The sequence below is a fragment of the Oncorhynchus keta genome, chromosome 3 (assembly GCF_023373465.1).
Source record: "Oncorhynchus keta strain PuntledgeMale-10-30-2019 chromosome 3, Oket_V2, whole genome shotgun sequence".
NCBI lineage: Eukaryota > Metazoa > Chordata > Actinopteri > Salmoniformes > Salmonidae > Oncorhynchus > Oncorhynchus keta.
Genome location: NC_068423.1, coordinates 4,555,055 through 4,833,616, shown reverse-complemented (window position 1 = coordinate 4,833,616; position 278,562 = coordinate 4,555,055). Strand labels below are relative to the sequence as shown.

Below are 278,562 nucleotides of genomic sequence, written 5' to 3'. Positions count from 1 at the left end.
TTAATGTTCAAGGTTAGCAACCAACTAAGCCTCAGGAGACTGAAAAGATTTGGCACGGGCCATATGATCCTCAAAATGTTATACAGCTGCACCATCAAGAGCATCTTGACTGGCCGCATCACTGCTTGGTGCAGACGGTCCAGTACATCACTATGGCCAAGCTCCCTTCCACCCAGGACCTCTATAATAGGCAGTGTCAAAGGAAAGCCCCAAAAATTGCCAATTACTTCAGGCACCCAAGCTGTAGACTGTTCACTCTCCTACCGTCCAGCAAGTGGTACCAGAGCATCGGCTCTCGGACCAACAGGCTCCGAGACAGCTTCTACTCCCAAGCCATACGACTGCTAAATAGTTATTTAAATATGAACACATACACACATACTTTCATAATCATCATATGCTGCTACTCTGTTCTTTATTTTACTCTTATTATTATCTATCCTGATGTCTCGTCACTTTACTCTGCAAATAAAATTGTATTTGATTTAAGCTGCATCTATGCTGATGGACTCCTGAGTGACACAGCGGTCTAAGGCACTGCATCTCAGTGCAAGAGGCGGCACTACAGTACCGGATGTATCACATCCGGCTGTGATTGGGAGTCCCATAGGGCGGCGCACAATTGGCTCAGCGTTGTCGGCGTTCGGCCAGTGTAGGCCGTCATTATAAATAAGAATATGTTCTTAACTCACTTGCCTAGTTAAATAAAGATTCAACAAAATTATTTAAAAAATATAATAATAATTTCATTGTGGCCATTAGAATTCAAGCCCTGCACAATCTTGTGAAAATTACAAATCAAATCAAATTTTATTGGTCACATACACATGGTTAGCAGATGTTATTGCGAGTGTAGTGAAATGCTTATGCCTCTAGATCCGACAGTGCAGCAGTATCTAACAGGTAATATCTAACAATTCCACAACAAAACTTAATACACACAATCTAGTAAAGGAATGGGATGATAATATATACACTACCATTCAAAAGTTTGGGGACACTTAGAAATGTCCTTGTTTTTGAAAGAAAAGCAAAGTTTTTTCCCATTAAAATAACATCAAATTGATCAGAAATACAGTGTAGACATTGTTAATGTTGTAAATGACTATTGTAGCTGGAAATGGCTGATATTTTATGGAATATCTACATAGGCATACAGAGTCCCATCACTGTTGTTTTCCAATGGCACGCTGTGTTAGCTAATCCAAGTTTATCATTTTAAAAGGCTAATTGATCATAAGAAACCCCTTTTGCAATTATGTTAGCAAAGCTGAAAACTGTTGTGCTGATTAAATAATTAATAAAACTGTCCTTCTTCATTTAGTACCTGGAGCATCAGCATTTGTGGATTCTATTACAGGCTAAAAATGTCCAGAAACCAAGACCTTTCTTTTGCAACTTGTACGTCTATTCTTGTTCTGAGATTGGAAGTCTATTTCATGCGAGAAATTGCCAAGAAACTGAAGATCTCAGACAACGCTGTGTACAACTCCCTTCACAGAACAGTGCAAATTGGCTCTAACCAGAATAGAAAGAGGAGTGGTAGACCCCGGTGCACAACTGAGCATGAGGACAAGTACATTATTGTCTAGTTTGAGAAACAGGCGCCTCACAAGTTCTCAACTGGAAGCTTCATTAAATATTATTCACAAAACACCAGCCTCAACGTCAACAGTGAAGTAGCGACTCCGGGATGTTCTTCTAGGCAGAGTTCCTCTCTCCAGTGTCTGTGTTCTTTTAACCATCTTAATCTTTTATTTTTATTGGCATTTTTATTGGCAGCCAGTCTGAGATCTGGCTTTTTCTTTGCAACTGTGCCTAGAATGCCAGCATCCCAGAGTCTCCTTTTCGCTGTTGACGTTGAGGTTGATGTTTTGCAGGATTGCTACAGGGATATCAAATCAAATCAAATGTATTTATATAACCCTTTGTACATCAGCTGATATCTCAAAGTGCTGTACAGAAACCCAGCCTAAAACCCCAAACAGCAAGCAATGCAGATGTAGAAGCACGGTGGCTAGGAAAAACTCCCTAGAAAGGCCAAAACCTAGGAAGAAACCTAGAGAGGAACCAGGCTATGTGGGGTGTGCCGGGTGGCTGTGGGGTGTGCCGGGTGGAGATTATAACAGAACATGGCCAAGATGTTCAAATGTTCATAAATGACCAGCATGGTCGAATAATAATAAGGCAGAACAGTTGAAACTGGAGCAGCAGCACGGCCAGGTGGACTGGGGACAGCAAGGAGTCATCATGTCAGGTAGTCCTGGGGCATGGTCCTAGGGCTCAGGTCCTCCGAGAGAGAGAAAGAAAGAGAGGAGAGAATTAGAGAACGCACACATAGATTCACACAGGATAGGACAGGAGAAGTACTCCAGATATAACAAACTGACCCTAGCCCCCCGACACAAACTACTGCAGCATAAATACTGGAGGCTGAGACAGGAGGGGTCAGAAGACACTGTGGCCCCATCCAAGGACACCCCCGGACAGGGCCAAACAGGAAGGATAAACCCCACCCACTTTGCCAAAGCACAGCCCCCACACCACTAGAGGGATATCTTCAACCACCAACTTACCATCCTGAGACAAGGCTGAGTATAGCCCACAAAGATCTCCGCCATGGCACAACCCAAGGGGGGGCGCCAACCCAGACAGGATGACCACATCAGTGAATCAACCCACTCAGGTGACGCACCCCTTCCAGGGACGGCATGAGAGAGCCCCAGTAAGCCAGTGACTCAGCCCCTGTAATAGGGTTAGAGGCAGAGAATCCCAGTGGAAAGAGGGGAACTGGCCAGGCAGAGACAGCAAGGGCGGTTCGTTGCTCCAGAGCCTTTCCGTTCACCTTCCCACTCCTGGGCCAGACTACACTCAATCATATGATCCACTGAAGAGATGAGTCTTCAATAAAGACTTAAAGGTTGAGACTGAGTTTGCGTCTCTGACATGGGTAGGCAGACCGTTCCATAAAAAGGGAGCTCTATAGGAGAAAGCCCTGCCTCCAGCTGTTTGCTTAGAAATTCTAGGGACAATCAGGAGGCCTGCGTCTAGTGACCGTAGCGTATGTGTAGGTATGTACGGCAGGACCAAATCAGAGAGAAAGGTAGGAGCAAGCCCATGTAATGCTGTGTAGGTTAGCAGTAAAACCTTGAAATCAGCCCTTGCTTTGACAGGAAGCTAGTGTGGGGAGGCTAGCACTGGAGTAATATGATCAAGTTTTTTGGTTCTAGTCAGGATTCTAGCAGCCGTATTTAGCACTAACTGAAGTTTATTTTGTGCTTTATCCGGGTAGCCGGAAAGTAGAGCATTGCAGTAGTATAACCTAGAAGTGACAAAAGCATGGATTAATTTTTCTGCATCATTTTTGGACAGAAAGTTTCTGATTTTTGCAATGTTACGTAGATGGAAAAAAGCTGTTCTTGAAATGGTCTTGATATGTTCTTCAAAAGAGAGATCAGGGTCCAGAGTAACGCCAAGGTCCTTCACAGTTTTATTTGAGACGACTGTACAACCATTAAGATTAATTGTCAGATTCAACAGAAGATCTCTTTGTTTCTTGGGACCTAGAACAAGCATCTCTGTTTTGTCCGAATTTAAAAGTAGAACGTTTGCAGCCATCCACTTCCTTATGTCTGAAACACATGCTTCTAGCAAGGGCAATTATGGGGCTTCACCATGTTTCATTGAAATGTACAGCTGTGTGTCATCCGCATAGCAGTGAAAGTTAACATTATGTTTTCGAATAACATCCCCAAGAGGTAAAATATATAGTGAAAACAATAGTGGTCCTAAAACGGAACCTTGAGGAACACCGACATTTACAGTTGATTTGTCAGAGGACAAACCATTCACAGAGACAAACTGATATCATTCCGACAGATAAGATCTAAACCAGGCCAGAACTTGTCCGTGTAGACCAATTTGGGTTTCCAATCTCTCCAAAAGAATGTGGTGATCGATGGTATCAAAAGCAGCACTAAGGTCTAGGAGCACGAGGACAGATGCAGAGCCTCGGTCCGATGCCATTAAAATGTCATTTACCACCTTCTTAAAATCCCCAGCTACAATAAATGTAGGATATATGGTTTCCAGTTTGCATAAAGTCCAGTGAAGTTCCTTGTAGGCCGTATTGGTATCCTCTTGCGGGGGGATATACACGGCTGTGACGATAACCGAGGAGAGTTCTCTTTGGGGATAATACGGTCAGCATTTTATTGAGGAATTCTTGGTCAGGTGAACAAAAGGACTTGAGTTATTGTATGTTGTTACAATTACACCACAAGTCGTTAATCATGAAACATACAACCCCGCCCTTCTTCTTACCAGAGAGATGTTTGTTCCTGTCAGCGCAATGCACTGACAATCCCATTGGCTGTATGGACTCCGACAGCATGTCCCCAGCTAGCCATGTCTCCTTGAAACAGAGTATGTTAGAATCCCACATATCTCTTTGGAAAGCAACTCTTGCCCTAATTTCTACGACTTTGTTAACTAGGGACTGGACATTAGCGAGTCATATACTTGGAAGCGGTGGGTGGTGTGTGCGTATCCAAAGCCTCACTAGAAGACCGCTCCGGCATCCTCTTCTCCGGCGACGTTGTTTTGGGTTGGCCTCTGGAATCAGTTCAAACGCCCTGGTAGGTGCAGACAAAGGATCCGCTTTAGGAAAGTCATATTCTTGGTAGTAGTGCTGGTTGTGCTGGTAAGTTGACGTCTCTCTGATATCCAATAGTTCTTCCCGGCTGTATGACACCCACAAACCAAAAGTGAAACCCAGGCTACCGAAGTCTGATTCTCAATCAGAGACAACTAACGACACCTGCCTCTGATTGAGAACCATACTAGGCTGAACACAAAAACCAACATAGAAAAACAAACAGACTGCCCACCCCAACTCACGCCCTGACCATACTAAATAAAGACAAAACAAAGGAAATAAAGGTCAGAGAACGTGACAGTACCCCCCTCCGGCCGCAAAACCTGAACCTATAGGGGAGTGCCTGGGTGGGCGTCTGTCCGCGGTGGCGGCTCTGGCACGGGACATGGACTCCACTTCACCATAGTTTTAGTGCGCCTCTTAGCCCGCCTCCATGGCCTCTTTAGAGCGGCGACCCTCGCCGCCGACCTTGGACTGGGGACCCACGCCACAGGTCCCAAATGGACGGGAGACTCCGGCAGCGCCGGACAGGCGGGAGACTCCGGCAGCTCCGTAGTGAAGGGCGATTCCGGCATCGCCGACGTGACAGGCGGCTCTGGCAGCTCCTGGCTGGCTGACGGCTCTGGCAGCTCCTGGCTGGCTGACGTCTCTGGCAGCTCCTGGCTGGCTGATGGCTCTGGCAGCTCCTGGCTGGCTGACGTCTCTGGCAGCTCCTGGCTGGCTGATGGCTCTGGCAGCTCCTGGCTGGCTGATGGCTCTGGCAGCTCCTGGCTGGCTGACGGCTCTGGCAGCTCAGGACAGACGGGAGACTCTAGCAGTCAGGACAGACGGGAGACTCTAGCAGCTCAGGACGGACGGGAGACTCTAGCAGCTCAGGACAGACGGGTTAGGGACTCTAGCAGTTAGTGACATATTAGCCAAGTTTCGATAATTTGAAGTCAGCTACAGGGGAGTGATTGCTTCCTACAAAAGCACAAAACGTGTACATACCTCGACATCTTTGAAAAATGAGTCAGATTAATGAGCTTTTTTTTGTCTTAAAGGGACAGTGTTGTATTTTGAATAAGCTAAGTAACCAATAGGCAGAGGGTAGCATAATTTGTCTGATTCTCTGTAATAATGGCATGGTAATAATAATGCATTTTATTTTGTAAAGTGGTTTCTTGCATCAAACAATACTACTGTAGGCTGAACGATAGAACAGCTATTTAGAATGTTAAAATGTTATGGGATGGGCCTCCCGGGTGGTGCAGTGATATAGGGCACTGCATCGCAGTGCTATCTGTGCCACCAGAGACTCTGGGTTCTCGCCCAGGCTCTGTCGCAGACGTCCGCGACCGGGAGGTCTGTGGGGCGACGCACAATTGGCATAGCATCGTCCGGGTTAGGGAGGGTTTGGCCAGTAGAGATATCCTTGTCTCATCACGCACTAGCGACTCCTGTGGCGGGCCGGGCACAGTGCACGCTAACCAGGTCGCCAGGTGTTTCCTCCGACACATTGGTGCGGCTGGCTTCCGGGTTGGATGCCTGCTGTGTTAAAAAGCAGTGCGGCTTGGTTGGGTTGTGTTTTGGAGGACGCATGGCTTTCGACCTTCATCTCTCCCGAGCGAGTACGGGAGTTGTAGTGATGAGACAAGATAGTAACTACTAACAATTGGGGAGAAAAAGGGGTAAAATAAAATAAAAAATGTTATGGGATTGCTTTCTCCATTTTTTCTGATGGTAGGCTGCTCTGCTCTATATTGTGATCAAATAGCCACAGTAGCCTACATGGCCACTGTTAAAATTGTAACTTAAAGCGGGTACAGCCTCAGTGTTCACAGTAAATGCGAGCTGGAAGTTGCATAGAATTTTCACAACATTCAAGTTTAAGCTCAACAGGCCTGAAATTTGCTCAGTGTCAACATTTTTTTGAGGAAACATTGGCTGCAACCCTTCTAATTTAGTGTACCCTACACGCACAACCCATGTGGAATTCCGGGTCTTTGGCAGTGTTTGGAACTGCCGAGCTGCTGTCAAGATTGCAGAGTTAATCTGCCCTTCAATCCCTTGACTTTCTGGCCCTGAATGAGACATGGATCACCCCAGAGAACACTGCTACTCAAGCAGTGTTTTCTCTCATAGTCTAAGAGCATCTGGTCATTGTGGTGGTGGCACAGGGCTACTCATTTCTCCTAACTCGAGGTTTTCTCTTTTCTCCCTCTCTCACCTGTCCTCCTCCTCCTCATTTGAATTCCATGCGGTCACTATCACTTAAGCTTAACATTGTCACCTATCACCCACCAGGTGCCCTTGGAGAGTTCAATGGCACCTTGATGATAAGCTAATTTTCTGATGATGGTTCACTGCTTTTTGTACTTGGTGACTTCAACCTCCCGATGTCTGCCTTCAATTCATTTCTTTCCAACTCTCTCTTTCCTTTCCTCTTTTGACCTCACCCTTTCCCAATCCCCTCCAACTCACAAGGCAGGAAATACACTTGACCTCATCTTTACTAGTGGCTGTTCTCCTACTAATCTCATTGCAACCCCCCTCCAAGTCTCCCTAGCCAGTTAGCCCCTACCCAGATGGTAATGCACTGTCCCAATCTTTGCTCTCTCTCCCATTACTCTCTCCTCTTCTATCCTATCATCTCTCCCTGCTAAATCTTTCTTCCTCCTGTCTCCTGATTCTGCCTATTCGACCCTACCCTCCTCCCTTTCCGCGTCCTATGACGCACACTGTCCCCTTTCCTCCCGGCCGGCTTGGCTCTCCCCTCCCCTCCTGCTCCATGGCTGAGTGACTCATTGCGAGCTTACAGAACAGGGCTGTGGGCAGCGAAGGGAAAATTTAGGAAAACTACATTTCCAGAGGACCTATTATCCTTTCACTTGCTTCTCTTTACCTTCTTTCCCACTGTGACTGCTGCCACTTTCTATCCTTCTAAATTTCAAGCTTCTGCAACTAACCCTAGGAAATTCTGTTCCACAGTCGCCTCTTTCTTTAATCCCCAAACCCCTCCCTCCTCCCTCTCTGTGGACGACTTTGTCAACTACTTCCTCATTTGTCAACTACTTCCTCATTCACATGGGCCTTTCAGAACAGGTGTATATATACTGAGATCATGTGACAGATCATATGACACTTAGAGTGCACACAGTTGGACTTTATTTAACTAATTATGTGACTTTTGAAGGTAATTGGTTGCATGCGGTGGTTTTTTTCATCATCAATCTACACACAATATCACATAATGACAACATTTTTTTGTTTTTTTTGCCAATTTATAACTGACAATAAACTGAAATATTACATTTACATAAGTATTCAGACCCTTTATTCAGTACTTTGTTGAAGCACCTATGGCAGCAATTACAGCCTCGAGGCTTCTTGGATATGACGCTACAAGCTTGGCACACCTGTATTTGGGGAGTTTCACCCATTCTTCTCTGCAGATCCTCTCTAGCTCTGTCAGGTTGGATGGGGAGCATCGCTGCACAGTTACTTTTAAGTCCCTCCAGAGATGTTAGATTGGGTTCAAGTCCGGGCTCTGGCTTGGCCACTCAAGGACATTCAGAGACTTGTCTCGAAGCCACTCCTGTATTGTCTTGGCTGTGTGCATAGGGTCGTTGTCCAGTTGGAAAGTGAACCTTCGCCCCAGTCTGAGGTCCTGAGCGCTCTGGAGCAGGTTTTCATCAAGGATCTCTTTGTACTTTGCCCCGTTCATTTTTCCCTTGATCCTGACTAGTCTACCAATCCCTGTGGCTGAAAAACATGTGACGTGACGCTTGGCATTCAGGCCATAGAGTTCCATTTTGGTTTCATCAAACCAGAGAATCTTATTTCTCATGGTCTGAGTGTCTTTAGGTGCCTTTTGACAAACTCCAAGTGGGCTGTCATGTGCTTTTTACTGAGGAATGGCTTCCGTCTGGCCACTCTACCATAAAGGCCTAATTGGTGGAGTGCTGCAGAAATGGTTGTCCTTCTGGAAGGTTCTCCCATCTCCACACAGGAAGTCTCGTGCTCCATCAGAGTGACCATCGGGTTCTTGGTCTCCTACCTGACCAAGGCCCTTCTCCCCCGGTTGCTCAGTTTGGCCAGGTGGCCAGATCTAGGAAGAGTCTTGGTTGTTCCAAACGTCTTCCATTTAAGAATGATGGAATCCATGGTGTTCTTGGGGACCTTCACTGCTGCAGAAATATTTTCACAATCCTGTCTCGGCACTCTACGGACAATTCCTTTGACCTTACGGCTTGTTTTTTGCTCTGACAATCACTGTCAACTTATATAGACAGGTGTGTGCATTTCCAAATCATGTCAAATCAATTTACCACAGGTGTACTCCAATTAAGTTGTAGAAACATCAAGGATGATCAATGGAAACAGGATGCACCTGAGCTCAATTTCGAGTCTCATAGCAAAGGGTCTGAATACTTATGTAAATAATCTATTTTTCATTTTTAATACATTTGTAGAAACTTCTAAAAATCAGTTTTTGCTTTGTCATTATGTGGTTTGTGTGCAAATTGATGAGGAAAACAATTACTTAATCATTTTTAGAATAAGGCTGTAATGTAACAAAATGTGGAAAAAGTCAAGAGGTCTGAATATTTTCAGAATACACTGTATATTCGGTTCTGTTAAGTAAAATGCAAAATGAATCATTGTAATCTTGCAAGACATTGATTCAGCTTTGATCTAACTTTACCCAATGAGAAACATTGTGAGAAGTGATAATCTTCTATTTGTAAAAAATAATAAGTGATGAGTATGACTATTCGGCGTAGGCAACATATCTTGATGAGATGTCATTTTCATGGTGCTGAAAGGACAGCACCAGGATCGCTCAATGATGTTAAAGAAGTTGAACCAACTTGTGGTGCTGAAGGAAAGTTCTGCCATTCGGACAGTTCAGGAACAAACAATAACAATTTGCTAAGTGGTATCGCTATTTGTAGGCTATACCCCAATGCAAATACAAAAACCTGTTGCTTAATATCATTGCACTGTTAGAGGAGAGCTTCATCGCAGGTAGGCATTTAATTGTATTCTGTAGCTCACACACGGTATCATAAATCAACTTTGATTTAATTCGCTTGAACACACATCATCTATTACAATATACTCCATTACAGAATAAAAGAAAACAGAGGTGAACTCAGAATGTATTTGCAAGATTAAAAATTACACATGGTATCATATCAATTGACCAAGTAGTGAACATAAATCACTACTACGTAGAATTGCAGGAAATGTATTTTAAAACAGCCATTAAATCAATATTTTGATGTGGTGTACTCATGCATCTCAATAAACTATAAGCTAAGTTATTACCTAAAAAAATTGGCCCAATTCACATTTCCAATTGCCCGCCCTGACATACCAAGCTAGATTTGGGCCTGTGTCTCAACCAATAGCCAATGTAGGCAAAATATCCCAAGCAGGTCTACAACCTCTCTGGCTTGGGTGTCCTCGGCAGAACGGTGTTGCCGTGGTCACAAAACGTTCTGGGTTCCACTGCGCAAGAGGGGTCCGTGGAGTTTTATGAACATCAAGGCAGACACACAGTGAGCCTCCAACGGGCCTCCGCAGTACACACACGTAGCCTATAGTTCATCATTCTCACCACCACCAGAGAGAAGACAGGGAAGAAACCACCAATTACATTTAGGTTGCTATACATATTTATTTGATTTGGGACTCTATGTAACTTTAGTGGTAATTAAATATATTTAGAATTGATCAGAATACATTTTCCAGAAATAGTTTTACCAGCTCTGTGTATTCTCAAATTGAACAAAAGTGAGGGAGCACCGACAGCACTACACCCCAGACTGACACATAATACCCCAAAAAGTACACATGGAAAAATCAGTTTTATGATTAAAATAGGTTTATGTCAATATTTATCAAATAATTTACAATACAATAACAAAATCACTTTGCCTTGTACTACATGTAGGTGGTTGCCTGTTCTATATGATTCTATATGATTGTAGACACCAAGGCCTATGGGTGTCTACACCCATGTAGACACCCATAGGCCTTATACGGCATGATTCCTTTCCCCCTCAAATGGAAACGAACCTGAAGAACTACTAAAGTGAACTGTGTGTCTCAGAATTATATAAGTGCTATGGGTTTTATGGCATCTGGCGAAAGTGCGTTGGCCCCTCAAACTAAATGCAATGTCGGGGAGAGGAAGTTGAGAAAGACAGGCCTATCCCTTTTTAGTTTGGAGTAGTCCATGTTGACTGTGAAGAGCTGCAAAAGACAAGCACAGAACGATATGATCTTTGATACAAGAATTACAGTGCCATACGCCATAGCAGAGTAACTGAGTGGTTCCAAAAAACGTGCCTGCACATAAGTTTGCACTTTCTGACAATTACTGATGTAAACAGGGCATTATGAAAAAACATTGATTCATTCATTGATAGATAGGCAAAAGGGGGAAGGGTAAGAGCCAATTTATGCTTGATCCAAAAATGTGATCGGAGGCGCCGTATGGATGGTGTGATGCAATAGTGAAGCCTCCGGAGGCACGCTGAGGCCAAATTGAGCTCCGTACCACATCGCCGTACGCCCCTCAAGTTTTGTAACAACGCGGAGGGCTCCACATAGCTCCGCATTGACATGATTGATTGACGGTAGGTGAGAGCAGGACGTCCCGTATAAACACAAACTCACTTCCTTCACAACAGCTCTGCGCTGCTCGGTGAAGCACAAGAAGTATGAATGGCCTGACTTCTGCAGAGGCCATATCACCGTAAATGCTGCATGGCCATTGCAGACGTCAGATTGACCATGCAGTGCCTTCTAGTTGTAATCAGTTGCAAAGAGAAGAAGAGTGGACATTTCATCTATTTTGAAAGGGGTTGGCTGTATTCAATATGCATTATGTGATCATAACTATAACCTGTTTCCCGAACCAAGCTGTGAATTGAAACTACTTCCGTTTATTTATGTTCTTACTTTGTACTGGTCAGTGGGAGCCATCTTGTTCCAAGGCTCTAGGTTGTTCTTGTGATCCCATCTGCAGAGACAAGACATGCAACTTCTATTACAATAATGAGCACACTACAACCCCTGTGGATAGACTCTGAAGGACCAGGCAGTATCAAAGACTAAAGGGACAATTAGTGAGTTTTCCCTCAGATGCAGAAAACACTTACATGACTGTTCCGCCCACGATGAAAACAAAGAGTGGGATTGACTATAGGGTGAGAGTAGACAGGAGAGATGAATGGACTATGAGTCAGGAAGACACCTTTTAACATTTGTAATATATTTAGGTGGCATTCAAAACTATACATGGCATACTGTCAAATACTGTAAAAGGATCAATACCATGGGGTTGCACACTGGCACTGTGCCAACATCAATATGTTACAGTAGCCACCTCTTCTAGAACAACCAATTAAATCTTATTTGACTGAATGTGCAGGTGTAATTATCATATCAAACCCATAAATATACAATTTTTCATTACTATAGGGTCTTCCTCAAATTATTTTTATTGATTCATTATATTTTTATTATAGGGTTGTGGTCTCTAGTAACTTCTAGGATACATGGCTTTGATCTTAGAATAATGCATAGGCCTATTCATAGGAAGAGGCACAACAGTTATAGCCTATTTAAATAACATGGAAGCTACCATTAAGTCGTTTCAACGCCTTATAGTCGATGTAAAATTCACTGCAGTGTTCGTCAGAGCAGGAGACATTCCGAATATCGGTCTTCTCAAGAAAACATCTTTAGCGTCCAAACCTAATATGACCCATCTATGGAAAGATAAGACTCACGAACACAATTCTCATCTGAAGGTAGCCCAGTAACACTTATAATTATTATTATTCTAATCTTATTCTAATCGTTCAATTAACAGACCATTCTCACCTAGTGGCTGAAGTCTTTGGCAATTTCTAGGGTCTTCCTCTGACACCGCCTGGTATAGAGGTCCTGGATGGCAGGAAGCTTGCCCCCAGTGATGTACTGGGCCATACGTACTACCCTCTGTAGCGCCTTGCGGTCAGGGGCCGAGCAGTTGCCATACTAGGCGGTGATGCAACCAGTCAGGATGCTCTTGATGGTGCAGCTGTAGATATGAGGACCCATACCACATCTTTTCAGTGTTCTGAGGGGAAATAGGCATTGTCATGCCCTCTTCATGACTGTCTTGGTGTGTTTGGACCATGACAGTTTGTTAATGATGTGGACACCAAGGAACTTGAAGCTCTAAACCCGCTCCACTACAGCCCCCTTCATGTAGCCCACGATCATCTCCTTTGTCTTGATCACGTTGAGGGAGAAGTTGTTACCCTGGCACCACACAGCCAGGTGTCTCACCTCCTCCCTATAGGCTGTTTCATCATTGTCAGGGATCAGGCCTACCACCGTTGTCTTTGGCAAACTTAATGATAGTGTTGGAGTCGTGCTTGGTCACGCAGTCATGGGTGAACAGGGAGTATATAGGGGACTAAGCATGCACCCCTGAGGGGCTCCCATGTTGAGGATCAGCGTGGCAGATGTGGTGTTGCCTACCCTTACCACCTGGGGGCGGCCCGTCAGGAAGTCCAGGATCCAGTTTCAGAGGGAAGTGTTTAGCCTCAGGGTCCTTAGCTTAGTGATGAGCTTTGAGGGCACTATGGTGTTGAACGCTGAGCTGTTGTCAATTAGCAGCATTCTCACGTATTGTGTTCCTCTTCTGTAGCTCAGTTGGTAGAGCATGGCGCTTGTAACGCCAGGGTAGTGGGTTCGATTCCCGGGACCACCCATACGTAGAATGTATGCACACATGACTGTAAGTCGCTTTGGATAAAAGCGTCTGCTAAATGGCATATATTATTATTATTATTATTATAAAATGCAGAGTGGAGTGCAAAAGAGATTGCGTCATCTGTGAATCTGTGGGGCAGTATGCAAATTGGAGTGGGTCTAGGGTTTCTGGGATGATGTTGTCGATGATAGCCATGACTAGTCTTTCAAAGCACTTCGTGGCTACAGACGTGACTGCTGCGGTCGGTAGTCATTTAGGCAGGTTACCTTGGTGTTCTTGGGCACATCACGCATGGGACCATGCACTATGTGCTAGCATGGCATGCACACATGGCTGGTGGCAGCATGTCGCTCTTAGACAATGTATTCTGAACAAAAACATAAACGCAACATGTAAAGTTTTGGTCCTATATTTCATGAGCTGAAATAAAAGATCCCCGAATTGTTCCATGATCACAAAAAGCTTAATTCTCAAACATGTTGTGCACAAATTTGTTTACATCGCTGACAGGTGTGGCGTATTAAGAAGATGATTAAACAACACCTTGTGCTATGGATAGTAAAAGGCCAATGGCACAGATGTCTCAAGTTTGAGGGAGCGTGCAGTTGGCATACTGACTGCAGGAATGTCCACCAAAGCTGTTGCCAGAAAATGTAAATGTTAATTTCTCTACCATAAGCCGCCTCCAACGTCATTTTAGAGAATTTGGCAATACATTCAACCGGCCTCACAACCGCAGACCACGTGTAACCACACCAGCCCATTTGGTGTATAATTTTACTGCAATAAATGTTTTATTCTGCATGAGTTATTATTTAGGCCCTATCTGCAGAGGACTAGTATTAATAGAGAATGTTGGTTATGTATTTATTACCGCAGAATGTCCATGTTCCAGAGGACGATTAAGACGGGATAAGATTTTTGTAATTTTTCCTTCTTATATAAACACACTACCAGTCAAACGTTTGGACACACCTACTCATTCAAAGGTTTTTCTTTATTTTTTGATATTTTCTACATTGTAGAATAATAGTGAATAGATCAAAACTATGAAATAACACATATGAAATCATGTAGTAAACAAAAAAAGCGTTAAACAAATCATAATGTATTTGATTTGAGATTCTTCAAAGTAGCCACGCTTCGCCTTGATGATGGCTTTGCACACTCTTGGCATTCTCTCAACCAGCATCATAAGTTAGTTACCTGGGACGCATTTAAATTATTAACAGGTGTGCCTTGTTAAAAGTTAATTTGAGGAATTTCTTTCCTTATTAATGCGTTTGAGCCAATCATTTGTGTTGTGACAAGGTAGAGCTGGTATACAGAAGATAGCCCTATTTGGTAAAAGACCAAGTCCATATTATGACAGCTCAAATAAGCAGAGAAACGACAGTCCATAATTACTTTAAGACATGAAGGTCAGTCAGTCCGGACATTTTTTACAACTTTATTTTTGCATTAATACGTGTCAGTTTGCAAACAATGTAAAATAATAAAATAATAATTGAGTTAATAAAGCCGCAAACAAACATGAACTGTGTTTCGAATACTCATAGTAACATACATACTTAATGAGTATATACTACATACTATTAGTTATTTTAGTATACTGTAAAGGAAACGGTATCCTTTCAGTTGAGCGTATTAGCATTTCGCCTGTCTACCGGAAGTTGATGCTGTTGCTATGCAACCTCTTACTTGTTAACTTGTTTGTTAACGTAACAAATGACTAGTTAGACATCTTACAATTCCGGATGTGTTTGTAAATTTAAATCTGGAGTACCAGAGTGCACTCTGGGCATTCGTCAATTCAGAGCATTGTCAGATTGTACATTTGTAAATTCAGAGCATTTTGCTCTCTGGGTGTTTAGAGTGCACACTGGATGCTCTGGCAGCGGTAAAGGGTTGATCTGAGAGTTCTGACCTCGCAATGGTAGGTACCCAAGCTAACTGCCTATAGTTGGCTAGCTTGCTAGCTACTTCCGGACACAAATGAGAGAACATCACACTCTGACCATCTTACTGACCAGAGCTGGTTAGGGTGTTTTCATGTTATCCAGAGCACAAACATTTCGCTACACTCATAATAACATCTGCTAACCATATGAATGTGACCAATAAAATTTGATTTGGTGACTGCCCAATTTGTAAGTCGCTCTGGATAAGAGCGTCTGCTAAATGACTTAAATGTAATGTAAATGCAACTGTGCTGTTGGTGTAACGGATGTGAAATGGCTAGCTAGTTAGCTGTGGTGCGTGCTAAATAGCGTTTCAATCAGTGACGTCACCGATTGAAACGCTATTTAGCACGCACCACAGCTAACTAAGCTAGCCGTTTCACATCCGTTACACTCACCCCCCTTTTGACCTCCTCCTTTTCAGCAAGCAACCAGTGATCCGGGTCACGGCACCAATGTAACAGTATAACTTTAGACCGTCCCCTCGCCCATACCCGGGCGTGAACCAGGGACCCTCTGCACACATCAACAACAGTCACCCCTTGAAGCATCGTTACCCATCGCTCCACAAAAGCCGCGGCCCTTGCAGAGCAAGGGGAACTACTACTTCAAGGTCTCAGAGCACGTGACGTCACCGATTGAAACGCTATTTAGTGCGTACCACCGCTAACTAAACTAGCCGTTTCACATCCGTTACACTGGCAACAATTTAATAACGTTTTTTTGATGAGATTTACTGACACCGGTCATATGAAGAGAAATTATAGATAAAACGTGTTGGTGCTCATCGGACATAAACATTACACAAGTTGGAAATCAATTCAACAATGAGTGGATTGGAAAGAATCTGTGGCTAACAGCAAGCACTGCAAATCAATCCCTAGCCTGCTATTCAGTGTATTGGGTGTGTATTCCAAGTAAGAGCTTTCATTGTCTGCATATACAGTTCAAGTCAGAAGTTTAAAAACAGCTTAGCCAAATGCATTTAAACTCAGTTTTTCACAATTCCTAACATTTAATTCTAATAAAAAAATTCCCTGTTGTAGGTCAGTTAGGATCACCACTTTATTTTAAGAATGTAAAATGTCAGAATAATAGTCGAGAGAATTATTTATTTCAGCTTTTATTTATTTCATCACATTCCCAGTGGTTCAGAAGTTTACATACACTCAATTAGTATTTGGTAGCATTGCCTTTAAATTGTTTAACTTGGGTCAAATGTTTCAGGTAGCCTTCCACAAGCGTCCCACAATAAGTTGGGTGAATTTTGGCCCATTTCTCCTGACATAGCTGGTGTAACTGAGTCAGGTTTGAAGGCCTCCTTGGTCGCACACACTTTTTCGGTTCTGCCCACAGATTTTCTATAGGATTGAGGTCAGGGCTTTGTGATGGCCACTCCAATACCTTGACTTTGTTGTCCTTAAGCCATTTTGCCACAACTTTGGAAGTATGCTTGGGGTCATTGTCCATTTGGAAAACCCATTTGCGACCAAGCTTTAACTTCCTGACTGATGTCTTCAGATGTTGCTTCAATATAGCCACACAATTTTCATACCTCATGATGCCATCTATTTTGTGAAGTGCCCTCCTGCAGCAAAGCACCCCAAAAACATGATGCTGCCACCCTCATGCTTCACGGTTGGGATGGTGTTCTTCGGCTTGAAAGCCTCTCCCTTTTTCCTCCAAACATAACAATGGTCAATATGGCCAAACAGTTTCATCAGACCAGAGGACATTTCTCCAAAAAATATGTTTTTTTTGTCACCATGTGCAGTTGTAAACCGTAGTCTGGCTTTTTTATGGCAGTTTTGGAGCAGTGGCTTCTCACTTGCTGAGCGGCCTTTCAGGTTATGTCGATATAGGACTCGTTTTTACTGTGAATATAGATATTTTTGTACCTGTTTCCTTCAGCATCTTCACAAGGTCCTTTGCTGTTGTTCTGGGATTGATTTGCACTTTTCGCACCAAAGTATGCTCATCTCTAGGAGACAGAACGCGTCTTCTTCCTGAGTGGTATGACGGCTGCGTTGTCCCACTGTGTTTATACTTGCGTACTATTGTTTGTACAGATGAATGTGGTACCGTTAGACATTTGGAAATTTCTCCCAAGGTTGAGCCAGACTTGTGGAGGTCTACAATTTTTTTTCTGAGATCTTAGCTGATTTCTGTTGATTTTCCCATGACATCAAGCAAAGAGGCACTGCGTTTAAAGGTAGGCCTTGAAATATATCCACAGGTACACTTCCAATTAACTCTAATTATGTCAATTAACCTATCAGAAGCTTCTAAAGCCATGCCATAATTTTCTGGAATTTTCCAAGCTGTTTAAAGTCACAGTCAACTTAGTGTATGTAAACTTCTGACCCACTGGAATTGTGATACAGTGAATTATAAGTTAAATAATCTGTTTGTAAACAACTGTTGGAAAAATGACTTGTGTCATGCATAAAGTAGATGTCCTAACTGACTTGCCAAAATTATAGTTTGTTAACAAGAAATTTGTGGAGTCGTTGAACAACGAGTTTTAATGACTCCAACCTACATGTATGTAATCTTCTGACTTAAACTGTATGTCCCTTTTATTTATCCTACAGTTGGTGCACAGGGAGAATACTGTAAAAAGGCCAGTGTTGTGAATTCTGTCGCTGTACATTTCAAAAGTGCTGACCAAATAGTTATATTGACTACGTCCGACCTAGCTCACTAATGTCTTAATCAAAAAAATGTATTGACTCTTATGCGCTCATAGTCCCCTTATGCCATAATTTGTACATCTCAATTGTCAGTAGAAATCACATTTGTTTAAGCAAGTCATCTTTTTAAAAAGGCAGTAAATGAGTCTGAATGAATTGTTTAGCTGCCAGACAAGGCTCCACTGATAGCCAGGTGTAGAAGTCGGAAGGATTTACTCCATGGTGCTGAAAAGAAAGCTCTGCTTTTGGGACAGCTTTGTGTCAGCCCTAAGTTTGGGCACTGTTTGTCACCAGTATAGTGCAATGAATGTATTGTTTAGTGTAGTGGCTTTGCTGACGTGAATCTCTAAAAATTTTAGGGGAGTTTGCCCCACCAAGATTTACATGCTTGGGTACTGAATAGACTGCTACCTATGGATTGTGGATCAATGAAATGGGGTAAGGCTGTACAGTGCAATATGAATGTCAATACACACAATAGGGTGACTGGGGAGGTGACTCCCCACAGTCAAAGTCCAGCAATCAGCGCTATGACGGTTTTATTTGTGTAAACGCTTCAGTTGTGTTCTGTTGGTGTCACTTTCAAAGAGGGCCTTTTATTTTGAAGGCGAACCGCAAATTACTTTATTGTGGCTAGCTTCACACAAGCATGTCCTACTATAATTAATCAAATGAACCGACTTATAAATGTGTGTTATTTTAGATGACACCGAGCAAGATAGTTAGCTAGCTACCTATAGCTACTGAAACAGATTGTCATTTAGCTATTTTTGGTCTATTGTCTGCATTAATCAGCCAGCTAGCTTTCTTTCTGACCAGCACTGTCACAGAGCTTGGGGATGTATCTGCGCTCGTCGGACGACAATTGAATGTTCACGTTGCCACTGGACAACCTTCTACAGACATGTTGGTTTACATTTGGTCTATCCACCTTTTTACCACGTTCACGTACTAGTCAAGAACTGGGTCATTTTCGACTTGCTAACTAGTTGTAGTTAATTACGTGCCTCGTTCAATTTATTAACTAATCAGAAAAGTCTGACTTTTCTATTTCCGACTGCCATATAAACGCTGAATTATTCCCATCAATACTTTGTGTTGTGAAAGGCTTTACATATGAAAAATCGGAATTATCGTAGTTCACATGAACTATATTTATTTCATTTGTCATGACCCGCCTTTTCTCTATAGTTGACATAAAACCTAGCAGCCAGTGTGTAATGTATGTATTTAACAGAAACGTATTTTTATGTTATGTTTATTCTTACAGACCTGGGTGAAGCGCACATCTGCTTCTTCATTTATGCACCAAACATACCAGATTTTTGTCATCGTCGCAGGTTGCAGAACCTGTCTGTGTTAACAATAAAACCATGGGAGCTCGCCGTGTATACATTCTTACAGTAGGCCAATATTTGACTTTTAACTCAACGTAAAGAAACGATTTATTTATTTATTATAGCCTAGTATCAATATGCCTATCGAAAAAAATCTATACAGCAACAATTATTGGGCTTTATTGAGGCTACTGGATTGTTTCAGCCATTAAAGTACACGAATCTCCTAAAATGAAAAATCGGAGTGCGCTTACAAATGGGTGGCGGAGCAGCCACTACTCCAAAACCACGTTTCAAATTCATCAATAGATTGATCAAAAACCATACCATTTATGCCGGGTGGCTTTTCAGCGTCTTGGCCATAAAAGCAATCACGATTGTTGCGCTAGATGATCCGTTCACCCCCAAATATCGGTTTTAATAATGGGAGAACCAAACATGTTGGGAAGCGTGCGCTGCGCGCGTTACAGGTGGGCAAATTGCAGTGTACAATGGTTAGGCAGTGTATAAAGAGTGTCTACACTGGCCGGTCTATAATCTAAAGACCACCTCTTATCGTCAATCACCTGTATAAGAACCAAGTAGGGGTACCATAGGCTTCTGTCCCAAATGGAACCCTATTTCATAAGAGGGTGCCATTTGGGATGTAACCATAGAAAAGATGACACCTGGGAAATTCCCCCAAAACATTCAAAACGAGTTCAATAATAACAACTATAACTACACAGAAATGTGTTCAAACATAAAATAGCTGCCACATAAAACCTTGTCCTTGAAGTAAATAATAATTCCCCCAAATACAATTTGCTTGTCAATCCCCTAACATAAAACGGACAGAGTGGGGAACTGAAATGAACATCCAAACATACTTTTGAACCTTCTTTAGCTTATGTAGCAGATAACTGAAAAATATACCAAAATACATTCATACACCAAAACAAGGTAACTCTAAAGTACAAAATAAACAATAAAAATTGCAAATGAAAAGAAATAGCTGTCACTTTGTGCAAAGATTCTCAATTAACTTGATCTTGTAACCTTGGTAGAGAGAAAAAAAAAGAAAAGAAAAAGATCAACATTTACCAATGAGATCAGATTATGACTCTAGACCACTACATAGGTCGTCAGTGTCGTAAGAGTCCTCATGGAGCTATACACATATATACACACAACTAGAAGAGCTATGCTCTGATTAACATGTATACAATCGCCTTATTTGAAACAAAAATAGAGGCACTAAACATGAACAGAAATAGCACCAAACTTCTATAAATGTCTTTCACCATCACGAGGAAAAGCAGGGAAAAAAGGAAAACTAGTCACCAAGACTCATCTTATTACCTATATAAACTAGGCTATTAGAAAAATAATTAAAAAGCATGCAAGAAAGAAAAATATAATTCATCGAGCACTATGTTCCACTTAACACAAATGTGGCAAACTGATTTGTCACGCCTTGTATGAGAACACTAAGATGGTTAAGGGAGAAAAAAAAAAAAACATCTGCATGTGTGTGTCATGGATGTTACTTTAAGGTTAAAAAAGTTTATTTTATAATTGAAAATTCTATATAAATATCTTTAAATACTAAAAGCAACCAGATTTTGGTGAAGAACATTTGCCCCCTTTTCTAATAACTTAAATAATTAACTGGTATTTGACAGCAGCCTTTTCCTACAATACACAAACTAATCCAGAGCAGAACATTACATTTACAAAGAGTACAAGCTTTCCCAAGACACCTTTCATACAATGAGGGAGAAAATCTGAATCACCATTAAAAGAGAAGTGGGCCAACAGGCTCCTAAAATCCAAAACGAGAGTTCAATGTGCATAAAGTGAGGGGTGAAGCATCGTCCCCTAGAAAAATCATAGGGAAACATTGTTCTTCCAGAGAATAAAAGACGGTTAGTAGTTTGGTCAAAGTGACAAGACTACCCTACACCATCCTACCAAATGTTGAAGCAACGCAGTGTCTTTTGAGCATCATAAAATAGGGACTAATGAACATTAATACAAAAGATCAGAATTGTTGCAAAAATGACTATAGCCATTGACAAGCCAATGACTCGCAGTGTTATATGTACCATCCTAACATAGAAAATCTAATTATGTTCCGATTCGAAACCCTTATGGACCGATCTGTTCTAAAAAAGCAAATGTCATCTTGGGGACTGATTCAAGCAAATAACATAACCTCACACATTGTCTATTTCTTCTTCTTGTTATTTTTTTAAAACATTTTCTTTTCTAACAAAAATTACCAAATAAATTGATCCTTTTATAAAAGTATGTTTGCCTCTCAGTGGCTATTGGTCCACAAGCTAATACATTTCAGACCACTTTCAATGTGGCAGCGACTGTGGTTGGCACCCAAGGTTAAAGGCCAAAAGTCAGCTGGTGTGTCATGTAGAAGTAAAAAAAAAAAAAGAAAAAAAGAGTCAGAGCACAGCCAATGACACTTTAAAAAAGCTATGATGAAGACAAGAGAAATGAAAATGGAAGCCACTACTGTCCAAAAAAGATTCCCTGACATTTTTGGTCAACAGTAACAAGTTTGTAAACTCTTACTAAACTGGAGCATGGTTGGTAAAAAGGCTGTCTTCTCGAGCACTTTGAAACATTGTGTTTAATTTGGGGGGACCACAATCAAAAAGGCTGGGGAGAGTAACCAAGACGTCCTCATGATGTGTAATGTAGTTTTCAAAACATACCGCTGCCTTGACATTTCCCCCTTTAATGTAGCCTCTTTTACATGGCAGTGGTTACAGAGTCGGGGTGAGGCCCCAGGTACCCAGGCGAGGGGGCCTGGTAGGGGTCTGCACCCTGGCCAGAGCAACCCGTGGCTGGGGCCACAGCCAGGCCGCGGAACAGCAGGTCCATGGATGGGAGCAGGGGCTTGAGCAGGCTGACCGGGCAGAATGCAGAGACGCCGTGGGGGGTGAAGTTCACCTTGTTGGGGTCGGGGCAGGAGGAGAAGAGGAGCGAGGACTGGGCTAGGTGTGGAAAGCTGTGGGACAGAAAGAGATGGTTGTTAGGATCAGGATCACAAACTGTTCAAATGTGTCAGTCGACCTGATATCATGGTTCATACACATTGACAAATGGAATTGAATGACTTTTCCTTTTAACCAAATTTCCATGACCAACAATTGACGGCATCTCTGAAGTAGTGTAAAAAAGTATGAGTAATGTGGTATCGACACAGAGGCTGCTCAGTGTCTGTCTGCTCTCTGATCCCATGTACCATCTCCTGTCGTTGAGTAAGGCACTTAACCCCCCACAAAGTAGAATACCTGTTAGGCAACAGTACGAAACATGTGGTCAACCCTCACTCTGGAGAGCTACCTTGATGTAAAACAAATAATTAGCTTATTCAATATATCAAAGATCAAATGGCTATAGTAGGCTACAAATCTTTTTATTTAGCTGAAGCAAGCCCAGAAATGTTCCTTTTCTAGTTGTCATATTTATCTTAGTCAGCTTAGAAGTGTTTACTTTGCAGGCTGACTAGCATCTATTGCAACGTCCCATACGTCCCAAATGCCCAAATCAACTGGAAGCATATACAAGTTTTTAACCAACATAATCCAAAAGAAAGGCTACATCTAATTATTTTTTACTAAAATGAATGTTCACAATTCAAATTATTTTGATTCAGATGATTAGATTCAATGCAATTAAACCGAATACCAACTAATACAATGGTAAAGTGAATGGTTTGTTTCATCAAAAATAATTGTTTAAATGAATCATGTGAATCGTTCAAAAAAGTACATCAACTTTGTATGGCCTTATTCGTGAGTGTCGGTGATATGCTTTTTAAGGACATGATGAAAACATTTTAATACATGCTAATAGCTAAACACTTAACCAGAGGGTACAATATATGTTTTGATTTGACAACCTAGTTAGTCTGTTTATCATGTTTTATAGGCTATGCCTACCTGCTGCTGAAATGTCTGACTCGCTCTCTCTCCTTGAGCAACGGCCCACTCGTCTCGCACACATGCAGGCGAGCTAGTGTTATTCGGATCCAGGCAGATGTTGATTTTTATTTTATTGATAAAATATTTAAATTATTATTATTAAATTAATTTCCATTACTTTTAGGATTTTAATATTTTCTAAAACTTTTCCAGGACTGGGAAACACCATTTTAAAATTCCATTACTTTTTCATGATTTTCATGATCAGATGAACCCTGTGATATTGACACACCCAGTCTCCAATAACTTTGAAACCACTGGGGGTCAGTGCAGACTCAATCTAAGAAGCCATATGTTACTGTTCATAAGCTTTTTGGAATAAATGCATGCAAGTCTGAATGTTTTGTATTTATCTATGTACCAAAGCATACATCTGTCCATACACACACGTTAGTGTGTATTTACATTTGTGTGGGCATGTACGTTTCAGTGCACATCAAATAATGACACGTGTGTGCGTGTACTTGCGAGAACGTACCTGGTCTCCTCACACACGCGGACCTTCTCGCAGCCCTCGGGGGGCTCCCTCTGGAAGCAGTAGCTCTTGTTGGGCCGGGGCGAGGAGGAGAGCAGCAAGGGGGATGGCTCCCACCCACCCTGGGATGACAGGAGACACAGCTCTGCACCCTCCGCCACACCTGAAACGTGGTGTGAGAATAGGTCCAATATCTGAATAGGTCCAATATCTGTGTTTCTAAATTCCTATCACTGATGCCCAGTTCAGATGCAGCACCCGAGACGGCTTTATGCAGTTTGCTTGATCTGAACGGTCTAGCTGGGGTTTCCAAGGTTCAACATGTGAAATCTTAGCTAAAGACTTGCGACTGGCCAATCAGAACAGTGCGCTGACATTGTGCCAAGCAGCTAGATAGCTAGCCAAGCAGACAGCTTGCTGATATCTCACAAAGTGTGCCCTGTTTCTGGTGCATGCATTTCATGCTACAACAAGTGGAAATGTTGTATCAAAGTTGTATCACATCATTGTAAAGAGGCACCATTACTGTGGAAATTGTCTCAACCATTTATAGCCAATTTAGCTTTTCCAGCCTGGTATTACTCAATTTTATGTTGATAAACCAAATGGGTCTTGTTCAGTATGGAGATAACGTTTTGAAACAGATAACCCCGGGAGGTACACCATGAACCTGTCCAATAAGAACACAGTTTTCAATTACAAAACATTTTGCAGGTTTGCGTGCACCTTACTGAACAAGTTTGTGTGTACAGTACTGAACATAACACTGCACTGTTGTTGTTACAGGGCTATATTAGGGAGAGACTGACCTGGGTCCTGATTCACAGGTAGGTCTTCTACAGAAGAGGGGGAGAAAGAGGAGCAGGGTGAGGGCGTGGGGGAGAGGGGCGTGGTGGAGGGGTCGCTCTGGGAGCCACTGCTGCAGCTCAGTGGTGGAACTGGAGCCCTGTGGCCGTCAGGAACCTCCAGAATCTGAGAGAGACAAATGAATGCAGTGAATACACTGGACAACAGGACAAGAATGAATACCTCATTTGATGGAATTCTTATTATTGTTCCACTTTTGTCACAATATCGCCATTCAGGGGTAGCACTCTGTCCTTCTCGTGGTCCACACATAGGACTATTACAAAACTTCTTCTAATTACTAGTCCAAAATTATAAACTTCTAATTACTAGTGTTTACATAGCCCATTTAGATCTCACCCATTTAGATCTCACCCAATGTCTCCAGTTTTTCTAGTGAGGGTGTCGGGCATCAACAGGAAGTCAGAACAAAGGTCATTCAACCCCATTAAGTGTGTTCTTTCCCTGTACCTCCAGAAACCATTTAAAAATATTTCAAACATTTCCATCATTCTATGTACCCAGTTTATAACCGAATTATAAAAGACCCCACACAATAAATCCAACATAGTATTAACACCACTTAACAAATATTCATAATAGGGGTGTTTGTGTGTGCATGCTAGTATATATGCCATTTAGCAGACGCTTTTATCCAAAGCGACTTACAGTCATGTGTGCATACATTCTACGTATGGGTGGTCCCGGGAATCGAACCCACTACCCTGGCGTTACAAGCGCCATGCTCTACCAACTGAGCTACAGGAGGACCAGGGGTAGTATGGGGTAAAACGTATGGCACAAACAAATAAATGGCCAGGTCTTACTTATTTGGGAGCTCCCCCTACGGCCGGATGAGGGACACCTGTCTAGTCTATTTTACCAATAATTTATGGGATATAATTATTTCCTTATGGAGTTATCAAGAGTTGTAATTCTAATTTGATCTATTCAAATGTGTTTATTTTTTATTTAACAGGCAGTATTGTTTTTTAAAATACCGGTCCACTGGGGCCTGTCGGTAAATATACAAATAGATTTTCTTCACATGCCTGCCCGTAAAAGGGAAAAATATATATTGGTAATGGTTGACATTTACTCCAAATGGATTGAAGTTTTCCCCACCTCGAGTGATGTGTATTACTGTTGTTTTGGTTGTTCTCGTCTTTGTTTTGATACAAATCTCACCAGATTGGGTCTGCTGTATGGTCGGGATGTCTCCCTAGGGATTGGCCCTCTAACTACTTGACCCTGGCAGTGAGATCGCCAAGATGATAGGAGTATAAGCCAATTAGGGGGGGAAATTATTTAAACTGTGTATTCTTTTGACATTTGATCTAGAAATCTGTATAAATATATTGGTAGGATTAAGAATTGGTCATAGAGTAAATCATTTGTATGGATTAACAGTCTAGAAAATTCAGTTCACTACGGGGCTGTCCTGTACCACTTCTATAGAGTGCGACATGAGTCCATGTGGAGGGAGCATGGAGAGAGATCCTGGTCAAACTTCTCTCACACTGCTTGTGTACTTGTAGGAAAATGGACAAGGCATAATGGACTGTAAAGGACACTGGCAGCTTAGGTGAGAGACATTATCAAGGGCAATGGTTGAAACTCAATGTCAACGGAAGTCATCTTCAATTGCGATAAATTAAGTGTAAGAAAGTCTTTCCCTCATGTTAATGCATGTTTAATGAACATGTTTGTAAGTCATTTTCTATTAAGTTGAAACTTAGTTTCAAAATTAAGGAAATGTCATGGAAAATTACATAAATTTAATTGAGACCACACATACAGTTGAAGTCAGAAATTCACATACACCTTAGCCAAATACATTTAAACAAAGTTTCACACTTCCTGACATTTAATCCTAGTAAATATTCCCTGTCAAATGTCAGTTAGGATCACCACTTCATTTTAAGAATGTGAAATGTCAGAATAATAGTAGAGAGAATTATTTATTTCAGCTTTTATTTCTTTCATCACATTCCCAGTGGGTCAGAAGTTGACATACACTCAATTAGTATTTGGTAGCATTGCTTTTGAATTGTTTAACTTGGGTCAAACGGTGAGAGTTGCCTTCCACAAGCTTCCCACAATAAGTTGGGTGAATTTTGGCCCATTCCTTCTGACAGAGCTGGTGAAACTCCCACAACTTTGGAAGTACACTTGGGGTCATTGTTAATTTGGAAGACCCTTTTGCGACCAAGCTTTAACTTCCTGATTGACATCTTGAGATGTTGCTTCAATATATCCACATACTTTCCTCCCTCATGATGTCATCTATTTTGTGAAGTGCACCAGTCCCTCCTGCAGCAAAGCATCCCCACAACATTATGCTGCCATCCCCGTAGTTCACGGTTGGGATGGTGTTCTTCAGCTTGCAAGCATCCCCCCATTTTCCTTCCAAACATAACAATGGTCATTATGGCCAAGCAGTTCAATTTTTGTTTCATCAGACCAGAGGACATTTCTCCAAAAAGAACAATATTTGTCCCCATGTTCAGTTGCAAACCGTAGTCTGTCTTTTTTATGGCAGTTTTGAAGCAGTGGCTTATCCTTGCTGAGCAGCCTTTCAGGTTATGTCGATATAGGACTCCTTTTACTGTGAATATGGATACTTTTGTACCGGTTTCCTCCAGCATCTTCACAAGGTCCAAGGTACTTGCGTACTATTGTTTGTACAGATGAACATGGTACCTTCAGGCGTTTGGAAATTGCTCCCAAGGATGAACCAGACTTGTGGAGGTCTACAATCTTTTTCCTGAGGTCTTGGCTGAATTCTTTCGATTTTCCTATGATGTCAAGCAAAGAGGCACAGAGTTTGAAGGTAGGCCTTGAAATACATCCACAGGTACACCTCCAATTGACTCAAATGATCTCAATTAGCCTATCAGAAGCTTTTAAAGCCATGACATTATTTTCTGGAATTTTCCAAGCTGTTTAAAGGCAGAGTCAACTTAGTGTATGTAAACTTCTGACCCACTAGAATTGTGATAGTGAATTATAAAGTGAAATAATCTGTCTAAACAATTGTTGGAAGAATTACTTGTTTCATGCACAAAGTAGATGTCCTAATCGATTTGCCAAAACTATAGTTTGTGGAGTGGTTGAAAAACGACTTTTAATGACTCCAACCTAAATGCATGTAAACTTCCGACTTCAACTGTAATTAGTCATGCTATCCCGTATTACTGCTTAAAGAATAGTCTCGTTATATTCCAGTGTTTTTTGTAACCTGATGCAAACTTTTCTTTGAGTGACTTAGCTATATGCCCAGTCTTATGACTAACAACCATTTAGGTGCGACCGCAGCATGCGAGACATACGGTTGAGCCCTCGTACCATCTTAATCTGCACAGACAATAACAATGCATTTGATAACTAACCTATCAAACTACATTGGTTGCATCTCTAATAAAGCCTAATATTGCTCAAGCCATTTGAATGCTGAACATGCCGCGCACCAAGCAGCACAGTTTGACTAGGCTACTGATACTGCCTGGGGTTGTTCGGCATGCAAAATGTCTTACAGATCAGCATAGCAACGCGCATGCCCCACCCACCTGAGGATCTGTCTACTATATCCATCCATTTCCTGTGTTTGATGGAATCAAATTCCACTTGTCACTTAAATCTCGCTGATTGATTGATTTAAATTTTTCTTCTGCGACTCGTTCATACTATATAGGGGCGGCAGGGTAGCCTAGTGGTTAGAGCGTTGGACTAGTAACCGGAAGGTTACAAGTTCAAACCCCCGAGCTAACAAGGTACAAATCTGTCGTTCTGCCCCTGAACAGGCAGTTAACCCACTGTTCCTAGGCCGTCATTGAAAATAAGAATTTGTTCTTAACTGACTTGCCTGGTTAAATAAAGGTAAAATTAAAAAAAAATATTGCTTGTGCCTGTCATTTTTCCCCGTTAACATAAGAAATGTTTGTAATGACCTGTCAAAAAAACATCTCAAGGACATGGCGGATGGAACCAAAAATCTCAAATTTGGGCTCATCAGACCAAAAGGACAGATGCAGCAGGGTCTTCCTTTCCTGTGGTGGCCCTCATGAGCCAGTTTTTTTGCGACTGCATTTGAAGAAACTTAAAGTTCTTGAAATGTTCTGTATTGACTGATGTTCATGTCTTAAAGTAATGATGGACTGTCATCTCTCTTTGCTAATTTGAGCTGTTCTTTCCATAATATGGACTTGGTCTTTTACCAAATAGGGCTATCACCCCCCCATGTCACAACACAACTGATTGGGTCAAATGCATTGACGAAATAAATTCCACAAATTAACTTTTAAGAAGGCAGACCTGTTAATTGAAATGCATTCCAGGTGAGAACCTTAAAGCTGACTGAGAGAATGCCAAGAGTTTACAAAGCTGTCATCAAGGCAAAGGGTGGCTATTTTAAGAATCTCAAATATTGATTGATTTGTTTAATACAAGATTGTCAAATCAAAAATCAAAATGTTCTCATGAACTCCAAACTCAGAATGTATGTTAATCATGCCTGTCTCTAGTACATTTGAGAAAAGCAATACATCCAAAGATTAGAAAATGGCATTTTTGTTTAGAATTGTGTATAATGCTGCCATGCTTCCTCTCAGCCAGCACCTCTTATTGCTACTTGCAGCTATATTTAAACATTCTGTTTAGGATTGAGATTTTCTGCAAACCTGTTGAAAACTCATTAAGTGACAGATAGTTTAGTGATGAGCTTTGAAGGCACTAAGCACCCTGGGACTAAATACCTCCCTCTGCAACTGGATCCTGGGCTTCCTGGCGGGCCGCCCCCAGGTGGTAAGGTAGGCAACACATCTGCCACGCTGATCTTTAACACGGGGGCAACACAGGGGTGCGTGCTCAGTCCCCTCCTGTACTCCCTGTTCACCCATGACTGCATTGCCATGCACAACTAACACCATTAAGTTTGCCGACGACACAACAGTGTCAACAGCCTGATCACCAACAACCAGGGTTTTATCCCAGGCAGCCAACCGCGACCGGGAGAACCATGAGGCGGCGCACAAGCGTCGTCCGGGTTAGGGGAGGGTCTGGCCGGCCGGGATGTCACTAACGCAGCAGGCCAGGCACATGCACGCTGAATTGTTTTGCCAGTTGAACGGTGTTTTCTCCGACACATTTGTGCGGCTGGCTTCCGGGTTAAGCGGGCAGGTGTTAAGGAGTGCGGTTTGGCGGAGAAGGCATGACTCTAGCTTCACAGTTGCAGCAATGAGACAAGATCGTAATTGGATCACAATTGGATGTCACGAAATTGGGGAGAAAACAGGGCTGAAATATATATTTTTAAACTAAGAACTAATTCAGGAAAACGGGTAAGATAACGAGATGGATAATCGCAATATCAAGAATAGATTTCCCTTGAGGAGTGAGTATTGTAGGGCTGCAATGGAAATTAGCACAATCTAAACATGTAAATGTCTTACCCAGCACTGGTGGTGGGGCGGCTGGCACACGAACATGCCCTCCAACTCCTGGTTGAGGCCCTCCACGCTGCGGCGCAGACGAGGGGTTAGCTTGTAAAGGGGGGTGGGTGGGATAGGCTGGGGAAGAAAAAAATAGAGGCATCAACTGATTTAATAAATTGAATTCATACTTCAAAATTGACTGCCAATCAGTGGAAGAGTACAGTAAAACAATACAACAGAACAATACAGTAGGACATCAAGTACACATTCATAATGTATGTGCAATGCAGAGTAAACAAAACATTGGCATAGACAAACAAGCAAGCGTAGGGCATAGGTACACCAAACAGACACTTGCAACATGCAAGTATGGACACGCACACACAGAGATAAAGCACATAAAAATGACAATCGCTCCCAGTACACATCCTCCGAGTTATCAGTTAGTGACTAAACTTTGGAAATGTAAGGAAATTAAGAACCCAGGTTTAAATAAGCCTAGTAGTGGAAATCGGTCAAAGCTTTAGCTGTGCTTGAGTGAGTTAACCTAGAGCAATGGAAACATACCAAAAGTACAAATCCAGCCTATCCGGCAATAGGCAGGCTCAAGCAAACACTCAGAGAATTTGAAAGATAGCAATTTTCCATTTGACCCAGGTTTGATATATTTTACAATGCATTATAACCATTACTGTGCTTATTTCTAGTCTTCATATGTTTTGATGAGAGTAGGCCTATTTCTGGAGTGTGTATTGGCCCATACTTCCTTCTCTCCTTGCACAATGACGACAATGCAGTGCATATGGGTTGAAGGCCTATAGAAGGGTCATGTTCATTGTGTATCTTTCCCTTTCAAGACTATTCGACTCGTATCTAGATCCATGGGCTCCTATACGGAAAATATATTTTTTTGTTTAAAATGATTCGATGCGGTTTGATTAGAGGAACAAATTAGTTCGGTGCATAACATTTGTTGCATAAAGACATACATTTTCTTTATTATTATTGTATATCTTTTTTAATTTTACCCCTTTTTCTCCCCAATTTCGTGGTATCTTGTTCTTCTTGTCTCATTGCTACAACTCCCGCACAGGCTCGGGAGAGACGAAGGTTGAAAGTCATGCGTCCTCCGATACACAACCCAACCAAACCGCACTGCTTCTTAACACAGCTCCATCCAACCCAATGTGTCGGAGGAAACACCGTGCACCTGGCAACCTTGGTTAGCGCGCACGTCGCCCGGCCCGCCACAGGAGTCGCTGGTGCGCGATGAGACAAGGATTTCCCTACCGGACAAACCCTCCCTAACCCGGACGACGCTAGGCCAATTGTGCGTCGCCCCACGGACCTCCCGGTCGCGGCCGGTTACGACAGAGCCTGGGCGCGAACCCAGAGTCTCTGGTAGCACAGCTGGCGCTGCAGTACATCGCCCTTAACCACTTCGCCACCCAGGCGTTTTAGAAATGCTAAAACTTGATCTGGGATTTAACGCACCTACATCACAAGAAAGTGAAGACAACTTATTTTGATGGGTGTCCATTTTGTGCAATTGAAAAAAAGTCATCATTCAGTACAGTTGAAATGTTTACAAATTAGATGCGCTGAATCGAAAGCAACTTCCGAAACTAAAACATTTGGATTAGTGATATGTTTGATCTTGCAAACAATGTGGAGTATGTGTCGAGCGTGTTGATTTTTAATCTGAGGGTATCCTGTTATTGACACCTCAGTTGAGTTACGAAAGAGCACGTGACAACAGTAATTAGAGGCAGTCTAGACAGCATAGGTGAATTCAGGTAGGGTAGACAGAGAGTTGGATGGTTGTAGCCATGTTCCACCCCTTTATGTTAATGTATTTATATATGCAAATACACCAATATATTTACACACGTCTTTAGTTTAACATGTACATAAAGAAAATGTATGCAGTAGTGCATTTAGAAGAGAAAAAAATGCTATTTGACAAATGTAATACCTGAATTCCCACCAAATTCCCTAGTAGTAAAATATGTTATGTATTATAATTCCGTTAATATCTGATGGATCTTCATCCCTTGTCCAACTGTTGAATTTTATAATTGTTTTTTGGCTTTTTTTCCCCACAAATGTCAATGCAGTTACATGCTTAATTTAACACTGAAGGAGAGGAAGCATCAGTTATAAATTATTAGGTATTTTAAGAAGGTAGAAAGAAAGTAATATGAGCAAAACTAATTTGGGAACCGACCATTCGTAACGTTTGAATGGGTTTTCTGACTGATGCATGGTACAGTTTGGGCTCCAGCGGACTGATGCACTCGTATCTTAAACATCTGAACCGGGAACCGATGAGTATTGTGCATCTTCAAACTAAAGAAAACAAGACTGAAAACAGGGCTATACTAGCTGGGCATGACCATTAAGAAATGCTCATTTTCATTTGTTGCAAAACATTTAAAAACATTTTTGGGGCTGTGTGCCCTAATGAACACAGCCCACTTCTACAGGCTAGCATCGGAAACAGTGTGTTCCACAGCTGGTGCAGAAAGCAGAAGTAGGTAGTGATATCGTCACTTTCCTGTTGCTTCACTAGTCGGCTAATTTGATTCACTTCCTCTGATATGCTGCTTTGCTTATTGACTGTGTGGTCCACCACTCAGTTCTGTAAAATTGACTGTGGTCCACCGTTCCCGTTTCTGTAAAAATCTGATATGGGGCTGGATAAATGTAACCACAATTAAATGCATAGACTGAGCTATGGATGCAAGGACTGACCATCCATCATATCAAAATGATTGTTTCTACCATGAGGCTACATTTTCATTTTATTTACTTTGTTTACAAACATCGCAGTAAAACAAGCTTATATTTTGGGTTCTGATGGGGTACAACAGTTGAAGTAAGGCTCACGAGGCATTTATAAGTTATATTCTGGAAGAATCAATGGGTGAAGAGCATTAATTTATAAGTCCAAAAATGTTATATACAGTGCCTTGCGAAAGTATTCGGCCCCCTTGAACTTTGCGACCTTTTACCACATTTCAGGCTTCAAACATAAAGATATAAAACTGTATTTGTTTGTGAAGAATCAACAACAAGTGGGACACAATCATGAAGTGGAACGACATTTATTGGATATTACAAACTTTTAACAAATCAAAAACTGAAAAATTGGGCGTGCAAAATTATTCAGCCCCTTTACTTTCAGTGCAGCAAACTCTCTCCAAAAGTTCAGTGAGGATCTCTGAATGATCCAATGTTGACCTAAATGACTAATGATGATAAATACAATCCACCTGTGTGTAATCAAGTCTCCGTATAAATGCACCTGCACTGTGATAGTCTCAGAGGTCCGTTAAAAGCACAGAGAGCATCATGAAGAACAAGGAACACACCAGGCAGGTCCGAGATACTGTTGTGAAGCCGGATTTGGATACAAAAAGATTTCCCAAGCTTTAAACATCCCAAGGAGCACTGTGCAAGCGATAATATTGAAATGGAAGGAGTATCAGACCACTGCAAATCTACCAAGACCTGGCCATCCCTCTAAACTTTCAGCTCATACAAGGAGAAGACTGATCAGAGATGCAGCCAAGAGGCCCATGATCACTCTGAATGAACTGCAGAGATCTACAGCTGAGGTGGGAGACTCTGTCCATAGGACAACAATCAGTCGTATATTGCACAAATCTGGCCTTTATGGAAGAGTGGCAAGAAGAAAGCCATTTCTTAAAGATATCCATAAAAAGTGTCGTTTAAAGTTTGCCACAAGCCCCCTGGGAGACACACCAAACATGTGGAAGAAGGTGCTCTGGTCAGATGAAACCAAAATTGAACTTTTTGGCAACAATGCAAAACCCTGAACACACCATCCCCACTGTCAAACATGGTGGTGGCAGCATCATGGTTTGGGCCTGCTTTTCTTCAGCAGGGACAGGGAAGATGGTTAAAATTGATGGGAAGATGGATGGAGCCAAATACAGGACCATTCTGGAAGAAAACCTGATGGAGTCTGCAAAAGACATGAGACTGGGACGGAGATTTGTCTTCCAACAAGACAATGATCCAAAACATAAAGCAAAATCTACAATGGAATGGTTCAAAAATAAACATATCCAGGTGTTAGAATGGCCAAGTCAAAGTCCAGACCTGAATCCAATCGAGAATGTGGAAAGAACTGAAAACTGCTGTTCACAAATGCTCTCCATCCAACCTCACTGAGCTCGAGCTGTTTTGCAAGGAGGAATGGGAAAAAATGTCAGTCTCTCGATGTGCAAAACTGATAGAGACATACCCCAAGCGACTTACAGCTGTAATCGCAGCAAAAGGTGGCGCTACAAAGTATTAACTTAAGGGGGCTGAATAATTTTGCATGCCCAATTTTTCCGTTTTTGATTTGCTAAAAAGGTTTGAAATATCCAATAAATGTCGTTCCACTTCATGATTGTGTCCCACTTGTTGTTGATTCTTCACAAAAAAATACAGTTTTATATCTTTATGTTTGAAGCCTGAAATGTGGCAAAAGGTCACAAAGTTCAAGGGGGCCGAATACTTTCGCAAGGCACTGTATATGGCTTGAAAAAAGTTTCCATTGATTGAGTGGCTGGACAAAATGTGCACATTAACCGGCACCAGAATATGTTTACTTAAGTATATTTTTAAAAAGTATACATGTTTGTATTTCTTTATTTTAACACTGAGTATACCAAACATTAGGAACACCATCCTAAAATAAGTTTTACCCCCCACTTTTGCCCTCAGAACACCCTCAATTCATCAGGGCATGGACTCTACAAGGTCTTGAAAGCTTTCCAGGGGGATGCTGGCCCATGTGGACACCAATGCTTCCCACAGTTGTGTCAAGTTGGCTGGATGTCGTGCGGATGACGGACCATTCTTGATACACGAGAAACTTGTGTGAAAAACACGGCAGCTTTGCAGTTCTTGACCCTTTCAAGGGCACTAAAAGCTTTTGTCTTGCCCCTTCACCCCATCCATGCCTCAATTGTCTCACGGCTTAAAAATCCTTCTTTAGTTCTGAAGACTGAGTCTAAGCTGACATATAGAAGCTGACATAAGGAACTGTTTTAAGATAAATGATCCATGGAATGACTCATTTAATTTACACTGCATTCGTTAAGTATTGACCGCTTGACTTTTTCCACATTTTGTTAAGTTACAGCCCTATTCTAAAATGTATTAAATCGTCCCCCCCATATCAATCTACACACAATACCCCATAATCACAAAGCAAAACAGATGACATTTAAAAAATTAAAAAACAGAAATATCACACTTACATAAGTATTCAGACCCTTTACGCAGTACTTTGTTGAAGTACCTTTGGTAGCGATTACAGCCTTGAGTCTTCTTGGGTATGACGCTACAAGCATGGCACACATGTATTTGGGGAGTTTCCCACATTCATCTCTACAGAACCTCTCAAGCGGTCAGGTTGGATGGAGAGTGTCACTACACAGTTATTTTTAAGTCTCTCCAGAGAGGTTCAATCAGGTTCAAGCCCGGGCTCTGGCTGGACCACTGAAGGACATTCAGAAACTTGTCCAAAAGCTTCCCCTGCATCGTCTTGGCTGTGTGCTTAGGGTCGTTGTCCTGTTGGATGAACCTTCTCCCCAGGTCCTGAGCAGGTTTTCATCAAGGATCTCTGTACTTGGCTCCATTCAACTTTCCCTTGTTCCTGACGTAGGGATGGTGCCAGGTTTCCTCCAGGCGTGATGCTTGACATTCAGGCCAAAAAGTTCAATATTGGTTTCATCAGACCAGAGAATATTGTTTCTCATGGTCAGAGTCCTTTAGGTGCCTTTTGGCAAACTCCAAGCAGGCTGTCATGTGCCTTTTACCGAGGAGTGGCTTCCGTCTGGCCACTCTACCATAAAGGCCTAATTGGTGGAGTGCTGCAGAGATGGTTGTCCTTCTGGAAGGTCCTCCCATCTCCACAGAGGAACTCTGGCGCTCTGTCAGAGTGACCATTGGGGTCTTGGTCACCTTGACCAAGGCCCTTCTCCCCCAACTGCTCAGTTTGGCCAGGTGGCCAGGTCTTGGAGGAGTCTAGGTGGTTCCTAGGTGCCACTGTGTTCTTGGGAACATTCAATGCTGCAGAAATGATTTGGTACCATTCCCCAGAACTTTGCATCGACACAATCATGTCTCGAAGCTCTACGGACAATTCCTTGACCTCATGGCTTGGTTTTTGCTATGACATGCACTGTGAACTGTGGAACCTTATATAGACAGGTGTGTGCCTTTCCAAAATCATGTCCCATCATTGAATTTACCACAGGTGGACTCAAATCAAGTTGTAGAAACATCAAGGATGATTTATTGAAACACAATGAACTAGAGCTCAATTCCGAGTCTCATTGCAAAGGGTCTGAATTCTTATGCTTTTAATTTTTTATATATTTGCATCCATGACTATGTGCATAGGAGCAGCAGCCTCTAAGGTGCATGGTAGAGTAACAGGGTGGTAAGCCAGCTAGTGACAGTGACTAAAGTTCAGAGCAGGGTACTGGGAGGAGGCCGGTTATTGATGACTATTTAACAGTCTGATGGCCTAGAAGCTGTTTGTCATGGAAAGAGCAGGTGTTATTAATGTTTTGTATACTCGGTGTTTGACTCCAATAAGAGAAGTCTTACACTCGTCTAGAATACTAAGTTCATAATACATAAACAAATACATACATTTGGACCAATTATGAATGAAGTGAGCAGATGCAGGACAAAGATCACCAATGGTGGAGTGTGGGAGTCATACCTGTGTGGTGCCTGGGGAGTAGCTGCCTTGAAGGTAGTGGTGGCGGACCTTTTCGGACCTTTGCAGCAGGTGTTTCAGCTTGGCAAACTGTGACAGGCAGAGTAGTGTCAGTCAACCTCAAAACACAGTCTCTAAGGCTGTAAGAGCTGCATTCCCATGGATTATTTTAGAACAGTTGTCTGTTTTGTAAGCGTTATCTATTGTTTTAAAATCCTCTGTCGCACTATTCACAAACTCTCATCACCTATTCTGTTTCAAGTTCAGTAGCCTACCTCTGCTCTCATGTTGGGTGTGTGAGATAAAAATGCACCTAGGCTTGGTCTTAATTAAAATTGCCTGTAGGCTATACGCATGGGCGGACTAGCACACGCAGTTGTCTTTCCATGAAAATGAACTTCTTAAATATGTTAGGCTATAGTTTAGGCTCCGACATTGACTGGAAATAAATATTGATAACACATTTGAGTCTGCCTGCAAATTGTCCTGCTCCCATCAAAGTAATGCAAGATTATTTTGATTAGTTCTTCGTTTTGTAGGTTATTTATTCTCTATTGTATTAAAAGCAACTGTAGCAACATTCAAACTCAAAACCTAATTCTTGCTGATTTACATTCAGTAGCCTACCCTTGTCTTTGTTGGGCGGGCAAGATCAGGAGCGACTATACAGTTGAAGTCAGAAGTTTACATACACTGAGGATGGTGTAATTAAAACTAGTTTTTCAACCAGTCTACACATTTCTTGTTAGCAAACTATAGTTTTGGCAAGTCGGTTAGGACATCTACTTCATGCATGACAAGTAATTTTTCCAACAATTGTTTCCAGACAGATTATTTCACTGTGTCACAATTCCAATGGGTCAGAAGTTTACATACACTAAGTTGACTGTACCTTTAAACAGCTTGGCTTTATAAGTTTCTGAAAGGCTACTCATTTGAGTCAATTGGAGGTGTACCTGTGGATGTATTTCAAGGCCTACCTTCAAACTCAGTGCCTCGATGCTTGACATCATGGGAAAAATAAATTTAAAAAACAAAAAAAAAAATCAGCCAAGACACCAGAAAAAGAATTGTAGACCTCCACAAGTCTGGTTCATCCTTGGGAGCAATTTCCAAATGCCTGAAGGTACCACGTTCATCTGTACAAACAATAGTACGCAAGTATAAACACCATGGGACCACGCAGCCGTCATACCGCTCAGGAAGGAGACGTGTTATGTATCCTATAGATGAACGTACTTGTGTGAAAAGTGCAAATCAATCCCAGAACAACAGCAAAGGACCTTGTGAAGCTGCTGGAGGAAACAGGTACAAAAGTATCTATATCCACAGTAAAACGAGTCCTATATCGACAAAACCCAAAAGGCTGCTCAGCAAGGAAGCCACTGCTCCAAAACCTAAAACAATAAAACAATTCAGACTACGGTTTGTAACTGCACATGGGGACAAAGACTATACTTTTTAGAAAAATGTCCCTAGTCTGATGAAACAAAAATAGATCTGTTTGGCCATAATGACCATCGTTATTTTTGGAGGAAAAAGGGGGATGCTTGCAAGCCGAAGAACACCATCCCAACCGAGAAGCACGGGGTGGCAGCATCATGTTGAGGGGGTGCTTTGCTGCAGGAGGGACTGGTGCACTTCCCAAATAGATAGCATCATGAGGTAGGAAAATTGTGTGGATATATTGAAGCAACATCTCAAGACATCAGTCAGGAACTTCAAGCTTGGTCGCAAATGGGTCTTCCAAATGGACAATGACCCCAAGCACACTTCTAAAGTTGCGGCAAAATGGCTTAAGGACAACAAAGTCAAGGTATTGGAGTGGCCATCACAAAGCCCTGATTTCAATCCTATAGAAAATGTGGGTAGAAATGAAAAAGTGTGTGCGAGCAAGGAGGCCTACAAACCTGACTCAGTTACACCAGCTCTGGAGGAATGGGCAAAAAGTCACCCAACTCATTGTGGGAAGCTTGTGGAAGGCTACACAAAACGTTTGACCCAAATGACCCAAAACCAAATACTAATTGAGTGTATATAAAACTTCTGACCCACTGGGAATTCAATGAAATAAAAGCAGAAATAATTCTCTGCTATTATTCTGACATTTCATTCTTAAAATAAAGTGGTGATCCTAACTGACCTAAGACAGGGAATTTTTACTAGGATTAAATGTCAGGAATTGTGAAAAAATAAGTTTAAATGTATTTGGCTAAGGTGTATGTAAACTTCCGACTTCAACTGTGTGTGGTCTCAATTAAATAGCTTGTATACTATGCTACATGGGTGGAGAAGTTGTCTTTAACTTCCATAGTATGGTAGGCTATAGTTTAGAAATGTGCGTATGGAACTCAGAGATAAGCCTAATGCTGCATTGACCTATAGGCTATGAATTCCATTGTCAACTAAGTAAAATACATAAGCCTAACACTGACAAATAAAAAAAACACTTTCTTTCATTCGAATTCATCTCTACTCTGCCTGTCTGCCTCCCTTTCTATCTATCTGTCTTGACTTGAGCCATCACTAGTGAAGTGCAACGTATCAAACTTATCCAGCCCTCTTGCGAAGTGACAACATTGTATCAAATGGATCCAGCCCGAATGCCATTGCTATGGAACTTGCAACGTTGTATTAACTAGCCTATTCCGGGGGCTCAGTTTCCCTTGCCAATGAGCTTGGGACAGACAGCTATTTTTGCACAAGGGAAACATTTCAGGTATTTTATGACCTTTCCACTGGACATATGGGATCATCAGATCATGATATTTTGCTCTCACACTGAGGCTTGGTGATTATCGAAGCCGGGAGAGTATTTGAGAGACTTTTCAGATACTGTGAGGGACCTATTTGTAATGGATGTTGAAAAACAAACTTTGTTGACTTAGGTTATTAGTGGTGGACATTGTGAGTTTAGACAAATCAGGCACTCAATTGAGCACTTTCCTACATTTGTGCAGAGCAGGCCAGGTACTTTATGCGTGCTCCCTAAACATTATCAGAAAAACCACACTCATTGCTCACGTTCATTTTAGTCATTTAGCAGACACTTATTTGGAGTGACTTACAGGAGCAATTAGTTGGCTCGGTATTCGAACCATTGACCTTTCAGTTACAGGCCCAACACTCTTAACCGCTAGGCTAACGCCCCAAAAAGAGCAGTACAATTTGTTAATATTTTTATTTTACAAAACTCAAATTATGGTTATGAAATAAACCAAAACATGTTTCTTGCAAATGTTTCCACTCAGAACAAGAACATTAAATCATCATCTGAAAATGGCACGTTTCTATGTTTTGTAGTAAAACATTTAGGAAGATAAGTGTTTTCAATGACATCATTGATGTGCATCATGTGATTTTAAATTATGAGTAGGCATGACGTCATTGGAAACTCACCTTCCTCTATTTTTTACTACAACACATGGCAACGTGGCATTTTCACATGCACTATATATACAAACTTGTGGACACCCCTTCAAATGAGTGGATTTGAATACAGTTGCTGTTAAATATGAGTGTTTCAGAATGGAATATCCTTTATATTTTAGATTTTTTTTAATGTAACTATATTAATATACACTGCTCAAAAAAATAAAGGGAACACTAAAATAACACATCCTAGATCTGAATGAATGAAATATTTTTTAATTAATTTCTTTCCATAGTTGAATGTGCTGACAACAAAATCATGCAAAAATGATCAATGGAAATCAAATTTATCAACCCATGGAGGTCTGGATTTGGAGTGGAAAACCACACTACAGGCTGATCCAACTTTGATGTAATGTCCTTAAAACAAGTCAAAATTAGGCTCAGTAGTGTGTGTGGCCTCCACGTGCCTGTATGACCTCCCTACAACGCCTGGGCATGCTCCTGATGAGGTGGCGGATGGTCTCCCTCTAGGGATCTCCTTCCAGATCTGGACTAAAGCAGCCGCCAACTCCTGGACAGTCTGTGGTGCAACGTGGCGTTGGTGGATGGAGCGAGACATGATGTCCCAGATGTGCTCAATTGGATTCAGGTCTGGGGAACGGGCGAGCCAGTCCATAGCATCAATTCTTTCCTCTTGCAGGAACTGCTGACACACTCCAGCCACATGAGGTCTAGCATTGTCTTGCATTAGGAGGAACCCATGGCCAACCGCACCAGCATCTCACAAGGGGTCTGAGGATCTCCTCTCGGTACCTAATGGCAGTCAGGCTACCTACGGGGCGCACATGGAGGCCCCCAAAAGAAATGCCACCCCACACCATGACTGATCCACCGCCAAACCGGTCATGCTGGAGGATGTTGCAGGCAGCAGAACGTTCTCCACGGCGTCTCCAGACTCGGTCACGTCTGTCACGTGCTCAGTGTGAACCTGCTTTCATCTGTGAAGAGCACAGGGCGCCAGTGGCGAATTTGCCAATCTTGGTGTTCTCTGGCAAATGCCAAATGTCCTGCACGGTGTTGGGCTGTAAGCACAACCCCCACCTGTGGACGTCGGGCCCCTCATACCACCCGTTTGAGCAGACACATGCACATTTGTGGCCTGCTGGAGGTCATTTTGCAGGGCTCTGGCAGTGCTCCTCCTGCTCCTCCTTGCACAAAGGCAGAGGTAGCGGTCCTACTGCTGGGTTGTTGCCCTCCTACGGCCTCCTCCACGTCTCCTGGTGTACTGGCCTGTCTCCTGGTAGCGCCTCAATGCTCTAGACACTACGCTGACAGACACAGCAAACCTTCTTGCCACAGCTCGCATTGATGTGCCATCCTGGATGAGCTGCACTACCTGCGCCACTTGTGTGGGTTGTAGACTCCCGTCTACCACTAGAGTGAAAGCACCACCAGCATTCAAAAATGACCAAAACATCAGCCAGGAAGCATAGGAACTGAGAAGTGGTCTGTGGTCCCCACCTGCAGAACCACTCCTTTATTGGGGGTGTCTTGCTAATTGCCTATCATTTCCACCTGTTGTCCAAATCCATTTGCATAACAGCACGTGAAATTGATTGTCAATCAGTGTTGCTTGGTGGTCATTCTGTAGCTCAGTTGGTAGAGCATGGCGCTTGTAACGCCAGGGTAGTGGGTTCGATCCCCGGGACCACCCATACGTAGAATGTATGCACACATTTGGAGACCAATTTGTAAGTCGCTTTGGATAAAAGCGTCTGCTAAATGGCATATTATTTTTATTATTATTGCTTCTTAAGTGGACAGTTTGATTTCACAGAAGTGTGATTGACTTGGAGTTACATTTACATTACATTACATTACATTTAAGTCATTTAGCAGACGCTCTTATCCAGAGCGACTTTTGACAAATTGTGCATTACCTTATGACATCCAGTGGAACAGCCACTTACAATAGTGCATCTAAATCTTTTAGGGGGGGTGAGAAGGATTACTTATCCTATCCTAGGTATTCCTTAAAGAGGTGGGGTTTCAGGTGTCTCCGGAAGGTGGTGATTGACTTGTCCTGGCGTCGTGAGGGAGTTTGTTCCACCATTGGGGGCCAGAGCAGCGAACAGTTTTGACTGGGCTGAGCGGGAACTGTACTTCCTCAGTGGTAGGGAGGCGAGCAGGCCAGAGGTGGATGAACGCAGTGCCCTTGTTTGGGTGTAGGGCCTGATCAGAGCCTGGAGGTACTGAGGTGCCGTTCCCCTCACAGCTCCGTGAAGCACCATGGTCTTGTAGCGGATACTAACTGGAAGCCAGTGGAGACAGCGGAGGAGCGGGGTGACGTGAGAGAACTTGGGAAGGTTGAACACAGACGGGCTGCACTCTGAAAGTTTTGAGTTGTAGGGGCTTAATGGCACAGGCAGGGAGGCCAGCCAACAGCGAGTGCAGTAATCCAGACGGGAGATGACAAGTGCCTGGATTTGCCATTCCTGTGTGAGGCAGGGTCGTACTGCTGATGTTGTAGGCATGAACCTACAGAGCTGGGCCACCGCCTGATGTTAGTTGAGAACGACAGGGTGTTGTCCAGGATCACGCCAAGATTCTTAGCTTGACATTTTTTTCCCCACTAATTGGTCTTTTGACCAATCAGATGAGACCTTTTCACATCTTTTTCAGAGTTGATTTGATAAGTCAAAACATCAATTAGTGGACTGCCTGTCTAAATCTCAGCTGGCGTGTGTGTGCGTCTATACAGTATGTACTGTGTGTGTGTAAATGTATGTCTATGCTATATGTACTATGTAGGCACCTGAGCTGAGCCATAAGGGAGACAAGGCATCTGCCACCACACTACCACTATCAGATTAGGGGGGGCAATGTAGCAGTTTTTTTGTTGTTTTGTTTTTTACAGCAGCTACTCTTCCTGGGGCCAAACACGTCAAGGAACTTACTTCACACAAAAAATAAATACAATAAATTACAGTAGATCATATATTATTAGACAACTACATATCTACAATACAAAACATGTATAATACCACAATACAACAATATTACAATGTACGTGTCCATGGCGGTTGGTGCCGTTTAAGTTGTCCAATAGAAACAAGTGTTCCTAATGGACAAATTCAGGTATGTTAATCCCAGTTTCATTTCCTTCCGTTTAAAAATAGTTTTTCAACAGAATCGGTGGAATGAGTACCACCCTGATCACACGTAAACAGTTCACTTTCATAGCAGCCAAGTTGTATTACTTCTCGCATTTATGCGCTCTCCTCTGCTCACCTTTTCTCTTCGCTTGAGGACTTAATGCGACCAGGCGAAAAAACCTTTCCAAGCCAAGCCATATCATAACCACTACAGACAGCCTACATCATCACCATATTAGCTAAAGTAAAATCATAGTCAACATAGCTAATAGAACTAAAGAGTTAGTAAACCCAATATAATTATGCAGTAACGTTACCGTGTAGTCAGTAAGCAGATTAGCATTTACACAGGCAGGCCACAGTGGCAATACATTTGTAAAACAAAAAGTTTACCGTGACTTGGAAGAGTTCCACTGTTGTGTTGGATAGTCATAGCCAGCTAGCTAACATAGCATCCCTCTGAGCAGGCTAAACTAGCTAGCTACATTTGCTATACATAAGTAAAACTGAAAAAAAGTGACGAAATCTCTCGCTTCTCCCTCATTTTGGAAGAAATAAGTGTTCAAAACTGTTCAAGTATTCTCTCTCTTTGAGTCAAATACTCACCACATTTTATGCACTGCTAGCTAGCTGTAGCTTATGCTTTCAGTACTAGATTCATTCTCTCATCCTTTGATTAGGTGGACAACGTCATTTCATGCTGCAAGAGCTCTGATAGAGGATTTCCATCAACCTGGAAGTTGTCATAATTACTGTGTAAGTCTATGTAAGGGGGTGAGAAACATGAGCCTCCTAGATTTTGTATTGAAGTCAATGTACCCAGAGGAGGACGGAAGCTATCTGTCCTCTAGCTACACCATAGTGCTACCCTAGTGCTGTTGAGGCTACTGTAGATCTTCATTGCAAATACTTTTAATCAATTAATTGGTGACAAGCAAATATATTTAGTATAGTTTTATCTAAAAAGGATAACTTTTAAATGTTTTAAGTATGGTCCACTCCTTTCTCCTGAGGAGCCTTTACTGAAGTGTGTAGAGTGCATGTTCGCTAGCGTGTGTATGACTCTTCACAGTCCGCATTGTTGCACAAGGTGTAGTTTTATCTTTAAAAAAAAATAATAATCTGATTTTACTGCTTGCACGAGTAACTTGATGTGGAATAATGTTCCATGTAGTTTCCCGAAATCTGTTCTGGACTTGGGGACTTGTGTGTTGTCCCCCCTACTGAAATCACAGTCACACACACTAGATTGTATCTAATTTATTATATATGTTTTTATTTTTTATCAGGTATGGCAGTGTATTCGGAAATTATTCAGACCCCTTGACTTTTCCATATTTTGTTACCTTACAGTCTTAAATCCATTTGAGGTTCTCTCAAGCTACACATAATGCCCCACAACGACAAAGCAAAAACTGATTCAGACATTTTTGCAAATTCAAAATATTCATAATAAAATATGAAATATTAGTTACATAAGTATTCACACCCTTCACTCAGCACATTGTTTGTTTTACCTCCATTTTACTAGGCAAGCCAGTTAAGAACAAATTATTATTTACAATGACAGCCTAGAAACAGTGGGTCAACTGCCTTGTTCAGGAGCTGAACGACAGATTTTTTTACCTCGTCAGCTCGGGGATTCGATCCACCAGCCTTTCGGTTAATGGCCTTAACGCTCTAACCACTAGGCTACCTGCCACCCACAATTGTTGAAGCGCCTTCATCAGCAATTACAGCCTCAAGTCTCCTTGGGTATGACTCTACAAGCTTGAAACACCTGTATTTGGGGAGTTTCTCCCATTCTTCTCTGCAGGGCCTCAGGCTCTGTCAGTTTGGATTTGGAAGATCGCAGCAGCTGTTTTCAGGTCTCCAGAGATGTTCGATTGGGTTCAAGTTCAGGCTCTGGCTGGACCACTGAAGGACATTCAGAGACTTGTCCCGAAGCCACTCCTGCATTGTCTTGGCTGTGTGCTTAGGGTCGTTGTCCTGTTGGAAGGTGAACCTTTGCCCCAGTCTGAGGTCCTGAGCAGGTTTCATCAAGGATCTCTCTGTACTTTGCTCCATTAATCTTTCCCTTGATCCTGGCTGGTCTCTCAGTCCCTGAAATAAATCCACACAACATGCTGCCACCACCACCACGCTCCCAACGTAGGGATGGTGCCAGGTTTCCTCCAGACGTGACGCTTTCAGGCCAAAGAGTTCAATCTTGGTTTCATCAGACTAGAGAATCTTGTTTCTCATGGTCTGAGTCCTTTAGGTGCATTTTGGCAAACTCAGAGGCCTGTCATGTGCCTTTTACTGAGGGGCTTCCGTCTAGCCACTCTACTATAAAGGCCTGATTGGAGTGCTGCAGAGATGGTTGTCCTTCTGGAGGTTCACCCATCGCCACAGAGAAACTGTGGCGCTCTGTCAGAGTGACCATCGGGTTCCTGGTCACCTCGCTTACAAAGGCACTTCTCCCCCGATTGCTCAGTTTGGCCAGGTTGCCAGCTCTAGGAAGTCTTGGTGGTTCCAAACTTCTTCCATTGAAGAATGATTGAGGTCACAGTGTTCTTGGGGACCTTCAATGCTGCAGAAATGTGATTTTACCCGTCCCCAGATCTGTGCCTCGACACAATCATGTCACGGAGCTCCGCGGACAATTCCTCTGAATTCTTATGTGAATAAGGTATCAGTTTTTATTTTATAAATTTGCAAACATTTCGAAAAACATATTTTTGCTTTGTAATTATGGGGTATTTAGTGTAGATTGATGAGGGAAATGTTTTAAACCATTTTACAATAAGGCTGTAACGTAAAAATGTTTCGAAAAGGGAAAGGATCTGAATACTTTCTTAATGCACTGTAGGCAATGAATATATCGCACAACTTTGGATTTCATCCCCTTATCACAAATCAACTGGTTCTGAACACTTGGAAGTTTCTACAGTGTGATATGGTCTGCTCCTCTCGCTTTGGCCACGCAGAGCGCCTCTCAAAAGGGATTGCGGTCTATAAAATTTTGTAACTTTAACCTATATATCTAAAAATGACCATATACACTGATAGTTTTGGTAGTTTTGCTTCAAACAATTGCTGATGGTGTACCTGAACATTTAAATCAAATGTATTGTAAGCCCTGTAAAGCAGGTATAACCAGATGACAGTTGTCTCTCCGGTAGCTACTTTAATACCGGCAAAACACAATTTCAACAGCACATCGATTAACAATAACCTAGCAAATTACATAGGTTGTCAAAACTAATAAAGCCTAATATCACATAAGCCATTTATTGCCTGGGGTTGTGGGGCATGCAAAATGACTTGTAGATCAATGACTCAACACAGTTACATGCAGTTTGACATCACTTGTCACAAAAGATGAGGTATTTCCAGAAGGTAGAAATAATGTAATAGGAGCCAAAGAAAAATACGAACCGGCAATTCGTAACATTTGAATCCATCTTCTGACCAATGCATGCTACATTTGGAACGGTTTGGGGTCCACGGACCCACACACTTGTATCTTAAACATTTAAAAATCGGGGACTAATGCGCATCGGTCAATCGTTACATCCCTAATTAATATATTTTGTTTTATTATTCAAATATAAATAACCAAAGTTTCCATGATTTCCTTAATGACCAAAATGTCCAAACAATGTGCTAACTTTGGTGAATTACCGGGAGTTTTGCAACCCGTCTGTCTTTTTGAGACCTAAGAGATTTCAACTCCTGTTCTCACACAAACACTTGTGATTTCATGCGATGTGAGTGGGTGTCAGTGCATTACATGCCTCCTGTAGGTGCTCAGCACTGCCCCACGATGCTGAGCGTTTGTGCCCTTCGCTGCCTTTCCCGTTCGAAGCCTCGTCTGACCACGAGTCAGGCGTCTGGAGGAGGAAGAGCAGTGTCATCATTATCATCTTCCCAAGTCACACGTTATTCCATGTCATGAGGGGTTCACCACATGGAATCAAAAACATTTGATCCATGCCTAATGCAAGTTAAAAAAACACACAAGTGCATTGGTGTCTTCAATGTTTGTTTTTTTATGTTTAGGGCATTGAATGTCTAATAACGTGCAACATTGACCTTTTGACTAGGACAGAGGGGACATGTAAGACACATTGTGTCATGTCCATCACCTATTACTAGATATGCTTAAGTGACATTACATCATGTATACGGTGTTGAAAACACAAATCTTTGCACAGAGAGAGAGCAGAGCATAAGGGCTTGAGGTAAGAGACTCACACCGTACCCCTACACACACACACCTAGTCTGCTTGCTGCCTCTCAAGCCTCAGAGAAATGGAGAAAGAGGGAGAGGATGTGGGCTAGTGGCGAGTCCCTGCAGAGCGCAAGCACACAGATAGGATGGGTGCAGCCTGCTGCGCAACAAAAAAAGGCCCTGTCAGCTGACTCCAGACATGTTCACACGACTGTGGTTCTCACTCCTTCAGAGAGCAGAACCACCACCTAACACTCATTTTTTTTGTCTCTCAGTACTTGCCTTTTCGCTCACTCTCAATCCTCTGCTACAAGCCCAGACCTAAATGCAACCTCTCCAAAGCCTTGACTAATACTTTCACAGATAATTTACGGTCACTTGTGCTGGCTATTATTAACCTCAAAACATGAGTCGAATGATGTAGGCATAGCCTATTGTAGATAATTTTGTCTGTTTTTATTCTACATACATATAACTTAATGTTCCTAACAAAGCCTAACTAGCAGAACATCTATAACTACCATCCCTGAACTTCAATCAAAAACTTTGTGACTTTCCCCATTCAGATACAAAATGGAGGAAATATAACAAAAGGATATTGTCAGAGAATTCAATGGGAGGTAGTCACCTGGGTTGATTGGTTCTTCCTGCAGAGGCCTGCCTGGCCCTCGGGCTCTTTGGGCCAGTGGCCCTGCAGGTAGGGGCCCACAATGGCATCCAGAGAGAGTGTCCGACGCATCCCAGGGGTCACCTGTCGCGCTTTGGTTTTCTTCTCTGATAACAATGAAAGGAGGAGAATTTTAACATGCATAGAATCCCAACATGCAACAATTTCAGAGATTTTACTGAGTTACAGTTCATATAAGGAAATCAGTCCATTGAAATAAATAAATTGGGCCCAAATCTATGGATTTCACGACTAGGCAGGTGTGTAGCCATTGGTGGGCCTTGGAGGGCACAGGCCCACCCACTTAGCAGCCAGTGCTGAACCACTGGGGAGCCGGGCCCAGCCAATTCAGAATGTGTTTTTCCCCACAAAAGGGCATTATAACTGACACAAAACACTCCTCAATGTCAATTGAAAGAACAGTTCGGCGGGAGCTTCATGAAATGGGTTTCCATTGCCGAGCAGCCGCACACAAGCCCAAGATCACCATGCGCAATGCCAAACGTCAGCTAGAGTGGTGTAAAGCTCGCCGCCATTGGACTCTAGAGCAGTGTAAACACGTTCTCTGGAGTGAACTCACTTCACCATCTGGCAGGCCGATGGACGAATCTGGGTTTGGCGGATGCAGGAAAAATGCTACCTGCCCCAATGCATAGTGCGAAGTGTAAAGTTTGGTGGAGGATGAACAATGGTCTGGGGCTGTTTTCAGGCTAGGCCCCTTTGTTCCAGTGAAGGGAAATCCTAACGCTACAGCATACAACAATATTAGAGATGATTCAGTGCTTCCAACTTTGTGGCAACAGTTTGGGGAAGGCCCTTCCCTGTTTCAGCATGACAATGCCCCATTGCACAAAGTGAGGTCCATAGAGAAATGGTTTGTCGAGCTCGCCGTGGAAGAACTTGACTGGCATGCACAGAGCTCTGACCTCAACCCCATGTAAATCAGGCAATGCCCACATTATTCTGAAATGTTAGAATGTAAAAATAATGTGAATGTCAATGCATTGGGTAGGCCTATAAAGAATATATATATTTCATATTGATTTAACTAGGCAAGTCAGTTAAGAACAAATTCTTATTTACAATGACGGCCTACCCGGGCCAAACCCTAACGACGCTGGGCAAATTGGGCGCCACCCTACGGGACTTCCAATCACGGCCAGTTGTGATACAGCCTGGAATCAAACCAGAGTCTGTAGTGACACCTCTAGCACCGAGATGCAGTGCCTTAGACCTCTGCACCACTCGGGAGCCCATATATATATTCTTAAAAGCGGTAATGCATACCATTTTGCATACATTTTTCCCCTATAGGCTAAAACAATTAGATATAAAAATGAAAAAGTACTTGAAATTCCTTTAATTTGACTTGTCAATATTTACGAGCTCGATATAAATAAAATCACCTGCTATTTAAATGATGAACGCATCATTCACTTTCCAGGCAGATCTTGACCGGGCCAGTAATTAAATATTTTGGGGCCAGTATCTTTCAATTGCATGTGCAGTGAGCATAGGACCTATATGTCCACTACTTTGCGTAGCCATTAACGATGCTATTGATAGCCTAACCGTTCTCGGGTAGATGGAAAGGCAATTAAAAAGGCAACTACAATGGGCGCTACAGAAACACTGCTTGTCAAACAACTGTCTGGCTGGTGTGTACCTGAATTAAACGGTAACACACAACAAAAAAAATAAGACATTTCTCCCAGACCTCATAAATGGTCATCAGATGTAGTTTTACGCACTGTTGATTGACACTGAAAAACAAAATTGTTTTTGAAATTCTGCTCTCTAGAGGATTTCGCAGAAAAGAACAACCGTCGACATCTGCAATAAATACATTTTGCACTTTATTTGAGCAGTCTCTTTTCTTTGCCGTTACAGTAAATCTATCCAAATCAATGTAAGAACAAGGGCATGGTAATTTAAAAGATGAATAGTCATTGTTAAGCCTGGCTCTGTACGGAATGAGGGCACATTATAGGACTCAAACTAGGTCAAGTATCGTTTTTTTTTTGTTAAAACAAGTGTGTGGACCAAATCATGTGCTGGTGCCACCAGTGGAAAAAGTTAGTGTTGAACCCCATTACACTTCTTTTTGTTGTATTTGGTGATGGGGAGACTGATAATTCATGAAGCCCCGAAAGGTGTTCAACCTGTTTTAACTAGTAACTGTTGCCGGAAGGTTCCAAGAGTACAGCTGTATTACTACCACTGTTATATGACAGTTTCAAATTAAGTCATACAATCTAAGTTATGTAGCATAGAGTAATATTAGTAATTGCTGTATATTACAGCCATTTTGTCCGTTTTTGTTCAAGTGACCTTATTCAGCATTGGATGGTTGAATGGGTGTAACATGGTTTCAACCATTTCCTTTGGCAGGCAATTATTAAATTGTTCTGTTGTACATTTCACTGGTTGTCATCGGATGAAAGCATAACTTTTGAAAGCAGTTGCCATAAATGAACAATTAACAGTATAATTGCAAGACCTTATTTTCTCACCCACGCTCATTTCTACCACTGTTTGTTTGGGTTTATGTTGAATGAGATACTCAATGAAAATCAAAACATGTAGGTAACCTTAGCTAGCTATATCTGTACTGTCTGTGTTTACCATACCGGACTTGCCATTTTTCAAGCTGGTCTGTGCTTTGCTGTGCAGCTGGAATGGAACTGTTGCTCTCAAAGGCTGTGGACCAGAAGTGTCTCCCCGGGTCTGGCTGACTCCGCTTCGGCAAGACATCTTCCCAAGACCGCTGCAACTCAAGGTTTTAGTTAGCTCTCGTTGGATTTCTGGTAAATGCTAGAATACCCAACTTCTAGAACTTGACTGGGGAGGTCTCACTCAAGCTAAAACAGCGGCTACCTGTTCCCTCTGAGATCTTAGCTACTTCACGTTGATAACTATTCAAGTCAGTGCGTGTTTTTAATGGGTAGCTAGCTAAATAGTGTTCTAACTGGGCTATGCCTAAGAAATAGTTAAGTGGATCTTCTTTGCTCGTGCGAGTTAGCTAGCTAGCCAGCCAGCAGAGTTCCTTTGTGACGATACTGAGCAATTGCAGCACTTTTGTCAAAGAAGGAAGCAGTCCAACCTCAGTAAGTTAATAAACTACATATCACGAGTCTTCTTAGTAAACAATATATCATCATAATTATTCGCAGTGGAACTTATTCTGATCACCAACTAAGTTGAGGTGGTCACGGTGGAGTTTCTTGCGTTGTTGATTGACGCCAACTCAAACAACTTTCACGCTCGTGTGGATGTAATTATGCGGGGTGGGTCCAGTTTTGAATCTGAGATTTGGTTGGTTAGTGAAATGTATTACCATAAGTCCATTGAGCAACTCACTACCAATCGATCACTGTGACAGAAAAAACATGTCACTGCCCAATTCATTTGTCATATTGATTTGAACGTTCTCTTGTTTTTTTTTCAAGACTGGGATAATCAAACTGGACACTGATTCAAAATCTTATCACATAGCCTAGGCTATTCAAGCGTATAAAATGTTGCATTTCAATATTGTTGTTTAAAATGACTTTTAACCTGAAATCCTGAAATAATATTTGTTGTGCACAATGGACAGTCATATGACAATATGACATTCATCTATACATCCATTATTAATGAATTAATTCAATGCATAAGCATATCTTCATCCATTCTAATAACGGGCTCACTCTTATGTAATCAGTGTGTTAGTGTGTTTGTGTCTGAGGGTGGACAACGAGGTGTATCTCCTCAGAGGGGCGATTGTGGAACATGGGTGGTGTGTGACAGTGTGCGTTGTGATAGATAACTTTCCCTGAGCTGTGAGAGAGGGAGTGCCAATGCTGTGACCGGAGAGGGGATAGAGATAACACTCAAACCAGAAGTAGTAGCCTTTAACCACAAATTCTAGATCAGCATTAATCAACCAATATTTAAAGGTTACCCACTGGTAGGTACAAAGCAAAACTGACCCTAGATCAGCAATTCAAGTGGAACTTCAACCTACACCAGAGATAACAGGCCATTGCATCGGCCTCCCTGAAATGGGAGGGAGTGAATGAGCAGCATTATCACAAAGGGTCACGCTTACTACCTCGTGTCCACGCACACAGTGTACATACTGCATGTCTTGTGTTGCTGACCTCACAAGTCAAAAAGTGTCATGACAGAAAATCACTTACCCTTCGCAAACCTTCCATGACCTATAGCATAGCCCACATGGGGTCATACCATAGATGTGTGTGCGAGTGTGAGTGTGTGTGTATACATCATTGGGTTATACCTAGGGAACTAATAGGACAGTATGTCAACCAGGAATGTGTCCTCACTCCTCAACATCCTCTATTACCATCTTCCACGAGAGACCTACAGCAGTTGTTTGCTGTAGTCAAACAGACATAGAGCTCTGTTTGACTGTGCTAATGAATGAATGACTCTATCCTCTGACCCAGTCTTTGTTCGTCTGGTGCCTTTTTTAAAGGGGAGGGGTGTTGGTTTAATAAAAGTTAGAATACAAAAGGAGGAAGACCACAAAATCTGGTAGGTTTGGTGAAGTACACAACAGTATTGGTTCTCTTAGATCTTAAGGGTCTAATTTTGAACTTAATGGCGAATGGCGGAAACATAACAGAGCATTGTCTCATCATAGCATTTTGTACTTCCATTCAGGTCAAATAAGAAAATGCACTGAAAACAATGCAAGATAACTTTTAAATCAGGCTCGTACAAACTGGCACGTCTTTCAGAACTAGAACCCATATTTGAACCTGTATGACACAAAGACACATATCATTCAAGAAGAATAATGGATATGGGTCATGCACTACAGTAGAGATAACATTATATTGTGACATAGCAAATGCAATAAGTCAACATATAGTAGCTTCAAAAGGTACTCATACCCCTTGACTTATTCCACATGTTGCTGTGTTACAGCCTGAATTCAAAATTTATTAAATATGTTTTTCTCACCCAACTACACACAACCCATAATGACATAGTGAAAACACGTTTTAATATTTTTTTTTCAAATGTATTAATAAAAAAACAACAGAAATATCACATTTAAATAAATAAGTATTCACACCTGAGTCAATACATATTAAAATCACCGTTGGCAGCGATTACAGCTGTGAGTCTTTCTGGGTAAGTCTCTAACATGCTGACCACACCACGAGCGTTGCAAAATAAATGTACATATATATGCATGTTATTCAATCATTGCACTGAGACCCACACTTCAGTCCAGTTGGTTGTGGTGATGCACCTTAACGTTGGTTGCCAACCGCCATATAAAGTCCAAAGAAGAAGCCTGAAAGAGGAGAGATTTTTACTCGGTTCACCATTTTATCTGTGGATTAATTGTCAGCATAGAGGACCTTGTGCATTTCAAGTAAAATAACAACCTACTGTTTATATCCCAGGACAAATTAGCTAGCAACAGCAAGCTAGCTAGCTAAATTACTCTAAATGTTTAATGCTTTTTGACATGTCCCCAAATTAATATAGTTAGTTCAGACTTTGATACTTCAATCTGAGTGTCCTGATTGCGGCTGGTGTGGGGGGCCAAAATCAACATGTGTGCGATGTCACCTGTGCCGTCTGGTCATCATGTAAGAGCTATGCACACCTGGATTGTTGGTATAAACGGAGTCTTTTAATAAGTGCTGACCAAACTCCAAAAACCAAAATATATAAAAAATATCAAAGTGGGTACAAAACCTGTCGCACGACAACAAATACTAGCACAGTCACATACAATAAAACAATCTCCGACAAGGACATGAGGGGAACCAGAGGGTTAAATACACAACATGTAATTGATGGGATTGGAACCAGGTGTGAAGGAAGACAAGACAAAACCAATGGAAAATTAAAAATGGATCAGTGATGGCTAGAAGGTCGGTGACGTCGACCGCCGAACACCGCCCGAACAAGGAGAGGGACCTACTTCGGCGGAAGTCGTGACGGCACCCCCCCTCCACCGGAACCCAGCATCTCTCCTCTGGACCATACCCCTCCCAGTCCACGGGGTACTGAAGGCCCCTCACTTGACGTCTCGAATCCAGCATTGAACAAACGGAGTACGCCGGGGCCTCCTTAATGTCCAGAGGGGGCGGAGGAACCCCCCATACCTCAGACTCCTGGAGCGGGCCAGCCACCACCGGCCTGAGGAGAGACACATGGAACGAGGGGTTAATGCGGTAATCGGCGGGAAGCTGTAACCTGTAACATACCTTGTTCACTCTCCTCTGGACTTTAAATGGCCCCACAAACCACAGACCCAGCCCCGACAGGGCAGGCGGAGGGGCAGGTTTCGGGTCGAGAGCCAGACCCCCGGTGCGAACACTGGGGCCCCACTGTGGTGACGGTCTGCGCCCACTTTCTGGCGCAGTACGGCATTTGGAGGAAACATGGGAGCCCGCCCATGTTCACCTTCAGGAGCCTCGGTCTGACTCTGATGCCAAGGAGCCAGAACCGGCTGATACCCCAATAAACACTGGAAGGGAGAAAGGTTAGTGGAGGAGTGGTGGAGCGAGTTCTGGGCCATCTCTGCCCAGGGCATGAACACTGCCCACACCCGGTCCTGGCAATAAGACCTCAGAAACCTACCCACATCCGGATTCACTCTCTCCACCTGCCCGTTACACTCGGGGTGAAAACCTGAGGGAAGGCTGACCGAGACCTCCAGACGTTCCCTGAACGCCTTCCAGACCCTCGACGTGAACTGGGGAACCCGATCAGACACTATATCCTCAGGCACCCCGTAGAGCCGGAAGACGTGTGTAAATAGAGCCTCCGCAGTCTGTAGGGACGTAGGGAGACCGGGCAACGGGAGGAGACGACAAGACTAAGATAAAAGAACAGGATCGTGGTGTTACCCTGTGAAGGAGGAAGATCAGTCAGGAAATCCACCGACAGGTGCGACATTGGCCGTTGTGGAATGGGTAAGGGTTGTAAACCTACCTCTGGGCAGGTGTATAGGAGCCTTGCACTGGGCGCACACCGAGCAGGAGGATACATAAATCCTCACGTCCTTAGCTAAAGTGGGCCACCAGTACTTCCCACTAAGACAGCGCACCCTCTGACCGATACCAGAATGACCAGAAGAGGGTGATGTATGGGCCCAATAGATCAGCCAGTCGCGGACAGCAGACCGAACGTATAGACGCCCAGCCGGACACTGAGGGGGAGCGGGCTCTGTACCCAACGCCTGCTAAATGTCCGGGTCCAGCTCCCACACTACCGGTGCCACCAGGCAAGAGGCCGGTAGTATGGGATTGGGATCCATGGGCCACTCCTCTGTGTCATACAGCCGGGACAATGCGTCTGCCTTAACATTCTGAGAGCCTGGTCGGTAGGAAAGGGTAAACACAAAACAAGTGAAAAACATGGCCCACCTTGCTTGGCGAGGGTTCAGTCTCCTCACCGCCCGGATGTACTCCAGATTGCGGTGGTCAGTCCAGATGAGAAAAGGGTGTTTAGCCCCCTCAAGCCAATGTCTCCACGCATTCAAGGCTTTGACGACAGCCAACAGCTTCCGGTCCCCCACATCATAGTTTCGCTCCGCTGGGCTGCGCTTCTTTGAGAAGAGAGAGCACCGCTCCTATCCCAGCCTCGGACGCGTCCACCTCCATTATGAACGCCAAAGAGGGATCCGGATAGGCCAACACGGGAGCTGAGGTAAACAGAGCCCTCAGGTGACTAAAAGCCCTGTCCGCCTCAGCTGACCACTGCAAGCGTACTGGGCCCCCCTTCAGCAGTGAGGTAAAGGGAGCCCCCACCTGACCAAAAGCATGGGATAAACCTCCGGTAGTAGTTGGCAAACCCTAAGAACCGCTGCACCTCCTTTACCGTGGTGGGAGTCGGCCAATTAAGCACGGCTGCAATGCGGTCACTCTCCATCTCCACCCCTGAAGTGGAAATGCGATACCTTAGAAAGGAGACGGACTGTTGGAAGAACAGGCATTTCTCAGCCTTGACGTACATGCTCCAACAGGCAACCAAGCACTTTGCGCACCAGGGACACATGCTCAGCGCGTGTAGCGGAGTATATCAAAATGTCATTAATATACACCACTACACCCTGCCCTGAAAATCTCGTCGACAAAGGCTTGGAAGACTGATGATGCATTCATCAACCCGTACGGCATGTCGAGGTACTCATAGTGCCCAGAGGTGGTACTGAGTGGTCTTCCACTCGTCTCCCTCTCGGATACGCACCAGGTTGTAAGCGCTCCTGAGATCTAGTTTAGTGAAGAAGCGCACCCCGTGCATGGACTCTTTCGCTGTGGCTATGAGCGGTAGCGGGTAGCTACACCTCACAGTGATCTGACTCAGACCCTGATAGTCAATACATGGGTGTAGACCTCCCTCCATCTTCTTCACAAAAAGGAAACTCGAGGAGGCAGGTGAAGTGGAGGACCGAATGTACCCCTGACGCAGGGATTCGGAGACATATGTCTCCATAGCCTCCGTCTCCGCCTGTGAGAGGGGATACATGCGACTCCTAGGAAGTGCAGCATCTACCAGGAGATCTATCGCACAATCGCCCCCTCGATGAGGTGGTAATTGAGTCGCTTTCTTTTTGGAAAAGGCGAGAGCCAAATAAGCATATTCAGGGGGAATGCACATGGTGGAGACCTGGTCTGGACTTTCCACCGTAGTAGCACCAACGGAAACCCCTAAACACCTAACTGAGCACTCTCGCAACCACCCCGTGAGAGCCCTCTGTGGCCAAGAAACAGTGGGGTTATGACAAGCTAACCAGGGTAGGCCCAGCACCACGGGAAACACAGGAGAGTCAATAAGGAAGAGACTAATTCTCTCCATATGAACCCCCTGTGTCACCATGCCCAACGGCGTGGTGACCTCCCTAATTAACCATGATCCTAATGGTTGACCATCTAAGGTGTGAAAGGGGAAAGGCACATCCACGGGAACAATAGGGATCCCTAAACTTTAGGCTAAAGCACTATCAATACAATTCCCAACTGTGCCTGAATCGACGAGCGCCTTATGCTGGGAATGCGGGGGAAATTCAGGGAACGTAACAGACACAAACATATGTACAACAGAGGACTCTGGGTGAGAATGGTGCCTGCTCACATGGGGTGATGCCAGAGCGCCCTGCCTGCTGCCTCGATTCCCAGAGGAACCAACCCGAAACTGACTGGTAGTGTGACATCTGCGGCCACAGATGGTGCATGCGCACCGCCCCTCCCAGCCCCTCCCAGCTCCATGGGTATTGGAGAGGATGGAACCACCAGACCCCGATCTGAACTTCCGCGAGTAGCCAGCAGGTTGTCAAGCCGGATGGACAGGTCCACCAGCTGGTCAAATCTGAGGGTGGTGTCTTTGCTGGCCAGCTCCAGAAGGACATCCTTGCGCAGACTGTAACGATAATGGTCAATTAGGGCCCTGTTGTCCCATCCCGCACCGGCAGCCAGAGTCCTAAACTACAGGGTGAACTCCTGGGCGCTCCTCGTCTCCTCCCTCAGATGGTAGAGGCACTCACCCGCCGTTTCCGAGGGTTCGGGCAGGAAAAGGGCGCTCAAGAGAGACGCTGGTTGTGATGGTGGAGGAGCTGGAAGAACTCCCTGTCTCTCCCAGCGGTCCATTTGTCTGGACAACTCGATCCATGGCGACGACAAGATGGTGAAGCATAACTGCATGCTCCTGGACGCGCTCCTCCACCTCAATGGCCAGGTTACCTTCTCCTGCTGTCTCCATAGTTGTGGTCGGAGATTCTGTAATGGGTGCGTGTTGGTGGCAGGCGCAGGAGAACAAACTTGGTATAAACAGAGTCGTTTAATAAGTGCTGACCAAACTCCAAAAAACAAAATATATAAAAATAACAAAGTGGGTACAAAACCCGTTGCACATCAACACATACTAGCACAGTCACATACAATAAAACAATCTCCGACAAGGACATGAGGGGAACCAGAGGGTTAAATACACAACATGTAATTGATGGGATTGGAACTAGGTGTGAAGGAAGACAAGACAAAACCAATGGAAAATGAAAAATGGATCAGTGATGGCTAGAAGATCGGTGACATCGACCGCCGAACACCGCCCGAACAAGGAGAGGGACAGACTTCGGCAATGTCCTGACATGGGCTTAGCTCTATTCTGTTTATTTTTAGCCCAAAAAACTCCTTAGTCGTTGCCAATGACAAGCATAACCATAGCATGATGGAGCCACCATCATGCTTGAAAATATGAAGAGTGGTACTCGGTGATGTGTTGTATTTGCCCCAAACATAACACTTTGTATTCAGGACATGAAGTTAATTTCCAATCCAATTTTTTTTGCAGTTTTACTTTAGTGCATTATTGCAAACAGGATGCATGTTTTGAAATATTTGTATTCTGTACAGGCTTCCTTTTCACTCTGTAATTGAGGTTAGTATTGCGGAGTAACTACAATGTTGTTTATCCATCCTCAGTTTTCTCCTTTCACAGCCATTAAACTCTGTAAATGTTTTAAAGTTACCATTGGCCTCATGGTGAACTCCCTGAGGGGTTTCCTTCCTCTCCAGCAACTGAGTTAGGAAGGACACCTGTATCTTTGTAGTGACTATGTGTATTAGTACACCATCAAAGTGTAATTATTAACTTCACCATGCTTAAAGGGATATTCAACGTCTGCTTTTTTTGTTTTTACCCATCTACCATTAGTTACCTTTATTTGGGAGGCATTGGAAAACCTCCCTGGTCTTTGGTTGAATCTGTGTTTGAAATTCACTGCTCAACTGAGGGACCTAACAGATAATTGATAAATGTGCGGTACAAAGATGAGGTAGTCATTCGATAATCATGTTAAAAACTATTATTTCACACAGAGTCCATGTGACTTGATTGTGGAATTGTGGAAAAGGTCAAGAGGTGTGAATACTTTCTGAAGGAACTGTACCATAAGTATCCACACTTTAGCAACAACACAAGCAATGTAATGTTTAACAAAAAAGGTTGTTTTATTGCTGTTTTAAATGACATACATCCAAACTCCCAACACCTGGGATGAGATGGCTATCCACATGAAGTTAAATAAAACGAGTAAGTATAATGGGAATTCATCATAATACAAAATAAATAGCATACACCCCCCCAAAAATTGCAACATCCAATACTCATACAAGTAAGTCCTACACTCACACAAAAACGCACTCATAGACAGACAGACAATTCAATCAAAACAATTAAATCCAGGTCAGAAGGATAAGTGAAAGGCAACATCCATCCTGCACAGCAACACAGCCTTGAATTGATACGCAGTTATGTCTCTGGTTGTTTCCCCACACTTAAATTCCATGCATTCGTGCAGTACAAGAGCCATTTCATTTTCGCCATATCCTGAAAACCTGGATAACTGAATTGACTGAGTCGGGCCCAAAGCCTCATTGATACATACTTGGTAATTTGAAGCACTGCTAATTTATTCTTCACAATCAAGAGTGGCCACTACTGTATGTTTAGAAATGATATAATACAAACCTTTTTGCATCCCTCAATGTTAGCTTGTGCTAACAGACTTGTAATAATGCCACGTCAGGTGTAATATGGCAAAGGAAAAAAATGGCTAAGCTTCTGAATGGTGTCAAGGTGGCCCTGACAGTTCAAAGCCCTGCACTGCAAGAGTTCACAGTAGGCAGAAAGTAGATACTAGTACCGATACTACTACCGACAGACTTGCAAGACTGAAGACAAGAGACAGACGAACACAGACAGATAGTTTTAATTCTACAGTACAACCCTCTAGGGAGGTGAAATGTTTTGGTCAACGGGAGAGATACAAGTTTGTAGTTCCTGTAAATTGTAAATTACGATCTGTAATTGTGTAATGGCTATGTTTTCAAGTAAGCAACCATATTTCCTATCTATAGGAGATGATGCGTAGTTCAGCCGAGTAAAGACATTGAAAGACAGTGGAATTGAAGGGTTTGGGCAGTACTGCAGCTCTTCCGGTTGGTTTTCTTTTTTGACACGATTGGAGATGCATGTGATAGACAGGCTTTTCAGTCAGAGATGAGACGGTCATATAGAATGACAGTGTTTTGAAATGAGAGAGCGTTGGATTTGAGGAATGAGGGTGGAATAAAGGGAATTTAAAGATTTATTGAGGGGGAACATCGTCCTCCTTTTGACAGCAGAAGAAAAAAAGGAACATTTGTGTTTATTTTTTTGACAAGTCCAGGGAGTCCCTCCCTGTTTCAGTTTGTCTTCACCCGTTTGGTGCTTAATGAACACGACCCAGGTTTCTCATGTTGGGTTGACCTGTGTCTCCCAGTGTTTGTGAATGGCAGTCGTTCTTTGGTGCCCTCTAGCTGGGAGAGAGGGCAGGGCTGTTGTCTGTGCTGATGTGGACCAGGCACTCGCTGGACTTAAGGCTTGCCAGGGACTTGCAGCTGGGCAGGGAGTTTAGAGAACCACACAGGACCATCATGGAAGGGGTGTAGTCTTTATCTAGGGGAAGGACATATGTTGTCAAAACCAACATGAAATGTGTGTTAGCTGTAGGTGTATTCATGGTTTTATATTTATGAGAGCATAGGAGTGCGTGTGCACGTGCATAATTTCTGCACGCTTGTGTGTGTGGCGAGCTTATGCATGCATGTGTCCATGGCTCCATAGATGCGTTGCTGTCTGTGTGTGGTGTAATGGCATGTATCCTTATTTGTGAACAATACGGGTAGTGTGTATGAGTGTGTGACTACAGCACCTGCTGTGCACCACGCCTCTCCATTCTGCTGCCCTGCTGTATTCTGGGAGTCGGAGTCCAGGCTGACCACTGACAGCAGCTCTGTGCTGGGGAAGCTCCTCCTACAGGCATATGGGGACATAGAAAATATACTCTCGTTCTTTTTTTCACACTCCCTCTCGCTCTCTCAGCGCTGACACGATCCCCGATTCTACATGACAAACAATCATATCTACCTCATATCGTTAATTTCAATCTGAAAGTTCTGTCGTGTTTCAAGGCCAAGCAGACAAATATTTAAAAAACAAACATAATTGGCTGCACCTTTTCCTCCTTATTTCAATTGACTGATCAACAAAATAACCTCTTTATGAATTTAGGAACTAATTAAACCAAACTGTTGCTACATAGATGCAGTACAAAGACAAGCATTTTGCTGGGAGGATGTAGTCACACCTGCGAAAGAGCTTGCCATCGTCATGATTGTTGTAGGGCTGTTGCCATTGGTTGACGAGAGGGATTGACAGGTTTTTGGCCAAAATGTTGGAGTCACACGGAATCAGGCTCGTCCTGCAAAAAACAAGAATCCCAGTATAATCAAAGCATATCCAAATTGTGTCAATATGGTAGGCTTTTACAGTAATATCCCTGTGCTTCACAGTGAATATGTGTACGCCACACCAAGCTAACAATTCTAGGGAGAGAACATTTTTTGTAAAGTTACCTGTAATGTTACCCTAATGTTTGAGTGTCCAGTTTTCTGTTAATTAGGGGAGCATTCTATCTATGTTCCAATGTTCTCAGAATATACAAGATATAAGACATTACTGTTCCAAGCACATTTCATGAGAACGTTGCAAGAACATTCCTGTGTCCAGTTTTCTGAGGGTTAGGAGAATATTCAATTGATGTGAAATCAAACATACACAGAACATGGTTGCCATGTTCTCAGAACGTAAGATATTAAAGTTTGAAACATGTTTCATGGGACCGTTGCAAGAACATTTCTCGTGTATCAGTCAGGATGTCACCTGATGGTCACTTGTTTTCCCCAAAAAATAATCAATACATATCATGCCTTAATTACTACGGCCAAGCCCATCAAGGGCCTGATTGGTGATTCACAACTCTTTTTGTTTGTTGACAAGGGACACTCACACACAGGGATTTTAACATAGTGTTTTTATCTTACATACTTGAAATGCATGATTACATTGTGCATGTTCATTTAGAGTGCATTTGGAAAATTTTCAGACCCGTTGATTTTTCCACATTTTGTTACATTACAGACTTATTCTAAAATTGATTACAGTTTTTTTCATCAATCTACACACAATACCCCATAATGACAAAGCAAAAACAGGTTTTTAAAAGTGGTTGCAAATGTATTAAAAATATAAAACAAATAGTTGAGCTCAGGTGCATCCTGTTCCCATTGAGTTTGCCAAAAGGCACCTAAAGGATTCTCTGGTCTGATGAAACCATGATAGAACTCTTTGGCCTGAATGCCAAGCGTCACACTTGGAAACCTGGTACCATCCCTACGGTGAAGCATGGTGGAGGCAGCATCATGCTGTGCGGCTGTTTTTCAGAGGTAGGGACTGGGAGACTAGTCATGGTCAAGGGAGAGATGAACGGAGCAAAGTACAGATCTGGTACCATCCCTACAGTGAAGCATGGTGGTGACAGCATCATGCTATGGGGCTGTTTTTCAGCGGTAGGGACAGGAAGCCACTCCTCAGCAAAAGGCACATGACAGCCCGCTTGGACAGACCACGAGAAACAAGATTCATCTAGTGTGATGAAACAAAGATTGAAGTCTTTGGCCTGAATGCCAAGTTTCACATCTGGAGCTAACCTGGAACTATCACTACGGTGAAGCATGGTGGTAACAGCATCATGCTGTGGGGCTGTTTTTATGTGGTAGGGACAGGAAGCCACTCCTCAGTAAAAGGCACATGACAGCCCGCTTGGGCAGACCATGAGAAACAAGATTCTCTAGTCTGATGAAACCAAGATTGAAGTCTTTGGCCTGAATGCGAAGCGTTACGTCTGGAGGTAACCTGGAACTATCACTACGGTGAAGCATGGTGGTGGCAGCATCATGCTGTGGGGATGTTTTTCAACGGCAGGGACTGGGAAATTAGTCAGGATCGTGGCAAAGTACAGAGAGGTCCTTGATGAAAACCTGCTCCAGAGAGCTAAGGATCTCAGACTGGGGCAAAGGTTCACCTTCCAACAGGACAACAACCCTAAGCAGACAGCCAAGACATAGCAGGAAGGCTACCCAAAACATTTGACCTAAGTTAAACAATTTAAAGGCAATGTTACCAAATACTAATTGAGTGTATGTAAACTTCTGACCCACTGGGAATGTGATGAAAGAAATAAAAGCTGAAATAAATCATTCTCTCTACTATTATTCTGACATTTCACATTCTCAAAATAAAGTGGTGATCCTAACTGACCAAAGACAGGGAATTTACTAGGATTAAATGTCAGGAATTGTGAAAAACTGAGTTTAAATGTATTTGGCTACGGTGTATGTAAACTTCCGACTTCAACTGTATATAGCTGAACATCTCAAAGAGAACTCCATAGTATTTTTCAACTCGACACCACATACCATGTAGAACAAACATCTGTCATTGAGAAACGTATTTTAATTAGATCAGATAGGTGCATCACTGGGGCCATAACGAATTAGTTGGATGGGAATTTGATTTCTATAGAGGGGCACATTCTTTTCATGGGACCTCCTGCATGAGCACGCACTTGAGCTTGCACACATTTTTGAATGGATATTACAGTAAAGACCATAGGCGGCGCGTGAGTTTCAAGCTTGGGGAAGCTTACAATTTATAATAGCATTTCTATCAATCTCTGTGCCAGTTATGATTTTCATATGCGCATTTTCGTGGAACAGGTTAATTTCAACATTTTCATTTCTCAATCCTTGTCACGTGGTTAATCGTCAAAATCTGAATTAAAATGGCAAATATCTAAAAGTTAAAATTCAACTAATGCAAGAGCACCAGCCATTTAACACATTGACACACTGATCGATTGGCGGTTCAACAAAATATTTTCCTATAGGCCAATGCAGCAGTAAGCGTATAACTTCCATCGTCAACTAAGTCAAATACATAAAGACAAAAAATAAAAACAGCAGAGAATATCCTCATGAAAATTCCGGATCTTTTAACCACATTAATCTCTCTACTCAGCCTGTCTGCCTCTCTATCTTTCTTTACTTGAGCTAGCGTTGTATCAAATCAATCCGCGAACTTGCAACATTGTATCAACTAGCCTATTCCGGGCCCTCAGAGTTTTCCATGCCAGTGAGCTCGGAACAGACAGCTGTTTTTGAGCAAGGAAGAAGTGATCAGGTATTTTATGACGTTTACACTGGATATATGGGATCATCAGATCATGATATTTGGCTTGGTGATTATCGAGGCCGGGAGAGTGTTGGAAAGATTTTTAAAATCCTGTGAGGAACTATTATCATTCTCAATGGATGTAAAAAAGATATATACTTTTGTTGGCTTACTGTGTGAGGTGAAGAAAAAAATGACAGCTCAGCTCAGCTTATTAGCAGTGGACATGGTGAGTTATAAAAGGCCAGAAATCAGATATTTCCAAAGGGGCACTTTCCTACATTTTTGTGCAGCAGGCCAAGTACTTCTATTCGTGCTCAGGTATGCACGCTCCCTCAGCATAATCAGGACAGAGAATCCAGACATATGCTCATTGCTCACATGGAGCACTCCAAACAAAAGCCAATGACATTTTATTAATTTTTTTATAAAACTTGGAATTGATGATGAAATAAACCAAAACTGGTTTCTTAGAAGTGTAGCAGGATGTTAACTCTGCAAATAACGTTTCCACCCCGACAATGAGAATCATAAATTAGTGTAATTAATACATATGCATTAACAGAAATGAATGTAACCAAATGATGAGGATTAAAGCTACATTTACTGCTGGTGACATATGTAATGGGGAATTTATCAAAATAACCATTCAAAGGGAAAATAATTCCCACAATGAAACTATGAATGCGCAAGGATTGGCTGTAGACATCTGAGCACATTCTGCAGAGCTGAGTGCATGCACTCTAGAGAGAGACACGTCATATGTTCACCCATCCCCTTCTTGTCTCAACATTTAAATTATACTCAAGACACATTGTCTTCATACACATTTAGATGCTTTTCACTGACAGCCGCAAACCAATAATCACCTCGGCTGCCCAAAATCCTGGCTCCCCAAATAGGCATAGGCTTACGTGATTTGAAAGAATCCACAGCATTTTTTTTTTTTTTACAAAAAGCTAATAATCCTCTGTTGGCTAAATCATGCTCTCTGGTGAAGTATATTGAATGATTTTATTTAGACAGGTGTAATTATACAATTTTGGTAAAACATCCATTTACTTTAGGGGAAGCCAGCACTGTTTATCCGCCAACGTTCCTTTCCAATTCGCAAGTGGCTGAAACCAGAGACCTGTAATACAGTATACTGATGAGATGCTCATGTCTCCACTCTAACAATGGGTGTCGTTGTCCCAAAAGCATGAAGGCAGGCGACAAGCTTAGGTCTGCATATTAAGCTCATAGAAACGCATTGGGCTTATTTTGGCGAGAGTGAGCCCTCTCACTTCCCCTCTTCCTCTCTGCTGAAACTATCTCACCTGAGATAGCATCCGAACGAGTGAAACAGTGCCCCTCTGTCTTACTATATGTGGCCCATGTATCTGATGCTGTCAGGACAAAAAGAGTATGACGTCTGCACCTTCAAAGGTAGGCGTGGACATATCTTGCTTCTCTCTGTCCACCCAGCCCGTCCTCCCCCTGACTATCCTGGCCCCCCCACTGAGTTCTGCCCTAGTGAAATCAGGTGTTGCAGGCAATTTCCTAGACCGGTCAGTGGCCTTATCATTACGCATTCCTCTAGTCCCTTTACAACCCCCTATCCCAGTCCTTGCCCTAGACAACCTTCCCCTAGGAACAGGACTGGTGCGCCAGACCACGATTCCAATTTCCCTCACAGTTGCTCACAACCACCATGAACGGATCACTTTCTTCATCTTAGAATCTCCTGCACACCCCGCAGTTTTAGGTTTCCCATGGATACAGCTGAATTACCCCAGAATATCGTGGACAGAGAGGAGGTTGTTGGGTTGGTCGCAGGAGTGCCAGGGGATGTGTCAATCTGTGCCACCTCCGTGGAAAGTCCGGACCAGGCCACCCACGTCCCTATCCAGGAGGAGTACCGGGACCTACAGGTGGCCTTTTCAAGACTCGTGCCACGGGCCTGCCCCCTCATCGCCCATGGGACTGCACTATCGATCTACTGTCTGGTTCTACCCTCCCACGGGGCACATCTACCCTTTCTCGCATGCAGAGACCGAAGCCATGGAGGCCGTCGTCCAGGAGGCGCCTGGTTCCAATCCCCACTCTATCAAAGTATATACACTACCGTTATGGAAGTATATACTACAGTTCAAAAGTTTGGGGTCACTTAGAAATCTCCTTGTTTTTCAAAGAAAAGCCATTTTCTTTTGTCCATTAAAATAACATCAAATTGATCAGAAACAAGGTGTAGACATTGTAAATTACTATTGTAGCTGGAAATTGCAGATTTTTTTTAATGGAATATCTACATAGGCGTACAGAGGCCCATTATCATCAACCATCACTCCTGTGTTCCAATGGCACGTTGTGTGAGCTAATCCAAGTTTATAATTTTAAAAGGCTAATTGATCATTAGAAAATCCTTTTGCAATAATGTTAGCGCAGGTGAAAACTTTTGTCCTGATTAAAGAAGCAATAAAACTGGCCTACTTTAGACTAGTTGAGTATCTGGAGCATCAGCATTTGTGGGTTCCAATACAGGCTCAAAATGGCCAGAAACAAAGACTTCTCTGATGAAACTCGTCAGACTATTCTTGTTCTGAGAAATGAAGGCTATTCCATGCGAGAAATTGCCAAGAAACTGAAGATCTTGTACAACGCTGTGTACTACCCCTTCACAGAACAGCACAAACTGTCTCTAACCAGAATAGAAAGAGGAGTGGGAGGCCCCAGTACACAACTGAGCAAAAAGACAAGTACAGTGCCTTGCGAAAGTATTCGGCCCCCTTGAACTAACAAATCAAAAACTGAAAAATTGGGCGTGCAAAATTATTCAGCCCCTTTACTTTCAGTGCAGCAAACTCTCTCCAGAAGTTCAATGAGGATCTCTGAATGATCCAATGTTGACCTAAATGACTAATGATGATAAATACAATCCACCTGTGTGTAATCAAGTCTCCGTATAAATGCACCTGCACTGTGATAGTCTCAGAGGTCCGTTAAAAGCGCAGAGAGCATCATGAAGAACAAGGAACACACCAGGCAGGTCCGAGATACTGTTGTGAAGAAGTTTAAAGCCGGATTTGGATACAAAAAGATTTCCCAAGCTTTAAACATCCCAAGGAGCACTGTGCAAGCGATAATATTGAAATGGAAGGAGTATCAGACCACTGCAAATCTACCAAGACCTGGCTGTCCCTCTAAACTTTCAGCTCATACAAGGAGAAGACTGATCAGAGATGCAGCCAAGAGGCCCATGATCACTCTGGATGAACTGCAGAGATCTACAGCTGAGGTGGGAGACTCTGTCCATAGGACAACAATCAGTCGTATATTGCACAAATCTGGCCTTTATGGAAGAGTGGCAAGAAGAAAGCCATTTCTTAAAGATATCCATAAAAAGTGTCATTTAAAGTTTGCCACAAGCCACCTGAGAGACACACCAAACATGTGGAAGAAGGTGCTCTGGTCAGATGAAACCAAAATTGAACTTTTTGGCAACAATGCAAAACATTATGTTTGGCGTAAAAGCAACACAGCTCATCACCCTGAACACACCATCCCCACTGTCAAACATGGTGGTGGCAGCATCATGGTTTGGGCCTGCTTTTCTTCAGCAGGGACAGGGAAGATGGTTAAAATTGATGGGAAGATGGATGGAGCCAAATACAGGACCATTCTGGAAGAAAACCTGATGGAGTCTGCAAAAGACCTGAGACTGGGACGGAGATTTGTCTTCCAACAAGACAATGATCCAAAACATAAAGCAAAATCTACAATGGAATGGTTCAAAAATAAACATATCCAGGTGTTAGAATGGCCAAGTCAAAGTCCAGACTTGAATCCAATCGAGAATCTGTGGAAAGAACTGAAAACTGCTGTTCACAAATGCTCTCCATCCAACCTCACTGAGCTCGAGCTGTTTTGCAAGGAGGAATGGGAAAAAATGTCAGTCTCTTGATGTGCAAAACTGATAGAGACATACCCCAAGTGACTTACAGCTGTAATCGCAGCAAAAGGTGGCGCGAAAAAAGTATTAACTTAAGGGGGCTGAATAATTTTGCACGCCCAATTTTTCAGTTTTTGATTTGTTAAAAAGGTTTGAAATATCCAATAAATGTCGTTCCACTTCATGATTGTGTCCCACTTGTTGTTGATTCTTCACAAAAAAATACAGTTTTATATATTTATGTTTGAAGCCTGAAATGTGGCAAAAGGTCACAAAGTTCAATGGGGCCGAATACTTTCGCAAGGCACTGTAAATTAGAGTGTCTAGTTTGAGAAAGAGACGCCTCAGAAGTCCTCAACTGGCAGCTTCATTAAATAGTACCCGCAAAACACCAGTCTCAACGTCAACAGTGAAGAGGCGACTCTGGGATGCTGGCCTTCTCGGCAGAGTTGCAAAGAAAAAGGCCATATCTCAGACTGGCCAATAAAAATAAAAGATTAAGATGGGCAAAAGAACACAGACACTGGACAGAGGAACTCAAAAGGCCAGCCTCCCAGGCCACAAGCACCAATGAGGAACGAACTGAACACTGTCCCAATAAGGGTTCTCATAGGCATGTGCTTATTGCGCCAGTAGAGTTAGGCCCTTTCCAGAAGAAACCCTAACCCCTCCTCCCTAGGCATTTACACTTATGTAGATGAAACAACTTGATAGGTGTAAGCAATAGGGTGAATGCACTTTGAAGTAAATCTCAGCTCTGTTAAAAGTGCACTCAAGAAAATATATTTTATCGATCAGTGATTCAGGAGTATCATTAAAACATGTTAATATGCCCAACCAACATTAGACAACTATACAGAACGGCCTTAAATAGCTGAAATAGGTCAATCAAATCAATGATCAGAATAGTCATATTGACCAATACTTGACATGGACATGGACATGGTGTCATACCATAGTGGGAAAGATCGGAGTATGAACCAGGAGATTGTGAGTTCAAATCCCAGGTGAAGACAAGTTGATTAATAATTACCGTATAAAATGCACAATGTAATCAAATGTGAAAACGTGTAAAAACCCTGTATGTTAAAAGTATCCCTTGCCAATAGACAAAGCGATATGAATCGATCAGTCGTTCACCAATCCGTGCCTTGATTGGCTCAGCAACAGTGACGTGATGTGTACATTTTTTTTGTGGGGGGACACAAATATTCTTGCAATGTTCCCATGAAACATGTCTAGAACATTAATATATTATGTTCTGAGAACATGGCAACCATATTCTGTGTATGTTTACAAAAACGAGAAATTCCATAATTTGGTGTGTCTCAGGTAACTCTCTAGAATGTTCCATAATTCTTCAATTGGTTTAAGATCTGGTGACTGAGATGGTCATGGCATACGGTTTACATCATTTATGCTCATCAAACCCTTCAGCTTTGTATTTACTGCAGTTTACGTTGCCCTCAAAGAGGTTGAGTGGATCTAAACCATGCCAGGAAAATACACCCCACACAATAACAGAGCCGCCAGAACCCTACCCAGCTAACAATTCTAGGGAGAGAGAACATTTTTGTTATGTTACCCGTAATGTTCCCCTAAGGTTTTCCATTAGTTAGGGAAACTGCTAAGAATGTGAGAGTATATACTGTGTCTGTAAAATGTATATAGGTTCAGAACTTTTGTGAAACAGCACAGTTAAAAATATATGGCAAATGTACAGTTGAAGTCAGAAGTTTACATACACCTTAGCCAAATACATTTAAACTCAGTTTTTCCACAATTCCTGGCATTTAATCGTAGTAAAAATTCCCTGTTTTAGGTCAGTTAGGATCACCACTTAATTTTAAGAATGTGAAATGTCAGAATAATATTAGAGAGAGTGATTTATTTCAGCTTTTATTTCTTTCATCACATTCCCAGTGGGTCAGAAGTTTTCAATTAGTATTTGGTAGCATTGCCTTAAAATGGTTTAACTTGGGTCAAACATTTTGGGTAGCCTTCCACAAGCTTTCCACAATAAGTTGGGGGAATTTTGGCCCATTCCTCCTGACAGAGCTGTTGTAACTGAGTTAGGTTTGTAGGCCTCCTTGCTTGCACATACTTTTTCAGCTCTGCCCACAAATGTTCAATGGGATTGAGGTCAGGGCTTTGTGATGGCCACTCCAATACCTTGACTTTGCTGTCCTTAAGCCATTTTGCCACAACTTTGGAAGTATGCTTGGGGTCGTTGTCCATTTGGAAGACCCATTTGCACCACACTTTAACTTCCTGACTGATGTCTGAGATGTTGCTTCAATATATCCAAATTTTCCTACCTCATGATGCCATCTATTTTGTGAAGTGCACCAGTCCCTCCTGCTGCAAAGCACCCCCACAATATAATGCTGCCACCCCCGCGCTTCACAGTTGGGATGGTGTTCTTCGGCTTGCTATATGTATGTTTGGTGGGACATTGACACGTATGTTTCTTGCCTAGAACACTAATATCTTACACTTAGAAAAAAGGGTTCTAATAGGGGTTTTCCACTTTTCCCCATAGCATAACCCTTTTTGGTTCCAGGTAAAAGCTTTTTTGGTTAAAGGTAAAACCATTTTGGGTTCCATGTTGAACTCTCTGTGGAAAAGAGTTCTATATGAAACCCAAAGGTTTCTACTTGGAACCAAAAGGGTTCTACCTGGAACCAACAAGGGTTCTTCAAAGGGTTATCCTATGGGGGACAGCTGAAGAACCGTTTTAAGTTCTAGATAGCACCTTTTTTTCTAAGAGTGTATGTTCTGAGAACATGGCAACCATGTTCTGTGTATGTTTTTTGGGACGTTGATGGAATATTCTCTAACCAACAGAAAACTGGACACATGAGTGTTCTTGCAACGTTCCTATGAAACGTGTCTAGAACGTTAATATATAACATTCTGAGAACATGGTAACCATGTTCTATTTGACATTAAGGGAACGTTCTCTACAGTTGTGGGAATGTTTGTTGTTAGCTGGGTACCTGTATGTGTCTGTCTAGTTGTGTGTATTGTGTGTGTATGTTTGTCTACATGTACGTCGCATGCATGCTCGTGTCTGCACGTGCATGTGTGTGCGTGTGTGTAGCCACTCACAGTTGCTCCTGCAGCTCCAACACGATGGCCTCCAGCTCCCTCTTCTCCTGCTGGCTCTGCTCCTCCAGCTCCACCAGCCTCGCGTTCAGCTCCTTGTTCTCCGTCTCCACGTTTGTCAACTGGGATTCCCGCAGACGCACCAGCTCCTCCAAATAGCCCTGGAGACAAGCACACATCAGGGGTGGTTTTTTTTTCTGGAAGAAAACGGGCTGAAATGGAGTCAAATGGGGAGGTGCTTGTCAAATAAGAAACGTGTTTTTGTTGTTGTTTTGAAACGTTTTGCTACAGTGTGCCCTATGACCCAGCTACACATATCCAAAGATGCCTTCCATCTACTTCTGTCTTATCAATGAGTCCTATGATAGACTACAGAGAGCAATTCGTGAGCCAGATTATCTCTTGCAGATGAGGCATTTCAAGTTATGGTTGGGCAGGAGCAGCATCTTCATAAGAACAAACTGTGCAATAACATTCAGCCCTGATCTCTGAGGTAACAGTCATTTGAGGCATGCCTGGGCACGTGTATACACCACAATATAGACCTAGTGTCTAGTTTGTTATTATATACCAAGGGCTAGTGTACAATGATACACCTATGACCTAGTGTACACCTAGGAGCAACCTACCCTAGGGAGCAAGTGAGCTGTGAATAGTTATTACAGTGCTTGAGGACACCCAACAACGACTATCTTGTCCCCTGTACTTGAGTGCCACTCATAGGCTTACTGTGGGGATCTACAAAAATACAAAATGGCTACCCACCTTCTGAGCGTAGACAATCTTGAACCTCTGCTCCATCTTGCGGCACTTGTTGGCCCAGCTCTCCTCGTCGGTGACCAGCGGGACGTAGGGGTGCTCAGGGACACTGTCATCGCTCGTGCTGCTGTCGATGCTCCGACGGTCGTCGTCGTCATCACTCAGGTAGTCATAGCTACACAGACAACAACAGATGTTAATAATAGGCCTATTTAGGCTATGTAATATTGGGCCCGTTTCCCGAACCCAGATTAAGCCTAGTCCTGGATTAAAAATCTTTCTCTATAGAGGATCACCATTAAAAGCATGTTTTAGTGTTGGCCAACACAGTCGTTTTTATCTCAAAATCAAATCATTTCTGGGTAACAATCAAGTATCTTACTGTATAGCAACCCCAGGTGTAAAACAGTAAATAACGGCTACTTCTCAGAGAGTTTTGAACTGTCAAGAGGAGTTAAACAAGGGTGTCACCATATCTATTCGTTATGGCCATCAACATGCTATCTATTAAAATCAGATCCAATAACCACATTAGAGGATTAGAAATCCAAGGCTTTAAAATAAAGGTGTCCATGTATGCCGATGACTCAAGTTTTATATTAAGTCCGCAAGCTAGACCCCTGCAATGTCTCATTGAAGATCTAGATAACTTTTCTGGACTCTCTGGACTAAAACCTAATTATGATAAGTGTACAATATTACGCATTGGATCTTTAAAAAATATCACTTTTACATTACCCTGCAGTTTATCTATAAAATGGGCTGATGGTGAAGTAGACATACTCGCTATTCATCACAAAATAGATAAATAAGCTCTCACCATGAATTTCAATAGAAAACTTGTAAAAATAGACAAGATCCTGCAACCATAGAGAGGTAAATTCCTGTCTATTTATGGAAAAATTGCCCTGATTAACTCCTTAGTCGTATCTCAGTTTACTCACTTACTTATGGTGCTGCCTCCTCTTGATGATTCGTTGAGCAAAAAATATTTTGATTTATCTGGGACGCTAAACCGGACAAAATAAAACGTGCCAATCTATATAATGAATATGTATTGGGTGGGTTGAGAATATTAAATACAAAAGCACCAAACCTCTCTCTAAAAGCTTCACTCATTCACAAGTTTTATTTGAACCCTAAATGGTTCTCAAGTAGATTACTAAGAAAAGCTCTTCCATTGTTTAATAAAAATGGCCTATTTGCCATGTCTCATTTTCATTTTCCATTAACTGAAAATTAGACTTTTTTCAAAGTATCTCTCTTTTTCAAACAAGCATTGTTTGCTTGTTTGGCAATTTCAATTCCATCCCCCTGAAAATATATAAATATTACAACATATATTATGGCTGAACTCAAATGTGCTGGTTGATAAAATACCTGTATTTATGGAAAATATGTTTGAAAAGGGTATTTTGTTCTTAAATTATATTGTAAATTGGAATGGTAGAGTTATGTCCTTCATGGAGTTATCAGAATTGTTTGGGAAGGTCTGCTCAATCCAAGAATGTCACGCCTTGGTCTTATTATTTTCTGTTTTCGTTAATTATTTGGTCAGGCCAGGGTGTGACATGGGTTTATTTTGTTGTATTTCGTATTGGGGTTTTGTAGTTATTGGGATTGCGGCTGAGTAGGGGTGTTGTATAGGCTTGGCTGCCTGAGGCGGTTCTCAATCAGAGTCAGGTGATTCTCGTTGTCTCTGATTGGGAACCGTATTTAGGTAGCCTGGGTTTCACTGTGTTTTGGTGGGTGAATGTTCCTGTCTCTGTGTAGTGTTCACCAGATAGGCTGTAATTAGGTTTCACGTTCCGTTTGTTGTTTTGTATTTGTATAAGTTATGTTCATGTATCGCGATTAATTTATTAAAGACATGAGTAACCACCACGCTGCATTTCGGTCCGACTCTCTTTCGAACAAACGAAGAACGCCGTTACAAAGAGTACCACCAATTGATTACAGCATTACCCCAAAAATGGAGGAGGCAGGTGGCAGCGAGAGGAGGTAGGGATACTGGTCTGTCTGCCCAATATAAAGGATCAAAACTGGCGGAGGAATAAAAATAAATAGGAAAGTATACCCGTTTCATCTGAGGACCAGGATGTTGACAACTGTGCCATACAGATTGCAAAAGAGTTGGGAAGAGATTTTTGATGTACCGATTTCATGGTACAGGGTGTATGAGATGATATATAAAACAACGCAAGATTCAAGACTTTGTGTTTTTCAGCTAAAATTATGATATAGAATTCTTGCCACCAACAAAATGTGGAATATTTGAGTCATAAAATCATGGAAGCTCTGCGATTTTGTTGTGAGGATACAGAATCAATAGACCATTTATTTTGGTATTGCCCTCAGGTAGCCTGTTTCTGGTCTCAGGTTCAGGAATGGTGGAAAATGCATAGCATTGATCTAAAATTGACCCTAGAAATAGTATCTGGAGAGACTGGGTCAGTCAATTACTAATATACTAATACTCTTAGTAAAAGTATTTATCTTCAACTCGCAATCTGTGGATTCAATTCGATTAGATAGATTGAAATTGTACGTTAAACATCACAGCATAGTTGAAAGACATGTGTTGCGTAGAAACCTGAAGTGGGTGGCCAGCAGAGATAGATGGGATGGGCTGAGGGAAGCTGAAGCATGTGGAATTGGAGACAAATGGGAGTGGAGTTGCTGTGTGGTAGATTGACCGTCATTCTAAGTTTTTTTTTTTTTTGTAAAAATAAAACACAATAAAAAATACATTTGAATGGGATCTTGGTGGGTTGGGGTTCACGTTTTTTGGCCTGGTGGTAGATCGGTCAACGTGCCCTTGAGCAGGGCATTGACACTGGATGCTTCTGTGTGTCGCTCTGAATGGGAATCTGTTGGATGACTGGTATGATGTTGTTGTTGAGCTGCTTCACTGCAAGTATTTTGTATGTTAAGAATATTCAATAAATACATTTTTGCAAATATTTTTAAAAAGGGCAACCATGGCATCCATGACAGGAGACGTGTCCATCTATGATGTAATGTTAAACGGGTAAGATAGTCTAGCTAGCTACATTTTCTGATATTACATGTTTCTAATTTTGACAGAAAGTGGTTTCATTTCAAGTTAGTGTATTGTTAGCTAGCTACCTAACGTTAGCTGTCTGGCTAGCTAATGTTACATATATGATCTTATTATTTGTATCTCAGAGCCATTTGCTTAGCGAGTTATATCATAATGTTAGCTAGCTAACATTGAACCTGGTTGGTTTGCTACCTGCAGATTGATGCAGGGTAGTAACGTCATGAGTTGGGATTATGGTTCATTGTTTAGCTAGCAGGCTAGCTAGCTACATGTCTTAACAAAAGACTCTACTAATGCAAGTTTTGAGTGCGTTCGAAAATTCAGTCTGGCCAGTCTACTCTGATTTTAGATCCCTCTCATCTGAGTGTGCCAGAGCACAGAATAACTGATGAATTTATGAAAGCTCAACACCCGCTGAATTTGGCCGGTGTCAGTAAAAAAGCGTAAATACATTGTTTTCAGCAGCACAGTTGCAGTCACCAACGCTCTGGATAACATGAAAACAGCCTAACCAGCTCTGCTAGGGCGAGTAAAATGGTCAGAGTTTGGGTGGGGGCTAAAGCTTAAGCGGGTGTGAATGATGCTGAATGGGTGTAGACAAAGAGGAGTTCTCAAGTAGGGGCAAAATATTCAAAGGCCATTTTCTCAAAAGTGAGGATACAAGTTTATCAACTTTCAAAGCAGAATTACTTTCCCATTGTTCCTCAAATGCAGTGCATGATATGCCATTTTGTAGCTCTGTGTCTCTGCTTTTATCCAATGTCAAAAACACCATTTAACATTTTGCTACATAAGACCGAATCAAGGCGGTCGGTCACAAATAGATAGATATTTGTGGGCTATACTCGGCCTAGTCTCGGCCTTGTCTCAGGATGGTAAGTTGGTGGTTGAAGATATCCCTCTAGTGGTGTGGGGGCTGTGCTTTGGCAAAGTGGGTGGGGTTATATCCTTCCTGTTTGGCCCTGTCCGGGCGTATCATTGGATGGGGCCACAGTGTCTTCTGACCCCTCCTGTCTCAGCCTCCAGTATTTATGCTGCAGTAGTTTGTGTCGGGGGGCTAGGGTCCGTTTGTTATATCTGGAGTACTTCTCCTGTCTTATCCGGTGTCCTGTGTGAATTTAAGTATGCTCTCTCTAATTCTCTCTTTCTCTCGGAGGACCTGAGCCCTAGGACCATGCCTCAGGACTACCTGGCATGATGTCTCCTTGCTGTCCCCAGTCCACCTGGCCGTGCTGCTGCTCCAGTTTCAACTGTTGTGCCTGCGGCAATGGAATCCTGACCTGTTCACCGGATGTGCTACCAGTCCCAGACCTGCTGTTTTCAACTCTCTAGAGACAGCAGGAGTGGTAGAGATACTCTTAATGATCGGCTATGAAAAGCCAACTGACATTTACTCCTGAGGTGCTGACTTGCTGCACCCTCAACAACTACTGTGATTATTATTATTTGACCATGCTGGTCATTTATGAACATTTGAACATCTTGGCCATGTTCTGTTATAATCTCCACCCGGCAAAGCCAGAAGAGGACTGGCCACCCCTCATAGCCTGGTTCCTCTCTAGGTTTCGGCCTTTCTAGGGAGTTTTTCCTAGCCACTGTGCTTCTACACCTGCATTGCTTGCTGTTTGGGGTTTTAGGCTGGGTTTCTGTATAGCACTTTGAGATATCAGCTGATGTACGAAGGGCTATATAAATAAATTTGATTTGAAATTGGATTTGAAATGAAGAGAGAGGAAACCGCAACGAAATTACGTCTATAATCAATAGAATAACTGTTAAATGTACCTGGCTTTATAAATCATCCATATACAGTGCCTTCATCTATATTCAGACTAGAGGTCGATGGATTAATCGGAATGGCCAAGTTTTCATAACAATCGGAAATCGGTATTTTTGGGCGCCGATTTTGCTGATTTAAAAAATATATATATTTGATTTTATATACCTTTATTTAACTAGGCAAGTCAGTTAAGAACACATTCTTATTTTAAATCACGGCCAAGGAATGGTGGGTTAACTGCCTTGTTCAGGGGCAGAACGACATATTTTCACCTTGTCAGCTCGGGGATCCAATCTTGCAACCTTACAGTTAACTAGTCCAACGCTCTAACCACCTGCCTCTCATTGCACTCCACGAAGAGCCCGCCTGTTATGTGAATGCAGGGTCTGAACAGTTATGTAAAATAAGGTATTTCATTTTTTTTTTTTTTAACAAATTTGCAAACATTTCTGAAAACCTGTTTTTGCTTTGTCATTATGGGCTATTGTGTGTAGATTGATGAGGGAAATATAGTATTTAATGTGAGTGAGAGGTGCTTCAGAGCACGGCGATTGGCAGCCGGGAGAAGGGAATTATAATTATTATATTCAGACGGCCACTGGCCACAAAAGGCCACACAAATTGTGAATGAGAGACTCATCGAGAAACAGCTCGTGCCTTTCATGATACTTTTTTCAAATCATCATTAGAGTCGCATCATGCAACCTTAGAATGTATTAAAAATCAAAACATATAGCCCATTGTTTGTATTACAACTAAAGATGCATAAATAACTCTAAATTAAGTATATAGGAGTACCTGTTTCTTTGTTAACCGCTCAACACAGAATAGCCGCATGTGCTCACTCCCTCAAATTGTTGGAGAAAATATCCTTTCTATTTTATTCAGCTATGTTCAATTGTATTTGTCCTACTATAAAATATTGCCACCGAATCTTGTCTGTTAAATGAACTAGTGTAGCCCACAACTATGTGGCATTAGGCAGATCTGTGCCTAACATAAGGACAAGAGCATGCTATTCTGTTCTTCTGAAATAGAAGAACAGACCTGTCTAAAATAAATAATGGATTCATTGTGATGGGAGTAAGCTATATTACAGGGATTTCTTAGACTTTTTAAAATGTAGATGTTCCAAAGGCCTGCTTGCATGTGTTTATGTTAATGAACGGTAACTTACCGCGAGACCGGCAGTTACTTGCTTGACAATCGCTGGCTGACAAAATGTCATGACCGCCACAGCTCTAGGAACAACCCCCCTAAAATTCAGTTCAGTTGAATTTCGTTCATACTGTGTGTCCCGTTCTATAGTCATTTATCAACGAAAGCAAATGAACACACATCCCACTGGTTGAGGAGCTGGACCACGCACGAGAAAGTCATTCCTTTCCACAACAACGACACACTCCCAGCAGTGACTTATTGGTGAGATACACAACACAAGGACAATGTTTCAATCCCCATTGGGATCTTACGCTAAAAACAAGGACAATGTTTCAATCCCCATTGGGATCTTACGCTAAAAACAAGGACAATGTTTCAATCCCCATAAAAACAAGGACAATGGGATCTTACGTGTTTCAAAACGCTAAAAACAATCTTACGGGACAATGTTTCAATCCCCATTGGGATCTTACGCTAAAAACAAGGACAATGTTTCAATCCCCATTGGGATCTTACGCTAAAAACAAGGACAATGTTTCAATCCCCATTGGGATCTTACGCTAAAAACAAGGACAATGTTTCAATCCCCATTGGGATCTTACGCTAAAAACAAGGACAATGTTTCAATCCCCATTGGGATCTTACGCTAAAAACAAGGACAATGTTTCAATCCCCATTGGGATCTTACGCTAAAAACAACAATGTTTCAATCCCCATTGGGATCTTAATGTGTTTCAATCCCCATTGGGATCTTACGCTAAAAACAAGGACAATGTTTCAATCCCCATTGGGATCTTACGCTAAAAACAAGGACAATGTTTCAATCCCCATTGGGATCTTACGCTAAAAACAAGGACAATATTTACCCCGTCAAAGATTCCAATAAAGATCCATATTATTTACTTAGGATTATTTGTAAAAAATAATATATATTTTTTTTAAACTAACATGTTCAAACCTCATGATTATTTAAACTGTCTAACACTATCATAACACCAGGTTGTAATACACAAGGTTGATTATGTTTCATGGTCATTTCAGTCTTTATAAACCATGTATAAACAAACAATGTATTGTCCAATGTTTGTTTAATCAAGATTGTGGCTTTAACATAGCTCTACATTACCTCTGTGTGAACTTTAGGTATGGCGTGTAGTCGATGACAGCAGAGGATTTTCCATCCAGGGCCTCCCCCTTTAGACAGAAACTGTGGACAGAAATTCATAACCCAATCAAACACGAACCTATGGACAGCAACCTTGTCATATGACTATGTCCATCACAGAATAACAAGGCCCTCTTGAGTTCCTCTCCTGGTGTCTCTCTGCCATTGTTGCTGTAACTTCCTCAAACTTTCTCAAGGCCTTGTTTTTGAAAAGCATTTACTGACAAATGCATTTTTTAAAAGCACTAGAAAAACAATTGATTTCTCAGATTTCATCGAGCATGTTCTCCCAGCCTCACCTGAAGTCTATGGCTCCGAGTCCAATAAGCATCCCTGTTAGGACCGTGGCTTCTTCCCTTAGCATGATGGCCCCATCACCATAGAACCTCCTGTAGCACACACACACACATATATATAGGTGTGTCAGGTACCCTAGGTGTTTGTTGGGATTGTTAGTTGTCATTAAGGTTGTGGCGGTCATGAAATTTTGTCAGCCGGTTATTGTTATGCAAAAGACTGCCGGTCTCACGTTAATTCATATAAAACAGGTCAGCATCTCCAGGCCTCCACGGAGTCCACACATACAAGCCACAGATGCACGCATTTAGAACATTTTTAAAAAGTCAAAGAAATCTATTTAATATACACCATCACAATAAATCCATTATTTTAGTCAGGTCTAAAGAAACATTATGATGTGAAGAATTAACAGAATATGGAGGGCCTACTGTATGTTATCTGGCTATGCTCAATGCCATAGGCTGTAGGCGTGTTAATTTAGCTGACAAGATATGCTTATAAATCCTGTGCCATTATTTTATATTTTACAATTTATAGTAAGAACAATATAATTGAACTATTCTGAATAAAATAGAAAGGATGTTGTTCCCGTTCTAGAGTGAGTGCGCATATGAAGTGGCTATGTTGAGCGCAAAAGGGTTTGAAACAGGGCCTATATGCTTGATTTAGAGTTATTTGGCAACTTTAGTTGTGAATCATACAAACCTTCGAAAGTCTTATAAATCAAAACATATATAGGCTGCATGATGCGACTATAGGCTATTGATGATTTGAGAAAGTGGCAAAAAAAGCTTGTGCTCTGCTCCTTGCCTCATGCTGAACAGCTGTTCTCTCTTCAAGAGATCATATGTTCACCCACATGATGTCAGCTGGTGCTGTTGTGGCAGGGCTGAAATGCAGTGGAAATGTTTTTGGGGGATTCAGTTCATGTGCATGGCAAATAGGGAATTCATCTGATTACTCTTCATAACATTCTGGAGTATATGCAAAATACCATCATACAAGCTGAGGCAGCAGACTTTGTCAAAATTCATATTTGTGTCATTCTCAAAACTTTTGGCCACGACTGTATATCCACAGTAAAACGAGTCCTACATCAACGTAACCTGAAAGGCCGCTCAGAAAGGAAGAAGTCATTGCTCCAAAACCGCCATAAAAAAGGTTTGCAACTGCACATAGGGACAAAGATCGTACTTTCTGGAGAAATGTCCTCTGGTCTGATGAAACAAAAAATAGAACTGTTTGGCCATAATGACCATCGTTATGTTTGGAGGAAAAAGGGGGATGCTTGCAAGCCGAAGAACACCATCCCAACCGTGAAGCACGGGGATGGCAGCATCATGTTGTGGGGGTGTTTTGCTGCAGGGGGGACTGGTGCACCTCACAAAATAGATGGCATCATATGAGGGAAGGAAAATTATGTGAGGCAGGAAAAGTATGTGGATATATTGAAGCAACATCTCAAGATATCAGTCAGGAAGTTCAAGCTTGGTCACAAATGGGTCTTCCAAATGGACAATAACCCCAAGCATTCTTCCAAAGTTGTGCAAAATGGCTTAAGGACAACAAAGTCAAAGGATTGGAGTGGCCATCACAAAGCCCTGACCTCAATCCCATAGAACATTTGTGGTCAGAACTGAAAAAGCATGTGCGAGCAAGGAGGCCTCCAAAACTGACTCAGTTACACCAGCTCTGTCAGGAAGAATGGGTCAAAATTGTAGAAGGCTACCCGAAAAGTTTGACCCAAGTTAAACTATTTTAAGGCAATGCTACCAAATACTAATTGAGTGTATGTAAACTTCTGATCCACTGGGAATGTGAATAAATACATAAATGCAGAAATAAATCTTTCTCTCTACTATTATTCTGACATTTCACATTCTTAAAATAAAGTGGTGATTCTAACTGACCTAAGACAGACAATGTTTACTAGGATTAAATGTCAGGAATTGTGAAAAAACTGAGTTTAAATTTGGCTAAGGTGTATGTAAACTTCCGACATCAACTGTGTGTATATATACAGTGCCTTGCGAAAGTATTCGGCCCCCTTGAACTTTGCAACCTTTTGCCTCATTTCAGGCTTCAAACATAAAGATATAAAACTGTATTTTCTTGTGAAGAATCAACAACAAGTGGGACACAATCATGAAGTGGAACGACATTTATTGGATATTTCAAACTTTTTTAACAAATCAAAAACTGAAAAATTGGGCGTGCAAAATTATTCAGCCCCCTTAAGTTAATACTTTTTAGCGCCACCTTTTGCTGCGATTACAGCTGTAAATCGCTTGGGGTATGTCTCTATCAGTTTTGCACATCGAGAGACTGACATTTTTTCCCATTCCTCCTTGCAAAATAGCTCACTCATTTTTTTTTTAGATATACTGTAGGCCTACCATAGGCCAAATTAGTCTCACTAGTGTTGAGTAATGTGATGTTAAAAGTGGTGTAGGTTTTATTTATATAAAAAGCATATTGAAGCAATAGGATCTGAAGCAATGAGATTTCAGCATCATTTCGCGCTGCTCTGAGACAAGCATGGCGACTGGTCTTGATAAATCAATGAGATTTTCATTTTCACTGAATCTCCATTTGGATATAGGTTAGACTAGAATTAGAAAATGTGGGTACAGAAATGTTATGCTCTTAGTGTAACCTTTATTTCACTAGGCAAGTCAGTTAAGAACAAATTCTGATTTACAGGGACAGCCTATTCCTTCCTCCCCGTCTGGGAGTTGAACCCTGGTCTCCGGCGTGCCCTGCCCGCACAACACAGGGATTCTTTAGCTAAATAGCCCAGTACTGTACTGACGACCATCACGTTGTACAGCTTCATATTTCCCGTACCATCCTAACGGAAACCCAGAGGGTTTTTGTTTTTCTTGGAACAGAAACACCATAATATTAATCAAATCTAGAGTCGGCTTTCTATTCCGCAACAAAGCCTCCTTCACTCACGCCGCCAAACTTACCCTAGTAAAACTGACTATCCTACCGATCCTCGACTTTGGCGATGTCATCTACAAAATAGCTTCCAACACTCTACTCAGCAAACTGGATGCAGTTTATCACAGTGCCAACCGATTTGTTACTAAAGCACCTTATACCACACACCACTGCGACCTGTATGCTCTAGTCGGCTGGCCCTCGCTACATATTCGTCGCCAGACCCACTGGCTCCAGGTCATCTACAAGTCCATGCTAGGTAAAGCTCCGCCTTATCTCAGTTCACTGGTCACGATGGCAACACCCATCCGAAGCACGCGCTCCAGCAGGTATATCTCACTGATCATCCCTAAAGCCAACACCACATTTGGCCGCCTTTCGTTCCAGTTCTCTGCTGCCTGTGACTGGAACGAATTGCAAAAATCGCTGAAGTTGGAGACTTTTATCTGCCTCACCAACTTCAAACATCTGCTATCTGAGCAGCTAACCAATCTCTGCAGCTGTACATAGTCTATCGGTAAATAGCCCACCCAATTTTACCTACCTCATCCCCATACTGTTTTTATTTATTTACTTTTCTGCACACCAATATCTCTACCTGTACATGACCATCTGATCATTTATCACTCCAGTGTTAATCTGCAAAATTTTTATTATTCGCCTACCTCCTCATGCCTTTCGCACACAATGTATATAGACTCTTTTTTTTCCTACTGTGTTATTGACTTGTTAATTGTTTACTCCATGTGTAACTCTCTGTTGTCTGTTCACACGGCTATGCTTTATCTTGGCCAGGTCACAGTTGCAAATGAGAACTTGTTCTCAACTAGCCTACCTGGTTAAATAAAGGTGAAATAAAAATAAAATAAAAAGTACCAGTCAAAAGTTTGGACACACCTACTCGTTCCAGAATTTCTCTTTATTTTTACTATTTTCTACATTGTAGTATAATAGTCAAGACATCACAACTATGAAATAACATATGGAATCAGTTAAAAACAAATTCTTACTTACAAGGACAGCCTACTCCTTCCTCCCCGTCGGGGGAATTGGACACCGGTCTCTCGCATTCTCTAGTACAGACATGGTCTGCTCTCCCTTATGTAAGGAATTAGGCAATTTCCCATGTTTACTACTATTGTAGGCTATGTTTACTTGTCAGACAGCACAGTAGCCTAATAAACAAATGCAGGTGGCTTATATCATCAAAATGCTTTAAATGCTTTATTTTACAAATGTAAAAGCATATATTGTACAGTACTGTATTTCTTCATCTGCATCTTTATGAACAAAATAATGATAAAAATACTCTTTCAAAATACTGATGTTGATTTAGTTATGGATCCATAACAAATTACTATGGGAATAAATCTCACTGATTTACAGAAATATTGGAACAAAGTTGTCTAATGAAGGTAAACCATTTAGAATCCTTCAATGCTGTAGCCTACTCCCAACTGTCACCCTGAGGGTTTCATTTTTCTCAGAATAGAAACACCATAATATTAATTACATTTATTAAACCAAATTTCTTAAAATCAATCCCATGTACTATGTTATGGCAACGGTTGTATATTCTCTAGTAATGCCAACATGGGAGACTATCAAATGCTTCTCAATTCTGCCCTCTGGTGGTCAAACTAGCACTAACCTTGCATTAACGTAAAAAGTTACTGACAATTAAATAACGTGCCATAGAATGTGGTGTGCTGCAGTATGACACCACTTTTAAAGGAGGAATATGTAGATATTCCATTAAAAATCTGCCGTTTCCAGCTATAATAGTAATTTCCAACATTAACAATGTCTACACTGTATTTCTGATCAATTTGATGTTATTTTAATGGACAAAAAATGTGCTTTTCTTTCAAAAACAATGACATTTCTAAGTGACTCCAAACTTTTTAACGGTAGTGTATATTACTTTGTATATGTAAAGACACGATTAAATCAAGAATAGTCTAATGGGTGACAATATTAGCATATCACTTGTGAATGATATATTGTTATTTGTGAATGATGCCCAGCGTAAGGCAGGAAACATTCCCTTTTTTTGCGTGATTTTTCAAATCATAGTCGCACACCTCATGTAGCCTAGCCCATAGGCCTATATGTTTTGATAAGGTTTGTATCACAACTAAAGTGGCCAAATTGCTTCATTTTAAGAGCCTAACTGGCATACATAAGTAGCGCGTGAGTTTCAAGTTTGGGAAGATCATTTTCACGTAAAAATGCACATTTATAATAAAAGCATTACATGCATAACCGCATTTGCAGTCACTTTTGATCATGTTTATTTACCACGAATGGAACATTTGCGCTTATAGCCTACTGCAGTGTACGCATTGCGGCTCTTATAATGTGAAGAAATAGCCTAATAGTTTATTTTTTAAATTTGCTAAACGTTCTGATCTGTTGCATCAGCCACATTGCGGAAAACGCGTTTTGGGATGCTAGTGGTTGTATTAATTTCGGATCTATCGCATCCCACAAATGTCCCAAACAATGTTTGGAATATGTATTTCTCGCACTGAATAGAATAGGTCAATTTTTGTACTATGGGGGATAGTAATTTGACACAGGCTAGTGCTTTTGCTGTTCGTAGGACTATGTGGACAGTTCTTCCAATATCTTCAATATGAACCTTGAAATTGGATAAGGAAGCGTGCAGTTGCATCCCCGATGTGTCTGTCTTCACTTGTAGCCTGTGAGAGAGACCCGATCACGTGATGGAGAGAAATGTGAGTGAGAGGTGATTCGGATCACGCAGCACTCAGGGAGAAAGGCACAACACAGCACTCTGGGCCATGGGCAAAAGGCATGGATTTTTTTAGGGTGCATTACGGCCACACACAGGGGATGACACCAGGAAATTTGAGGCAAAATCAAGTGCTTGTAAAATTGTGAGTGTGAGACTGAGGAAGTATGTTCAGCCTGCGCAAAAAAACAAAGCAGAGCTCACGCCTTTCAATCAACTTTTTTCAAGTCATCATTAGAGTCGCATCATGCAGCCTTACAGAGTATTACAAATCTAAACATGTCGTCCAACGTTTGTAAAACAACTAAAGTTACATTAATAACGCTGAATTAAGCATATAAAAGTACCGCTTTCGCTCAACACAGAATAGCCGCATGTGAGCACTCCCTCAAGTCGTTTGGAGAAAATATCCTTTTTATTTTATTCAGCTTTGTTCAATTGTATTCTTCATATTAAAAAATTATATAAAATAATGACATGGAATTATAAGCAAATCTTGTCTGCTAAATTAACTAGTGAAGCCCACAGCCATTTGGCATAGCCAGATCAGGACGTAACAACTCAGAGTATGCTATTCTGTTCTTCTGCAATAGACTACAATTTCTTCATATCGTGTTTCTTTAGACCCGTCTAAAATAAATCATGTATTTTTGTGAAGGTTTAGGCTATATTACATGGATTTATTAGACTTTTCAAAATGTAGATGTTCCAAAGTTTTGCATCAGTGGCTTGTAGGCTGTGTGTGGAGGCCAGGAGATGTGAAATGTGTTTGTGTAAATTAATGCTCAATTACCTTGAGACCGACAGTTATTTGCTTGACAATCACCGGCTGACAAAATGTTGTGACTGCCACAGCCCAAGTCCTGACTCATGACTCCCAGTGCAGCGGTAATACAGTCAAAGCAACAGCCCTAGTTGTCATTCTACGCACCCAGTTTGTGTGCCTGCATTAGCTGTTTGTGCACACTGTATGGTTGTGGCTTAGTTCAGGTATGGTTGTATTGTGGACTTTGGTGAACATTGTATAGTCATAGTGGCTGTCAATACTTGCTCGTGATCATGTGATGAGGTAGCCCCACCTGCGAACTTCAAAACCAGTCTCTGCCCTGAGGCCAAGATGGAATATCCTAATGGTCTAGCACGTTGGTTGCTCCCGTGGGTCACATCTTAGACCGTTAGTCCAAGAGGAAATTCCCTCTTGGTCCGAGGGCAGACACTGGTTTTGACATTCGCAGGTGGGGCTACCTCATCACGTGACCATGAGCAACCATGCCAGACTCATATCCGCTACAATAGCATTGTTGAGGCATGGTTGCACTGTAGTCAGAGCATACTGCTGACCTGGTTGTCCGACTGTCCCTCAGGGCAGTGGATATGTATTCAGAGAGTCTCTTCTCCATCAGGGCTACTCGAATCCAGGCTCGACCCTGCAGAAGACAGACAGGCAGAAACTATTAATCACATTTATTTATTTGTTTATTTGTCAGGGACCATGTACAACATGCCATTGCACCAGATTTAACTTGATAGCTACATTCAATCTGTAGTCCCTGCCAAATGCCAGTGAGACAAACATAGCGCTACTAGGCTTTAAGTAAGTAAGTAAGTAAATAAGTAAGAAGTAAGTCAGCCAGTTATTCAGTCAGTCTAAGTAAGTAAGGATGCCGATCTCTTGCCTTGGCCCGCGAGGTGCTGATGTTCTCCATGTTCTCAATGCTGCTGATGCAGCTGTTCTGGACCTTTCCGCAGGCCAGCCTGATGAAGTCCCAGTAGCTGCGCTGTCCATCAAACCAGCTGCCCGACCCTGACCCCGCCCAAAGAAAGGGTCACTCTCAAAACACTGCTTTTTGGAATACATCCCTCTTCTGATTGTGATACTTTAAAATGTTACAGTATGTCTTTGTGTACTGGCAACTATTCAAATGTATTTGATAATATGTCAATGTTCTATGGTTTATGCTAGTTTTACCTGTGAAGCCGTGGCTGAGGATGTGCTCGAGGACAGCTGCGAAGTTGATGAACTCCTCTGATGAGTCATCGATGGGCTCGGCGGTGTACTTCTCCAACAGAGTCTTCACTGAAAACCTATCAGGAAGAGAGAGATGGTTAGTTAGTAGATGGTCACTACTAAGTGATCCTTTTTCCACCAATCAACACAAAGATTGTTTCATGTGAATGTTGAGGGTGGTAAACAGACAAACAATTACAAACTATACTTGAAGCAACTTGTCATAATACCTTCATGAGACTATAATATCATTACAAATGAGGAAAAACAAATAATGATGCCAATAATTTTAGAAAGAACAGGAGAATGTCAGGAAGCTCTCAAAAGAAGAGTCAATCAGCTTTTACCGGGTTGGCTCAAATTTACAACACTGCATGAATAAGACACTTCTAGAAAATTACTCAGTGAGGAAAGAAAACAGCACATGCTCCAACAAAAGTAATAACAGTATAATTTGTAAGTTCAATGTGACAAAGACAAGATCTGCCTATTGTAGGCCTATATGTTCCTCTACATAAAATACATTTTTCCTTTCACCAATCTGTTGTTATGGTAACTAAGAGATATTTCGTGCAGAGCAAAACAGTCATGCACTAACTTTTACGCTAAATAATTCAGGAAGTCCTTTTCACAGAATGTCCAATGAGACGGAGCTATATTACTGGGTGAAAATAGCCATTTGGTCGCACTGGCCCCTGCTGAATAACCATTTCAAACCTCCTACATTTCCTAAGGTCATTAGACTCTGATGGGTAGGCTACTGCAGAGCCAGATAGATAAGGATACTATAATAGAGTCTACAGTCTTAGTGTTTTGTCTTGTTTTGCATCCTAAAGCACTGCTCAGAAATATTAGTGTGAGACTGTATGTAAATGGAGGGCCATTCATGTTCAGGTGGTCAGTCACTGTGATGAATTTCAGGGAGGGGAGCGAGCGAGCAGGCAGGCAGTCAGCGTCACACACACACACACACACACACACACACACACACACACACACACACACACACACACACACACACACACACACACACACACACACACACAGTTGAATAACACATCACAATGCTTATTCTAACGGTAGTTTGGTAACAAGCCCAGGCAGAGAAGCAAGTGATTTCACTCTCCATTGTTCGGAGGGTAACAATGTCTCCTTCAGCTACACTGGGGCATCCCGGATACAAGAGAATAATTGGTTGACAATACGGGAAGCCAGCAGTGCATATATTCACCTGATTTTTCATTGTACTTAAAAGGAGCTAGGGCAAGACACGAAAATTTATATCCCTGGATAGTTCAGTTTGTCATTTTTTCTTTAAATTCTAATGTGATCAACTGGATCATAATGTAGAATATTCTCTATATTTTTAGCTCTGATACAACTATAAGGACACTAGTGGCACCCCACACTATGGGCGGTAAATCATTGGATCTGATTCATTTGATTCAATGCAATTCGATCTTTGAGGACTGCAACCATAGAAATACAATGCATTTATGCTACTAATAAGATATTGTCAACTTCCTGTCTATGGTTATTTTGCTCACTGCTCAATGTCAATTTCTCACTGTCAACCTATGAGTGCAACTATTACTGATTTTGCACAGACATTTTGGGGGGTTTCAAATGCAACTGGAGCCAAGTCAATTTTTAGGCAACTCATTTCGAATTCACCGGTGGTATCTTGTGTGACTATAAAAGTCTGTCCGCGACCAGGCACAGTAAAATAATTTGTTTGCAAAAGTTACTGGCCTGCCTTACATCATAGAAGGCCCTTCAAAATATAATTACTATTGTGATGCATAATTGCTATGGTAATTTGGAATGTTCAGTCAATGAGCCCCACTGGGCACAGACGTCAATTCATTGTCTATTCTACATTGGTTCAACGTCATTTTATGAAATTAAATTACATGGAAACAACATTGATTGAACCAGTGTGTGCCCAGTGGAGCATTATGGGTAAGGTAGTCAGTCTACAGTTTCCAAATTGGCCCACAAATGCACACATCATCTGCATTGTGACAGCACTGTTACCTATGGCAACCGCGGCATTCCAAAAACAAAACCTGGGAAAAATAACAATAATACAAAACACAGCGGAATATAAAGTGGCCAGGGGCATGTAATAGGGTGACGAGCTTCTTTTGAGCCTAAAATGAAGACCAATGCTGCAAAATTGTGGGAGGCGATTCCCCTGTTCATGGCTTACTGTATGACACTATAGAAGACTGGAACCTTAAAAAGACTAAGGACCACTTCTAAGGACATTGCATTTCCAAGGACTCAACATTGCAATAGCCTATTACTCATCTTCCTATTGTAGGCAGTTTTTAATGGTCTCCTGAGCCTATGTATCCTGACTCCCTGGGGTACCAGCTGCTATGCTATGTCCTTGCCCATAAAAGGTTGTCGTCATAGCAACGACACCATCCGCGAGGAGACATGATGACATGAGACACTCTCAACTCACAAGAGCCAGGTCGATGGAAATGATTCAACTTTTTTTTTTAAACAGTCAAGCTTGTGCTGTGTTAGTCTATTTGTAGTTTCGCTTATGAACATTAAAAATAATGAAGATATGCCCCCCCCCCATCCAAGTCATCTTGTTACAGTATAGGCCTATGGATGACGTAATTGCTTCACAAGCTACAGTATGGCTGCTGTAGCCTATCTTGCAAGTGCTCTGTATTGAAGGGGTGGTGGAAATGCTGGGTCTCTTAGTTTTGAAGGTTGAGTGTAAATGTCAAAATGATTAATAAGAAAAACAGGAGATAGCACATCACAATACGCTATTGTAGACCTAAACCTAAGGCGTGAGCGAAATCTATAGGCACACCCATTTTGTAATAGCCTACATTTTAAAAATGCGCACATTACCTGCAAACCGTGATGAGGTTCTTGCGCTCCACCGCAACACTCCGAGAAATAGAGGATGTTTTTTTTGAGACATCAAGCATAGCCATAGTTGCCTGCACACAACTCGGCTCCATACGGAGATGGCGGCACCGCTCAGCCCACTGTTATGAATCCTGCACCACAGGACCCCTCCCTGCCCAGGCGATGCTCCTCATCCACTTTTCTGTTGTTAGGGGTTAAAAAAAAGATGACACTTTTTTAAAGACACCCTCGCATGCCTCCACGTTTAAGTCTACAAGCTGAACCTCGGGACCTGCATTGACAATAACAGAGAGCCGAATAATCTATACCGGTATTCCGCTCTCCTCCTGCTCTCTTCTCAGTCGGCGAAATGTCCTTCCGTAGGACGAGGGTCTCGACAAAGAACCGGTTGGGTGATTGGTTTAGCTTTCTTGAGTGCGTGACGTCACACAGACGCTATACGCTATACTGTCTGTTATTTATATATATATAAAGCCTCAAATTTGCCCGGATGGCAGGAACAGGGGAAAGAGCCAATACATTTGTATTGGTCAGCCTGTTGCGTGCTTTGGTGTGTGTGTTCCCAAACAAGGACCAGTTACGCTCTGAGGCGGCTGATGTTGGGGGGATTTGGAGGATGATGGCAGGAACAGGGGAAAGAGCCTCAGATCCACAAAGTCCCTTCCACCAGGTGGCTGATGAGATTTGTTGGCATGACTGCCAAATTGCAACTCCATTCCAAAGCCCTTACTTGGAAGTGTACTTCGCCATACTGCCAATAACCTTGCCCTCATCCAGGCCAGAGACACAGTAGTGATGACACCGTAGGTCTTGTTGGTCTCTGCACCAGACAGGATACTCTTGCCAGCATACTTGGGGTCAACATTGAGCTACAACTGGGTAGGCAGTTGGTAGTCTAAATCCTTTCTGATGTTATTGCTGTTTCTAAAGCCATTGACATATGTTAGCCTACTGTAACCACACACACAGTGTGTGTGTGTTAAGGTTGGGCGATTGTGTACAAGCCTACATAGCCTAATTGTGCCCCATAGCAATCCTCGATAGTCGATCGCTATTGGGGGGGTCTTTCTTATGGCTACCCATGTATTATTTGGAAAGTAATAAATATATTTTTAAAAGCATTCATGACTTGGGTAAATGTAATATACTAACTATTACTCCTGTTAAAAATATGAAATGGTATTACAATTGGTGAAGAGCACATTATTACTTGTTTAGGACTCGAAACTCAGGGTTTAGGACTTGAGACTTGACTTGAGAGTTGTTGGTCTTGACTTGAGACTTGATTCGGACTTGCCTGTCTTGACTTGGGACTTGACTTGGGACTTGAGTGCTAAGACTTGAGACTTACTTGTGACTTGTAAAACAATGACTTCGTCAATGACTCTGTCAGATAGTGCCCGTGGCATTTTCCTGTAAAGATGAGAAGAAAATAGCAAAAAATACCCATAGTTCAGCAGTTAGATGAAACAATTCCTTTATAAGATAAAAGTTTTAAAATGAAACGTGTAAACAGGTGAATTAACACTCCTCAGTTAGCAGGCTCAAGTAAGCTAAAACCCACATGTAAGCAAATACTAACTAGTTGAAATTGTTAACAAGTTTGAAATGATTTAAACACACTTTGCTCTAGGCTACTGTTTACTAGTTAACAAAAAATCATATATGTCTTATGAAATATATTCACCCCACCCAGTATTGTAATCAAAACTTACCAGACAGCATGTAGTCCTTGGCTCAGACAGTGTAGTAGGGTGGGCTCAATAGCATCTCATTAGTGTGTAAGATCTTGAGAATCAGATGTACATGTGATGGAAGAGTGCACTGCACATGTGATGGAAAAATGCACTGTGCATGCAGTGTCATGCCCTGACCTTAGGGATCCTGTTTATGTCTCTATGTTGGTTTGGTCAGGGTGTGATTTGGAGTGGGTATTCTATGTTCTATTATTTGTATTTCTATGTTTTGGCCGGGTAGGGTTCTCAATCAGGGACAGCTGTCTATCGTTGTCTCTGATTGAGAACCATACTTAGGTAGCCCTTTTTCCCACCTGTCTTTGTGGGAAGTTGACTTTGTTTATGGCACATAGCGTAAAGCTTCACGGTTTGTTGTAGTGTTTATTGTTTTGTTATGCGTCTTTTTCTAATAAAGAGAACATGTATGCTCACCACGCTGCACCTTGGTCCTCTTCATTCTCAACTGCCATGACATGCAGAGAGTTACAATTCCATTGAATTGGGGATAGTTTCACCAAAATATGCCACAATACCTAAAATTGCTTTATGTGTATACCACAAAAAATGTTTACTGTTATAAGCAAACTTCTTTGATGATTTTAAGGGCTTAACTCCCCATGGAACATTTTTGGGAAAATTCTGGACATTTACGGGAAAGTTTCCAACACTATGCAACCCTACTCACGAGCATAATCGATTCAATGAAACAGTCGATATTGCTTCTTTTTCAGTGAGTAAGGTCACAGGGCCATGGGCTGTGAAGAAACCAAAGCACCAGGGAAACTGGAGCCGGTCACTGCAGGGGTACGCCTAGTAACCGGGCCCCGACAACCATCCCAGGCTAATAGTGCCTAAAGAACTGAGCTTAATACAGAGCCATGTGGTAATACCAATACTCCTCCCTGTATCACACCAGAAGTAGTCAGAGTACAACAGAAACATGAGCTGAGAAAGATCTCCACTTTACCATCACCAGACCCACCAGCTGCTAAAAATGAACATGTTGTAAGACTCATAGGGAGAAGAGCCCTGACCCAATGTAACTTGAATGGCTTAGCAGTAAGTGCTTTGCTTGACACAGGAGCTCAAGTCAGCATGATAGATCGTATTTGGAAAACATACCTGATCTTGATATCAGATAACAAATTGAAATCATTAACGGTGATAACGAGCTGGAGGTGTATGCAGTAAATGGAGACCTCGTCCCTTTCGATGGTTGGGTTACCGTAAAAGTACACTTACCTGGGAATGAGGACCCCAGCCTGTCAATAAATTTGCTTTCCTAATGAGTAGTTTACCACTGGAGAGGCCATTGCTTGGGTTCAATGTACTTGAAGAACTGGTCCAAGGGCATCCATAAAGACTAATACCCTCATTACCCTACTCTGTGGGGCCATCTCTGTCCCGATTGACAAAACAAAGGCCATTGTGAGCTGTATGCAGACCGTAAAACCCAATGTGCAACAAGGATGCCTGAGACATCACCGTTGGCCAGGTAGCTTGGATTAAGTGTAGAGTTCAGCTCAGTATGGACCAATCCGATGCCCCAGTGTTGTTTGAGCTAGATGAAAAAGGTATGCCGCTACAGCAACTGGATATGGGTGAAGGCTTGCTAGAAATCTAGGACCAATGGAGGCCATATGCTGGTAGGAAACAACACAAAACACATCATCATCCTGCCACGAAAGACAGCTCTGGGCAGTATTCAGCCCATTCAGAAGATGGTTGAAACAGTCTCATCCAGCAAATCAGAATTCAATGTCAACAGTGTTACCAGCTGATGGAAACCCATCACTGTGGCACCCGCCAGTTGACATCAGTCACCTAGACAAGCGGCAGAAAGAGGCAGCCAAGAAGATGTTATATAAAGAATCAGCAGTATTTGCTCAAGACAGCAATGACCTTGAGTATATTACAAGCCTACCAATCACTCAACCTCAAAGATGACATTCCTGTGCAGAGAGTGTACTCATCAGTCCCGAAGCCATTGTTCCAAGAAGTTCAAATCTGCTGTCTCAGCCACTGCCTGTCACCAAGGGAGTACCCCAAGGCTCAATCCTAGGCCCCATGCGCTTCTAAATTTACATCAACAACATAGCTCAGGCAGTAGGAAGCTCTCTCATCCATTTATATGCAGATGATAGTCTTATAATCAGCTGGTCCCTCCCCAGATTTTGTGTTAAATGCTCTACAACAAAGGTTTCTTAGTGTCCAACAAGCTTTCTCTACCCGTAACCTTGTTCTGAACACCTCCAAAACAAAGGTCATGTGGTTTGGTAAGAAGAATGCCCCTCCTCCCACAGGTGTTATTTCTACCTCTGAGGGTTTAGAGCTTGAGGTACTCACCTCATACAAGTACTCGGGAGTATGGCTAGATAGTGCACTGTCCTTCTCCCAGCACATATCAAAACTGCAGGCTAAAGTTATATGGTTTCCTCTATCGTATTTGTGCCTCTTTCACACCAGCTGCCAAACTAACCCTGATTCAGATGATCATCCTAGCCATGCTAGATTACGGAGACATAATTTATGGATCGGCAGGTAAGGGTGCTCTCGAGCGACTAGATGTTCTTTACCATTCGTCCATCAGATTTGCCACCAATGCTCCTTATAGGACACATCACTGCACTCTATACTCCTCTGTAAACTGGTCATCTCTGTATACCAATCGCAAGACCCACTGGTTGATGCATATTTATAAAACCCTCTTAGGCCTCAATCCCCCCTATCTGAGATATCTACTGCAGCACTCATCCTCCACAGAACACCCGTTCTGACAGTCACATTCTGTTATAGGTCCCCGAAGCACACATCCCTGGGTCGCTCCTCTTTTCAGTTCGCTGCAGCTAGTGACTGGAACGAGCTGCAACAAACTCTCAAACTGGACAGTTAAATCTCAATCTCTTCATTCAAAGACTCAATTATTGACACTTACTGAGAGTTGTGGCTGCTTTGTGTGATATATTGTTGTCTCTACCTTATTGTCCTTTGTGCTGTTGTCTGTGCCCAATAATGTTTGTACCATGTTTTGTGCTTCTCCATGTTGTGTTGCTACCCTGTTGTTGTTATGTTGTGTTGCTACCGCACTGTGATGTCATGTGTTGCTGCCTTGCCTTAGGTCTTAGGTCTCTCTTTATGTAGTGTTGTGTTGCCTCTCTTGTTGTGATCTGTGTTTTGTCCTATATTTATATTGTATTTAAAAAAATATATATCTCAGGGCCCCGTCCCCGCAGGAGGCCTTTTGCCTTTTGGTAGGCCGTCATTGTAAATAAGAATTAGTTCTTAACTAACTTGTCTTGTTAAATTTCAAAAAGGACTCAATCTCAGTCTTCAAAGTTTGCATCTGATCCATATGCATCTTCATCAGATGAACAGAACGGTACCGCCCTGAGCCCCCATAGATTACAGTGGCCTATGAGAGAAATGGTAGACAAATTAAGAAATCAAAGTGACCTCAATACACAAATGCTGTGTACACACTTTAAGAATATAGCAAAGCATCTTGTTTACATTCTTTATTGTAATCACAATGTCACAAATAATTTGTATCTACCTTTCCAATTACTTTCAGAGTTTGGGATTTACAAATGTGTGCTTTTCATGGCATTTTTTGTTCAATCCAGTTCGGATTAATATAATAATAATATATGCCATTTAGCAGACGCTTTTATCCAAAGCGACTTACAGTCATGTGTGCATACATTCTACGATTTAAGTACAACGTTTGAGTGACACCTTTAGTGAGAGGTCTAATGCTTTAATATTTAACTTCTTGGTGACAGGGGGGTAGTATTGAGTAGCTTGGAGGAATAAGGTGCCCAGAGTAAATAAATTGCCTGCTACTCTGTCCCAGATGCTAATATGTGCATATTATTAGTAGTATTGGATAGAAAACACTCTGAAGTTTCTAAAACTGTTTGAATGATGTCTGTGACTATAACAGAACTCATATGGCAGGCGAAAACCTGAGACAAATCCAACCAGGAAGTGGGAAATATGAGGTTTGTAGTTTCATTTAAGTGATTGCCTATCCAATATGCTGTGTCTATGGGGCCAGATTGCACTTCCCAAGGCTTCCAGCAGATGTCAACAGTCTTTAGAAAGTTGTTTGAGGTTTCTATTGTGGAAGGGTGTCGAATAAGAGCTGTTTCAACAAGTGGACTAGGCTGAGGCCAATCAGTTGTTTACTGCGCGGTCACGCGGGCGCACTGTTCCTTCTTTTTCCTCTGTAATGAATAAGCTATTATCCGGTTGGAATATTATTGAAGATTTATTATAAAAAGACCCTAAGGATTGATTGTAAACATCATTTAACATGTTTCTACAAACTGTAATGGAACTCTTGACTTTCCCTCTGGATTTTGCGCTTGCATATTGCGCCTTTGGAATAGTGAACTAAACGAGTGAACAAAACGGAGGTATTTGGACATATACAGTGGGGCAAAAAAAGTATTTAGTCAGCCACCAATTGTGCAAGTTCTCCCACTTAAAAATATGAGAGGCCTGTAATTTTCATCATAGGTACACTTCAACTATGACAGACAAAATGAGAAGAAAAAAAATCCAGAAAATCACATTGTAGGATTTTTAATGAATTCATTTGCAAATTATGCTGGAAAATAAGTATTTGGTCAATAACAAAAGTTTCTCAATACTTTGTTATTTACCCTTTGTTGGCAATGATAGAGGTCAAACGTTTTCTGTAAGTCTTCACAAGGTTTTCACACACTGTTGCTGGTATTTTGGCCCATTCCTCCATGCAGATCTCCTCTAGAGCAGTGATGTTTTGGGGCTGTTGCTGGGCATCACGGACTTTCAACTCCCTCCAAAGATTTTCTATGGGGTTGAGATCTGGAGACTGGCTAGGCCACTCCAGGACCTTGAAATGCTTCTTACGAAGCCACTCCTTCGTTGCCCGTGCGGTGTGTTTGGGATCATTGTCATGCTGAAAGACCCAGCCACGTTCATCTTCAATGCCTTTGCTGATGGAAGGAGGTTTTCACTCAAAATCTCACGATACATGGCCCCATTCATTCTTTCCTTGAAACGGATCAGTCGTCCCGGTCCCTTTGCAGAAAAACAGCCCCAAAGCATGAATTTTCCACCCCCATGCTTCACAGTAGGTATGGTGTTCTTTGGATGCAACTCAGCATTCTTTGTCCTCCAAACACGACGAGTTGAGTTTTTACCAAAAAGTTATATTTTTGTTTCATCTGACCATATGACATTCTCCCAATCTTCTTCTGGATCATCCAAATGCTCTCTAGCAAACTTCAGACGGGCCTGGACATGTACTGGCTTAACCAGGAGGACACGTCTGGCACTGCAGGATTTGAGTCCCTGGCGGCGTAGTGTGTTACTGATGGTAGGCTTTGTTACTTTGGTCCCAGCTCTCTGCAGGTCATTCACTAGCTCCACCCGTGTGGTTCTGGGATTTTTGCTCACTGTTCTTGTGATCATTTTGACCCCACGGGGTGAGATCTTGCGTGGAGCCCCAGATCGAGGGAGATTAATCAGTGGTCTTGTATGTCTTTCATTTCCTAATAATTGCTCCCACAGTTGATTTTTTCAAACCAAGCTGCTTACCTATTGCATATTCAGTCTTCCCAGCCTGGTGCAGGTCTACAATTTTGTTTCTGGTGTCCTTTGACAGATCTTTGGTCTTGGCCATAGTGGAGTTTGGAGTGTGACTGTTTGAGGTTGTGGACAGGTGTCTTTTATACTGATAACAAGTTCAAACAGGTGCCATTAATACAGGTAACGAGTGGAGGGCAGAGGAGCCTCTTAAAGAAGAAGTTACAGGTCTGTGAGACCCAGAAATCTTGCTTGTTTGTAGGTGACCAAATACTTATTTTCCACCATAATTTGCAAATAAATTCATTAAAAATCCTAAAATGTGATTTTCTGGATTTTTTTCCTCATTTTGTCTGTCTCATTGAAGTGTACGATGATGAAAATGACAGGCCTCTCTCATCTTTTTAAATGGGAGAACTTGCACAATTGGTGGCTGACTAAATACTTTTTTGCCCCACTGTAAATTGTCGTAATCGAACAAAACAAACATTTCTTGTGGAATGTGGAGTCCTGGGAGTGCATTCCGACGAAGATCAGCAAATTTATAATGCTATTTATGACTTTTGTTGACTCCACAATTTGGCGGGTAACTGTATGGCTTGCTTTTGTGGCTGAACCTGTTCTCAGATTATTGAATATTGTGCTTTTGCCATAAAGCTTTTTTGAAATCTGACACAGCGGTTGCATTAAGAACAAATTTATTTTTAATTCTATGTAAAACATGTATCTTTCATCAAAGTTTATGATGAGTATTTAAGTCATTTGATGTGGCTCTCTGCAATTTCTCCAGATGTTTTGGAGGCATTTCTGAACATGGCGCCAATGTAAACTGAGGTTTTTGGACATAAATAAGAACTTGATCGAACAAAACATACATGTATTGTGTAACATTGAGTCCTGGGAGTGTCATCTGATGAAGATTGTCAAAGGCTAGTGATTAATTTGATCTATATTTCTGCTTTTTGTGACACCTCTCTTTGGTTGGAAAATGGCTGAATGCTTTCTGTGACTAGTTGCTGACCTAACATAATGATATGTTCTGCTTTCACCGAAAAGCCTTTTTGAAAATGGACACTGTGGTTGGATTAACGAGAAGTGTATCTTTAAAATTGTGTAAAATACTTGTATGGTTAAGGAATTTTAATTATGAGATTTCAGTTGTTTTGAATTTGGCGCCCTGCAATTTCACTGGCTGTTGGCGAGGTGGGCCGCTAGCGTCCCGAACGATCCCAGAGAGGTTAACCTTTTTGGGATAGGGGGCAGCATTTTCACTTTTGGATGAATATCGTGCCCAGAGTGAACTACCTCCTACTCTGTCCCAGATGCCAATATATGCATATTATTATTAGTATTGGATAGAAAACACTCTGAAGTTTCTAAAACTGTTTGAATGATACCTGTGAGTATAACAGAACTCATATGGCAGGGCTTCCACTAGATGTCAACCGTCTTTTGAAACTTGAATGAGGATTCTACTATAAAGGAGGGGCTCATGAGACCTGTTTGAGTCAGTGGTCTGGCAGAGAGCCTTGGTCTCATGACACCGCTCCCGACAGAGTTACTTCTCGTTCCAGTGCTTCTCTGAAGACATAGGAATTCTCAGCTTGGAACATTGTTGATGTTTTATGTTAAAAACATCCTAACAATTGATTCCATACATCGTTTGCCATGTTTTCTGAAGGACTGTAACATAACTTTTTGAGTTTTTGTCTGGATGAAGTGCCTGCGCCTCATGAAGATGGATTACTGGGCTGAACACGCTAACAACAAGTGGCTATTTGGACATAAATGATGGAACTTTATGGAACAAATCAGTAATTTATTGTCGAACTGGGATTCCTGGGAGTGCCTTCTGATGAAGATAATCAAAGGTAAGTGAATATTTATGGTGTTGTTTCTAACTTTGTTGATTCCAAAATGGCGGATATTCCTCTGGCTGTTTTGGGCTCTGAGCGCTGATATCAGATTATGCTTTTTCCGTAAAGTAAAAAAAAAATCTGACACAGGGGTTGCATTAAGGAGAAGTCTATCTTTAATTCTGTGAATAACACTAGTATCTTTTATCAATGTTTATTATGAGTATTTCTGTAAAATCACCGGATGTTTTGGAATGAAAACATTACTGCACGTAAGGCACCAATGTAAACTGAGATTTTGGGATATAAATATGCACATTATCGAACAAAACATACATTTATTGTGTAACATGATGTCCTATGAGTGTCATCTGATGAAGATCATCAAAGGTTAGTGATTCATTTTATCTATATTTCTGCTTTTTGTGACTCCTATCTTTGGCTGGAAGAATGGCTGTGTGTTTTTTCGACTTGGTGGTGATCTAACATAATCATATGTTGTGCTTTAGCTGTAAAGCATTTTTGAAATCGGACATGATGGGTAGATTAACAAGATGTTTAACTTTCATTTGCTGTATTGGACTTGTTAATGGGTGAAAGTTACATATTTCAAAAAAATATTTGTGAATTTCGCGAGCTGCCTTTTCAGCGGAATGTTGTCAGAACCCTGCGCTAGAAAGGTTAATGATATCTGCCCTCCAAATTCATATCTAAGGGGCATTTTTCGTGCCATTATTAGTTACATTGTTTTAGTTTGAACGTGCAGACTGGCACTAAGAACAGCGGGAACGTTTCCCTAGTCTGCGCCATTATTAGTGCAATGCCCCTTAAAGTGTTGCTCTGTGCTACCCCGTGGGGTGGGGTGGGGGTCCACAATATTTTGGAGATTATAACGTAAAATGAGCGAGAAAAAGGCCATTATTGAACATGGGGTGAGACATTGTTATTAATTTGTAAATAAAGCCAATAAAGATTGTTATTTAGAATGATTTATTTCTAGTTTTAGAGGGAGATGCCCAGAGATGCCTAGATGTGTGGATTCCAGGAAGTGGACCCCCAGGTGAACCCCCCCCTCCCGGAGAGTGACTCGTGGTGAAGCAAGACTGTAGGAAGGTGTGGCGAGTCTGGAAGACATGTTCCCGATGGACCATGAAGTGGCGCCAGAGCCTGCCTCACTAGTGGGCCGGTTCGGCACGGCCCAATTGTAGGATCCCAACCTGGCCAGCGCTCTCCAGCAGGTGACCATGGTGGACGGAAAGCCCATAGAGGGGGTAAGTCAGATCACCTACGCCCATTTTTCTTTAAAGAAGAAATTGCTGTATCAGGTTGTGAAGAAGAATGACAAATGTATGGAGTTGTTGTAGGTGCCCTGTCCCTTTGTACAACCTGTCCTGCAGTTGGTGCACTCCCACCTTCTTGGGGCTCACCTAGGGATGGAGAAGACCTTAGACCGGATCAAGGCACGATTTTACTGGCTAGGTGTAAAGAGAGCAATGGAAGACTACTGCCGCAGTTGCCCGGAGTGCCAGCAGGTGGTGCTAAAACCACACTTTCGCAGCTCCTTAATTCCCCTACCAATTGCTTCCGTCCCTTTCAGAAGGATCGCAATGGACCTGGTGGGACCTCTGCTGAAGAGCAACCGAGGGCAACAATACATCATGTTGATTCTGGATTATGCCACCAGGTACCCGGAAGCCATTCCCCTGCGCACCATGGCCATCAAGGGAATTGCACATGACTTAGTCATGCTGTTCTCCTAGTAGGCATCCACAACGAGATATCAACCAACCAGGGAACCCCGTTCTTGTCACAAATCATGAAGGATCTCTGCAACTAATGAAAATAACCCAGTTACCCACCTCAGTGTATCACCGGCAGACCGATTGGTTGGTGGAAAGATTCAATCAAACCCTGAAGCAGATGCTAAAGAAGGTGACGGAGCCGCATGGAAAGAATTGGGTCCAGCTGCTACCCTCCCTGATGTTCTCGATCCGAGAAGTGCCCCAAGCTTCAACAGGATTCTCTCCCTTTGAACTCCTGTACGGGAGACGACGAAGTGTTGGTGTTGATCTCCACCTCATAATGTACATCTTTGGCCCGATGGAACGGGCCATACGAAGTCCTGGAGAAGGTGGGGGAAGTTAACTATAGGGTCAGACAGCCGGAACGTAGGCATCTGACCCAGATTTACCATGTGAATTTGTTAAGAAATGGAATGCACGTGATGTAATCTACTCTATTTCCCCAAAGAAGGCAACCACAGAGACCAAGCCAGCGGAGGTGCCACTGGGGAACCAGGATGTGTTCTCCAGTGAACCAGGACACCGATCTGGTTCAGCGCAGTATCATCACCGAACCCGGGAAAAAGGTGTGGTTGAGCCCATACCGCATACCGGAAGCAAGGAGAGAGGCCATCAGGGCCGAAGATAAGAATAATGTTGGAAGCTGATATTATCGAAGAGTCGAAAGTGAGTGGTGCAGCCCCATAGTGTTGGTGCCGAATCCAGACGGCACTATTCACTTCTGTAATGATTTTAGAAAGGTAAATGAAATGTCAAAATTTGACGCCTACCTCATCAGCCGAATTGATGAACTAATTGAACGGCTAAGGACCGCCTGATTTATCAGCACGCTCAACCTGATGAAGGATTATTTGCAGATGCTCTTAGCTCCCGAGGCACGGGAGAAAACTGCTTTCGCCCCCCTGACGGGCTGTTCCACTACAAGAAGCTGCCCTTTGGGTTGCACCGGGCCCCGGCCACCTTCCAGAGGTTAATAGACCAGATTCTCCATCCCTATGTGGTGGCCTACCTCGATGATATTTTGATCCATGGGAGTATTGCAGGCCTTCCGGAGGGCGGGGTTAACAGCTAACCCAAGGAAATGTCAGCTCGGCCTGGGGGGGCTGGGTACCTGGGGTACACAATCGGGAGGGGATGTGTTAAACCTCAGGTGAAGAAAGTGGAGGTGATTTGGGACTGGCCCCCTCACCAAGAAGCAGGTACGCACGTTTGTGTGATTGACTAGTTACTACCGGAGATTTATTCCCCACTTTGTCTCCCTAGCCAGCTCCCTGATATATCTGACCAGGAGCCGTCTGCTCGCCTAGGTGACAGACCGAGGAGACGGAGAAAGCCTTCCAAGACCTAAAGGGGGCACTGTGTTCTGGACCCGTGCTGGTGACACCGGACTTCTCGAAACCACTGGTGGTACAGACCGATACGTCCAAAACAGGGGTAGGTACCGTCTTATCACAGCTACAAGAAGGTGAGGAACACTCAGTCATGCACATTAGCCGGAAGCTGTTGCCGCGGTAACAAAGATATTCCACCATGGAGAAAGAATGTCTAGTGATCAAGTGGGTGCTGGAGATGCTGAAATATTACTTACTGGGACGGCACTTCACCCTTGTGACGGACCATGCACCACTGGTTTGGATGTGACGGAATAAGGACAGTAACACCCGGGTTGGCAGGGAGATGTAAAGGGAGTGGTGATTGAAGGGAGATATCTTGCAGCCCGCTGGCTCCACCCCCGAGCCTTATATGAACTTCCTGTCCCAACGAGGCAGGCCTGTGGGTCATCAAGCCATGGAGTGCTTGGGGATGAAAGAGGAAGCGGGCTGCACAAACAGGGAGTGGACTGAGAGGGAAACCTGTGTTATGGAAAGTGTGAGAAAAGAGAGAATTAGCTGTGTGATTACCCATTGTGACCTGGACTGTCTGATTTCCCCCACTGTGTACCGAACAAGTTTGGCTGAGGACCCGTGTTTTAGGATTACTCCTGGAGAACGGAACAGACAATGAGAACGGAGTGTGTAATGTGAACTGGTTGCTGAAGTCCCCCCTTTCCCACAGTTTGCAAATCTCCCTAATAAATTCCTCATTTGTATTCTAGTTGTGCTTCGTGTGCGTGTTTGGTTATTGAACTTGGTGACGTGGAAACCCCACCCCCTTGAGCCTGCTACCATGGGTATAAAGTAACTTCTAATGAGTTATACCAGTCGTTAAAGGCTTTCATGTTTTAGTGTCTCCTATGGGGCTATAGTGGGCAACAGTCAACTATATAATTATTCTATATCTCTGAGCCTCTATAGCCTCTCTCTGCACCTGGCATCCACCAAATGCTGCACTATGTCGTCGCCCCCCCCCCACAATTACAACACTTAACTTTCACATTGCTCCCACATTCACCGTAATCATGTTCCCCTTCACACTTGGCACACATTTTCTTTCCTTTACACTGAACAGCTACATGTCCCATTCTTTGGCATTTAAAACACCACAATGGGGATGGGACAAATTTGCAGACATTGAAACTAAGGAATCCTATCTGTACTTTTCCAGGCAAAACCTGCTCAAACCTCATAAGCACCAGGGACATGGCTTGTAATCTTCTTCCCATTAAGCTTTCCATTTGCAGGATCTTCCCTTGCTGATGAACCGGGCTCGTTGGACTTCACTTATCTCTTTCTCTACGACATTGGATTGTCAGATAAGGTGTAAATGAAGCCCTGTGGTCTCAAACACCATTACCACTCCGACACATTATTAGTCTTGCTTCCTACCTTGGCCCTCTTTTTGCTTTCTTTACTAGGCGCTCCACTGCTTTCAGTATCATGATCACTCTTCTTCCTATGTCTTTCAACTACAGACCATTCAGGTCCTTGACCCTCATCCTCCTGCTCCATATAATCAGAACTGACATCCGTGTTGTTCGCATTCCATCACAGCTGTTGCTTCTCCAACCTTTTCTTAATTTCCTCATTTCGTCCACACTACTCGCTGCCATTTCCAACCCAAACACATTGTTAAGCTCTCTCTCACACCGAACTAGCTGCTTCTACTGGGTTCTATGCATAGAGATCCTATTAATTCCTAATGATATTGTTCGATCTGCCTTCAGACAGCTGTTCATTTCAGGCGAGCCTCTACTTCTTCTCCTTTTTTGGGATTGGGTTGACTGATCGCATCCAACTTTTAAGGCGCATACTCTGCCCCCTATTGTCCAGGAGTGTGAATCCAGTCACAGCCTACCTACAATAAATGATCTTCATTCGTCCTGTTCCTCTAAGAAAATGAAATAGAGCTCTCGACACCACTTCCCTCTCCTTTCCTTACCCCACTACATCACCCAAACCCCAAACCTGGTCCAGCCTCTCTAACCCTTTCACACTATCTCTCCCTATCTATGTCATATCGTTCCCAAAATATCACAACATGCTCCACGGTTTCCTCCACTAAACACTTATCACACAGACCTGTTTCGTGTCTCCCTATCATCCACAACGTGGCATTCAAACATGTGTGCCCAAACCATAGTCTACTCCACACAACTTCCTCTCTCCTACATCCTATAATCCCCACCTCTTCCTTTACCGACCGATGCACGTGATAAAATTGCCTCCCCTTTACTACTAGCCTCCCACTTCCTAACCCAAAGATCAAGCCCTTTGCCCGAATCAATGACTTGCCTTCCCTGCGGCCCAGTGGGACCTGAATATCTACCTCCTCTCTCCTCACAGCACTCTTAGACACCACATCGGCCTTCTCATTACCCTCCACACCCACATGGGCGGGAAACCAGCAAAGGTTTACCATCACTGCCATCCTCTAGAATCCCTCATCTCCACAAACAAGTCTCCCCTATCCAACCTTCCCATCTTCACACTACTCAACACTGCAGCAAAATCAGAAAAGTTCTGCACTCTGAGTGGTTTCAACTCCTCCACCCATCTCATGGCCATCAACTCAGCCGCATAAACTGAGACAAATTCAGTTAACCGCTTACATATTCTTAACATTGAAATCTGGGATATACACCCCTGCCCCCACCCTACCACTGAATGGATCCTTTGAACCATCTGTATATATCCTTCTCACCCCATTCTCTCCTACTCTCAATCAATCTACACTTGGTTTCGGAATCAGACACAGAGGAACATTCCCCAATGTAATTGCCGGCCCCCTCTCTCTCTCTCTCTCTCCCCGAATCCATATTCTATCAGCTTCTGTCCGATTGTCCCCCCTGTACCCCCTCTGCTTACCCCATTCTGAAGGCACCCACACACAATCTCAGGGCTCTTGATTGTATCCCCAGGAAGCCTTAACCAATCACCCAACAGATATGCCGTGTTCACTTGCTAGCCGGAATGAGAAAACTCTGAAATATGCAAGCAATGCAGCAATATTAATGACTTTGCCTCCGGGTAGCGAAAGTTCCTTTCGTAGGATGCCAGAGTCGAATACCGCATTCAAAACAACTGGGAACTTGGAACATTCGCAATAACTTGGGAAAAAATGAGCTCCGACTGAGAAAATTAGTTTTGAACGGTCATCTTCCGAGAGCTCTGACTTTCCGACCTGAATATCACTGACGTCATGATTCGACCTCGTGCGTGACGTCACTCTGAGCCCTTATCAAAACACGAAACATGGCGGACAATTTCTCTCACCTCGGATCTGAAACCAGTAGTAAGTAACTGTCACGGATGTCGTCTGGAGATAGAGAGTAGGACCAAGTGGTAAGTGTTCGTCATTTTAATGGAAAAAAATGAACACTACAAAACAACAAAGTGACAACCGTGACGCTAATCAAAACACTGTGCTAACAAGCAACATAACATAGACAATCACCCACAACCCACAATGACAAAACAGGCTACCTAAATATGGTTTCCAATCAGAGACAAGACTAACACCTGCCTCTGATTGAGAACCATATCAGGCCAAACACAGAAACAGAAAAACTAGACATACAACATAGAATGCCCACTCAGATCACACCCTGACCAAACAAAACATATAAACATACAAAGCAAACTATGGTCAGGGCGTGACAGTAACCACCAACTTCAATGATAGTTAGCATAAAATGTTCATACGAATCTGACATTGCCACGCTCAATAACATTGTCGCCAATGAGGGCTTGCTAGCTAGCTACAGTGTTTGATTCATATCAGATGTTTTCTTATAAAATAGCTCTGCTAGCTAGAGAAATGCTCATTTGCGTCGCTAGCTTGCTAACGTTGGCTAGACTCATGAGTTCATGTGGACAGTTGCCGCGTTCAAAACTACTGGGAACTCCTGAGGACAAAATTACATAAATCTGCCCCTACAACCTAACCAAATTATTTTTTATAGTTATTGTCCCCCCTCTAGAATCAAACTTACACTGTTTGACAAAATTATTTTCATAGTTACAAATCAGGTCACCCTACTAAGCTGCCCTGCTAAAACGTACTCTGTAGGTCTGTCTACTGCCTTTTTGTTGTCATAGCCTAAATGCCAGTAACCAAACCAGGGAACTAATGCAAGTGTGGATTAAATCAACTTCAGTACATTCTGTCAAAAGGCTGCAGTCTGCAATAGGGATGGGAGTAACAGCAACCTAATTTTGTTGACAGCATTGTACATAAAACTGCTATTTTTAATAGTTTTATAAACTCAGCAGAGAATGTTCTCTCTCTCTCTCTCTCTCTCTCTCTCTCTCTCTCTCTCTCTTTCTCTCTCTCTCTCCATTCAGCTCCACTTTAAGTTTCTTTAAGATCCCTTACATAACTAGACCAATCATATGCTTCAATGTGCTGCTGTTCACAGTGCTGTGTGTGGCAAGACAGGATAATGATAGAGGTTTCGCTTGTTAAGTAGCAGGTGCAGATGCTCTGATTTCAAAACAATTGAAAAGTTAGCGCATTCAATATACACTGAACTACTTAGAAAAATAAAAGCAGTACTTTTGAATGTGTGAGATAGAAGAGGTGTGGTGTGTGAGCGTGAGAAGAGGGTCAAATGTGTGTCTCACGGCCAATGCCAACTCTCTGGCAGTTCTGTGACTGAAATGTAGCTAGCCAACTGGCTAGCTAGCATGCTGGCTGACATTGGCCATGCAGTAGCTGAGGAACCCTCAACTCCGTTCTCTTCCCTTTCAAAAAAAGTTTTGAAACTGCAGTCGACTGTGGTATTTTGCAGTAATTGCAGAATACACTGCAGTTACACTGCAAAATTGCGTAAAAAAAAAATAATATTATATTTATATACTACAGTATATTATGAATAATTTTCATACATTTATATGTTTTAGACATGGAAATCATATGGTTGTTATCATAATCTCGCTAAAAGGTTGGGTGGAAATATCTTATTTTTCATTATAAATACATGTTTTCAGCTGTCATCAAGGCAAGTTATTACATTCAGGCGTCGTGTTGAATTATTAATATTAGAAAAAAATAAAAAATCACTTAAAATAATATTCAATACAAGTTCATGTACAAATGTATAAGAAATCCGTTATAAATCAATTGTATGATATTTAATTTTCAACTAAAATGGATGTTTAATGATGTGATGGAAATTACATTTGTCTATTGCTGTCTGGGAAAAATGACAAAAATATATACATTCCTGAATAGTACGATTGCAGCAATAATAATAATCACCTAGGCACATGATTACACCACAGGCAACAATAACTGGCAACTAGTTCATTTTCTGGCAAATATTTTCAACTCAATGTTAGTTTATCCACTGGCCACCTCATTAAGGAGGATAGCTATTTACTGAAATTTAGCTAGCTAGATCACTGGCCAGGCAGTAGCCACTAACTAATCGGGGATGCGTGACCTATTCTTTGATATATTTGGGTTAACTTGCTCATATCAAGCAACACATACCAAATTGTTTGTGGAAAGGTAAAACTAACAATTACTGCGCTCGTTTTGTGAGTGATCGGACAGTGAAACTAAAATAGATTGCTAGCTAGCTGGTGAGATTTTCATTTATTTCCCAATTAATTTGGTGATTAAGCTGAAGCTGTGTTTCCCAAGTTGTTGGGTCGGTGCTAACTGCTCATGCCGGCGGCGTCAACTAAACAGACGGCTCTGTAGACGGTCCCCCCATCTTTGGCATTATGGTGATCTCAAACCACATCACAGAAATTGATGACGACTCAGCACAAAAAAAGCTGTTGAATGATATCACTGTCAAGACAGCTATATTTCCTTCATCATCATCATCCTCACATCATCATCCTCACATTCACATTGCATTAAAAGATATATTAGAACCCCCCACACACACATACACTGTAATGAAATTAACAATTTAGTAGGCAATATTTTCACCACAGCCATCCCCAACATAATTAACCATGAACTGGTGTTGGGAAGTTCGGTTCTTTTTATTGACTCAGATCTTTTTGACTTGTTCAGTCAAAATAACAAATCTTTTGACTAATTTTGTTAATTTGAGTCAGTCATGCCCAGAACACACAGGACAGAACAATGAACTGAAAACTCGAACTCCAAGTTTCTACAAGCCTCTCGTTCACCATAGGGGGATTATATAGGAGTTGTCATTTGTGACTGAGCCTTGTTGACATGTATTTTAAACAATGTACATTTGTGTATTGCTTGGCATACAAACAAATACGATTATTTCTTGATACATTTTAAATGAGGTCTAGGAATGGCTGTAGCCGCAACCGGACCTGATTGTAAACGACTCATGGCAGAATGCATTCCTTGACTGCTGTGATAATCACAGTGTCGTTTGTGAACTGCAGCCCCCAATGTCGTTGGTGAACTGCAGCCCCCCAAATGATTCATTATCGAGTTTGAGTTTGTCGACCTGAGTCTGTGTATGTTTTGGTTCTACAAAGTCGTGTCCATCAGAACATTCAATAATACACTGGATTCAAATATAAAAACGGAACAAATAGTTTTGGTCCCTTGTTTCATGAGCTGAATTAAACGACCCACTGGTACACTCCCGAGCTCTGACTGTATTGTTGAACTTAACGAGATTGTTCTGACGAAGACCTTTTTCATGTTTGAAAATAACACGGTTCATTCAACAGAAGGGAACTGCTATGGGTAATAAAATGCCCCCAAATTATGCCAATCTGTCTGTGGGATAATGGTTTGATAATTGTTTGAGAATAATGGGATTTTCACCCCTAACAATCCATTCGCCATATCAAGCTCTGCAAACGCTTCATTGATGACGTATTCATGACATATAACACGTTTTCTGGACATTTTGATAAAGATGGAGGGGGGGTGGCTTTAGCACGGACCTATACAGGAAGCCGACGAACATTAATTCCCTGTTACGTGGAGACGGCTTCCACCCTACACCCCTAAGAAAGAGCCTCCCCATCAGCCAATATATTAACATTGTCACGTTCTGACCGTAGTTATTTTTATTATGTCTTTGTTTTAGTATGGTCAGGGTGTGAGTCGGGTGGGTTGTCTATGTTCCTTTTTCTATGTTTTGGGATTTCTGTATGGTTCTCAATCAGTTTAGTGTGGTGTTGCACCTGACGGAGCTGTTTCGTTTGTTCTCATTTGTTACTTTGTATTTAGTGTTCAGTTCAGTTTATTAAAAGGATGAACACGTACCACGCTGCGCATTGGTCTGACATTTCTTACTCCTCATCAGAGGAAGACCACGAACGTTACACACATACGCAGGATTTGTAGTACACAGAGTGACTATGACAAACAAGCTGACTGTCTGGATGAGCGTTTCAGACGGCTGTGTTACCCAGAGTGGCTGCATGACACAGAATGACAGCCTCATGCCCAAACCACCAACGTGTTCAATACTTCCTTTAATGCTCCCCACTTGGTAAACAGTTTGACTATATCATTAAAAAAAAAACACTGGCAAATCTTGGGCACTGATCCACAACTGGAAAATACAACATCAGTCAAATGGTTGTGAGGTCTGATTTTCCACCGGTGCCACAGAGCACCTTCCTAGACAATGTGTCTGACGGTAATTACAGATGTGGCCAATGTGCCCAGTGTAACTTAACAAACAAATGCACAATGTTCGATCACCATATCACAGGCAAAGGCCATTAAGATTAAGGGAATTATTACGTGTTCCACCAAAAATGTGATATACCTGATCAAGTGTATTTCTGGTCTATGTTATGTCGGGAAAACTAAACGACCTTGGAAAACAAGGACAGGGCCCTTGACCAGAGAAACCCTGTGGCTGCGCATTTCATGGAGGCCCGTCACAACATTAGCTCTCTGAGATACATTGGTATCGAACATGTTAAGACTCCTAGGATGAGGGGGGGCTACTGATAATCTATTATTGACTACATGTGCCCACCTCATTGATATCAAATTATTAGAGATACACATATTGTTTTTGAAATAGGTCACTGGAATTATATCTAAGGCCAAAGTTCCTCCGACGCATAATGGTCATATGGGCGGGTATTTCAACAATTTACAACAAAATATTTGTTTTTTTACTGTTGCCTAGGTTTTTAACTTGAAGCCATGTGTGTGTATCTAATATTTTATGACAAGATGTACCTCTGTGATGAATTTTGATTGATTTTGCACACAAGGGAATTGAATTGTTTCCACACCCACCATGTGAGCAATGGTCATGTGAGGTGAAATGTGTATATTTTGGGAAGTGGGCACTCAGTTTGTTTGTTTGAACTGATGAAGATCCGTTTCGGATCGAAACGTTGTCAATAAAACTGGGATTTGGGAGATCTAACAGTGTCTGGGCCTTCATGTTCTTTACTGAAATAAAAGATCCCAGAAATGTCCCATACACACAAAAAGCTTATTTCTCTCAAATTTTTGAGAATTTGGCAGTATGTCCAACTGGCCACACAACCGGAGACCAAATCAAATAAAATCAAATCAAATTGTATTTGTCACATACACATGGTTAGCAGATGTTAATGCGAGTGTAGCGAAATGCTTGTGCTTCTAGTTCCGACAATGCAGTGATAACCAACAAGTAATCTAACTAACCACGTGTATGGCGTTGTGTGGGCGAGCCGTTTGCGGCTGTCAACGTTGTGAACAGAGTAGGGGGGGTTATGGTATGGGCAGGCATAAACTACGGACAACGAACACAATTGAATTGTATTGATGGCAATTTGAATGCACAGCGATACCATGACAAGATCCTGAGGCCCATTGTCGTGTCATTCGTCCTCTGCCATCACCTCATGTGTCACGCCCTGGTCGAAGTATTTTGTGTTTATCTTTATTTATTTGGTCAGGCCAGGGTGTGGCATGGGTTTGTGTATGTGGTGTGTATGTATTGGGATTGTAGCTAGTGGGGTGTTCTAGTTAAGTCTATGGCTGTCTGAAGTGGTTCTCAATCAAAGGCAGGTGTTTATCGTTGTCTCTGATTGGGAACCATATTTAGGCAGCCATATTCTTTGAGTTTGTCGTGGGTGATTGTCCTTAGTGTCTTTGTTCCTTGGTCTGTGTGTATGTGCACCCAGTATTAGGCTGTTTCGGTTTTCATTATGTTTATTGTTTTGTAGGTTTTGTATTTAGATTCGTGTTACGTTTGTTCATTAAACATGGATCGCAATCTACACGCTGCATTTTGGTCCGACTCTCCTTCGCCACAAGAGAACCGTTACATCATGTTTCAGCACGATAATGCACAGCCCCATGTCACAAGGATCTGTACACTTCCTGGAAGCTGAAAATGTCTCCGTTTTTCCATGATCTGCATATGCACCAGACATGTCACCCATTGAGCCCGTTTGGAATGCTCTGGATCGACGTGTACAGCAGTGTGTTCCAGTTCCCGCCAATATCCAGCAACTTCGCACAGCCATTAAAGAGGAATGGGACAACATTCCACAGGCAACAATCAACAGCCTGATCAACTCTGTGAAGGAGATGTGTCACCCAAATAAATGGTGGTCACACCAGATACTGACTGGTTTTCTGATCCACGCCCCTACTTTTGTATCTGTTACCAACAGATGCAAATCTGTATTCCCAGTCGTAAAAGCCATAGATTAGGGCCTAATGAATTTATTTTAATTTACTGATTTCCTTATAGGAACTGTAACTCAGTAAAATATTTGAAATTGTTCCATATTGTGTTTATATTTTTGTTCCGTATGAATTAATTGCATTCATTATTACACCATGCCATCAATTGTCTGTTCTAAAAATGTGTTTTTCTTTTCTAGGCTCATGATCTATTTTCCTGCATGAATATGACAGTTGGTGGTTGGAGAAGGTCTCTGTTGCCACTGAGCTGGAGGAGCGTTTATTAATCCTGCTGAAGAGCTCATTGCTGCCAGCACTAGTAATTCAAACAAACGACTTAAATGAACGAGTCACTCAGATAAAAGAATCATAACTCTCGAGTCAGTAAAAAGAGGTCGCGAAATGCACATCATTACAACGAACGGCTGTTTGCAGAAGTGGGAAATAGCGGCAAGGTTGCTGTAGACTCCCACATTCACCAGTTGTCTTTGACAGCTGATTTATGGGATACTAGGCCATACATATGCATGGTAAAATGAGGCTGAGCTTTAGGAGAGGAAAATCCATAGGCCTACAGTTGTAAGGGCAATTGGACAATTGTATCCTACACAACTCCAGGTCATTCCACAGAAGCCAGAGCCATGCATGCACGATTGCACATTGAAACTGAGGGGCCATGTGCCCATTCATTGGTTAGGAAAGAACTATACAAGATATAGCCTACACAAAAATGTATGCAAACATATTGCTTTTGGATACCATTTAGAGCATTTGGAGCATGTGGCACTGACATCTCTATAAACCCTCAATTTCACACTATTATTTAACCTCTGCATTCAATTATTTCTTTAAAACCTAATGCATTCTTATAGGAAATCATTCTAGGCTGTTTCACTGTGGCATGAACGGCATCAGACTTTTCCAGTTGGCCTATTTGTTCTCATAGTTGGCCACCAGATGGTGGATGTAGACCATATTTTATCCATTCAGTTGCACAGTTTGAAACTATAGTATAAGTAAAGTTTGAATCACATTAGATTAAAATTAAAATTAAATTAAAAAATTTAAATCACGTTAGATTTTTTTTTTTTTTTAAGAAATAAATTTGCATTATATGAAACCTACACTGCCTGACATAGTGTATGGCAATTTACAACATTTACATTTTTCCTTCTTCCAATAAGCTGGTAATTGAAATGTTAGTAGAATGTTAATTTCGGCTATAGGCTACACTATAGTGTGTAAGTATGACATGTGTAGACAGCCTGGAGAAGGATGTTCAGGAGGTCAGTGTGTCTGCTCTAAGCAAACAGGAAGAGACTAGACCAGAGATAGTTAAAGGGAAAGAGAACCACTATGTCTACCAACGTTTATGTCACTGACTGGAAAAAAAAACGTCACAACAGGGTCAATATCACTTCAACTGTGCCTCTTCTTGTGTTCTCTCCTAAGGTCTGGGAAATTAAAGTGATTCCAAAATGTTTTCAAAGGGCCATCCAACGTTGTTGTCTGTTAACAGTAATGGCAGTCCGTTATTTTTGCCCACTGATAATTAAGGAACCTCTATGATATCAAAGGAGAGCTGCAAGAATTTGACAAGAGTCATTCCAAAAAGTTTCTAACCAATAAACTATTATTGGATTATTTGGAGCATTCAGTCTCTTGCCATGTTCATTCATACTCGCATGGGCTGAAATGTCCTTCTTGGCTTGCCAAGTTGCCTTTGAATCCCCCATTTGTTCTAAAACAGGTATTATTAGATGTCTTAGCCACCACCACCATTTTGTGTTGGTATTTATCTTCGCTGTGCTATGTGGATGAGAGACACTGGCGGGTTAGGAGTCAGGTTTTGCCACTAAGACTCGAGTCCTGCAGACACAGCCTGGCTACGTCTTGCTCCGGGACGAGACCTCATGGCCGGCTGTGAAATTCCAGACCCGGTCGCGAGGGCGTTCGGGACAGAGAAGGGTTTCGGGAGCGACGGTCTTTAAATTGCCCTTCCAGGTGCAGAAGCTTCCACTGACCACCTCTCTTGGTCCTCTTGTCTGTAAACCCCAGTTTTCACGCATATTGGAGTTCTGAGGGCAGCACTGTCTCGAAGGCGGAAACAAATGTTGTTGATTAAGATTAGGCAAGTAATCACAATTGGTTAAAGTTAGTGTAAGGGGTTGGGTGAAGTTTAATAAATAAATACATTGGTTAAGTTTAGGGGTTGGGATGAGGTTAGAAAACAAAAAAACAAACCAGCGACCTTGAGTATGGCAACCCACGTGTATCTGCAATTAATATTCAAGGTACACAAGCCTGTAACAAAATAATACAGTCGACTGTGAGAGAAAAAAAGAAAGCGATGAAAAACTCTCTTTTTTTTCCATCACCAGCTTGGGTAAACCTTCCCTGAAACGTACAGGTCAATATTTGCCTAGCGGCGGAAACGTGATCATCTCTAAAGCAGGCCTAGCAGGAATACAGTCAGTGCCACAGAGTGCCTTTTGCGGTTAATGACGAGAGAAGAGAGAAGGTGTGTGTGTTTGTTTACGTCCCACTGGGCAGCCCATGTATTTTCAACATTGGCATGTTGGTCATATTTGGTTGAGCTCTTGATCAAGGAGAATTCAACCTTTATTCACCCACTCAAAAAGACAGCCGGAAGTTAGCTGAATTCCCAGTGTTATCACTGCGCTTTCAACCATTTAAAAGCACAAAGTTCAAATGGGAATACAATGTCAAATATTTTCTATTTATATAACAGCTTAATGTTAGCACTTGTGCTTCATCTAATAGCACATCCAAATGACATGGATTGCAGTTGAGATTTAGTGAAAAGTATGATTATTATAGCAATTGTGAAAATCTACACCAATGCATGGAATCTTGAACATGCACACTTTTTAAGATTACATAAGAAGACATTGCTAGTTACATTAAGCCTTTTGTATTGTGGCCATGGATGTGTTACTTGTTTTAAGGTTGAATAAATACTGTTACATTAGTTTGTAAGATAGTGTTAACTTTCGGCTTTTTACTGTATTACAAAAGTATTATTGAATTGTGTTTGGTTGACAACGCAAACAAATATCAACATTTCAAGGATATCTAATGCTTGGATTATTATTTCAATTATTTCAATTTAAAATTTACATTTAAATAAAGGTTCAACTTTTTTAAATAAAAAATAATGTGTATTCAACTTCTTTGTTATTGCAAGCCTAAATAAGTTCAGGAGTAAAAATGTGCTTAAGTCACATACTAAGTTGCATGGACTCTGTGTGCAATAATAGTGTTTAACATGATTATTGAATGACTACCTCATCTCTGTACCCCACATTTAGGGGTAGTTAGTCCCTCGGTTGAGCAGTGAATTTCAAACACAGATCCAAGCACAAAGACCAGGGAGGTTTCCAATGCCTCGTAAAAAAGGCCACCTATTGGTAGAAGGGAGAAAAAAGCAATCATTGAATATCCCTTTGAGCATAGTGAAGTTATTAATTACACTTTGGATGGTGTATCAATACACCCTGTCACTACAAAGATGCGGGCGTCCTTCCTAACTCAGTTGCCAAAGAGGAAGGAAATCACTCCGGGATTTTCCCACAAGGCTAATATTGACTTTAAAACAATTACAGAGTTTAATGGCTGTGATAGGAGAAAAGTGAGGATGGATCAACAACATTGTAGTTACTCCACAATGCTAACCTAAATGACAGAGTGAAAAGAAGGAAGCCTGTACATAATACAAATATTCCAAACATGTATCCTGTTTGCAATATGGCACTGAAGTAAAACTGCAAAAAAATTGGCAAAGAAATTAACTTTATGTCCTGAACACAAAGCGCTATGTTTGGGGCAAATCGACCACAACACTTCACTGACTACCACACATATTATTTTCAAGCATGATGTTGGCTGCATCATGTTATGGGTATGCTTGTCATCGGCAAGGACTAGAGAATGTTTGGTCATACAAAGAAATGGAATAGGATAACCTGGTTCGGTCTGCTTTCTAACAGACGCTGTGAGACAAATGCATCTTTCAGCAGGACAATAACCTAAAACACAAGGCCAAATATACACTGGAGTTGCTTACCAAGACAACTCATGTTCCTGAGTGGCCTAGTTACAGTATTGACTTAAATCCACTTCAAAATATATGGCAAGACATGACAATGGCTGTCTAACAATGATCAACAGCCAACTTGACAGAGCTTGAAGAGTTTTTAAAAGAATGTGCAAATATTGTACAATCCAGGTGTGCAAAGCTCTTAGAGACTCACCCAGAAAGACTCAGGAGCCATAATCACTGCCAAAGATGCTTCTACAAAGTATTGACTGAGGGGTGTAAATACTTACAGTATGTAAATTAGATATTTCGTTTTTTTTAAATGTGAAAACATTTCTAAAAACATGTTTTCACTTTGTCATTATGGGGTATTGTGTGTAAATGGGTGAGAGAAAAATATTTAGAATTCAGGCTGTAACACAACAAAATGTGGAATATGTCAAGGGGTATGAATACTTTCTGAAGGCACTGTATATGTATTGTCTAGTTATTGTTGAACTCTAGGTTGAATTGAAACAATAGCTGTTGATGACTTTGCAAATCATCAAGTCAACTCAATCATCAAGTTTGCAGACAACACAACCATAGTAGGCCTGATTACCAACAATGACGATACAGCCTACAGGGAGGAGGTGAGAGCCCTGGTGGAGTGGTGCCAGGAAAATAACCTTTCCCTCAACGTCAACAAAACGAAGGAGCTGATCGTGGACTTCAGGAAACAGCAGAGGGAGAATGACCCATCCACATTGATGAGACCGCAGTGAAGAAGGTGGAAAACTTCAAGTTCCTCAGCGTACACATCACTGACGATCTGAAATGGTCCACCCACACAGACAGTGTGGTGAAGAAGGCGCAACAACGCCTCTTCAACCTCAGGAGGCTGAAGTAATTTGGCTTGGCCCCTAAGACCCTCGCAAACATTTACAGATGCACAATTGAGAGCATCCTGTCGGGCTGGTATCACCGCCTGGTACGGCAACTGCACCGACCGCAACCGTAGGCCTCTTCAGAGGGTGGTGCGGTCTGCCAAACGCATCACCAGGGGCACACTGCCTGCCTTACAGGAAGTGGCGATTTTAGCATGTAAAGCTTGATGGGAGAAAAAAAGAAGTGGGATGCATGCCAGCAAAGCAACTGCACAACACAACATTAAACAATACATGAATTGCACTATAACGGTGACAAACAGTGCCCACAAACTATTAGGGCCTACATAAGCTGTCCCAACAGCAGACTCCCCACAGCGGTCCCAACACCTTACCACTGCTACACTTGGCTCTCAGCGGAGTCATGTCTGGCAGCAAAACAGCTCATTCAGCCACATTTACTGCCTCTTAAAAAGACATAGCTGATATGGCTGACTTGCTGAACCAAATGTGTTTTTAACTGACAATTGACATGTACTAACTATGGCATAAGGGGATGACAAGCAGATAAGAGGCAATCCGTAACTTCGATTAAGACATTAATGAGTGAGCTAGGACGGACGTAGTCAATATAACTATTTGTTCAGCACTTTTGAAGTGTACAGCGACAGAATTCAGACATGGGCCGTTCTTACAGTGTTCTCCCTGTACACCAATTCAGAACCGTAGGATAAATAAAGGGGACATATAAGTAGACAATGAAAGCTCTTTCAATATTCGATGATTACATTTCTCAAAAACAGGTTATAGGCTACATGTGCACCACCAAGTCAAAACAGTAGGTGAAATTAAGAGGTGAAAATATATCAAATTATTAGGGTGAGGCAAATGGGCTCCTAACAGCTTACTACACAACATACACTTAGTATACCTTTCTTAGCTACAGTATACATATCTCCCTGGCATATTACATCATTTATGCAGCAGCATACAAGACATTGTTGGACTCTTCTTGTTGTGCTGTGCTCACTTGAACAGGAAGGTGGCGCGACGGTCCTTCGTGGGCAAATTTTGTCATCAAACTTTGTCATAAAAGTCTGGAATTCTCTGGATTTATGGTGCTTTCAAGACAACTGGGAACATGGAAAACAAGTTGAATCATGAGGACGTCAGTGATCTTCAGGTCGCAGCTCTAGAAAGAGGCCTGAGTTCCTGATTACAATTCTGAGTAAGATGAAAGTTCAAAACGTATTTTCCCAGTCGTAGCTCATTTTTCCAGAGTTCCAAGTTGTCTTGAACCCCCCCCAAAAAAAAATACTTAAGTAGTACTTTCGAGTTTGTTTCCTTAAAGTACTTTATACCGCTGCTTAATCCTATGGTTGAAATTTCACCCTCAAAACAACAGTTTTTCAACACTTTTTCAAATCCACTATATTTTTACAAGTAGATTCACAATACATTGACAGAGTTGATTCAACTAGTGTGTGTGTGTGTGTGTGTGTGTGTGTGTGTGTGTGTGTGTGTGTGTGTGTGTGTGTGTGTGTGTGTGTGTGCGTGTGCGTGTGTGTGTGTGTGTGTGTGTTGAAGGCTAGCATTGGGCATGGTAGTTGTCACTCACACACATTATGCAATATATAGTATTTTCAAATGCTCCTATGATGCCCAGACTGTGTAATTGTTATTGTAATTGTGAGATACAAGGCTCCCTTGCAGAAGAGACCTTGGTTTCAACGGGACCTTCTGAAATTCAGCCCAAGTCAGAACCTTCAAGAGACAACCAGGGAGGGTCAGCTCTCCTCAACCGATCATCCCACCCTCCTCCTCCCTCCCCCTACACCAGACAGCTGAGTCCAGCCTGGAAAATATAACACAGAAGATCCAAGGGAGGAAGAATCACAAAGTCTCCCTTTTTTGCACATCAGAGCAACTGTTCAGGAGCCGCACTTTCCGATTGCTAATGGAATAAGGTGTTGCTGTTCTGACATTGGAAAGTTTCAGTGGCAACTAATTGCAATGTCTGGCTACTTCAAGGGGCACCTTTCTTGCCCACCTAAAGTTGTGGCAGTGGCTCTGAAATCTCCAGATCAGGTCCATTTGTCTACAACAACAACAAAAATGTCTATCAATCTGTCTGTCTAATGCACCTTAATGCATGTCTTCACTCATCATCTGCTCCATTCAGCCCTTTAACCACCCATTCACCATTTATCCATTCCTCCACCCCCATCCCATCCATCCATTCACCCCCATCCCATCCATCCATTCATCCATCCACCCCATCCCATCCATCCATGCATCCATCCCCCATCCCATCCATCCATTAATCCATCCCCCATCCCATCCATCCATGCATCCACCCCCCCATCCCATCCATCCCCCATCCCATCCATCCATTCATCCATCCCCCATCCCATCCATCCATGCATCCACCCCCATCCCATCCACCCCCATCCCATCCATCCATTAATCCATCCCCCATCCCATCCATCCATTAATCCATCCCCCATCCCATCCATCCCCCATCCCATCCATCCATTAATCCATCCCCCATCCCATCCATCCATGCATCCACCCCCATCCCATCCATCCCCCATCCCATCCATCCATTAATCCATCCCCCATCCCATCCATCCATGCATCCACCCCCCCCCATCCCATCCATCCATTAATCCATCCCCCCCATCCCATCCATCCATCCATCCATCCCTTCTACCATTTACTTACTAACTCTAACAAAGGACACAGAAAGTCTCTGGGTCACCTGTAACAGTACCTAACCTGTGGGTATAAGAAGTTATTTTAAGAAAGCCTCTTTTCTCTCTTTTTGACTTCTCTTTTGAGGCAGCAGGACTGAAAATGCTCTAGGGCTACTTGTGCACATAATCTGTGCAGACACTGACCCTGTTTGCCCAAGCCTGGCCTGGCATGCCTTGGCATGGAGTTAGACAGTGGAGTAAAAACACATTCAGCAATGTGCAGTGGTGGAAAAACTACACAATTGTCAAAAGGAAAGATACGTTTAACAGAAAATGACTCAAGTAAAAGTCACCCAGTAAAATACCACTTTAGTAAAAAATCGAAAAGTATTTGGTTTTAAATATACTTAAGTATCGAAAGTAAATGTAATTTCTAAAATATACTTAAGTATCAAAAGTAAAAGTATAAATCATTTCACGTTCCTTATATTAAGCAAACCAGACGGCACAATTTTCTTGTTTTTATTTATTTCTGGATAGCCAGGGGCACACTCCAACAGACATCATTTACAAATTAAGCATTTTTGTGTTTAGTAAGTCCACCAGATCAGAGGCAGTAGGGATGACCAGGGATGTTCTCGTGATAAGCTAAGCGTTCGAAATGTAACAAGTACTTTTGGGTGCCAGGAAAAATGTATGTAAAAAAGTACATCATTTTTTTGGGGGTGTAGTGGAGGAAATAGTAATGTAAAGTACAGATACCCCAAAAAACTACTTAAGTAGTACTTTAAAGTATTTTTACATAAGTACTTCACACAACTAGAAATGTGGCACTTTTACCTTCTCCAAAACGTTGTAGTGCCCACAACTGTACTGTACATCCCGAATACCCCTTGACAAGCTCATCGAAAGGTGAACAAGACTGTAGAGCAAAAATGCAATTCTATGGAGTAAGAGTTCGACAATGCATGGTTTATGTTATCAATACCACAATATACCGTACATAATCTGTCAACACTTTTCCCCAAAGATAAACAATGAAAATAGGTGTTACAAAAGGCTGAGTGATCTTTAAGGATTGAAATATACAATTATTAATTTGATTATTTTAAAATTACAATACATACCTGACTGCCTAATATAGCCTATTACATACAGTGCATTCAGAAAGTATTCAGACCCCTTACCTTTTTACATATTTTTTGTTACATTACAGCCTTATTCTAAAATGAAAAAATAAATAAAACATATCACAATCTATAAACAATACCACATAATGACAAAGTGAAAATAGTTTTTGTAATTTTTGAACATGTAGTAATAATAAAAAGCAGAAATACCTTCTTTACATAAGAACTCAGACCCTTTTCTATGAGACTCAACATTGAGGTCAGATGCATCCTGTTTCCATTGATCATCCTTGAGATGTTTCTACAACTTGATTGGAGTCCACCTGTGAAAAATTAAATTGATTGGACATGATTTGGAAAAGCATCACGCCTGTCTATACAACGTCCCACAGTTGACAGTGCATCTCAGAGCATAAACCAAGCCATGGGGGGGGGAGGGTCATTGAGGTGACAGTTAACCCGATGGTCAATCTGACAGAGCTCCAGAGTTCCTCTGTGGAGATGGGAGAACCTTCCAGAATGACAACCATCTATGCAGCACTCCACCAATCAGGCCTTTATGGTAGGGTGGCCGGACGGATGCCACTCCTCAGTGACAACTAAAGGACTCTGACCATAAGAAACAAGATTCTCTGGTCTAATGAAACCAAGATTCTTTGACCTGAATGCCAAGTAATCACATCTGGAGGACACCTGCCACCATCCCTACGGTGAAGCATGGTGGTTGGTGGTAGCATCATGCTGTGGGGATGTTTTTCAGCAGCAACGACTGGGAGTCTAGTCAGGATTGAGGGAAAGATGAACAGAGCAAAGTACAGAGAGATCCTTGATGAAAACCTGCTCCGGAGCGCTCAGGACCTCAGACTGGAGCGAAGGTTCACCTTCAAACAGGACAACTAAGCACACAGCCAAGACAACGCAGGAGTGGCTTCGGGACAAGTCTCTGAATGTCCTTGAGTGGCCCAGCCAGAGCCTGGACTTGAACCCAATTGAGTATCTCTGGAGAGAACTGAAAACAGCTGTGCAGCAACTTTCCCCACCCAACCTGACAGAGCTTGAGAGGATCTGCAGAGAAGAATGGGAGAAACTCTCCAAATACAGGTGTGCCAAGCTTGTAGCGTCATACCCAAAATATTCAAGGCTGTAATTGCTGCCAAAGGTGCTTCACCAAAGTACTGAATAAAGGGTCTGAATATTTATGCACAGCAAATGAGATATTTACGTTTGTTTTATTTTTGAATACATTTGCAAAAATTGAAAACCTGAAAACCTGTTTTTGCTTTGTCATTATCAGGTATTCTGTGTAGATTGATAAATAAATGAAAACAAATTTAATACATTTTAGAACAAGGCTGTAACGTAACAAAATGTGGAAAAAGTGAAGGGGTCTGAATACTTTCCGAATGCACTGTACATAGCAAGTGTGCTATCACTATCCAAAATAACAATTTCTTTACATCTGTAAAAAAGGTCAATCCTGAGCTGATATTTTACTGTTTTAGACATGTGTTTTTGTTATTTCATTAATCTATTATTGTTTTATGGTAAAGTGTATTGGGATTTTAAATGCACCAGTTTTGCTCATTGGGCGATGGGCCCCAGGTAAGGAAGTCTTCAAATGCAGCCTACTGCTGCTTATTCATTGCTGTAAAAGCTTCATTTCCACGTTTTTCTCAGATAAAAATGTACATCTCACTACAATAGACAAATAGTGCATGAATTGTTAGGCAGACAGAGAAGAGATCAGAGAAAGCAGACAAGCAGACAGACAGGCAAATATAAAAGGAAAAACAATGGTCTGTCAAACAAATATGGCACGTGTAGAAAGGCATGCAGGACTCCACATTCCATAATGGGTGCAGCAACTCACTAGTCATTGGGTTCTTTATTACAACCACTGATAAATTAAATCACCAATCATGCTACAAGTACATGTTTTTTCTTCATGATCCTTGGATCAATGTTCTATTGATAATCGTGTCATCAGACCAGTTTACACACAATGATTCTTTAACCCCAACTAAATGTACTTAGCTAAGTCTTTAGACGTCAGTCAATCAAACAAGGGATTCGGGGGAGTTTCAAATAGGTCATTGGAGATCACTTGAATGGAGCCATGATATGGATCCATGGCAGGAATCTGGATAAGAAAAGCCATCTGATACAGTGCTGCTCCCACTGTTAGACGGCATATATCTGACAGTTCCAGTTCACAAGATGGTCTCTAGTTCCTTTAGAGACAAAGAGCAGCAGGGGTCCTCGTCTCCCAATCGCTGGGGCACAGAGACTGCAGGCTCTGTCTTGGCTCCACCACCACCCCCTTGGATCCCCTCGCTAGCAGCCCTGGGGTTCCTGGGAAAGGCACTAACACCGGCCTCAGCTCCGGCCCCCACCCCAGGCCTCCAAATAACAAGTTTCTGCCTGGGGGTCTCCGTGTTGCTGGGCACGTAACCTGGCAGGTTGGTGAGGGGGTGGAAGGAGGAGGTGAGGCGTGGCTGCCTGCTTCCCCCTCCCCCATTGCTTCCCCCAGCTCCTCCCATCCCGGGGGCCCCTGCCCCATTCAGGGACATTCCTCTGGGATTGGCCACAGTCAGACTCACGCTGTGGGTGGTGGTGTGTGACATCATGCCGCCATAGTAGCAGCTGCCCCCGCCCCCACTGCTGGTCACCCGGGTCTTCTGTTTGAGGTCCAAGGCCAGGCTCCGCCGTAGCCATGCCTTCTTTACCTCCGCCTGCACCTGGGAAGACAGGAATTAAAGTGGAACTGACAGTGTTTAAGCAACATTAAATATAAAATCTGTTACATTTTCTGACAAGCGAGCACTTAGATATGCTCGTCTTCATAAATTCATTGATTGTTTGGGAATGACAGACTAAGACAATTGTGAAAATTCTATAGCAATAAACAATGAGAAAACGGCCGTGTGTTTGGACAATTAATAGACACTGCTGTAAATAAAACCTAATGAAAACATCTGTCTCATCCGGGACCGGAGTCTACGCCGACCGGTGCACCATAACCAATCAGAGCTACAGTAGCCCTTTATGCAAAAAAGCTATTTGCCACACAGGCCTGCCATCATTCACTTTGAACCGGACTGTGTGTTTACAGGCAGTAGTAACAGCACGACTTTAGATTATTAGAACGCATTTTTTGCAAAAGCCACAAAAATATGTAAATATCACGGGAGTCTTGCATTTGGGAACTTTACAGTCCTATTGATCAAACAACCATGAAACGGTAGGCTCTCTCTCCCTCAGTTATGCACATCAACAACAAGATCAAATACTAATAGCAAGAGCAAGATTAGCTCAAATCTAACAAGGGAACATTAGATAAACCCTCTCAAAAATGTTCAGCTAGTTGGCTATAAAAATTGCACTGATTAACGATGGGGAAAAGTAGCTTGCTCGTCCTTCTGCAGCTTGCCTGCCAATGCATGCTTGTCCCAACCCACGTTTTGACAACTGAATGGGAACTTGCCTGACCGCCCATTTGATCGATGCCAAATACATTTGATTGACAACTCAGTGTGCGTTTGTAAATTGCCTCTGGTGTGTCAGAGTGCGCTCTGGGTTGTTCGTAAATTCAGAGCATTTTCAGATAGTCTGTTCGTAAATTCAGAGCGCTTCGCTCTCCAAGCGTTCAGACTGCACACTTAAGTGATAATGCCCGAGAAGCCGGTGTTTGGAAGATATATTGGCACAGGTGTTGTTAGGCCCGTGACGAAACACCTGCTTCGAGGGCATTATCGCTTTTATACAACGGGTTACCAACATATTCAAATAATAATTGACATATTTCCATTAAAACATTTATTTTGTTACATTTATTCATACTATTTCATCCTTTCCACAAGATATAGTTCCGACACAAATGTAGGGTTGCTTCCCAACCCGGCTGGTCAATCATTCTATTGGTTTGGTTGCCAGAGACGCGACCCAGTTGTTCAGTCTTTTTGTTCTGTATCTATGGACCCGACCCAGTCATTTGTTCTAAGTGTTCCATTGCCATACTGGCTGGCAACATTCTTATCCCTTGCTTGCTAGGTAGCCAACTACGGCCTTACAGTCACGTCAAGCAGTGCAGCCAGAATAACAACAGTAGCTGCATTTACATTTGTTTAAGCTGTTTTCTCGCAACATTTATTTCGATACATCCATAACAATGAGCTAAAGAGACATGATTTTGCTTGGCATAAAAATCACGTCAACCTGAAGCTGGAATGACTGCAAAGTAGCTGCACTTCATTTCGTTTGACCTTTTTTCAATTGACATTGGCTTTGTATATATCTATAAAAATGATGGCAGCTGATTCATGATTTCGACTGGTTGAGAAATGCTGCCTGTCTGTCTGTCTATCTGTCTCGTCCCGACTCCTGAGATTTTTGCAGTTCGTTCCAGTCATTGGCAGCAGAGAACTGGAAGGAAAGACAACCGAAGGAGGAAATGGCTTTAGGGGTGACCAGTGAGATATAACTGCTGGAGCACGTGCTACGAGTGAGTGCTGCTATGGTGACCAGTGAGCTGAGATAAGGCGGGGCTTTACCTAGCAGAGACTTGTAAATAAATGCATAGTCACTTCACCCCTACCTACACGTACAAATGACCTCAACTAACCTGAACCACTGCACAATTATTCGGTACCGGTACCTCCTGTATATAGCCTCGTTATTGTTATTATATTGTGTTACTTTTAATGATTTTTTACTTAAGTTTATTTGGTAAATATTCTCTCAACTCTTCTTGAACTGCACTGTTGGTTAAGGACTTGTAAGTAAGCATTTCACGGTAAGGTCTACACTTGTTGTATTTGGCGCTGTGACAAATAAAGTTTGATTTGATGTCACACCCTGACCATAGAGAGCTTTATATTCTCTATGTTGGTTAGGTTGGTGTGTGACTAGGGTGGGTCATCTAGGTGATTATATTTCTAATCAGAGGCAGCTGTTTATCGTTGTCTCTGATTGGGGATCATATTTAGGCAGCCATTGCCCCTTTGTGCTTTGTGGGATCTTGACTATGGATAGTTGCCTGTTAGCACTATTGTTAGCTTCACGGTTCGGTTGAGATTTATTTGTTTTTGTTTTGCTGTGAGTTTCACCACAAAAGATGTGGAACCCAGATCACGCTGCGCTTTGGTCCACTTATTATAATGATCGTGACAGAAGATCCCATCACAACTGGACCAAGCAGCGTGCCCGGGAGGAGATGGCATCCTGGTCTTTAGAGGAGGTTGAGGAGAGAATATCCTGGACTTGGAAGGAAGTCTTGGAGAGATACGAAGGCCTGCCGTGGAAGCAGACGAAAGCAGCGAGGGAGCAACAACGACGAAGCCTCCAAAAAAAATTGGGTGGGAGGGGGCACATGGGGTGGTTGTCGGAGTCAGGTTTTGAACCAGAGCCAACTCCCCGTAATCACCGTGGAGAGCGTGTGACCGGTCAGGCACCATGTATTGCGGTGATACGCACTGTGTCTCCAGTGCGCATTCACAGCCCGGTGCGTTCTGTGCCAACTCCTCGCACTTGCCGTGCAAATGTGGTCATTTGTCCAGGACGTGTTGTGCCAGCTCTACGCTCCAGACCTCCAGTGCGTCTCCACAGTCCAGTACGTCCTGTGCCTCCTCCCCGCACTCGCCCTGAGGTGCGTGTCACCAGCCCGGTGCCACCTGTACCGGCCCCATGGCTCAGGCCTCCAGTGCGCCTCCACTGTCCAGTACGTCCTGTGCCTCCTCCCCTCACTCGACCTGAGGTGCGTGTTACCAGCCCGGTGCCACCTGTACCGGCCCCAGTCCGAAACCTCCTGAGACGGTCTACAGTCAGGAACCTACTGAGACGGTCTACAGTCCGGAACCTCCTGCGACGGTCCGCGGTACGGAGTCTCCAGCGACAGTCCGTGGTCTGGAGCCTCCAGCGATGGTCGGCAGACCAGAGCCTCTAGCAGAGGTCCCAGGCCGGGGGTCCCAGTCCGGAGCCTCTGGTGACTTTCCGCGGTCCGGAGCATCCGACGACGATCCCCTGACCAGAGCTGCAATTGAAGATGACGTATCCGCGAGCGGAGTGGGTACTTCGCCCCGCACCGGAGCCGCCCCCGACGGTAGATGCCCACCCGGACCCTCCCCTATTGAGTCAGGTTTTGTGGTCGGGTGGGGGGTACTGTCACACCCTGACCATAGAGAGCTTTTTATTCTCAATGTTGGTTAGGTCGGGTGTGACTATGGTGGGTCATCTAGGTGATTGATATTTCTATGTTGGCCTGGTATAGTTCCCAATCAGAAGCAGCTGTTTATCATTGTCTCTGATTGGGGATCATATTTAGGCAGCCATTTCCCCTTTGTGTTTTGTGGGGTTTTGTCTATGTATAGTTGCTTGTGAGCACTATAGTAGCTTCACGTTTTTGTTTTGCATTTATTGTTTTCTTTGAGTTTCACTTCCACTTCATAATAAAGAGAATGGAACCATACCACGCTGCATCTTGGTCCACTTATTATAACGCTCGTGACATTTGATTAGATTAGTTACAGTCATCCGTTTTTGTCCAAAATATTAAGTCATTGAAACTGAAACAGTGCATCCCGAATTGGTGGAGGCAGCCAATAATGTACCAGGCCAGCTGTGATTCACAACCAGATAGCAATATTTTTTGGACTACCAAGAAATGTATTGGTGAATTATATTAATCATGCAATGAACTGCATATACCTTATAATGACAAATCAAAAACGTTTCAGAATTCTTTTCAAATTTATACAAAAAATACACTGAAATATCACATTTGCATAAGTATTCAAACCCTTTACTCAGTACTTTGTGGACGCACATTTGGCACCTCAGTCCCTGCCGCTGAAAAACATCTCCACAGCATGATGTTGCCACCACCATGCTTCACCGTAGGGATGGTGCCAGGTTTCCTCCAGACGTGACGCTTGGCATTCAGGCTATAGAGTTCAATCTTCGATTCATCAGACCAGAGAATCTTGTTTCTCATGGTCAGAGTCATTTAGGTGCCTTTTGGCAAACTCCAAGCCGGGCTGTCATGTGCCTTTTCCTGAGAAGTGGGTTTTGTCTCGCCACTCTAGCATAAAGGCCTAATTGGTGGAGTGATGCAGAGAAGGTTTTCCTTCAGTAAGGTTCTCCCATCTCAACAGAAGTACTCTGGAGCTCTGTCAGTGACCATTGGGTTGTTGGTCACCTCCCTGACCAAGGCACTTCTCCCCCAATTGCTCAGTTTGGATGGGCAGCCAGCTCTAGGAAAAGTTTGTGGTTCCTAACTTCTTCCATTTAAGAATGATGGAGGCCACTGTTCTTGGGGATCCTCAATGCTCCAGAAATGCTTTGGTACCTTTTCCCAGATCTGTGCCTCGACACAATCCTGTCTCGGAGCTCTACAGACAATTCCTTCAACCTCATGGCTTCATTTTTTCTCTGACATGCACTGTCAACTGTGGGACATTAATAGACAGTGTGCCTTTCCAAATCATGTCCAATCAATTGAATTTACCACAGGTGGACTCCAATCAAGCTGTAGAAACATCTCAAGGATGATCAATGGAAACAGGATGCACATGAGCTCAATTTTGAGTCTCATAGCAAAGGTATTTTGTTTTTTTTAAATTCTTAATACATTTGCAAATATTTCTAAAAACCTGTTAGCGCTTCGTCATTATGGGTTATTGTGTGTAGATTGATGAGGAAAAAATGTATGTAATCCTTTTAAGAATAAGGCTGTAATGTAAAAACATGTAGAAAAAGTAAAGAGGTCTTAATACTTTCCGAATGCACTGTATGCATTACATATGAGCCTTACATATGAAACACCTCCAAGGCAGCATCCTGATTCATCAGCCTGTGAGCGTTCCAGGAATAGAGCTCACCCACTCCATACGCACAAAAAGGTTATTTATCTCGAAATGTTTTCACAAATTTGTTTTCATCCCTGTTACTGAGCATTTCTCCTTTGCCAAGATAATCCATACACCTGACAGGTGTGGCATATCAAGAAGCTGATTTAACCGCATGATCATTACACAGGTGCACCTTGTGCTGGGACAATAAGAAAATCACTCAAATGTGCCGTTTTTTCACAGGACACAATGCCACAGATATCTCGTTTTGAGGGAGCATGCAATTGGCATGCTGACGGCAGGAATGTCCACCAGAACTGTTGCCAGATAATTTACTGTTCATGTTCATCTACCATAAGCCTCCTTCAACATCGTTTTAGAGAATTTGGCAATATGTCCAACCAACCTACAACTTCCGACCACGTGTATTGTGTCGTGTGGGAAAGAGGTTTTCTGGTGCCAACATTGTGAACAGAGCCCAACATGGTGGCAGTGGGGTTATGATATGGGCAGGCATAAGCTACGGAAAACAAACACAATTGCCTTTTATCGATGGCAATTTGAATGCACAGAGATACTGTGACGGGATCCTGAAGACATTTTATCTGCCACCATCACCTTATGTTTCAGCATGATAATGCACGGCCCCATGTGACAAGGATCTTTACACAATTCCTGGAAGCAGAAAATGTCCCAGTTCTTCCATGGCCTGCATACTCACCAGACATGTCCCCCATTGAGGATGTTTGGGCCACACAAGCTCACAGAATGGGACTGCCGAGTCCTAAAGCATGTACTGCGTAAACTTTGTTTGTCCTTGGTTGAAACAATCACTACCGAGTTCCAAACGGCCTCTGGAAGACATTTCAGCACAATAACTGTTCGTTGGGAGCTTCATGAAATGGGTTTCCATGGCAGAGCAGCAACACACAAGCCTAAGATCAACATTCGCAATGCCAAGCGTCGGTTGGAGTGGTGTAAAGCTCGCCGCCATTGGACTATGGAGCAGTGGAAACATCTTCTCTGGAGTGATGAATCACGCTTCACCATCTGGCAGTCCGACAAACAAATCTGGGTTTGGCAGATGCCAGTAGAACGCTACCTGCCCGAATGAATAGTGCAAACTGTAAAGTTTAGTGGAGGAGGAATAATGGTCTGGGGCTGTTTCACATGGTTCGGGCTAGGAGCCTTAGTTCCAGTGAAGGGAAATCTTAACGCTACAGCATACAATGACATTCGAGAGACGATTCTATGCTTCCAACTTTATGGCAACAGTTTGGGGAAGCCCCTTTCCTGTTTCATCATAACAATACCCCAGTGCACAAAGCGAGGTCCATGCAGAAATAGTGTGTCGAGATTGGTGTGGAAGGACTTCTGCACAGAGCCCTGACCTCAACCCCATCGAACACCTTTGGGATGAATTGGAATGCCAACTGCGAGCCAGGCCTAATCGTCCAACATCAGTGCCCGACCTCACTAATGCTCTTGTGGCTGAATGGAAGCGAGTCCCTGCAGCAATGTTCCAACAGCTAGTGGAAAGCCTTTCCAAAAGAATGGAGGCTGCTGAAGCAGCAAAGGGGGGACCAACTCCATATTAATGCCCCTGATTTTGGAATGAGATGTTCGACGATCAGGTGTCCACATACTTTTGGTCAAGTAGTGTATCTGTGACCAACAGATGCAAATCTGTGTTTCCAGTCCTGTGAAATCCATAGATTAGGGCCCAATTTATTTATTTACATTTCCTTATATGAACTGTAACTCAGTAAAATATTGGAAATTGTTGCATGTTGCGTTTATATATTTGTTTAGGATATTTATACACAGTTATGCACACTAACAACCAGTATAGGTAACAAGCTACATAGCTAACTAGCTAGCTCACAAGACTAGCCAAGTTAGCTGCGTTATTCCTTGCATGCGATTGGCTGTAGTCTTTGGGGCACGCAGCCAGGGAGACAATTGCCTGTCAAGCATTGCTCAGGGCTTAAAACATCAGGGCAGCCACAGCGCTCCTTGATTAAGTGATTGTTGTGCATCTGAACAAATTATTAGATGATGTGTGTAACTTTTGATTACATCTTGATCTCGACAAAAACAAGTTTTGTTATGTAGTGATTATGAGATAAGTCGTGACCTCGACATAACGAGAGATTTTTACATTTTTTATTCATGTCCTCTATGGACTTCCGTAGATATTCAAAATGAGGTAGATTGTTCTGCATTTACCTCCCCGTTGCAGAAACAGTAGATGAATGCCACAAAGAATCCCTGAAAGGACAAAAGGGAAAAAGGCCAAGTTTAGATAAAGGAAATACATTTAGTGCTGTTCGACATTTATGAACAGATTTTTAGGATATAACATAAATCTGTCATTAATAGTCATCAACAGTTGGACAATATAGCCTGCATAAATTTGGCAGATTAGCCTTTTTTCGTCATGAATTTTGTTCTGGAGGCAGCTCTGCAGAGTGGTTTCTAACTGACACAGCCACACAAAAAAACACACTGCTAATCATAATGCCTAACCCTAACCCTTCTTTAGGGCTAGGCCCATTTTTTCTCAATTTCCGCTTGAATGACGTGCCCAAAGTAAACTGCCTGTTCGCCAGGCCCTGAAGCCAGGATATGCATATAATTGGTACCATTGAAAAGAAAACACCTTGAAGTTTGAAGAAATATTTAAATAATATAGGAGAAAATAACACAATAGATATGGTAGAAGAAAATCCAAAGAAAAACCAACCAGAATTTTTTTTGAGAGAGAGACCATCCTCCTAGAATGGCAAGTATAGGGTCATATTGAAAATTAGCTACCTGAATGCAATTCCTATGGTCTCCACAGGGTGTCAGCAGTCTATTTTCAATGTTTCAGGCTTGTAACTTCAAAAATACCAGTTTTAGTACAGGAACACAGTCTTGGAAATGCGTGTTTGCGTGTGCCATGAAGACAGGACGCACCTGCTAAAATCGGTTACCTATTGAACATACTTCTTTCTGTAAGAAATATTATAGTTTGATTACATTTTAGGCAATCTGAGGAGTAAATAGAAACATATTTTCACTTGTTGAAACAAAGATTATATTTTCGGATTCCTTTCTCTGCATGTTGAAGTGGATTACTGAAATCGATGGTGCTAACTAAACAGGCTTTTTGGGATATAAAGAAGGATTTTATCTAACAAAACGACACTACATGTTATAGCTGGAACCCTTTGGATGACAAATCAGAGGAAGATTTTCAAAAAGTAAGTGAATATTTAATCACTATTTGTGAATTTATGAAACGTGTGCTGGTGGAAAAATATTTTGATGTGGGACGCCATCTTCAAACAATCGCGTGACATGTTTTTGCTGTAATAGCTACTGTAAATCTGACAGTGCAGTTAAAATAACAAGAATGTAAGCTTTCAACCGATATAAGACACTTATATGTACCTAAATGTTTATACCCATAACTTATGATTATTTATTTGAATTGCGCGCCCTTCAGTTTCACAGGAAGCGGGACACCTATCCCAAAATTAAATTAAGACTAAAAATCAAATGTTTGTTTTCATACATTTTTACAATATAGCCAATTGTTACTTTTCAGCTGCCCTATCTATGGGGAAATCACTCAGTTCTGCCTCCAGGGCAAGACTCATGACAATAAACGTCAACCTCAAAACACGATCAAAACACTAAAAAATATATGTTTTTCTCTCAGGGAGTATTTGACCTTTGGGGTGTCTGACCTGGGAAGAGTTGAAGAACATCTCGTAGTGCATCTGCACCTGCCACAACAGGCCCGTCACCTCAGTGTAGGGTAGAGCCATAAACACCATATAGTGTACTCCAAACAAGGGCATCAGGACAAGGGTGGATTTCAACAGCTTCCTGTGGACAGTAAGCAGACACAATTTTACAGATAATATTATAGCAGTGTAATATGCTATTTATCTATGTTTGAATAAAGTGGCCTTGATTTAGAGAAACGTGAAGCTATGTAAGACAACGTAGGATTTACCATAAAAATACAGCCATTGTATTCCCATACCATGCATGGTGATTTCTGATTTCAAATTATATTTTTCAATACACAAATTTACAGTCCCATGTCATGCAATCGGGAAAAACTAGCCGAGGCTCTATCGCAAGTGAAGAAATTGTGGGTTGTATCATATGCATAAAGCATGTATGCATTAATTGATCCATGCTACTACTAGTACTGTTTATTACAAGTGCATTACTAGTTTACTACTAGTCTATTGTCAGTCTTTTACTGTTTATTAGTCTAATGCAGCCCCTCACCTGTACTGTTGACGGGGGTCCAGTTTGCCTGTGTTGGTCTCCCACAGCTTAGAGGCCAACACTCGTATGATGTTGAGGAACAGGAAGAAGTTCACCTGTAGGAAGAGTTAGAAATACATTTAAGGTGTCCATATTAAGACAGCCTCAGAGTCACAAGGAGTTGGTGTGTAACAGTCACTCTGACTTCGGACACCGTATTCATGGTATGAAGTTGAAGATCAGTTGGAAAGCGGAGACATCCAATAAATAGTACCTTTCAGCGTTTGAGTTGATTTGGATTGTGTCAAATACAATGTTTGATGTGAAATCAAGGATGCTATCAAACAATAAAAAAGGGACAAGAGACCAATGCTTGTGAAGTGCATGAGTCTAGGTGAAAAGGAAATATTTGCTTACTACAATGGCTGCAAGAATTGGGACTTGATAGATCCACTTCAGATTTCCCGCACTGATGTCCCAGCACCTGCAAATGTGTGTAGAATAGCTGCTGTTAAGTGTGATTATTCACCTCATTGTGATGTACACACAATTATGTATAAAGGGACTCACTGAGTGTCTGCCAGTGATGCTCGCGCACTGACCCAAATGGACACAAACACTGCAGGGACACCTATGAGAGAGGGAGGGAAAGCGGTAGGTGGGGGAAATAGATTCATGTTGAATAATGTTGCATTCCCATCTGAGCTATTTTACATACACAACAAAGGTATCTTTCCAGGGGTTCTTTTCCAGCGGCGGAAAAAGTACTCAATTGTCATACTTGAGTAAACGGAAAAACACTTGAAAAGAAAATGACTCAAGTAAAAGTAAAAGTCACCCAGTAAAATCCTACCTGAGTAAAAGTCTAAAAGTATTTGGTTTATACTTAAGTATAATTAAGTATAATTAAGTATTGTTTGGCCTTTATACTTAAGTATTAAAAGTAAATGGAATTGATAAAATATACTTAAGTATCAAAAGTAAAAAATCATTAAAAAATTCCTTATATTAAACAAACCAGAACGGCACCATTTGTTTTGTTTAATTTACGGACAGCAAGGGGCATGCTCCAACACTCAAGCAAACAAAGCACGTGTTTAGTGAGTCCACCAGATATTTTTGTTATTTTTTATTTAACCTTTATTTAACTAGGCAACAGATCAGAGGCAGTAGAGATGGCAAAGGACGTTCTCTTGATAAGTGTGTGAATTAGACTATCTTCCTGTCCTGCAAAGCATTCCAAATGTAACATGTACTTTTGGGTGTCAGGGAAATGTGTGAAGTAAAAAGTACATCATTGTCTTTAGGAATGTAGTGAAGTAAAAGTAAAAGTAGTTAAAAATATGAATAGTAAAGTTCAGTACAGATACCTAAAAAAAAACTACTTCAGTAGTACTTTCAAGTATTTTTGTTTACTCAAGTACTTTACATCTCTGGTCTTTTCCTGCAGGTGCACTACTCACGTAATCTGATCTCACAACACATGGAGGAGTGTTTAAAGAGGCAATCTGTGGCTGCTTTTAAACCTGTTTTGGGATTTTTAGATGAAAGATATATATACCCAGTGGCGACCAGTCATTCAGAGCAGTTGGTTTGAGCCCCACATTTTAGCATTAACGTGTTTTGCATGTTCTTTTGGCATTAATACATGTCACATATCAGTTTACAAACAATGTCAAAAATAATATATATCATTGAGTTAATAAAGCTGCATACAAACAGGGTCTCTTTTTTGATTTCTTGAGTAAGCCAGGTCCAAAATGCAGGTGTTTCAGTCTAGCGCAGTGCTTTCTGTGGTGGTGGGGCAGGCCAGCAGAAAATACAGAGCGTTGCGCTGTGATTGGCTCAGTGTTCTGTCATTGGGGACTTCACTTCACTGCCAAGTGTAAGAGCAGACCTTGAAAATTCTAGCCCTTCGGCTGCTGCCATAGAAGTGCCCATCAAATAAGGCTCAAGGTCATTGGCCACAGATAAAATTACGTCAAATCACGTTATATGTACAGTAGCTTTGATTGGACTGATCATGTCAACATCATACTTTCACAATCTTAGCGAGCAGTCATCATCATGAATCAAGTTGACAATCTACTGGCAAATCCTTTTTAATCCTTGTCATATGAAGAGAAATAATGAAGAGAAATTATAGATAAAACATATCGGTGCTCATCGGCCATTGGACATTAACATTTCACAAGTTGGAAATCGCAAATTCAACAATGAGTGGTTTGGAAGGAATCAGTGACAGTGGCTCTGTGATCCCAAATCTGGGATTAAGGGGTTCTTTTCCAAGTTTATAATGATAAACATCTAACATTGGCCATGCTATCAATGAAGCATGATTTGTGCCGCGCTCAAAACAACTGTTAACTCGAAGGACTTACCACACCACCTTCCTGTTCAAGTGAGCTGAACATTATTATTATTATTATTATTATTATATCTGAGCACAACAATGTGAGTCCAAAAATATATTGTTTGTTGCTTCATAAATTATGTAATGTGCCAGGGAGTTATGTATACTGTAACTAAGAAAGTAATGCTAAGTGTATGCTGTGTAGTAAGATGTTAGTAGCCCACTGTTCTGACTGTTCTACTGTAGTCTACAACCTGTTTTAGAGAAATGTAATCATCAAATATTGTAAGAGCTTTCATTGTCTGCTTATATGCCCCCTTTATTTATCCTACGGTTCTAACTTGGTGTACAGGGAGAGCACTGTAAGAACGGCCCATGTTCTGAATTCTGTTATTGTACATTTCAGAAGTGCTAAACAGGTAGTTATATTGACAAATAAACAGTCCTAGCTCGGTCGTTGTCTTAATCGAAATTATGGATTGCCTCTTATCCGCTTGTCGTCCCCTTATGCCATAGTTTGTACATCTCAATTGTCATTAGAAACCACATTTGTCAGCCATATCAGCTATGTTTTTTTTAAGACAGTAAATGAGGCTGAATGAACTGTTTTGCTGCCAGACAAGGCTCCGCTGATAGCCAGGTGTAACAGTGGTAAGATGTTGGGACTGCTGTTGGGACAGCTTTATGTAGACCCTAACAGTTTTTGGGCACCGTTTTCCACTGTTATAGTGCAATTAATATATTGTTTAGTGGCTTTGCTGACATGCATTCCACTTTCTTTTGTTTTGCCCCGCCAACATTTACATGCTAAAATCACCCACTGTATATACCCATTGATTTTTGAAGAATATCACTAATAAATGCCTCATTAGTTTAGTTCAACTGTCATTCCCCGTCAGATCCCAACATATACAGTAAGCTTGCTTTACCAATTTTTTTGTAAACAATGTAAATGTGAACAAACACTGTATTGCCTCAAGACATGACTCAAACTATAATTTTGAAATCATGGACGGCCAGTCCTTAGTATGGCCTGTCCTTGCAGCCTTAGCTCTGTCTATGATTTTGAGAGTGGTTACATTTCTCCAGCACCATCCCCAGCAGTTTACTGAAACAGTGATGGGGTGCACGCTTCGTTATTGTTTTATACTGCAGATTGCCACTTTAACGCCCCAGGAACCCAATTCATACCATAAATCTTCTGAAATGGCTGCAAAAAAGACAACTTGAAAAGTCAATGGGCTGAATCACTGGTCTACACTCTTAGAAAAAAAGGTACCATTAAACCTTAAAGGATACTTTGGCTATCCCTGGAGAACCATTTTTTGGTTCCATATTAGAACCCTTTTTGGTTCTAGAACCTTTTTAGGTTCAAGGTAAAAACCATTTCATCATAAAGAGTTTTTTGAGGGTACCTCGTTAGGTAAAATGGTCCTACCTGGAACCAGAAAGTTGTATCCTGCAGGGTGTGTAGAAAAACTCACCCCAGCCGATGATGGTGAGCGCCCACAGGTAGTTCTTGTCTGAAAGGAAGGCCATGAAGATGAGGCTGTGCAGGTACAGCCCCTCCACCAGGATCCAGTAGTGATTGGTCGCCAGGAAATACAGGAAGAGAGTAACGGCCACCTTACAGCCCACCTATAGGTTGCCAGAGAGAAGAGAGGTGTCATCTTCATATTGTTTATAAGGGACTTGGGACATTCAACATATCATCAGATAATGGTTTGTAAGTCGCTCTGGATAAGAGCGTCTGCTAAATGACTTAAATGTAAATGTAAATGGTTCCAATGGATCAATGGGTTAGAGCAGGTGGGGCAAACTACGGTTTCAATCCGTAGCTTAAACTACATATAAAGTATGTCGAAATTATAATGGACCTATATATTTTCCAATAACTGCCCTTTTTCTGGCCCCCTGGGATAGAGCACGGTGTAAGGAACATCGAATTGTGGGATTGAATCCCGCATGGGCCACATATACTGAATGTTTGTGTCACTGTCAATGTTGACATTACTGTAATTAACTTTGGATAAAATCCTCTGCTAAATGAATATCTTATTTTTACTTGACATTTTCAGAGACATCAAGACTTGGGAGGAGTTTCATCACAGGGCCTATCACCAAGGGCAACTGAACACAAAAACCAACATCTCTTGTTGAAAACTGTGTCATCGATATTGGTCAGAAACATTTATTCCAGTGCCAAAACTGACAAAAAAGTGTAAGTAGGATAACGTTCGGTCATGAAGTCCATATATTCCAATATATTTTGTGAGATTAGTGTAAATGCAACGACTTACATGAGGGCTGGGTTTTGATTTTGATCATTCCCACTTGCCCACTAACACAGGATGGTAAACGCCTAGGGAGAATTGTCATGCACAGAGTTTGCACACTATCCAATCGTATGGCAGAACCTACAGACAGTGAGACAGACCTGCCCACATTACGCAGCGCCTCAGACTTGTTTAGATAAGACAACACATTGCCAATGTTATGTTAAAAGAACACTTGGTCCCTAAGCCCTTGATGGAGTGGCCACTGCTGATGTGTTTGATGGTGATCACTCAAGTCTCCCACTGTTTTAGGGAAAATGAGAATTGAGACAATGCGCATCCCAACTGCCACTATTTCTAAATTCAAAACCTATTGGCGAGCATCCAATTTGGTTATAAATGCCCTCAAATTAAAGCTGAAAGTCTGCACTTTCAGCTCATATTCATTATTTAATTTAAACTCCAATATGCTGTGGTAGACAGCTAAAATAATAATAACCTTATACAGGGGGTACCGGTACCAAGTCAATGTGCGGGGTAAAGGTTAGTCGAGGTAATTTGTACATGTAGTGACTGTGTAGATAATAAACAGCAAGTAGCAGCAATGTAAAAAACAGGGGGGGTCAATGCAAATAGCCTGGGTAGCCATTTGATTAAATGTTCAGCAGTCTTATGGCTTGGGGGTAGAAGGTGTTAAGGAGCCTTTTGGACCTAGACTTGGCACTCTGGTACTGACTGGAGTCTTTGACCATTTGTTTGGCCTTCCTCTGACACCGCCTAGTTATACAGTGGGGCAAAAAAGTATTTAGTCAGCCACCAATTGTGGAAGTTCCCCCACTTATTAAAAAGATGAGAGAGGCCTGTAATTTTCATTTACATTTAAGTCATTTAGCAGACGCTCTTATCCAGAGCGACTTACAAATTGGTACACTTCAACTATGACAGACAAAATGAGAATATAAAATCCAGAAAATCACATTGTAGGATTTTTAATGAATTTATTTGCAAATTATGGTGGAAAATAAGTATTTGGTCAATAACAAAAGTTTATCTCAATACTTTGTTATATACCCTTTGTTGGCAATGACAGAGGTCAAACGTTTTCTGTACGTCTTCACAAGGTTTTCACACACTGTTGCTGGTATTTTGGCCCATTCCTCCATGCAGATCTCCTCTAGATCAGTAATGTTTTGGGGCTGTTGCTGGGCAACACAGACTTTCAACTCCCTCCAAAGATTTTCTATGGGGTTGAGATCTGGAGACTGGCTAGGCCACTCCAGGACCTTGAAATGCTTCTTACGAAGCCACTCCTTCGTTTGCCCGGGCGGTGTGTTTGGGATAATTTTCATGCTGAAAGACCCAACCACGTTTCATCTACAATGACCTTGCTGATGGAAGGAGGTTTTCACTCAAAATCTCACGATACATGGCCCCATTAATTATTTCCTTTACACGGATCAGTCGTCCTGGTCCCTTTGCAGAAAAACAGCCCCAAAGCATGATGTTTCCACCCCCATGCTTCACAGTAGGTATGGTGTTCTTTGGATGCAACTCAGCATTCTTTGTCCTCCAAACATGACGAGTTGAGTTTTTACTAAAAAGTTATATTTTGGTTTCATATGACCATATGACATTCTCCCAATCTTCTTCTGGATCATCAAAATGCTCTTTAGCAAACTTCAGACGGGCCTGGACATGTACTGGCTTAAGCAGGGGGACACATCTGGCACTGCAGGACTTGAGTCCCTGGCGGCGTAGTGTGTTACTGATGGTAGGCTTTGTTACTTTGGTCCCAGCTCTCTGCAGGTCATTCACTAGGTCCCTCCGTGTGGTTCGGGGATTTTTGCTCACCGTTCTTGTGATCATTTTGACCCCACGGGGTGAGATCTTGCGTGGAGCCCCAGATCGAGGGAGATTATCAGTGGTCTTGTATGTCTTCCATTTCCTAATAATTGCTCCCACAGCTGATTTCTTCAAACCAAGCTGCTTACCTATTGCACATTCAGTCTTCCCAGCCTGGTGCAGGTCTACGATTTTGTTTCTGGTGTCCTTTGACAGCTCTTTGGTCTTGGCCATAGTGGAGTTTGGAGTGTGACTGTTTGAGGTTGTGGACAGGTGTCTTTTATACTGATAACAAGTTCAAACAGGTGCCATTAATACAGGCAACGAGTGGAGGACAGAGGAGCCTCTTAAAGAAGAAGTTACAGGTCTGTGAGAGCCAGAAATCTTGCTTGTTTGTAGGTGACCAAATACTTATTTTCCACCATAATTTTCAAATAAATTCATTAAATATCCTACAATGTGATTTTCTGGATTTTATTTTCTCATTTTGTCTGTCATAGTTGAAGTGTACCTATGATGACAATTACAGGCCTCTCTCATCTTTTTAAGTGGGAGAACTTGCACAATTGGTGGCTGACTAAATACTTTTTTGCCCCACTGTAGGTCCTGGATGGCAGGAAACTTTGCTCCAGTGATGTAATGGGCAGTACGCACTACCCTCTATAGCGCCTTACAGTCGGATGCCGAGCAGTTGCCAAACCAGATGGTGATGCTCTTGAAGGTGCAGCTGTAGAGTTTTTTTAGGATCTGGGGACCCATGTTAAATCTTTTCAGTCTCCTGAAGGGAAAATGTGTTGTCTTGCCCTCTTCAAGACATTCTTGGTGTGTTTTGACCATGATAGTTTGTTGGTGATGTGGACACCAAGGAACTTGAAACTGTCACCCACTCCACTATGACCCAGTCGATGTGAATGGGGTCGTGTTCAGCCCTCCTTTTCCTGTAGGCCACGATCATCTCCTTTGTCTTGCTCATGTTGAGGGAGACGTTGTTGTCCTGGCACCACACATAAAAGGCATTTAGCTCATCTGGTAGGCTGGGCAGCTTGCGGCTGGGTTTCCCTTTGTAGTCCGTAATAGTTTGAAAGCCCTGTCATATCCAACGAGTGTCAGAGCCGGTGAAGTAGAATTCAATCTTAGTCCTGTATTGACGCTTTGACAGTTTGATGGTTCGTCTGAGGGTATAGCGGGATATCTTATAAGCGCCTGGATTAGTGTCCCACTACTTGAAAGTGGCAGCTCTAACCTTTAGCTCGGTGTGGATTTTGCCTGTAATCCATAGCTTCTGGTTGGGATATGTACGTACAGTCACTGAGGGGACCACATCATTGATGCACTTATTGATGAAGTCAGTGACTGAGGTGGTGTACTCCTCAATGCCATTGGATGAATCGCGGAACATTTTCAAGTCTTTGCTAGCAAAATAGTCCTGTAGCGTAGCATCCGCGTCATCTGACCATTTCATATTGAGCGAGTCACTGGTACTTCTTGCTTTAGTTTTTGCTTGTAAGCAGGAATTGGGAGGATAGAATTATGTTCAGATTTTCAGAAAGGAGGGCGAGGGAGAGCTTTGTACGCATCTGTGTGGAGTCAAGGTGGTCTATGGTGATTCAAGAGGAACAAACAACAATAGCAAACATAACACACCCACATTGAACCGCATTTCTTAATAAGCAGCAGAAAGCCAGTGGAAAAGTTCAGACACACGTTAAGAAAAATTCTATGTAGCTGGGGGTACTAATTAAATCTTACTGTTTACTGTTGTTTGTTTCCTGCTGTGTTTTTCTATGTGGTTTATGTATGTGTGAGCTGTGGGAAGATGTTCCTCGTGTAGGACAATAAACTTCAATCTAATCTAATTTTAGTCAGTACAGAAGTGCACAGTACCATATGGGGTCTCTCTGCCAATTCCTCTGCTTCAGTCTTTCCGTCGTCAGACATGGCATAGAGGACAGCATCCTTCACAAAGATACTGATGGCCCGAAACACAAAGGAGGTGAAGAGGTGAATGTGGATGTAGTTCCGTGTACAGTGGAGACGCCTGGAGGGAAGAGAGAGAGCGAGAGATAGTAATGTTTGCAATGCTACTTTATATTATTATTATTATTATTACTTTCAATAAATCAAACAACAGCTCAAATTGACTTTTGTCATAGTAACCATCCAGAACATGTGAAACAAACAAGAAAAATAATCATACAAAACCACCCACTGAAGACACATCAGATCTCATCTGTCTGATAACATTGTTGAGCAGTAATTCCAGTGCAGATTACAATAGGTTCAGAGACCCCAACAGCTACCTATGAGGCCTACACTTGCCACATGCTCATCACATGAAAAACAGATAGGTATCTTAGTGTGCATTGTTAAATTATGAGCCTACTTGGTTCAGCCACAGAAAAAGTCAGCAACCTTCCCGATAGCCATGATTGGCTGAGATAATGAGTGGGCTGGACATCCCAAGAGATGAGTTTGGATTGGTCTACCATGCAGCACGCTTCTGTCTATTTGAGCTGGTCAGCATTTGTTGGTAATCCTGTCTAACGTGGCTTTTTTATGTATCACGTAGTAAAACTGCATAAGTGTTGCTCTCCACTTTCTGGAGAACCGAGTTCAGTGGAATTAGAGTATGCTAGCTAAGGAGATGGAGAAAACACCTGTCTCCGGATTACATCTTCAAACTATGGACAACCAGGGCACCCGTGAAAGGAGACGCGTCCATCTATGATGTACACAGGGAAGAAAGTAGTTTCATTTCAAGTAAAAGTGTACCTTTAGCTAGCTAACGTTAGCTGGCTGGCTCACTATCTAACGCTACATGTATGATGTTATTATTCGTATCTCAGAGCCATTTGCATGGCTAGGTAACATTGAACCTGGTTGGTTAGCTACCTGCAGATTCATGCAGAGTAGGAACATCATGAGTTGAGATTCTGCTTCATTGTGCTACCTAGCTAGCTACATGTCTTAACAAAAGGCTCCGCTATGCAAGTATGCATTTCAATAGAATGTCACTGCAACAACTGTTGATAGATGTTGGTTAGCTACCTGCAGATTCATACAGGATAGTAACGTCATGAGTTGTGATTATGGTTCATTGTTTACCTAGCTAGCTACATGTCTTAACAAAAGACTGCAAGTAACCATTTCTGGCCATCTAACGTTACTCCGAACATAATGGGAAAATCAAAAGAAATCAGCCAAGACCTCAGAAAAAAATTGTAGACCTCCACAAGTCTGGTTCATCCTTGGGAGCAATTTCAAAACACCTGAAGGTACCACGTTCATCTGTACAAACAATAGTACGCAAGTATGAACACCATGGGACCACGCAGCCGTCATACCTCTCAGGAAGGAAACATCTCCTAGAGATGAACGTACTTTGGTGCCAAAAGTGCAAATCAATCCCAGAACAACAGCAAAGGACCTTGAGAAGATGCTGGAGAAAACAGGTACAAAATAATCTATATCCACAGTAAAACGAGTCCTATATCAACATAACCTGGAAGGCCGCTCAGCAAGGAAGAAGCCACTGCTCCAAAACCGCCATAAAAAAGCCAGATTACAGTTTACAACTGCACATGGGGACAAAGATTGTACTTTATGGAGAAATGGGGGAGGCTTGCAAGCCAAAGAACACCATCCCATCCGTGAAGCACAGGGGTGGCAGCATCCTGTTGTAGGGGTGCTTTGATGCAGGAGGGACTTGTGCACTTCACAAAATAGATGGCATTATGAGGTAGGAAAATGATGTGGATATATTTAAGCAACATGTCAAGACATCAGTCAGGAAGTTAAAGCTTGGTCGCGAATGGGTCTTCCAAATGGACAATGACCCCAAGCATATTTCCAAAGTTGTGGCAAAATTGCTTAAGGAGAGCAAAGTCAAGGTATTGGAGTGGCCATCACAAAGCCCTGACCTCACTCCTATAGAACATTTGTGGGCAGAACTGAAAAAACGTGTGTGAGCAAAGAGGCCTAAAAACCTGACTCAGTTACACCAGCTATGTCAGGAGGAATGAGCCAAAATTCTCCCAATTTATTGTGGGATGCTTGTGAAGGCTACCTGCAACGTTTGACCCAAGTTAAACAATTTAAAGGCAATGCTACCAAATACTAATTGAGTGTATGTTGTAACGTTCTCGTGGGTTGAAGAAGGAGACCAAGGTGCAGCGTGGTAGGCGTTCATGATTTTTAATAAAATAACAAAGCAGAAAAAACAAAAGCGCACAGTTCTGTCAGGCAACAAAACAGCTAAACAGAAAATAACTCCCCACAAAACCCAATCGGAAAATCACTATTTATATATGATTCCCAATCAGAGACAACGATAGACAGCTGCCTCTGATTGGGAACCACACTAGGCAAGAACAATAAAGAAATAGAAAACATAGATTCTCCCACCCGAGTCACACCCTGACCTAACCAAACATAGAGAATAAATAAGGATCTCTAAGGTCAGGGCGTGACACATGTAAACTTCTGACCCACAGGGAATGTGATGAAAGAAATAAAAGCTGAAATAAATCTCTCTCTAATAATCTCTCTCTACTATTATTCTGACATTTCACATTCTTAAAATAAAGTGGTGATCCTAACTAACCTAAGAAGGGGAATTTTTACTAGGATTAAATGTCAGGAATTGTGAAAAACTTCAACTGTATACAAACAAGAGTACATAAACAGACGGGTATTACATATCGAGATACAATTTCAATTTGTCAAGAAGTTTAATGGTACATATATTGCTTCTTTGTTTTTACACTTACCAATCATTTCAAAATCATTTCAATTCTATCTTAAACAATGTTAAGAGGGGTTTGTTGTCTGCTCACTTCATTTCATGAGTAAAGAATCTGGCATGAAAAATAAACAAATTAACAATGATAGTTAAATCAGGGTCTATATAATTTGGATCAAAATAAAACATAATATCAGAGTCTTTCAAATTGACATGTAATAGCAGTTTATTTTAAAATCTTATCTCACTCCAAAATCATCTGACATAAGAACAGTCCCAAAATAAATGGTCAAGAGCCTCTGGGTCACAAACACAAAATACACATTTGTTATCAGTGTCTATTTTGAATCGGTGTATAATAAAGGTTTTTACATGGGTGCTTGTCTGCTGTTAGTACAGAACGCTCAGATCAACCCTTAAAGAGATGGGTGGAGATAAAGGTTAAGAGGGTGTGAACAATGCTGAATGGGTGTAGACAAACAAGAGCTCTTCAGTAGTAGTACCAAAAATATTTTCTCAAAAGTGAGTTTACAAGTTTATCAACCTTCAAAGCAAAATTACTTTCCCATTTTTCCTCAAATGTAGTGTATGATATATCATTTTGTAGCTGAGTCTCTACTTTTATTCAATGTAAAAAAATACAATTTCACATTTTGCTACATAAGACCGATTTGAGCCTGTCAGTCACATTTTTGATGTACAGTGAGACTGCCCCTAGACACTGATCTTAGGTCAGTTTTGAATATCCCCCACTAAATGGGTAGTTACACCCACAACAGACACATAAAACACCAGTCTCAAAGTCGACAGTGAAGAGGCGACTCTGGGATGCTCGCCATCTAGGCAGAGTTGCAAAGAAAAAGCCATATCTCAGACTGGACAATAAAAATAAAATATTAAGATGGGCAACAGAACACAGACACTGGACAGAGAAACGCTGCCTAGAAGGCCAGCATCCTGGAGTCACCTCTTCACTGTTGATGTTGAGACTGGTGTTTTGCAGGTACTATTTAATGAAGCTGCCACTTGAGGACTTGTGAGGCGTCTGTTTCTCAAACTAGACACTCTAATGCACTTGTCCTCTTGCTCAGTTGTGCACAGGGGCCTCCCACTCCTCTTAAATTATGGTTAGAGACAGTTTGCGCTGTTCTGCGAAGGCAATGGTGCACAGCGTTGTACAATATCTTCACTTTCTTGGCAATTTCTCACATGGAATAGCCTTAATTTCTCAGAACAAGAATAGACTGACGAGTTTCAGAAGAAAGTTATTTGTTTCTAAGCCATTTGGATCCTGTAATCAAACCCACAAATGCTGATGCTCCAGATACTCAACTAGTCTAAAGAAGGCCAGTTTCATTGCTTCTTTAATCAAGACAACAGTGTTCAGCTAGAATAACATAATTGCAAAAGGGTTTTCTAATGATCAATTAGCCTTTTAAAATGATGAACTTGGATTAACTAACACAAAGTGCCATTGGAACACAGGAGTGATGGTTGCTGATAATGGGCCACTGTAAGTTCTATGTAGATATTCCATAAAAAAATCTACTGTTTCCAGCTACAATAGTCATTTACAACATTAACTATGTCTACACTGTATTTCTGATCAATTTTATGTTCTTTTAATAGACAAAAATGTGTTTTTCTTTCAAAAACAACAACATTTCTTAGTGACCCCAAACTTTTGAACTTTAGTGTAAGTATTCAGACCATTTGCTCTGAGACTTGAAATTAAGCTCAGGTGCATGCTGTTTCCATTGATCATCCTTGAGATGTTTCTACAACTTGATTGGAGTCCACTTGTAGTAAATTATATTGATTGGACATGATTTGGAAAGGCAGACAACTGTCTATATAAGGTCCCAGATCTGGGGAAGGGTACCAAATAAATTCTACAGCATTGAAGTTCCCCAAGAACACAGTGGCCTCCCTCACTCTTAAATGGAAGAAGTTTGGAACCACCAAGACTCTTCCTAGAGCTGGTCAGGGAGGTGACCAAGAACCCGATGGTCACTCTGACAGAGCTCCAGAGTGCCTCTGTGGCAATGGGATAACCTTCCAGAAGAACAACCATCTCTGCAGCACTCCATCAGGCGGAAGCCACTCCTCAGTAAAAGGCACATGACAGTCCATTGGGAGTTTGCCAAAAGGCACCTAAAGATCTCTCAAACCATGAGAAACAATATTCTCTGTTCTGATGAATCCAAGACTGAACTCTTTGGCCTGAATACCAAGCGTCACATCTGGACAAAACCTGGCACCATCCCTATGGTGATGCATGGTGGTGGCAGCATCATGCTGTGGGTATGTTTTTCAGCGGAAGGGACTGGGAGACTAATCAGGATCGAGGGAAGATGAACGGAGCAAAGTACAGAGAGATCCTTGATGAAAACATGACAACAACCCTGAGCACACAGCCAAGACAGCGCAGGAGTGGCTTCGGGACAAGTCTGTGAATGTCCTTGAGTGGCCCAGCCAGAGCCCGGACTTGAACCTGATCAAACATCTTTGGAGAGACATGAAAACAGCTGTGCAGCGACGCTCCCGATCCAACCTGAAGGAGCTTGAGAGGATCTGCAGAGAAGAGTTGGAGAAACTCCCAAAATACAGGTGTGCCAAGCTTGTAGTGTCATACCCAAGAAGACTCGAAGCTGTAATCACTGCCAAAGGTGCTTCAACAAAGTACTGAGTAAAGGGTCTGTAAATGTGATATGTTTTTATTTAGAATAAATTAGCAAAATGTTTGCTTTGTCATTATGGGGTATTGTGTGTAGATGGATTAGGGGAAAGAACAATTTCATCAATTTTATAATAAGGCTGTAATGTAACAAAATGTGGAAAAAGTCAAGGGGTCTGAAAACTTTACGAATGCACTGTATATAGTGCAAACTAATGGGGCGAACTCAGTGAAGTTCAATCTCTTGCATCTCTGCACAGCATGGCATTTCTTCTGCGAGGCAATCCTGGAGAAAGTGTGCTGCCATGTACGGGCGCAGTTTAGAGGGAACGTTGCATACCAGTGTGGCAGATTCATCTGATATCATGACAGTAAACAAACTGGAAATACTGGTCTTTACAAGGGGGTTCTAATTGTGCACATGTCACCGCAACTAATTATAACCACATCATAATGCTATATACCATTATTAAGTAAAGTGCTATCATTTACTTTCTACTTACCAAATGTTTTCTTTGGTATTACACGTGCAATAAATCACCTCTGTCTTAACTGAGTCTTTTAGATTTTTATGAATGGTGGACTAGTGTATTGGTATTACTATAGTAATACTACTGAAGAGGAGCATTAAAGGGGTCTTACTTGAAGTAGCAGAGAATCGAGACAGCCACCAGTAGGGATACCAGAGAGATGGAGTAGCCAATGGTGTACATCAAGTGAAGACGCTCAAACACCTCCTAAAAATGGAGAACAAATACACTCAGCAAATGAGCATGTGTGTGTGTGTGTGTGTGTGTGTGTGTGTGTGTGTGTGTGTGTGTGTGTGTGTGTGTGTGTGTGTGTGTGTGTGTGTGTGTGTGTGTGTGTGTGTGTGTGTGTGTGTAATTGTGCATACTTGTCTCTGCATGTGTGTGTGTGAATGTGTGTGTGTGTACGTGCTTGTGTGTGTGCGTGTGAACAGGAACAGAGTCAAGAACATGCTGTTCACAAATGGTTACGGTCCACTGCTGAAGACCACAGCTCGTAGTGGGTGAGTATCATGATGGACTGATGAATTCCACATAGGGTTTTGATGTGATTCTTTTTTTTATGCCTGAAAAAGATTCTTGCCACAAGCAAAATGCTTGGTCAACACAGGGTTACTAATTCATGCATTGTGGTTGACACTGTGATAACTGTTCACTTTAAATAGACAGAGAGGGCTTTGTTCAGGTGAAAATCCCCCGTAAAAAAAGTAACACACACTACCATTTTAGTCATTTAGCAGCCACTCTTATGCCTTTTCATACTTTTTCCTTACTGATCTCCCGTGGGAATCAAACATCCAACCCTGGCATTGCAAGCGCAATGCTCTACCAAATGAGCCACACAGGACTGACACACACAGAAGCGCACAAATGTGCCCACACACGCACAGCACAACCACACACACAACCACAACCACACACAGTCTTGTACAGCTAACCTTGTGGGGGGACACAATTCAGTCCCATTCAAAATCCTATTTTCCCTAACCCCTAATTCTATCCGGAACCCTAACCCTAACTCTAAACCTAACCCTCTCCAGACCAGCTCAATCTGGTTTTGAATATTTTTATATTTAATTGTATTATATATATAAAGCACATTAACATGGCACTTATCTTTGTCGCACTTAACCCCTTCATCCCTTGGTGTGATTTCCAATGATTTACTTACTTACTTAATTGTTTATCTATTAATTTATTGATCCAGTTTGTATGTTTTATTATGATGAATTATATAACATTTGTTTTAAAATTAGACTTGTTTACCCCCACCACTTTATCAACAATTGTCTTCCTCCTGTTGTTGAACTGTCATGGGTGACCCCTCTGAGCTCTCGGACTTTCATGTTCTCTCACCTTCTCCTAACCAGTCTGATGTACAATATAGAAACAGGGCAGAAAGCTGCAATAGGCCCGTGCAACCCAAAGTTTGATACCATGAAAAACAGAAATCATCTTAAACCTAACCCCAATTCTAACCTTAACCCGATGAAGAAATAGCATTTGACCTTGTGGAGACTAACAAAATCTCCACAGTAGGTCAAATTTGTATCCGTTTACTGTTCTACACACACACACACACACACACACACACACACACACACACACACACACACACACACACACACACACACACACACACACACACACACACACACCTCTTCCTGGCTTCTATGGCTAGACAATAGGTAGGTGGTACACTCAGTGTAGTTGGCCCAGGTGCGGTTGATGCTAGGCACCTGCTCCCAGTTCCCCGAGGCATCACACTGACGATAGGCCTGACCTGGGGGATGGGGAGAAGAGGGATACCATCAGCATTAGTACAATAGCCTTAAAAGGGGCAAAACAGAGCTTTTGTCTCAGGAGGGGCTCTTGAGCCAAAATAGATCCCTTAAATGCCACAGAAATATTGCCCAGAAATGAAAAAGACTCACCTCCCAAGCCCATGAGCAAAAGCATACACTGAGTGTATAAAACATTAGGAACACCTTCCTAATATTGAGTTGGACACCGTTTTCCCTCAGAACAGCCTCAATTCATTAGGGCACAAGGTATCGAAAGCGTTCCACAGGGATGCTGGTCCATGTTGACTCCAATGCTTCCCGCAGTTGTGTCAAATTGGCTGGATATCCTTTGGGTGGTGGACTAATGGTAAATTGTTGAGCTGGAAAAACCCAGCAGTGTTGCCTTGCACCTTAATACCATACCCCCGTTCTAAAGGCACTTCAGTCTTTTGTCTAGCCCATTCACCCTCTGAATGGCACACATGGTGAACATTGAATTCATGTCTCAATGGTCTCAAGGCTTAAACATCCTTCTGCTAACCTGTCTGCTTCCTTCATCTATTTAACCGGTGAGATCAATAAAGGTTCATAACTTTCACCTTGATTCATCTGGTCAGTGTATGTCATGGAAAGGCATTTTGGGGTGGCAGGGTGGCCTAGTGGTTAGAGCGTTGGACTAGTAACTGTGAAGGTTGCAAGTTCAAATCCCCAAGCTGACAAGGTACAAATCTGTTGTTCTGCCCCAATGACTGTTCCTAGGCCGACATTGAAAATAAGAATTTGTTCTTAACTGACTTGCCTAGTTAAATAAAGATAAAAACAATAAAAGAAAGAGCAGGTGTTCTTAATGTTTTGTGCACTCAGTGTATATTGTTAGGCTAAAACTGAGGATTGTGTGCTTCTGTTGTATCTTATTTGTATGAACCATACAGACAACATTCAAGCCAGAGTGTGATATTAACAACTACTGTAGCTACTAAACTTCCATACTGCATATTCAAAGCAAGGCCGATACGTGCTACATCTAATGTAATGTGGAGTTAAGACTCCTTTACAGTATAGCTTGGGACTGTTGTAAACACATGAACAAACTTGAGAATGCATGCAGATGTCTGTAAGCACTGTGCAAAAAGAGTACTTGATTTGAGACTGGTGAACTGCATGAACTGAATTTGCTTTTCGCAAGGTGCACTTTATAAGGAATCGACTGTGATTAGAAGGTTGGGTGAAAGGGTCAGTTTCCCAGCTTGCTAGCCATGAGGCTGCTGGTTTTGTTTGGTGGCCATGAGGCCTTTCGTTAGTTTTTTGTTTTTTAGTTTGGGCATCCCTTTGGTATTTTTCCTTTTTCGTACATATTTATGTTTTGTCACCAATTTAACAAAGAATAATCGGCTTGGACTGGCCGACCAAAAGCTCAAGAGAGACAGAGCTGGCCAAGGTTAGCTTACTGTTTCCCTGGGAAAATTTACATTCAACACTTAGGCTTATGCGCCGATTTCTCACATAGACGCACATAATTCATTCAAGTTACATACTGGAACTCGGCCTATGACCCTTGGACAAAGCGAGTGCAACAATATCCGTAAGCTAGTTGTTGGTTTCGTAACACAATACATTTTACATTTACAAAACCTGAAGGCCAGTGTCTGCTGGTAAACACAATCTATCACTGACTTGTCATGATTACGTAAGTGATCGATGTATGTGGACAATGTACTGTATTTCCTTCTACTGTATGGGGTTTGTCCATTAGTGTATGTAAAAAGAACAAAGCAGCTATTGAGCTTTAGGTTAATGATCTTGTCATGAGCCAGCCCACCTCTGTGGTTGAAGTCGTAGATGTATTCTGGACATAGAACCGAGACCAGCTGACTAGGCTTCCCTCTGGGCCAGCAGATAATCCCATCCCACTCCGGTACACAGTCATCTTCTGCAAAAATACAACAGCACAGATGGCCATTTTGTATGAGTCATTGTGCTCTTTCTTAATCAGTAGAAAATTCAACCGACATTTCATTTCATAATATACAATGCATTCGGAAAAACTCAGACCCCTTGACTTTTTCCACATTTTGTTACGTTACAGCCTTATACTACAATTGATTTGTTTTTTTTCCCTCATCAATCTACACACAACACCTCATAATGACCAAGCAAAAACAGTATTTATACATTTTGCAAATTTATAAAAAATTAAAAACAGAAATATCACATTTACATACTGTAAGTATTCAGACTCTTTACTCAGTTCTTTGTTGAAGAACCTTTGGAAACAATTACAGCCTTGAATCTTCTTGAGTATGACGCTACAAGCTTGGCACACCTGTATTTGGGGAGTTTCTCCCATTCTTCACTGCAGATCCTCTAAGGCTCTGTCAGGTTGGATGGGGAGTGTTGATGCACAGTTATTTTCAAGTCTCTCCAGAGATGTTTGATCAGGATCAATCCCAGGCTCTAGCTCGGCCACTCAAGGACATTCAGAGACTTGTCCCGAAGCCATTCCTGCGATGTCTTGGCTGTGTGCTTAGGGTTGTTGTCCTGTTGGAAGGTGAACCGTCACCACAGTCTGAGGTCCTGAGCGCTCTGGAGCAGGTTTTCATCATGGATCTCTCTGTACTTTGCTCTGTTCATCTTTCCCTCAATCCTGACTAGTCTCCCTGCTGCTGAAAAACATCTCCACAGCATGATGCTGCCACCACCATGCTTCACCATAGGGATGGTGCCAGGTTTCCTCCAGATGTGATGCTTGGCATTCAGGCCAAAGAGTTCATTCTTGGTTTCATCAGAATCTTGGTCTGAGAGTGGTCTGAAATTCCTTTAGGGGCCTTTTGGCAAACTCCAAATGGGCTGTCATGTGCCTTTTACTGAGGAGTGGTTTCCATCTGGCCACTCTACCATAAAGGCCTGATTGGTGGAGTGCTGCAGAGATGGTTGTCGTTCTCCCATTGCCACAGAGGCACTCTGGAGCTCTGCAAGAGTGATCATTGGGTTCTTGGTCACCTCCCTGACCAAAGCCCTTCTCCCCCTATTGCTCAGTTTGGCCAGGTGGCCAGCTCTAGGAAGAGTCTTGGGGGTTCCAAACCTATTTCCGTTTAACAATGATGTAGACCACTGTATTCTTGGGGACCTTCAATGCTGCAGATTTTTTTTGTACCCCTCCCCAGATCTGTGCCTCTACACAATCCTGTCTCGGAGCTCTACGGACAATTCCTTCAACCTCATGGCTTGGTTTTTGTTCCGACATGAACTGTTAACTGTGGGACCTTATATAGACAGGTGTGTGCCTTTCCAAATCATGTCCAATCAATTGAATTTACCACAGTTGGACTCCAATCAAGTTGTAGAAACATCTGAAGGATGATCAATGGAAACAGGATGCACCTGAGCTCAATATCACTTCTCATAGCAAAAGGTCTGAATACGTATGTAAATAAGGTATTTCTGTTTTTATTTGTAATAAATGTGCAAACATTTCTAAAAACCTATTTTTGCCTTTGTCATTATGGGGTATTGTGTGAAGATTGATTAGGATTTTTTTTGTTAATTTAATCCATTTTAGAATAAGGCTGTAACATAACACAATGTGGAGACACTTTCTGAATGCACTTTATCTCAGATGATACGATGCATCTGTAATGACATTTCTAACAGATGGCCATTCACAATCTGTATCAAGACTCTGCGTCATAACTCTATGCCACGTGACCGTGAGTCGAGCGGGTTTTTCCTATCCTTCATCTCACATCTAACCTTCCGTCACTGTGGAAATACTTCACTCCAGGATATTGGATTGATAGCGCTTTTGACTGTACTTGAACAGGAGGAAGTGACAAACAATCTTATTTGTCATCAATTACACTTCATCCCATATTGGACTGATGGTGGTTGACACAAGACAAGCTCATTTGACACTTTAACAAATCATTCATAATCTGGACAACCACTGCACCAGAAACCTTTTCTGTCCCTTGATTTTCAGTTGGGTGCATTACTGTAGCCAAAGGGGATCCCAATGAAATCATAAAAAAGTATAGGCTATGTCCTGTAACAGTGTTTCCCATACCTCTCCTCCAATACAACCAGACGTTCCATGTATTTGATGTATTCTGGAAGTATACCTCGGTATACACTGTCCTATGACTTGCGATGTGGTTGAAGTAGTTAACACACCTTTGACTGTGGCCAGCTGGGAATGGATTATCCTCTCACACTTGGCACGGGGACCAATCAGGAGGTAAATCTGCTCGTCTCGTGTGATGACATCATCAGAGTCTATCTACGGTAGAGGGACAGGAGAAGAAGAAGAAGATCATATTACCAGGTCAGGACTGATGACTTGACACCAACGTGACACATGCCATGATTTAGGCGAGACAGTTGGCTAGCAGCCAGCGGTATCAACCAGTCAATGGTCAGACTGTCCACCGCTGTGTGTGACATGACATTATGACATTAAAAAGGTGTTTGTCTCAAATGATGTGGCTCTCGAAGGAGGGTTGTCATGTCGTGTTCATGACTCATTGCATTATGTCGTGTTTGTTTAACAAGTAGGGTTGTGTGCAGACAGGGCAACTTTTGTTTTGTCCTTCAGTTGTGAAGTCTATCTTCTTCTTACCTTCCCCTTTGTCTGATCATGCCCTTGTGTCCAAGACCTTCACCAATGAAATCTGAGGGACAATTTACCCCTCAATCCGAGCCTGGGAATCCAAACTGAATCACTCTGTTTCACAGTTGTTTTTACTTCACTGATTCAGTATGGCCATCTTTTCATTACAACCGTGTGTGCCTGTAAAGAGCGGCATTGTTCAAAACTAATTTGTCAGTGATTAGATCACCTTTAACCAATCAGAAAACAATCTAATCCAAATCTGTTGGACTCCTGGAAGAGCAGCTGTTGTGATTGTTTATTTGGATCCCCATTCGCTTTTGCAGAAGCAGCAGCTACTCTGCCCGGAGTCCACAAAAACACAAAACATGACCAGAAACAAAACACTGATAAACTGATAAACAAGGAAAGTCACACAAATGTCAAATATATAGCTAGACACAAACAATGCAACTAAAAAATTATGCAAACAATACAGCACAACAAAATGTGTGTGTTAGTGTCTGGGTGTGCCTGTGTTCACGTGTGTGTCCCCTCACAGTCTCCGTCGTTCCATGAATCGTTTCTCTTGTCTGTTTTTTAAAGGCTATTTTGCTGTTTGCTTGAGCAATTGCAGATGGAAGGGAGTTCCATGTGATCATGGTTCTGTATAAAACTGTGCATTGCTGTGAAATTGTTTTGGACTTGGGGACTGTGAAGAAACCCCTGGTGGTATGTCTTGTGAAGTATGTATGGGTGTCTGAGCTGAATGTTATTTGACTATGCAGACAATCTGGCATTTTCAGCACAGTGATATTTCTCATAAAAACTAGAAGTTAACCTCTCGTCAACCCTCAACTAGGAAAGACTGGCATGCATGTTGTTGATGTTAGTTAAGTATGTGCAGTTAAGGGAAAGGCGTGCAGATCTTTATTTTCTGCAGTTGACCATATTACCGGACAGTAATCAATATGGGACAAATCCAGAGCGTGAATAACTAGTACAGTTGATTTTTGTGTAAAAAATGCATGACATCTTTTTATAACAGACATACCCCCACCCCAACTTCAAAACAATTTTGTCAATATGACTTGCCCATGATAATTGACCAGCCAATGTTATAGTAAAATGTAATGGGGATCCCAAAAAATAAATTCAGCATTTGGGTTTTCTTGCTAAAGCTATCTATAGGTCCTGTGACAACCCTCCCTCTCAGTCTGCCGAATTCTTTCTCTTTGCTCTTGTTTTCCTTAGTGGGGTGTCGGTGGATCGAGCTGGGTCGTCAGCGAAACGGGACACATCTGGGCCGAGTGTGTCCAGGGATAAATTCCCCTTTCCCCATTCATGGAGGGGACTCTCTCCATGCAGACAAGCTGTTGGATTTTGGTTGTGGCATTATTATATATATATATTTTTAAATGTTTATCAAATCAATTGTGGCTTGTCTGTCTGTGCAGCCACTCACTGACACTACTGACACTATTGTTGATTGTATATACAGTTGAAGTTGGAAGCTTACATACACTTAGGTTCCTAGATATTTTGGCGTATAGTACTTTGTTGCATTATGATGGGCTAATGCTAATTGGGATGTGCTTTGGTTGGTATTCACTGCATACTCTTATAAATGTTTTGGTATAGTGCCTTAGAGTTGATTTTGGTTGTTCGGTGAGGTCATCAATGTGTTGCCTGTAAAAGTATTCCAGTAGGACCAATACAAGTGTCATTAGGCTAACTGATATGAGTATTTTGTTTTGGAGAAAATGTTATTGTTCTGTTAAACTCTGTAGGTGCTTTGTGTGCATCTTTTTTGAGTTGTAATATTTGTTAGGCCCAGTGTTGGTTTCCTTTGTTTGTTTGGTAAACTTACCACTGTGGTGGATAGTTGGTTGTGTGCTGCATTGGAAAGAGTAACATTGGTTAGTTTCCAGGCCCCTGCCCAGGCTGGCAACTTTTGCTCTACCCGCTGTTGGGACATCAGTCTGAGGTGAGTGCAATCTGCTGTGTACCTCAGTGGGTATGGCAGTGTCATTTGCTATCTGGACCTATAGCCTTTCTTTTCCCCGTTAGGCTTAGCGACGTGTTTCACTTTGGAATACGTTTGGCATGGTTATTTCGTTATTTTTGTGTGGTGTCTGTGGACTGAGCAGTTGTCTCGGGGGCACATCCGTGGCTTGGGGGAATCTGCCAGCATGCTGGGGGGGTTTTCCTTGCCAGCGGGCTACAGCGCCTAATTGTCCACCGCAAATCCGCACGAAGGCTCGGGTTGAGTTATTGTAGGATTTGGGGAAGCTCCTTATATATCTCTCTCCTGTGGTGCCCAGTGTGATTGGTGTTTCTCTTGTTGTGGTCTGGTCTGGTGGGCTCGCAGAGGAGAAGAGCGCCGACAGAGGGGAAGAGCGCCGACAGAGGGGATGAGCGTCCCTACTTATTGTCTTGCACGTGTGCTGTAGCCAACAGCTTGCTGATACAGTGCGGGTAGGCTGTGCGTAGGCCAGTCTAAATGATGAGATTATTATGAATAGCCTAAGAGCATCGATCAGTCATGCATTGATCATCAAGACCCTAGATATTTATTGGAAAGTTGCATCGAGATCGCCGTGCACTTTCACCACCCTGTGAAGTTCATCCTAATCAACTGCATGGTTTCCCGAGTCATAGTAGAAGGACCACACACACCATATCACCGCGTGACTCCAAGTTTACTTTGATATGATGGTTATTATATCAATATTTGCGCATTGGAGTTTCTACCGGCATTTCTTAAATGAAATTTACCAACACAAAATGATCCCACCGTGTTGAAGAAAAAAATTCTGTCGGCATTTAAAAAATTGTACAGAAATGTCCTGTTTCCATCCTAGCTATTATGACAATTTTTTTTATATAAAGTGTGATTTTACTCACATAGAAACTGTGAATGGAGACGTGGTTCATGACGCTAATGAATCTGCACAAATCGTGTTTCACTAGGGCACTTGGAAAGCCTTATCATTAGCCTGCATTAATTATTATCTGGGAGATTTTTTTCATAGTTGCACAGTGCTCCAAAAATAAAACTCCTGGTCTCACAGCAAAATATTTTGTCACATTTAGCTAGTTTTCCATCCAACTGTCAACAGATTTTCATGCAAATATTCTAAAATCTGCATATATCAAATAAAGTAAAGCCCAGCTCACTCATTGGCTATCTAGCTAGCTTTGTTTGACCCCGATTGGTGTTTATTTGACAAAGTTAGAGTCATTTAAGTGAATACTGCCTGCGTCATCGGCGTGCCATGATGGCGTCGCTCTATGACCAAATATATATAATGATATAGTGAAGTCTGGTTACGTTCTAGGATCTCTGAGGAATACATACAGACATTATTTGACTGGTTGAAACAACGTTTACGGTTAGATTTTCACAGATTCCTTTCTTTGCAAATTGAATCACTGGAAATACAAAATCTGTTGTGCATGCTATATGGACTTTTTTAGGATATGAAAAGGGTATCTAATAAAATGACACTTCATCTTATCTCTGGGACCCTTTGGATGATAAATCAGAGCAATATTTCAGAATGTAAGTACACATTTCACCTTCAGAGGTGAATTTATCAAACCTATAAAGTTGAAAAAAGTGTTTTGTTGTTAGAAGCTCTCCTTAAACAATAGCACGGAATTTGTTTTGCAGTAATAGCTACTGTAAATTGGACAGTGCAGTTATATTAACAAGAATTTAAGCTTTCAGCCGATATAAGACAGTTATATGTACCGAGATAATGTTGTTTCTCTAAAATCTGTGCTGCATCCCTAAGAAGCTCTAGTTTACATGATGAGATTATGGATAAGAGAAGGAATATTTATATTTGTCAAACAACAGTCAAGCATCAATCATCATGTCACCAGAATAAGACCCTTGATATTTATTGGAAAGGAGCATGAAGCTCATAGCTTGCAACAAACACCCTGTGAAGTTCCTCATAATTTACTTCATCTTTAGCCTTAAATTACATGGTTTCCCGAGTCATAGTGGGAGGACCACACACCATATCACGTGACTCCAAGTTTACTTAGATATGATGGTTATTAGGGGGAGTATTGGTAAAGTGGGATACTTCAGCTGTGTAATGGATATATTCAATTGTGTACAATAACATACCCAAAAATCTATGCCTGTGTGTTCGTGAAGTATGTGATGATAAAAAATGGGTTCAAACGTTATGAAGTCATCATTGTGGGCGTGGCATCCCGTGTAATAACACATGTCTCTTGAGGCATAATGGTAAGTAAAATGACATAGGGTTCTGAGGAAAATAACGTAGGTTTATATAAATAAATAAAAAGAAGGATATTCAATGTTTCATTACAGCATACAATATTTTGTAATGGGATGTAATTGTAAAATAATTACCCTAAATGGTTTGCTTACTACTTTCACCTTTTTAGAACATTGACATTTTGACTGTGTTCCAGTTGCCAATCGCCTACTGTCAAACTGGGACACCCTGTTAGTGTTAAACTGGGACTCTCCTCTAGGCCATTTTAATGCAGATTTTTTTTCTTCTTCTGAGGATTGTAAAATACATGTTTTCTTAACAGAAATCAATTTTCTAAATAGGATCAAACCAAAGTAGAAAATCATAGCAAGCTACAGTATATTCATAGGTATATGATGACAAAAATATTATAGTTTGCTGTATTCAACTCCGGTGACAATTAAACAGTCATTGAAATTGTTGAGGGGCGAGGTCCACTAGAGTGTAGTGTTGAGAGTGCTGAGCTGATAGGCCTAGATGAAGTTTATTTGATTTTATTTATAGGCTATACATTTACATATAGGCTACATCATATAATTATAATCAAGTATGATGAGGATAATAATAATTGATCATTCTTAATGTTCCACAAAAATACCTAAATGTTTTAATACATTTAATTTGTAATTATAATTTAAGTTAATCATTAAAATATTGAAATTACTCATACTCATTCATTTATCCTTCTTTACAATAAAGAATTAAGTGTCCCACTTTGTCAATCAAGGTGTCCCAATTTACCAGTATCAACCGAAAAGGACAATTTGTGTTTGTAGAAGAGTAATTCATCCTGTGTTTAATTTCTCTTTCTTTTGTATAGTGTAGTAGAGTTCCAAAACGGTTTAGAATGGTATCATGATGGGAGTCAATGGGATGATTCTGTTAGGTGTTCCGGAAAGCACATTTTCAGAAAGTGTCCCACTTTACCAATACTCACCCTATCAGTATTTGCGCATAAAATTATTTCCACCACCATTTCTCACACGATACATTTTACAGACACAAAAAGATCACACCATGTCGAATGAACAAATTATCTGTCGGCATTTTTTAAAATTGTACCAAAACTTCCTGTTTCCATATGTGGTTTATATCGCACTTTAGAGCCATGCTCCCGAGGAGCTGATGTGCTGCCTCCAGGTGTTGTGAAATAGTTGTACTGGGGTGCAGTATGTGTCGATCCCTCTTGAACCCTTTTTTTTCTGTGGCTCCCGGGTGCCTTGTCCTCAGGGCCCTTGCCTTGCGAGTGATGGGCAAGCGCAAAACAAAGACGCTTTGTGAGCCCGGTACATTTCACAACCACACAGCAAAACTAGCAGCTAGTCAGCTAGCAAAGACTAGCTATACTAGCCATCTGAGAGAGAGCAAGAGAGAGTTATTGACAGAGAGAGATATACAGTCTATTCGGAAAGTATTCAGACCCCTTCCCTTTTCCCGCATTTTGTTATTTTCCAGACTTATTCTAAAATGGATTAAACTACAAAAAAAAATATTTCTAATCAATCTACAAATAATACCCCATAACATATGACAATGCAAAAATAGTTTTTTAGACATTTTTGCACATACAAAAATTAAAATAAATACAAAAATATCTTATTTACATAAGTATTCAGACCCTGTGCTATGAGACTCAAAATTGAGCTCAGGTGCATCCTGTTTCCATTGATTATCCTTGTTGTTTTTCAACTTGATTGGAGACCACCTGTGGAAAATTAAATTGATTGGACATGAAAAGGCACACACCTGTCTATACAAGGTCCTACAGTTGACAATGCATGTCGGAGCAAAAACCAAGCCAGGAGGTCGAAGGAATTGCCCGTAGAGCTCCGAGACATGATTGTGTCGAGGCACAGATCTGGGGAAGGGTAACAAAAAATGTCTGCGGCATTGAAGGTCCCCAAGAACACAGTGGCCTACATCATTCCTAAATGCAAGAAGTTTAGAACCACCAAGACTCTTCCTAGAGCTGGCTGCCTGGCCAATTGGGGGGGAAGGGCCTTGGTCAGGGAGGTGACCAAGAACCTGATGGTCACTCTGACAGAGCTCCAGAGTTCCTCTGTGGAGATTAGAGAACCTTCTCTGCAGTACTCCACCAATCAGACCTTTATGGTAGAGTGGCTGAAACCACTCCTCAGTAAAAGGCACATGACAGCCCGCAATGAGTATGCGAAACGGCACCTAAAGGACTCTGGCCATGAGAAACAAGATTCTCTGATCTGATGAAACGAAGATTGAACTATTTGCCTAAATTCCAAGTGTCACGTCTGGAGGAAACCAGGCACCATCCCTGCGGTGAAGCATGGTGGTGGTGGCAGCATCATGCTGTTGGGATGTTTTTCAACGGCAGGGACTGAGAGACTAGTCAGGATCGAGGAAAAGATCAACGGAGTAAAGAAAACAGAGATCCTTGATGAAAATCTGCTCCAGAGTGCTCAGAACCTCGTACTGAGGCGAAGGTTCACCTTTAAACAGGACAATGACCCTAAGCACACAGCCAAGACGATGCAGGAGAGGCTTCGGGACAAGTCTCTGAATGTCCTTGAGTGGCTCAGCCAGAGCCCAGACTTGAACCAGATCGAACATCTCTGGAGACCTGAAAATAGCTGTGCAGCGACGCTCCCCATCCAACCTGACAGAGCTTGAGAGGATCTACAGAGAAAAATGGGAGAAATTCCTCAAATACAAGTGTGCCAAGCTCGTAGCGTCATACCCAAGAAGACTTAAGATTGTCGTCACTGCCAAAGGTGCTTCAACAAAGTACTGAGTAATGGGTCTGAATACTTATGTAAAAAAACCTTTTTTGTTTTTGTTACTCTGTAACGTAACAAAATGTGGAAAAAGTCAAGGGTCTGACTACTTTCCAAATGCTCTGTAGCTGATAATATAACACTTGAAATGTCTTTATCTTTATGAAACCTTTTTGAGAGCAATATTTACTGTTAAATTCTAATAGTTTTTCGTTTATGTTGTTTTGTCTTGTCACTTTTGTTTATTGTTTATTGCACTTGCTATGGCAATGTAAACATATTTCCCATGCCAAAAAAGCCTCTCGAATTGAATTGAGTGTTTTTTGTTGAGTTTTTATAATACATTTGATTTTATACTGAATTATTAACACAAATAATGGCACACTGTGCCTTTTCAGAAAATAAACAACAAAGTTGTCATTCCTAAAAAAACAATATATATCTACACAACTAATTTCCTCAACAAAAAATAGTTTTCCCTCCCACACAAAACAAACTGCTCCTTCGTAAGCCCACTTCTCCTCAAACAATGGGGAGATCTTTTACAGCCGAGAAGATCTCAAAATCCACTTTTATTCTGGCAATCCTTTCAAAACACGTCTTACATCCTGCCAATAGCCTGTGTCTATTTTGTTTCCAACTCATCTTAGCTTGTCCAAAAAATGAATTGTAACAGTCTAACCACTAGTGAAAATAGTTTCTCTTATGTTACAAAAAGGACATCCATCTCCAAAATCTGAATTAATAACAGACAGAAAAACATGAACTGCAATGATGCCATGCAAAACCCTGCATTGCATGCCACCAGTGCCCTTTTGTAATGGTGGCTTGTACAATACTCTCCATGCTGGCTTTACCTTGTCACCAATGCCCACTTTTACCCTCCAAGGAGTTTTCTTGTCTATTATTCAATTTATCTTTATTCAAAATCTTGATATAAGTATATCCCATTAACCTCATCCAAACCCACTTCTTCCAACCCTCTCAAATCTAATAATAACACCTTTCTTTCTGACTCTGGGATATTGGGTGTAATCCCTTGTCTTGGAAATGGGACGTTTTCATCTTGTACCTTCTTCTTGTGACTATTAAGCATGAACCACTCTTCTACTGACAAAGCCTACCTGTAACTTCCGGCGCCGACTGAGATGGCCATCTTCTAGGAAACTATGCAGTTTTTTGTTTTTTTACGTGTTATTTCTTACATTAGTACCCCAGGTCATCTTAGGTTTCATTACATACAGTCGAGAAGAACTACTGATTATAAGATCAGTGTCAACTCACCATCAGTACGACCAAGAATATGTTTTCAAAACTGCCTTACAAACAGGACAACGGAATGGATCGCTTGCAGCGACCCAAGGAAACGACTACGAAAAAGGGAAACGCGGCGGTGTTCTGGTCAGACTCCGAAAAAGGGCACATCGCGCACCACTTCCCAGTATTCTTCTTGCCAATGTCCAGTCTCTCGACAACAAGGTTGATGAAATCCGAGCAAGGGTGGCATTCCAGAGGGACATCAGAGACTGCAACGTTCTCTGCTTTACGGAAACATGGCTTACTGGGAAGACGCTATCCAGGGCGGTGCAGCCAACGGGTTTCTCCACGCATCGCGCGGACAGAAACAAACATCTCTCTGGTAAGAAGAGTGGCGGGGCGTATGCCTCATGACTAACGGGACATGGTGTGATGAAGGAAACATACAGGAACTCAAATCCTTCTGTTCACCTGATTTAGAATTCCTCACAATCAAATGTAGACCGCATTATCTTCCAAGAGAATTCTCTTCGATTATAATCACAGCCGTATATATCCCCCAAGCAGACACATCGATGGCTCTGAACGAACTTTATTTAACTCTTTGCAAACTGGAAAACATTTATCCGGAGGCTGCATTCATTGTAGCTGGGGATTTTAACAAAGCCAATCTGAAAACAAGACTCCCTAAATTTTATCAGCATATCGATTGCGCAACCAGGGGTGGTAAAACCTTGGATCATTGTTACTCTAACTTCCGCGACGCATATAAGGCCCTGCCCCGCCCCCTTTCGGAAAAGCTGACCACGACTCCATTTTGCTGATCCCTGCCTACAGGCAGAAATTAAAACAAGAGGCTCCCACGCTGAGGTCTGTCCAACGCTGGTCAGACCAAGCTGACTCTACACTCCAAGACTGCTTCCATCACGTGGACTGGGACATGTTTCGTATTGCGTCAGATGGGAATATTGACGAATACGCTGATTCGGTGTGCGAGTTCATTAGAACGTGCGTCGAAGATGTCGTTCCCATAGCAACGATAAAAACATTCCCTAACCAGAAACCGTGGATTGATGGCAGCATTCGCGTGAAACTGAAAGCGCGAACCACTGCTTTTAATCAGGGCAAGGTGTCTGGCAACATGACTGAATACAAACAGTGCAGCTATTCCCTCCGCAAGGCTATTAAACAAGCTAAGCGTCAGTACAGAGACAAAGTGGAATCTCAATTCAATGGCTCAGACACAAGAGCATGTGGCAGGGTCTACAGTCAATCACGGACTACAAGATGAAATCCAGCCCAGTCACGGACCAGGATGTCTTGCTCCCAGGCAGACTAAATAACTTTTTGCCCGCTTTGAGGACAATACAGTGCCACTGACACGGCCTGCAACGGAAACATGCGGTCTCTCCTTCACTGCAGCCGAGGTGAGTAAGACATTTAAACGTGTTAACCCTCGCAAGGCTGCAGGCCCAGACGGCATCCCCAGCCGCGCCCTCAGAGCATGCGCAGACCAGCTGGCCGGTGTGTTTACGGACATATTCAATCAATCCCTATACCCTAGTCTGCTGTTCCCACATGCTTCAAGAGGGCCACCATTGTTCCTGTTCCCAAGAAAGCTAAGGTAACTGAGCTAAACGACTACCGCCCGTAGCACTCACTTCCGTCATCATGAAGTGCTTTGAGAGACTAGTCAAGGACCATATCACCTCCACCCTACCTGACACCCTAGACCCACTCCAATTTGCTTACCGCCCAAATAGGTCCACAGACGATGCAATCTCAACCACACTGCACACTGCCTAACCCACCTGGACAAGAGGAATACCTATGTGAGAATGCTGTTCATCGACTACAGCTCGGCATTCAACACCATAGTACCCTCCAAGCTCGTCATCAAGCTCGAGACCCTGGGTCTCGACCCCGCCCTGTGCAACTGGGTACTGGACTTCCTGACGGGCCGCCCCAGGTGGTGAGGGTAGGCAACAACATCTCCTCCCCGCTGATCCTCAACACGGGGGCCCCACAAGGGTGCGTTCTGAGCCCTCTCCTGTACTCCCTGTTCACCCACGACTGCGTGGCCACGCACGCCTCCAACTCAATCATCAAGTTTGCGGACGACACAACAGTGGTAGGCTTGATTACCAACAACGACGAGACGGCCTACAGGGAGGAGGTGAGGGCCCTCGGAGTGTGGTGTCAGGAAAATAACCTCACACTCAACGTCAACAAAACTAAGGAGATGATTGTGGACTTCAGGAAACAGCAGAGGGAACACCCCCTATCCACATCGATGGAACAGTAGTGGAGAGGGTAGCTAGTTTAAGTTCCTCGGCATACACATCACAGACAAACTGAATTGGTCCACTCACACTGACAGCGTCGTGAAGAAGGCGCAGCAGCGCCTATTCAACCTCAGGAGGCTGAAGAAATTCGGCTTGTCACCAAAAGCACTCACAAACTTCTACAGATGCACAATCGAGAGAGCATCCTGGCGGGCTGTATCACCGCCTGGTACGGCAACTGCTCCGCCCTCAACCGTAAGGCTCTCAGAGGGTAGTGAGGACTGCACAACGCATCACCGGGGGCAAACTACCTGCCCTCCAGGACACCTACACCACCCGTTGTTACAGGAAGGCCATAAAGATCATCAAGGACATCAACCACCCGAACCACTGCCTGTTCACCCCGCTATCATCCAGAAGGCGAGGTCAGTACAGGTGCATCAAAGCTGGGACCGAGAGACTGAAAAACAGCTTCTATCTCAAGGCCATCAGACTGTTAAACAGCCACCACTAACAGTGAGTGGCTGCTGCCAACACACTGTCATTGACACTGACCCAACTCCAGCCATTTTAATAATGGGAATTGATGGGAATTATGTAAATATATCACTAGCCACTTTAAACAATGCTACCTTATATAATGTTACTTACCCTACATTATTCATCTCATATGCATATGTATATACTGTACTCTACATCATCGACTGCATCCTTATGTAACACATGTATCACTAGCCACTTTAACTATGCCACTTTGTTTACTTTGTCTACACACTCATCTCATATGTATATACTGTACTCGATACCATCTACTGTATGCTGCTCTGTACCATCACTCATTCATATATCCTTATGTACATGTTCCTTATCCCCTTACACTGTGTATAAGACAGTAGTTTTGGAATTGTTAGTTAGATTACTTGTTGGTTATCACTGCATTGTCGGAACTAGAAGCACAAGCATTTCGCTACACCCGCATTTAACATCTGCTAACCATGTGTATGTGACAAATAAAATTTGATTTGATTTGATTTGATGTTTAACTTCCCAGCAGTTGTCTGGTAATCCCTTTTGACCTCAACCCCAAATCATCAGCCACTCATCCTCCATCCATTAAGGTGGGCCCAGCCATGACCATCAACTGTTTTAGGGTGATGATTTTGCCATTCACCAGAATCTTGGAGAAATGTGGAATAGCTGCAGTTGTACAATCCAGTCTTGCCCCATACACTCTGCTGGAGTGCATCTGGACACCTTCATTATGCTCCAAACCCTAAGAATGCCTCTGTAAAATTGAGGTAATCCCTCCCTAGAAATATGTCTACTATCAACCAAAAATAAAGCCTTCTTTAAACCTAATACCCCGACCTGCTGTTATACAACACCTGCCACCCCTCTCCAAACCACATGTTCCGGACCATAAAGCAACCTTTGAATAAACTTAAACCGGAAAGCAGCAGCCCTACTAGCAAGATATACAAGACCTTGTCCTCCCTCCTCTTTTGACAAATACAAAACACTTTATCGAACCCAATGGTATTTATCCCAAAATAAATCTGCAATAATCACCTGTATCTTAGCCAGAAGGCCAGATGGTGGCTCTATACATGACAACCAATGCCACAGTGCAGACCAACCACATTGTTAACAATAATAGTGCGCACATTGTTAAGAATAACATATCCTCATCCTCCCTCCCACCATTTCAAGCACCCCGTTCAAGTTTTTTTCCATTGTCCCCACATCCACTAGGTACACTCCAAGATACTTAAACCCTCCCTTACACCATTCCAGCCCCCCTGGCAAAGAAATGATCCCTCCAGACCATTTTCCAATCTGTAAAGCACAACTTTTTCCACAATTTACCTTTGCAGAGGATATTCCCCTAGAGACGAATAGGAGGAATATCCTCTGAAAGGTACACCCCTTCAATGTGACTTCTATAGCGATGGCATATAACATTCCTGACAAAGAACACCCCTGTCTAATACCTCTACAAACTTTAAAAGGAGCACTCAAGCCACCGTTAACTTTCAGTACACTTTCAATGTCACCATATATCACTCTGATCATGTCAATAAAACTAGAGCTGAAACCAAACACCTCAAAAGTGTCAAATGTCTTTTCCAGGTCAATCGAAATTAGACCAGTATCCAACATAATAGCCATAGAGATGTCCAAAAAACTGAATCAGAGAAATGTTTTCCCCTATCTGCCTGCCGAGAACACAGTAGGAATGGTCCGTATGTATGATTTGCCCCATCAACTCCCTCAGCCTGTTGGACAAAGCCTTGCACAATAAAGTTACCGGCCTGCAGTTCTTCACCTCCCTAGGGTCACCCTTTTTTGGCAGTAAGGTGAGGACAGCCCTCCGTCAGCTTATCGGTAGTAGCCCTCCGGTCAAAGTATTGTTAACTACTGCTAGCCAATCCTCTCCCCAGAAAGTCAACGGGAAACCCATCTGATGCCCTTCTATTTTCCATGCATTTTAATGCAGTGTATAGCTCCTGCAAAGACAATGGTTGCTCTAGCTCAACCTGAACTTCTGCAACCACCTGTGGGAGCCCATCAAGGAACTGCTGTGTCACCGTTTTATCCTCTGTGTACTCACACCCGTAGAGCTCAGCATAGAACTTTACTGCCCTCTTTCTAATTTCACTAGGGCTAGTGAGCTCTTGTCCAACAACTGATTTGAGGCAATGAATAATTCTTTTTTTTGTCCATTTTTTTCTCTAAACCAAAGAAAATGTTGGATGAGACATCCATTTCAGAGATTCCCTGAAACGTACTTCTCACCAATGCCCCCTGGGCTCTGATACCCAGCGGGTCTGCCAATGTGGGTTTTTTGTGTGTTTTTTCATACAAAACTGTTCTTTTGAGACCGCTACCTCTCCCAGAAAAAAAAACTAAAACATTGCCGGAAGTGAGCATCACTCAATAAAGTTGTATTAATATGCCAGTTTGCGCTTTTGGGTTTTACAGCGTTAATGAAACTGTTATGAAACAATCATCAGAAAATCCCACTGTGGTTATCACACTTGATTTACAGATCTGTGGCTTTATTGTTTTGAGCAGCAATCTATGTAACCTAGCCAGAGAGATGGTGTTCTCTCTCACATGGGCCCATGTGTACTGTCTTGTGCCTCCATGTTGGCTCCTCCAAATATCACACAGTTCATGTGTTAAAATAAGGCATTTTTAAAAAGTCCTTGAGGCTATATGAGGTTCTTTGTGGTTTCTGGGGCATATACATTTATTAAACACATAGTGATGTTTTCATACCTCGCTCTAACTTGTAATAACCTCCCCTCAACTACATCTTCAACTTCATATGACAAAGGCAAAAACAAAAAAAACACACACACACTCCTGTTGCCACATAATTACATTTTCAATATTACTTTGTGTGTCTTGTATAAAACTTATGTCACTTCCCTTTCCTTCATTAACTCATTCACCACGGCTCTTTTTTTTAACATCTCTTGCCCCATCTACGTTTAAAGAAGAAATCTTAAAACTGCTCAAGACTGGGAAAAAATACAGAGGAAGAGATAGAAAACACATCTTTTTACAGATTTAAGGCTGCAACTGAACTCTTTCATTTCCCTTAGAATTTAAATCACTTGTCACTCTTGTGACAACTGCCTTGAGTCTAGTGATTTCAGGCCTTGTCAAACCTCCCCCCCATTTTTTTTTTTCATTTTTTAAAATTCACTAAACATTATAATCCTGCATATAGTTCCTCCCTTTTGTAAATTTCAGAAATTGACGTACCTTCTCAATCCCATACCTCCCTTCCACCCCATTTCTCTCGCTGTTTTATTGTGATGCGTCAGATGACTCTCTCTATCCTCCCCAGAGAAAAGCTCCACCATCACTATAACCTGATTATCCTCAACTGATTTATCAATTTTTACCTTCCTCTTAGAATTAGAACTTTCATCACCACTTAAATTTCATCCTTTTACTCCTCGGTACTTTTAAAACAGCTTCATTTTCCATTGTTCCAATCTCCTCTTGAGCTCCAAATTCATTTTCCAGCACCGACTCAGCGACCCCAGTCGCTGTCTCACTGGCTGTTTCCCCTCCCTCTTTGTTCTGCTCCACCACAATTGCCCCCTGTAGCCACACTGCTTTCCTTCCCTACTTTTCCAACCATATCTGCCCACCTTCTCCCTTCCCCTGAACCCTTAGCATGTTCATCCCTTCGCGGTGGTGCATTAGCTGCACCAGCGCTAGAGATAACACAGGGCTCTGCGCGCTCGTTCTTCGGACTCTCTTCCGCAGCCAAAGCATTTCATTGATTCAGTAGAAGTGTTGAACACGTAATCAAATTCGTCAATCTTAAAACTGAATTCGAAATTCAGTTTTGTCAGTATCCTTCTTTAAAATCATATGCACATGTTTCATCAAAGAAGATTTGCATCCAAAAATAACCTTTGATTGTAGACACAAGTTGACTATGACGAGAGAATTCTCGCCCTAACACTTCATCTCTAACAAATGGTGGCACGTCAGACCTTCTAACTTCCTTCGATGGATTATTTCGAGGATATACCGACGTCTGTGTATCCCGCAATACAACACCGCTCTCAACTATCGTATTCACCTTTTCAATGGAATCTAAGAACATCACTACAGTGCTATTCATACTCAAGGCTGATTTTATGATATCATACCCAATGATAGCGCCAACTGCTAAGCTGCATTCTTCCAACTAACACCCCGCCGCAGCAGGAATCTTTACTCCACGCCGCCAACTAAGTTTTTCAAACCCCAAACCTCCGCGAGTGACCATTGCTACCAGAACCACCCGCTGGTTGCACCCTCGAGAAAAACAACCTCAGGATGGTAGGGGACGCCATGTGCGACTGACGTGTTTTCCGTTTGCTCCCGTGGTATTCTTAAAGTTCATGTGAATTCTGCAGCAGAACCGTATTTATTTTCAAATATTAATTTGGTGATCCCTTTCCGTAAAAACCAAGACTACTTTGCTTCCGAATGTCAGCATGTCGACCAAACATAAGGCCAAAAGCATGACTTTGAGAAAACCCGGCCTACAAGACCCGCACTTATCACTGCCCTCTCCTGAGTCTGAGGGTCCGGGGACGCACACTTTACCCGGGGCACAGCTTGGCCTGGCGGCGCTGAAATGAACATTCTCGAGGTCATCAAACTACTACGCTCTGAGATAGTTGAAATGAAATCACAGGTGGTTGCTACGATTGAGGCCAGAATACAGGAGGTTTCTGATACTTTAAAAGCAGATTTAACCATCCTGCGGAATGAGACTGTGCCAGCAATCACATTACTCAAAACAACAACTGCGTCACACACTACAACGATTGCAGCACTGGAGACCTCCGCTACTAATGTCTCCGATTTAACTACATCCCTGGAGGCTGAAGTTAAACGCCTAGCTGCGGATTTGAAAAGGTGAAGGAGAGCTGTGTGAGTCTAGAGGGATTCTCTCGCCGCAATAATCTGAGACTTGTATCGGTCCCCAAGTCCGCGGAAATGCATCGCGCCACGGATTTCGTTTCAGGGCTACTGAAGGATGTTCTTGCCTTAGATGAAAAGCCCTGATTGATCGAGCCCACCGGTCGCTGCGCCCAAAGCCCCGAGATGGGGAGAGGCCCCGTGACATAATTCTTCCACTTTTTCATGAGAAGATGGAGATCCTCCAGCGAGCAGCGCGCAGCTTTCGGACAGGCCAAACGAGTACTTCGGGACCATCCAAGTGTGAAGTATGGACTGCGATTCCCGTCCCGTTTATGGATATCTCATGAGGGTAAAGACTACACATTTGAATCTCCGGATGAGGCTATGGCTCACATTCAACGTCTCATCAATAAGTCTTGAACATGCTCACAGTTCAGCAACTGTTGCTTGCGAACTGTGGATAGTAAGTAACCCACTTGTGGTACAATTATGTTTAGATATAACAGGCTAGTCTTGTATAATTGGTGAAACTATTCAGGCTTATTTGATGTGATCTAATGTTTTGATCGTCTAGTGTGCGTGCCTTATCTCGCTCACCTATTTAGTTTGTTTACACATTGTCTCAGTGACCCAAAATATTTTTGGTTATTTGTTTACTGCATCCGTTTGCATTGACCCAGTAAACAGTAAATGTCTCCCGAGGCTACACGGTTTTTGGGGCCTCACTTTAATTTTAAAAGTTTTGAGCGTCATTTATGCCCAGCAAACATTCAACGTTGCGCATACATAGTTTTTTGGTATTGGTTGTAAAGCTGTCTCAGCTTCAACTAGACTACTAATATAATTACTATTATTTTTGATTGTCTTACTACGATTTCCGTACTTCAAATTACATTTTTGGCTGAGAGCCTTTATACATTTTATTTATTTTCTCTCTCAATGCCTGTTATAAGACTGGGAATACAATTATATACATCTACAAGTGGGATTCGCCTTTTTTTTATTTGAAAAAATACATACAAATCTTTCTTTTTCCTGCTTGATCCACTAACAAAACGCGACTTTAAAGAGTGGGGCTGTGGGTTTAGGTTTAAGACCGCACTCTCACAGACATACTGTGCGAAGAGAACATGTTCTATTTAGGCTTGTACCTCGTTTGGGGAGGTATTGTCTGGGATGGGGGGAGGGAGTGGGTGGGCAGGTTGAATTGTTCAGTTCTAATGTTGTCATTCTGTCTTTTTATTTTTTTTTCTGTTTTTTTTCTGTACTTTTTCCAAACATTTACCACCGTACATTATTACTCTGAGACAGGTTATTCTGGGGGTTTTGGGCACTCATTGCTTTTCCATTCTATGCTCTAATGACAGGGTTGAATAACGGGAATGCCCAGAGGGGGCGAAATAATACGATCAAGTACATTTCTTGGAATACCAAAGGGGTTAACAACCCAGTGAAGCGTAAGAGGGCGTTGACACACTTAAAGGGTTTGAATGCAAATATTGCATTTCTACAAGAGACTCACTTGAGGACTGGTGAGCATTTTAGGATGCGTAAGGACTGGGTTGGTCAAGTGTTCCACTCGAACTTTCATAGTAAATCAAGAGGTGCTGCTATTCTGGTTGATAAAGCTACTCCCTTTGTAGCTTCTGAGGTTATTGCCGATCCTAAGGGATGGTACGTCATAGTAACCGGTGAACTGTTTTCTACCCCTCTTGTTTTGGCTAGTGTTTATGCTCCCAATTGGGATGACACAAGTTTCATTTCTTCCTTTCTGTCTGCTATTCCCAATTTAGATTCTCATTTGTTGATTTTAGGGGGGGATTTCAACTGTAAAATGTCCCCAGTTCTTGACAAGTGCTCACAAACAAATACAGGCCCATCTAAATGTGCCCTACTTATTCAATCCTTTCTTCAGAAATATGCTATGTTTGAGGCCTGGCGTTTCCTACATCCTACAGATAGACAGTATTCCTTTTATTCTCATGTTCATCAAACATACTCCCGGATTGATTACTTATTTTTGACAAAAAACTTCTGCCTAACCTTCGTCAGTGTACTTACGAGAGTATTGTTATCTCTGACCATTCACCATTAGTGCTTGAACTAGAGTTTCCCAAGCGACCTCCTATGTGTTATCAATGGCGTCTCAACCCCATTTTACTCTCAAATAAGGAGTTTGTCAATTTCATTTCTTCTGAAATCACCTTATTCCTAGAAATTAATTCAACACCAGGTATGTCCTGCTCTACCATATGGAAGTCTCTCAAAGCATACCTACGTGGCCAAATGATTTCTTATACAGCCAACCAAAACAGAGTTCGCTCCCAGCGACTTCAGGACCTGAGCGAGTCCATAGCCACATTGGATGAGAAATATGCTACGGATCCTTCCCCTGATCTGCATAAAGAGTGCCAACTACTCCAATCTGAATTTGATGAGCTTTCTACCAGGCAAGCTGAACAGTTACTCTTGCGAGCTCGATACAAAATCTATGAAGGCGACAAGGCCAGTAAACTCCTTGCGCATCAGATCCGTAAATCTGAGGCATCACGTTTAATCCCACAAATAAGGACCCCGTCTGGTGCCACCACAGTTATACATAAAGAGATCAATGATCAATTTAAACAATTTTACTCTGCGCTATACACCTCTGAATCCCCTCAAGACCCCTTGCTGATTGACTCCTTCTTTAATGGCTTGAATATGCCTTCAATTGATACAGACTCCCATTACAAAATCCAAGCTAAGCTTTTAGCCATCCGTATGGAAGGCTTGCTGCACCAAGTAATACACTCTGACCAGACTGGCTTTGTGAGAAATAGGCATTTATTTTTCAATATTAGGCGCCTTATGAATATACTGTACTCCCCAGCGTCGGAGGACCCGGAGGTGGTGGTCTCACTTGATGCCGAAAAAGCGTTTGACCGCGTTGAGTGGGATTACCTAACAGCTGACCTTTATAGATTTGGCTTTGGCCCCAAATTCATTGCGTGGATAAAGATTCTTTATTTTTCCCCCATGGCTTTGGTACGGACTAATAACTTGTCCTCTGACTATTTTCCCTTGCACCGCGGATGCAGACAGGGTTGCCCACTCTCCCCCTTGTTGTTTGCTTTGGCAATCGAGCCTCTCGCCAATGCACTACGCTCTAATGATTCAAAGCATAATCAGGGTGGGCTGGGAGCAGAAAGTCTCGCTATATGCTGACGACCTCCTTTTGTTTATCTCCAACCCCGATACCTCATTGCCACGTGCCCTATCTGTTCTTAAAAAGTTTGGATCAATCTCAGGGTACAAGCTGAATCTAGGCTAGAGTGAGCTTTTTCCGGTAAACAAGGCTGCTTTAAAGTGCTCTTTTACAAGTTCTCAGTTTAGGATTGTCCGGGATCAATTCACTTACTTGGGAGTAAAAGTGACAAGGAAACTTTGTTGCTCTAGCAGACAGATTGAAACAATCTTTTACTTTTTGGAATTCGCTACCCCTTTCTCTTATCGGAAGGATTAATGTCATTAAAATGAATGTGTTGCCCAAATTTTTATATTTATTTCAATGTTTACCCATTTTTATTCCAAAATCTTTTTTTATTTAACTGGATCAAACATTCATGCATTTTATATGGGATGGCAAGGTACCACGGATTGGTAGAAAACATTTACAGAAGCCTAGGTCATTGGGGGGTTTAGCTCTACCAAATTTTCAGACATACTGGGCTGCAAATTTCAGAGCCGTTCTGTACTGGCTGCAGACTGATCCTACTGGCCCTAGACCACTCTGGGTCCAGATGGAGTCTGAATCGTGTAAACCTGCAGCACTTTCCTCTGTGCTGTGCTCGTCTCTCCCAGTGTCCCTAGGCAAAAGGTGTGTCAATCCAATTGTAAAGCAGTCTCTTAAAATTTGGAATCAGTTCCGTTTAGCCTTTAGTCTAGAGGCTGTTCTCTATCAGGCCCAATCAATCAGAACATTTTATTTCCTCCATCTTTGAATGATGGGGCTTTTGGCATTTGACACTCACTAGGCCTCTCCTCGCTAGCCCAATTATTCTTTGATGATACATTTGCCTCTTTTTCTCAGCTGCAGGAAAAATTCAATCTCCCCCAATCCCACTTTTTCCGCTATCTCCAGACTAGAAACTTTTTCAGGGCTAACACACCTGGATTTCCCCATAGGCCTGCGAATACAGCTATAGAGAGCATCTTGGAGCTGAACAAGCTTCCAAGGGGCGCAATTTCAGATGTATATGCAATCATTCATGACTTACAGAACCCTTCTTTGGTGCCTTTAAAGACTCGATGGGAAAAGGAATTGGGGGGAGGAACTTGGGGAAGACGCCTGGGAATCTGTGCTGCACAGGGTGCACTCGTCCTCTTTTAGCACTAGACACAGCCTCATTCAATTCAAGGTGGTTCACCGTATCCACTGGTCGGGGTCCAAACTTGGAAGAATATTCTCTGATTTTGATCCTACCTGTGTCAGATGTAAAGTGGAACCAGCCACACTGTTGCATATGTTTTGGGGCTGTCATAAACTGTCAGGTTTCTGGGAATTAATATTTAAATGTTTCTCTGATATATATGACACTGTTATAGATCCGTCTCCCCTTACAGCCCTTTTTGGAGTACTGCCCATAGGTACCCCCCTATCAAGAATCCAGTCGGACACTGTTGCTTATACAACTCTTTTGGCTAGACGGCTAATACTACAGAACTGGAAGATGGCAGCTCCCCCATCTTATAAATATTGGGTGAGAGATGTGTTGTGCTCTCTGAAACTAGAAAAAAATTCAATTCAATTCACATGGGAACCCCAAACTGTTTAATGATGCTTGGGCTCCATTCCGGTCTTACTTTAAACAGTCCATCCTCTGATGGCATTCCAATTAATACTAAAATAAGTCTGTGACTTAAGGGGTTGGAGGAGCTTCTCTCTGTGTTTTTGCTGGGGGGGGGGGCATTAAGGTCTATGTGCTTATTGATTGTGATCCGCAGATGCCTTGTTCATCTTGCCCAGGCAGAGACTGAAGTGTGAGCTTGTTTTTCCCAGTTATTTTTACATTTTGTTCACGCCTACATGAATAATCATTTTATTTTTTTATTTTAAAGCATTGTAAACTTTTTTTTCAGTCCAGTGGATGGTCGGTCTGTGGCCATGACTGTCTGTGAGTGGTTGCATTTCTCCACCCTTATCCCTTGACTGTTTACAGGAACAATGGTGAGGTGTTTGCTCTGTCCCTGTACTATAGATTGCCCTTTAACCTCTGTAGCCTTCTGCCTGGTGTGTTTAACTTGTCTAAAGTATGGTATCTTTAAAGCTATTTTCTTATTTGTATTTTTTTTTCTAGTTGAGTATATTATTTATATTGCTTTGTCTTGGCTGTGTGTGTGTGTGTGTGTGTGTGTGTGTGTGTGTGTGTGTGTGTGTGTGTGTGTGTGTGTGTGTGTGTGTGTGTGTGTGTGTGTGTGTGTGTGTGTGTGTGTGTGTGTGTGTGTGTGTGTGTGTAAAACTTAATAAACAGAGTTTTAAAAAAAGAAGAAAAACAACCTCAACGATCACAATCAATATGTATACACACACGCACACACACACACACACACTGAAAACACCAAAACCCAATAGAGTGAAAAAGTTTCAGTCGCTCCCACAATCGCTCCCACAATCGCTCCTGCTTCCCGACTCACTCCAGCATGCACTCCGACTTGCGAGAGAGGTCATCACAAGCTATTATGGTAAACAGACATTAGAAGAGGGGGAGATGAGGTACTGTAGATACACCAGTGCGCATATTTTCATCAACTACGTCAACTTGGGAGTAGGGAATTTTGTGTATATAGTGTAGTTTCTTTCTACAAGACATATACATACATTTCACAGCACTATAATGGCTGCCTCCCACAAAAGGAGGCAGCCAAGACCAACTCGAACAAACCAAGAACAACTGGAACAACTCATAAATGCAAAAATGTGACAATCACATTCTACGCATAATTCGCATAAACAAACTGCCTGTGAGGGAACAGTGTTTTAGATATAGAGCGCATGATCAATATCACCCAAAATATGGTTACACGATATCATCTCCAAGTGTGACCAGGCAAATTATTTTCATAATTGACATTAACCAACTGCCTGGGAGTGAATTGTAGCGTAGATACAGCATAGAGCACATAATAATCAATATCACCAACAGTGATATCATCTCAACACATGACTTGATGTTTGAGAGGCCTCAATGTTACTTTTACATCCCCGGTCGAGCCAAAGTCAACACAGACACCTACGTTACTGTGGGAGTTTTACTGCTTTACCGTTAACTGTAGACACATACTGGAAGTGTTGACATTGCAATGCTGACTAATCCTCTGCTGTGTGTATGGGCGTGCATGTGCGCGTGTATGGTGCACATCACACTTGTGAGTGTGTGTGTGTGTGTACTGAACCCCCACCCCCCGATTGTCTCAAGGCTTTAAAAAAATGCCTTTAACACTGATTGAAGTGGATATAACAAGTGACATCAATAAGGGATCTTAGCTTTCATCTGGATTCACCTGGTGAGTCTGTCTTGGAAAGAGCAAGTGTCCTTAATGTCCTGTATACTCAGTGAATGATAAAAATAAATCAAATGCATAGAACCTATTAAACCCTTCGACTCTGCAGTCATAATGTACACTACATGCCCAAAAGTATGTGGACACCTGCTCGTCGAACATCTCATTCCATAATCATGGGCATTAAAATGGAGTTGGTCCCCTCTTTGCTGCTATAACAGCCTCCACTCTTCTGGGAAAGCTTTCCACTAGATGTTGGAACATTGCTGAAGGGATTTGCTTCCATTCAGCCACGAGCAATAGTGAGGTCGGCACTAATGTTGGGCAATTAGGCCTTGCTCGCAGTCGGCGTTCCAATTCATCCCAAAGGTGTTCGATGGGTTTGAGGTCAGGGCTCTGTGCAGGCCAGTCAGGTTCTTCCACACTGATCTCAACAAACAATTTCTGTATGGACCTCGCTATGTGAATGGGGGCATTGTCATGCTGAAACAGAAAAGGGCATTCCCCAAACTGTTCCCACAAAGTTGGAACCACCGAATCATCTAGAATGTCATTGTATGCTGTAGCATTAAGATTTCCCGTCACTGGAACTAAGAGGCCTAGCCCGAACCATGAAAACAGCCCCAGACCATTATTTCTCCTCCACCAAATTGACAGTTGGCACTATGCATTGGGGCAGGTAGTGTTCTCCTGACATCTGCCAAACCCAGATTCATCGATCGGACTGCCAGGTGGTGAAGAGTGATTTATCACTCCAGAGAACGCGTTTCCACTGCTCCAGAGTCCAATGGCGGCGAGCTTTACACCACTCCAACCTACGTTTGCCATTGCTCAACGTGATCTTAGGCTCGTGTGCGCCTGCTCGGCCATGGAACCCATTTAATGAAGCTTCCGACAAACATTTATTGTGCTGATGTTGCTTCCAGAGGCAGTTTGGAACTCGGCAGTGAGTGTTGCAATTGAGGACAGACATGTTTTACGCGCTACCCTTTTCGGTACTCGGCGGTCCCGTTGTGTGAGCTTGTGTGGCCTACCACTTCGCGGCTGAGCCATTGTTGCTCGTAGGCATTTCGACTTCAAAATAACAGCCCCTTACAGTTGACCGGGGAAGCTCTAGCAGGGCAGAAATTTGATGAATTGACTTGTTGGGAAGGTGGCATCCTATGACTGTGTCACGTTGAAAGTCACTGAACTCTTCAGTAAGGCCATTCTACTGCCAATGTTTGTCTATGGAGATTGCATGGCTGTGGCTCGATTTTATACACCTGTCAGCAATGGGTGTGGCTGAAATAGCCAAATCCACTAATTTCAAGGGATGTCCACATACTTTTGTATATATAGTGTATGTACATATACAGTGCATTGATCTCTATATAGACCATTCATTTTCTGTCATTGTCAGTGTGGTATTTTTGCTGACAGGAAGGATGTGTTTCAAAAAACAATTAGTGCAGGACCTCTCCTTGGCATTGTCTCTTAATTAGTTTTTTTCCAACCCAAGTGATTTTCAGGTTGGCTGAGCAGCATACGGCTGGCTGTACGTCTGCCTCAGGTTGACACTGATCGACTTCAGGTGATGAAGAGATGATGGAGCATAAATTAGTGGTACAGACATCAATTACAGAAGGTGTTAGAGGTCAGGGATGAGAGGTCATTTCAGAGCTGCTCTGTGGTTTGATTCTGAGGTAAGCCAGACTTCAAGAGCTTTGGGGATATCGATGGCTATGTCTAAAAGGCATTTGTGATGGGGGGACACCAGCTGTCAAAACAAAAAATTAAGGTCAATGACTCGTTAAGAACGGTCGCAAGGGTTCTATTAGGAAATGTTGTGTTGAATTGATGGATCACTCATAACAGGGATATTGACTATTCACAATGACATAGGCACTACGATAAGCACAGACACTATGGCATAAGCACTGTGTAAAAGCATAAACACTGTTAATACTCCCAGTCGGTATTAGATAGAACGTCCACTTTGGGAGAAAACCAATGACTGTATATGCATGGACAAATCCATCAGTCCCGTGACACTTTTCATTCCTATGTGAAGATATAGCGCATTGAAGCCAAATGCAGTCGGTTAAGATGGCATAACATGCGCAGTTTGAGCTACTCCAGGAAGTGACTTTGCAGACTAGCTCAGTGCTGCTCTCTCTCAAGTTGAGGACCGACTGGGGTACTGCAGGTACCATTAGCATTACTTCTTCTGTGTTTGTTTTAATATAATCGGTTCAAGGACATACAGTTCATGCAATTATTGGTACCATGTGTGTCTTTTTATTTTTTTTAAAAGAAGATTGACATTTTTCCATTCACTATGATGTGGGATCCTGTTTTCTTTTAACAATGCCTGCAGCGATTAACGATAGCAGGACCTAACCAAGATGGCGGACTGAACACAGCGGTGCTGACCGTATCAAGATAAAAACATAACATTCAATATCTGTAAGATAGAGTAAATATTAGCACTTCACATACTCGTGGGTAATAACCTTCAATCTGGATAACAACACAAAACAAATCATTAGGCTAGAGAAATGTATCGACAAATATTACAAAAACAGCAACACCCAAACATGACGGAGAGTAAAACAAGGAGAACCAATCTACAAATGAAAACGTGACTCCTTGACGGACACAGACGATTTATGCTTTTCACCAGCGGGAATGGTAAGGGTGGATCTGTTAAAATCGATAAATGACAAACTGGGCATACTTGAATTAGTCAGTAAAGATATAAAGGAGTTGAAAGCAAGCCTCAAGATGAGTGAAGAAAAAGCTGCGACAATGGAGAGCTAAAAGGAACAGTCACTAAGATTGAAATGGATGTGAAAGAACTTAAAAAGGAGAACATCTTTCTGAGAGAAGCCTTACTTGACATACAGACTAGATCTATGAGAGAAAATTGGGTACTTTACCGGTATCCAAGAAAAAGAAGGACAAGTTCCTGAAAGTGTGGTGAAGGAATTCTTTCTTACAGTGCTTCAGATCCCACACGAAGCTGTCGACAAAATCCAACTTGAATGTGTACACCGTTTCGGACAGAGAGGACAGAGATATGAGCGCTTGAACAGTGAGAGATAGAATAACAACAACAAAAATACAGAAAAACGCATGTCAAAAATGTTATAAATTGATTTGCATTTTAATGAGGGAAATAAGTATTTGACCCCTCTCAATCAGAAAGATTTCTGGCTCCCAGGTGTCTTTTATACAGGTAACGAGCTGAGATTAGGAGCACACTCTTAAGGGGAGTGGTCCTAATCTCAGTTTGTTACCTGTGTAAAAGACACCTGTCCACAGAAGCAATCAATCAATCAGATTCCAAACTCTCCACCATGGCCAAGACCAAAGAGCTCTCCAAGGATGTCAGGGACAAGATTGTAGACCTACACAAGGCTGGAATGGGCTACAAGACCATCGCCAAGCAGCTTGGTGAGAAGGTGACCAACAGTTGGTGCGATTATTCACAAATGGAAGAAACACAAAAGAACTGTCAATCTCCCTCGGCCTGGGGTTCCATGCCAGATCTCACCTCGTGGAGTTGCAATGATCATGAGAACGGTGAGGAATCAGCCCAGAACTACATGGGAGGATCTTGTCAATGATCTCAAGGCAGCTGGGACCATAGTCACCAAGAAAAAAATTGGTAACACACTACGCCGTGAAGGACTGAAATCCTGCAGTGCCTGCAAGGTCCCCCTGCTCAAGAAAGCACATATACATGCCCGTCTGAAGTTTGCCAATGAACATCTGAATGATTCAGAGGACAACTGGGTGAAAGTGTTGTGGTCAGATAAGACCAAAATGGCGCTCTTTGGCATCAACTCAACTCTCTGTGTTTGGAGGAGGAGGAATGATGCCTATGACCCCAAGAACACCATCCCCACCGTCAAACATGGGGGTGGAAACATTATGCTTTGAGGGGTGTTTTTCTGCTAAGGGGACAGGACAACTTCACCGCATCAAAGGGACGATGGATGGGGCCATGTACCATCAAATTTTGGGTGAGAACCTCCTTCCCTCAGCCAAGGCATTGAAAATGGGTCATGGGTGGCTATTCCAGCATGACAATGATCCAAAACACACGGCCAAGGCAACAAAGGAGTGGCTCAAGAAGAAGCACATTAAGGTCCTGGAGTGGCCTAGCCAGTCTCCAGACCTTAATCCCATAGAAAATCTGTGGAGGGAGCGCAATGTTCGAGTTGCCAAACGTCAGCCTCAAAACTTTAATGACTTGGAGAAGATCTGCAAAGAGAAGTGGGACAAAATCCCTCCTGAGATGTGTGCAAACCTGGTGGCCAACTACAAGAAATGTCTGACCTCTGCGATTGCCAACAAGGGTTTTGCCACCAAGTACTAAGTCATGTTTTGCAGAGTGGTCAAATACTTATTTACCTCATTTAAATGCAAATCCATTTATAACATTTTTGATGCGTTTTTCTGGATTTTTGTTGTTGTTATTCTGATTCTCACTGTTCAAATAAACCTACCATTAAAATTATAGACTGATCATTTCTTTGTCAGTGGGCAAACGTACAAAATCAGCAGGGGATCAAATACTTTTTCCCCTCACTGTATATAGATAACCAAATGTTCCGAGACACAAGACTACTCTATAGCTATTCTGAATATTACAAAGTTCCTATAGAGGAGTCAAATCATGGAACACCCAATACTAGCCATGGTAGGGATTGTACTAAAAAAATAGAAAAGCAATAAAATTACAACAATTGTTAAAGAAATAAACTCCAACTACACTATACCATTCTAAATAGGGAGTGTTTGTAAAATAAGTAGTATTAGAATATCCATGTATAGTATTTAGAAATAGATAACAGACAGCATTAGAAGAAAGGATCATTTGTCAAATAATACATCTGGAACACAAAAGTACTCCATCAACACGGTAAAAGATGAAACACAGCAAACAGAGGACATAGAAGGCACAGTACATGGGTGTGTGCGGATTCATTGTGATGGAAGGTGGGGTGTGTGCTTTTGTGTTTGGAAAAGTGTGGAGTTAAGTGAGTGAAAAAGGAACACGGTTGCAAATCCCAGAGCCCATGTGTATTTGTGAGCAGGGATTGTGAGAGAGTGATTTCAATTCTGTGCAGGTATGGGATATACATTTTTAAGTCAATTATAAATATAGTTTAGTTGGTTTATTTATTGTGCTATCGTGATGGAACAGTCCCCAACCCTATACCCTTGACACCCACCTGAGCGACCTATACGCTAAGTCCTTATCTGTGCAGTGGTTCATCCTTTAAAGTTGCCGAGCTTACGCCATGGGACTTAGAGGTCATTTGTGGTTTAGTACGGTACCCTGCGTCACCACTTCATTGCTCCAGACCAGCGCTAGGGGGAGCTAGAGCACTGATTATGCTTTTGGGTCCTATTGTGTCTCTGAATGGGCGACACAAACCTAAATAGAAACTGATAATTGTGCACAACTTCAGTATTACTCAGTGTAACAACAGTTTTAGTAAGGTTTTTATTATTTTTTTATTTTGCTAGGATTATTTTGGTCTTACTGTAGTACTGTAGGCCACTCCTGACCGGTCACATTGTACAGTGCCTGAGGTGGCACAATGGTCTAAGTCACTGCATAACAGATGCTCGTTCAATATCTATGCTGGCCTCAACTGGGAGACCCGTGACATGATTGTAGGCTTTGGTTTTTCTCCCTCTAAAAACAGAAATAAATAATTCTACAAAACAAACTGGCTTTATTAACAAATTAGTAACAATGTCTCACCCAAATTTCAAGAATGGACTTTTTCTTGCTCATTTGACATTATTTGAAAACAAAATCATCTCCAAAATATTTAAGGGGTATTGCACTAATAATGGCGCTGAGTAGGGAAACGTTCCCACTGTTCTGTTCTTAGTGCCAGTCTGCACGTTCAAACTAAAACATTGTAACTAATAGTGGCATCTTTATGCTTTCCTTAATAAAATAATGATAAAAATACTCTAGAAAAATTACTGTTTTTTTTAGTTATGGATCCATAATGAATAACTATGTGAATTCCAGAAATATTGGAACAAATTTGCCTAATGAAGGTAAACAAAATGTTTCGCAAATGCTGATGCTCCAGATACTCAACTAGTCTAAAGAAGGCCAGTTTTATTGCTTCTTTAATCAGGACAACAGTTTTCAGCTAGGCTAACATAATTGCAAAAGGGGTTTCTAATGATCAATTACCCTTTTAAAATTATAAACTAAGAGGAAGGTAGAAATTGATAAAGCTAACGCAACCTGCCATTGGAACACAGGAGTGATGGTTGCTGATAATGGGCCTCTGTACGCCTATGTCGATATTCCATAAAAAATCTGCCGTTTCCAGCTATAACAGTCATTTACAACATGAACAATGTCTACACTGTATTTCTGGATCAATTTGATGTTATTTTAATGTACAAAAACAAGGACATTTCTAAGTGACCCCAAACTTTTGAATGGTAGTGTATATTTTTACAAAACAATAAATGGGGGATTGAAAATTATGCAAACAAATACATTGATGGAAGCTACAAACCATCTGCAATATTAAAGCTGATCTACCCCCTAAAATAAAATAACAATGCCTGCCGTAATGCGTTCGGCCTTGTACTTCCGTGGCTTCAATGAGAGCAGACAGTTGTTCTCCCATGGGGAAAACAACCTGTGGTTACCTTGGTTACTCCATCAGCTCATAGCAAAAAAACTTGACCTTTTTCAAACACAACTTTCTTGTTGTCTGCTTTGTTTTAGTCAAATTAATTTAAGAAAAGTACAATGTCTAAAGATGACTTTTCAACATTGCTAGCTCCCCAGCGCTCCCGCTACTTACAAAATCTTAATATTGTAGGGCTACCCTGTCCCTGATGAACCATTTTAATGACGGCGCTAGCCACGTGAATGAGTGCTAGGTAGCTACCGACCACAACATTAGCAATCCAGCGAAGGCCAACAACACAAGCAAACGTTCTATACAGCTTCAAGTAGTGAATGTTTTATTTGTGATTATATGTTTTCCACACACATAGCTATGTGTACTTCCCCCACTCTCCCTCAATGAATAGCCTGAAGCCACAGGGCTCTCCTTGCAGGAGAAGAAATAGGTTATTTTATAATGGGGGTCAATAGGGAAGACAGATTTCTTTCCGCCAAGGTGTGGGTGGTTTAGGTAAATTCCTTCTTATTACGTGAATATCGACAGGGGAGTATAAGCACAAACACTATGACATAAGCACTGTGTAAAAACACAGGCACCATGATATAAGCATTTATGCAGAGCCTTCAGACAGAATTCACACCCCTTGACTTTTTCCACATTTTGTTGTTACAGCCTGGATATAAAATTGATTCAATTGAAATGTTGTGTTACTGATCTACACACAATACCCCATAATATGACAGTGGAATTTTATTTTTAGAAATGTTTACAAATTAATTGTCAAGTTCTGACCTTTATTTCCTTTGTTTTGTATTTATTTAGTATGGTCAGGGCGTGAGTTGGGTGGGCAGTCTATGTTTGTTTTTCTAGGTTTTGGGTATTTCTATGTTTCGGCCTAGTATGGTTCTCAATCAGAGGCAGGTGTCATTAGTTGTCTCTGATTGAGAATCATACTTAGGTAGCCTGGGTTTCACTGTCTGTTTGTTGGGTGATTGTTCCTGTCTCTGTGTTTGCACCAGATAGGACTGTTTAGGTTTTCGCACATTTATTGTTTTGTTAGTTATTTCATGTCTAGTTCCTTTATGAAAGAACATGAATAACCACCACGCTGCATTTTGGTCCGCGTCTCCTTCACCACAGGAAAACCCTTACATTAATAAAAAATGACAAGCTCAAATGTCTTTGGTCAAAAAGTATTCAACTTATTTTATTATAAGCCTAAATACGTACAGGAGTAAAAATGTTGCTTAAACAAGTCACATAATAAGTTGCATGGATTCACTCTGTGTGCAATATTAGTGGTTTATTTTTGAATGACTACTCCAGCTCCGTAGCCCACACATACTGATAATTGTAAGGTCCTTCAGTCGAGTAGTGAATTTCAAGCACAAATTCAACCACAAAGACCAGGGAGGTTTTCCAATGCATCGCAAAGGGCACCTATTGATAGATAAAAACAAGCAAATATTGAATATCCCTTTGAGCATGGTGAAGTTATCAATTATGTTTTTGATGGTGTATCAGTACACCCAGTCACTACAAAAAATACAGGCATACTTCCTAACTCAGTTGCCGGAGAGGAAGGAAGCCACTCAGGGATTTCACCATGAGGCCAATGGTGATTTTAAAACAGATAAAGAGTTTAATGGCTCTGATAGGAAACAACTGAGGATGGATCAACAACATTGTACTCCACAATACTAACCTAAGAGTGAAATAAGGAAGCTTGTATCGGCCATCAGTTGAACCGTGTTTCCTCCGACACATTGGTGCAGCTGGCTTCCAGGTTAAGCGGGTGGGTGTTAAGAATTACGGTTTGGCGGGTCATGTTTCGGAGGACGCATTACTCAACCTTTGCTTCTCCCAAACCCGTTGGGGAGTTGGATCGCAATTGGATATCACGAAATTGGGGAGAAAAAGGAGGTACAAAAAATATGTATTAGAGCTAAGGACAGGCAAAATCCTAGAGGAAAACCTGGTTCAGTTTACTGTCCAACAGACACTTGGAGATAAATGCACCTTTCTGCAAGACAATAACCTCAAACACAAGTCCAAATATACACTGGGGTTTCTTACCAAGACGATATTGAATGTTCCTGAGTGGCCTAATTCAAGTTTTGACTTAAATGAGCTTGAAAATCTATGGAAATATGTGAACATAGCTGTCTAGCATTGATCAACAACCAACTTGACAGAGCTTGAAGAATTGTTAAAAGAATAAGGTCCAAATATTGTACAATCCAAGTGTGCAAAGCTCTTAGAGACTTACCCCAAATGACTCACAGCTGTAATCACTGCCAACGGTGATTCTAACATGTATTGACCCAGGGGGTTGAATACTTTTCTAATCAAGACATATTAGGGTTTTATATTCCATAAATGCTTAAAAAATATTAGATTTTTTTCTTCCACTCTCACATTACAGATTACTGTGTGTTGATCGTTGACAAAAAATACAATTAAATCCATTTTAATCTCACTTTGTAACCCAACATGATTTGGGAAAATTCTAGGGGTGTGAATACTTTCTGACGGCACTATATAAGGTCAACACTGTGTATAAGCACAGGCATCATGATTTTGTACTTGTTTATGTATCATGATTGTGACTTTAAAGCAATGATTGGCAATGGACTAGCCTTGTGGCCAAATGCTAACATACTGTAGCAAATTTAGCTAACTGTAAAATACTGGAAATCCAGCCATTTCATTGTTATTCAAGGTCCTTATAGTTCTGTTCCAAGCCCCCATTTACACAGTTAGCCATGTAAATCATGTTGGATAAAGAAATATTAGCAATGTAAAGAGTAGAAACTCAAAGGTCAACGCTGCACTTAAGGGATTTTTGGTCTGATTCTGAAAAGTGATTTGCCATACGCACACCTTTCCTTACAGTCATCTGTGTGAAAATACGCACTTCACTACAAATCTGTGTTTAGGCTTAGCACAAAAAAGAGCCGCAGCACTCTTTTTGTTTGCATGGATAACTAACTAGTAAGTCAATTGACTATTTATTCATGTTTGCATGGATAACTACTCAATTGACTATTTATTTTAATATCAATCCACATCAATTACGTGAGTTATTGATTTTTTTGTCTTATTGATGACTGGCTTCCCAGAACATATGATATACTCAGAAGATGAAATGCCTCAGCAACAGTATTACACATCAAATTTAATGCACTTATTATTTTTTATGTCATTTAAATGTGGTCATTTAGCAGACACTCTTATCCGGAGCGTACATTTTTCATACTGGTCTGCCGTGGGAATCAAACCCACAACCCTGGCGTTGCAAGCACCCTGCTCTACCAACTGAGCCACACAGGTCATCAAATGCAACGTAGCTACTTACCATTTCATGGCATTCAAACATGGTGTGAAATATGCATGATATTTTCTGTCATAGTTGTGAATGGAAGAGGTTGGGTGAAAACTTGAAAAGTCCTTTCATAAGAGGTTTGTCAAAAGTGGAACAGCAGCAACGTGCAGCCTGTGGCATAATACAGTATGATCACTGACTACATTGTTTCAACAATGAGGCACTTCTCAATTATACAGTGGCAGCTATCTGAATATTTGTAAAAGCATATCCAACATAGGTCTATCTCCATCTCATGTGCGTTGTAGATAATCAGTTAATATCACACATGATCAGTGTCTTACAGGAGAAAAACAAATTAGGCCTAATAAGCTTCCTATTAATAAATATGTATTTCATTACTTGGAAACATTAATAAGCATTTGATAATGTGAGCATGTGGTAATATATAAAGCATTTATAGCGTCTTACTCATATTATAAAGTGTTGCCGAAATACATTGAATGCTTTCTTAAAAATTGCTAATACATGAATGAATGAATCGATCAATCAATTCAATTAATCAATACAAATGATTTAGCAGTTAGATGGATAGGATACTTACCACTGCACTGACATTCATCAATACGCAGCAGAGAACAATTCTGATTCTCCCCACGGACACCATGACTTCCTTTTGACCTTCAACCTGAACCAAAACTTTTAATCACCAAGACACCCCCTGCTCACAACTCCTTATCCTCTCTAGGGTGCAGCGAAGGGAAACGTCCCCCGAAACATGTAGAGTGGTGGTCCTCGAGGCTGTGTCCCATTGCCGCTCCTATTACCTTGGTGCCTGCACACGTCTCACTGACAGCGATGATGATGTCGTAACTTTGTTTCACAAAGAGGCTAAACGCTTAGGCAGGAGGTGATCCTTCTATACTTCTCATGAATGGCACCACATGAACCATGGCATTGTTGGATGGGAAGTTATTCAATCAAAACGTCCAGCTTCTCCCGCACAGCTGAGAGTGAAAATAGAATCAGTTGTGGAAGTTAAGTAAAGGATTCTCTTTAACCACTGGTAGTCTTCCAATGCGAACTCTCTTCTCTTTTTGCAATATTCTGCATGTAGTGCTTCTCTTGTGAACAATGACCATTGGTAAGGTCAGGTCCCAGTGACTAGGTATGGAATTCCTCATGTATCTCAGGGATGAGTACCTTTGCCATGTTCCTTTGTGTGAGCATGATATTAGTTAGTAAGGGGAGGAGGGAAGAGTAGGAGAGCTGCTCATCTACTGCAGCTCCTTCCATTGTTGACTGTGGGAATGGGCTGTCCTCTTGGCGTTCCACCTCAGTTAACTCTTTGCTTGCCTGGTGCAGCCAACAATCCCCATCATGTATCTCTCTCTGTGTTTCTCTCTCCCTCCACACCTCCTTTTCTGCTGTGTAGACTACTCTCCCTAGCTGCCTCTCCGGGTGACTCAGTATCTCAGGTTTGTTCTCTATTCCCTCAGTATCTATTTTTCTCCTTCTCTAAATATGCTCTGTTCAAAAGGCCATAGTTATCTCTTAGAATGTATATCATCAGAACAGCCATAGTCCATCAAAGACGGAGGCCACACACGAAAAACATACACCATGGAGCAAATGCATCCCATTACATTTTCACATGCTTAAAACAACAATGTCATTCAATGGGAACAATGTATTACTCTAAAAAAAGATTTGAAGTCATACAAATAATTAGCTTTTAAAGTTCTCTACAACAAAAACATTAACAATGAAGATGGTTCTTGTTTTTTATATCACTCAAAATCTATGTATTTAATGGAAATTAAATCTTAGAAACTGGCGTTAACATGATTATAACAAAACAATGTGCATTACTTTACCTCCAATTTTATCACAAAGACATTTTGAGAGGCTGTAAGAAATGTTGGCTTGTTTTTTTTACGACCAAAAGACACACTTTAAATAATGTCTATACACATGCTGACGATAACATTTACTGTTGGAAATATTGTCTGTCGCCCTCTTGTGGCAACAGTAAAGCTTTAGGTGGCGGACTTTTATTTTGAAAGGTCCGCTTCTTTCGTCACTAGACAACCCGGAAGCGTCAATTTGACCTCAAAGGACACCAACACTTACTCTTTATAAAGTGTACGTTTACGGAAAATGTGATACATTCAATAATTCATACGTTTTCCATTAGGAACAGGCATTATAGCTAGTAAGATAGCAGACATACGGTCTTCTTAGCAGCAAGTAGTAACGTCCGCTAGCTAAGCTTATCAAATGTAGGTACTTTTTATGTGGTCTTCTTAACAGCAAGTAGTAACATTAGCTAGCTAGCTAAGCTTAACAAATGTAGTTTTTTTGTGTTACATAAAAGCGAGGCAACTGTCATAAGCTATTTTTTTTCATTTGAACATACGTCCACGTGTTTCTTCTGGTTCTCGCATGTATACCAAACATATACTACTGTTTGTAAATGCAATGCCCTTACATTTTAATTTTCTGACTCAGGGCAATGGGATGGGCAGTGGTGTTGAGGGGTTTCTTGCCTCTGTGTTTACGTCGACATGCCCACTTGACCGCCAACAATTATATGGGCGCAAGGATTCGTCCAGTCCGCACAAACCTGACGGTGTCATGTCGCTACCCTCTTTGGACAACCCATCCTGTGAGAACACTACATCTGTGCTCTAACTTGTGTGCTGGTCATAATAAGTGGTCTAAGGTGAAAAATATAAAAGGACCCAAAGATGCAGCCCGGAGTCGAATGTTCATGAAGTTTGGGATGATGATAAGAATTGCAGTCAAAGGTAAGCTTGACTGACAACTTGTTTGCTCCAATTCAATGCACTATATGTGAGCATTATGTGGAATACTTTGACTTGGTGCTGCATCAACCAGATTTGCTTGTTAATTCTGTTTTCTACAGAAGGAGGATCTAGTAATCCAGAATTCAATCTAGCATTGGCAAATGTAGTGGAGCAATGCCGAGGCAAGAACATGCCCAAATTGTCCATAGAAGCTGCCATCAAGGGAGCGGTAAGTTGACGGAATGATTAAAGTGAAATGTTTTTGTAACACTTGTAACACTCGGATATAATGCATTATGATACAATTACACTGAACAAAAATATAAATGCAACAATTTCAAAGATTTTACTGCGTTTAATGTAAGGAAATCAGTCAATTTAAATAAATTCATTAGGGCCTTATCTATGGATTTCACATGAATGGGAATAAAGATGTGTATCTTTTGGTCACAGATACCTTAAAAAAGTAGGGGCATGGATAGAAAACCAGTCAGTATCTGGTGTGACCACCATTTGCCTCAAGCAGCCCGATTATCTCCTTCACATCGAGTTGATCAGGCTGTTGATTGTGGCCAGTGGATTGTTGTCCCACTCCTCTTCAATGGCTGTGCGAAGTTGCTGGATATTGGCGGGAACTACCCCACCTCCACCATGGGGGACTCTATTCACATCAGCAAACCGCTCAACCACACGACAACATACACGCTGACGTCGTTGAAACCGGGATTCATCCATGAAGAGCACACTTCTCCAACGTGCCAGTGGCCATCAAAGGTGAGCATTTGCCCACTGAAGATGGTTAAGACGCTGAACTGCAGTCAGGTCAAGACCCTGGTGTGTCTAAAGATTTCTTACAGTTTGTGCAGAAATTCTTAAGTTGTGCAAATCCACAGTTTCATTAGCTGTCCGGGTGGCTGGTCTCAGACGATCCCACAGGTGATGAAGCTGGATGTGGAGGTCCTGGGCTGGCATGGTTATACGTGGTCTGCGGTTGAGGCCTGTTGGACGTACTGCCAAATTCTCTAAATAGACGGAGGTGGCTTATGGTAGAGAAATAAACATTCAATTTTCTTGCAACAGCTCTTGTGAACATTCCTGCAGTCAGCATGCCAATTGCATGCTCCCTCAACTTGAGACATCTGTGGCGTTGTGTGACAAAACTGCACATTTTAGAGTAGCCTTTTATTGTCCCCAGCACAATGTCCACCTGTGTAACGATCACTTGTTGATATGCCACACCTGTCAGGTGGATGAATTATCTTTGCAAAGGAGAAATGCTCACTAACAGGGATGTAAACAAATTTGAGACAAATAATCTTTTGTGCATATGGAACATTTCTGTGATCTTTTATTTCAGCTCATGAAACATTTGTGTTTCGAATCATACTCAATTCCACACCTCTGCTTTTGTCCTCTTCTCAGGAAAAGTCCAAGGCAGGAACCCAGCACACGTATGAAGCCAGGGGGCCTGGTGGCTGCATGCTGCTCATCGATATGCTAACTGACAACAACACCCGAAGTCACCAGGACCTCAAACATCTGCTCAGCAAACACGGGTCAGACCAGGGACTGGGGGTGTTGTTAAATGTTTTAAGTGTTTCTTATGTTCAGTTTAGATAATGCCATTACTCGCAACATAATGAAAACTATGTCAGAGAGCCAGAGTCTGTTTACTGATCCATAGTTTATTTTTCTGTGTTTGTCCACAGGGCAGCGCTGTGTGACGGGGTGCGTCATAACTTCAGCAGGAAGGGGGTGGTGGTGGCACAGGGGCAGGGTGTGTCGTCTGAACGAGCTCTGGAACTGGCCATCGAGGCGGGAGCCGAGGACGTCCAAGAAACAGAGGATGAGGATGATAAGTCCCTCCTACAGGTGAGACGTGGTTAGGGTCAATACATGCAGGAGAGCACTGATTTGGCCCTCGAGGGCTGCAGACCTGCTGGACTATGGAAAATCCAGGGCTGTGTTCATTAGCCACCAAACATGGGGGGAAATTGATTGAAATAGGGGCTACCTGGATGATTATTCCATTGCAAACCATTTTAGAACACCCTAATGAACACAACCCAGGGGTTTTCACATCAATGTATAACATAAGTTGAACAAGGAAACATTGTGCCAGGGACAAATTAAAACCTGACCTCGGGTCTGAGTTGTACACCCTTGAACTAGTGTCCTATCCAGCATCAATACATTACTTTCTCTCTCTCTCTCTCTGTCAGTTTGTGTGTGACATGACAGAGCTGAAGAAGGTGCGGACCTCGCTGGAAGAACTGGGTGTGCGCACTGTGTCCGCTGGCCTGGAGTTTGTGTCCCACACACCCACGCAGCTTCCACAAGCCCAGCTGGAGGCAGCCTTATCTCTGATAGAAGCCCTGAGCGACTGCCTAGACGTGGTGCGGGTCTGGGACAACATCAAGGCCCATGACTGACAGTCATATTACATATTATGGACATTTCACGTTAGGATATATTGCACGTTTGGAAATTTGAATTGAGCAGACAAATCTTAACACCAGATCTGCTCATCTTATGCACTGTACAAAAGTCATGGTTGCAGTTATTTTAAGAAGACATTGTGTTTGTCAGTGCTAAGAAAAATGCATTTATCTGGAAGCTCGGGAGCAAGAGAAGTTGGACAGGATTCAGACTTGAGATCTGTGTGCTTAACTTAAATTCTCACCCAAGTCTCCCAATTCCGAGTTGCAGGTGCTTATTTCAACTCTGAATCGTCCCGATTGTGACTAGCCAGACTGAATCTGTGAGGAAAAAGGAGTTTGTGTCAGGAAACCACGTAACACACTGTGTACCTTCTTAAAGGATATCTTGGCTATGAATGTAAAAACAACTATCATGTCCAAATAAAACTATTTAATTCCTGTGTTAACTGCTCAGAACTCTGGAAGGACTTGGCTACAATGTCACTGCATGAATGTGAAGTTAACACACTTTATCTGATACTGTTTGTTTCAGCACTGTTGATATGGTAAATCAAATCAAATCAAATTTATTTATATAGCCCTTCGTACATCAGCTGATATCTCAAAGTGCTGTACAGAAACCCAGCCCAAAACCCCAAACAGCAAACAATGCAGGTGTAAAAGCACGGTGGCTAGGAAAAACTCCCTAGAAAGGCCAAAACCTAGGAAGAAACCGGGCTGTGTGGGGTGGCCAGTCCTCTTCTGGCTGTGCCGGGTAGAGATTATAACAGAACATGACCAAGATGTTCAAATGTTCATAAATGACCAGCATGGTCGAATAATAATAAGGCAGAACAGTTTAAACTGGAGCAGCAGCACAGTCAGGTGGACTGGGGACAGCAAGGAGCCATCATGTCAGGTAGTCCTGGGGCACGGTCCTAGGGCTCAGGTCCTCCGAGAGAGAGAAAGAAAGAGAGAATTAGAGAGAGCATATGTGGGGTGGCCAGTCCTCTTCTGGCTGTGCCGGGTGGAGATTATAACAGAACGTAAATCATAAGTCATCACTTAATCATTTCAGCCTTTCTTGGAACAAATGACGGGGAAAACTATTTCTGAACAAAATGCATTTGATAGGTGTTAAAGATCAACAAATGTCCGTTTGGTTTTGTTTTCCATGATAAACATTACATCAGGAAGGAAAAGGCGCAACTCTCGCTCGCAATTAAAAATGTGGTACTTTATTTTTCTAAATATTACAAATTGTGACATCTTGGCAGTCAATGGCCTTCATCAGACTCATGATAAATGTTGCAAGTATTTGTGCTCATACAATATAGAACATAAAACCCATCTATAATGTTCAATCAAAGTGTGCGGAATTTATTTTTCATATTTCTATTAACATTTAATAATCATATCTGATCTGGCAAAAAAGGCTTATTTTAACCTTTACTTTATTTTGTGACAGGAAACACTGTGACCTTTACAAAGGCTGCTCCCAGATATGTGTGTGCTTTTCCCCCACTCCATTGATGTCCTTGTCAAGCCAGACATGACAAGGAATTGTCATGATAGCACAAACAGACTGGAACTGTGGATAAGTCCTCCATCCATCTCAGTGGCTTATCTTGTACACCACATCTCCAACCTGCAGGATCCCAGTCTTGCTGACGGTGTACATCTGTCCAAACAGTGGCGATGTCTTATAGATGTGCTTCTCGGCTTCATCACACAGCCTGTAGTTTTTTAGTGTCTCCAGTGGCTGTTTCCTACTGATGACCCCTGTTTCAGGGTCGACCGTGGTGAAGATGCACCTTCCGCACGCCATCACACGGTGCATCCGCACATCACCAATCTGGATGTCTTCCCAAGAATCCTCATCAAAGGCTTCGCAACTGCTCACAATGACATTTGGTCGAAAGCGTGCAACTGTGACGTCATTCTCCAGCCTGCTGTTTAGATCCTTCACAGAGGCTTCAGACAGCAACATTATCGGGCCACAATCGGGGTACGCAATCTTTTCCCTCTGAGGATAGAGAGACTCTATCTCTGCTGGCCTCCTGGGCTTCATGTGGGGCTCAAAGTGCACCAAGCGAAAGGTTTTTCCAGCAGCCAGGTAGCTGGTGAGCCAGTTAGACACTTCGTCGCCACAGTCCCTGCCTTGGATGTCGCTGCTAAACACCCTGCAGTTGATGATGGGATTGTCAGGCTGCAGAACAGGGAACCTCAGCTGCTCCATGTCAGGTCCATTCAGACACATCTGTCCCCCCTTACTGGTCAACGACACCAGCACCAGGCGAGGCTCTTGCCTTCCCGTCACCATGTGGCCATCCTCAGTGATCACCAGCCAGTGCCTGCATTAAAACAAAGGGGGGCAGCCATTATCACCTCGCTTCAGTCACCTCAGTCAATAGGGGACTTTCTTTTCTATGCACACTCTGATTCACACACATACACGGACAGTCCAGCACACTACATACGCTCACACATCAAATACACAGCTACTCTGTTTATTATATTTCCTGATTGCCTAGTCAACTTTTCCCCCTACCCACATGTAAATACTGTATTAGCTCAATTACCTCGTACCCCTGCACATTGACTCAGTACTAGTACTCCTTGTATATAGTCTTATTGTGTTACTATTTCCTTTTTTATTTAGCAAATATTTGTCTTTTTAATTCTGCATTGTTGGGAATGGGCTCGTAAGTATTTCCTGTTGTATTTGGCGCATGTGACCAATAACATTCTATTTGATTTAACATTCTACAAAACACATGTTATGCAAGAATTCGCTGCTATGCACGAGCTCAGTATGGTATTAAAACTCTAGTTTCATGTCAAGACAACAGCAGTTACCTAACTCCCCCACCACTGTAAAAAAATATTTTGGAAGCTAAAGAAATGCATTTATTAATGTCTACATTTGTTTTTGCCTCATGTATTATATTACAGACACCTTAATGCATAATTATATTATGGGAGCTAAACATAAAAATATATTTTTTTTAATATAAAAACGATTTATTTAAAGTATAATTTTTTTTCAAGTATTAATGTTACTGTCCCCACTACAACAACAACAAATACTTAAATACATACAATTTCTCCTTGAAACATTTAAATGAAATACTATGGAACTACATGTTGTGGGTTCAATTACTCTCACACGGAGCCCATGTAGGCAGGTTTTGCAATGGGTTAAAGTTGATTCCACTCGTTTTGGAACCGGGCTGCCTCCCGGACGTGAGCCAGGTGCCCCGTTCAAAACCCATGGCAAAGTCAGCTAAAAACAATGTGAAGTAGGAGCACGTAGAGTAATGAGTATATTTATGTGTTTTCACATGGAAAAGTGATTGCTTTTAAGCTTTATCAACCTTCTCAATGAAAACGAGTAAGAAAATTCTAACATTTATTTTATGGAAAAGAGATTGGATTCTGGATGATGCACTATGCAGCCTTGTTGACAAAATGGCACAGATTACTGTTTGATTTGAGAAGGGCGCTCCTCCCTCCCCTCTTTTGTCTGATGACGTAACAGGCCTTTTATAAAATGTAATTTAACTAGGCAAGTCAGTTAAGAAAGAAATCTTATTTACAATGACGGCCTAGCCCGGACGACACTGGGCCAATTGTGTGCTGCCCAATGGGACTCCCAATCACGGCCGGATATGATACAGCCTGGATTTGAACCAGGGACTGTAGTGACACTTCTTGCACTGAGATGCAGTGCATTACACCACTGTGCCACCCGGTGCTCTGCGTGTGGCACAGCATAATCGAATCTGCCCATTCTTTCCTACGGAGGACTGCTTTTCTGAGGAATGCCACTATGGCCGACCGTGGCTCACATCTGCCATGGAGGGTTTATATTCATTTATATTCATCATTGGCTCTCCATAATGCCAGCCAGCCAAACAAAGAGCGTTCTCCCCCCCTCCCTCCCTCCCCTCTGCTCCCAGAGGTCCGCATGGCCCTAAAATCAGCGTCTAGACTGCATTTGCCTTTTAAAATCAGGATTGGAACGATTTTAGTAGCCTATTTTACAGAACAGAACATTCTGCCTCATTGACCTCCATTTGAAAAGTGCAAGGTGCCAATATATTTGACCGGATCTGTACATTGTTAAGTGGTACCTCATCAGAATCACCACCACAACATTTCCATGGCATGTTCTGATCTTTTACTTAAATATTCTATTTGTTATTGTTAGGGTTAGGCAACATGCAATTACTTCGAGCAATACATGTGAGAAAGGATGATGACAACATAAAATACAGTTGCTGTTGACATGGCTTATGTAACGTTTGGGACCAGTACAAGGAGTGCATTAGCGACTTGTAAAAAACATATTGCAATAATATATGAGGAAACAGTCCGAATAAAATGTTACTAACCTATCTCGAAGTTCACCGTACTTCAACCCGATCGGTTGACATTCTGCAAGGGCCACGGACACAGCTCTACCCGACTTCAGTGGGTGAATGAGTAGCTGTGACACAACTCCCACACGGTTAAGTTTATCAGGCCTTAGTAGAAACTTATATCCAAGACCAAGTGCGACAACAGTAATACCACCACCTACAGCCCAGAGCTGGGCTTTCTTATATATAAATGTAAACGCATTTCTCAACACATCTACTAAGTTCATCTTTACTCTTAGAAGGCGCAACAAATATACATTGAACTTGACAAAAACAACACCTCAGTAAAGGGGGCTGGTCTGTGATGGCGTCGGAGAACCGCAAGTTTGGGCATATTGCCGCGTTCAAAACAACTCGGGAACTGGGAAATCGGAAACCTCAGACTTTTGACTTCCGTGCTTTCAAAACAACTGCGAACTCGGAAAAAAACGAGCTCCAACTGGGAAAAATCGATGTGAAAAGTCATCCAACAAGGAATTCCAACTCGAGAACCTGGTTATTTTGAACTCAGCATTAATGCTGTGTTCATGCGCTAGTTGGAACTAGGAAACTCTGAAATGTCCGACTTGATTACTGGCTGGAGTTAGTTGAAGTCGGGAAGTTCAAAAAAACTTAGGTTGGAGTCATTAAAAACGCGTTTTTCAACCACTCCACAAACTTCTAGTTTTGGCAAGTCGGTTAGGACATCTACTTTGTGCATTACACAACAATTGTTTAGAAACAGATGATTTTACTTATCATTCACTGTATCACAATTCCAGTGAGCCAGAAGTTTACATACACTAAATTGACTGTGCCTTTAAACAGCTTGGAAAATTTCAGAAAATTATGTCATGGCTTTAGAAGCTTCTGATAGGCTAATTGACATAATTTGAGTCAATTGGAGGTGTACCTGTGGATGTATTTCAAGGCCTTCCTTCAAACTCAGTGCCTCTTTGCTTGACATCATGGGAAAATCTTAAAGAAATCAGCCAAGACCCCAGAAAAAAAATTGTAGACCTCCACAAGTCTGGTTCGTCCTTAGGAGCAATATCCAAACGGCTGAAGGTACCACGCAGCTGTCATACCGCTCAGGAAGGAGAAGTGTTCTGTCTCCTAGAGAAGAATGTACTCTGGTGCAAAAAGTGCAAATCAATCCCAGAACAACAGCAAAGACCTTGAGAAGATGCTGAAGGAAACAGGTACAAAAATATCTATATTCACAGTAAAAACGAGTCCTATATCGACATAACCTGAAAGGCCGCTAAGCAAGGAAGAAGCCACTGCTCCAAAACAGCCATTAAAAAAAAGCCAGACTAGGGTTTGCAACTGCACATGGGGACAAAGATTGTTCTTTTTGGAGAAATGTCCTCTGGTCTGATGAAACAAAAATAGAACTGTTTGGCCATAATGACCATCATTATGTTTGGAGGAAAAATGGGGAGGCTTGCAAGCTGATGAACACCATCCCAACCGTGAAGCACGGTGTGCAGCATCATGTTGTGGGGGTGCTTTGCTGCAGGAGGGACTGGTGCACTTCACAAAATGGATGGCATCATGAGGAAGGAAAATTATGTGGATATATTGAAGCAACATCTGAAGACATCAGTCAGGAAGTTAAAGCTTGGTCACAAATGGGTCTTCCAAATGGACAATGGCCCCAAGCATACTTCCAAAGTTGTGGCAGAATGGATTAAGGACACCAAAGTCAAGGTATTGGAGTGGCCATCACAAGCCCTGACCTCAATCCTACAGAAAATGTGTGGGCAGAAATGAAAAAGTGTGTTCGAGCAAGGAGGCATACAAACCTGACTCAATTACACCAGCTCTGTCAGAAGGAATGGGCCAAAATTCACCCAACTTATTGTGGGAAGCTTGTGGAAGGCTACCTAAACCGTTTGACCCAAGTTAAATAATTTAAAGGCAATGCTACCAATTACTAATTGAGTGTTTGTAAACTTCTGACCCACTGGGAATGCGATGAAATAAATAAAAGCTGAAATAAATCATTCTCTCTACTATTATTCTGACATGTCACATTCTTAAAATAAAGTGGTGATCCTTACTGACATTTTTGGTTGTTTTTAAAAAATATCCTAACTGACCTAAGACAGGGGAGTTTTACTAGGATTAAATGTCAGGAATTGTGAAAAACTGAGTTTAAATGTATTTGGCTAAGGTGTATGTAAACTTCCGACTTCAACTGTATATAGGTGCCGCGTTTAACCATTTAGAAAGTCAGACATGTCAGAGTTCCCTAGTTCCCAACTAGTTGATTACATTAAAATGGTGGAAGCCCTCAATGGCACTGCCCATGCTAAGACGGCCTTTTGGCCTAATGTGGCTAATTTCACAGTGGTTTCAGAGTCCTGCAATAAGAACTAGGATGCTAATATTTATGTAAACTCTACATAGTTGTGTTCTGTGGGTGTCGAGTAGGCTGATACAAATGAAAAGCTGACAAACTGTAGAATAAGTCTAGGAGTGCCATACAAGACCTCTATTCCAGGCCGTGTCAGTGGAAAGCCCCAAGACTCCAGCCACACAATCCATAGACTGTTCTCTCTGCAACCGCATAACAAGCGGTACCAGTGCACCAAGTCTAGAACCAATTGGACCCTGAATTGATTCTACCCCCAAGCCATGACTGCTAAACAAGGTTGCTAAATAGCTAATCAAAAAGTTACCTGGACTATCTGCATTGACCCTTTTTTGAACGAACTCTATTGCACTGACTCTGTACACACACACACACACTGAACTCTACCCCCCTCCCACACACACACACATACTTACACTGACACCCAAACACACAGACACCCACACCAGTGGAGGCTGCTGAGAGGAGGATGGCTCATGATGATGGCTGAAACGGAACCATGTGTATGGTGTGTATATTTGTGTATATTTGATACCATTCCATTCATTCCGCTCCAGCCACTACCACGAGCTTGTCCTCCCCAATTAAGGTGCCACCAACCTCTTGTGGCCCAGACACACATAACATGGGCACACATTCATACTGACGCCACACACACATACTGTACACACACTTTTACACTCACCACATACGCTGCTGCTACAGCTCAGTCTATTATCTATCCCGTTGCCTAATCACTTTGCCCTAACCTTATATATACATAGCTACCTCAAGTACCTGTACATCGACTCGGTACTGGTGCTCCCTGTATATAGCCATGTTATTAGTACTTGTTATTCACTGTGTATTTATTTATTGTGACACTATTTTTATTTTATATTTTTGTATCTTTATCTTTAACTCTGCATTGTTGGAAAATGACAGATAAGTACCTTTATTTGTTTGCTTCACTTTCAATGAGGGACGTTAATTTTGAAAGCAAACACACACACACACACGCACACAGAGGATGACAGTGGCCGGTGACCACAGCAACGGAGTAAATAAACATTGTTATAACACCAAAAGCACGCATAATAAGTATTTACAGTCAACAAATTATTAACTGAAAAATAAATTAGAAACAATTATTTGTGTTAGATGTGACTCTAAACCAATAAAGGCCATGTTAGCTAACTGATATTATCTCATTATCTCAGAACAGGGCTAAACATTTTCTAATATTTTTTTGTTAACTGTCCCTTTAATTGCACATTTTAGTTAATTGTCCCTTTAATTACAGGCAACTCTGAGCCATAGAGATTTATAGAAATCACAACGTATCAGTCCACAATGGTGCTGTCTTTCATAATAAAGGTTAAATAAATTATATATATTTTTAAATAGGACCATATAAATGTCCTGTCAAAAACTTGTATTTGCCTTCCTCTGGTGGCCCGGCTGCATCATTACATCAATTTATATCACTTCACTTCAACGTTACGTCAAACGGGCGGTACTTCTAAAAATATTTTTATCGAGCTCTACTGCTTCATGGCAAAGCAATCGCTGAATGGCTTGAGCAGCCGGATCTAAATACATAACTTTCATAGCGCTACAATAAAGAATGCAACCTACACACTTCCTTAAACCTAAAATAAGTAAAGGGGTAATTTTGTGTGGAAGTCAAACATTTTGTTTTACGTCAGAGGTAGACACATTGCATAAGCTCAGAATGACAAATCGATCCCTTTACATAGCAGAGCTTTGTATGTGTCTCTGTGTGTGGAGTAAACGTGGTCCAGAGTTATTTTTCCTCTGGTTGCACATTTAACATGCTGATAGAAATTCGGTCAAACGGATTTAAGTTTCCCTGCATTAAAGTCCTCGGTTACTAGGAGCGTGCCTCTGGGTGAGCGTTTTCTTGTTAGCTTATGGGGGAATATAGCTCATTCAATGCCGTCTTAGTCCCAGCCTCTGACTGTGGTGGTATGTAAAATAGCTACGAAGAATACTGAATCATGAAGCTTGTTGAGAGAATGCCAAGAGTGTGTAACACTGTCGTTTTAAGATTCTCAAAAATCGACTATATTTAAATGTGTTTATTACTTTTTTGGTTACTACATGATTCCGTATGTGTTATTTCATAGTTTTGATGTCTTCACTATTATTCTACAATGTAGAAAATAGTAAAAATAAAAACCCTTGAATGAGTAGGTGTCCAAACTTTTGACTGGTAGGGTTATTGAAGGTTTATTCATTCACACTTTTGTAATCACACTTTTGTAATCATGTAATCATATACTTTAAATAAAGTAAAAAATACTTTTGTGTACTAGATCACATGGGTTGAAACATGTTTTTTTTTTTTACTTTTCTCAGACAAACAATTCCAGGCGCTACTACAGCAATAAATTATTGCCCTCTTGCTAAATTGACCAAAACCATATCGAAGCAGTGCAAAATGTCAACTGGTTAAACCAGCTCAATTGGTTAAACCAGATTGGTTCAAACGCTAAATCATCGAGGCAGAGGTGGGACCAAGTCACAAGATTCAAGTATTAAGTCAAGTCCCAAGTAAATATGAAATGTCAGAATAATAGTAGAGAATTATTTATTTCACCTTTTATTTCTTTCATCACATTCCCAGTGGGTCAGAAGTTTACATACACTCAATTGGTATTTGGCAGCATTGACTTAAACAATTTAAACTTGGGTAAAACATTTCAGGTAGACTTCCACAAGCTTCCCACAATAAGTTGGATGAATTCTGGCCCATTCCTCCTGACAGAGCTGGTGTAACTGAGTCAGGTTTGTCGGCCTCCTTGCTCGCACACTTTTATTCAGTTCTGTCCACAAATTTTCTATAAGATTAAGGTCAGGGCTTGTGATGGCCACTCCGATACCTTGACTTTGTTGTCCATTAAGCCATTTTGCCACAACTTTGGAAGTATGCTTGGGGTCATTGTACATTTGGAAGACCCATTTGCGACCAAGCTTTTTCCTGACTGATGTCTTGAGATGTTGCTTCAATATATCCACATAATATTCCTCCCTCGTGATGCCATCTATTTTGTGAAGTGCACCAGTCCCTCCTGCAGCAAAGCACCCACACAACATGATGCTGCCACCCCCATGCTTCACAGTTGGGATGGTGATCTTCGGCTTGCAGCCTTACCCTTTTCCCTCCAAACATGATGATGGTCAATATGGCCAAACAGTTATATTTTGTTTCATCTGTACAGAGGACATTTCTCCAAAAAGTATGATCTTTGTCCCCATGTGCAGATGCAAACTGCAGTCTGGCTTTTTTTATGGCTGTTTTGGAGCAGTGACATCTTCCTTGCTGAGCGGCCTTTCAGGTGATGTCGATATAGGACTCGTTTTCCTATGGATATAGATACTTTTGTACCTGTTTCCTCCAGCATCTTCACAGGGTTCTTTGCTGTTGTTCTGGGATTGATTTGCACTTCTTGCACCAAAGTACATTCATCTCTAGGACACAGAATGCGTCTCCTTCCTGAGCGGTATGACAGCTGCGTGGTCCCATGGTGTTTATACTTGCGTACTATTGTTTGTACAGATGAATGTGGCACCTTCAGCCATTTGGAGGTCTTGGATGATTTCTTTAGATTTTCCCATGATGTCAAGCAAAGAGGCACTGGGTTTGAAGGTAGGACTTGAAATACATCCACAGGTACACCTCCAATTGACTCAAATGATGTCAATTAGCCTATCAGAAGCTTCTAAAGCCATGACATCATTTTCTGGAATTTTCCAAGCTGTTTAAAGTCACAGTCAACTTAGTGTATGTAAACTTCTGAATTGTGATACAGTGAATGATAAGTGAAATAATCTGTCTGCAAACAATTGTTGGAAAAATTACTTGTCTCCTAACCGACTGGCCAAAACTATAGTTTGTTAACAAGACATTTGTGGAGTGGTTGAAAAACAGGTTTTTAATGACTCCAACCTACGTGTATGTAAACTTTTGACTTCAACTGTAAGTCTCCAACTTCAGTGACTTTTGCAATCCGTTCAACTCATTGGCAGCAAAAAACTGGAAGGAAAGGCGGCCAAATGAGGTGTTGGCTTTGGGGATGACCAGTGAAATATACCTTCTGGAGCACGTGCTATGGGTAGGTGTTGCTATGGTGATCAGAGACTTATAGATGACCTGGAGCCAGTGGGTTTTTTGAGGAATATGTAGCGAGGACCAGCCAACGAGAGCAGACAGGTCGCAATGGTGGGTAGTATATGGGGCTTTGGTGACAAAACGGATGGCACTGTGATAGACTGCATTCAATTTGCTGAATAGAGTGTTGGAGGATATTTTGTAAATGACATCGCCGAAGTCAAGGCTCAGCAGGATAGTCAGTTTTATGAGGGTATGTTTGGCAGCATGAGTGAAGGAGGCTTTGTTGCGAAATTGGAAGCCGATTCTAGATTTAATTTTGGATTGGAGATGCTTAATATGAGTCTGGAAGGAGAGTTTACAGTCTAGCCAGACACCTAGGTATTTGTAGTTTTCCAAATATTCCAAGTCAGAACCGTCCAGAGTAGTGATGCTAGGTGGGCGGGCGGGTGCGGGCAGCGATCAGTTGAAGAGCATGCATTTTGTTTTACTAGCATTTAAGAGCCGTTGGAGGCCACGTAAGGAGTGTTGTATGGCATTGAAGATCGTTTGGAGGTTTGTTATCACAGAGTCCAAAAAAGGGCCAGATGTATGCAGAATGGTGTTGTCTGCGTAGAGGTGGATCAAATAATCACCCGCAGCAAGAGCGACATCATTGAAATTTACAGAGAAAATAGTCGGCCTGAGAATTGAACTCTGTGGTACCCCCATAGACACACTGAACTCTGAGAAGCAGTTAGTGAAGCAGTTAGTGAAACAGGCTAGGCAGTCATTAGAGAAACCAAGACTGTTGAGTCTGCCAATAAGAATACAGTGATTGACAGAGTCGAAAGCCTTGGGGTCAGTTACTGCGGGGGGTGCAGAGCTGTGGAAAATGTTAAGTTCCTCGGCATACACATCACGGACAAACTGAAATAGTCCACCCACACAGACAGCGTGGTGAAGAGGGCGTAACAGCGCCTCGTGGAGGATGAGATGCTGCACATACACAAGAAAGTTTTAGTTTTGTCTGAGTTCAATAAGTAGCACGCATAATCTCAATTTCTCCTTGTGTGTGTGTGCCTTTGGTTTTTGTGGTGTGTAAATGATTTTATAGCTGCAGGGTCAAAAATAACCCTAAGACAATCGTTGTACCCTGGTGGTGTGCAGCTTTCATGGAAATATGAACAAAGGCGATGTTTCACTTTTTCTAATGTTGGGGTCACTCTAGGAAAAGTCAAATGTGTTTTACATGCTGTTTTTGAGGTTGAGTTCCCCACACATCACAACATTTTTCGGTGACTGCGTGATACTTACAGCAAAACTGAAAGGGTCCTTTGAATGTAGTGACAGGAATGTCCAATATAATAACATTGAGCCCATTTCCTGTTGTTATCCGTGATTTGGGATTGATTTTAGTTGTCGGCGGCTCTCTGCTGTAGTCATTGATCAGTTCACTGTGTTAGTGAATGAGGCATATAGGCATAGCCACGTGTTAACGCTAACCCAGTTCACTGGCCTGTGGGAGTCAGACTCCGGAGGGGATGACCCTAAGAGAGGTTGTCATCTGCGCAGTTTAAAGGAGAGCATTCTAATGTATATTATGAGCAAAAAAGGAACCAGAAAACAACTGGCAAACACTTTGACGAAATCTCTTCAAAGTATTTACTCAAATCAATTTTGGCAGACATTTTCTGAGGGAACTGGTTTTATACCGGTAAAGTTTTGGGGGGAGGAGAGGAAGACCAACCGAGGACATTTTCTCAGAGGAGATATATTTTTAAAACTGTCTCTGGCTTATATTTGTGGTGGAACAAGTTGCTGAACCAGTTGCTTGTTGGAACATTCTGTGCAGGACCATCTTAGTGGAACTAGTATCCTGAGGGGATATCCTTTCTGTCTCTCCCAGGGACATGAGGGCGGATTGGGGAGCCCAGGGTGGGGAAGTGCACGTCACCACCAGTAAGTCCGTCTGCATTTGAAATTGCAACCTATTCCCTATGTAGTACAAAAATTTTATTTGTATAATGTTTTTTATGGGCAAAAGTAGCATACGTAGGGAGTAGGGTGCCATTTCAGACATTCCCTCTGTCAGTGTTAAAATACATTCAAAATCAATTTTGTGCTTGCTCAACAGACCTGTGTTCAAATACTATTTCAAAACTCTCAATTACTTTCACATTTTGAAGTATGTATTCAGATATATTTTATTTGACAAGATAAGTAACTCAAATACACTCCCATGCATTTAACTCAGGTATTTCAAAATAGTATTTGAAATAAGTATTTGAACATACTAGTTGGTTTTGACAAATAACCATTTAAATAATCAAATCAAAGTATTTGTTTGTGGACACAGAAATTATTTTAAATACGAGATATTCAAATACACACATATTTGAACCCAGGTCTTTTGTTCACAACATAATAATAAAGTTTCCTTTTTAAAAGCCATTTTTCTAATGTTTGTTATAGTAATGTACATGAATTCTAGTCCTGAAATCAAGTCAAATATAGTCAAACATTTCCTCCCCCTACTAAAATGGAGGTCGGAATTAATTCAAAGGAGTGTTGTAGCGCTGCGCATGGCGCTACAGACAATGTGCCTTTTAAAAGGCTATTTCCCTGACATTCTACAACGTACCTTGAATGATTCCGACCGGAGGCCGTGAAAATAGGTATGTTTGTGTGTATTCTGGTATGCATCTACATCAACAAGAAAATGGTGTGATGGGGAAACACCCCCCATTACCTCATTTAGCTGCCACAAATTAGGGGAGGGGAGATATGCACCTTAATTTAGGTAATTATATGGATTTTAATAAGCATCACAACACTCCAAACTTGTGGGGATTTTTGAAAAGAGAAGGGGAGCTGAAAGGTTGAATTCTGCAACAATAGTCACTCTTTTATAGCATATTTGAAAATTCTAGTCTCTTGTGACAAACTTGGTTCTGGGTCAAGATAAGAAATCACATTTTGGTTCTTCATCAAAATATTAATAAGCAAATGCATACATAACCACATTGGGTCTCATGTCATTGTCTCTTTAACTAAACATGGGTGCCTGCTTTTCTTTGTCTCCTGTCATTGGCCCCGAATTACCTGTCTGGTGGGAACATTGAAGCTCCATCAGACCTCCAGCTTTGCCAGCTGAACTCCACGTCCGACTCGGACCTAATAAAGACTTGGGGAACAGCCAACCGGGCCCCCCCTCCCTTCAAACCTGACATGCTGTCCCCCCCGGCCTCCAGGGTGGAGCTCCTTGCTCCAGCTAAGGTGAAGGAGCGCACACAGAACGTCACAGACAAGGTCACACAGGTAGGGTGGTGTGTGTGTATACATAAGAATAGTATAAAAATGTATACAGTGTATTCACACCCCTTTTCCACATTTTGTGTTACAGCCTGAATTCAAATGTATTAAATGTAGATTTTGTGTCACTGGCCTACACACAATGCCCAATAATGTCAAAGTGGAATTATGCTCATAAAAAAAATGTCAAGCTGAAATGTCTTGATTCAGTAAGTAGTCATCCCCTTTGTTATACGGCAAGCCTAAATAAATAACATTTGCTTAACAAGTCACATAATAAGTTGCCTGGACTCTCTGTGTGCAAGTAGTGTTTAACATGATTTTTGAATGACTTCCTCCTCTCTGTACCCCACACATACAATTATCTATAAAGTCCCTCAGTTGAGCAGTGAATTTCAAACACAGATTCAACGATAACGACAAGGGAGGTTTTCCAATGCCTCGCAAAGAAGGGCACCTATTGGTAGATGGGTACAAAAAAAAGACATTGAATAGCCCTTTGAGCATTTTGAAGTTAATATTTACACTTTGGATGGTGTATCAATGCACCCAGCCACTGCAAAGATACAGATGTCCTTCCTAACTCAGCTGCCATAGAGGAAGGAAACTGCCCAGGGATTTCACCATGGTGAAATGGTGACTTTGAAACAGTTAGTTTATTAATGGCTGTGATAAGAGAGAACTGAGGATGGATCAACAACATGACCTAAATACTAACCTAAATGACAGAATGAAAAATGTAGCGAATACTCCAAAACATGCATCCTGTTTGGCCCTAAAGTAAAACTGCAAAAAAAAAATAACTTCATGTCCTGAATATGACATGCTATGTTTGTGGCAAATCCAACAAAACACATCACTGAGTACCACTCTTCAAATTTTCAAGCATGGTGGGGGCTGCATCATGTTATGCGTATGCTTGTAATCGGCAAGGACTAGGGAGTTTTTTGGGATAAAAATACATGTTATAGAGCCAAGCACAGACAAAATCCAATAGAAGAAAACCTGGTATGCCTGGTATGGCATGACAACTGCTCGCTCGGCCTCCGACCGCAAGGCACTACAGAGGGTAATGCGTACGGCCCAGTACATCACCGGGGCCAAGCCTCTTCCAGGTGGTGTCAGAGGAAGGAACTAAAAATTGTCCGATTCCAGCCACCCTAGTCATAGACTGCTACAGCATGGCAAGCGGTACCGGAGTGCCAAGTCTCGGTCCAAGAGGCTTCTAAACAGCCATTTTAAACCATTTTCTTAAAACTGCATTGCTGGTTAAGGGCTTGTACATTACCATTCAAAAGTTTGGGTCACTTAGAAATGTCCTTGTTTTTGCAAGAAAAGCAAATTTTTTGTCTATTAAAATAACATCAAATTGATCAGAAATACAGTGTAGACATTGTTACTGTTGTAAACGACTATTGTAGCTGGAAACGGCTGATTTTTAATGGAATATCTACAGAGGCCCATTCATTATCAGCAACCATCACTCCTGTGTTCCAATGGCACATTGTGTTAGCTAATCCAAGTTTATAATTTTAAAAAGCTAATTGACCATTAGAAAACCCTTTTGCAATTATGTTAGCACAGCTGAAAACTGTTGTTCTGATTAAAGAAGCAATAAAACTGGTCTTCTTTAGACTAGCTGAGTATCTGGAGAAACAGCATTTGTGGGTTTGATTACAGGCTCAAAATGGCCAGAAACAAAGAACTCCTCACAAGTCTCACAAGTCCTCAACTGGCAGCTTCATTAAATAGTACCAGCAAAACACCAGTCTCAGCGTTAACAGTGAAAAGGTGACTCCGTGATGCTGGCCTTCTAGGCAGATTTACTCTGTCCAGTGTCTCTGTTCTTTTGCCCATCTTAATCTTTTATTTTTATTCGCCAGTCTGAGACAAGGCTTTTTCTTTGCAACTCTGGCTAGAAGGCCAGCATCCTGGAGTCGCCTGTTTCTCAAACTAGACACTCTAATGTACTTGTCCTCTTTCTCAGTTGTGCACCGGGGCCTCCCACTCCTCTTTATATTCTGGTTAGAGCCAGTTTGCGCTGTTCTGTGAATGGAGTAGTACACATCATTGTACAAGATCTTTCTTGGCAATTTCTCGCATGGAATAGCCTTCATTTCTCAGAACAAGAATAGACTGACGAGTTTCTGAAGAAAGTTATTTGTTTCTAGCCATTTTGAGCCTGTAATCGAACCCATAAATGCTGATGCTCCAGATACTCAACTAGTCTAAAGAAGTTTTATTGCTTCTTTGATCAGAACAACAGCTTTCAGCTGTGCTAACATAATTGCAAACAGGTTTTCTAAAGGTCAATTAGCCTTTTTAAAATGATAAACTTGGATTAGCTAACACAACGTGCCATTGGAACACAGGAGTGATGGTTGCTGATAATGGGCCTCTGTACGCCTAGGCATCATTTCCACTATAGGGACAGGGGAATAGTGTAGAAATGTAGAAACTAGTGTAGAAATGCCATAAATTAGCATAGAAAGGCAAAACAGGGGAAGGTCTCCACCTCTCCACACACACATTTCTAATCAAAGTTACACAACTTGCATAGAGCTGTCTCCGATCGCTCACTGAATTTATATGCTCAATGCGGTGCTTTGTTGGTGTATTGAGATTTGTCCTCTAACCCGTGACTCATACTGACTTGGCACCCTACAGGGAAATCATTGATGCCTGGTATCAGTATTAGGGCACGTGGGAGGCAATGTGGTTGACCCGCTAGTGGAAAAATCACTACAGGGGTTGAATAGATGTTATGTCTCCTGGGTGTGGAGAATGGCTGGCTGCCACTGTCCAATCTATGCCTGCTGGAGCCCCAGGGACAGTATCCTGGTCCAGTGCCATGGTATAATGTGTGTTTGATATCAGTGAAGGACAACAGGGTGTAGTTTTTGGACTGTGCAGTCTATAATGCATGTATGGGACCCATGGCCATGACTGTTGACCTGTCTGTCAAAAGGTGCTTAGCACATTTAATTGAATCCAATTGAAATGGACATCAACTTAAAGGCTTCATAGAGCATTCATTGTCTTCATGAGCCCTATATACAGTACCAGTCAAAAGTTTGGAGACACCTACTCATTCCAGGGTTTTTCTTTATTTTTTACTATTTTCTACATTGTAGAATAATAGTGAAGACTTAACTATGAAATAACACATATTGGATCATGTAGTTACCCAAAAAGTGTTAAATCAATATGTTTTATATTCTTTAAAGTAACCTTGATGACAGCTTTGCACACTCCTGGCATTCTCTCAACCAGCTTCATGAGGAATGCTTTTCCAACAGTCTTGAAGGAGTTCCCACATATGCTGAGCACTTGTTGGCTGCTTTTCCTTCACTCTGTGGTCCAAATCATATCAGTTGGGATTGTGGAGGCCAGGTCATCTGATGCAGCACTCCATCAATCTCCTTCTTGGTCAAATAGCCCTAACACAGCCTGGAGGTGTGTTTTGGGTCATTGTCCTGTTAAAAAACAAATGATTGTCCCATTAAGCACAAACCAGATGGGATGGCATATTGCTGCAGAATGCTTTGGTAGCCATGCTGGTTAAGTGTGCCATGAAATCTAAATAAATCACAGACAATGTCACCAGTAAAGCACCATCACAACTCCTCCTCCATGCTTCACGGTGGGAACCACATGAAGAGATCCTCCGTTCACCAACTCTGCATCTCACAAAGACACGGTGGTTGAAACCAAAAATCTCAAATTTGGACTCATCAGACCAAAGGACAGATTTCCACTGGTCTAATGTCCATTGCTTGTGTTTCTTGGCCCAAGCAAGTCTCTTCTTATTATTGGTGTACTTTAGTGGTGGTTCAGTGAAGTAGTCTGTTACTTGAACTATGTGAAGCATTTATTTGGGCTGCAATTTATGAGGCTGGTAACTCTAATGAACTTATCCTCTGCAGCAGAGGTAACTCTGGGTCTTCCTTTCCTGTGGCAGTCCTCATGATAGCCAGTTTCATCATAGCGCTTGATGGTTTTTGCGACTGCACTCAAAGAAACTTTCAAAGTTCTTAAAATGTTCCGTATTGACTGACCTTCATGTCTTAAAGTAAGGATGGACTGTCGTTTCCCTTTGTTTATTTGAGCTTTACTTGCCATAATATGGACTTGGTCTTTTACCAAGTAGGGCAATGTTCTGTATACCAACCCTACCTTGTCACAACACAACCGATTGGCTCAAACGCATTAAGGAAAGAAATTCCACAAGTTAACTTTTAACAAGGCACACCTGTTCATTTTGATTTGTTTAACACTTCTTTGGTTACTACATGATTCCATATGTGTTATTTCATAGATTTGATGTCTTCACTGTTATCCTACAATGTAGGAAATAGTCCAAATAAATAAAAACCCTGGAATGAGTAGGTGTGTCAACTTTTGACTGGTACTGTATATTGAACAAAAATTTAAAACAATATACAACAATTTCAAAGTTTTACTGAGTTACAGTTCATATAACGGAATCAGTCAATTGAAATAAATGAAATAGGCCCTAATCTATCGATTTTCACATGACTATGAAGATGACTATGAAGATGACTATGAATCTGACTATGAAGATGACTATGCATCTGTTGGTCACAGATACCTTAAAAAACAAGGTAGGGGCGTGGATCAGAAAACCAGTCAGTTTCTTGTATGACCACCATTTGCCTCATGGATTCGCATAGAGTTGATCAGGCTGTTGATTGTGTCCTGTTGTTACGATCAACTAGGAGTGGTGGGTGGAATCAGGCACAGAGAGCAGGGTTCAGTCTTTCTTTCAAATTTATTCCCCAGCGCAACAAAACAGTCATGCCAACACACAGGGCGTATATAAGTTGTCAGTCCAAACAACAGGACAAAATAGTCCGGAGAATAAAAACACGAATAACTCACACCATCAAACACAGAGTAACACAAACAAGCCCGCACAAATACCCAGCGGGCCTAGTGCCCTTAAATACCCTACAAACAAACCCGGAAAGGCACCATCTTCGGCAAGGTTCGTGACAGTACCCCCCCACCCCTGACGCGCGGCTCCGGCCTCGAGGACGACCTGGAGGACGAGGCGACCTGGAGGACGAGGCGCAGGGCGATCCGGGTGGAGGCGATGGAAATCCCTCAAGAGGGAAGGATCTAAAATGTCCCTCCCCGGTACCCAGCACCTCTCCTCCGGACCATACCCCTCCCAGTCCACGAGGTACTGCAGGCCCCTCACCCGGCGTCTCGAGTCCAGAATAGCTCGTACTGTGTACGCCGGGGACCCCTCGATGTCCAGAGGGGGTGGAGGGACCTCCGGTACCTCACTGTCTTGTAGGGGACCAGCTACCACCGGCCTGAGGAGAGACACATGAAACGAGGGGTTAATACGATAATAAGAGGGAAGTTGCGATCTATAACACACCTCGTTTATCCTCCTCAGGACTTTAAATGGCCCCAAACACTGCGGCCCCAGCTTCCGGCAGGGCAGGCGGAGGGGCAGGTTTCGGGTCGAGAGCCAGACCCTGTCCCCTGGTGCGAACACCGGGGCCTCGCTGCGGTGGCGGTCAGCGTCTCTCTTCTGCCGTTCACTGGCCTGCCTGAGAGAATCCTGGACTGCCCGCCATGTCTCTCTAGAGCGCTGTACCCACTCCTCCACCGCAGGAGCCTCGGTCTGACTCTGATGCCACGGAGCCAGGACCGTCTGGGAGCCCAGTACGCATTCGAATAGCGACATATTCGTGGACGAATGCCGAAGAGAGTTCTGGGCTAACTCTGCCCACGGGACGTACCTCGCCCATTCTCCTGGCCGGTCCTGGCAATATGTGCATGCTCATGCATGCTCATACCATAACCCCACCGCCACCATGGGATACGATGTTCAAAACATTGACATCATCATACGGCACGCCCACACAACGCCTTAATCACAGCAAAAGGTGGCGCTACAAAGTATTAACTTAAGGGGGCTGAATAATTTTGCACGCCCAATTTTTCAGTTTTTGATTTGTTAAAAAAGTTTGAAATATCCAATAAATGTCGTTCCACTTCATGATTGTTTCCCACTTGTTGTTGATTCTTCACAAAAAATACAGTTTTATATCTTTATGTTTGAAGCCTGAAATGTGGCAAAAGGTCGCAAAGTTCAAGGGGGCCGAATACTTTCGCAAGGCACTGTAATATTTATGGAGCTGTTATCTTTCAAATAAACTCTTAAAGACCTAGTAATATTTTACATCAATAGCCGTCCATCTCAATCGTCACCTTAATTCAGTCTCATCTGAATTTGTAAATCCTTTTATCTGCAGTTGAATCAGCAATACAAAATTGGGTTTAATTATTTATTTACTAAATACCTAACTAATCACACAGAATCACACATACACACAATTAATCATAACTTGATTACAGATTACGTCATAAAGGAAAACGTCCCTAGCGGGCGGAACAGATATGACAGCTTGTTTCACAAAGGAAAGGGGGCTGGGTTGAGTGAAAGGCGGGAGACTGAGGAACAAAGGGAAAAAGCTGTGCTATCGTAAATACAGTATCTTATGCATTCTAAATTACCGCCCATTTGGAAAAGGAAAATGCAATAAATATTTACTCTGAGCTTCAGTAGGTTGGTGGTAGATGGAAGGCCGGGTTGCCATACCGAGTCCTTTGAAGAATGTCTCTGGTGGTCAATTGTATACGTTGTAGTAATGTCGTTGTGTGGTAGACGGGTTACTCTGTCTGTTCCTTCCTAACCTGCGTTTGCAGCTGCGGTTGCTAACACAATGGCTAGGAGATATTACGTCTGTAGTGAATACATTTCAAAGTTCATACCATTTGCAACCAACGCTCACACTGATGTTGGCTTCCTTCTGTAGTTATTATCTGAACCATTCTGACATAGGACCGTCGTCCTACATTCCCGGAACAGAAAGTTATGTTGTCGTCAGGGCTTTATATAGGAAGGGAGAAAGGGGTGTGTTTCATAGTTTACAACATCTGTCTCTTCACGTGGGCGGGCCACTGAGTGTGCAGCCCTAACTTATGAAAACCCACATCTCACATTTTAGCAGCTAAAATCACATTTCATCCCGTCGCAAATAATTTTGTATTCAAACATTTAAATTGAACAACAATTCCATGTGAATCCGATAACTCTGATGTGTAGACTTTCCACTGTAGAGTTTATGTCATCTTATCATTGATGAGAATGTCTCAGATGACAAGGGAACTGACATCATATTCATTAAGTACCACCGCATATGTTCAATTGTTCGGATTACCAGAATATAGTTCATTTCCCCCCACCTACTGATGTTCCCAGAATCTCTATGTTAACCAAGTTTTTTTTTTTGTTTAAATGTAACCTCAGTAGGGTAGAGAGAGAAAAAAGGGGGGAAGAGGTATTTATGACTGTCATAAACCTATCCCCCAGTTCAACGTCATGACAGCTACATATCAAACTTTGTCTCAGGCCATTCGCACAATATATGAATTTATGGTTGGATCAGAATCGCCATCATAATCATTCTTATGTACGGAGAATTAAGTCAAAACCACAAGTCAAAATCCTCATCTCCATCCAAGGCTTTAGGAAAGGGACCATTTCAGCAAGCTAGCGACGCAGAACATCAACACAAGCAGATCAGAAATGGACACGGTTTTCTGGCAATGATGACATTTGCTCAAAGATGTGATTTGATTGGTGTGAAGCCAAATCCAAACGGTTGTTTTACTGCTCCAGGACGACCCACAGTTGGGCACAGCTCAACTCGGATTGTCTAATTATTTGATTTTTTTATATAAAGGGAGGCCAAATGCTTGCTGGAATCTATCAAGCGCTACGGCGGAAACATGTCATAATCTTTTGTTCCAGACAGCATCAGAGAAATGGCCTACACAGACAGGGGCGCTCCTGTGAGATTCAGCAACACAGACTAAATGAATTATTTCATCATTTTTATTGGTGAAATATTTGGGGAAGCCTGCCTCCCCTTGGCATCCATGAATGCACACTGCTGCCGCAAGCCTGACTATATGTGATAAAGTGAAAATCTGAGGCTTACACCAACCCGCAAATATTTTTTAAATGTTATTTTACCAGATAAGTTGACGAAGAACACATTCTCATTTACTGCAACAACCTGGGGAATAGTTACAGGGGAGAGGAGGGGGGATGAAAGAGCCAATTGTAAGCTGGGGATGATTAGGTAACCGTGATGGTTAGAGGGCCAGATTGGGAATTTTGCCAGGAAACCGGGGTTAACACCCCTACTCTTATGGTAAGTGTCATGGGATCTTTAGTGACCACAGAGAGTCAAGACACCTGTTTAACATTCCCAAAAATAGAGACAAAGACGGCGCCCTACATAGGGAAATGTCCCCAATCACAGCCCTGGGGGAATGGGATATTTATATATTATTATTTTTTGTTGACCAGTGGAAAGGGTGCCTCCTACTGGCCACCACCACTTCCAGCAGCATTTGGTCTCACATCCAGGACCAACCCTGCTTAGCTTCAAAAGCAAGACCGCAGTAGGATGCAGGATTGTGCTGTAGGCTCCAGTCAGAGACATCAGATTATTTTGGGACAAGGTACAGAATTTTTTTGGGGCCTAATTTAGATATGTTTCTGCTTATATAATGAACATAAATACAGCCGAAGTTTACATACACCTCAGCCAAATACATTGAAACTCAGTTTTTCACAATTCCTAACATTTAAACCTAATAAAAATTCCCTGTCTTAGGATAAACCTTTTATTTTAAGAATGTGAAATGTCAGAATAATAGAGAATTATTTATTTTTCATATTTTATTTATTTCATCACATTCCCAGTGGGTCAGAAGTTTACATACACTCAATTAGTATTTGGTAGAATTGCCTTTAAATTGTTTAACTTGGGTCAAAAGTTGCAGGTAGACTTCCACAAGCTTCCCACAGTAAGTTGGGGGAATTTTGGCCCATTCCTCCTGACAGAGCTGGTGTAACTGAGTCAGTTTTGTAGGCCTCCTTGCTAGCACACCATTTTTCAGTTCTGGCCACAAATATTCTATAGGACTGAGGTCAGGGCTTTGTGATGCCACTCCAATACATTGACTTTGTTGTCCTTAAGCCATTTTGCCACAACTTTGGAAGTATGCTTGGGGTCATTGTCCATTTGGAAGACCCATTTGTGACCAAGCTTTACATTCCTGACTAATGTCTTGAGATGTTGCTTCAATATATGCACATAATTTTCCTACCTCATGATTCCATCTATTTTGTGAAGTGCACCAGTCCCTCCTGCAGCAAAGCACCCTCACAACATGATGCTGCCACCCCCGTGATTCACGGTTGGGATGGTGTTCTTCGGCTTGCAAGCCTCCCCCTTTTACCCCCAAACATAACCATGATCATTATGGCCAAAAAGTGATCTTTTTGTTTCATCAGACCAGAGAACATTACTCTAAAAAGTATGATCCTTGTCCCCATGTGCAGATACAAACCTTAGTCTGGCTTTTTTATGGCGGTTTTAGAGCAGTGGCTTTTTCTTGCTGAGCGGCCTTTCGGGTTATGTCGTTAATAGGACTCGTTTTACTGTGGATATAGATACTTTGGTACCTGTTTCCTCCAGCATCTTCACAAGGTCCTTTGCTGTTGTTCTGGGATTGATTTGCACTTTTCGCACCAAAGTACGTAAATCTCTAGGAGACAGAATGCGTCTCCTTCCTGAGTAGTATGACGGCTACGTGGTCCCATGGTGTTTATACTTCCATGCTATTGTTTGTACAGAGGAATGTGGTACCTTCAGGCGTTTGGAAATTGCTCTGAAGGATGAACCAGACTTGTGGAGGTCCACAATTATTTTGTTGAGGTCTTGGCTGATTTATTTAAGATGTTCCCATGATGTCAATCAAAGAGGCACTGAGTTTGAAGGTAGGCCTTGAAATACATCCACATGACTGTGCAGGGACGCAGCCATGGGTGGGCCTGGGAGGACATAGGCTGGGCCTTGCTCCGCAGTGGGTGGGCCTATCAGAATGAGTTTTCCCCCACAAACAGGCTTTATTACAGACAGAAATACTCCTCAGTTTCATCAGCTATCCAGGTGGCTGGTCTCAGATGATCTTGCAGGTGAAGATTTTGGATGTGGAGTGGGCTGGCGTGTTTGAACATGGTCTGCAGATTGTGAGGCCGGTTGGAGGTACTGCCAAATTCTCTAAAACGACATTCAATTATCTGGCAACAGCTCTGGTGGACATTCCTGCAGTCAGCATGCCAAATACATCTGTTGAATTGTGTTGCGCCTTAGTTGGTGGGGGTTCTTACAGGACTGCCCAACTGAACATTTTTGGATTTGAATTTGAAAGGACAGCCGGTGCATTCACTTAAATTGAGATATTAAAATGTTTCAGTTAAGTGCCTGCACCTGCTGTCCTTTCAATTTCAATTCCAAAATTTCAGTTGTGCAGTTAGGGTCCTGCAAGAACCCCCACCAACTAAGGCAGTTCCTCAATGAATCCCACCTCCTATGGTGTTCTTGGAAGAACCTTTTTGGGGCTATTTTCAGTGACAAGAACGTTGAGGACCTTAGATCTTAGAACATTTGTTGAACCCCTAATTTGTAGAGTGTAGGAGACTAATAAACTCTTGCCTACCAGAATAGTGTCATAAATGATATGAATGAATGCTTCAATTTAGTTAACATCAGAAAAAACTTTGTCATCTCTGCTTCTTTCATGGAGCAAAGACATTTAGGGACCAGGGAGAAAATGCAATAAATAACAACAAAATAATATGAAACAGTAAGCCGTGAAAATGACATGTTTCTAATAAAATATGCATCTAGGCCCAACTTAAATCTTATGTGGTTAAAATACTATTAGCTTTTATAAGGCTGATAAAGATATATACATCTTTAGAGGTGCTAACTGCGCATTCGTATTCCGAGTCAAAAAATGTTACATTTGTTGTATCATTTTACTGCAAGAAATAGTTAATTCTGCAGGAATTAATATTAAGGATAGGTTATAGACATGCAGTCTGTGTCCAGATGTCAGTTTCCATTTAACCTATTTGAACTGTTATGCAGGTGAATGAGGACCCAAAAGCGACTTGGCGAAAACAGAGTCTTTATTCCAGTAAAGGATAAAAGCAATACTCCTGGACAATCAGAGCAGAAAACAAAACATAAAAAACTTAAATCCACTCGTAGTGACGAGGACAGACTGGAGACTCGACCATTAACTGTAGGTTGCCTCGGGAAGGCACCGACCGTAGCAGACTCAGACACCTGCTCACACGCAGCATCTGAAGGAGACAAGACACGGCAGGGCGAGACAAAGACACAGCACAGCGAACATCATACAAGGATCCGACAAGGACAGAAGCGGAAAACAAGGGGAGAAATAGGGACTCTAATCAGAGGACAAAATAGGACAGGTGTGAAAGACTAAATGAGTGAGTTAGGAGAATGAGGAACAGCTGGGAGCAGGAACGGAACATAGAGAGAGGAGAGAGAGGAGGGGAGAGAGAGGGATAGAAAAAGGGAACGAACCTAATAAGACCAGCAGGGGGAAACGAACAGAAGGGAAAGCATAATGACAAGACAATATAAGACAAAACATGACAGTACCCCCACTCACCGAGCGCCTCCAGGCGCACTCGAGAGGAATCCTGGCGGCAACGGAGGAAATCATCAATCAGCGAACGGTCCAGCACGTCCCGAGATGGAACCCAACTCCTCTCCTCAGGACCGTAACCCTCCCAATCCACTAAGTATTGGTGACCCCGTCCCCGAGAACGCATGTCCATGATCCTACGTACCTTGTAAATAGGTGCGCCCTCGACAAGGACGGGGGGGAGACGAACGGGGGTGCGAAGAAAGGGCTTGACACAGGAGACATGGAAGACAGGATGGACGCGACGAAGATGTCGCGGAAGAAGCAGTCGCACAGCGACAGGATTGACGACCTGGGAGACACGGAACGGACCAATGAACCGCGGAGTCAACTTACGAGAAGCTGTCGTAAGGGGAAGGTTACGAGTGGAAAGCCACACTCTCTGGCCGCAACAATACCTAGGACTCTTAATCCTACGTTTATTGGCGGCTCTCACAGTCTGTGCCCTGTAACGGCAAAGTGCAGACCTCACCCTCCTCCAGGTGCGCTCACAACGTTGGACAAACGCCTGAGCGGAGGGAACGCTGGACTCGGCAAGCTGGGACGAGAACAGAGGAGGCTGGTAACCCAGACTACTCTGAAACGGAGATAACCCAGTAGCAGACGAAGGAAGCGAGTTGTGAGCGTATTCTGCCCAGGGGAGCTGTTCTGCCCAAAACGCAGGGTTTCTAAAAGAAAGGCTGCGTAGTATGCGACCAATCGTCTGATTGGCCCTTTCTGCTTGACCGTTAGACTGGGGATGAAACCCGGAAGAGAGACTGACGGACGCACCAATCAAACGACAGAACTCCCTCCAAAACTGTGACGTGAATTGCGGACCTCTGTCTGAAACGGCGTCTAACGGGAGGCCATGAATTCTGAACACATTCTCGATGATGATTTGTGCCGTCTCCTTAGCGGAAGGAAGCTTAGCGAGGGGAATGAAATGTGCCGCCTTAGAGAATCTATCGACAACCGTAAGAATCACAGTCTTCCCCGCAGACAAAGGCAGACCGGTAATGAAGTCTAAGGCGATGTGAGACCATGGTCGAGAAGGAATGGGAAGCGGTCTGAGACGACCGGCAGGAGGAGAGTTACCTGACTTAGTCTGCGCGCAGTCCGAACAAGCAGCCACGAAACGGCGCGTGTCACGCTCCTGAGTAGGCCACCAAAAGCGCTGGCGAATAGAAGCAAGAGTACCTCGAACGCCGGGATGACCAGCTAACTTGGCAGAGTGAGCCCACTGAAGAACAGCCAGACGAGTAGAAACAGGAACGAAAAGAAGGTTACTAGGACAAGCGCGCGGCGCGCAGTGTGAGTGAGTGCTTGCTTAACCTGTCTCTCAATTCCCCAGACTGTCAACCCGACAACACGCCCATAAGGAAGAATCCCCTCGGGATCAGTAGAAGCCACAGAAGAACTAAAGAGACGGGATAAGGCATCAGGCTTGGTGTTCTTATTACCCGGACGATAAGAAATCACAAACTCGAAACGAGCGAAAAACAACGCCCAACGAGCTTGACGTGCATTAAGTCGTTTGGCAGAACGGATGTACTCAAGGTTCTTATGGTCAGTCCAAACGACAAAAGGAACGGTCGCCCCTCCAACCACTGTCGCCATTCGCCTAGGGCTAAGCGGATGGCGAGCAGTTCGCGGTTACCCACATCATAGTTGCGTTCCGATGGCGACAGGCGATGAGAAAAATAAGCGCAAGGATGAACCTTATCGTCAGACTGGAAGCGCTGGGATAGAATGGCTCCCACGCCCACCTCTGAAGCGTCAACCTCGACAATGAATTGTTTAGTGACGTCAGGAGTAACGAGGATAGGAGCGGACGTAAAACGTTTCTTGAGGAGATCAAAAGCTCCCTGGGCGGAACCGGACCACTTAAAGCACGTCTTGACAGAAGTAAGAGCTGTGAGAGGGGCAGCAACTTGACCGAAATTACGAATGAAACGCCGATAGAAATTAGCGAAACCTAGAAAGCGCTGCAACTCGACACGTGACCTTGGAACGGGCCAATCACTGACAGCCTGGACCTTAGCGGGATCCATCTGAATGCCTTCAGCGGAAATAACAGAACCGAGAAAAGTGACGGAGGAGACATGAAAGGCGCACTTCTCAGCCTTCACGTAGAGACAATTCTCTAAAAGGCGCTGGAGTACACGTCGAACGTGCTGAACATGAATCTCGAGTGACGGTGAAAAAAATCAGGATATCGTCAAGGTAGACAAAAACAAAGATGTTCAGCATGTCTCTCAGTACATCATTAACTAATGCCTGAAAAACAGCTGGAGCATTAGCGAGACCAAACGGCAGAACCCGGTACTCAAAATGCCCTAACGGAGTGTTAAACGCCGTTTTCCACTCGTCCCCCTCTCTGATGCGCACGAGATGGTAAGCGTTACGAAGGTCCAACTTAGTAAAGAACCTGGCTCCCTGCAGAATCTCGAAGGCTGATGACATAAGGGGAAGCGGATAACGATTCTTAACCGTTATGTCATTCAGCCCTCGATAATCCACGCAGGGGCGCAGAGTACCGTCCTTCTTCTTAACAAAAAACCCCGCCCCGGCAGGAGAGGAAGAAGGCACTACGGTGCCGGCGTCAAGAGACACAGACAAATAATCCTCGAGAGCCTTACGTTCGGGAGCCGACAGAGAGTATAGTCTACCCCGAGGAGGAGTGGTCCCCGGAAGGAGATCAATACTACAATCATACGACCGGTGAGGAGGAAGGGAGTTGGCTCTGGACCGACTGAAGACCGTGCGCAGATCATGATATTCCTCCGGCACTCCTGTCAAATCACCAGGTTCCTCCTGAGAAGAGGGGACAGAAGAAACAGGAGGGATAGCAGACATTAAACACTTCACATGACAAGAAACGTTCCAGGATAGGATAGAATTACTAGACCAATTAATAGAAGGATTATGACATACTAGCCAGGGATGACCCAAAACAACAGGTGTAAAAGGTGAACGAAAAATCAAAAAGGAAATAGTCTCACTGTGGTTACCAGATACTGTGAGGGTTAAAGGTAGTGTCTCATATCTGATACTGGGGAGATGACTACCATCTAAGGCGAACATGGGCGTAGGCTTCCTAACTGTCTGAGAGGAATGTCATGTTTCCGAGCCCATGCTTCGTCCATAAAACAACCCTCAGCCCCAGAGTCTATCAAGGCACTGCATGTAGCACCCGAACCGGTCCAGCGTAGATGGACCGACATAGTAGTACAGGATCTTGATGGAGAGACCTGAGTAGTAGCGCTCACCAGTAGCCCTCCGCTTACTGATGAGCTCTGGCTTTTACTGGACATGAATTGACAAAATGTCCAGCAAGTCCGCAATAGAGGCACAGGCGGTTGGTGATCCTCCGTTCCCTCTTTAGTCGAGATGCGAATACCTCCCAGCTGCATGGGCTCAGTCTCTGAGCCGGAGGGAGGAGATGGTTGCGATGCGGAGAGGGGAAACACCGTTAACGCGCGCTCTCTTCCACGAGCTCGGTGACGAAGATCTACCCGTCGTTCTATGCGGATGGCGAGTGCAATCAAAGAGTCCACACTGGAAGGAACCTCCCGGGAGAGAATCTCATCCTTAATCTCTGCGTGGAGTCCCTCCAGAAAACGAGCGAGCAGCGCCGGCTCGTTCCAGTCACTAGAGGCAGCAAGAGTGCGAAACTCTATAGAGTAATCCGTTATGGATCGATCACCTTGACATAGGGAAGCCAGGGCCCTAGAAGCCTCCCTACCAAAAACTGAACGATCAAAAACCCGTATCATCTCCTCTTTAAAGTTCAGGTAATTGTTAGAACAATCAGCCCTTGCCTCCCAGATAGCTGTGCCCCACTCTCGAGCCCGGCCAGTAAGGAGTGATATGACGTAAGCAACCCGAGCTCTCTCTCTTGAGTATGTGTTGGGTTGGAGAGAGAACACAATATCACACTGGGTGAGAAAAGAGCGGCACTCAGTGGGCTGCCCGGAGTAACAAGGTGGGTTATTAACCCTAGGTTCCGGAGACTCGACAGACCAGGAAGTAGCAGGTGGCACGAGACGAAGACTCTGGAACTGTCCAGAGAGGTCGGAAACCTGAGCGGCCAGGGTCTCAACGGCATGACGAGCAGCAGACAATTCCTGCTCGTGTCTGCCGAGCATGGCTCCCTGGATCTCGACGGCAGTGTTACGAGAATCCGTAGTCGCTGGGTCCATTCTTGGTCGGATCCTTCTGTTATGCAGGTGAATGAGGACCCAAAAGCGACTTGGCGAAAACAGAGTCTTTATTCCAGTAAAGGATAAAAGCAATACTCCTGGACAATCAGAGCAGAAAACAAAACATAAAAAACTTAAATCCACTCGTAGTGACGAGGACAGACTGGAGACTCGACCATTAACTGTAGGTTGCCTCGGGAAGGCACCGACCGTAGCAGACTCAGACACCTGCTCACACGCAGCATCTGAAGGAGACAAGACACGACAGGGCGAGACAAAGACACAGCACAGCGAACATCATACAAGGATCCGACAAGGACAGAAGCGGAAAACAAGGGGAGAAATAGGGACTCTAATCAGAGGACAAAATAGGGGACAGGTGTGAAAAGACTAAATGAGTGAGTTAGGAGAATGAGGAACAGCTGGGAGCAGGAACGGAACATAGAGAGAGGAGAGAGAGGGAGGGGGAGAGAGAGGGATAGAAAAAGGGAACGAACCTAATAAGACCAGCAGGGGGAAACGAACAGAAGGGAAAGCATAATGACAAGACAATATAAGACAAAACATGACATGAACAGTAGGCTAAAGCTACCGTGGCGTGCCTTAGGCCTATTTGAAGTCCCCATCTTGTGACAGTCGAATGTGTATAGCGCCTCACAATCATCACACATACTGTAACATAGGCATTGCTATCATCCTCTATTTCCATTACGCCAAATCTTTCCCAAACCTTACTTTTCTGGCCCTCCCTTTTCTTTATTTTCAACTCTCCATTTCACAGCTTTCCCTTACTGAATTAAACTCAAACATTGTCCTTTTTGCTTCATTGGATCAAGGTTCACTTTTTCTGACGGTTCCTAAAAGCGTTTAGCGATTGGCATGTAGGCTATTTGGCACATGTAAAAGTTAGTCCCTAAAGCTTATGCAGTAATGCTAGATAGCCTAAAAAATAATGAAAGAAAAACCAAAATGATGGATATAAATTGCACAACAATTATACATTTTATGAATTTTTTTCATGTATTGTTTTCTCGTTGTTCATCCCGCCCAGCACTCTCTTCATCCACACAGTAATATTTCATGACCCTAAACCCACCGGCCCGCCAAACTGGTCTGAGTATTTTGTATTATTCTGTATGTAAATCTGGGACACTCCATTTAGTAGGGTATGTATTCATTTGTGGATGTCCATCACCCATTTCTTATGATATGTTATAAATTACAATTCATATTATATGTTAGGAATTTGCAAAACATACAATGATTTGTAATTTGCTAAATGTATGATAAATTATGAATTCGAGCTAGGTGGCTAACGTTAGCTAGCTGGCTAACATTAGCTGGGTTGGAGTTAGGGTTAAGGTTAAGTTTATCAATTAGATTAAAGGGTTAAGTCTTGGGTTAGCTAAAAGAGTTAGGGTTAGCTAACTTGCTAAGTAGTGGCAAAGTAACTTAAAAAGTAGTAGGTAGTTAAAGCTGCTAATTGACTAAAATGCTAAAGTTCTCCGTGATGAGATTCAAAGTCAACCTTTGGGTTTCTAGACGTCGAATTTAATTTATTTTGGGTAACAGACATATACAATAAATGATAATATGTGGACCCAGAGGATATCACTTGACTGCATTAATTAAAACGCTGGTTTCCAAAGTGGTCCTCAAAGTGGTCCTCAATTTTACAAACAACCATAAATACATTATTCACTGCACGTTTCCCTAACCTTAAATCAACCATTTTTTTTTATTTAACCAGGTAGGCTAGTTGAGAACAAGTTCTCATTTACAACTGCGACCTGGCCAAGATAAAGTATAGCAGTGTGAACAGACAACAACACAGAGTTACACATGGAGTAAACAATAAACAAATCAATAACACAGTAGAAAAAGAAAGAAAGAGTCTATATACATTGTGTGCAAAAGGCATGAGGAGGTAGGCATATTCATTTCACATTAAAACAATCTATTCATTTCATATACCTATCATTCAAATAAATACACCTGACCAGCAGTAGGGGGCACAAGGGGCAGTGGAGTTGTTTCTCTTACTTTGACAACCTTGTCCCAATTAAAAACCTTTGCCTGCTTTTTTAAAGCTATTTCTACTTGCTTGATCTCCCAGGGGATGCTATTCCATAGACAAATGCCTGTACAGAAAAAACGTGCTCCATGCAGTACTGTTTACTCTTGGGATTTTACAAGACATAACACAAGCTCTGGTATTGTAACTGTGTTGGTTATAGACCATATCAATGTGTTTTTTCATATAACCTGGGACACTATCATTTAAGATGTCAAACATATGATTAAGTTTAAAGGTCCACTCTAGACTCTAAAGGCAACAAGCCCACCTCGTGTAACCCCTTTACCCCTATGTAGGTCCTAGGGGGGGACATTCAGGATATCCCTGAAAATTATTTTTGCATGACCTGAATTCTCTTTTCCAGCTTTTTTGATAGCCCACTATACCACGCAGAGTGGACATAATCAAAATGACACTGAATCAAAGGTTGAAACTAACAGTTTCTTAACTTCTTATGGCTTGGGGGCAGTATTTCGACATCTGGATGAGAAGCGTGCCCAAAGTAAACAGCCTGTTACTCGGGCCCAGAAGCTATGATATGCATAGATTTGGATGGAAAACACTCTAAAGTTTGCAAAACTGTTAAAATAATGTCTGTGAGTATAACAGAACTGATATGGCAGGCGAAAACCTGAGGAAAATCCATCCAGGAAGTGGGATTTTTTTGATGTGGGTATTTTCAATTGAATGCCTATACAGTATCTAATGGGTTAGGACCCAGATTGCAGTTCCTATGGCTTCCACTAGATGTCAACAGTCTTTAGACATTATTTCAGGCTTGTTTTCTGAAAAATGAAGAAGAATGAGACTCTTTTTGTCAGTGGACTGAGGAAGAATGCAGAGCTGGTTTGCGCACGTGACCGATTGTGCACCCTTCGTTGTTTTTCCTTTCTATTGAATACATTATTGTCCGGGTGATATATTATTGATTATTTAGACAATTGACAACCTGAGGATTAATTATAAACATCGTTTGACATGTTTCGATTAACTTTACCGGTACTATTAGGATGTATTCGTCTGCATGTTTTGACCGCCTTGGAGCCAGTGGATTACTGAACAAAATGTGCCAACAAAACGCGCCAACAAAACTGAGTGTTTGGGATATAAAGAGGGACTTTATTGAACAAAACAAACATTTATTGTGTAGCTGGGATTCTTGTGGCTGCAACCATATGAATATCTTCAAAGGTAAGTGATTCATTTTATCGCTATTTATGACTTTTGTAATTCCTTTACTTGGTTGTAAAATGTGTTTATGCTTTTGTAAGCAGGGCGCTGTCCACAGATAATCGCATGGTTTGCTTTCGCCGTAAAGCATTTTTGAAATCTGACAAAGTGGCTGGATTAACAAGAAGTTATTCATTAAACCAATGTATAACACTTGTATTTTTTATGAATGTTTATTATGACTATTTCTGTATTTTGAATTTGGTGCTCTGCAATTTCACCGGATGTTTTTGAGGTGGGTCGCTTGCGGAACGCCTGCGCCAGAAACTTTAACTTTGATGTCAACATATATAGTGTTATGATATAGAAATGTACATTTGTAAGTAAGTAACCATCTGTCTTATGTAACCATACCAAACGATTTACGTTTACTATGTTACTATGTCTAGTCTGAGTCCAGGCTGGGCCCGCAGTTAAACCGTTGGGACAGTGGGTTATGAGTCAACCCGAACATCACTAATCAGTATTGTGTATTTGTCGGGGTGCGGCACTCATGAGAGGCAGGACCACATGCTGCTTTGAACAACAGTTTATGCAAATTAGTCAGATCACAGACGTCCACCAGATGGGACAGTATTTGAGGACTAGAGTCAGTTTGTAAACACAGGTGTTCCCCCGATCTCACGCCTGATTGATTATGAACATAATCACAGACAAGGTTATCAGACAGCAAGATCCCTTATTCCTCTCCAACTATAAATGTGAAAGGGAGAAAATACCTTACAGCTAGCTATCTGTTGTCTTTTCTATGTGATCTGGAGTTCATCAGCGACACTATTGCTATGCTGGGATTGTGATAGACAATAGTTGACTACTTTGTCCATAAGAACTGGTCTGGATGGCTTTGTTAAGGCGGTCAATTAGTTAGTAGACCAAAAAGAAAGACTTCCAAAACTCTGCAAATAAAAACTAGTTTTCCCCTCGCCACTCAGACCACTGACAGTCCTAGCAAAATTCTTGCTTGAGAAATTGCTCTTTGCTGAGAAGCTATTGTTTCTTTTTGACCATTTTAATTGAAAAACAATCACAGTAAGGTACTTAATTGTTACCCAGAAATAATTTGATATTGAGATAAAAACAGCTGCATTAGACCTTTAAAGGACAATATATATTTTTTAATATATATTTACATTTATTTTGACCCTGAAAGTGGGCTAGGAGAAACTGTAATCCAGTGTTGGTTTAAACCACCAACTTCAACTAACTTTAGCCATGGCTAACCAAAAACACAATAGGATAAATGGGGAAACAACTACAGAAGATATTTACAAATCCGAACCACAGATTTGTTTTTCTTACGCAGATTACTACGTTCAAGGTAAGATTAAACATTTTAAGTAACGAGCAAAAAACTTTAAAACTTGTTCTTTATGAACTGTTGTTTTTGTGTGTGTTTGTTATGTAGTACATGGTGGAGGAAGTGCTTGAATATATATTTTAATGTTTTTAAATAGTGAATACAATAGACAGAAATGTACATCAATGTGAGTATAAATGAGCCTATTTCAATCTCACCCTCTATGTAACATGTCCCTTTAGAAAGTATTTATACCACTTGACTTACAGTTGTGTCTTTCTGGGTAAGTCTCTAAGAGCTTTCCACACTTGGATTGAGCAACATTTGGCTATTTACTATTTTTTTTAAATATTCAAGCTCTGTCAAATTGGTTGTTGATCATTGTTAGAGAACCATTTTCAGGTCTTGCCATAGATTTTAAGTAGATTTAAGTCCAAACTGTAACCTGGCCACTCAGGAACATTCACGGTCTTCTTGGTAAGCAACTCGTGTAGATTTGGCCTTGTGTTTTAGGTTATTGTCCTACTGATGGAAAGCAGACTGAACCAGGTTGTCTAGGTTTTTTCTGTGCCGAGCACCATTCTGTTTCTTTTTATCCTCAAAACTCAAATCCTTAAAGATACAAGCATACCCATAACATGATGCAGCCACCATTATGCTTGAAAATATGGAGAGTGATACTCAGTAATGTGTTGTATTGGTTTGCCTCAAACATAACACTTTTTCTATTCAGGACAAAGTTAATTTCGTAGCAACTGTGTGCTGACCACACAGCTCACGTCTCATGTGCTGCAAAATACATTTACACATACATGTTATTCAATCATTACACCCCCACTGCTCACGCGCGTCTGTATAGCCAGGCGCTAAAATAGAACTTGGTTCTATTTGTGACGCGCTGCAAGTCCTGCCTCTCCCATCTCATTAGTAATTAGGATCATATACCCAGGTGAGTGATTGGAAGCTGAACTGAGGTCCACACTCCAGTCTGTTGTGGCAATGCACCTTAGTTGGTTGCCAACCACCATATGAAGTCCAAAGAACAAGCCTGTAGAAGATTACTAGAAACTAACTCAGTTTAACGTTACCCTTTCATCTGTGGATTAATCATCAGATTAGAGGACAAATTAACTAGCAACAGAAAGCTAGTTAGCTATTGTCATACATTTTTAATACTTTTCAACCTGTTCCCAAATGAATATAGTTGGTTCAGAGTTTGTTTTGATATTTCAACCTGTGTGTCCCGATCGCGTCTGGTGTGGGTGGAAAAAAATCGACATACACGCAATGGCGATCTGGTCAGCATGTTACTTTAGTGCCTTGTTGCAAAAAGGATGCATGTGTTTGAATATTTCTATTCTGTACAGGCTTCCTTCTTTTCATTCTTCCAATTAGGTTAATATTGTGGAGTAACTGCAATGTTGTTGATCCATCCTCAGTTTTCTCATATCACAGCCATTAACCTCTAACGGTTTTAAATTCACCATTGGCCTCGGTGAAATCCCTGAGCTTTTTCCTCTTCAGAAACTGAGTTAGTGACTGGGTACATTGGCAACTGCATCGTTGTAGTGACTGGATACACCATCCAAAGTGTAAATAATCTTCATCATGCTCAAAGGGGATATTCGATGTCTGCTTAAAAAAAAAACTATTTTACCAATAGGTTTGCAAGATATTGGAAAACTGCCCTGGTCTTTGTGGTTGAAATTCACTGCTCAACTGAGGGACCTAGTTTATGGGGGTACAGAGATGGGGTAGTCATTAAACAAATCATGTTAAACACTTATTGCACACAAAGTGAGTCCATGCAACTTATGCGACTTCAGCAAAGTTTTACTCCTGAACTTATTTAGGCTTGCCATGACAAAGGGGTTGAATACTTATTGACTAAAAACATTTCAGTTTTTAAATTGTAAACATTTCGAAATTGAATCCATTTTAAATTCAGGATGTAACACAAAACGTGGCAAAGGTAACGGGGTGTGAATACTTTCTCAAGGCACCGTATCTGTTTACTGAGAAAATGCAATACGTGGACATATACACAATCAATCAATAGGCTACAGCAGGTTGCACTAGTTCAAATCGAATTAACAAAGTAATAAGTATTGATTAGTAATTGGTGTGCGAGCACTTGCTGAATGCCTCTGGCCCAACTCTATGCCAATGAAACTCTCAAATATAATTTGGATCTCTGTTAGGTTCTGTCTCTGGGTGCTGACGTCCTGCCGGAGTACAAAATCGAGGCCCCGGTCACCCACGCATGGACCATGCTGCACTACAGCCCCGTCAAAGCGGCGTGGGACTGGGTCATCCTCCTCCTGGTCCTCTACACAGCCCTCTTCACCCCCTACTCGGCCGCCTTCCTATTGGATGAGCGTGGGGACTCGCTGCGGCGGCGTTGTGGCTATACCTGCAATCCACTAAACATGGTGGACCTCATGGTGGATGTGCTGTTCATCGTGGATATCGGGATCAACTTTCGCACAACGTTCGTCAACCCCAACGACGAGGTGGTGACCCAGCCGTGGAAGATCGCTGTAAATTACCTCAAGGGGTGGTTTGCCATCGACCTGGTTGCCGCGCTACCCTTCGACCTGCTTATCTTCCGCTCAGGGTCTGACGAGGTGAGAATAAAGCAAGTTGGGATGAATATTAACCCCTTTACTTGAAGCATTTTAGGCCTTTAATAAGAGATCAAAAGTGGGTTAATATCTCAATGAGCCTGAATAAATACAAACCAGATAGGCATAAAATATTATAACCCTTATAAGACAATATAAAGGTTCAAGCTTATTTAGCGGACATGAGTTGGTCACATGGTCTCGTGAAGAGGTAACCATGTCTGCAATTTTAAAATAATCAGTTGCCATCAGTCCAAGAAAGAATTCCCTTTTGATCTAATGGTCAAGATGCTGGTTTCTCCCGTGGGAGAGCAGGTATCAGATCCCACTAGGGACAACAAGCAGGAACATTTCCTGTGTTACTTATTTAAAACCAAATTTGCTAGTAACCTGTAGCCATTTCCCATCAATTCATTCTGCATCTATTTTCCCATCTTCTCGCTACTATTCTCAATAAATGGCCACCTACTAAAGATGGCCACCTTGATTGGCCTGCTGAAAACAGCGCGGCTACTTCGGCTGGTTCGTGTGGCGCGGAAGCTCGACCGCTACTCGGAGTACGGGGCCGCTGTCCTCTTCCTGCTCATGTGCACCTTTGTGCTCATCGCCCATTGGCTGGCCTGTATCTGGTACGCTGTTGGCTACGTGGAGAGGCCCTACACTGAGACGGGTTGGCTGGACAACCTGGCTGAGCAGCTGGGCAAGGCGTACAACGCAAGTGAACCTGGCTCGGGTCCGTCCGCTAAGGACTATTACATCACCGCACTCTACTTTACCTTCAGCAGCTTGACCAGTGTGGGCTTTGGGAACGTCTCCCCCAACACCAACTCAGAGAAGCTCTTCTCCATCTGTGTTATGGTTATTGGCTGTAAGTTCCTAAATGTTCAATTTACTCAGAAGAACATTCACAATCCATACACACTGCATTCAAAAGTAGCACATTTCATAAATACTTATGTCAACAACTGCAAGATATTTTTATCATGTCACGTATACTGCATTATCAACGTGCAATTGTTGACATAAGCCTTTTTAAGCCCCATTGGCTCCTCCTCATCCTCCAGCTCTCATGTACGCCAGCATCTTTGGAAATGTGTCGGCCATCATCCAGCGCCTATACTCGGGGACGACGCGCTACCACACCCAGATGCTGCGGGTCAAGGAGTTTATCCGCTTCCACCAGATCCCCAGCGGGCTTCGCAACCGCCTGGAGGAGTATTTCCAGCACGCCTGGTCCTACACCAATGGCATTGACATGAATGCAGTGAGTAGAAAACCGGCCACCAAACTCGTAAGAAACACTTTCTTCGGTAACACTTTACGTAAAACCTGCAGGTATAATGCATTATGATGCAGTTATAATGCATTGTAAGACTTATCATGAGCATGTATGACCTCCTTATGTCTTATAATCCTGCCATCATGATCCTGACTAAACACCAGCCATTTTCAGTCAGTTAAGGTGTAGTACATTGAGAAATAACATATTATAAGCCTTAAGAAATTATAAAGGCTATGTGCTTATAACATGTTATAAAGCATTATACCTGTAGACTATCTTCTGGTCAACAAATCTATACAAATCCCCAAGGCATCCAGCGTAATAAACTGCAGTGCTGAAAACTCAGTTTACAGTGAGAATGCCCTATTGCAAGATGACTGATTTTGACATTTATGTTGACTTTCCATCTTCCTCCCAAGGTGCTGAAGGGTTTTCCAGAGTGCTTGCAGGCTGATATATGTCTGCACCTGAACCGCAGTCTGCTGCAAAACTGCAAGGCTTTCCGGGGGGGCAGCAAGGCCTGTCTGCGGGCTCTGGCAATGTGCTTCAAGACTGTGCATGCCCCACCAGGGGATACACTCATCCACTCTGGAGACATCCTCAACTCTCTCTTCTTCATCACTCGCGGTACCATCCAGGTCACTCATGATGATGTCGTGGTGGCCATACTGGGTAAGGAAGGCTATGCAATCTATTGTTCAGTTCGCTGCAGCAGTTTCATCGCAATCTCTTCATTCACAGACTCAATCGTGGACACTCTTACTGACACTTGTGGCTGCTTGGCGTGATATTGTTGTCTCTACCTTCTTGCCCTTTGTGCTGTTGTCTGTGCCAAATAATGTTTGTACAATGTTGTGTGCTGCTACCATGCTGAGTTTTCGTGTTTCTGCCATGCTATGTTGTTGTCTTAGGTCTCTCTTTATGTAGTGTTGTGTTCTCGTAGTGATGTGTGTTTTGTCCTATATTATTATTTTTTTTTAATTCCAGCCCCACGTCCCCGCAAGAAGCCTTTTGCCTTTTGGTAGTCCGTCATTGTAGATAATAATTTGTTCTTAACCTACTTGCCTAGTTAAAAAAAATACGTGTCAGATCTGCTGCATTGACTTTAGCTATATGTTAGTCATTGATGTCTTTCAAACTATTTTAGAAATGTAAATGTAGTTTCTAAAGATCATGCTCTATTCTATTTAAGGTATTTTCTGATTTTATTGAACAGATATAGAATGACAGTGGTAGGAAGGATAGTGAAGTTGTCAAAGAGCCGTAGGCCAGACTCGAACCTATGCCGACACCGTAGACGTGTGCTGGAGGCTGCGGCATTGCCACTAGACCAGCCAGGCTACAGCTAAATAGTTTCCTCTTAAACAGATGTGAATTATATACAGTAACTACATCCTATAGTTCGGAATTCTTTAAAATAACAGCCATCTGTGATGAGATAAGTGATGCCATCCCCCTTCATTTACTCTCACTGTCTCCCTTCCTCTATCCTGTAGGGAAGAATGACATCTTTGGGGAGCCTATCCACATGTATGCAGAGCCAGGCAAGTCCAACTCTGACGTGCGCGCCATCACTTACTGTGACCTGCACCGGATTCAGAGGGATGACCTGCTCGAAGTTCTAGACATTTATCCAGGCTTTGCCGACAACTTTTGGGCAAACTTGGAGTTCACCTTTGACCTAAGAGACGTAAGAAGAAAAACACACACACACACGTGGCTAAACTGAGAAAATGTACACATTTTTATTTGGGATATTTATGGTATTGGTGAATAAGATCCTTTTGGTTCACTGTGTCCAATGAAATGGGATCGTTGGCACTGTATCAGTGTATTGGGATGTGTTCAGTTTGTGTCTTGCTATTTCTGTATGTCAGGCTGACCAGGTCCCACCATTACTGTTGGCTGATGATTCTGGTGATGATTGTGGATACAGTCGTAGTAAGCCACGACACAGGGGACACTCCCTGGACTGTCGCAACGGTCCTGGTAAGTTAAGTTGATTAGTTGAATCAGGGTCTGTATGTATCAAGCGAGCTAGCTGTATGAAATTTTTTTACATTCACATTTGGACAGACGGCATGGACCAGGATGACCCGTACCCCTACCGCCAACGCCATTCGGTCCCACAGCCCCACTGGGAGGAGGGCTGCAGCTGTGAGTCGCCTTGCTCCCAGTCCAGCGAGGACCTAAACAAGCACCTAACCCAAGGGGGCAAGGTGGAGCTGTACCCTCCGGACGACAATTGGCTGGAATACTCCCCCTCAGTAGTGCAGCTGAAGCCCCCTAGTGGCGCCACAGTGGGCAGAGGGGCCCCCATGGACAGGGCTCAACCAGGTACAGTATGAGCAGTATGGTACCTCCATTTCAATTGTATGATATGTAGCATTACTGGACCGGAGGGTTGCGGATTCAAAATCCCAAAAGATTCAAAAAGACATCAGTTGATCAACAACACTCTGTAAATGTTTCCAGCCACCTCTAACCTCTCACCGAACATGTCTGGGTATGTTCAATACTGGCCAGAGAGGCAGTCGGTCCAGTACTCCAACAGGCAGTGGCGCTCCTCTTCGGTTCGGACCTCATACCACCCGCCCCCGTTCATAGAGGAGAGGCCCAGTGAGCTGGAGTCCCGACTGGAACTACTACAGTCACAGCTCAACAGGTGCGAGGATCAACACTCTTACTATTACAAAACTATTTTCAACAGTCGAGCCAGACAAACAGTTGAGCCTGCACGTTTTAGCTTATTTTCAACTTACCTAGGGTGCAACGTTGGCTGATACCATCTGAAATCAAATGTTTCCTGAGCTGAAATAAAAGATTCCAGAAATGTTCCATATGCACAAAAAAATAACATTTAGCTCACATTTTGTGCACTAATTTGTTTACATCCCTGTTAGTGAGAATTTCTCCTTTGCCAAGATAATCCAGCCAGCTGACAGGTGTGGCATATCAAGAAACTGGTTAAACAGCATGATCATTACACAGTTGCTCCTTGTGCTGGGGACAATAAAAGCCATAACACAATGCCACACATGTCTCAAGTTGAGGGAGCGTGCAATTGGCATTCTGACAGCAGGAATGTCCACCAGAGCTGTTGCCAGAGAATTGAATGTTAATTTCTCTACCGTAAGCCACCTCCAATGTCTTTTAGAGAATTTGGCAGTATGTCCAACCGGTCTCACAACCGCAGACCATGTGTAACCACGCCAGCCCAGGTCCTCCACATCCTGCTTCTTCACCTTCTTCACCGAGCTGATGAAACTGTGGGTTTTGCACAACTGAAGAAACTGTCTCAGGGAAGCTAACTTGCGTGGTCGTCCTCACCAGGGTCTTGACCTGACTGTAGTTCGGCATCGTAACCGACTTCAGTGGGCAAATGCTCACCTTGGATGGCCACTGTCACGCTGGAGAAGTATACTCTTCATGAATGAATCCCAGTTTCACATGTACCGGGCAGATGTCACAGATGAATGGCCTTGTGTGGGTGAGCGATTTGCTGTTGTGAACAGTGACGCATGGTGGCAGCGGGGTTATGGTATGGGCAGGCATAAGCTACAGTCAATGAACAAAATTGCATTTTATCCATGGCCATTTGAATGCATAGAGATACCGTGACGATATCCCGAGGCCCATTGTCGTGCCATTTATCCGCCACCATCACCTCATGTTTCAGCATGATAATGCACAGCCGACGTTGCAAGCAGCTGTATACAATTCCTCGAGCCTGAAAATGTCCCAGTTCTTCCATGGCCTGTATACGCACCAGACATGTCACCCATTGAGCACGTTTGGGATGTTCTGGTTCAATGTGTACAACAGCGTGTTCCAGTTCCTGCCAATATCTTGCAACTTTGCAGAGCCATTGAAGAGGAGTGGGACAACGTTCCGCAGGCTACAGTCAACTTTATGCAAAGGAGATGTAGCGCTATAGGAGACAAATGGTGGTCATACCAGATACTGACTTGTTCACAGATCCATACCCTTACTTTTTTTTTTTTAAGGTATGTGACCAACAGATGCATATCTGTATTCTCAGTCATACGAAATCTGACTGATTTATGAACTGTAAATCAGTCAAATGTTTTCATTTATACTTTACCTTCAAAGGGACAATCTCCAATTCAAACAAAAGCAGTTCCTGTACCCCCACTCCCCACATTAACAAACTGGAGCTTATGGAGTTAGACTAACTTTGACAAGAGAGACATTCCAGTTATCTTGGAAGGTCGTTATCTGGAAGGTCTTTAATGGCAACAGTGAATACATGGCTACTTTGTAATCCTCCTTTTCCTTCCCTCTTTCTGCCCCCTTTATCCCTCCAATACCAGACTGGAGATTCAAATGACTGCCGATATCAACGTCATCCTGCAGCTGCTCCAAAGGCAGATAACGCCGGTACCGCCCGCTTACAGCACTGTGTCAGCCATAGACTCACCTGGCCTATATGGGACGGGAGCGCCAGTGTTGCACACCATGTACCAGATCCCACCCATACAGATAGACAACCAAGCATCCACGCAGGTAGGAATTCTGATGGTGAACACAAAAACAAAATCTGTCAAAGCACCTGAAACATTCACAGAAGCTGTGTTACTGCAGTTAAACCTCCAACCTGTGACTGAATTACTCACCCTTGATTGTTTTGTTGTAGAGCTCTGCCCAGCCTGACCTCAAGTTACCCCTGAAATCCCAGGAGTCGCTGTCCAGCGGTATCCATCTGACTGTAGAGTCCGACGACACCATGTCCGCCACCCCGGAGATGGAGCCGACCGTGCCACTCTCCTCCCAGCCGATGGTCAAGCGGTCACTGTCTCTCATGGAAACGTCCAGACTAAGTGGCAGCCTCCGCTTCCCCTCGTTGCCCGGGAACCTGGACGCCTCAGGGCAGGCGGAGATCCAGAAACATCGCTCAGATCCTGTGCTTTCTGTGACCTGAGACCCCTGTCCCTAGTTCCCCAAACCTGGGATCCTACAGACTGCTTCCACTCATATACAGATTGCAAGATAGTAGCAGAACATGTCTTTCCAGGCCCTGCCCTTTAACAGCCCCTAACCCCTATGTACTGAGATCGGAGTAGGTGGATGAGCTTAAACAGCCGTTAAAGTCCTGCTAACTTTAGCCACCACTAGCCAAAAAAATCTGAAATTGATGGGGACATGACATGCGGAACTGTACAAAAAAGGTTAAATCAGGTAACGTCAAACCAAATAATGAGTTGATTACAGTTGTTTTGGCCATGTTTATACAAGTACTGGATGCCCCCATCACTTTCCTAGATTTTTTGCTAGCGTCGGCTAGGGTTAGCTGAAGACTAATGGCTGTTCAGAGAAAACCGAACCATGAATACGATTCTCATGGCTCATACAACACTTTCAGGGTGAAAAACCTCAAGTTGAAAAACACTGAACTTCCCCTTTAAGATTAAGTGCCTAGGGGAGGGGGTTGAGGTTGTTTATGGAAAGGCTGAATTCCATGTCACCCCCTTCCCCTTGTCCTTCCATTTGCGCATTCACGCGCTCCTCCGACATTTGCAAATGTCCCAAAGCAGAGGGAGTGAAAATTAGTGGGTGTAGGGGCTAATTCGACCCTCAAATAGCCACTTCAAATCAAATGTATATGTCACATACATGTTTAGCAGATGTTATTGTGGGTGTAGCGAAATGCTTGTTTCCAGCTCCAACAGTGCAGTAATATCTAACAATATACACAATCTAAAGTAAAGGAATGGAATTAAGACTAAATAAATATTTGGACGAGCAACATTGACTAAGATACAGTAGAATAGGATAGAATACAGTATATACAAATATGAGATGAGTAATGCAAAATATATAAACATTAAAGTGACGAGTGTTCCATTATTTAACTGGCCAGTGATTTCAAGTCTATGTATATAGGGCAGCAGCCTCTAATGTGCTAGTGATGGCTATTTAACAGTCTGATGGCCTTGAGATAGCTGTTTTTTCAGTCTCTCGGTCCCAGCTTTAATGCACCTGTACTGACCTCACCTAATGGATGATAACGAGGTGAACAGGCAGTGGCTCAGGTGGTTGTAGTCCTTGATCTTTTTGACCTTCCAGTGACATCGAGTGCTGTCCTGGAGGGCAGGTAGCTTGCCCCCGGTAGGATGCGTTGAACAGACCGCCCCACCCTCTGGAGAGCTCTGTGGTTGCGGGCAGTGCAGTTGCTGTACCAGGCAGTGATACAGCACAACAGAATGTTTTCAATTGTGCATCTGTAAAAGTTTGCCTTCTCCACCACACTGTCTATGTGGGTGGACCATTTCAGTTTGTCAGTGATGTGTAAGGCGAGGAACTTGAAGCTTTCCACCTTTTCCACTGCGGTCCCATCTGTGGATGGGGGGGGTGGGGTGATCTCTCTGCTGTTTCCTGAAGTCCACGATCAGAGCTTTAGTTTTGTTGACCTTGGTCGAGGTTATTTACCTGGCACCACACTCCCAGGGCCCTCACCACCTCCCTGTAGGCTGTCTCATCATTGTTGGTAATCAGGCCCGCTACTGTTGTCATCTGAAAACTTGATGATTGAGTTGGAGGCGTGCGTGGCCACGCATTCATAGGTGAACAGTGAGTACAAGAGGGCATGCATCCTTGTGGGGTCCCAGGGTTGAGGATCAGCAAAGTGGAGGTGTTGTTTCCTACCTTCACCACCTGGGGGGCAGCCCGTCAGGAAGTCCAGGACCCAGTTGCACAGGGCGGGGTTCAGACCCAGGGTCTCTAGCTTAATGATGAGCTTGGAGGGTACTATGGTGTTGAATGCTGAGCTACAGTCAATGATCAACATTCTTACATAGGTATTCCTCTTGTCCAGATGGGATAGGGCAGTGTGCAGTGCGATGGCATCGTCTGTGAATCTATTGGGCGATAAGGAAATTGAAGTAGGTCATAGGTGATATGATCCTTGACTAGTCTTTCAAAGCACTTCATGATGACAGAAGTGAGTGCTATGGGGCGATTGAGAATTGACACATGTAACATTTGAAATGCCTCCCAAATTAAATGTTTAACTGTTAGAGTTTGTTTTTTGTAAAATTATAAGAAATTATTTCATGCTAATCTTCTTATTTAAATGTGGAACATGAACCGCATCATTCACGTCACCAGTGTCTCCCGAACAGGGGAGAATGACTGCTCTCTCTCATTGAAGCCACAAAGTTCAAGGCTGATCGCAGTACTGCAGGCATTATTTGCAGAAAACAGGATCCCCCATTATAGAGAAAGGGAAAATGGCAATCTTTGTGTAAAAAATAAATACAAATTTAAGACAATAATGGTACCTATTATTACCAATAATAACTACTACAACAGATGTATGTCCTTGAACTGATGATTTTAACGTCGTAGCCAATAGCCGGCAGTACCCCGGTTGGCCTTCAACTTGACATACTCAATGAGAGGGGGAGGCACTGAGCTAGCCTGCAACGACACTTCCTGGACTAGCTCAAACTGCGCATATTATGGGAGAATCTCAATACATACTCCTCGCCTTCTTAAAACCCATTAGATGAGAAAGCCAGAGGCCCATCCCAGAGCCCGAGGCCAGCTCTGACACTCGTTGGATGAGGCAAGGCAAGCAAACTATCACGGATTACGAAAGGGAAACACAGCAGCAAGCTGCCCAGTGGTACGCCAGATGAGCTAAATGACTTCAATGCTTGCGTCGAGGCAAGCAACACTGAACCATGTATGAGAGAACCAGCTGTTCCGGACAACTATGTGATCTCATCTGTGGATCCGTTGGGGTGGTATGTGAATTGGAGTGGGTCTAGGGTTTCCAGGATGATGCGAGTCATGACCAGCCTTTAAAAGCACTTCATGGATACAGACATGAGTGCTACGGGGCGGTAGTCATTTAGGCAGGTTACCTTCGCTTTCTTGGGCATAGGGACTATGGTGGTCTGCTTGAAACATGTAGGTATTACAGACTTGGTCAGGTAAAGGTTGAAAATGTCAGTGAAGACACTTGCCTGATTATCCACGTATGCTCGGAGTACACATCCTAGTAATCCGTCTGGCCAGGCGGTCCTGTTTAAAAGATCTTGCTCAAATCAGCTACAGAGAGCGTGATCACACAGTCCTCCGGAACAGCTGTTGCTCTCATGCATGCTTCCGTGTTTCTTGTCTCGAAACGAGAATGATAGGCATTTAGCTCGCCTGGTAGGCTCATGTCACTGGGCAGCTCGCGGCTGGGTTTTCTTTGTAGTCCATAATAGTTTGCAAACCCTGCCACATGCGACGAGCGTCAGAGCTGGTACAACAATTTAAAAGATTTTACTGAGCTACAGTTCATACAAGTCAGTCAGTCAATTGAAAAAATAAATCCTAATCTATAGATTTCACAACTGGGAATACAGATATGCATCTGTCACAGTACCTTAAATGTAAAAAAAAGTTGGGGCACGGATCAGAAAATTGGTCCGTGACCACCATTTGCCATATCTCCTTAGCATAAAGCTGATCAGGCTGTTGATTGTGGTCTGTGGAATTTTGTCCCACTCCACTTCAATGGCTGTGCAAAGTTGCTAGTTATTGGCGAGAACTGGAACCAACTGTCATACACGTCGAACCAGAGCATCCCAAACATGCTAAATAAGTGACACGTCTGGTGAGTATGCAGGCCATGGAAGAACTGGGACATTTTCAGCTTCCAGGAATTGTGTGCAGATCCTTGCAACATGAGGCTGTGGATTATTATGATGAAACATGAGGTGATGGTGGTTGATGAATGGCATGACAACGGGCCTCAGGATCTCGTCACGGTATCTCTGTGCATTCAAATTGCCATCGGTAAAATGCAATTGTGTTCGTTGGCCTTAGCTTACCCTGCCCATACCATAACCATGTCACCGTGGGGCACTCAGCAAACCGCTGGCCCACACAATGCCATACACGTAGTCTGCAGTTCTGGGGCTGGTGGGACGTACTGCCAAATTCTCTAAAATGACGGAGGTGGCTTATGAGAAATGAATAGTCAATTCTCTGGCAACAGCTCTGGTGGACATTCCTGCAGTTTAGCATGTCAATTGCACGCTCCCTCAAAACTTGAGATACCTGTGGCATTGTGTTGGGTGACAAAACTTCACATTTTAGAGTGGACTTTTATTGTCCCCAGCACATTACAATGTGTAATGATCATGCCGTTAAATCAGCTTCTTGATTTGCCACATCTGTCAGGTGAATGGACTATCGCAGCAACGGAGAAATTTATGCACAAAATTAGAGAAATAAGCTTTGTGCAAATAGAACATTTCTGTGATATTTTATTTTAGCTCATGAAACATGGGGCAAACACTTCACACGTTGCGTTTATGTTCAGTGTAGTTAACCAATTAGCAACCCGGACTATCTGTATTGACCCCTTTTCACTAACTCTTTAGACTCATCACATACGCTGCTGCTACTGCTTATGATTTATCCTGTTGCCTTGTCACTTTACCCCTATGTACGTATCTACCTCAATTACCTCGTACCCCTGCACATAGCAAAGTTATCGTTACTCAATGTGTATTTATTTGAGTTCTATTATTTTTCCATGTTTCTCTACATTGTTGGGAATGGCCCGAAAGTAAGCAATTCACAGTTAGTCTACACCGGCTGTTTATGAAGCGTGACAAATTAAAAAATATTTTATTTGAGGTGGGGAGTGAGGACACGGGGAGAATGGAATTGAGATTCTCCCTGTCTACCGAAATCTCCCACCTTAACCGACTTCCTGGGTTTCAAATGCACTATTGAGTCTTCACATAGGAATGAATCATGTCATGTGATCAATGGCTTTATCCACACAAAACATAAAGAACACCTCCCTTTATATTGAGTTGCATCCCCTTTGCCCTCAGAACAGCCTCAATCAGTTGGGTCAAGGTGTTCGAATGTGTTCCACAGGGATACTGGCCCATGTTGACTCCAATGCTTCCCACAGTTGTGTCTAGTTGGATGGATATCCTTTCGGTGGTGGACCATTAACATTTTGTACACAATGTATACAGTCATTGGTCCCAAAGTTGATGGGTTTATTTGATACAATAGCCACTTTTGAAGTCAACCTCTAGTCATCAACACGTGACAACAGAGGACCCACTGGGTAAGTTGGTAAGGTCGAGGGGCTGGTTTGGGATTCACTGATGATCTGACACCACAATCCTCTCTTTTTCGTCTGCTATTTCTCTGTTAAATACAGACTGCAAGATGGAAGTGGCTTATCGAGTCCATTCTCTTCCTTCCTGTACTGGCCTCCACTTTTCCATGTAGCCAACCCATCTATCCAGCTAAACTGAAGTGTTGGTGAAGTTGATGTACCTTGAAGGGATAGTTCTCAAAGTACAAAAAATTAACATGATTTCCACTTATCCTTCAAAAGCCTTTGTCACTTTGTGCTATAATCCACTTTGAGGGGTGCGGTGATGGGGGGTGTGTGTGGGGGTGTTCACTGACCTCCGGATGAGCCAACTCTTCCCTGCATGTTTCATTAGACTACAATCAGAGTCAACTGCAGAGAATGATCAGCTTGGCAGGTTCAACACTGATGCTACATCTATAATTATATAAAATATACACAATCATTTTTCCAACAACAGGTTTCTGTGCCAATGTGCTAAACAACCAATAAGCAAAGCATACAGACTTCGGGCGCTTCAATATCGTGGTGTGTTTTGAACACCACAATCAAATAGACTACTGTCAATCTCGACAAACAGAACAGGGCTACATCCCTCCCCATCTTGTAGGCCTACCCAGTATCAAAGGGTTGGCAATCTTGGTGTTTGGTAACAGATGTATTTTTCCCCATTCTACACAGTTTGGATGATGGAATTATATTTAGAATGAAAATGTGCACAGAATGCTTTTGAAGTAGCCTAAATCAGATGAGAACATTGACTGGTTGTGTTTATGCCACATGTAAAAAGGTCAAACATTTTACAAGTTAAATGACAAATATTTAGGCTACTTTAAAGAGATAAGTTCTAGGTGTGTGAGGAATAGCCACTCGGATTGGAGAGGAGGCAGAGCACGTTAAGCTTTCCTGAATAACTGGGCCTGCTGGGAGTATTCAGTGCATTCGGAAAGTATTCAGACCCCTGGACTTAATTCACATTTTGTTACAGTGTTGGGGTAGGTTCCTTGTTCCTTGTCAATTATTTGCTTATTGGTGAAATCAGTAATCAGACAATATCTTTAAGTAAATCAATCAATCATTCATTTATTAATGCAATTGCAGACAGAAGTTGACAACAGGAATGCACACATTTTTCCGAATAAGTTCTGCAAAATAGAAAAGGGTCCAAGTTGCTTTAATATGCTTGCAGTCAACCCCTAGTAATGTAACTACCTATGTCAACACCTTCTACCCATGAGACCAAGCCTATGCATATACAGTTACACAAACTTGCAGGAGAGAACAATTGTTCCAGTGTTTAAGGGCTCCGCAGTAATTGTCCACTCCCCAAGTTGCTTTATAGTGGTATGTCTGACTTAACTCTTTCACTCCCCTGCAGGGTTCTGTGTCTATGAATCTCTTTTAGCCTTGAGGCGCTTTCTCACAGACACCCTGTTTTGACTGCAATAACACATCTCTCAGACCATTTCATATAAGAAGCAGAGACTAGAAAAGAACTGTGGAATAATATTAAACCTTGTAATGCATATATTGCTAATCTGTAGTCCAGGGCCCTATAAATGTAGGGGGAGGGGTCTTACAGCCCTTCCTTCTATTAATACAACATAAGCATAATCAATTATTATAATACATCAATCATTTGGTGCAGCCCCTATCATGACCCCCATCAACAGCCTTATTATAAAATGGATGCAATAGTTTTTCACCCCCACAATGACAAAGCAAAAACAGGTTTTTAGAAATGTTGACTAAATTATAAAAAATACACAGAAATAACTTATTTTCATAAGTATTCAGACCCTTTGCTATGAGACTCGAAATTGAGCTCCAATTGAGCTCCGGTGTGTCCTGTTTCCATTGATTATCCTTGAGATGTTTCTACAACTTGATTGGAGTCCACCTGGGGTAAATTCAACTGAATGGACATTTTTAAAAAATTATAAAAAGGCACACAACTGACAGTGTACGTCAGAGCAAACACCAAGCCATGAGGTCAAAGAAATTGTCCGTAGAGCTCAGAGACAGGATTGTTTTGATGCTCAGATCTTGGGAAGGTAACCGTAACATTGAAGGTCCAAAAGAACACAGTGGCCTCCATCATTCTTAAACGGAAGAAGTTTGGAACCACCAAGACTCTTCCTAGAGCAGGCCGCCCGGCCAAACTGAGAAAGTCGAGTAAAAAGGGCCTTGGTCGGGGCCTCCCGGGTGGCGCAGTGGTTAAGGGCGCCACCTGGCCACCAGAGACTCTGGGTTCGCGCCCAGGCTCTGTTGTAACCGGTCGCGACCAGGAGGTCAGTGGGGCCACGCACTGTCCGGGTTAGGGAGGGGTTGGCCGGTAGGGACATCCTTGTCTCATTGCTTACCAGCGTCTCCTGTGGCGGGCCGGGCACAGTGCGCGCTAACCAAGGTTGCCAGGTGCACAGTGTTTCCTCCGACACATTGGTGCGGCTGGCTTCCGGGTTGGATGCGCGCTGTGTTAAGAAGAAGTGCGGCTTGGTTGGGTTGTGTATCTGAGGACGCATGTCTTTCATCCTTCGTCTCTCCCGAGCCCGTACGGGAGTTGTAGCGATGAGACAAGATAGTAGCTACTAAACAATTGGATACCACGAAATTGGGGAGAAAACGGGGTAGAAAAAAAAAAGACCTTGAGCTCCGGAGTTCCTCTGAGATGGGAGAACTTTCTAGAAGGACCACCATCTCTGCAGCACTCCACCAATAAGGCCTTTATGGTAGAGTGGCCAGACAGAAGCCACTCAGTAAAAGGCACAGCCTTTTGGCACCTAAAGAAAAAGAGAGACAATATTCTCTGGTCTGATGATGAAACCAATATTGAACTCTTTGGACTGAATACCAAGTGTCACATCTGGAGGAAACCGGGCACCATCCCTACGGTGAATCATGGTGGCGGTAGCATCATGCGTGGGGATGTTTTTCAGCGGCAGGGACTGGGAGACTAACGAAGCAAAGTACAGAGTTCTTTGATGAAAACCTGCTACAGAGCGCTCAGGACCTCAGACTGGGGAGAAGGTTCACCTTCCAACAGGACAATGACCCTAAGCACACAGCCAAGACAACGCAGGAGTGGCTTCGGACAAGTCGCTGAGAATTGGCCAGAGCCCGAACCTGATCAAACCTCCATGTGGAGACCTGAAAACAGCTGTGCAGTGACGCTCCCCATCCAACCTGACAGAGCTTGAGAGGCTCTGCAGAGAAGAAAGTGTGTTTAAGCACGATTTCTGCTGACAGACAAGTTACATTGACTGATGGGCCACATCGAATGAGCGAGCTAATAACAGATCACGTCAATATGGCTTGTTAACAAACTGTCAGGTGATAAACTAGATGGTTATATTTTATTGGTTTGACGACACTAGTCCGAGTGACAACTTTACCAGGACGAGGACTTGCCGATGTCAACCTCTTTCCAAAAGCCTAATCTACTAGCTAGCTAACATGCCAAATGGATAAAATGAAAATACATGATCAAATTATGTTTACTGAGTATGAGAAGCATGCAATTACTTGCTGCATAACTGATGTGGCCAAACGTGGAATAATCGGAAATGTGTAGTTCTATGCTCTTCAAGAGGTGATGATATTTAATCAAACAAAGCACGCTGAAAAAAAAATATTAAAAACGCAACATGTTAAGTGTTAGTCCTATGTTTCATGAGCTGAAACATGGCATTTCTGGGATCTTAATTATCTCAAATGTTGTTCACAAATTTTGTTTACATCACTGTTAGTCAGCATTTACAGTTTGCCAAGATAATCCATCCACTTTACAGGAGTGGCATATCAAGAAGCTGATTAAACAGCATGCTCAAACAGGTGCATCTTGTGCTGGGGGCAATAAAAAGGCCACAAAAATGTGAAGCTTTGTCACACAACACAATGCCACAGATGTCTCAAGTTGAGTAATTGGCATGCTGACTGCAGGAATGTTCACCAGAGCTGTAGCCAGAAATTAATGTTAATTTCTCTACCATAAGCCGCCTCCAGTCATTTTAGAGAATTTGGCAGTACGTCCAACCGGGCCTCACAACCGCAGACCATGTGTAACCACGCCAGCCAGGACCTCCACATCCAGCTTCTTCACATGCGAGATTGTCTGAAACCAGCCACCCAGACAACTGATGAAACTGTGGGTATGCAAAAACAAATAATTTCAGCCCAAACTGCCAAAAAGCCTATCATGGGAAGCTCATCTGCGTGCTCTTCATCCTCACTGAGTTCTTGACCTGACTGCAGTTCGGCATCGTAACTGACTTCAGTGGGAAAATGCTCACCTTCGATGGCCGCTGGAGAAGTGTGCTCTTCACTGAATGAATCCCGGTTTCAACTGTACCGGGCAGATGGCAGACCGCATCTATGGCGTCGTGTGGGAGAGCGGTTTGCTAATGTCAACATTGTGAACAGAGTGCCCCGTGGTGGTGGGGTTATGGTATGGGCAGGCATAAGCTATTGACAATGAACACGATTGCATTTTATTGAAGGCGATACCGTGACGAGATCCTGAAGCCCATTTATCCGCCGCCATCACCTCATCTCTCAGTATGATAATGCACGGCCCCATGTCACAAATATCTGTACACAATTCCTGGGAGCTGATAATGTCCCAGTTCTTCCATGGCCTGCATACTCACCAGACATGTCCCCCATTGAGCCTGTTTGGGATGCTCTGGATGTCCCGCAACCTCGCACAGCCATTGAAGAGGAGTGGGACAGCAATCCACAACTCTATGCGAAGGAGATGTGTCGCACTGTATGATGCACATAGTGGTCACACCAGATACTGACTGGTTTTCTGATCCACGACCCTCTTCTTTTTTTTCCATCTGTGACCAACAGATGCATATCTGTATTCCCAGTCATGTGAAATCCGTAGATTAGGGCCTAATAAATGAATTTAACTTGACTGATTACTTTATATGAACTGTAACTCAAAATCTTTGAAATTGTTGCATTTATTTTTGTTCAGTGCAGTTCATATTTATTTAACAATCCCTTGAAAACAGCACGTAGGCTTAGCCGTCAATGGTTTTAGCAGAGCTGGGGTTCTCCTTGACCCAGAGCAGCCAAATCGAACGCTCTGCACCGTATTGTGACGTTTTATTGATAACCTATATGGGGGTGCACGCAAGCAGATGAGGAAATCAGTCTAGGATAGAATAAATTATATAGTAAAACCTGCAAAAAGAGTGAATGTAAACAGAAAAAAAGCACTACCCTCCCCTGTGCCCAATAAAAACTAATAAAGCTACTTTTTTTGACAACCCCCCCCAGTGTTCCACCACTGACTAAGCCTATTAAATGGTTTGTGTCATTTTTAGAAGGTGACACCAGCTGTCATGGCTGTTTATGTCATTGTGACGGTGTTATGTAGGTAGCCCTTACGACCGAGGCTTGAAGTACAATGTAAAAAGAAGAACCACTTCTTGATATGACATTTGCACCTCAACAATACAATATCCCCATCTGTACATTACAACAATTCATATACATTTACCTAATCTAGTTTATACACAAAGTGTTTAGGGTTAACTTTAGCAATAAGTTCATTTTTTACAATATTTTACAGGCAGAACCAAGGAAGACAAATAGCAAAGCTGTAATGAAGCAGTGGATGAATAAGTTCAATGGAGAAATTTACTGTAGTTTGTATTAAATAAAGATGTTTTTCATATCACAATTGTCACTATGTTCAATTGCAAAACTGTAAATGTGAAGATAAAAACAAACACTTGAATACCTGAATAGTTGAATTCAGTCCCGTTTTAAATAGAACCATATGATCTGAAACTATGTGATTCAGACATAATGGGGTGTTAAGAGAATAAAGATATTGTAAATTACAATGGCCACACTAATAACTACGTACATTATACTGCATTTAAACATTTTAAAAGAGCTTAAAAGCGGAATCGGCAGTAGAAACAATAACAAGAGAGACTCCCCGCCCCCGCTTCGGTCAAAAGCTGAGGGGTTGGGGCTGGAGAAATCTAACCACTCAAATTCGTAGACTGCTATGGATGTAAGTACTGACCATTCATGATATCAAAACTATCGTTTTAACATGTTTTGAGGCTATATGGCGTTTACATTTACTTTGTTTACAAACATGAGCTTATATTTTGGGTTCTGATTTGGAACGACTTTGAACTAAGCTCATGAAGCATTTATAAGTTATATTCTTCAAGAATCAAAATGGGTACACATCATTAAATGTATACGTCCAAAAATGGATGTAGCAACTGCTGATTCTACCAAAGACCACTTTAAAGAAACAGATCCATTCACATGTTAAAGCCTATACACTTATCAAACAACATGCTGAAAAGTCTCAGATTTAAACTAAGTGCCCTGGTAAGTGTGGGTATAATTGTGATGAGTCTTTTGGCTACTCTTGATTTGTGTTCTTGTTTTTCCCTTCACAAAAATAAAATCTCACAATGAACTGCATCGTATTCAAACATGTCTGTCAAAAAATAACAGCTTCTGAGAAAATTCTAAATTGAGAGGCAGCCAGAGGGAGTCTTGAGCATTTCCGTAAATTACTCAGAAGGGTGTAAACATTGTCTGTGGGTAACGTTGTCGCCCCCCTTTGAATGTAAAGGGCATCTGTAACATTATCCTCAAATGAAAAGGGCAACACATACACAATCCAGTATCATACAGTTCAGTCCTACATGAACAGGAGTCCCTGTTGACGTCAGATCATAAAAATGAAGTTGCCATGTCTGTTCTTGAGCGGGCCGGAGTTAAACTATCCCTCTATGTTTACCAACTGTATTAAAATAGGACATCGACACTGAGCTCAGATCAGATCAGATTCCAAGGATCACCTCAGACTGTCCCGCTAAGAGCTGAGCCCAGGTTATGTCAGACGCGGAGAATCTCTAGGCAGTTGTTGTAGCAGATTGCGATCCAGTCAGGCTGGGTGGATGCCCACTGGACGTTATTGATCTCGCCTTCGGCCGTGTAGGCCAGGATGGGGTCCTCGATGGCTCTGGGCATCTGCTGGATGTCCCAGATCAGCGCCTGATGGTCATCCGCTACTTTCCGGACAGGAAAGGGGACAGTAGTTAGTGTATTGTAGACTGAAATCAATGCTTGTGTTCTGGGCTACTAGAGGGCAGATTTGATAATCAATGGTATATATTTTTTCAGCCCTGTGATCTAGTTTCACTAAATAATTCCATGGGGATGTTATGGAACAATGATTTATAAAATCAAATCTCACCAGCGATGCAGATGTGCCATTTCATTTATATTCATATTTTCTGAGAATGTCAGATGTTTGTGTCAACAGAATCTTATGGATTAATTAATCAATAATATACATCAAAATTACAAATTGACATATGTTTCCATACCTTGTAAGCACTCTATTGAAGGACAGAGTGCATTGCAAGTTTTGAGTTTGTTCCCCTAGCCACTGCCACCACCCGCAAACTTTAGCATTTTATAACCAAAAAACAATTTAAGTAAATGTATCCTATATTATCATGTTTTAATTTTCAAGTACAAATAATCCCAAAGTATTTGGCATTTTCCATATACTGCTTAAAAATAAAAATAAAAGGAAAAATTATTTTTTTTTTTTTTTACTTGGAAGGTTAGCACATGGCTGGTTGGCACATGGATAATACTGTATAATATAAGCGGGAGGAAACAGAGGGCTTACCTGCTGTACAAATGTGGCAGGAGGAGTGGGGCGCCCAGGCGATGCCGTTGACACAGGCGCGGTGGTTGTTAAGTCTAGCCACTGGGGTGCATGGCACACGGACGTCCAAGATCACCACCTGGGACAGACCGAGAGAAAAATGCACCTGCTAAGGTAGAATACATATAATCATAGACCACTAGAATTTTTGTTTAGCATAATTGACTGACTTACTGGTCCAATATTGTAGCCAGATAACCAAACATGCATTATTTGAATTGCTGTAGCATTTTATTTCACCTTTATTTAACCAGGTAGGCAAGTTGAGAACAAGTTCTCATCTACAATTGCGACCTGGCCAAGCAGGTTCGACACACACAACGACAGAGTTACACATGGAGTAAAACAAACATACAGTCAATAATACAGTATAAACAAGTCTATATACGACGTGAGATAAGGAAGGTAAAGGCAAAAAAAGGGCATGGTGGCAAAGTAAATACAATATAGCAAGTAAAACACTGGAATGGTAGATTTGCAATGGAAGAATGTGCAAAGTAGAAATAAAAATAATGGGGTGCAAAGGAGCTAAATTAATGAATTAAATACAGTGGTGAAAGAGGTAGTTGTTTGGGCTAAATTATAGGTGGGCTATGTACAGGTGCAGTAATCTGTGAGCTGCTCTGACAGTTGGTGCTTAAAGCTAGTGAGGGAGATTAGCATTGATCCAATCACATACAGTACAATGAAGTATGGGACAGTCATGCAGACGGACAGGCAAACAGATGCAGGGCTGACCTCCATTCCATCCATCGCCATGGTGGCCAGGTAGTTGGGGTCTTGTTTGTTCCAGCAGAGGCGGAGCAGCGGGTGGTGCTGGGGGTCCTCGTAGATGATGGTGCTGTGCTCCAAGTGGCGCAAGTCAAACATGCGCACAGAGCCATCTGCCCCCACCGACGCAAACATGTCCCGGCCACCACCGGCTCGGCTGAATGCGATGTCATAGACCTGCGACAAGGACACACACGACAGACATTTGGTGAAATAACAGGTGACATCTACTGTTCCGATACAAAATATGGTTTGTTCATAGTCTACTGATTTGACAGATATTTTAGCCATATTTGCCAAAAGTACAACAACTGACAATGGGTGGAGGCGGTAATTTCATTGATCACTTGGAACATTGCTATAACATTACATTGACCATTACATGCCCAATATCCACACTACTTAGCATGAATGGCCAATACGTCATCACATATTTATAGTATGCAAGTGTGGATATTGGAACTTAATTTAATTCAGCTCTGGCCTAACCCCTGCAGTGTCTTTACCTCTTTGTCATGGGCGATGAGCTGAGTCTTGACATGGCCAGACACCAGGTTGACCCTGCCCAGTACCTGACCTGTCTCCAGGCCCCAGATAGTGCAGGTGGTGTCAATACTGGAGGTACCTACAGAGAAGAAACACAATTTTTTATTGATTTATTGAACGGGATCTTAAGCACTTATACATTTGTAACATGTTGTATGAATTGGAGTTTGTAACATATCATTTCAATTGCAGGGGACCCGTTTTGGCTTGTGAGAGATTAAACTACTAGCTGAAACTATACAAAAGCTTTACAGCACATCTTTAATGATACCTTTCTATATCCTTTAAAGGACTATGTATCATTCATAAGCAAATGGCATGCTATATAAAAGGGTGGCAAATGGGTTATGCTGCATTTGTATATTTTATATCACCTTTCATGTAGTATGACTTTGCTTGAAAAATGTAAAGTGAAGCGTCGATGTAGAGCTAATGTAGACATTATGAATGCTCTATATAAAATTACGTTTTTTTCTTTTCTTTTTTCAATGAGACCAACCAAGGCTGTATAACAATGACACCTGGAGAGCTAATGGTATATGCTATCGTCTCTTGTTTGTGAAGAGGCGTCAGGAGCTCATACTTGCTTAAGACTCAACTGTTTAGCTTATTTTTAACACTAAATGCCAATAGCGATCTGGAAGAGGCATCCAGAGAATCTGGTAACGTAGTCTGTCCATAAAAAAAAAAGATAAAGTTATTCTCACCCAGCAGGTTAGGGTCCACCTCATTCCAGTCAAAGGATGTCAGCGGTGCACAGAAGTCAGAGTTTTTGTTGTTGTTGAGCAGGCATTCCAGACGAGTCTCAGTGTCACTCACCTGTCGGGAAGAACAAAAGTTTGTTTTTAAATCACCTCATCAAATGAAGCAGACATATTTATACGGAGACACCTGAAACCCCACCTCTTTAAGGAATACCTAGGATAGGATAAAGTAATCCTTCTCACCCCCCTTAAAAGATTTAGATGCACTATTGTAAAGTGGCTGTTCCACTGGATGTCATAAGGTGAATGCACCAGTTTGTAAGTCGCTCTGGATAAGAGCGTCTGCTAAATGACTTAAATGTAATGTAAATGTATACGGTTGTAAAAGCAGCAGCTACTTTTCCTAGGGTACACAGAAAACATGACATAATACATAACAGCTCAAGGACAAAAATACATACATTTTTTTAAAGTAATATATATATATATATATATTTTTTTTTTTAAGGCACCCGTAGCTTCCAGTACATATCAATACATACAAACTATCTAGATCAAATAGGGAGAGAGGCGTTGTGCCTTGGTGTTGCTTTTAGTGATGCACCGATATGTAATTTTTGGCCGATATCAATATCCGATATTTCCCTTGCCAAAAAAATAAATAAAAATTAGACCGACTATAACTATATTAGAAATTTTAGCAGCCTTTTAAGCATTCTAGTACAGTTAAATAGTTAACACACACGAAGCAGTTTAAGGTACTGCATCTCAGTGCAAAAGGCATTACTACAGTCCTTGGTTCGAATCCAGGCTTTATCATATCCGGCCGTGATTGGGAGTCCCATAGGGCGGCGCACATTTGGCCCAGTGTCATCTGGGTTTGGCCATCATTGTAAATAATAATTTGTTCTTAATTAACTGACTGGCCTAGTTAAAGGTTACACACACACACCAAAAAGTTTGGGCACTTATGGCCCCATTACCAAATCTATATTTCTTGCACTTACTTCCTGTGCAGTTTCATTGTTCATTAGTTTAATTCTCAACCAGGATTTCTATGGAACGTCATTTGTGTCTTTGCATGTAAAAAAAATATACTATTTAACACGATTTGACTTGACAAATAGTTATTTGACATGTCAATTCGTGTTAAATAGTATATGTTTTTGACAGGCAAAGACACAAATGACGTTCCATAGAAATCCTGGTTTAGGATTTAACTGTACTATTTGACATGTCAATTAAGCTTGTTGACCAAATCAGGACCTGAAAATGACTGCACGTCACACAATAATTTAACGCGTTCATTATTTTTTTGCGTAGTTATTACACAGATTACCCATCACTCGTATTTCATATGTCACGACGATTCATTGATACGTATGCTATGATGCTGCTAAAGTTGTCTCGTGCACCTACAGTGCTGGTCATAAAAAAAGCTAGCTAGCTCATGGATGCAAACAATGTTCTTCCCCAAAAACATAGCGAAACGACATCTGTTTCAGTAGCTATACTTAGCTAGCTAACTATATAGCTAGGTGTCATCTAAAATAACCCTAATTTATAAGACCGTTCTTATTTGAATAAGGGTGGTCGGACCCATCTATGTGAAGCTATCCACTATAAGCATTAGCCACAACAGTGGACTTTGCGGTTAGCCTTCTGCATGAATAATTATACAATGTGTATTAATTTGCATCACTGTCAATGGCATACCTTTATTTTGAAAGCAAACTGCAAATTCCGCTATTGTGCCTAATCCATTTTGTGGCTAGCTTCACAACAGATAACCTGGTCCGGTCGAGCTTCACTAGCTAGATGACGCTAGCTGGCTGCTTATAACGTTAGCTTTGGGCAACAGGGTTAAGTAGCTGGCTAGCTATTTATTTAAGTTAAATTCAATTTGCGAAGAACAAGTGGCAACCTAGCTAATACTTACAAGGATTCCTAAATCATTGCAAAGAATAATGAAAATGACAGCAGTTTCTACTTGTAATTTTTTCAGGCTGGTTGTATTGGTGCTAGCTAGGTACCAAGCTAAAGCTAGCTACCCCAGAAGTTGCGGTCTAACAGATGCTTTATTACCAACGCGGTATTGAAAACACATTGTTTGTGGCCGGTGTTTGCAGACTTTTGAACAGCTTTGACAGTGCTACTGTATTTTTTTGACACAAAAACCCAAACAGCATTCCATAGTATGCATGTCGTGAAGCTAATAGCAGTGACGCTATTACTGTGTAACTCCAGTAGGGCAACATCTGAAAAGAATAGCGCACTTGGTAGTGTGTACCAGTGCTCGACCAGTCGGCGAAAGCGAACATCACCCACGACAGAGAACGGTTGATTGTCAAGGGAAATTAATTCCATTGTCTTGGCTTTAATGGATTTCACCTTTGAGTTGTCTCGCCAAAATGTTCTTACTCTTTCAAATGACTGGTCGACTTGTTGACTGCTCGATCCACACAGCAAACATTGTGGGCCAAGTTAGGAATGCCGTGTGGCACGTGTAAGTGCATAATTTTACGTGGCGTCATTATATTAGGTATGCACATCGGCTTTGAAATCGCTGTTGAACTAGACATGGACGATATATCGGTGAACATATCGGAGTCGGCCGATATTAGCTAAAAATGCCCAAATCGGTATCGGCCGACTACGATATGTTCACCGATATATCGTACATCCCTAGTTGCTTTATGTGTTTTTTAAACCAGAGTTGCTGTTCATTTGAGCAATATGATATGGAACGGAGTTCCATGCAATAATGGCTCTATATAATGCTGTACGCTTTCTTGAATTTGTTCTGAATTTGGGGACTGTTAAAAGACCCCTGGTGGCATGTCTGTGTGTGTGTGTGTGTGTGTGTACGTTGACTATGCAAACAGTTTGGGATTTAACAGTTTCTTATAAAAAGAAGTGGTGCAGTCAGTCACTCTTCAACTCTTAGCCAAGAGTGACTTGCATGTGTAGAATTTATATCAGCCCTCTGATTACAATGAAGAGCAAGACGTGCCGCTCTGTTCTGGGCCAACTGCAGCTTAACTAGGTCTTTCCTTGCAGCAGTCGACCACATGACTGGACAATAATCAAGATAAGACAAAACTAGAGCCTGCAGGACTTACTTTTTGGAATGTGGTGTCAAAAAAGCAGAGCATCTCTATTACGGACAGACCTCTCCCCATCTTTACAACCATTGAATCTGTTTTGACTATGCTAGATTGTTAAACTAAGGTAACACCAAGTAATTTAGTCTCCTCAACTTGTTCAACAGCCACACCATTCATGACCAGATTCAGCTGAGGTCTAGTTCTTAGGGAATGATTTGTACCAAATACAATACTCTTAGATGTTCAGGACCAGTTTATTACTGGCCACACATTACAAAACAGACTGCAACTTTTTATTAAGCGTTTCAGGTGACTTCATTGGCTGTGGTTGCTGATGCATGTATGGTTGAATCATCAGCATACATGGACACACATGCGTTGTTTAATGCCAGTGGTAGGTCATTGGTAAATATTTGACATATTTGACATTAGAGAAGCGTCCATTAAAGAAAACCCTTTGAGTTATATTAGATAGAAAGCTCTGAATCCCCAATATGGCAGAGGTTGAAAAGCCATAAGTTTTCAACAACAGGTTATGGTCAATAATATCAAAGGATGCAATGAAATCCAAAAGTACAACTCCCACAATCTTCTTATCAATTTCTTTCAACCAATCATCAGTCATTAGTGTCAGTGCAGTTAATGTTGAGTGCCCTTCTCTATAAGCATGCTGAAAGTACGTTGCTAATTTGTTTACAGATTAATAGCATTTATTTGGTCAAACACAATTTTTTCCCAACGATTTGCTTAGAGCTGTCAGCAAACTGATAGGTATGTTGTTTGAACCAGTAAAGGCTGCTTTACCACTCTTGGGTAGTGGAATGACTAGCTTCCCTCCAGGCCTGAGGACAGATACTTCCCTCTAGGGACAGATTAAAGATATGACATATAGCAGTTGAGTCCCCTACCATCCTCAGTAGCTTTCCATCTAAGTTGTCAATGCCAGGTTTGTCATAATTGATCGTTAATAATTTTTCCACCTCTGCCACTAACTTCACAAAATTCAAACTTGCAATGAATTTCATTAATTTATTTTTGTGCATGAATACGATGGCTCACTGTTCGTTGTTGGCATTTCCTGCCTAAGTTTGCCCAATTTGCCAATGAAGTAATTATTAAAAACATTGTCAACATCAAAATGGTTTTGTGATAAGCCATCTGATACGATAAAAGTTGTGGTTGAATGTCTTTCATTTAAAGTACGCCAACGTTTTTTTTATATTATTGATCTAGGCTTCATAACACAGGTTCTTCTTTTTTGTTGTTGCGTTTAGTCACACAATTTCTCATTCTGGCAAAATATTCTGTGGACCGATTAAACTAAAGTTGATAGGAAAGGACACACAACACTATGAGTGGAGGGAAAAAAAAAGGCACAGCACACCAACATCAAAACCTAATGCCTGTCATAGAGGAATGTCCCCACGCGCTCTGGCAGCTTTAATGGCTGGAATAAGTTCTTTCCTATTCTGGCACACAGCTTCGGGATAGTCCACTGAGGAATATATGTTCCACTCAAGTTCTTGGCTTACCAGAAAAGCTACCCTGCCCGCGAGCTGCCCAGTGGACCAGACGAGCTAAATGACTTCTATGCTCAGTTCGAGGCAAGTAACACTGAAGCATGCATGAGCGCATCAGCTGTTCCTGATGACTGTGATCACGCTCTCCGTAGACAATGTGAGTAAGACCATTAAACAGATCAACATTCACAAGGCCGCAGGGCCAGACAGATTACCAGGACATGTACTGCGAGTATGCGGTGACCAACTGTCAAGTGTCTTCACTGTCATTTTCAACCTCTCCCTGACAGATTCTGTAATATCATCATGTTTCTGCCTAAATGACTACCGACCTGTAGCACTCACGTCTGTAGCCACAAAGTGCTTTGACAGGATGGTCATGGCTCACATCAACACCATTATCCAGAAACCCGAGACCCACTCCAATTTGCATACCGCCCAAACAGATCCAAATGATGCAATCTCTATTGCACTCCACACTAGAGGTGTGGGCGATTAATTAGGGCCGACTTCAAGTTTTCATAACAATCGGAAATCGGTATTTTGGGCGCCGATTTGCCGTTTTTTTTTACACCTTTATTTAATCTTTATTTAACTAGGCAAGTCAGTTAAGAACACATTCTTATTTTCAATGGCGGCCTAGGAACGGTGGGTTAACTGCCTCGTTCAGGGGCAGAACGACAGATTTTTACCTTGCCAGCTCGGGGGATTCAATCTTGCAACCTTACAGTTAACTAGTCCAACGCTCTAACCACCTGATTACATTGCACTCCACGAGGAGACAACCTGTTAAGCGAATGCAGTAAGCCAAAGTAAGTTGCTAGCTAGCATTAAACTTATCTTACAAAAAACAATCATTCATAATCACTAGTAAACTACACATGGTTGATGATATTACTAGTTTATCTAGCGTGTCCTGCGTTGCATATAATCGATGCGTTGCATATCGTTGCTACAATTTCTTCATAACCATAAACATCAAGGCCTTTCTTAAAATCAATACACAGAAGTATATATTTTTAAACCTGCATATTTAGCTAAAAGAAATCCAGGTTAGCAGGCAATATTAACCAGGTGAAATTGTTACTTCTCTTGCATTCATTGCACACAGAGTCAGGGTACATGCAACAGTTTGGACCGCCTAATTTGCCAGAATTTTACGTAATTATGTCATAACATTGAAGGTTGTGCAATTTAACAGGAATATTTAGATTTATGGATGCCGCCCGTTAGATAAAATACGGAATGGTTCCGTATTTCACTGAAATAATAAACTTCTTGTTTGAGATGATAGTTTCCGGATTCGACCATATTAATGACCTAAGGCTTGTATTTCTGTGTTATGTTGTAACTAAGTCTATGATTTGAATGAGCAGTCTGACTGGGCGATGGTAGGCAGCAGCAGGCTCGTAAGCATTCATTCAAACAGCACTTTTGTGCGTTTGCCAGCAGTTGTTTATGACTTCAAGCCTATCAACTCCCGAGATTAGGCTGGTGTAACCGATGTGAAATGGCTAGCTAGTTAGCGGGTTGCACGCTAATAGCGTTTCAAACGTCACTCGCTCCGAGTGGTTGTTCCCCTTGCTCTGCATGGGTAACGCTGCTTTGAGGGTGGCTGTTGTCAATGTGTTCCTGGTTCGAGCCCAGGTAGGAGCGAGGAGAGGGACGGAAGCTATACTGTTACACTGGCAATACTAAAGTGCCTATAAGAACATCCAATAGTCAAAGGTTAATGAAATACAAATGGTCTAGAGAGAAATAGTCGTATAATAACTACAACCTAACACTTCCTACCTGGGAATATTGAAGACTCATGTTAAAAAGGAACCACCAGCTTTCATAAGTTCTCATTATAAAAAATTTTTTTTTAAACTAAACAAAAATTGTTTTATTTAAATCGGCATGTATTTTTTGGGGTCCTCCAATAATCGGTATCGGCGTTGAAAAATCATAATCGGTCAACCTCTACTCCACACTGCCCTTTCCCACCTGGACAAAAGGAACACCTATGTGAGAATGCTATTCATTGACTGCAGCTCAGCGTTCAACACCATAGTGCCCTCAAAGCTCATCACTAAGCTCAGGACCCTGGGACTAAACACCTCTGCAACTAGATTGTGGACTTCCTGAGGGGCCTCCCCCATGTGGTAAGGGTAGGTAACAACACATCCACTGCTCTGATCCTCAACACAGGGGCCCCTCAGGGGTGCATGCTCAGTCTCCACCTTTACTCCCTGTTCACTCATGACTGCATGGCCAGGCACGACTCCAACACCATCATCAAGTTTGCCGATGACCCAAAAGTGCTGTAGGCCTGATCAACAATAACTAGACAGCCTATAGGGAGGTGGTCAGGGACCTGGCCATGTGGTGCAAGGACAACAACCTCTCCCTCAACGTGATCCAAGACAAAAACAGGTTATTGTGTACTACAGGAAAAGGAGGACCGAGCACACCCCCATTCTCATTTACGGGGCTGCAGTGGAGCAGTTTGAGAGCTTTAAGTTCCTTGGTGTCCACATCAGCAACAAACTAACATGGTCCAAGCACACTAAGACAGTCGTAAAGAGGGCATGACAAAGCCCATTTCCCCTCAGGAGACTGAAAGGATTTGGCATGGGTCCTCAGATTCTCAAAAGGTTCTACAGCTACACCATCGAGTGGTTGCATCACTACCTGGTATGGCAACTGCTCGGCCTCTGACCACAAGGCACTACAGAGGGTAGTGTGTATGGCCCAGTAAATCACTGGGGCCCAAGTTTGCTACCAACCCAGGACCTCTATACCGGGCGCTGTCAGAGAGACTCCAGCCACCCTGGTCATGGACTGTTCTCTCTGCTACCGCATGGCAAGCGGTACCGGAGTGCCAAGTCTAGGTCCGAAAGGCTTCTTAACAGCTTCTACCCCCAAGTCATAAGACTCCTGAACAGAACGCTCTTTCACACTGCTGCTACTCTGACTATGCATAGATAATAACACTGACTCTACGAACATGTACATATTACCTCAAATAACCAGTGCCCTCACACATTGACTCTGCACCAGTACCCTGGGGCGGCAGCGTAAGAGCGTTGGACTAGTAACCGGAAGGTTGCCCAATCCCCCGAGCTGACAAGGTACAAATCTGTCGTTCTGCCCCTGAACAGGCAGTTAACCCACTGTTCCCAGGCCGTCATTGAAAATAAGAATTTGTTCTTAACTGACTTGCCTGGTTAAATAAAGGTAAAATTAAAAATATAGCCTCGATATTGTTATTTTACTGCTGCCGTTTAATTATACTTTTACAGTGGCTTTCCAACAGATTCATCCCCTTGGCATTTTCCCTATTTTATTGCTTTACAATCTGTTATTAAAATATATTTTTTTTGGGGGGTTATATAATTTGATTACACAACATGCCTACCACTTTGAAGATGCTAAATATTGTAAGATGCTAAATAAGTAATGTTTTTTTAAACAGTGTGCATAACTATTCACCCCCCCAAAGTCAATACTTTGTAGAGCTACCTTTTGCAGCAATTGCAGCTGCACAAGTCTCTTAGGGTATAATATATAATATAATATAATAATATAATAATAATAATAATAATAATAATAATATAGAGGGTATGGCTCTATAAGCTTGGCACATCTAGCCACTGGGATTTTTGCCCATTCTTCAAGGCAAAACTGCTCCAGTGCCTTCAAGTTGGATGGATTCCGCTGGTGTCTGGGCTTTGACTAGGCCATTCCAAGACATTTAAATGTTTCCCCTTAAGCCACACAAGTGTTGCTTTAGCAGTATGCTTAGTATCATTGTCCTGCTGGAAGGTGAACCTCCGTCCCAGTCTCAAAACTCTGGAAGACAAACCGGTTTCCCTCAAGAATTTCCCTGTATTTACCGCCATCCATCAATCCTTCAATTCTGACCAGTTTCCCAGTCCCTGTCGATGAAAAACATCCCCACGTGGTGATGGTGATGAGGTGTTGGATTCGTGCCAGACATAGCGTTTTCCTTGATGGCCAAAAAGCTCCATTTTAGTCTCATCTGACCAGAGTACCTTCTTCCATATGCTTGTGGAGTCTCCCACATGCCTATTGGCAAACACCAAACGTGTTTCCTTATTTTTTTTCTTCATGCTATGGCTTTTTTCTGGACATTCTTCCATAAAGCCCAGCTCTGTGGAGTGTAAGGCTTAAAGTGGTCCTATGGACAGATACTCAAACCTCTGCTGTGGTGCTTTCAAGAGACCTTCAGGGTCATCTTTGTTGCCTCTGATTAATGCCCTCCTTGCCTGGTCGGTCTGTGAGTTTTGGTGGGCGGCCCTCTCTTCTGAGGTTTGTTGTGGTGCCATATTCTTTACATTTTTGAATAATGAATTGAAATGTTGTTCCGTGGGATGTTCAAAGTTTCTCATATTTTTATAACTCAACCCTGATCTGTACTTCTACACAACCTCGTCCCTGACCTGTTGTTTGGAGAGCTCCTTGGTCTTATATATATGCCATTTAGCAGACGCTTTTATCCAAAGCGACTTACAGTCATGTGTGCATACATTCTACGTATGGGTGGTCCCGGGAATCGAACCCACTACCGTGGCGTTACAAGCGCCATGCTCTACCAACTGAGCTACATGGTACCGCTTGCTTGGTGGTGCCCCTTGCTTAGTGGTGTTGCAGACTCTGGGGCCTTTCAGAAGATGTGTATTTTTACTGCGATCATCTGACACTAAGATTGCACACAGGTGGACTAGACAGCAGGTATCTAGACAGCCATAAACCCTGGACAAACTGCGGCCCCAGCCACAATAGCTAACCGCATTGCTGGTTGTGTTCAAGCCCTCAAACCCCGAAACCCTGCTAGCTAGGCTAGCAGCTATGCCAAATAGCTCCTCAGACACGGCCTTTGTTGGCAGGATCACTGGACAGAGAGTAGCAGTCCTGGCAGCTGATGCGTTGAGGGATCCAAACTAAGAATTTGCCAATCTACTAAGAAACTTCCCAAATCAACAAACCCATCTCTCCCTCGTTCAACAGAAAGTGTTCAACAGGAATTGGAGCGAGCAGATCGAAGCAGTGTTAAGGTTGCTACACTACCACATTCAGGAGAGCGTCTCCCATGCTTCTGTATACCAAGCTCTTCACATGTATGGGCCTCTGATTGGAACCTCTTGACGTTGACGCTAGATGTAGGGTTAAGGTCGCTACAATATTCAGGGTAGGCACAGGTCTGGCAGTGGTAGGCTATTGGTTTCTTACCCTCCAAATGCGCAGGTAGTCTCCACTGGTAGCCAGCAGGTCAGGATACACCCCCTTGGTGTCGGGAATCCACATAATTTTTGTGGTGGGGTAAGGGTGGTCGAATGTGTTCCGGCAGACAAACTCTGAGCTCTCCTCCTCCAATCCAACTATCTGAACCTATGGGGAAAACAGACAATAACAACAGCATGGGGCAGTAGGTAATCTAGCGGTTAAGAGCCTTGGGCCAGTAACTGAAAAGGGTGCAGGTTCAAATCGTCGAGTTGACTAGTTGAAAACCCTGACGATGTGCCCTTGAGCAGGGCACTTAACCCGTATTGCTACTGTAAGTCGCTCTGGATAAGATATTAACATTTTAAATGTGCGGTCAAATCACAGCAAAAGGTTGATCCTATATTAAGCCTGACGTTTTCTGTGATGAGGATAAGTATAAGCCTGTATTATCAAATTTAATTTACTGGAACTGCCCAACAGTGACACCTTTGTTTTATTGACAGTGATGGATATTGTTGCAATTGTGCTAGTCTAATTAATCAGGCTGAAATAGACAATTAATTGGTATATACAGCCTGACACTAGCAGTCATTTCTCAATGTAATAGTTAGGATAATGGAAAAATTCAGAGTACAAAGCATTTCTAATCCCTGGATTGAGGTACATTTTCCGAGCCATCTCACAACGGTGCCGCAGTGTCTTAATCTACACAGGAAGCCCGTCTGACCCTAGTGCATCTGTAAGCAAGCAGGTCAGATATGCTGGCTAGGCAAGGGTTTAATTGTAACAAATTACAAATCTGAATCTAATCTTGACACCTCTTCTTACTGATAAAAATGATATGGTTAGATACATGTAGAATGTTCCGTAGGTCAATAATCAAGAGGCGACAAGAATACTTACAATTTGACCTAAAAAAAACATTTGACATCAGTAAAACAAAAGTGTTCATAGATTTAAACAAAACTTTGAGGTATGTACATACACTAACCCAGCCTGGTCTCAGACAAACGTAACATAGTAAATATAATTCCTGGACACTCAAATAAAGACAGTTACTTAAAGCAAAAACTAATGTAGGGGGGAGGGGTGGATGGGCATATAACCCAAACATCTAGCCACCAATAGCTTGCGAGATTGAATCGCATCACTGACAACTTTTCAACTACTTAGAAATGTTTTGCTACTTTGCAACTACTTAGAACGGCTGGCAGTATATCGTATTTTACTATATACACAGGGTATTGATGCACGGACCGGTTTGGCTTTTTCCCTTTACCTTCTATAATTGTATTTGAATGTTTGGTTTGTTAAATATGCTGTGTGTAACATTCATTTTGATAGTTTACACTGCTACTTGAGTTCTCTCGCTCTCGGAGTGCATTTGTTGTTGCTTGACCACGAGACACTTGCGTTCAGTCTGCATGATTACTGCAGCATGTGCAACAAATTTTCCAGTTTGCTTCTTAATATAAATCAACAAGTGTTCTACAATTGGTTTGTGTTTCTTACATCTGCAAACAGCTAGTTTGTCTTTTCTTAGCAGAATTTAGCTAAATTGTGTTAGCCTCTAATGCTAATTGCAAGTTAACTGGCTAGCTAGCTAAAAAAATGAGTCAGATCAAAAGTAGCAAGCTAATACAGCCTAATACCAGTGTTGGTGTAGGCCTATAGGGTCCCCTAGGAAACACTGACCATCATTTTGGTTCCAACCCTGTCACAATAACTGGCATTTTCATTTGTCGTCATGTCAAACAATGTATTCAAATTAGACCGGTGGAAATCTGTCCTTTGGTCTGATGAGTCCAAATATGAGATTTTTGGTTCCAACCGCCGTGTCATTGTGAGACACAGTAGGTGAACGGATGATCTCCGCATGTGTGGTTCCCACCATGAAGCCCGGAGGTGGTGGTGTGCGGGTCCTTTGCTGGTGACACTGTCTGATTTATTTATAATTCAAGGCACACTTAACCAGCATGGCTACCACAGCATTCTGCAGCAGTACACCATCCTGTCTGGTTTGCGCTTATTGGGATGATCATTTGTTTTTCAACAGGACAATGACCCAACACACCTCCAGGGTGTGTAAGGTCTATTTGATCAAGAAGGAGAGTGATGGAGTGCTAAATCAGATGACCTGGCCGCCACAATCACCCAACCTCAACCCAATTGAGAGGAGTTGGACTGCAGAGTGAAGGAAAAGCAGCCAACAAGTGCTCAGCATTTGTAGGAACTCCATCAAGACTGTTAGAAAAGCATTCCAGGTGAAGCTGGTTGAGAGAATGCCAAGAATGTGCAAAGCTGTCAAAGGCAAAGAGTGGATACTGTAAAGAATATAAAACATATTGATTTGTTTAACACTTTTTTGGCTACTACATGATTCCATATGTGTTATGTCATAGTCTTCACTATAATTCTACAATGCAGAAAATAGTACAAATAAATAAAAACCCTGGAATGAGTAGGTGTGTCCAATCTTTTGACTGATACTGTATATGAAATAGGTATTGGACATCCACAAATGAATTTACATAAGAATAATACGAAATGTTCTGAGACCAGGTTTACTAACCAAGTATTAGCACATTGAATAACAGGTTTACGTTATTTCGAATTTGATTTACTTTGTTGTTACTGTGTTCCCCGTTCTACCCTAGTAGGATTAAATGTAGGCTAATTTGAGAAAATGCGTTACCTTGTTATTGTACTCCTCGACAAAGCTGCCAAGAGCGAGACGAAAGCGCTTGTCTGGTCGCACACTCCAATTCATTGCATATACCGTCCATGGCGCCTCGTATTTGTAAATTTCTTTGCGCTTACCGTGAAGCGACATGGTCAAAGCAGTGAAAAATCTATGTATTCAAAAAAATACCAAATAAGGCGAACTGTGACTTAATCTAAAACCGGGTTTAAATTTCCGAGCTAAATGCGTCTTGGAGGCCGATGCTTTTTTTCCCCTTTGTAGTCAAATAAAATGGCACTCAACGTTTCAATGTAGCTACTTTGTATAATCTGCAGTAGCCTTATGTTGATGAAGAGCCCACCAAAACATTACAGTACGTTTACAAGGGTTAGCTGAAAACGCTACATTGAGCACACAGAATAAACTGCAACAAAAACATAGGACTATTCACCGAAGCAATGGCTGCTGTCTTGGACCACTTAAAAAAAGACTACCACTGTTGTATCAATGGTGTTTATAACTAAACCAAGATAGATCACAGCTTGTTGTTTCCAATGGGAACAAATTAGTCATAGTGGGCTGAACACGCAGGAGGTGGGTAGAGCTAAGCACGCGTTTACGATATCTCATTGGCGCGTACTCGTAACATCTGCATATTTTCGTTAGGGAACGCCTACTCTGTGAAGTACGCGTGTGCAATAACTCAATTCGCCTTTGCACTCCTGAAAAATGCGATTTGTAAAAACATTTGCAAAGGGTAAAGTCTACAAAAGGTTGTCCACTCTGTTAATACGATATTGTGCGTTTGAAACAGAAAACTGTAATGAGATCAAATGTTTAATAGATGAGAAAATGTGCAGAATGTCGGCCAAAGTCCATCTTCTTCCACCTTACCCACTGCCCGCCAGTGTGCTTCCTCTCACTACCATATTTGGAATTGAGTGGAAACGCCAACCGGATGCTTCACATTTATACATCCAGTGAAATATCTGTCTCATTGCTCCATCTGTGATGGCATGCTATGCACGTCAAAACGGTGCCGACGTTACAATTGAGGAGATTCTATTAATTTGGCCAAGGTAGGTGTGTTTTGCACCGGTTGAAAGAGGATCCGTTTGGCAACCATAATGCCTACCAGCAGCGAGACAGGTGCCCTGTTCAAAAGCCTGTGGCGAGGTAAGCTCAAAACAAAGTGATGTAATTAAGCACGTGGAGTAATGAGTAGGATCAGTGGTGGGGAAAACAAAAAACAAATGTTTTAGATGCATGCCAGCAAAGCCACTACACTACACTAAACAATACATTAATTGCACTACAACGGTGACAAAAGGTGCCCACAAACTGTTAGGTTCTACACAAAGCTGTCCTAACAGCGGAGTTTTCCTTTCACCACCATGGAGTCAAATCAAATCAAATGTATTTATACATCAGCCCTTTGTACATCAGCTGATATCACAAAGTGCTGTACAGAAACCCAGCCTAAAACCCCGAACAGCAAGCAATGCAGGTGTTGAAGCACATTGGCTAGGAAAAACTCCCAAGAAAGGCCAAAACCTAGGAAGAAACCTAGAGAGGAACCAGGCTATGAGGAGTGGCCAGTCTTCTTCTGGCTGTGCCGGGTGGAGATTATAACAGAACATGGCCAAGATGTTCAGATGTTCATAAATGACCAGCATGGTCAAATAATAGGTCTGAGACAGGTAGCACGTCCGGTGAACAGGTCAGGATTCCATAGCCGCAGGCAGAACAGTTGAAACTGGAGCAGCAGCACGGCCAGGTGGACTGGGGACAGCAAGGAGTCATCATGCCAGGTAGTCCTGAGGCATGGTCCTAGGGCTCAGGTCCTCCGAGAGAGAGAAAGAAAGAGAGAAAGAGAGAGGGTGGAGGTGCCAGCCCAGACAGCAAGATCACATCAGTGACTCAACCCACTCAAATGACGCACCCCTCCTAGGGACGGCATGAAAGAGCACCAGTAAGCCAGTGACTCAGCCCCTGTAATAGGGTTAGAGGCAGAAAATCCCAGTGGAAAGAGGAACCAGCCAGGCAGAGACAGCAAGGGCGGTTCGTTGCTCCAGAGCCTTTCCGTTCACCTTCACACTCCTGGGCCAGACTACACTCAATCATATGACCCACTGAAGAGATGAGTCTTCAGTAAAGACTTAAAGGTTGAGACCGAGTCTGCGTCTCTCACATGGGTAGGCAGACCATTCCATAACAATGGAGCTCTATAGGAGAAAGCCCTGCCTCCAGCTGTTCGCTTAGAAATTCTAGGGACAATTAGGAGGCCTGCGTCTTGTGACCGTAGCGTACGTGTAGGTATGTACGGCAGGACCAAATCAGAGAGATAGGTAGGAGCAAGCCCATGTAATGCTTTGTAGGTTAGCAGTAAAACCTTGAAATCAGCCATTGCCTTGACAGGAAGCCAGTGTAGGGAGGCTAGCACTGGAGTAATATGATCAAATTCTTTGGTTCTAGTCAGGATTCTAGCAGCCGTATTTAGCACTAACTGAAGTTTATTTAGTGCTTTATCCGGGTAGCCGGAAAGTAGAGCATTGCAGTAGTCTAACCTAGAAGTAACAAAAGCATGGATTAATTTTTCTGCATAATTTTTGGACAGAAAGTTTCAGATTTTTGCAATGTTACATTGATGGACAAAAGCTGTCCTTGAAACGGTCTTGATATGTTCGTCAAAAGAGAGATCAGGGTCCAGAGTAACGCCGAGGTCCTTTACAGTTTTATTTGAGACGACTGTACAACCATAAAGATTAATTGCCAGATTCAACAGAAGATCTCTTTGTTTCTTGGGACCTAGAACACTGCTACACCTGGCTATCAGCGGAGCCTCGTCTGGCAGCAAAACAGTTCATTCAGCCTCATTTACTTACTTTTTAAATATATTTTAAAAATATTGTAGCTAATATGGCTGACTTGTGTAAACAAATGTGGTTTCTACTGACTCCTTGTGGACTTGTGTAAGTCGATAAGAACTGCATTCCCCTTAAATAAAAACTAACGCCATCATGAGTTTTGACATTTGAACCATACACAAACATGATTAAATGTATATTCAGAAAATGCATTGTTTGTTTTTATATTATTAACAAATAGCTCTAAGAATAAGCAAGTGTATAAAGGTAGGCATATTTGTTCAGCACGTTCAAAATCAAAACTGACAGGAATTCGGATAGATGTTAGTACAGAAATTCATCAAGATGTTGAGGCCTTAACTTACTCTTCTTTAAGTCAACAAAGAGAGAGAGAGAGAGAGAGAGAGAGAGAGAGAGAGAGAAGTGCTTAGCCTTCCATTTGAAGTGTTTTATTAGGCCTATGTGGTCTAAAAGGGAAGGAAAATACAATCACCAGGATCCACATTAATAGACAATATAGACAATATACTGACGCACAGACAGCGCAAACAAAACAACCCTCGCAATATCAACTGGAATTACATGGCTCTATTACTGAACTTTTTTGTTGAAAACAAATATGGTTACAGAACCAACAACATTATATAGTATCCCCTCCTCGTGGAGAAAATCACATGAGCTAATTATAATACACAAAGTAAGCAAAACAATTAAATCATTCCAACATTGCCTAAGATACAGTTCTAATGAGATAGACCTATATAGGTCTATAACAATTGAGATGTACAAATTATGGCATAAGGGAACGATGAGCGGATAAGAGGCAAGCCGTAATTTTGATTAAGACAATGAGTGAGCTAATACGGACGTAGTCAATATAATTATTTGTTCAGCACTTTTAAAATGTACAACAACAGAATTCAGAACATGAGCCGTTCTTAGTTTTCTCCCTGTACACCAAGTCAGAACTGAATAATAAATAAAGGGGGCATATAAGCAGACAATGAAAGTTCTTACAATATTCGATGATGACATTTCTTCAAAACAGGCTATAGTCTACATGTGCACTACCAAGTCAGAACAGTAGGATACATTCTGAGGGGGAGAGGGACCAAATTATTAGGGTGGAGCACATAGGCTACTAACAGCTTACTACACAACATACACTTAGAATTACTTTCTTAGCTGCCGTATACATAGCTCACTGGCATATTAAAAAAATGTGTGCAGCAGCATACAAGACATTATTTGACTCACCGTTGTTGTGCTGGGCTCACATTTTTATTTTATTCTATCTTTATTTAACTAGGCCAGTCATTTAAGAACAAACTCTTATTTACAATGACGGCCTACACCGGACAAACCAAGAGGACACTGGGCCAATTGTGCGCCACCCTATGGGACTCCCAAACACGGCCGATTGTGATACAGCTTGGATTCGAAACAGGGTGTCTATAGTGACGCCTCTAGCACTGAGATGTCGTGCTGGAGATGCAGTGGGTGCCACTCGGGAGCCCACTTGAATATGAAGGTGGCGTGGCAGTACTTATTGTGGGCAAACTTTGTAATCAAACTGTGTCCTCAAAGTCTGGCACTCTCTGGACTGATGGTGCTTTCCAGCATGGTTTCTGCTGCTTTAAAAGCAACTGGGAACTTGGAACTAGGAAATCTCAGACTTCAGTGACTTCAGTGAGTTCAAGACAACTGGGAACTCAGGAAAACTCAGGTTTAGCCTACTCAAACACCCAACTCAAAAAGTGAGGGATGACATGTTAGCTTGCTGGCTATGACTATCCAACACTGGAACTCTTCCAAGTGAAGGTAATGTTTTGTTCTTATAAATGTATTGCCACCGGGGCAATACAGCTACATTTCTTGCTGACTATACACTGTTCTGCATGATTGGAGCGGGTTCACTAGCGTGTTAGTTTTAGTAGCTATGTTGACTATGATGTTAGCTAATACGATGACAACGATGTAGGCTGTGTGTAGCGGTTAGCGGTTATGATATGAAGGTTTGGCTTGAAAAGTTTTTTTCGCCTGGTCACATATCTGATGTGTTATGCACTGAAGTCCACAAGTTAAGCACATAGATGCGAGAAGAAATTATAGGAGCCACGTGATCATGCTGTTTGTATGTGGCTGCTATGAAAGTGAACTGTGTTGCGCGTGACCAGGTGCGTATTCATTCTGCCGATTCTGTTGAAAAATGTTTCTTAAACAGAAGCAAACGTAATGAAACAGGGATAAACATACCTCAATTTGTCCAATAGAAACTTTAGCTTGCAACTATTGGATGCAGGTGCAGGAAGCTAGATACAGCTAGATGCAGGCAAGAGTGTGCAAGGCAGTATTGACACCTTGTATCATCCATGCATGATGAATTGAGGCTGTTCTGAGGGCAAAAAGGGGTGCAACTCAATATTAGGAAGGTGTTCCTAATGTTTTGTGCACTCAGTGTATCTATATACTTAATAAAAATGAATGCAAGTCATTTCAATAATTTGTTAGTTTCATTTTACCAAAGAATTTTAAAATAAATTCATAATTTATAGACTTAATTATTATTCTACACAATGTTGTACGCATGTTTGAAGAAAGAAAAGTATAATCTATATTAGTATTAACAAGCTTGTTGTGCCATGAAGTGTAGGCCTAAAGGATCATGATGAACGGATATCAAAACCTTCAGGCAAAATGCATTCAATGTTGAGACGACCCATTCCCACATTTTCAACTTTAAATGGTAGAGGGAAATACAGTACCCTGCCATGCTTACTGTAACACCTCTAGTCACTGCGGATGGTTGAGCACTGCTCAACAGAGCCTGCCAAAATGGGTTGAACTGGCAAATGATTAAATACATAAATACATAAAACAATGTTAAACATGAAAATATAAGTGATCTAATTCTGGATTTGAAACACCAAAGTAATGTTTAGAAGTTATAGAGAAGGAAACGACACCAAAAGAGAATGTATCTAATTCTGCACTAATTCTGCACTGGTTCCCAACCTTTTTGGGATACTGTACCCCTAAAACACTTTGACCTGCCTGAAGTACCCCCTAATGCATGTCTGACCGGCGTGATTCCTAGATTAGGTGTAAATTTGACAATAATTTGGTTTATGCACCCAGTCAAATTCGGCAGATGCACCCAATGTCAGGGAAATAGGATTTGAACTCATTGTTGAGTTTGGATGAATGTGACCCGATTCAGGAAACTAGATGTATGTCGCAAGTCATGACTTCACAGGAGAGCGGTTTGAACATAAAAAATATTTTTAGAGTAAAAATGTGTTTGAGCAGAAATGCCTTCAAGCCCATGATTTTATTGGGCTATTGTTCAGCTGCCTGTCTAACCGTTAAGAAACACAGTGAGACAAAACAATGCCAGAGCAATACAGTACAGTAAAAGTGACTATTAAACTGAACTGTAAGAATAATTATTTTTACAGTATTTTACAAGGGACTAGAGCGAGCAGGTTGTCTGTATTCATTTGCATATTAATAAATACTAGGTTTTTTATACAGTGTTGGAGAAAGCACCCAATTTTCATACTTGAGTAAAAGAATATGACTCAAGTAAAAGTTAGCTACCCAGTGAAATCCTACTTAAGTATATTTAAAACACACTTTTACTCAAGTATTAAAAGTAAATGTAATTGCTAAAATAGGGATGACTAGGGATGTTCTCTTGATACGTGTGTGAATTAGACCATTTTCCTGTCCTGCTAAACATTCAAAATAATTTATTAGGAATGTAGTGAAGTAAAAGTATAAAGTTGTCAAAAATGTAAAAAGTAAATATACCTAAAAAAAATAAAGTAAAAATACTTGAAAGTACTACTTAAGTTATTTACATCACTGGTTTTATATTCCTTGCACTTCTAGAGGCCTAAACAAAGGCTTTTAAATTAGTCATGATTACAGGACATAACAGATAAAGTGGACATGGGTAAATATTCAACCATTAAAAAGTTTCAAATTTACTACCACCCTGATCTGTTCCATACATTCAGTTTTCAATTGCTTAGACACAATTCCTGGAACAACTCACCATTTTCAAATCTTCACACAAGTTTAATAACACGCCCAACGGTAGAAACATCTAACTTCTGGGTCCCAATTCAAACTTTGCCCTCAGACAACACACAAGCTGTCAAAAACAGACTGTTACAAACTGGAGGCATTAATTCAAAACACTGCTACCAAAGTGTTTAGAATAGGTTTTCAGAGAAATCATTTGGAAAAATCACAGCACTGACGAACGATCCAGATAACCCATTCAGGAACACCCTGGCAAGAGAAATTCAAAACAGTACTGTAATAAATACCTCTTCCATTATTGGACAAGGATATATATATATATATATATGCTGTTTTGGTCAAAAACCTGACATTTGAAATGTCACACTGACAAAACACGCGAGAAAGAGTCCATGCACAGTAAAATACCCATTTCCAAAAGCTTTATTTCCAAATACAGCAAATGTACAGGTTACTCAGCATCAGTGTTCTCATCATCAATGTCACACATTATGTTTGACCTTACCAGGCAGTGTGGGGAAAATGCCCTTGTATGCCTTAGAAAACCCTGGCTAGACACTGCAGGCACATCACCACAGGCATCCACCTTTGCCTCCAGGAGGTTTTGCTGTGCGTAGAGGTTGCAGTCAAACACTCTCCACTGCCATGTTGAGAAAAATTCCTCGATTGGATTCAGAAATGGGGAATATGCTGGCAAAAAAAAAGAACGGAGAACCTGGGTTAGTCATTGAACCAGGCACGAACCAGAGCAGCCCGATGGAAACTCACGTTATCCCAAATGAAAACATATTGGACTTGCTCTGGTTGCCTTCCTGCTGAAGAATGTTATTGTGCAGCTTATCTAGAAATGGAAGGAGTTGTGCCGTGTTGTATGGACCCACTTTGACATGGCGGTGAAAGGATGCCACGATTGCTGATGGCTGCACATAGGGTGACGTTGCCTCCCCTCTGACCAGGAACTTGTATGATGGCACGGTGACCAATGATGTTGTGCCCCCTTTTGTTGGGTTGAACCCTGCCTAGGCGATGAAAATGTACTACTGTGGGTCAGCCATGGCATCCAGCTCAAAGATACTGTACAGAAGTATAAAAAATACAAATTAAAACACATTTTACTGTACTACAAATACAGTACTGTAGTGTACTACTGTACTGGTATGAAAGATTCTGTACTGCAACACATTACTATATAGTACTGTATTGATATGCTGGAGAGATGGGCCATACTCTAAAAAATTATGTACAGTATAGCAATTACCTGCACATATTGGAATCGTTGCTCCTTATCTCTGAATTCCTCTCAAAAGGCACACGGTACAGCTGCCTTGTCCTTATGTGGTTCTTCTGAACGATCCGGTCAATTGTGGAAATATTGATGCTGTCAATTCCTTGAAGACTCCCTGGTCTGCAACTATTTGGGTTTGAATTTCCCTCAAACGGATTGCATTATTGGCAATCGCCATATTCACCAGGGCAGTCTCCTGCTCGGCTGTGAGAAGTCTCCGCCTACCTCCAATGGATGGCCGCCTCTCAGTTCTGCAAAAATTAAATTTGATAATTACTGACCTATGGTCATCCATTACTGTGGTAAAAACTACACTGAGAACAAAGTGGAGATTCAGTCCATATGCATTACAACATTACATGTATCACAGTAACAACAAGGCAAATGACCTGTTTTCCCTTCTGAAAGTACAGACAATGTATGCAACCGTGTAACGGCTTAGGTTGGCTTGCGGGAGCTGTCCAGCTTCTCTAATAGTCCTCCCATGTATGAGCACATGATGAACTAGGGTGGCATGGATTTAATCTGAGATGACTTGTCTTTGTTGTTGTTGTTGTTGTCATCCTCGTCCTTGTCCTCTTCCTCTCTGTTGTCTTGCAACTTCGGCATTGTTAGGATCCATTCTTCCAAAGCACATGTAGATGTCTCTAGGCCCTATTTATTGATCCTGCAATTCTGATTGGTGAGTTAACAATTTTGAGGCCTAGTGTTTGCACCTGGAGAAAGGTGTGCGCTGAGTTTAGGTTGTGATGACTTGAGTTAATTATATTGAGAGCATGTGTTTGCTGAATGAATATATAGTGCAATTAATGATTTACTTGGCCACTTTTGTGTAAGGTTTTGCAGAAAGAGTTTTGAATATTGAAACGTGTGGAAACAGGTGAATAGTGTTTATGGTTATGGGAAATGTGTGTGTTTTGGGGAATGGCGTAAGGGTATGAGTTTTTGTGCTACAGGAACCAGTTTTTGTGTTTAAGCAATCAAGAAAAACTGTAATAAATGTAGGTTATTGACACTTTTATACTATTACGTGGGAGAATTTAATTTAGAAAATTTCTGAAATTCCATGACACGGAAGTACTTTTTTAGTGTTGCTGACAAGACGCTGATCATGTGAAGAGTTTGGAAATCAAATGCCCAATTGTGGTGCCACCAGACAGCAGAAAACAAGTATGTTAACCTTTATTTATTCTAATTGAAATGAGTTTGTAGTAGTTAAGTGTTGAGTTAGATTACATACTGTGTACTCAGTCATTATTTCAAATAATTTTGGTGACTTCACAGCAATTGCTAGCTAGCCGAAACGTAGCTAGCTACCAGGCTCAGCTAAATAAAAAGCCACGTGGATTCATCCACGACTCATAGTCACGTCATGAGATTTATGAGATTTACAATAAGGAATACAATAAGAAATACAATAAGGAATACAATAAGACAAATCCAATGGAGTTTCCTATCTCCCCATTTATCCAGATGGTGTGACACCGGCATTTCCAAATAGACCTGCTAACTTTGTTGTTTCTTTTAAGGTTGGTACCTCCAGCAGGCAGAGAGGCAAGAACCATTCTTCCACCAGTTCAGGGACAAGCTACACTATTCATAATACTGTGTAATTGCAGTGCTGGTCTTTTTTAAACTTCATGTATTTGTATTGTTTAAAAAATGTACAAATAAAAGGAAATGTATGGTTGAAACATGCCTTTAATGATTATTTGTTGTAGCTGTTTGTGATAATTCCTTAAGTATTAATACATTCGTTTACATTATTAAGCATTCAATGTGTTATGAATGACCAAAGGTGTCTGACTTTATAGTAAGTACAGCGTCATATGTGACCCGTTTCAAGAAGCTAGGGGTATTTTGCACGTCAATACTTCACAGGAGAGGCATTTTGATTTAAAAAAAATATTATCAAAATGCATTTTTAGGCATGTGCCTTAATAACAAACTTGTATGCCATCTGTAAATACAAATAAAATTGTTAGATTTACTAGCCTTGATGGTTTAGCCACAGAAAAAGACAGTGATGTTTTAAATGTATGTATTTCGGTCCTTGACTAATAATGTTCTGTACTATGTATTATGTCATGTTTCATGTGAACACCAGGAAGAGGAGCTGATGCTTTTACAGCGGCTAATGGAGATTCTGATAAATACCGAACTGCTAGACATGATTGGCTAAGATAATGGGTGGGCTGGACGTGCCAAGAGATGAGTTCCGATTGGTCTACCATTTTGCAGGCTTCTGTCTATAACATGAGCTGCTCAGTATGTGTAGATAATCTTTGCTACCACGGCTTTTTTGAAAGATATAACGTTAGCCAAGGAGATATGCAAAAGTGTTGCTACTGCTCTCAACAACATTGCTGCTCAGAATTTAGCAGGCGCTATCAAGAAAGATCAGTGGGGGGAAAATGACTTCTTTCTGCACACGGTCAATGTGAACCTGGCCAAACAATCTGTAGCTAGCTACAGACCAAATAGAAAAGACACTGCCGTGAAGCTTTCATCCATGTATACGGGTAAGAGTCTCGCTACATTTTCAGATATTATACATATCTAATTTAGTCAATGTAATTGTCATTGCAAGTTCAAGCGTACTGATCACTAGCTAGCCAAAGTTAGCTTGCTGGCTCGCTGGCTAATGTTACGTGTATGATCTGTGTAGTAGTATTATTCATACCTCAGAAATCCATTTGCATTGCTAGGAAAAGCCAAATGTTTTTTTATTTATACCTTTTATTTAACTAGGCAAGTCCGTTAAGAACAAAGTCTTATTTACAATGACGGCCTACCCCGGCCAAAACCCTCCCCTAACCCGGACGATGCTGGGCCAAAATCTGCACCACCCTATGGGGCTCCCGATCACGGCCGGTTGTGATACAGCCCGGGATCAAACCCGGGTCTGCAGTGACGCCTCTAGCACTGCGATGCCACTCGGTTAGCTAGTTAGCGAACATTGAAGCTAGTTGGTTAGCTTTAGCTATCTTCAGATTCATACTCCAGCATTTCATGCACAGTGGCTAGCTATAACAATCCATTTGTACTCTAGCTATGGGTTGGGGCTAGGGTTAATTGATTAGCTAGCTACATGTCAAAACAAAAGACTCCATTTCACAAGAGAATGATTACATGACCCATCAAGTTAGCCAGGTGTGGCTGGGGGTGATTACAACCATCTATTGAATTTCATGAACATGTGTACATGTCTAGACAATAGTGACCCACCCACTTAGCTAGATGTGGCTGGAGGGTGGTTATAGCATTTCTTTCACATGACCCATCAATTTAGACAAGTGTCTGGGTAAGCATCATCTAATAATTATAAAATATGAATAAAATATTATTATCTGGACACTTTCAAGTTGTTCCTTATTGTAGGCTACTACTTTCACCACTTTTTGTCTTGAAATCGTTGGTTGTTTACTACACTAGCTTACTCACTCTGTCCAGGACATGGCCTAACATGTGAATTCTTAAAGAGATGGGTGGGGCTAAGGCTTAAGAGGGTGTGAACGATTTTGAATAGGTGTAGACAAAGAGCCCTCCAGTAGGTGTACCAAAAGATTCAAGGGCCATTTTCTCAAAAGTGGAGTTACAAGTTCATCAACTTTCAAAGCAGAATTACTTTCCCATTGTTCCTTAACTGCAGTGTATGCTATACAATTTTGTAGCTGAGTCTCTACTTTTATCCAATTGTAAAAAAACGAATTTCGCTACACAAGACCAAATCGAGGTGGTGGGTCACATATGATAAAAGACATTTATGTATGTGTTATAAATTACCAAAGGGGTCTGACTATAATTTAAGTACAGCGTCATGCTATATAGAGTCTTTATGGATGTGTTATGAATGACCGAAGGTGTCTCACTTCAACCTAAGTATTACAGGACACTACCACCAGAGACTCTGGGTTCGCACCCAGGTTCTGTAGTAACCGGCTGAGACCTGGAGGTCCTTGGGGTGACGCACAATTGGCCTACGTTGTTCGGTTAGGGAGGGTTTGGCCGGGATCCTTGTCTCATGTGGCGGGCCTGGTGCAGTACGCTCTAACCAAGGTTGCCAGGTGCATGGTGTTTCCTCCGACACATTGGTGTGGCTGGCTTCCGGGTTGGATACTTGGTTGGAGGATGCATGACTTTCAACCTTCGTCTCTCCCAAGCCCGTACGGGAGTTGTAGCGATGAGACAAGATAGTAGCTACTAACAATTGGATACCACGAAATTGGGCAGAAAAAAAGGGGCAAAAAATGTAATAAAAATAAATAAATAGGTTATCAACGTTCTGCTGATTTATAGTCTCTTATGATCCACAGGTTACTGTAGGGTGTGAGAGGTATTTAAATGCTTGATGGACCTACAAAGCTTGCGTGTGTGTGTGTGCGTGTGTGTGTGTCAGAAACTAGATGATTTAGAGTAGTCCAACCTGAGATTACTGCACTAGGTATTCCTCTTCTGTTCCCATGCTTGAGACCGGGGCTTGATTACAACCTGTTACAATGGTGGTTGATCTTTCAGTGGGGGAGTGGGTGAATGTGTCAAAGACCTGATGGGCCCAACACCACACGGTATGGCTTGTTTTTGTTGCGTGCATGTTTGTGTACTGAGGAACATGTAACTTGGTTCCAGAAGAAAGCCACTTTCAATTTCTTTAGGTTGGCCTTTCAGCAAGGTACGTGTTTCTTGTTGTAATGTCGTCCCCAGGCTATTGCACACACAGCACATATAAGCCTGGGATATCAACCATTCAAAGTTGGCCTTTTATTTATTTTTTATTTCACCTTTACTTAACCAGGTAGACAAGTTGAGAAGAAGTTCTCATTTACAATTGCGACCTGGCCAAGATAAAGCAAAGCAGTTTGACAGATACAACGACACAGAGTTACACATGGAGTAAAACAAACATACAGTCAATAATACAGTATAAACAAGTCTATATACAATTTGTAAGTCGCTCTGGATAAGAGCGTCTGCTAAATGACTTAAATGTAAATGTAAATGTAATGTGAGCAAATTAAGTGAGAAGGAAGGTAAAGGAAGGTAAAGGCAAATAGGGCCATGGTGGCAAAGTAAATACAATATAGCAAGTAAAACACTGGAATGGTAGTTTTGCAATGGAAGAATGTGCAAAGTAGAAACAAAAATAATGGGGTGCAAAGTAGCAAAATAAATAAATAAATAAAATACAGTTGGGAAAGAGGTAGTTGTTTGGGCTAAATTATAAGTGGGCTATGTACAGGTGCAGTAATCTGTGAGCTGCTCTGACAGTTGGTGCTTAAAGCTAGTGAGGGAGATAAGTGTTTCCAGTTTCTGAGATTTTTGTAGTTCGTTCCAGTCATTGGCAGCAGAGAACTGGAAGGAGAGGCGGCCAAAGAAAGAATTGGTTTTGGGGGTGACTAGAGAGATATACCTGCTGGAGCGTGTGCTACAGGTGGGAGATGCTATGGTGACCAGCGAGCTGAGATAAGGGGGAATTTACCAAGCAGGGTCTTGTAGATGACATGGAGCCAGTGGGTTTGGCGACGAGTATGAAGCGAGGGCCAGCCAACGAGAGCGTACAGGTCGCAATGGTGGGTAGTATATGGGGCTTTGGTGACAAAACGGATTGCACTGTGATAGACTGCATTGAATTTGTTGAGTAGGGTATTGGAGGCTATTTTGTAAATGACATCGCCAAAGTCGAGGATTGGTAGGATGGTCAGTTTTACAAGGGTATGTTTGGCAGCATGAGTGAAGGATGCTTTGTTGCGAAATAGGAAGCCAATTCTAGATTTAACTTTGGATTGGAGATGTTTGATATGGGTCTGGAAGGAGAGTTTACAGTCTAACCAGACACCAAATATTTGTAGCTGTCCACGTATTCTAAGTCAGAGCCGTCCAGAGTAGTGATGTTGGACAGGCGGCTAGGTGCAGGTAGCGATCGGTTGAAGAGCATGCATTTAGTTTTACTTGTATTTAAGAGCAATTGGAGGCCACGGAAGGAGAGTTGTATGGCATTGAAGCTTGCCTGGAGGGTTGTTAACACAGTGTCCAAAGAAGGGCCGGAAGTATACAGAATGGTGTCGTCTGCGTAGAGGTGGATCAGAGACTCACCAGCAGCAAGAGCGACCTCATTGATGTATACAGAGAAGAGAGTCGGTCCAAGAATTGAACCCTGTGGCAACCCCATAGAGACTGCCAGAGGTCCGGACAGCAGACCCTCCGATTTGACACACTGAACTCTATCAGAGAAGTAGTTGGTGAACCAGGCGAGGCAATCATTTGAGAAACCAAGGCTGTCGAGTCTGCCGATGAGGATGTGGTGATTGACAGAGTCGAAAGCCTTGGCCAGGTCAATGAATACGGCTGCACAGTAATGTTTCTTATCGATGGCGGTTAAGATATCGTTTAGGACCTTGAGCGTGGCTGAGGTGCACCCATGGCCAGCTCTGAAACCAGATTGCATAGCAGAGAAGGTATGGTCGATTCTAAATGGTCGGTAATCTGTTTGTTGACTTGGTTTTCGAAGATCTTAGAAAGGCTTGGTAGGATAGATATAGGTCTGTAGCAGTTTGGGTCAAGAGTGTGTCCCCCTTTGAAGAGGGGGATGACCGCAGCTGCTTTCCAATCTTTGGGAATCTCAGACGACACGAAAGAGAGGTTGAACAGGCTAGTAATAGGGGTGGCAACAATTTCGGCAGATAATTTTAGAAAGAAAGGGTCCAAATTGTCTAGCCCGTCTGATTTGTAGGGGTCCAGATTTTGCAGCTCTTTCAGAACATCAGCTGAACGGATTTGGGAGAAGGAGAAATGGGGAAGGTTTGGGCGAGTTGCTGTTGGGGGTGCAGTGCTGTTGACCGGGGTAGGAGTACCCAGGTGGAAAGCATGGCCAGCCGTAGAAAAATGCTTATTGAAATTCTCAATTACATTTACATTTACATTTAAGTCATTTAGCAGACGCTCTTATCCAGAGCGACTTACAAATTGGTGCATTCACCTTATGACATCCATGGTGGATTTATCAGTGGTGACAGTGTTTCCTATCTTCAGTGCAGTGGGCAGCTGGGAGGAGGTGTTCTTATTCTCCATGGACTTTACAGTGTCCCAGAACTTTTTTGAGTTAGTGTTGCAGGAAGCAAATTTCTGCTTGAAAAAGCTAGCCTTGGCTTTTCTAACTGCCTGTGTATAATGGTTTCTAGCTTCCCTGAACAGCTGCATATCACGGGGGCTGTTCGATGCTAATGCAGAACACCATAGGATGTTTTTGTGTTGGTTAAGGGCAGTCAGGTCTGGGGAGAACCAAGGGTTATATCTGTTCCTGGTTCTAAATTTCTTGAATGGGGCATGTTTATTTAAGATGGTTAGGAAGGCATTTTAAAAAAATATCCAGGCATCCTCTACTGACAGGATGAGATCAATATCCTTCCACGATACCCCGGCCAGGTCGATTAGAAAGGCCTGCTCGCTGAAGTGTTTCAGGGAGTGTTTTACAGTGATGAGTGGAGGTCGTTTGACCGCTGACCTATTACGGATGCAGGCAATGAGGCAGTGATCGCTGATATCTTGGTTGAAGACAGCAGAGGTGTATTTAGAGGGGAAGTTGGTTAGGATGATATCTATGAGGGTGCCCGTGTTTAAGGCTTTGGGGAGGTACCTGGTAGGTTCATTGATAATTTGTGTGAGATTGAGGGCATCAAGTTTAGATTGTAGGATGGCTGGGGTGTTAAGCATGT

General features: G+C 42.3%; 7 protein-coding genes and 1 long non-coding RNA gene across 13 annotated transcripts; 2 read left to right on the top strand and 6 right to left on the bottom strand.

Annotated features, from left to right (window-relative positions):
- Window positions 1–19,314: 19,314 nt before the first annotated feature.
- On the bottom strand, window positions 19,315–51,588 carry LOC118364329 (protein FAM117A-like). Of its 2 annotated transcripts, none has more exons than XM_035745791.2 (8): window positions 50,946–51,588; window positions 48,277–48,422; window positions 47,212–47,307; window positions 36,906–36,992; window positions 30,170–30,286; window positions 24,683–24,845; window positions 23,877–24,036; window positions 19,315–22,419 (listed from the first exon to the last, which is right to left on the bottom strand). In XM_035745791.2, exons 1-8 carry the CDS (start codon window positions 51,067–51,069, stop codon window positions 22,161–22,163), a joined length of 1,152 nt encoding a protein of 383 aa, XP_035601684.1. In that variant the 5' UTR covers window positions 51,070–51,588; the 3' UTR covers window positions 19,315–22,160. The 2 variants fall into 2 exon arrangements, with proteins under 2 accessions (XP_035601684.1, XP_035601694.1); XM_035745801.2 differs by having other exon boundaries at window positions 50,955–51,588.
- A 7,688-nt stretch (window positions 51,589–59,276) lies between these two features.
- rundc3ab (RUN domain containing 3Ab) lies at window positions 59,277–90,670 on the bottom strand. Of its 2 annotated transcripts, XM_035745781.1 has the most exons (12): window positions 90,594–90,668; window positions 90,265–90,466; window positions 87,346–87,461; window positions 87,053–87,180; window positions 86,718–86,803; window positions 79,672–79,761; window positions 79,334–79,414; window positions 72,209–72,377; window positions 71,447–71,604; window positions 61,481–61,594; window positions 61,046–61,146; window positions 59,277–60,789 (listed from the first exon to the last, which is right to left on the bottom strand). In XM_035745781.1, the coding sequence occupies exons 2-12, from the start codon at window positions 90,375–90,377 to the stop codon at window positions 60,647–60,649; spliced, it is 1,299 nt and encodes a 432-aa protein (XP_035601674.1). In that variant the 5' UTR covers window positions 90,378–90,466; window positions 90,594–90,668; the 3' UTR covers window positions 59,277–60,646. The 2 variants fall into 2 exon arrangements, with proteins under 2 accessions (XP_035601674.1, XP_035601664.1); XM_035745771.2 differs by having other exon boundaries at window positions 90,265–90,670.
- A 29,723-nt stretch (window positions 90,671–120,393) lies between these two features.
- pth3r (parathyroid hormone 3 receptor) lies at window positions 120,394–187,698 on the bottom strand. Its single transcript, XM_052486586.1, has 13 exons — window positions 187,065–187,698; window positions 153,475–153,580; window positions 151,124–151,234; window positions 149,179–149,303; window positions 147,636–147,730; window positions 141,460–141,613; window positions 136,942–137,095; window positions 133,675–133,735; window positions 133,522–133,588; window positions 133,126–133,220; window positions 132,570–132,711; window positions 131,062–131,103; window positions 120,394–123,726 (listed from the first exon to the last, which is right to left on the bottom strand). The coding sequence occupies exons 1-13, from the start codon at window positions 187,125–187,127 to the stop codon at window positions 123,199–123,201; spliced, it is 1,743 nt and encodes a 580-aa protein (XP_052342546.1). The 5' UTR covers window positions 187,128–187,698; the 3' UTR covers window positions 120,394–123,198.
- Window positions 187,699–188,531: 833 nt separating this feature from the next.
- On the top strand, window positions 188,532–192,153 carry LOC118364299 (translational activator of cytochrome c oxidase 1). Of its 3 annotated transcripts, none has more exons than XM_035745735.2 (6): window positions 188,532–188,605; window positions 188,972–189,270; window positions 189,390–189,499; window positions 190,693–190,826; window positions 190,980–191,142; window positions 191,493–192,153. In XM_035745735.2, the coding sequence occupies exons 2-6, from the start codon at window positions 188,976–188,978 to the stop codon at window positions 191,700–191,702; spliced, it is 912 nt and encodes a 303-aa protein (XP_035601628.1). In that variant the 5' UTR covers window positions 188,532–188,605; window positions 188,972–188,975; the 3' UTR covers window positions 191,703–192,153. The 3 variants fall into 3 exon arrangements, with proteins under 3 accessions (XP_035601628.1, XP_035601623.1, XP_035601638.1); XM_035745730.2 differs by having other exon boundaries at window positions 188,561–188,742; XM_035745745.2 differs by lacking the exons at window positions 188,532–188,605; window positions 188,972–189,270 and adding an exon at window positions 189,724–190,044 and having other exon boundaries at window positions 189,388–189,499.
- A 753-nt stretch (window positions 192,154–192,906) lies between these two features.
- On the bottom strand, window positions 192,907–196,845 carry LOC118364294 (mitochondrial amidoxime-reducing component 1). The gene is made up of 2 exons (XM_035745718.2): window positions 196,088–196,845; window positions 192,907–194,044 (listed from the first exon to the last, which is right to left on the bottom strand). The coding sequence occupies exons 1-2, from the start codon at window positions 196,339–196,341 to the stop codon at window positions 193,306–193,308; spliced, it is 993 nt and encodes a 330-aa protein (XP_035601611.1). The 5' UTR covers window positions 196,342–196,845; the 3' UTR covers window positions 192,907–193,305.
- A 7,634-nt stretch (window positions 196,846–204,479) lies between these two features.
- On the top strand, window positions 204,480–237,343 carry kcnh6b (potassium voltage-gated channel, subfamily H (eag-related), member 6b). Its single transcript, XM_035743945.2, has 12 exons — window positions 204,480–204,528; window positions 205,694–205,887; window positions 228,514–228,939; window positions 229,411–229,804; window positions 230,001–230,227; window positions 230,638–230,890; window positions 231,715–231,908; window positions 232,096–232,207; window positions 232,295–232,555; window positions 232,694–232,883; window positions 234,553–234,745; window positions 234,876–237,343. The coding sequence occupies exons 1-12, from the start codon at window positions 204,480–204,482 to the stop codon at window positions 235,158–235,160; spliced, it is 2,778 nt and encodes a 925-aa protein (XP_035599838.1). The 3' UTR covers window positions 235,161–237,343.
- A 7,965-nt stretch (window positions 237,344–245,308) lies between these two features.
- Window positions 245,309–263,161, bottom strand: LOC118364281 (DDB1- and CUL4-associated factor 7). Of its 2 annotated transcripts, none has more exons than XM_035745701.2 (7): window positions 262,661–263,161; window positions 259,972–260,130; window positions 250,110–250,221; window positions 249,363–249,481; window positions 248,824–249,033; window positions 248,047–248,164; window positions 245,309–247,417 (listed from the first exon to the last, which is right to left on the bottom strand). In XM_035745701.2, the coding sequence occupies exons 1-7, from the start codon at window positions 262,796–262,798 to the stop codon at window positions 247,242–247,244; spliced, it is 1,032 nt and encodes a 343-aa protein (XP_035601594.1). In that variant the 5' UTR covers window positions 262,799–263,161; the 3' UTR covers window positions 245,309–247,241. The 2 variants fall into 2 exon arrangements, with proteins under 2 accessions (XP_035601594.1, XP_035601599.1); XM_035745706.2 differs by having other exon boundaries at window positions 245,309–247,414; window positions 262,661–263,160.
- A 6,866-nt stretch (window positions 263,162–270,027) lies between these two features.
- LOC118368996 (uncharacterized) lies at window positions 270,028–271,090 on the bottom strand. Its single transcript, XR_004822489.2, has 3 exons — window positions 270,824–271,090; window positions 270,447–270,639; window positions 270,028–270,255 (listed from the first exon to the last, which is right to left on the bottom strand). It is a non-coding gene; the product is annotated as an uncharacterized LOC118368996 (long non-coding RNA).
- Between the last annotated feature and the right edge of the window lie 7,472 nt (window positions 271,091–278,562).

Coding starts and splice junctions, on each gene's coding strand:
- LOC118364329 (XM_035745791.2), bottom strand. CDS start 51,069: ATGTCTTGCCGAAGCGGAGTCAGCCAGACCCGGGGAGACACTTCTGGT. Junction 47,308..48,276: donor GGAAGAACCAATCAACCCAG/GTGACTACCTCC, acceptor TTCCTCCTCCAG/ACGCCTGACTCGTGGTCAGA. Junction 24,037..24,682: donor ACCTGTGAATCAGGACCCAG/GTCAGTCTCTCC, acceptor ACCACGTTTCAG/GTGTGGCGGAGGGTGCAGAG.
- rundc3ab (XM_035745771.2), bottom strand. CDS start 90,377: ATGGAGCCGAGTTGTGTGCAGGCAACTATGGCTATGCTTGATGTCTCA. Junction 72,378..79,333: donor TACCTAAAGTTCACACAGAG/GTAATGTAGAGC, acceptor TTGTCTGTGTAG/CTATGACTACCTGAGTGATG. Junction 61,595..71,446: donor TTGGAGCTGCAGGAGCAACT/GTGAGTGGCTAC, acceptor TGTTTTTTGCAG/GACGAGCCTGATTCCGTGTG.
- pth3r (XM_052486586.1), bottom strand. CDS start 187,127: ATGGTGTCCGTGGGGAGAATCAGAATTGTTCTCTGCTGCGTATTGATG. Junction 147,731..149,178: donor GCCATAGAAGCCAGGAAGAG/GTGTGTGTGTGT, acceptor CTCCATTTTTAG/GAGGTGTTTGAGCGTCTTCA. Junction 132,712..133,125: donor GACCCCCGTCAACAGTACAG/GTGAGGGGCTGC, acceptor TACTGTCCACAG/GAAGCTGTTGAAATCCACCC.
- LOC118364299 (XM_035745730.2), top strand. Junction 189,500..190,692: donor AAGCTGCCATCAAGGGAGCG/GTAAGTTGACGG, acceptor TCCTCTTCTCAG/GAAAAGTCCAAGGCAGGAAC. Junction 191,143..191,492: donor ATGATAAGTCCCTCCTACAG/GTGAGACGTGGT, acceptor TCTCTCTGTCAG/TTTGTGTGTGACATGACAGA.
- LOC118364294 (XM_035745718.2), bottom strand. CDS start 196,341: ATGAACTTAGTAGATGTGTTGAGAAATGCGTTTACATTTATATATAAG. Junction 194,045..196,087: donor TACGGTGAACTTCGAGATAG/GTTAGTAACATT, acceptor GTTTTAATGCAG/GCACTGGCTGGTGATCACTG.
- kcnh6b (XM_035743945.2), top strand. CDS start 204,480: ATGAGGGCGGATTGGGGAGCCCAGGGTGGGGAAGTGCACGTCACCACC. Junction 229,805..230,000: donor CTGTGTTATGGTTATTGGCT/GTAAGTTCCTAA, acceptor CTCATCCTCCAG/CTCTCATGTACGCCAGCATC. Junction 231,909..232,095: donor TCACCTTTGACCTAAGAGAC/GTAAGAAGAAAA, acceptor TCTGTATGTCAG/GCTGACCAGGTCCCACCATT.
- LOC118364281 (XM_035745701.2), bottom strand. CDS start 262,798: ATGTCGCTTCACGGTAAGCGCAAAGAAATTTACAAATACGAGGCGCCA. Junction 260,131..262,660: donor TCGAGGAGTACAATAACAAG/GTAACGCATTTT, acceptor TTTTCCCCATAG/GTTCAGATAGTTGGATTGGA. Junction 248,165..248,823: donor TGGCGATGGATGGAATGGAG/GTCAGCCCTGCA, acceptor GGTCTGTCCCAG/GTGGTGATCTTGGACGTCCG.